The sequence below is a fragment of the Larus michahellis genome, chromosome 6 (assembly GCF_964199755.1).
Source record: "Larus michahellis chromosome 6, bLarMic1.1, whole genome shotgun sequence".
In the NCBI taxonomy this organism is placed as follows: domain Eukaryota; kingdom Metazoa; phylum Chordata; class Aves; order Charadriiformes; family Laridae; genus Larus; species Larus michahellis.
Window position 1 is genome coordinate 43,510,898 of NC_133901.1, and position 288,358 is coordinate 43,799,255.

At 41.8% G+C, this 288,358-nt stretch overlaps 4 protein-coding genes and 2 long non-coding RNA genes across 21 annotated transcripts; 2 read left to right on the forward strand and 4 right to left on the reverse strand.

Annotated features, from left to right (window-relative positions):
• Nucleotides 1-11,601: 11,601 nt before the first annotated feature.
• On the forward strand, nucleotides 11,602-21,811 carry LRIT1 (leucine rich repeat, Ig-like and transmembrane domains 1). The gene is made up of 4 exons (XM_074592301.1): nucleotides 11,602-11,723; nucleotides 14,286-14,752; nucleotides 18,063-18,368; nucleotides 20,829-21,811. The coding sequence occupies exons 1-4, from the start codon at nucleotides 11,602-11,604 to the stop codon at nucleotides 21,809-21,811; spliced, it is 1,878 nt and encodes a 625-aa protein (XP_074448402.1).
• Nucleotides 21,812-28,925: 7,114 nt separating this feature from the next.
• LRIT2 (leucine rich repeat, Ig-like and transmembrane domains 2) lies at nucleotides 28,926-33,177 on the forward strand. The gene is made up of 3 exons (XM_074592181.1): nucleotides 28,926-29,728; nucleotides 30,120-30,901; nucleotides 32,372-33,177. Exons 1-3 carry the CDS (start codon nucleotides 29,484-29,486, stop codon nucleotides 33,175-33,177), a joined length of 1,833 nt encoding a protein of 610 aa, XP_074448282.1. The 5' UTR covers nucleotides 28,926-29,483.
• A 2,209-nt stretch (nucleotides 33,178-35,386) lies between these two features.
• Nucleotides 35,387-118,394, reverse strand: CDHR1 (cadherin related family member 1). Of its 14 annotated transcripts, none has more exons than XM_074592234.1 (21): nucleotides 118,068-118,394; nucleotides 103,866-106,582; nucleotides 94,711-101,237; nucleotides 93,638-93,817; nucleotides 85,377-85,532; nucleotides 82,840-82,930; nucleotides 74,252-74,397; nucleotides 73,353-73,403; nucleotides 71,933-72,022; nucleotides 71,348-71,434; nucleotides 69,511-69,627; nucleotides 67,719-67,862; nucleotides 64,908-64,986; nucleotides 61,982-62,082; nucleotides 60,127-60,330; nucleotides 56,937-57,089; nucleotides 52,215-52,379; nucleotides 49,995-50,062; nucleotides 47,161-47,389; nucleotides 45,963-46,217; nucleotides 35,387-38,260 (listed from the first exon to the last, which is right to left on the reverse strand). In XM_074592234.1, the coding sequence occupies exons 4-21, from the start codon at nucleotides 93,668-93,670 to the stop codon at nucleotides 37,709-37,711; spliced, it is 2,721 nt and encodes a 906-aa protein (XP_074448335.1). In that variant the 5' UTR covers nucleotides 93,671-93,817; nucleotides 94,711-101,237; nucleotides 103,866-106,582; nucleotides 118,068-118,394; the 3' UTR covers nucleotides 35,387-37,708. The 14 variants fall into 14 exon arrangements, with proteins under 14 accessions (XP_074448335.1, XP_074448336.1, XP_074448334.1 ...); XM_074592235.1 differs by having other exon boundaries at nucleotides 103,866-109,465; XM_074592233.1 differs by lacking the exon at nucleotides 118,068-118,394 and adding an exon at nucleotides 109,629-116,553.
• A 140-nt stretch (nucleotides 118,395-118,534) lies between these two features.
• GHITM (growth hormone inducible transmembrane protein) lies at nucleotides 118,535-131,283 on the reverse strand. Of its 3 annotated transcripts, none has more exons than XM_074592243.1 (9): nucleotides 130,790-131,283; nucleotides 129,188-129,347; nucleotides 127,468-127,567; nucleotides 126,095-126,206; nucleotides 124,588-124,729; nucleotides 123,424-123,532; nucleotides 122,143-122,331; nucleotides 121,404-121,575; nucleotides 118,535-119,786 (listed from the first exon to the last, which is right to left on the reverse strand). In XM_074592243.1, exons 2-9 carry the CDS (start codon nucleotides 129,314-129,316, stop codon nucleotides 119,699-119,701), a joined length of 1,041 nt encoding a protein of 346 aa, XP_074448344.1. In that variant the 5' UTR covers nucleotides 129,317-129,347; nucleotides 130,790-131,283; the 3' UTR covers nucleotides 118,535-119,698. The 3 variants fall into 3 exon arrangements, with proteins under 3 accessions (XP_074448344.1, XP_074448347.1, XP_074448345.1); XM_074592246.1 differs by lacking the exon at nucleotides 130,790-131,283 and adding an exon at nucleotides 130,516-130,742; XM_074592244.1 differs by lacking the exon at nucleotides 130,790-131,283 and adding an exon at nucleotides 130,251-130,732.
• A 1,698-nt stretch (nucleotides 131,284-132,981) lies between these two features.
• Nucleotides 132,982-141,629, reverse strand: LOC141745090 (uncharacterized). Its single transcript, XR_012587669.1, has 4 exons — nucleotides 141,531-141,629; nucleotides 135,576-135,701; nucleotides 134,482-134,562; nucleotides 132,982-133,054 (listed from the first exon to the last, which is right to left on the reverse strand). It is a non-coding gene; the product is annotated as an uncharacterized LOC141745090 (long non-coding RNA).
• A 71,642-nt stretch (nucleotides 141,630-213,271) lies between these two features.
• LOC141745091 (uncharacterized) lies at nucleotides 213,272-271,304 on the reverse strand. The gene is made up of 4 exons (XR_012587670.1): nucleotides 271,060-271,304; nucleotides 267,848-267,922; nucleotides 266,616-266,922; nucleotides 213,272-213,505 (listed from the first exon to the last, which is right to left on the reverse strand). It is a non-coding gene; the product is annotated as an uncharacterized LOC141745091 (long non-coding RNA).
• Nucleotides 271,305-288,358: the final 17,054 nt, after the last annotated feature.

Consider the following 288,358-nt stretch of genomic DNA (forward strand, 5'->3'; position numbering starts at 1 on the left):
ACTCACAGCAAGAACTTTGCTAAATTGACATATTATTATTCCTCTGCCTTCCTAATCCTTTCTTCTGATTCAGGTTTAGTCAAATTATCTTTGACTTTTTATTCAAAAACACCCTTAAATGACAAACTGCAGCATTTCAGCAGAAGCGAGCTGGGAATACAGCCACACAGGACTTTGGTTTGTTATCGCAGAGATGAGTAGTAATCTTGGTCCCCATGGGAAATGCTTCTTATCAAGGAAAGGAAATCAGAAAGTGTATTGTCTGGAGACCTTCTGGTTGCAGTTGTGTAAATTTGTTTTGTTTTGGAAGCAGTGACTGGGAATATGCCCCAAACTGTAAACAGGTGCCTGGCATTGGCCACAGGAGGGACGATGCAGGGGACAAGCCTGCAGAGCAGCATGTGGACAGACGTCAGCCCTTTGAACAAGCTGCAGCCCCATAGTAACTGTTCTCCTCAATAGCCTGGCAGTTTCACACACTCCTCAATCAGATGTTCTCTGCAGCTTCCCCCAGACCTATTTGGAGGTAGAAGTAGTCGTGAAGCCCCAGGGATGGCCAAGGAGGCTTCGGGGAGGCAGGAGCCAGTGGTCATGCTTTTAGGGGGTGAGCATGGCAGCCCTGGGGCCAGTGGGGAGGATGTGAGGGTCTCCAGGGCAGGGTTTGTGATCTCCTTGGCCAGGATGGGGACCGGGGGTGGGAGGTGCTGCCTGTGCAGAGGAAGGGAGAGGAAGGGGCTTGCTTGCAAGTGCAGAGAGCCAAGATCAGGGATATATCCAGGGAAGGCTCCTTGACCATGCTCAGCCAAAGTGAAGGAGCTGCAAATTCAGTAAGAAGAAGTAAGGGGGAGTAAGGGAAGTAAGGGAAGTAAGAAAGCAGGAGGGCATCTTCAGAGTCAGAGCCAGAGTGATGCCATGCGAAAATCCCTTCAAACAAGGATGCAGCTCCCTCCTCTCCTCCCGAAATGTCATACGTTGACCCTGTTGCTTGTCTACACAAGGATGGAGCACCACCTGGGTGCAGACAGTCATTCACACCCGTCCTGTGGCCTGGTCTCCACACCGCATGGCTGCTGGGGCTGGCTTCCCTGAACACCACTGCACTTCAGGCACCTAGAGAGATGAAACTTGCTGTTGAGTGGAGAAGCATTGCCTTTTCTTCCTATGCTTGAGTTGCCCCTCTAGAGACAGGTAGCTTAATTGATAGTAAATTGAATACATAGTTGATAAATATATGTATATCCACTCAGGCTAGAAAATTAATAAAGTTACTAGAACATTAATTGCTTCCTAGACTTCTTAGGCTTTGCTGGATATACCAATCATGATCGTGATCAAATATATATAGTTGTTGCCTTGATCTGTTACCTGTCTCTCAAAATGGATTTTAGACACCTTTAAATAATACGTTTTGCTTTCGGTTAGCCTACTGATTTTAGGGTCATATACCTATTCACAATATAATGAAATATGCTATCTCTGCTGAACGGTGGCATATTTCTTTAAAGGAGGAGGCAGTCCTACAGAATATAGGATATACCTGACACTGTTTCTTTAGTTTGTCCTGTGGGATTCAAGCCTTCCCACAGCATGCAGAACAATAACTCTTTCAGGAATTACAGTTCAAAGATCAGTACCCAGTTCTCAAAGCAAACTCTGGTTTCAAGAGGGGCTTTAATTCTATTAAGAGAGGATTTGCACACCAGCTCTCCTTCTGTTTACTATTGCTCTTGTAGAGAAGCAATAGGACTCTCTCTGAACCATTCCTCAATGTATCTGTGCTACTGACCACGTATGTAAAGGAACTTCTAGGCCATGTATGACCAAAGCACCTAATTTTCCCTGTCACTGTGATATCGTATATTTTGCTCCTCTTAGTAGTCCTCTACCAGTGTCTCTGTAGGGTTTCCCCCCAACTTTCTGCTGATTCTTCCCTCACAAACGTTACTTAAGGCTGAATTCTGCAGAGCTTTCCTTGACTTCAGTGTAAGATCTGTGTTTACACTGAGAGTGATTCATCACATGTAAATTTTTCCATATAGAAACCAAATGTGCTATTTATTTCATCTAAGCTAGACTTTCTCTACTGTTACTGGAGGGAATGGGCAGCTCCTAAGCATCGCCCATCTTAGGATAGGACAAATTGTGCTCTGGAGACACCTCTTCCTCTTCACTGACTGTTGGGAGAGCCCAGGGGTTACTATGCATTGATGCCTACCTTTCAGGTGGCTATATTAAGGAGCAGTCCAATCATTTGTACCAGAACATAACAGATTTGGGGCTTTCCACTTTGTCCTGGTTCTTCTGAAGCTTGAGGTTAACTACAATCAATGCCCGGTCCTCACTTCTTTAGGCTTCTTTCTTCTCCTGAAGGCTCCTGTGGAAACCCAACCAAATATACACTGTTTACAACAGATGTGTCAAGGCCTCTTGTGTTATCCAAGTGCACTTTTTAGTGCACATTAGGGTCAATCAACAGAACTATTGATAAACCATACCTGTGAATTAACCAGTGCTTTCCCCTACATTTCCATAAAGCAACTGTTACTGGTTTTTTAAAGATTGCCTAATTGATTTAGCTTCTGTTATCCAATCCTTTGAGCTCAGTGTAATAAGCAATTTCTTCAAGCTGAGTTGCCTTTTATAATAGAGTGGAACGACACTTGTAAAAACTACATTATGTTATCTCACAAGACTGAATTAATCATGATGAAGGCAGAGCCTTCGGTTGTGCTTTTGTTGTCATCTCTAATGTGAGAATGTTGCTGAAATATTGTTTGTTTTGTAGCTAGCTAATGAAGGAGAGGAGTTTTCGTAATGTGCCATTTCAGAATGATAGTTCCAGGCTTTCTTATTCAGCTTTCCATTACTTTAGTCCTGGTAATTTTTTTCTTTTTACAGAAAAAAATCCAATCAGTTTCTGTATAGAATATTTGGTAGGCAGAATCTCACCATGAAGTGGAAATCTTGATTAGGAAATTGCTTTTCAGACAAACAAAATATATGAACCGTATGTTACATAGGTGTTTTACAAGTAATCTACGAAGTTGGAATAAGAGAGAATGCCCAGGAAACAAATGGTTTTGCTTACGCTCCTCCAGCAAAATGAAGTAACCTGCCAAACACTTTACATGAGACATTGAAGCAAATATAAATGGTAATTTTAAAACTTTAATGGACACATTTACTCAATAAGGTAGAAATGCCTAGAGTTGTTGAGGGTAAAATACAGGCACTGATGAGTGAATTGTCAAGAAGACAAAAGAACCTTGGTATTTTTTCCCAATATATTGGTAAAAAAGCTTAATGTCCATCATGATAGATGATTAAACTCTCCCCAGATGAGAAGACCTTCCAAGGACCTTGCACAGCCCTTCACTTCTGTGGGAATTCCTTGGGGAATGCCCTCACCAAAGCTTCATCTCGTTATATGTTTCTTGCAGGCTGCAGCACAAGTGCTACCTCCTGCTATTAACCTTGGAGCATCAGCCTTCCCCATGTTTCCTCTGGTCTGAGTGGGACTGTAGGACTGCTTTTGCCCTAACAAAGATCCTCTGAAATAAACTGAGTTTCTCTGAAGACTGATCTGGATGGGTTTAATATTACTGTGTCTGCAGGCAGATGGGACAGGGAAGTCAGTGCTTAGAGGAAGCTCCTGATCATCATGAGTTTCCCTCATCTTCCCAGGTTTCTTTCTCACTCTTATCTTGGTAAAGATAGGTCATCAAAATTAGGCCAGTTATATATCTTCAAGGGTTGAACAAATGACGGATGGCCATGAAGCAAATCAGAGGACCAAAGTGTGGCACTTTTCCTTTTTGCCTTTCTGTGGGTCAGTAGGACAGTTGTGGGAGTGAGAGGCTACGTGAGGCGTGCCCTGATTTTCTGCTGTTACCTCCCTGGACTCCCCCCTCTTATTTCACAAATAATCATATTTGAAAAAAAATAATTATATAATGAAGCATTTAGTCCAAGAACGATCAGAATAAAAATAATTACACAGGCAATGTAATTCTCCTATTATAATCCCACCACATGCATATATATACATACATTGCATCACTGAAGATAATAGATTGAGAAGAGCTCATTACTGTGAGAAAAGTAATGTTAAGAAAATAAAATACACCAGGGCAAAATCTTTCCTTTTCCCTTTCTTCCTACCTTTTCTCTCTTCTCCTGTCGTCTTCTTTTTTTCTGTTTTTCTTGGTCCCTGGGTATAAGACTTGACTTGCACATTCCGAGAGGTTTACTAGGACTGCCAGAAGGGCATGTACTTGGCCTGCAAAGTCTTGAGGCTGCAGGCAGGTACATCAGAATAGGAAGGCCAGTGATTATCAGAGTGGAAAGAGGGCAGAGGGTTGCTGTGTCAAACATTATGCTCCATCTGCATTCAGGAGCCACACAAACAGTGCCGGAAGTTTAAATCTTCTTGCATGCCTGAGGAAGCAAAATAAAACAGGCACTGTTTCCTAAGCAGAGGTGACTCTGTGGGGCTTAGACTAATACTATTAAGGTCCAAATCAGAAAAGGTTGTTGCAGTCAGCAATATTACTGCATGACCCCCTCTGTCATGCAGCTAAGGATGCTAAGCCCAAAGTTAGCAGATTTTGTTAAACTGTGGGAACCTTACTGGATTTTAGGGAATGAAGGTACAACAGAGAAGAGGGGCCAGGAATAGAAACCTACAAAAGTTTTACCCATTCAAAATACATATGTCAGATACGATTATGGTATGTCCAGTCATCAAAATGGACTCCAGTTGACTGGTATGTGGCTGTGGCATCTCAGAGAAGAGTAGTATTTTTTTCTGCGAGAATGATGCTGCTGGACATTACATTTATACTGTTCTAGGTGTATGTTTTGGTAACTGTATGAATGTGTGCATGTATATACAGACAGTACATACTCTCCATACTTCTCCAGTCTTACTCACTGTGTATTTGATTTCCCTCTTTAGATGACTTATAAAAATTCCCCTTTAATAACTATTCTGATCAGAAATCAGTCAAGAGCTTATGGCTAGCAGAGCATATATATTATTTTTTCTATTCATGATAACTTAAGCTTTAAATCAAGATGCTTATATATATAGATATTTATATGTACAAGTCAATGATACACTGGATTTGTTTATGTGTTTCTTTCTGTAATCTTTGTGTCATGTGTTCTTTGGCTGTGCTCTCTTAGAGATACAGGTGTTGGTCTTTGGTAAAAAATTTTAGAGTGCCTACGCCTTGCTAGGGGTTCTGAGCATCGTTTCACTATGGATGTGAAATAGTAAGCACTTTGTAAGCCATACATTCCAGCAGTGAGAATTTGCTGCAATGCTTCTCTTTTCCTTCTTTTCTCCCCTTTAAAGGTCTTTATGCGTGTCTAACAAAACCAGTCAGAAAGATCAGCATCCTTAAAAAGATTCACTCTGTGCAACTCAGTTGTGGTTTTCCCATTCATGTTATTTTTTTTTTTGGCATTACCTTGGTGGATGGTTTTATGGTAGGTAAAGCATTTACTGACATGGAATTATACATATTTTCTGTGCATTTATTGTGGGTGGAAGCATCTTCCAGCTTCCATCTAGTGGGCAAGAAAAGTTCACTCTTTCATTAGTGCTCAAGACTAATAGCCTCAAAGACAGCTTTGCAGAGGGCTTTTAGGAAAGAGATAGTTCATCTGCTGTTTTCCCTCTGCAGAGGAGTTTACAGAGAGTTTGTCCCAGAGAATTTTCCTCTGGGGTCCTGTATGTCTGACCCCAGTGGCATTTGCATGTCCCTCTGGGCCTTTGGAGAAGAAGAGTGGAAGAGCCATGGCTGTGGTGGCTGGCTCACTCCTCTCTTAAGGTGAGGCAAGGGTTAGTGTCACCTCCTCCACCCTGGGGCCAAACTCACCTTCGTGGTTAGTGAGGGGATCATTCTCCTGTTGGACCTGGAGGTCCTGGGTACAATAGTGTCATGGACACCCAGCACTTTAAATTTGTGTCAGTCATGATGAGACCTGCCTAGGTGCACGAGTCCAGAGGGAGGAGGGAGAGATGAGGTGGATTGGTGTATGCTTCCATCTTCAGCTAGACTTTGCCTCACAAAGATTGCTGGTTGCAACGTGGCCTTGTGAAGCAGCTTCTGCTGTGCAGACGGAAATGGGTCAAATGCTGCATTCTTAAAAGAGGTATATGCATTTATCTCCTCCTTGGGTTAGAGGTCTGTACTCGCTTCTGCTGCACCGTACTGGCCATAACAACCAGGGTAAATGGATGCACAAAAGAAATACCACTGGTAGACTTTTAATGCTTCATGCCAAAAACTATTTGCTGTTTGGGTTTCTTTCATTTCTTCAGCACGCCTAGAGGTCTATTAATGACTTCAGTCCTGTAAGTCTGGAGGAGCGGCCTTCATCAGCATTAAGTGCAAGATCCAATTTAGAATGACGTAATGCATTAACGTGCTCTCAACTTGCATCAGTGGGAAGGATTTTCCACTTTACAAGATGTGCCCTGCCAGAAGCTTCTTGGAGATGCATTTACCTAATGAAATTGATTTAGTGTCTTTTAGCAGGCCTGTGTTGCCTGCTAATAAAACCTTTCAGACAAAATCATGATAATAAGGTATTTTATGGCCTTCATTTATGATAAAATATGCTGGGTTATTTGCTTTATGCCATATTTCTCTAAGTATATGGGGAAAATAAATAAAAATGAATTCTGTCCAATGGCCATATTAAAAATGAGTGACTTAGTGGAGCATACTGAATTTGTCACTCACTTTTGAGCTCGTGAGTAGAATTTGCTGATAAAACATTTCTGGGTTCAAAAAGTCTATATGGGGAAAAAATGGAAACTATAATGTCAAGTAACTAACTTAAGCTTATTAAAAACAAAACAAAACATTTTCTCTAAATTATACACTACTTAGGATAGCTAGGAAAGATTGCCATGGGCTAAACTTTGCTCCCAGTAGACTTTGACCACATTTGCTTTGTATTTACTTACACCAAAAATACAAAGAGGGAATCCAGCTGTTCTCAGAGAACACAAAACAAATTCTTACACTTCTGCTGAATGAAGCTTGCTTGCTGCTTCTTTGTATGTTTTTTTCTCCAGCTGATATTTTTAGCTTGATGCAGAGAAGAAACTCTTTACTTCCTAAGTAAGCAGCAAGGAGCGCTATTTTTGTGATGTAGAATGCAGAATTGTGCCCATGGAAGTGAAGGGCGTAACTCCCACCAGTTTTATTATTGAACAGAATTGGCTGTCATGAAAAAAATGTTTTTACTCCACAGTGGTACCTTTGGCACCTGTAAAAGGTGATATTGATTTTAAAAAGTCTCATATAAATATAACGTGCACCTACAAGAAAATTAGCTAACGAGTGTTCCTTTTATATTAAGTAGCATAATATGGAATAACTATTCAGTAGTTGGGAGGAGATACTACACTTAAGCCTTAAAAATACCATGAAGATCCAGAAAGCTGTTGCACTGCAAACAAATGCTTCTGGACAAACCAGAACTGTGTGTAAAAGTGAATACATGGTCTGTTGAACACAGTAGCCAGATTTTGCTTCCAGTTTTATCTCTTCCATCTCACTGAATTAGGGAGGGAGCATGAATGTAACCAGAAGCAGCACCTTCTTGCAGCCCACTCACCGATGCCCCCTCATGCATGCTTGCAGTTCCCGTCATGCAGTCCCTGAAGTACAAGTACTGGCATCTACCCTTATGTTTTTAGGCATCTCATGTCATTGCCTTTGTTGTACCAATCTCTTCTGTTACATCTATTCCCCTGTGCACCAGAGGAACATATCTGCTCCCTGTGCACCAAGGCCTTCCTCCTCCTCCTTTTCCTCCTTCGCCAGCTCCTTATGTCCAAAGCCTACCTGAGCTGTTTTCCTCACCTCTTGATGAACCTCTTGTCATGTTTCCTCATGGTGAGGCCAGTCCCACTCTCTTGGCCATTCAGATCAAGTGTAACATGGGTGTATCTGTGACTTGACGCTTAACCCATCATTTGCATCATTTGGTGGTGATGTACCACTGAAGAATTATAAGCGAATATAGCCAATGGGGAGGAAAACCTCAAACATATAAGTGCTGATAAAACAGAACTGGGTTATTAGTTGACTGGTCCTTTTCCCTCCCTTTTCTACATGTCTCTGATACACTTGTGGATACGCTCCAAGGTGAGAAACATGTTTTTATTTATCTTGTTTTATTAATCTCTCAGCCTACCACTAGGTGTTTCTCTTTCTTGTTCAGAAGTGAGTCTGTCATGTTAACTAAATAGCAGCTTTCTTGACAAAGTGACTAGCATTAGCAGCTGCTAAGGCATGCTTTATCGATTGCTGTTGTTTTTTATTAATTAAGTTTACTTCTACTGCTCCCAGCATTTAGTTGTAACTTAGATGTTTCATTTGTGAGGCAAATTGAGGTTCATGAAAGCAAATCTTACCATACAGTTACTGTCTGCTTTCTACAGGTTTATTATTCCAGAGCTCCAATGGAGGGAAACCACTTTGTCGGCTGCATTGAAAAAAATAGAGGCAAGAGGTTAATTATATTGAATTGCTTTTTCAAGTAGAATTTAACTTCAGTGGGGAGAGAGATGTTTCAGTCAATATTGCAAGTATTGAGCTGAGGCAGAGACTGGTCAGCAAGGCAAGTTGACCAATGAGTGCACTAAAAAACCCAGTGAACTTGGTCTTAGCTTGGAGATCATTAAGGGAACTGAGAAATCATTAAATCTAGAAATGGGACCTAATGGAAGTCGATGAGAGAACAACTATGGATATTTAATGAGCAGCACTGCATCATGTTCTCATCCCCTCAGAAATAAATAATGAGATACTTGAATTTCTCTTTGAACAACAATAAATGTAGAATGTGAAAATAGCATGGGGAAAAAGAATCCTTTGGGCCATCCTCTCAGTAAGTGATTTCTACGAGCCTTAATTAATTATCGGAGTTACTTGTGAAACAAGCTTGTGTGAAACTATGGCACCATAAAATCTCTGTTTAATAGTTAGCCCCAAACCACATCTAGATTACCTTGAAACTCTGAGAGTTCATTACCCAGAATTATTGAAAAATTGCCAGTGTAATTTCATTCTGCTGAAGAACACAGGATGAATTCTGCATGAAAACAGCTATACACCAGAAATCCTGGTAAGCAATCTTTGTTAGGAGCAATGCCTTATATTGTTGCTGTAACATACTCATTAACCTTCAGGTAGCGTGTACGTAGGAATAGGTATGTAATTGCTGCACCATAGGGATCCTCCTCGCAGAGGTGGGTCATCAGCCAGGGCAGGACAGTGGGGAAGCAGTGGAGACGTAAGGGTAGTTACACCATGTAGCCTTCTGCATCCAGCTTAGCTGGGGAACGGGGCTCCCTCTGTTGCCTACAGGAATAGAGGCCAGCTTCAGCAACAAGCAACTCAAGTTGCCTGTGTTACCCTTATTTTGGAACATCCTGTCCGTCTTGACGGCTGCCTTGAACGAGTCTTTTGTTAGGGATCTGAGGTGGCTGCACAAACATGGAAGAGATTTGGGTTTGAGGAGTAACAGCTACAGCAGCTCTTCAAAACATGTCTGTCTCATAGCTGTCTCAGGTGGAAGCTTTCACAGTGAATGGTCTGTGGTGGGGTTTTTTGTTTGTTTATTTTTTTAAATCTTTTCTTCTAACCTCCAAAATGTCTTTTGGGCTAGATTGTTCATATTTCTTCCTTGGCTTTATGGAAGTTCATATTATTTGATTCTTTTATGCATCTCTGAAGAAGTGCAGCTGTAGATACACCAGGCTTTTTAAAAAGGTGCAGAGCTGTCGTTCTCTCCTAGGGAAATCTGAATTTAGCTGGTTATCTAAAAGAGGTGGGTAGAAGAGCTGTGGCATCTTCAAGCACTGACAGAAGAGACTGTGAAAGGCACTTTTTATGATCAATATGACTATAATTAAGGTCCAATAAAACCTAATTTTTAAAGAAATCTTTGGGGTTGTAATTCCTTTCCCCTTCTCTGACCTTAAGTAAAGAAAAGAGAAGCTGGGAAGTGACCGGTACTGAAAGGCCAACAGGATGCCAGGTGTCTTCTGCCTCTATCAGCCACATTTGACCCCACACTCCCATTTCTTTGGGTGAAGCAGATGGCAGAGTTCCTGTTGAGTTAACAGGGTGCAGGATTTTAGTAGAATTGCTCATGTTTTACACTGGAGTGAGGCATCTGGGACTCTCCCCTGTAACACTGCTGGGCACTGAAGCTTTCCTGAGTTCCAGAACTGAAAGAGAAATGTTTTCCTAAAGCATCTCTGAAGGAGTAGTGTCTGGTTAGTGCTTTATTGCTAGCTGTTCAGCTCTATTCAGTAACTCCTCATTTCTGGTAACTTTTAACTTGTGTTTTCTGTTTTGTGTCTGACACAGGAGTCAATTTTTCTGCCAAAGCTATAATGCAGTATGGCTGGGAAGTGGGGGAGTAGCAATCTAACCAAGTTGAAAGTAATAATCTATTATTTTCTCCAAAGCTTTTTACTTTTAAGGGAGCATTGCACATTTGTAGTGTGAGTGATTTATATACCTTCATACTCAACAGAAAATAATAGTCTGTATAAACATGAGATGCCCTTGCTGCTATGAATAGAATTTTGCTCCTGTCTCAAGTAGCTACTTCTGAACCTTTATATTTGTGCATATTTGGGTGCTACTTTTCTCTCACGTATTGTGTTCTTTGGAGTTGGATGAAGACTGATGAAAACATGCGTGGTCTCCATCAGCTTTGCAATTATGGCTGCCTTTGCTAATAGATGGGAAACAACTGTCTTCAAGGGGACTGGACAACAATAATTTGACATTCACTCCTGAGCTGTCCTTAAGACAGAGATGAGCTTTTCTTTGCATTCCTGAAGCTGTCCCATGGCCCTGCATCAGGTGGCATTCCCAGAAATGGTCCCTGGCCTGGGCTTTGCTGCATCAGCAAGTCAGAGCACAGCGCTCAGTCCTGCAGGTGTGTACTAGCCTTGATATAAACTGAAATATGTGCATATTTACTGGCTTATTCATTGTTAATTAGGCATGTTGCCAACAGTTCAATAATTGCTTGATCAAACTATGAGTTTTTAAAAGAAAAGAAACCTTTTAATAGTATCACTATATATATTTCAGTATTCTTATATAGGAGTGTATATACTTATGTTCCATTAGCACAAGAAACTGTTTTTAAATATTCCCAGTTCCCTATGAGGAAGTAAATTATTGCTCATTCCTGGTCAGATTACAGTTATCTTGCCTGTGATGAAGGTCCCCAAAAAGTATGTTTGCTTTTTTCTTGCACGGGTGCCACAGATTGTACGAGGAAGGTGTTTTGATGGGGCTCCCTGAAGGAAGAAATGCTGTCAGTACGGTTCCAGGAAGCAATAAGCACCTTCATGAAAATAACTCAAGTCCCCATCCTTAATCCCTGCCTATCCTTTTTTATCTGATGGACTCAGTGAGGGCTGGAAGATCACAGCGCGGCTGAAAACGAAAGGGAGTTAACAAGATGTGACCGGTCAATGGATAAAACAATAGGCGAAAACCTCCACGTTGCCTAGTGCCCAGGTGTCCTTCCCATGCACAGGTAGCCATGTGGATCCTGGTGAGTTTGCTCTGCTGCTTAACGGTCGGAGGACTGCCACAGGCGGGTGGCTCGTGCCCATCACAGTGCAGCTGCGCCTTCCACAGCCTCAGCGAAGGGACGAAAGCCAGGTATGCCGATACTCTCCCCAGGGGGGTTGCAGCTCTTTCTCTGGATTTTGGGGATTTTATTTCTTCTCCTCTGTAAGGATGCTCAGAGGAGAAATATTGCATCCAGACTTCTTGTCCATTATTTTTCCAGTTGCTTTGTGCTCTAGCTTTATTTGCAGAGGATTAGCTTCTGAAAACGCGGTAAGCTGATTTCAGAGAAAGCGTTTGGGCATCTCCTCTGTGAGAACAGAAGGGACATAATTACCAGTGGTGCAATGGCAAAAAGGGAATAAAATTTAAACATTTTCTTTTTTTTTTACCTTTATGCTGAAAATGCTAGTTTTAAAAAGCTTTATTCTCCTCTACTGGTTTATTTCTGAAGTATAACTAGATGTGGTTTATGTTGCGGTACCAAAAACTGCAATTCTATTTACTTAAAAAATCCTTCAGTTGGAGAGTTTAGGCAAAGCGATAGACTCCAGGTGGAAATGAACCCCAAAAATAGATAATAATAATAATAATAAAAGTAAGATAATTATCAGACCAGAAACTTTCAGTTAAAAATGAAGACAAGATCAGAAGGGCATCCATTTTTAAATGCAATGCCATTGTACAGACGTTTCTCTGGAGGACCATAATAAAAAAGTCTTTCTGAAGGGTAATCACAAAGTAATGGTCTGACTTAATGAAATACAAGCTACATTTTTATAAGGTCTGGTTCACATTAGAGGAGATTTTGTGACAGAGATACAGTATTTGCAAAATCCTTTAGAAGAATTTTTTTCTAGACAAGACCACAGTACTGAAATGAACGGCTGTCCCCTGTATTTCGGATCCCCATGAAATAGATCTACTTTCTTATCTCTTTTATGGTACTATAGATTTAATACCAGAAACTTTCCCGGTAAGAAGCGTGGTAGAGACACTAGTCTGCAATTGTTAAGAGGGAGTGCAATAGCGGGAGAGCCAATTATTGCTCCATAAATGTCACAGTTCCCAGGGGAATTTCCTCTCAGTGACTGGAAAAAGCTGTAGTGTGTTTTGGTAAGATAAATAATAAAGCAATTATCCATTAGTCCCTTAAGGAGCATAATGTCACCTTTTTTTTCTGCATTATGATTCATATTTGTCAGTAGTAGGAGGAGATTATCCCATAGATTAAATGTTTAGTGCTCACTGACATAGTTCAGGGACACTATAAGAAGCACGCTGTTTTACTGCCATAGTGTCTCTGTTATTAAACATTTTGTGTCATGCCTACACACACACACACAAATGTTTTCTTGAAAGAGGATTTCTGGATTTTTCTTATTTGATAGATTTTTCTCTTCCTCAAAGTCTCAACTTTCAGATGAGGGTGTGCAGGAGTTAATACCACAATAAGAGTGCTGGATCAGAGTAATGTACTATGCTTTGATTATAAATTAACAATTTAACTGTAGGCTCAAATAATGTGTAACTCCGGGAAACTTGCATGAAGAGTTCAGTGATGTTATTTGTTTTTGTTGATGGTTGAGGAACAATTGCTTTTGGTCAAAACCAATCTACTTTTGGCAGCTGTGTAATATTCTGTTTATCAGCCAGGCAGTGTGACAAGAAAATGTCACTTGCCTAATCACATTACATTTCTTGCGGTATCTTGTTTAGCATGTGGAGTGGGACATGCCTATCTAACCTGTTACCTTTTACAAGGTGGCTTTGCATTTTGTTAAGAACTTGCCTTTCTCTCCTTGCTGATAGGCAAATTAAAGTCCAGTCTCAGAGACCTATTTTGACTCCCTTCATTCCTCATGGCTATCTACTATCCCATATCTTGGCAAAGTCAAAGTCATAATTTTTTGTGTGAAGGCTGTGAAAATGCAGCATAGGGTTTTCATGATTTGACCTCTAGAGATTAGAAATTGGAAGGAACGATTAAGACACATAAATCTGCCTTGCTTTTAGTATAGCATTTTCCAAAGATTTAATTTTCTGCACTTTCACTCTCATAACTCTATGTCCCTGTGGTGCAGTGACTGCTACCATCTGTACACACCTTCCCAACTATTTCATTGTAAAGCAGAGCTTGCTGTAGTGTATTTCCAGTGAGTTCTTAGCTGACTTTTTTATCCTCATTTCATGAATGAAAGATCCTGTGCTGTATTGAGTCTATATTACTTCCTGCCATCCACACGTCAGTAAGGCTTCTTTTCGTATGCCTTTTATTGTTCAATTTATGGATCCTTTAGTTTTAACATGCACTAGAATCCTCTGTTGTGCATGAATATTGTCACTGCTGTCTATCATAAGCACTCTAAAAAAAACGGAAAGAAAAAAAAAGCAGGAACACTGTATGGGCCAGACTCAGACTCACACCACTCCAGGAGAGGCACAAGATGCAATCTCTGCAGTCAAAAGATACATATGAGTTACCGCAAATTGATGTACTTACTTATGGTGATGATGTAGAGATCAGCAGCAAGTAAGAAACAACAAGAAAGCTTGTGAAAAAAGAAAATCAGATAAAAATCTTGCATTAAAAGAAAGTTTCAAAACCTTTTCAAAATACAAGAAAGTCACATCTGTGTTTGTGTTTCCCCCCAGGACAGTGCTGTGTAATGACCCGGAGATGACCCTCACTCCTGTGAACATTCCTGTAGATACGTCCAAGCTTCGCATAGAAAAGACAGCCATCCGCAGGGTGCCAGGAGAGGCTTTCCATGGCCTCCACAACCTGGAGTACCTCTGGATGCCCTATAATTCCCTGGCCACCCTCAGTGGGATCACCTTCAAGGGCCTCCGTCGCTTGCAGGAGCTGAGGCTGGATGGGAACGACTTAATATCATTCCCCTGGGAAACCTTGGCTGACATGCCACAGCTAAGGCTTCTGGATTTACACAACAACGAACTTACCTCAATCCCTCCAGATGCTGCTCGTTATGTCAGGAATATCACATACCTGGACCTGTCTAGCAATAAGCTGATGACTCTTCCTCAGGCTCTTATTGCCACCTGGGCCAACCTCCAGTCTGTCCCTTACTTCCCCAACGATAACTCCAAGATCATCCTAGGTAAGAGAAGCTCCTGTCATTTTTCAGAGGGGACACAAATGTCAAGAGCTCCGCATCTTATTGCAGCATTTTCACCCACTGTGGTTATCACAGCAAGTACACTGCTGTGTACAATTTAATACCCCATATAAAATGTGGAAATTTGTTTACATATTAACAAACTCACCTCAGGCTCCCCACACCCAGCTTATTACACCATAAACTTCATCACGTGCTCGAATCTTTTAACACAAAACCAATCACTCTTTCTCAAGTCCTTTTTATTTATTGACACTGCTATTTTTGACAGAAATATAAATATGATTAGAGCTCCACAGCATTCATGTTCTGTTTTCTAATAACAGTTACTATGGAATTGATCCATTTTAAGCAGCATTAAATGAAAAAGATGGATATTTATTAGGTCCAAATTAAAGAGGAATAAAGTCATCACTGAGCATAAAATCTGGGTCAGGACTGCGAGTTTTTGTTTTTCCAGAGCCTTGTTTATCTGTTCACCCAGAGTTAAATCCTAGTCTCCCCAAAGTCACCAAGATAGTGCTGCCTTCAAGGGCAGCTATAAGGTTATAAGAATCCACATTTTGGTGACAATTCTGGGCTCCTCAGAAGTACGGCTTTTGGGCATTTGTCCATTTTGTTGTCAGAGGGCATATTACAGATGACTGTCTTGAATCCTCTCAGTTGCAGTATCCCCAGATGAGGTTTCGAGCACATTTACTAGTTCAGGGGATTACTACTCAGCCTTTTAGCCATCGTGCACTGGTTCAAATCCACAGCAGGTTGATGATGGTTCAGAGTTGTTGCCATCTGCTGTCTTCACTTGCGATGAGCTGACCCAGCTCCACTGACTGTTTGATCTGTGGGGTTTTGTGTATCTGCATGTACTGCCTTGACAGCCACGGATGTGAGTTCAGGCACTTGCTGATAATCTCATCAGAGACATTGCAAGTTTTCCCTTGCTCTGGAAAGTGCCCGCTGCTCTTTGTTCTGCGGATAAATTTAGGGTGGTAAAGTTTTTAAAACTGGATTGCAGTGGAAAAAGACATAAGACTTTAAAAAGATTCAAATTACCACCTGCAGAGCTTTTAGTGTCCTTAGCAGATGTTGTTTAAGGTTTCACTAGCATCAGGAGAGGAGCAGGTGTTTTGTCATCTTGTTTTGCCAGATGTGGTATCAAGTTCTTTAAGCCAAAGCTGGCTGTTTGGGATTGCCCATTTCATTTGCGGCATGAGAAGACACTGCCTAGATCATACTCTTTTCTTCGTTTAATTTCTAGGGTCGTTAGATGTAAAAATGTTATTCCATTCAATATAGATTAGGAGAGTATTTTGTCGAGAAGAACAGATCATGCCTTGATGCTTGTAGCCAACCTGACTGTTTACGTAGCCAGCTGTGCACAGGTTGCTTGTGCCAGGATCCTAAAAAATTCATGTAGGCAAATGAGTATAATGCTAAGATTAATACAGTAATGCATAGGCACTCCAGCTCCTAGGTCCTATCCCGCTGACACCCATAGGGACCAGGTATATGAAACACACGTCCCTCGCAGGAGCAGAATGGGAGAACACAGCTGCACATTTCCATTTCACTTTGCCCATGGCTGTTTCTCATGGAGGCATAAAAAAAATCCATGAATAATAAAGAATCAGCCCAGTCCCTTCCTTTGTCTACAGTGCATCATCACGACTCCTCTTCAGAGCCCTTGCTTGTAGACTACTTCAAGAAGAAGTACTTCCAACAGTAGCTTGCTGGCTGATAATCTGCCAAGGCTGCAAGCTTTTGCACATGAGGATTGTCCATGTGATCCCACAGGACTGTGCCATGCAGGGCAGAAAAAAGGGCTCACTGGGGCTTTAGGGGTGCTGCAGCATCACCTAGGGCTGGGGCACCTGCCAGGGAATCTGGAATAAATTCTTATCTAGTGCATGAAATCAGAAGTAATCTGCTAGCAAAAATGCCATAAAACAACAAAGCTAAACTCTGAACTTTCATTCTTTATAGTCCCCTTAACTTCCATGCATTAATTTGTAAGAAATGCCCTCCCACCAAGGTTCACCACTTTCAGGCCCCTTCCAAGCCTGGGTAGGATGGTATGCAATGGTCTCAGCAAAGAGATTTTTCAGCAGCCTTTAAAACAGTTTATTTGAGACCTGAGGGGCTTTTGATTGAACCCGTGTTTCTGTTGACTTCTGTTGCTCCTGGTCTAGGCTTCAGTGCATGCCTGGAGTTAGGTGGTATAAATATCCCCAGTGCTAATTATGCTGGGTGAAGTTGTTAGAGACCATGAACTGTCCATAGGACAGGTGATTGTGAATATTTGTAAGTAGGATGACACAGATTTAATCAGAATGCAGTAACTTCTGTTCCTGCATTGCCCGAGCTCGATTCCGCTTTTTCAGTCCCATCTTCACAGGTCTGTTTTTAATAGAGTAATGTCTCATTTTTTCCGAATTTGAATTCAATAAGCACACACTGAGATGACAGAAAAAAGATAGAGAGAAACATTCTGGGACTCTGAAACAGGAGTGTATTCTTCAATATACCCCTTTCTATGTGTATTTTCTTAATATAATTATTGTCTATTTATGTTCTTTTATATACCATGACATGTATATTCTTCAATTTACTCCTTAACACCGTTCTTTCATCTTATCAAGCATAAATTAGCATTTCAGGATAAACAACTGATTACTAAAATAATGAAAAAAAACTTAGAATAACAGGGATGGAAGAGAACTCTTACAGTCAAGTAGGATCATCTTCACCTATTGCAGGCCTGACAGTTGGCCTGATAATCTGCCTAATATTTTAATAACCTCCAGTGAGAAGAATTTCTTAGCCTGTCTAGGAAAGAGACTGCATAGCCTCTTCATACCAAAAAAATCCACACCCCAAAACAAAACAACCCTTCCCCATAGCTACTTGTTTTTTCCATCCTGGAACCAAATGTGCTTATAATAACTTCTTGTTCTGCTTCTTTACGTGCATAAATAGCAATGTTTTCATAATATGAATAATCCTGCTTTGAATTTAAAGAATATGATTTCAGCTCCAGATTTTGAGATACCTTAGCAAGCCATGTTTGTTCCCTTCTACTAACTGGCAACTACGGGATCCATCAAGCTCAGCCAACAGCAGCAAGGGTCTGTTGGGAAAACACCACCCCCTGCGTACCTTGCCCATGCACAGGCAATCCTTGCTGAGCAGATTAGGAGCCTATCACAGTTTGTTCTGCTGAAAAATAGAAACAAAAGTGGCAGAAACAAAAGGTGCTGTTGGAGTGACTTAGTGCTCTGATTTATTTTGACAGGCTTGCAAGACAATCCCTGGGTATGTGACTGCAGTCTCTATGAAATGGTCCATTTCCTAAATTTCCAGTCTCCTAACATAGCATTCATTGAGCCCAGGCTGAAATGCTTCACCCCCCGGAGCCTTGCAGGAGTCTTCTTCAGCCAAGTTGAGCTAAGGAAATGTCAAAGCCCTGTTGTACATACATCCGTAGCCAAAGTAAAGACCATCCTGGGCAGCACTGTGCTACTGCGATGTGGGACAACGGGGGTGCCCATTCCTGAGCTCAGCTGGAGAAGGGCTGATGGTGCTCAACTGAACGGCACAGGTGGGTTTGGTTTAAGCTTTTCTTGTACACAGGGACTGAATGAGGGAGACCTGCACCTTTATTTTCTGTGGACTGTACAGCAAATGGAAGCTTCTATGACAATAGATCCTTATCACTGATAAAGGACCCAAAAAAAGAAAGTCGTGCAAAATGAGATTCACTGTAATTCACAATAGTATACTGTGTAATTCACTATAGCATTGTGATTTTCTATAAACTATAAAATTGCTTACATGTTGATGTAAATATCGTCAGATAAATGTATACTATCATGTGTAAAAAGCTGTTTTTTCTTTGTTTCATAACAATTGTGGTGGTAGTGAGACGAGCCAAGGGGTTTTCTGCAAATCTGTTGGAGCTGAAGAAATTAAATATGTCCAGCTGTAGCAAGAGATTTCTTTAGGTTAGTTATTTAGTTATTCAGTCACTGAAAAGGCTTCCCACTGAATTATTTTATGGGTCTTTGAGAGTAATGATAAGGTACTATTAATCAGTTAGTAAACATTTCTGGCAGAGAGATGTCTGACGTGAATTCAACTGGGATTTGAATCTGCTGTGGCAAGGAAAGAAAAGATTGCAAACATGCAACATTACTGATATATTAAAAGAGAAAAGAGCCACTAAACTGCTGAAGGATAAAATACTTCAGTGACAATGCTTCCAAGAAATGGCTCATTTCTGATGGATTGACAAAGTCTCTTGGGAAAATGCTCTGTGAGAGAAACGCTTACCAGGTCCCTCTTCTGTGCTCACCCCTCTTGTGGGGGAAGCCTTCAACCAACCATTGTTTTTGTAACGGATCATGTTTTCATTTCCATTCACAAGAATGATTGGACGCCAAATTGCAATGTTGGTCCTTTAATGTTTGGGGGATTTAGGGAAGAAACCTTTGCTGCACTCAAGGCAGTCATGCTTAGTTTTTTGCCCTCGAGGTTTTAGATCAGGACCTGAACTTTCATCCCTCCAACCTCCCCTGAACGCTACTGTCTCCCAGGCCTGGCCCTGACTTTCACAGAGGGTCTAAATTCAGCAGATAAATTGCTAAGTGTGGAGTCTGATCTTCCAAGGGTTACTGCGCTCCTCAGTGCACAGAAACAGGAGAGCATTTTTCTGTCACAGCAGTAGAACCACTTGTAATAAATATCCTTTTCTGGGATCTGTACAAGTCATTGCTCTGTTGTGCGTGATGTGCAGGATGTAGCAGAGCTGCTCCTCATAATTATAATGTCTACCCGTTGTGCTGCAAATGTCCCTCCTACACTTGAAAGAGAACCAAAACAAAAAATAGAAGAGAGAATGCTTTCTTGAAAGCATATGTTGCATTTACTTTGAGCTACAACTGAGAATGATTAAATTTTTGCCCCATTAAATCAGACTTTCGCACCTTTCAATAAAAAGCTGGCTGAAAATATACATTATTTCTCAGCAATGGCACCTTCTGTGCCAATACGACTGTTTGAAATGTTGGCGTTCTGAATTGAAAGGAGTGAGAAACAGCCCACAGTCTGTATGTATGGGGAAGTGCCATAGGAAGACTGGTAGCTTTATGTTTTCTAATATACCCATTCAGTAAATAATTAAACTGAAAAAGTAACTTCTGCTGCCATTGTATTTCATTGCCTTTGGAACACGCCCTGGTTGCCAAGGCTGGATCCTGACCCCACGAGGGCTTGGGAGAAGTTTGCATCCTGTCTTACCTTTGCCTTTCAGACCTTTAAAATGGGAGAGGGCAGAGATAGTACGTCCTCATCCTAAGGAGGCTGGTTAAACAATGAAGAAGGTGCTTTACCCTTCGGCATGATCTCAGCTCTTTTTTTCTGCACAAATAGAAAATAGCCCCAAAAAAGAGCTACTTTTAGCCTCCTGGTAAACCAAGTGAGAAAATCAACACTCAGCTGTGTCCATACCATTCAGTGGTAAGTGATCAGACTTCCCTGTGTTTGGCTCAATATGAAAACCTGCACTAATTTAGCAGTAAAAGGGAGGTTATTTTTCAGCTATTTTTCTTCATATCCTCTATACTAGTCCATAAGTGGTTTTTAGAAGAAAATCTCCAGTTTGTATTTTCTGTTGCTCAGAGGACTGTGTCTAATGTTCAACTAGGTCATGTTACTGCCTCCTCCTTCCACTCTTTTAAGTATTGTACCTACATGAGAGCTTTTAAGCCTTTTTTTTTTAATGGAAGAAACTTTCCTATTTTGTTTTCAAACTGTTCATCACTTGGGAGGAAATAGCATCAAATGCTTCACATATATTTGGTCTGAAGCAGTGTAAATCCCGACATAACTTAATTTTAGAGTTAATGTCCTTTTCTTGGATTTACTTTGATTTTGTGGCAAAAAGAAATGATTCTACTGTATCAAGCAGACATTTGGTTGATTGAATCTTAATATTTTACAAAACATGTTCTTAATTCTATTGATTATTGCCTATTTATTTTACATTTTTCCTTCTTTGCAGTTCACCAAGAGATTTCCAGTGATGGGATGAGCTGGTCTATTCTGGGTCTGCCTGTAGTCTCTTATCTTGACTCTGGAGAGTACATCTGCAAAGCAAAGAATTTTCTGGGGGCAACAGAGGCGTTCATATCTCTCATCATCACGGACTCAGAAAGCACGGATGACCCCAACTCTAATGCCAAAGGTGCATGGAGCGGGAAGGCAAGCGGGATGGAGGCAGCTGCCTACAATGACAAGCTAGTGGCAAGGTACATTATCACCACCTCCACTGTGCCTACCCTGGGGGCTGGAGTGGGCACCGGAGAGGGCCTTCTCCCAGATGTGGCACAAGATAGCAACCCCAGAAACCTGCTGGTGAGCCCGCCTACTGGCCAGCAGGAGCCAGAGCGAATTGTGAGGTCCGTCAGGGTGATAGGAGACACAGATCAGAGTATCACCCTGGCCTGGAAGGCGCCTCTGGCAAAGAACACAACAGTGTTCAGTGTCCTCTATGCCATCTTTGGAGAGAGAGACATGCGTCGGATCAATGTGGAGCCAGGGAAGACAAAGGTCACCATTTATGGTCTGCTGCCAAAGACCAAATACATCGTGTGTGTCTGTGTGAAAGGGCTGATCCCCAGGAAGGAGCAATGCATCATATTTTCCACTGACGAAGTTGTCAGTGCAGGAGGGACCCAGAAGCTCATCAATGTGGTTGTCATCAGCGTGGCCTGTGTCATTGCTGTTCCTCTGACGCTGGTGGTCTGCTGCGGAGCACTGAAAAGGCGCTGCAAAAAATGCTTTGTGCGGAAACCCAAGGAAATTCAGGAGTCCTATGTCACCTTTGAAAGCCTGTCTCCTGGGGCCAAGGCAAAAGGCGTGGAAGGAGAATACTTGACTAGACATACTCCTGATGAGTCGAACAGGCTGCTGTCTGCCCGATCCAGCGTGGACTCAGAAGCAATACCAAAGATAGAGGGGCAACCTAATGAATACTTTTGCTGATAGTAAATAGGCTGATTGTCAGCTCGCTAGGTGGAAAGCATATGGTGGAAAGTATGGTGGAAAGAATGACTGTGCTCTAGCACTGCAGGCCACCCTGTCAATGTGTCCATCTCCAACATGTTCTGGAGAAGGATGCAAGAGGGTAGATGGTGCCCAGGCTTTACAGAAATGTGTTGCTTATCCCACCTGGGGTTTGCTGTTTTTTACCCAGTCAAAAGCTTCTATAATAATTGCCTCATTTTCCTGGACCACTTTTATTTTCGTAAAATGAAGCGTGCACACTGAGTGTGAGGACATTAAACAAAATTTCTGAGCATGCTCTGCTCAGTGTTGTTTAGTACCTGCTCTGCAATATGCTAAGTATTTTATTCTCAGGTCTTTTGATGTTCTTTTGGTTGACAAATGGGGGAGTGTTTAGTAATTTTAAATAAATATCTATGAAGGTGAAGATTGAGTCTCACCTCTTACATCCCCCATGTTTGTGTGAAACATGCGGCTTGATGCTTAATAGATCACTAGGCGCAGATGTACAGCAACCGTTTCTACTATGTCCAACATAATAACAGCTCTGTGCTCTGAATTCAGAGAAACGTGCAAAGGAGAGAGAAATCAAGAGACAAAACCCAATCCACTCCTAAGAATGCATAATAGAGAGTGTTTTGTGATTGCACTTTGGCCCTAAACACTATTCTTAAGATTTTCTTGAACAACAGTACCACTCAGGTCTTTCAGTATCAGGCCTAGCTGGCAATTTTTAGCTGTATTGTAATTAGTAGAGTATGTTTTATATCAGCTGTGCTAGTTAAAAATCATACAATATCCTACTCTGCAAATGGTATGTGGCATTGTAGTGCTTTGTAATCATACTGAAAAACCTACATTAGACAGTTCTGCAAAAATCTCTCAGACCAGCCCTGCGGTTGCTGCCAGCTCTCCTGACAAAACTGGTGGTGAAGACCAGAAGGCTCAGCCACGCACATGTGGTTTGGTTGTGAAAATGCCTTGCTCCACGCAGAGCAGGGGGATGTGGTGTGGTGGCAGACCCCTGGCCAGACACACATCAGCCGTACTTTCACCATGCCATCAGTGGCGGCAGAGGCTCAGTGCGGACTTTCGGGTTTCAAACATTTTACAGGTTCAAGAACCCTGAAAAGAACTGTCTAATATTCATCTAAATGTACTTTCGTATCCAGCATGAGCTAATCAGTTATTTAAGTCCTGCTGCTCCACTGGAATTTGGATCTGAGTGCTTATCACAAAGCAATTCCCAACTGTGTAATTTTCTACTCCAGTCCCTCGTGTAGTAATACTGTATATAATGTTTTTCTCTTTGTAATAAATATTCTTCATGAAGAAAATTATATATGTTCTGCCAAATGTTGAATGGGAGGGATCCAGCCAAGTTGAAACGATAACTGATAAAGTTTGCTGAATTGTTTTGAAATGTGTATTTGTAAATGCATTGGAAGGATCTCTACTCACATTCTGCACGGGTACATACAGTGTGGGTTAGCAAAATTTGCTTTTGGAGCAAAATTCAGTTGGAATGGAGCCCCGTATGGATTTTGCAAGTCTTCCTTGTACGGAAGGTTTCAGTTATGTCAGATTACTTGGCCTGATGGAAAAAGCAAGTAATTTGATCTCAACATAAATACTAGCAACAGGGTATACATTACAATAGTTTCTGATAGGACTCCCTCTATTCCTTACATTGGTGATAAAGAGTATTGGGAGAATTTGTCAATGCCTGTATAAAAGAAGGCATGCTACTTCTATCACTGAACTGCATAGATTTTTAGGTTTACAAATAACATTTTGCAAAATTATGTATTTTAATACAACAAGTTAATTGATGAAGTATGTAGTATGTTATAGATCTATTACTTATTTATACAGTTGCATTTCCCAGGATGATTTTTAGAGTCTCTTTCCAAGGTAGAACAAAAATATTCTTCCAGTAGCAGTTTTTGGGATGAGTTACAAGGATTGCTGTATTGTTGAGCCTGATTCCTGCCCACATCTGCAGCAGTATCACTGCACCGTGCAGAAATCAGCCTGACATGGCCCTGGATGGATAAGCTATCCCTGAAGAATCAAGGCTGTCCTAAAGCTCTCCCGTGGTGAACGGAGTGGACCTACTGCCCAAGGACTTTCCCGTAAGTCAGGTTTGCAGGAGCTAACTGGGAAGGAGAGAGAGGTATTTTACCCTTCAGCTGCGTGAAGGCACGAGCTGGGTAATTTGCCACATGCAGCCCTGTCGAGGAGCAGCCCTCGCCTGCTCCGTGGGTGCATGCTTCGACACATGGTCTGTGAGTTGGCAATGGAAAAGGCAGCGGCTGGGCCAGCGCTGTCGCTCTGTGCTTGTGGGGAGGGGAGGATGGAGAGGTCATCCTGTGACATTCACTGTGGATATGTTAAGTTTTACAGACTCTACTGGATATTTTTTTGCACTTTGAATAGATAGTGATCCCAAGTAGAACAAACATGATTTTTCTTTTCTATTTCCTATGGCTGTTTCTCACTGTCTCATAGGTGAGGCATCACAGTTTACCATCTCCAGTGCTGCTGCTCCAAAACAAGCCCCTCTCTCTCCTGCAGTGGTGATTCACACAAGATAGGCAATAGATGGAAACAAGTAAACTGATTTTCTGCTGAATGTGACTTTCAAGGCTCTGGGTCAGATTTTCAGTGGTATGAGGCATATAAAGAAGCAGATAAATACCTCACTGGATTTTTTTGTTGTTGCTATTTTAACCGAAGGGGTGTTAGGCACCTAGTTGCAGCAGGATTAGCTCAGGCAAGCTTCCCTCTCTGGTCATAAGACATGTGAATGGAGCTGGCTCAGAGATCAGGCAAGGAGAATATTCATCCCTGGAAGCCATTTCTTACTTGGTTAAAGTCAGACCTTGGACAAACATGTGCTGTAAGAACCAAAATCAACACCTGAATATCTTTTGTAATTACTGCATTAATAGAGTTTTAAATATTTTTTTGGACACTTTTTTGTGCTTGGTTTTCTTTTCCCCTGGAAAACGTTTCCACTGCTACTAATCTGTTTGTGTCAGTTTTTGACCAATTTGTTGCTTTTTGGGGTCTATTTCAAATGTTTTGGCACTGTCAAACAATATATTTTGGAATCCCTTGGAGTACAGCGTTCCCTACTTTAGTATTAAACCATTTTAAAGTTCATTCTCAGCTGAGTGTTGGATCACTTCACTAATACTTAGCAATAAAATAATTGTTCACTTGCATTAGGCCGGAGGTTGCGCTGGCTGCCTGGGCTGAGTGCTTGGGAGAGCGGTATGAGCCACTCCTCGATGGGCTCGTCATGTGATATATAACAAAGTCAAACTTCTCCTTCCACAGCAGCTTTTTATACTTATTTTGGAAATCAGATAAGCGTAAAATTGAAAAATTAAGGATAAGGTTTCAAAAAGAAGGTAATAGTGTTTTAAAAATCAATCCAAATACTGCCCTGAAAAATTGTTATTATTTCTTTTTCTTAAAAGGATCTGCTGAAAAGCAGCTATCAAAATGAAGGAAGTGAGCGGAATATAAATGAAATAATGTGCCCCAAGTGATTAAAAAGGAGTACTGCAAGTAGTTGAAGTGCAAGAAGAAATGTAAAAAACATGTTGAAGCTTTGAAACGTGTTTTTCCAAACGTCTTAAAAAGTGTACTGCTCTGGTGAGTAGATCCAGACAAAGGCTAATGCTGGCTCTGAAATATTTTTAAGGCCACATTTGTATAAAAATTCCACAAATGAAAAATAATGTTCAGGCTGACAAACACCTTATTTCCACAGTGTGATTTAAACATGTTGGAAGGCTATAATTGCGCTAAGTGTAACTTTCAGATTTGTTTCTGTGTGCTCAGAAAGAATAAACAAAAATGTCTTTAAATGGTTAAAAAATGTAGGACACGAAAATGTGCACGTGCATATATATGAATTTGTGAAAAAAAGAAGGAAAAAAGAAGAACCCCAAAATGTCAAGAAGGACAGTAAAAGATTTTTCAAGATATTTTCAAAAATGAATGGATATTGAAGAATGACTTTGAAAGCATTCCAATGGTAAAATAAAATCTAAAGGTTAAAAAGCTCCTGAAGAAGCTGGCATCAAAGTCCCGCAATGTCGGAGTGTTCTGGGAATGTCTGAAAAGTTTCAGGATGTATTTAATCAACACTCAGTGCTACAGTACTGTGGCTGAGTGGGAGTTTTGCCAGCTTTAAAGTCCATGAATAGAAGAGGCAAATTGTTGCCCAAAACAGAGCAAAAGAATTAACCCCCATTTTACTTTCCTGTTAATCCAAATTAAAAAGAAATAATTTAGCAATTGCCAGTAAAGGTTCAAGCTGATGAGAAATAAGTGTGTGCACCCCAGAGAGCAGGACCAGGAGTTTCTTGGAGGTGGCAGCGAGCCTTGGAGCAGTGCCCGTGTTTCCTGAGGGCTGGGGCTGCTGGCGGTGACGTGGGGCTGCTGCAGTCACACCTCACTGGAGCGTGTTAGCCCTTGGCCCCTGGTTTCGGCGTGGGAGACAGACTCTGCTCCTGCCCTGAAGTGCCCTGAGCAAGAGACGAAGCCTTTCCTTTCCTTGGAAGGGTGAAAGAGGGCAGGTGGTGCCCCTTTGCCAACTCTCTGTGGGACTTGCTGTGGTGGAGCTGGAGCTGCCATGCCCCAGGGGACCCTGCCAGTGGCATTGGGGTACTCAAAAAAATTGAGGAAAGACCTGCAAGTTTGTACAGCTGCTGTTGTTGTTGAAAGCTTGTGAAGGCAAAGTCTTAATCACCTCTTTTCATGTCACCCTCCTCTTCGTTCAAAGCTGTTTTTTCAAGCCCGTACCATTTGGTGTTACATGCACCATATCTGAAATACCCAACTGCAGCCTTCACCTCGTATGTCCTCCCCAGCAGGGATTTCTAATGCCGATAGCCCTGGCAGAGGGACTGTAATTGGAAAGCATCAGCCTGGACTTGATTTCTTACAGACCTGTGTGTGCCTGTCCGTTTCAAGATGGAGTTTGACTCCCTCGCCGTTGCTGGAAACATGCAGTGGGTGTCCTTTCGGCGTTTGCTTTGGCAATAAGCACAGTCTCTTAAACTCCACTTCCCATAGATTAGCAGACAATGCCTCTACAGAGATTTATTTTGACAGCTTGGGTTTTAGACAGCTTGTTCTGCATTTTGGCTTTGGCCAGGATGCCACATGACATTAAAGAGCAGCTGAACTGAGTGGACATCTGCTGTCACAAAAGTGACCATTAAATTTACAGGCAGGCATAAACTAGGCTGAATTAAAAAGGCAACAAAATCCCACTCCAGTAGGAAACATAAACATAATGGCTGCAGCTAACACTGTTTGGGGTATTTTTTTTTTCCTTATTTTCCTTTCTTTTCTTCCCTCCCACCGCACCCGAGAAAGTGGGTAAACTCTCTGCCTACTAATTCATCTGACTTTTGATAAGTAATTCACCGCTAGTTTCTCAGGTTGATACAGGATCTTCTGAGTACAGTTGGGGTTTGGGAATATTTAGAGAAATGGCCTCTCAAACAGCAAATAAATATCCGCCTGAAAACAGACGGAGCATTGGCCCATGGTACTGACTGACACCGCTCTTTAAAAGGCCATTTTCTGGTCCGGTAGAAGATAGGCAGGACTGGGAGGAGACCTCACATGAGAGAAAGAAAACAACTGCAATTCTTTTTTTTTTTTCTGTTAATCAACCAACAAATTTATTTAAATTAATGTATTTCTTTCTAATAGAGAAGCTTAGATGAAATTTTACTTGCTGCATCCCAGGACATTGGGCATTATTAGGCACCTGTACTGTGCCCAAAGATGTACATGGGGGAACCACCAAGAGTTTTCACTCTATATAGAAACTTGTTAATAAATGATGCTTTTCATGAAAGACTTTTGAAGACATAGTTGCCGTGTACTTTAAAACCTACCCTGCAGGCCACGGAAGAGGGATGTGAAGGTGGTAAAGGAGGTTTTTGTAAGGTTGGGCTTGGTGAATCTCTCCTGCTGACCCCCCCCCAGTGCTGGAGACAACTGAGCTGCCCCTGAACTAGCAGCCTCGCTGGTGGCATGTGTGCAGCTCATAAAGTGGGCAGTTTTTGGGTGGATTTCCCTTGTGAACCCCATGCACTGATGGGCATCTCCATCACCTCATGAATACTTGGCCAGTATGACTGGACAAGCCAATGACCTGGGTGGACCTCAACCATTTCTCCCATCATGGGAAGGTGCCCCATCACTTCTAATGCTCAACACCACGATCAGGTGGGGGTTCTATAGCTGCTGCATCTGCTGTGCTACAGACCAGCAGCCTTTCTCCTTCACTCACGGCTTACCGACACATTAAAATGTAGGGCAGCTGTTGAAATATCAAGTACTGCACCATGGACAAATAAGGTACATTTCAGTTTAAAAAAATAATAACCTCATACAGTCGTGGTTAGATGCTGGGCATAGAGAGCAACAGCAGCCCAGCAGGCCCACTACTCATGGCCTGCTGCTTGTCCACGGCAGGCCATCAGGAAGTGCTGCAACAGTCCCCAGTGGTTTCCCCACCAGTTCATTTTGCCAATTCCCCTTGAAATCAAAGCAGATGATGATTTAAAAGATGCAGAATCAATCCTAAATCTTCTGTAGGCTTACAATGGCTATGCTATTGCACACGCCCCCGCACCCATGTATAGCTCTAAGCCGTCACACTATAAATATTTTTCTATCCTGGTCCCATAGGTTAGAGGTTAAGTAGGTTGAGGCTAATCTTGATTTGTGACCCAGCTTCACATGTACTGGCGGTAAGGTTAAGCCCTTTTCTAGCGGCATGCTGCCTTCTGTGGGCTGTAATGAAGCCCATATACACTAGATGGCCCCAGGAGAACGCAGCACTGCTTGGAAATCATAACCGAAAACTGCTATATTGGATTTAAAAAAAAATAAATTAAAATCTGGTTATTCCAAATTCCTTCTCATGGAATTATTTAGGCTGAATTTTTCAAGCTGACTGAAAGGCAATCAGCCCATGTCTTCCAGAGTAAGACAGAGAATTTAAAATATTGAAATTGCACTGACATTTTATATTTATACAATAGAGATTAACTCGAAAGGTATTCTTTTCTCAGAGCAGCCCACAGACTGGCTACAGCTATGTTGCTGTTTTCATTACTAGCACATAAGAATGGAGATGGGGCTGGGGGGGTGGGGGGAAGTTGTTTCAGAGGAAAAAAACCACCATACTTACATTTCTGTGAGAGAGTAACTAAGTTTGGGGAGTAGGTTTCTCGCTCAGCATGTGCAATTGTACACCCTGCACAGAGCTGTGGGCACGTTTTGGGCCTGCAAGATGCACTGCCAGATTATGGCTGTGAAATCTGGCCCTTACTGTGGTTTTCCGCCTTGATAAATGTCATTAAAATGCAGGAGATTAAGACCGATCCCCTTGAAATTAAAAAAAAAAAAAAAAAAAAAAAAAAAAAAGAGTAACCAAGCCTGGTTAACTACTTGCAAGGACTTGGGAACAGAAGTACTTTTGGCTCCATCTTCATGTTGCCAACCAAACAAATGTGTCTGTCAAAATCCCTGCAGATACAGAATAAATGCCAAGAGTGGTCCCAGGGGTGATTTTTAGCACTTTGACACAGACTCTGAACCATACTACATGTCTTCTTTAGGGTCGGGTCCCCAGCAGGATTTATTTCTGCGTCAAGGAAGATTACAGCTAATAGGATTTGCTTCTTGGAGGCTGTTGGCATGTTTGGTGCACACCCTGCACAGTGCTTTCTTAAAGGAGAATATGGACCCTATTTGTCATATTTTTCTTCTTCTTCTAGCCTTCCACAAGATAAACCCATCTGTTTCATCTTGTGTCACAGGATGCTCTTGTTCTCAAGACAGCTTTGGAAGGTAAGAATGCTAGTTACACTAGTTGTAGCACCAGCGAAGCAGTTCGGAGATTCCCAATATATATTTGCTGATGTTGCGAGCACCAAAACCAAACAGATGGCTGCATGGTATGCCTCTTCTAAGTCTTGAATAGTAATAGCTTGAGCACAGAATGAGATTTCTCTTATTTCTCTGAGATATGTAGTTGCATATGTAGCAAGTTTTATGACTTAATTGTAGCCTTTTGGGAAAACGGGTGTAAATCCAAACTGAAGGATAGATCTATGGCTTATGCATGCACTATATATAATGCCTTATAATTATTCAAGTGCTTGTAGACACGAATAGGGACCGGGTTCGTTAATTACGAATGTGGTGTGTGACCTGGAGAATTTTCTGGTTTCCTCCTTAGGAGTTTGCTCTGCATGTCTGCACTGCTGAGGCAGATCCCTGCAAACATCCCTCAGGACATGCGGAAAATTAGAATAGAAAATTCTCACCTAACAGAATTGCCTCGCGGGTCTTTTGAGAACGTTAGTGCCTTGGAGTATCTCTGGCTCAATTTTAACAACATCACGGTGATGCACATCAAGAGCCTGGAATATCTGCCGGCACTGAAGGAGCTGCGCTTGCAAGGGAACAAATTAAGTTCGGTGCCATGGACAGCATTTCAAGACACTCCAGCTCTGAAAATCCTGGATCTGAAGCACAACCGGTTGGATGTCCTTCCAGAACATGCACTCCGCTATCTGCCCAACCTGACCTATTTAGATCTATCCTCAAATCAGCTTACTGTCATATCCAGGGATGTCTTCTATAGCTGGCCCGTCTATCAGAGAAGCCAGAGGGCGGAGGGACAGATAGAAGCTATTTCCAACGCCGTCTTGGCCCTTCATGACAACCCCTGGATTTGCGACTGTCGCCTGCGGGGATTTGTCCAGTTTATCAAGTCGGTTGGCCCACCTATTATTCTGATGAATTCCTATTTAACTTGCTCAAGCCCGAAATTCAGGGCAGGGAAGTTTTTTCATGAAGTGGAGCTCAACAGCTGCATGAAGCCCCTGACTTCGGCCCTTGACACCAACCTGACAGTCCCAGTAGGGCTAAATGTCACCCTGACCTGCTTTGTGCAAGCCAGTCCTTCCCCGGCTGTCTGGTGGACCTATGCACTCAAACTTCTAAGGCCGTTTAATGGTAAGCAGAGATTTTTCTTCTTTTTTTTTTTTTTTTATTAAAAAAAATTACATTCTGTTATTCTGCTAATGTAGGTCTTCAGGCCAAAACAGTCACTACAACAGCTCTCAGCCCCTTTAGATCATCACAGTTATTGTGGTGGCAATAATCCAAATAATCTTAATCATCCTATGTGTCTAAGCACGTCTGAATGGCATGAGAAGAGCTGCTTCATGCAGGATATCAGTCAAAGATGAAAGGAGCACGGCCTCATTTTTACACAATTATTTTATGTGTGGCTTTTTAGTAGTAGCTCTTTCATCATGACACATGATATAAGAACCATTAATAATACATCAGCCATACATATATAATAAACACGTACTTATCTAGACATGCATATATATTTACAATATATATTATATGCTATATGTATGTATGTGTATATATATGTGCACACTATATTTGTATGTACATGTGTTTGTAGGAGCGTGCACACGCACACACACACTTGTATGTTTCTACACTAGTCCCATATATTTTTCTTAAGAAATACCCCCACACACCACAGAACCCTGCAGCCCTCTTGTCTCTCGGTGTCCATTCATGTTCTGCAACCATGCCCTCCATAAGCCTTGCTTATTTTTATTCTTTATTGAGAGTCCCATAATATGAGGGCTTTTCCTCTTCCTCCCCATCCAGCTCAGCTCTTACACGCCCTCCATTACATTTATTTTTACTAAGAGCCTTCAATAAAACAAGTTGCTATTTTCATCAGGTAAGCTAATAACGCACACGGGCACCACACAGGTTATGTGTGTTCCTAATAAGCCAGCTAGCCAAATAAGATAGCATTAGCCCTTAATCCTGGACTGATATTTGCTTTAATTGCAGCATTGTAGCAGCACTTGTGCATCTTCCCACAAACACATGCTGAATTAATTACGTACAAGCTTTTCCTGACCACAGCTATGCACCCCTATTTGGGCAGGCAACAGGGTGCTTCGTACTGTTCTTAAAGCTGCAGCTTGTGTCCAGCCCAATGCTCCCTGCCTCCACACGCCTCTTTTTGGCCCCAGCCTCTTGAGACTGAAGTTTTCCATACTCAGTCCTAATGGGGGATGAAGCGTGGGTCCAAATTGCAGCTATGCCTCCTGCATCTCAGTGGCTTGCCCTGACCTGAGCATGCTGGTGGCAGATAGCACATGGGTCGCTTGGCCTCTGCCTGCAGCAGCCTCCCTATGACTGGATGTACTCCCTGTCCTGTGCTTGGGTGTCCCGGTGCTTCTATTGCCTTTTGTCCCAGAGAACCCTTTGCTGATGAGCTCTATGGGATTCGGCACGCTCCTGTGCCCCTCTTCCTCTTTCCCTGGGCAAGGCAGGACCTGCCTGGCCCCCATTCCACACCGAAGTGGTCTTGGGGCTACACCAAAGACTCCTTGCCTGCTTGCCCCCCCCCAACCTGCTCACACAACTCCCCTCTGCCCACAGTGTCCACGGAGCCCATCAGCGAGGAGACCGTCCGCTCAGAGCTGCTGATCCCAGCAGCGCGGCCAGTGGACGCTGGCAACTACACCTGCACGGCCGCCAACTTCTTGGGCAACACCTCGGTGGCCATCACCCTCTGGGTGGGGGCCCCCTGGGCATCCACCCCTGACCCAGGCTGGGCCCCCATTGGGCCTGCTGAGCCGGGTGCCCACGTAGAAGTGCGCATTGCCAAGCAGACGGTCTACGGCATCACCCTAGAGTGGTTTGCGGCGGCGGCAGCGGAGCCAGGTGAGATCTGGTACACACTCCTGGTGGGACGCTATGATGCTGCCCAGAAGGATGCCATCTACATCGGCCCTGGTGTCAACACCTACTCGGTGACTGACCTCTTGCCTGCCACCAAGTACGAGGTCTGCGTGGCCGTGCGCAACCAGGCACCCCGCAAGGGCCAGTGCGTCGTCTTTGTCACGGGCAGTGACGTCAGCCAGCTGGAGCAGCGTGAGAAGCTCATCCACATCATCGTCATCGTCTGCGCCATGGTGCTGGCCGTGCCTGCCGGCATGTACGCCTGCACAGCTGAAGCTCGCCCTGGTTGCCTGGCCCGCTGCCCTGGCGCCTGTCCCCGCCGCCGCCGTGGGGGCCAGGCACAGGCCGCCGGCAGTAAGGAGAGCACACTGGACAGCCTGCCTGCCGGCAGCGAGGACGGGCTCTGCCGACCCGAGGGCGGCCGCGGTGGTCGGCGGCCCCCGGCCCGTGAGGACCCAGGCAAAACCCGGCCACCCCACAGGAACAGCGCTGACCTCTACTAGCCCGGTGCCGGCTGCCTCCCGCAGCGGCACCTTTTGCAGATGACCTTGAACCACGGCACATGCTGGTTGTCTAGAAGGACCATGAGCAAGGAAGCGGTGGGGTGCCTGACCGGGATCCACAGCAGGCTCGGGGAGCCCTGGGAATGGGGGTGCCCCGGGGCAGGCGGCCGCTCACGCACCCCCGGGCTGCCTCCGCAGCGCTGCCACGCAGCAACGCACACAGACACACCACAAGCATTATCCAAAAAAATACCAACCCAAAACCAACAGCAATGCATGTAGCAAAAGGCCAAAGGTCTCCCCAGTGCTCACTTTCACCTAAAAGTCTTTATGTCTTTATTTATTGTACCCAGCCCAGGGCGGGTGGGGAGGCTCCTCTGCAGCTCTGCCCTGTGCCGGCTTTGCCTGCGGGCTGCCCCATGGAGGCAAAACAGGGATCCAGGGCAGGGTTGGGGGCATAACCAGCAACAAAAAGTCAGGAAGGATGGGGTCAACGTAATGGAGCTATTTTTATTCACTTGGAAGAAAACTATATTTTTCTGATTTTTTTTTTTTTTTTTTAGCTGTTGGTTTTGGGAATAGAGTTTTTTGTTTGCTTGGTTTGTTTTGTTTGTCAGTTTTTTCCTTACTCCACTTTAAGGTTTACACAGCCCTAAGAGGTTCACAGCCTCAGTTGTACCGCACAGAGGAAGAGTGTGAGTGCTTACTGACCACCAGTGTAATATAGCCATAATGTAGCCATAGCACAGGGTTTTGGGGGTTTTGAGTTGTTTTGTTTTTTGATTTTTCTTTTTATACTAGGGAGAAGGGGAGGGCCTTTTACTTGTGTCCAAAAATATGTACTGTAGGACCTTATTAGTTCACGCTTACACACACACCTAACACATTGCTACACAACTGTTGTGTCAATATATTCTTTTCAAAATTAAGAGCAAGAGCTGGTGAAAAATGAAGTTTGTCTTTTGCAGGCAAACACTCAACTGCTGTTCCCCTTCCACCCTCCCCACCATGCCTCTCCATTTTCCCAGGATGGCGCTGTGGCTGTAGGGTGATGTGGGGGGTGATGGGGATGCTTGGCCTGAACCGGGGTGGTGGGACAAGTGGCTGGGGGGTGGTGGACCTGGGATATGGGAGCCAAAGGTACGAGCCAGGCACCTTCCTCAAATGCAGACGGGCCACCTGCCCATCTTACTGCTTTGAAACCAAGGCTTGCCTCCTTTCTAGAGGCAAAAAGCCCCAAATATGCAGGTAAAAGCAACCAGCCCCTGCTTGCGGAGCAGCTCACGCAGCATTTGTCAGGGGTCTGAGGACACGTGACATTTTTTTTCTTTTTTGGCCTCGTGCTTCCTGGCACAACCAAAGCACGTGACCAATAGACCCCCAGCCCTTGTCGTATGTGTTGTTATAGACCACCTCAAAAAGAAAACTAGAGTAGAAACCTCAGCTGTAGGCAGAGCTAAATCCTAATGTGAGCTTCACTAGGTGGCAGTTTGGTTTTCTAGTTGTATTTCGGTTTTTGCTGTGTTTTCTGTGCTGTGTCTCCTCAGGCCCTACTTTTCCTCCTCCTGCTGTAACTCGCTGCACAGTTTGAACAGAGACCTGTGTTGTCAACCCTGACTCTCCCTCTAATACTTCAAGGGACTTCCTCATCTTGTCAGTCTTCTAGTGTCAAAGTAATAAACACGATGGATTTTCAGAACACGCAGATGTCCTAGGCTTCATTTCTATTCTTTTACAGTTACAGATTGCAAAGAAACCTGAATGCCACAGAGCGCCAGGGCACTGGAGGGACAGGGCAGGCCAGGCAGCTGCAGCGTGTGTGACGGGAGGTCTGGAGCGGTGAGGATGGGGCAGAAGCAGCCGGGAGACAACCCTGTCCTGGAGAAGCCCCTGGGGAGATGGTGCATATGGAGAAAGGCAGGAACTCATGCTGGTTGAGGACCAGCACTGGGCTGTGTGCCAGGGAAAGGGAAAAACAAACCAGTAACGACTGGCCTTCTCCCACCCCAGCCATCATGGGGGAACGGTGGCGAACTGCAGAGACTGTAGAGAGAGCTGGTGAATTACAGTGAGGAAACAGCCAGGGAAAGGCAAAACATCCCATCACCACTTGTAGAAAGCCCGTGCGGTCACGTAACAAGCAATGAAAAGGCATCGTTGCCAGCAGCACTCCACACACAGAAGCACCTTTTGCAGTTTTTTTTTTATTTATATAAAAAAAAAGCCACCCTGAATTTGAAATACAGAGTAACTGGAAAAAAGTGTCACAACATAGTAATAAAACATCTTTTATTCCCTCTTAAATATAATCTCTAAGACTATAAGCCTATAATTCCTGTTAAATCTCACTTAATTGAAAGGTCTTTATAGGCTTTCCTCATTGGAGAATGAAAATTGAATACTGGCTTCAACACAACATCGGGAAAACAGTAGTAACGGGGAATAAATCACAAACTTGGTACCTCGGGAAAGGTTGCAGAACCTGTTGGAGACAAAACCTGCTTGCACAGGGCACCAGGAGCGGGGCCGGAGGCTGCACATCCCCTCCCTCCCACTAGAGGACTTGCGGCTGGAGGACAAGGATGAGGTGACGGCACACAACACGAGAGCCTGGGCCTCACCACGCAGCCCCGGGAGGATGGATGAGCAAGAAAACGGTGTGGGAAAGGAGAGACATGTCAGGAGAGGCTCTGGGAACAGCGCTGCTGCCACCACCCCCAGCCTGGACCCTGCTGCAGCTCTCGGCTACGGCTCCTGGCTCAGCTGCGGGTGACACGAGCCGTGGTCACCCTCTGGCTTCTAGCTGGATTGAAGTTAAAAAAGACAAGATTTTTTTCCCATAAATGGGCAACTTCTCATTCAAACAGCTATTCCCCCCTCTAAGCTGATGGAGTCCTGCTGCAAACAAAGGGAATCAGAATGGGGTGAGGAAAGAAGAGCCCCTGAGGGCCAGGTCTGCTGCTCCAGCTGAAATGACAGCTGGAGAAGAGTCTCACAACCCCCTTGAACTAACAGTGTCCCGGCCTGTAGGGTTTGCTCCCCATCTTGATGTTCGTGGTGCCAATCCAGCACAGCACAGCTGCCTTGCAGGGCCAGGGCTCAGGCGCTGCTCCCCAGCCAGCCCGGCACACACTGCCTTCGTCCCAAGGGATGGGAAACAGCCAGGCCCAGCTGAAAAACATCTCCTCAGAAACAAACGTGAGGGAGAAACTGTGGGGTAGATCCAGTGAAAAATGTGCTCTGCCTTTGGTGCCTTTCTACTGTCACGTAACAGGAAAAAAAGTGTCAGCTGCCCCCCAACCCTACACCCCCATTAACTGTTGCATAATTCACTCAAAAATACTGACAGGACAAGCCAGAATATTTTATGGAAACCTCCTTTTGCACTCAGCAGTCCTTGGAGCAAGCCAGGAGAGGTGGTGAAATACATTCCCTGACACCTCCTGCTAGCAGTGTACAAAACCAAATGATCTTTCCAGACACCTTCCTGACCGACACATGCGACTTCCCAGCACTTGTCTTTATTTTTCACTTATCGTTTTTCTCTCAGTTTTACCTTGTCTCCCCTGCTGCTTTAATCATGGCCTTCTCCTGCTGGCCTCCCCCTCATTAGGGGACGCGGTGTCAGAGGGAGGCAGTATTGAGCGAGCGCTGCTATTGAACTTCTGTGCTTGAGCCTTGCCCCAGCTAGTCTAGGGAAGGTGGAGGTGGCCCTCCTGTCCCCTGATGAGCAGGCAAGTCCAGGGCAGAGAAGCGAAGTGCAGCATCATCTCAATGTACTCTGGCAAAACCCACCACAAGCTGCAGGAAAATTAAGAACTTCTCCAAGCCTGCCTGCTTACCTTTTGGGAACGGAGCTACTCAGGCCACGAGCACATCACTCCACCAGCTGTTGCAAAGCGTGTCACGCCCTGAAGACGACAGATACCACCTAGGGCAGCAGGTACCACCTCGGAGAGCAAGGTATCAGCTACACGCTACCCCCTTGCAGCGTGCAGTGTCACTGCTGTAGGAGACCTGCACATCAACTCAGTGCTGGTGCCACAGCCAGGCCAACGTCTTCAAAAGCGGGTCTAGGATTTGACGCAATGGGTTTTTGGACACCTCAAACCCACCTGCCAGACTGGGTCAGAAGTGGCATCCTCCAGTGCCTTGGCTGCAGAGTGCCTTGTTTGAAAACCAGGACTGTGGGTAGGGACCTCCGAAATGGGGGCAATCTGAATCCCCATTCGCTTGGGGAGACTGTGGCTGGCGCGAGGGTACTCAGCACCCTGTCAGATGGCTGCAGGGAGAGACCAGCCTGGGGACGTGAGCCAAAGGAACTGCAGTCGAAACTGGACACGGACTGCAGCGTTTGCTATGGGTGGGGTGACTCCGTAGCACGTAACACTTGCAGAAGGTGAGGGGTGGCTATCAGAGCGAGAAGCTGCTCTCAGCTCGCAGGGTGCTGACAGACACGGGGAAGACCACAGCACATAAATATATCCACGCACAGCCACAGTCCGCAGTCTCTGGGCACTGCCAAGAGTGCCTAGATGTGGGGCTCACCGATAGCTGCGTTCCTCTTCTCAAACTTCAGTTTAAGCTCTGACACGAGGGCATTGTGGGCGCTGCCATGACCTCTCTTCTTCAGCTGCTTGTTTATAAACTTGGGAGTGAGGGAGCCGGACACGGTTGGCACCCGCCACCCCGGGGCGTCCCCCCTGGGAGCCAGGGCGGGGGGCGGTGGGGGCACAGGGGCCGTCGGTGGCATGGGGGCAACATGGATGTTGTTGTTGCTGTTCTCGTTGTGTAGGCTCTTGGAGTCGTCCTCAACGACAAACTTCTCCGCAGCATTGCTGGGCCTCTTGAACTTCAGCCACTCCATCCTGACTGCCCGGGGCTGCGGGGTCTGTCTCTTTTTTATGATCCTTCTCACCGGCGTGATTTTGTTGGACCGCTTATTGCGCCAGAACATGGCAGTAGAGATCATGATAGTTATCAGCACCATTATGCCCATGACACCAGCTAGCACTCCTAAGGCTTTCATGGGGTTATCTTTAGTTTGCATCAAAAAGGCGGCCATAGGCCCTTTGTGAAGAGTCTGTAAAAGAGTACAAAGAAAACACATGACTTACTCTATGGGACAGACAGTGACCCAGGAATTTCATTTGTCCAAAATATGTAACAAGCAGGGCTGACTAATGGAAGTTGTTTCTAAAAAAAATGAGAGTCAAAGAGCCAGTCCAGGTCTGGAGAATTTGGGTGGAGCGGGAGACTGGGCAAGCATGACAACATCGTGAGATGGACGACTGCCGAACACAAAAGCTTACAGGAGTATTACCGCCAAATTAGGACGGATTCCTGTGTGTCACGATAGCCTTTGTTTAATTTGCAAGAACTGAGCAAGAAAATAATTGTCTCCAGGCTCTGCAGCTGTATTGTTGTACTACATTTCAGAGTTATTCAGAAATGTACTACATTTCAGAGTTCCTAGGAATAATAGTGTTGAACCCAAACAGAAGTTTATGAGTAGAACATCATCTTTCAAAACCAGTTGCAGGTGATATGGTGAGGCAGTTTACAGGACTATTACTGAGCATGGCATTCAAAGGATTATGAGAAAACTTCACTTCATAAAATTACACTGTACGAATGAGCAGTTAGCAGGTACGTTCTGTTTTCAAGTACTCTTTTACAGACATGACAAAACTCTTTGAGGTAGGGGACATGAGTAGAGGTAAAGAGCTTTGTTTTAGAAACGAAAGAAATCAGCAATAATGTAAGCTACATATGGCATATTAAGGACAAATGAATGGCCAGTTCACTTTGCAGCTTAGCACACTGTGCGTCTCGGAGGTCCCCGTATTATTTTGCGGATTTTGCCCTGCGGGTGGAGCTTGGATCTTTTCACACTTTTCCAGTACATGATGGTGGAGATCACCATTGTTACAGAAATGGTAGAAAGGACGCCACTCATGCAAATTCCAAATATTGTCCATGGACGCTTCTTGAGGCCTAAAATATAGGATTTTACCCTGGACTTGATCTGGAAATATCAAAAATAAGAGAAATGGTCAACCCTCACATAGTTATATTTGAAAGAGGCCAGTATTTATTATAAATACAACTAGGGAACTAGGGTGAAATGTGTACAGGATGGAGAGCATGTAAAATAAAGGGAGCTAAGTGTTGAACTAGGCACAGGAGAAGAGACAGTTGCAATGACCTGGAACTGAATCCAGAAACACTAAAAGAAGTTGGGAGACATGTATAAACACCTGGTTGGTCAGGGAATAAAGGGTATCAGCGCAGCACAGCTTGTTCATGGCACGGTAGTCCACCCTTGGACTACATTTCCAGGAGAAGTTCATCATGAATACAAGCTCCTGCAAGGGTATCTGGACAGCAAGTAGTGTTGTGCAAGGCCAGGAGATCCTTCAGAAATGGCATGGTCACGAGCAGGTTTGTTTACCAAGAGCTGGTCATAAAGCTACGCATGGCTGTGGAGAGACAGGGCTACCCACCGTGCCCCGCTCCTCTGGCCTCAGCTCCAGGAGGGAATCACCACCCAAACTTTGCGTGTCTAGTAACAGGTTATCTGCATTTTAGTCAGAGGTCTGACTGCATTTTATCTGCATTTCATACCAGCTTTTAGTCAATGGTGAGAAAAGGACACCTCCAAAGTAGTAGTCACCGCATGCTAAAATAGGTATCAAAGAGAGTGCGTATAAGGAGAGCCTTGTGACTAGCTTGGACTTGAACCTTTGAATTTTAGACATTTAAAGTGAGATCAGATGGATTTCCTTCCAAACTAGGATGCTCATCTCTTTACCCTCTCCAGTCTGTGGCGGGACATGACTAAGAGTATTCCCAAAGGATGCTTCAGAGTGCCTCGTCATGTATTACACAAAAACACTATTTTTAAATCACATCCCTAAAGTTAGGGAACATAAATTTATTAATACACACCCCACTGTCTTCACTTCTGCATTTTCACAACCTACCTCAAACACGTTATCCAAGACCTCTCTTCCCTGTCCTGAATGTTTCCTATTGCCAAAGAGAAATGGGCGAAGAAATGGTATTGAAACTCATGGACTACATTACCTTACAGGTAATGACCAATTTTCATAATTTTGCTGTACAAAGACTTTTCCCATTATTTAACTAGGAATGGACTTAAGTTAGAAACCAAAAGCAGAGCAGCCCACGACTCTGGTGGAGCTTGGATTCACATCAGCTTTGCTGTTCTACATTACATGGATTTTGCGTACTTAAATCCCATCAGATAACAGAAATTCTACCCCGCCTTACTTCACTTCATGTGAAAGTCTGATGAATTGTCAGATAAATCCTGCTAAGTAGTACATGTCCTGAAATGAGTCCACTTATTATGAGTGTTGTCAAGATCTATTTTGTAGTGAGGTACTGATGGCTCAACACAAGAAGAAAGATGACATATACGTAAGAAGATGCTGTATCTTGGCAATAATTATTTGACTAACTATTTGAAAACCTTGAATAAATGGGATTAGACAGACGTACATGTCTGTGTTGCCAGAATACAAGTTTCAGGGGTAAGAACTGATGGAAATCATATGGGGAGTTTCAGAACTCAGCTTTGTTCAACTCCCCCTTGTCTCACCAAGTTTGGCACCTGTTCAGAGCTTCCAGTTATGAGGAGGTAATTAATACCAAGACTAAACCTATTAATAGCTAGCTGGCTCAGCCTATATTGTAGTTACCGGGGCTGTACTATACAAAGCTTTGCCTAGAATCAGCCTTGGCTAACAACTCTTCTGCAATATCCGCATAAAAACATAAGGCATTTTGCAAGCATACAGTAGGAGAATTTCTGTTTGTCATGGCCATGACTCTCATAGGATGAATACAAGAATAACTCACAAAACAAGCCTGGAACAGCACCATCCTAGCCAGCCTGCAGAGCAGCTTATGTAAGTGCATTTGTCACCAAAAAAGCTTTGCAATCTTGCCTGTGTCACCACTGTGGCCCAGTCGGTGAACGCACAGACCAGGTCTGAGAGAGGTCCGAGCACCCTCTGACAGTGAAAGCCTGGGAGCACTTGGACACCTTCGTGTAAGCGCTTTTGAGCACTACCCTGTGCATTGAAAACACCTCAAGTCATTGTATCGATTACCAACAGTGCCTCAGAACTGGGTCAACAAATAGTGCCCCCCTGTAATTTATTTAGCGGTTGTTTTTTTCCTAAGAGACACTCTGCGTTTCGAAGAGTACTGATTTTTCTTGTCTACATAAAACAAAAGCAGGTATGCAATGAAATGAAAGCTGCTATGGGAAGCACTGTCATATTTCTGTGGGCCAAAACCTGGAAGAAACACTCTCTTTCTTAATAGCCATCAAAAGAGTTAAAATACCACTGCTCAAAAGAGATGATGCTCTGCTGTTTTTTTTGCTGTGACTTCACAGTTCTAATGAGCACTGGCCCAGAGAAGGGTTGAGGACAATTAGAGGGTTACAGAACTGTGGCAGAAGTTTGGAAGTAGCTAAGCTGTTTGTATTACCGTCGAGAAAGAAGTCCAATCCTACGACAAGAATACAATTAAAAAGATAAAAGCAACTATTTGGATTAAAAGATGCCATCACCTATTTTTTGTTTAACAGGCAGGTATGGTCCCCTGCAGGGAAGCTCCTCAGCCCAAGTCCCGCAGGGTGCTGAAGTGTCCAGCAGTCACTGGGACTCACCAGCTTTAGAGAGACATTGACACATGCCACTGAAGGTGGTTTCACAAGACCCAGCGCTGTGCAGTTTAAGTGTAGATAGATGTTTTCAGGCTGCACACCTGAAGGGCAGGCTGCGGAAAACACCCCTCTGCAGCATGCAGGGCTTGCTCTTGCCATCCTTCCTCCATAGTGGCTTCCTACCCAAAAATCTGAGTTTACCAAAGAGAATGTCCACTAGCCTTTGCTACTGAAATGGTGACTTATTTCCTTTGGTAGGTTGTAATGTGCAGACATCCACACCTCCTGGCAGCTTCTCAAGAGCCTTTCATAATGCATGGGTTGCAGTGAGCAGAACAAGCGGGCGAGGTATCCAGAAGTTGGACCCAACAGGAACATGTGGTTGAGCTCTTCAACCACGAGACCAGCTAAGGCTCACCAGCTATATTTAGAAGCCTAAGTAAGAAGGCAAAGCTGTTAAGAGCCCAAGCTATTGCAGATTACAGGCAACTCGGGCTGTGTCGACTTGAGCAAGCGGATCTGTACAACGAACCAGCTGGTTCTGCGCAGCCCACTTCCACATATTCAGCATTGCTGGGGTTTTGCTTCAGATTGCCCTAGCCTGATTGCAGAGACGGACTGCCTGCTGGTGCCAAAGCACACTAGGTGTGCCCCCCAAGCACGTTTTTGTCTGAAAGAAGTCCACCTGGTGTTTTTGGAGCTATCTGAGACATAAGCCATACCACAGTATGCAGGGATGATAAGGAGATTTGCTTCAGAAGTAACTCCTGATCTGAGGTAGAACACAAGCTGCCCCCTCCAGTGCTTATCCCAAAGAGCAGTGCCGTCATCCTATATGAAGGCTGCATTTACAGCACTTTGCAATACAGACCTGAGCATGGGGCCAGACTTCTCAAATCAAACCGGCCTTCTCTGAACAATTTTTTTCAAGATCCATGCAACTGTTGGAGGAAGAGGCTAACTGCTTTGCAAATGTGGCAAAGGATGTTTAGCGACACATGTTTAGAACCACAGTTCCCATGGTTGCAGAGTTATATGAGAGGGGAGGAGATACCCACGTTAGTTCACAGAAGGTATTTGTTGAACCTTTCAATCAGGGGAATCTAAAACTGAGACTCATCAGCTATATTTAGAAGTCTAAATGAGTGGCCAAAGCTATTAAGAACCACAGATTATGCCATCTAAATATGGACTTAAGCCTCAGTCCATGAAGAGAACGTCAGTGGAGTCATGAAGAGGCAGAGGAATCCCCCAGTCGGACCAACCCTCAGGATCAGGAGTGGGAATGAGCTTTCCGTGAAAATCTTGGGCAGCAGGAATAGATTTTTGAGTGAAACATAAGGGTGAAAAAAGAGCGGCTTTTTCAGCATATGTTTCTTATTCTGTTGAGAAGGGATAAGAGATTAACAGATGCCACTCAATACCAATTTTCATAAAACCAGACTCAGTGAAATTAAAAGGCCTCTGGAATTTTTATCACTGTATTATTCCAAGAGCAAAAGGTCCTTTTGATGTGCAATACTGCTGAACTTAGCCACAAGGCATCTATCTCAAAGGGCACAGCCTTGCGCTAATTGCAATGGTAAATGTTAATCAGAAAATATGCCTGTTTAATTACTTGGTGTGATTAACACTGCAGGAAACCTCTAGAGGATGCATTCAAAAATATCCTCCTTATCCGAAATCAGTAATACATAAATGCCCAGAAAACAGCTAACTAAAAGAGACTTTGTACAGCTGGAGCAGAGAGGGATGAAACGTACGTTTGCAACAGCCTGTGAGAGGCCGAGCGTACGCAGCGTACGCAATGTCCCGGTACCAAGGCACTGCATCCTTCACAGTGTCAGCAGTGACCATGCTGTCTCTGGGACGTAGGGAGCGACCAAGGGCTTTGTATGCCGACACGGCACCTCACTCACACGCAAGCTGAAATTTGAGAGCGGTTTTTGCAAGGAGATGTGATGCTCTTGAAAAAAAAATCCAACCCAAATAATTGCAAGCAAAGGAAGAAGTAACGGAGAAATGTACAGAAGCGTACGGAGGATGTGACGCCAGATTAGTGGTGCAGATCCTGCTGAAGAGACCTACTCATGCGAAGAAAGAAGATGCTGTTGCCACCTTGGGGTCTGTGTTGGGACTTGGCATGCAGGAGAGCATGGGAAGAAGGGAATAGCTGTGTGAGGGGAATCCATGTCACAGCCCTCTCTGTTTCCCTTTATACTTTATCAGGAGGGATGCTCCCTCACTCTGTGCCAAATCCGTACCCCTGGGAGGGGGTGGAAAGGAAGCAGAGAGGGGACTTAGTAGGAGACACCTTCTTTCATCAGGTGCTGATGTTGCTTCATGCACTAGAAGAAAATCCAGGAAAATTTTTATCCCAAAGCATCAGATGCTCATTTTCCTTCCAGACATCCTTTATCAGCTGGTTCAGGGATCTTTCCCCTAGCAGAGGAGGTGTGGGGCACCCTCCCGCCCCTTGACGCACCCTCAGCCCTGTGCCTTAGACGCCACAGGCTAACAGAGAGGTCACCGGCTCATCTGGGAGGGGAGGGAAGCTGGAGGCTGGATGCTGGGGCTCAACAGCGGGGACAGGGCCTGAGGCCACCTGGTGCCATGCACTCCTGAAACATGTGCCCTGTGAGAAGCCTGGAAGCAAGGCAGGGAGGGCGGGCGCTCCCACTGTTGGCTGCGGGTAGCTATTCTTATGTGTTGTATAAAACCCACCAAAAATTATGGTTTCCGTGGGAAATCAAAGTGATAAGCAGTTTATTTCCTTCGTATCAGTAAGAATGGCTAAATCTCCAGACTCGCCACGGAGACGCAGCCCACACAGTCCCCCAGCTCCACCTGGCAGAGCCTTGAAGCTGCCTGCCCTGCCTGTGGCGGCGTTCGTGGAGCCTGCAGCAGGGCTGGCCGCCCCAGCAGGCAGCCCCACGCCAGGCACCCCCTCTGCTAGGGCAGACCCGGGTCCTGCAGCAGCCCTGGTGGGGCAGGGCAGACAACGGAGACCAGAAGCTACTCCTGTGCTGCTGGTGGCTGTTTGCCTGGCACAAGTGTTCTCTGCAGACAATTTTACCTTCCAGTGGAGCATGAACTGTATACAAGAAGTATCATATAAATGCACCTGGTAAGGAGTATCGGTGGAATAAGAGGAGACGGGAAAAACAGAGAAGGACTGTAATAGATAAGGAGCAGTGGGTGCATTTTGACCAAAGAGAAGGCCAGCTGCTGTCTGTAGGAAGAGATTTGCATCTTTGCCCAGTATGTGTGTGGTCCAGAGACCATCAGGGTAATGATGCGTTTCTCATCTACTTTAAAGCCCATTTCCTCCCTGCTGGTACCTACTTAAAAGGCATGGCAAGGCAACTACAATAAATAAGAATCACACAAGCATCCACTGCTCATCATAAATCGCTGCTTGTTCTATGGTTGATGTAAAAGTTGGACTAACAGGAAACTCTGAACCTACATGTGCTATCTTTTAGGGTTGTCTTGTTCCGTCTGCTAATAATACTGCAAGTATTAAACTCACATCCAAAATTCTACTTTAAAGCATTTCTATAAAGTTTTCTCACTTTTCCTATGTCACTTATGTTGACTTGCAAAACTGGTCTGATATACTTCACTCTGGCCCCACTACTTTCCACTCACATTTTGTAGGGGAAAAAGATTGTTTTCTTCTTTTGAATGAAAAGAAAAAATCAGAAATTTAGAAGTCAGGATTTACCTTTACTCTCAGGAGTCTATAGTCCTTAATTTGCATATGTCTCTAACAATCAGATGCAAGAAACTCATCTCCCACCCACATTATCCTCCTACCTTTGTACCTTTGCTATTTCTCTGATCGAAATGTCTTTTACATTTGTGGCTGTAGAATCCAGCTTCACCACAAGGCTCTACAAACACTCTACAAACCAGAGCCAGCAAGAAAGGAGGAGCAATGGCTGGCAACTTTCTGGCTGTTGATTTCAACTCCTGAAGCATTGTTAAAGTAGTCCCAGAAAAGGAGCAGGCAGAGACTACCCTTCATTGCCTCTCAAGGATCATCTCACATAAGGATTTTTCTGAAATGTTTTCTTACCTCCTCTGTGATATCAATCTTCAGAACTGCCGTGGTGCTAAAGGACGGGGAGCCTCGGTCTTTGGCCTGCACCACCAATGACCATATGCAGTCTTTGTTCTTTGTGATGTTGTGGATGATGTCCAGGGAACGGATATAGGATTTCAGCTTGATTTCCCCAGTGCTTTGGTCTATATCAAAGACATTGGCTGGATCTGCTTGCATGATGGAATAATCCACAATGTTGTTGGGTTCTTCTGCATCTTGATCTATAGCCTGGTAGGGGAAGTGTAAAGAACAAAGAGGTTATTGTTTCTATGTTTGCCTGAAGACAAAACTCTAAAAGTTTCTGAGCATTCGCTTCCGATAATATCCATGCTGTGAGATGACTGGGCTGTTTTTGTTTCATCTTGGAAACAATTTCCTCTTTTCTGGTATCAGCTGTGCTACATTTTCTAGTGAAAAACAGCAGGACTAGAGTTCTTTTTGTATAAGCGATTTCTATTTGAGATTAAATAAAATCAGAGGAAAAACTGAACCGTAACCTATCTGTAGAATGCAAATGGTCCACTACTGGGGAGTTTCTCACACAGCGTGGGGAACAAATGTGAAGTGAATAGCGAACAATGGGATTAGCTCCACACGTGTTAAAGTACAGATGCCTTCATTTTTGTGCTGTGATATTTATTCTACTAACATTAGGTGTCGTGTAATCAGGCTTCACTATATGCATTCAAATACGTGTAACATGGCATGTTCTGCTCCTTTGCCTGTGAATTGCTATTGCGGTATTTTACCTCCTGTTTTACGCTGGATCAATGAACACAATTCCACAAAGTGAAGGGAAAGAAGTTGTGTGGTTTAGCACAAAGGCATGGCAGGAAAGTTAAGTATTCAAAACTCTGTACTTCCGTTCACTCATCTTATTTGGGCTTACTATGATCACTGTATAATCCAGGATCCTCTACCAGCTGATGGTTCAAATACTGTAATAGAACTTTATCTTTTGCCTATAGAATTTATTCCTCCTCCTCAGTAGTCTGTAAATACTATCATTCCACGCATTAATCAATTTTTTTTTACATACAAATGGACGTGCAAAATAAAGCCCCAGAAAAAGCCAACTTTCAGGCATTCATCATGATCCCTGTGCAATAAACAGCGGAGCTGGGGCTTTTCCAAAGCCCTCTGCTTTGTGACACACTGTGTAGTCTCTCACCTCTATCTTCACCGGTGACCCGATGATCATCGTCTTTTCCTGGATGTTTTCATTGAACTCTGGAGAGTGGTCATTGACATCTAGCACAGTGATAAACACTTCAGCCAAGCTGTATTTCCCATCGGTGTCCTCTGCCTTCACATAGAAATTATACTTTGAGTTCACTTCAGCATCTAATACAGCCCAGGGCTGGGTGTAAATTATACCGGTTGATGGGTGGATTAGGAACCTGGAAAAGAAGGATGGAAAGACTTTTGGGTTTTTTGATCACATCTTTCTAAATCCGTGTGTTTATGGCCTGGAGCAAAGGTGGGTTCTAAGCACTGAAATGCTGTGCCCAAAGATTGGTACTCTTCACCTAACTCCTGTCTGGCTGATGTTTCCAAATCATTCACTCTACCTATTTTTTCCTAGTTCTTTAGGCTTGAAAACCAGCGAACTATCAGTGTCTGGTGTTTTTCTACATATTGTGCATTTTAGCTACGTTTTCTGTTAAAGCCTTTGTCCACAATAAATGCTTAGTGTGATGGCCTTCTCTCAGAGTGATTTCTTTGCATTAAAACTTTGAGGAACTGCCTATTTTTTTCTTTCTGTTTATAACTACAATGTATTAGATCATGTCCTGCATAAATTAAGATTGATTGATATCACCTCAATAGCTAAGGGAAGTGTGCTGCATATCATATTTAAGCTCTTCACTTCTCAGAATGGGTAAGAAAAATGGCTGCTCTCAAATCCCCCAAAGTGCAGGGCAAATGATCTCCTCCAAAAATGATGACTTTTCCATAGACTGGCACTGGGATGGAGTGGGTGTTCAGATTTATCTGTAGCCAGTTCAATTCTACACATTTGTAATTACTCAGACACTGTCAAAAGTGTCAGCCAAAAGCTTGGATTTATAGAGACAATACCAACACAGTGTCTTTTTAAAATGGACTCCTGGTGTAGGTTCCAGGCAGGTTTTTAACAGATGAAAGGTTTTATATACCCTTTAATTAATGTACAGGATAACAAAACATTTTCTGTATTCCAACTGTGAGTGCAATTGAGAGTGATTATAAAAGGGGCACTTAATAATCCAGAATCTTCAATTGCTTTCATTACCCTGTTAAATACAAATACAAGGCTCCATGAAAGCCAAGACCTGGAGGTGGAAAGAGGTGTGCAAGCTCTTGGTAGGAAAAAGGGCCTGTGCCGAGTGCCTCCTTAGCACCCAACCAGCCTAACCATGAATAGAGGGCTCTCATCACCCCCATTTGAGTGGAAGAATAGCAGCACTGAGATGTGAAGCCATTACAGCCCTGTACGCCACTCCCACTGGCAGCTTGGATGTAGGATTACCAGTGTAATGGTTTTATCTTCGGCAGTTAACACTATTCCTCTCACTCCAGTGCAACTCATCTTTCTGCCAACGCAACTGCATATCCACTGATGTAATCCCTGAGACAGAAAAAAATTCACGCGTCTAATTGAAACTCTCAAATCTGTATCGAACTGTGTGTTCGGCAGATCTGGAGGTGCCAGGGCAAGGAAACCAACCCGGCCTTGCAAAGCCATGCCACTCTAGCACAAGGAAAGGGAAAAAAAAATCATACTTAAGAAGGAAAATAAAAGTCTTCACATCTAATTTCCTCATTCAACAGCATACGAACAGTGAGTCTGAGCGTCCCCATAGCTCCAATCAGAATAAAGTTGTACGCACATTTCTTTCTAAATTCTTCATCACCAACCTTCACAAGCTGCTACATTTTAAACCGAGGCGGTCTGCCTGCACGACATGACCTTTCCCTGCTTGCCTCTATGCAGTTAGCAGCTAGCTTAAGGACTTAGTGAAGGGCTCAAAATAATCCATCGTGGAAATGCTCCCATATGTGTATCCTTCTGGCTATAGAAGAGGTTCATCCTTAACATCTTGGATTTTGGACCTTGATTGTGCCTCCTAAATGGCTTTCACCTTAACAAGAAGAGTTCATCTTTAACTCCAGGTGGATAATGTACGGAGAAAAACGGATTCTGGGGATGAGTGCCTGAAAAGCTCATTCATTTCCAATATTCTGGCCTGCAGCCCCACCACGTCCAGGAGCTGCATGTTCCAGCAACAGTATCTGTGATGGTCGGTGATGCTAGCCATGGCTGGGAACCCCAACCAATGGGCCAGGGCAACTGCTGGGATGGAAGCAGTGTGGGAGAAAGCAGGGTTTCGGGGTGTTCTTAGCCCAGCACTGTCCCCAAAGACAGGGAGAGGGGGATAGGCATCATTACAAAATTAAGTAAGCACCAGATTCCCCTCTTCCTGATGCAGGACTATTAGGTTTAAATATATCAAATGCTTTGAACACCCAATGCAGTTGGCCTCCAAAGCTAAAGTTTATATTCTTTAAAGTCTTGTCATCTTTGATTTATTTTGACAAGAGTTGAAACTGAACTATTTGTGCAGCTATATGGAAAGGGAAGGGGAAAGAGCAAGGGATTTTTCTTCCTCCAGAATTGACTTTTCACAACAACTAGACCAAAACCTCCTTTCTCTCTCTTACAACTGTTTTTCGAATGGTGATTGAACAGATCCTGAGTATTGGTACTTCAGCTGCCGTATGTCTCTTTAGGGGCTTGTGGGTAAAATTCCATGGGTCATGAAGCAGATGTTTAATGATCACACTAGTTTTTCTGTTGTTGTTTTCACAGAACTCACAGAGAACATGGCATAAATGTCCTTGAAAATGAGCAGGTCAAGAATGAGCCTGTTCTTTTTTTTTTTTTTAAATTCTTTTAAAACTCTGCTCAGAGGATAGTCAGTTTTCTTTTTTTGTTTTGTTTTGTTTGTTTTTTTTACTTACAGATCTGCTCCTGTTCCATAGACAGAGTACTTGACTTCTCCCCAAAGCCCTGAATCTGGATCTGTAGCCTTAAGAAAAGAAAAGAAGAGAGTCATCCTTTACTAAATTGCAAACAGAAATGCTTCTTTTTTTCTTTTAACAACAGGCCATGTAAATCCCCAAATTCTCTCCCCCCTTTTTTACATCACATGTTTAGGAGGAAATCACATAAACAAATGTGCACCTAGAAAACTGCAAAATCTAACACAAGGAAATGTCACTGGCCACCCCAGGGAAGCTGCGAAGATGCCAGGCTGTGCCCAGGCTCTAGCAGGGAGAAAGCCACTAGATGGCTCCGTCTATTGACATTTAACACGTCCTTCCTTTAAGGGAGAGGAAGCTAATCTCAATGACGCCAATGAACTGCCCGCTCTCAAGCCTTCCTAATTATCAGTGACCTATTAATGTATATTCCCCAGACAAAATTATTTAGTTTATAGAGAGTATTTTTTAAGCCTGCTTCTCTAATTGATTCAATTTAAAGTAATGCATAACAAATGTTTCAATCTATACACAATATTTCAGCTTTGTTTATACTTCAATCACTCTTGTGCCTGTGTGACTTTTAGTAATGCAGATGCTACATCAGATGATATCTTTGTTACAGACTCTTGTTGTTTTCCTTTCTTAGCTCAGGATTAGGAAAGCTATCGATGTGGTAACAGCTATTTCCATAAACTCCTGCTTCTCTGGTAGCTATGAGGCGCTGTTCTATTATACCGTTATATCTAGCCATCAGAATTCATGGTGACAGCGGATGGTTCATTCATCTTCCTGTTTAAATATCTGAAAACTGGAACAATGTCTTTGATTCCTGCATGGATAATGTAACACACCTGCAGCCCTGCTGACAGGTGTTTTTAGGTCTTTGACAGGAGCTTGTCAGCTTCCCTCGCCCCATAATTTTGACTGCAGTCTGCTTTAGGACTGCCTAACTTTTCCTAAAACGCTTGCATGCCTGGGGCTTCTGCCAGAATTGCCATCCTCAGTACTTGGAGTATCTCAGTTCATCAAGTGTATTTGTGAATCTGGGTCAAATACTGAGTTGACAGCACATGACAGTAAATTGTACAGGGAATCCGCAGCTATGCTGTCCTGTGCACAGTGGCTCAGAATGGCTACTTTTGTTGCTTTTGCAAACTTTTTCTAATTTTTTTTTTGTTGTCCACCTCCTAGAATTTGTTATTCCTCTTGCTGGAAAGACAGTGATGTTTGGGAGTCTCTGTTTTCTACAGCTTTCCTATTAGTTTCCTCTAACAACCTTTTCTGTATTGCTTATGTTCCACTTCTTCTTTCATTCTTCCATCCCTAAAATTTTCCCTCAGCACTTTATTATTCTGATTATTTAATTTTCTTTCTGACTTGCAGCCAGCCTGTGCTGGAGATCTCTGTACCCATGAGGCCCCCGCAAGGTGACTTGCATCAGCCACCAGCTGGGCATCAGCCACCAAGCCCCACGTGGCCAGGAGCTTCCTCTGCTTTGGGACAGGAGATCCGTTTCCAGTCCTAGCAGCTGCGTTAAAGAGATACAGCTCACACCAACGGCTGGAAACGCTTCTCCAGCACATAGGGCCCATGTAATACCCTGACTTACTTTCTATGAAAATGTGAGATACTGGAAAATCTATAGGCATTTTTTTCCCACTGCGAGGAGATACTTACATAGGGATTTTTCTTTCCCAGCTCTAAGCATTTTAATGTTATATTCTTGCCTTCATTAACTATCTAATTATGCATTTAGCAGCCAGATTCCTCCCAGGCGGAGGAGACTAATACCTACTAAGCAGCCATCTTGTTTTCTTTGTACTCCTACCTAAGCAAGCAAATCCAGTAAATTCAATTCCACTTAGTCATAACTGAATCTTCCTGCTGGACGCTGATTTGACTGGGGCCTTCTTAGTACTCACAGACCATGTGATTTGTCTTAAAAGCAGATGGCCTTTAATTAAAAACCAAAGTAAATTTGTTGTTCTGAAAAAAATTGCCTAAAACGTCTTTTTTCCCCAGAAGTGGTTTTTTGTTGTTGTTGTTGATTCTGGAAAGGAACTGGAGTTCAGTCTCGAAGCAGAATGATGAGTAAGATTTCCTACTTGCCTCTCCCCACTATTTTTAAGGTACTTGAACTGCCTCCACAGACACCTAGAAAAAAACAGCATTTCTTAAGAGATTAATGAAACTTACTGTAACAGCAACTACGTTTGAGCCCCCTGGGGAGTTCTCGGGGATCCTGGCAATGTAGTAGTCGGAGGAGAACTTTGGGACATTGTCATTGGTATCCAGCAAGCGAATCACTACGTCAGCTGTTGAACTGAATTTCTCTGGTGTGTTCACCTCTATTGCAAGAAGCTAAGAAGAGAAAACCAGAAAATTACTACAAAGCAGCTTCCTTACACTACCCATGGCGTATTGGTGTATTTTAGCCTGTTTGGACCAGACACCTCAAAACCAGGAGATGATGAGCTAGGTCAGTGTGCAGCCGAGGCTTGTTTGTGCATGCTCACAATGGGCAATCAAGGTGTGGAAAGAGGACTTCAAACCCATGTATACATATTAGACTTCAGGTGACAGATGTGATTAGTCATAACTAACCAATGCAGCTCAAAAAGCCATAACAGAAGCAAGCAAACACCCATCCCTGGGCAGCTCCCAGAACTTAGGGAACCATAAGCACTGAATCATTTTGAATAATCACGTAAATTGAATGACGGTCCTTTGTAGAGGAAGCATAAGTTCTTCATCAGGAAAGAAGTCAGGGAAAGAAACTACACCAAACAGGAGATGAGAGACCCGGTGCCCTGAGACGTTTGGAAGCAGCAGTACCCCCACCCCAAATGCATGACAGTTAGGGATCAGTCGTGTACAGCGGAATCCCATTTCACGAAGTCTGTGAGAACTCCTACCACCAGGCTTCCTGGGCCTCTACCCTTCCTGCCTCATGCTAATTAGGATTTTATCAGATACCCACTGGGACTTTTGAATTACCTCACTGTCTCTGAGGAGGAACAGAGAGCCCTGGCATGACACGTTCTCATAACTCTGCTCATCTGAAAGGGCAGACAACCACCTGCGGCAACACCAGGGATGGGGACAAGCCAGCGGGAGGGATGTTCTGCCTGGCTGTCAGCAGAGCTCAACGCGAGTACGTGCCTATCTCATCCCTCAGCTGAGGGATGGCACTGCTGGGTTAGCAAGTTGGTTTCTCCCATTGCCCCTTAATGCCCCACTAATTGATGCAGGGGAGAGCAGCCGCCACAGAGAAGGAAGAGGATAACCCAGGCGCCTGGTGCGTGGCAGTTCTCAGTAGACAGCGGGGAGCTCTCAGATCCCCACTTGGGAACAGACCAGAGCAAGTATTTGGTAAGTCACCTCCAAAGTCTCAGACAGGCACTTTTCTACAGGACTTCAGCTACTTAGCACCACATGTTTTCTCTCTTAGTCTAACACAAAATAGCAGCAGTGTTTCTGCTGTGTCTCTGTTTGCTCCTCAATAGATTAGGGGAATGTCAGTATGAAGCCCGAGCTGGTAGAGCAGCGAGCCTATCGCTCAGGCAGCGTGTGACAAGCAAGAAAGAGCTGTTTCAGCAACAGGTACTGAGAGACACTGAGCCCTGCACAGCCTCCAGCCCACAAGCCTGGTCCCTCCATCACGCAGAATCAGCACTAGGACATCAGTCTTGGGCTCGGTAAGGGCTGAACCCAAATGACCAACACATATGGTCAACCATTCAGTGTTCATGTTTGGGCAGAGACCTAGTTAACACAAAGCAGGAGGGCTCCACAAACGTAGTGAGCACAAGACGGCACTAATGGACTAGTCAGCAGGACATTTAGCTGACATATGAAAGGCTCAACTGAAAAATCTAGCTGCGTGGGCTTTTACTCCCAGTAGACATATGTCCCAGGAGCTCCCTCAAGCAGGGTGAAGCTTTGAGCTCCAGAAGGTGGAGCGGGGCTGCCACAGCATCTCCTGCTCCGTTGGCGCAGTGCCTGGCTGAGAGGAGGGCTGTGGGAGCTTGTCCTTCCCATGCCGCTCGCCAGGCGCTCGCCCTCTCCATGTCCCAGGTCCCCGTGGGGCAGGCGGTGTGTGATGGACACCAGCAGTGGCACCACTGCGGGCACACGCTGCATTCACGTCCCTGCGGCCTTCAGAGGGGTTGGTATCACCTAGAAGTGACAGGGTTTGGGGAGGGTGAGGAGCAGTTTAAGTAGGCAGGAAAAAGGCTATCTCAGTATCAGCCCCTGGAGCTGTTCCTACTGTGTGAATGTTTATAATGTTTGGAAATAAACAGTGAAAGGCTTCCTGAAGAAATTAATCTCAAAGGTTTGCTTGTAATTGCTATAGGACACATCTGCTCTAAAAGGGGAGTTTGGTCACTGCATGTCTGTGTTAACTTTTGTGTTTCGGAGTCTCAGATGGGGTTACAGCAAAAGAAATTTTTGAAGGGCCAGTCATACAAACGTCAGCAAAAACCTGCTCCTGAGCAATCTCAGCTCCTAAAGCAGCACAGAGATAAAATCTTATTGCTTATTGTGCACGTGGAGCTGTAACTATATTATAACATCCGCAGTGAAATAATCTTTGCTGCTGGAATCAGCCCATCGTAGAATACCTGATGAGGGCTTTGTATTTTTACTTTTTTTTCTACATTCATCTTTTATTCCCTCTCCTTTTAGCAGCCATAGTCCAGCTATGTCAACATGCTGACAACATCTTCCTTCAGGGAGGGATTTTCGTCAGCGTTCTTGCCTGCAATGCCTTATGCAGAGATGTATTGCTTGTTTTATGCAGACAGAGAAAAAAATAGCTTAAAACTATTACTTCACAGGACTATGTATCAACAATTAATACAAGTGCCAGAAAAGCAAACTGAGATATAATCTTAAAAGGGGCAGGTAAACTTTTAAAATAGAGTTTGATTTTGGCAACTGAAGATAACTGCAGCCTCGTCTGGTCCTGTTCTGTGGGAGACGTGTGTCTGCAGAACACAGGGGGTAGGTACAGGCTCCTGTCAAGGCGGGATGTACTCTGGGCTGAAGGCAGGGGGGTTGGCGCCCAGAGCATGTCGGTCCATGACAAGGTGGGACAGCAACATCTGGCCCCTGTGGCAGAGGGACTTGGGATCTGAGTCCAGGCTGGAGGGATATGAATTACCTCAGCTGCCGTACTTGGGAAACCCACTCTAGCTCTTGGACAGCTGAAAATGAAACAGGGCCTGACTATCAACTGCATTTAAGAGCCAGACCTAAATGGAAGATAGATTTTCTCTAGTAGCCTTTCCTTCAGGTAGTTTTTCAGTGCACATCCCAGTCAAATCAGCTTTAATTCCTCTCTGGCATTTTACTGCTCAATAACAAACCTGAAGAGAGAGATCATTGCTTGCAGAAAAAAAACCCCTGAAAGCAGCTTCTCAAAGCTGCTGTGGGATACATATTAAATAGGAATAAGAATATAGTTAATCCAAAATTCTAACTAGAATGACTACATTGGCAACTAAAACTGGGTAGGAAGCAATTTGAACTTTTCAGGGAGATGGAGACAGCAATGAGGTCTTTATAAAGTATTTGCTGCAATATATTACTACCATATCATCCAGCTGCACCTTCTTCAGTTGGAATCTAGACAAAGGCTCTGCATTTTCAGCAAAGCCTTATGGTCTTTCTCCAGTAGAAATAATTTCATCCTCCAAAACCAGTGAGTAAGCACTTAAGCTAAAAAAATATATGTCCTTTTTCCTGGTAATTAATTCTTTCGGTGTTCATGGCAATCACATTAAGTACTTTGATTTTTATTAGTATTCATGAGGAGGCCATGTGTAACTTCTTTACTGGTCTTTTGGTAGTTTAACCTGAATAAATGTGTGCTTATTATAATTAGTTTCGGTAGCACTTTATAGTCCTTTCAGAATCTTCCATTTTAATACAGTAATGATGCCTCATATTTTTGTAGCATCTATAACCTATGAGGCTCAAAATGACTAAGGAACATTACAAGAGGAGACATGAACCATACTGCAGTAAAACGACTTGCTAAGGACACAAAGCAAACCATGTAGGAAGGGTGAGAACAAAGTCCAGGACATTGGCTTCTGGTCTGTGCTAAAAATGCCACTTTCTGCACAAAATCAAAACTAGTATATGTTAATACTCAGCTAGATAGTTTTGTCAATTTTTATTTTTTTTTTAATTATTAGAGGAATTGTCTATGCCATTCTTTGCAGTCAGAACTGAACCATCTACACTCATGTTCAGAGGCAGCTGACACGAAACCAGACTACTTCATTATCTTGCTGGTGAGCCAATGAATCCATCAGGGAAGGTGGTAATGCCAAGGGTCCAGCTTTTGGATGAAAGTTGGTCCTTGCATGGCTGGCTTGGAGCATGGCTGAGATACCCTCAGATCAGTCTGCAAAAGGCCATATAGATAGATACACTCTGACAAAGGCAGTGGACAATTTGGGGAAATTATCTTCTGGTCACCTGGGGTCTTCCGCCTGCCAACACTCAAAAGCATGATCATGAACCAAATTACATAGGGCTAAGCAGGTAAAGCCCTGGCTCCAGAGAAATTAGGATTTCATCCTGTGAATTTATTATTGTAAGAACAGAAATAACCCTTAGGGTTCAGTCTAGAATGACTCAGAGCTACCAACATGTGCAGTTTCCACAGAGAGATAATACTCAACACTTTGCACTGACTGGACTAAATTAGTCCACAGATGCATGCATTAAACCTTTGGAACTTGATGAACCAGGGGCAGAAATGAGTTTCCCTTACATAGACTATAATGTCACTGACAACACATCAGACAGCTCCAGGTGGATTAAGAAGCTAAATCCCATCAGATATATAAGCCATCATACACATATATACGCAGGCAGGGAGGACCCAAGAAGCAGAATTACCTTGAAGGTTAACACCTTGAGTTTTTCATAGTCAATAGCAGCAGAATTTTCCACTATTATTGTAACCTGAGCCTCATTCAGGACAGTTTGGGGAACCACACGGAAGATGCCACCAGGTCCGACAAGACGAAGGTTGAATTTAGCATTGGCTCCCTGTGAATAAAAGCAGATACAGCATTGTTTTCAGTGAGCGATGCATTTCTTATGGCCTAGATTGGCTTGGTTTCTTTGCACTGCATAAAATTAGAATGAGTCTTACTGCTTAGAGCCCTCTGCTCTCCATCCCCTGGGCAAGAGACTGCTAAGAAGCTTACTTGTATAATCCCTCCAGCCCTGGTCACAAGATGGACAAAGCTTTTCTTAGAACAGATTGACAAGCTTCGCTGTTCTTTCAGTCATGATGGAAAAACCCTGCACCAGGACTGGCTAATAGAGGGACTCCTGTGGCAAACAGCCTTGGGCTTTGTGCCACACACTGTGAGCTAGTGCATGTGACAGAGATGACATCATGTGCACATCGCCAGGCAAGTCTTGCCTCCTCCTGGTTCCTTCCAAGGAAAGACAACTGAACTGCCTGAGTAAGGACAATGGACCCCTCAAGAACCCAGCCCGGTCTAAGAGCTCACAGCCTGGGGTGATGATGCAGAGCCACAAAGATATGCAGTTTACAGACAGAGGTGGCACTCCGTGGTTTGCACTGACTGGGTTAAGCTAGCCCAGAGTTACAGCCACTGAACCTTCTGGAAGTTGGTGCACTTGGAAGGATAGAGGAGCTCCACTTGTGCAGGATGAAATATGACACACATTTGACAGCTCCAGGTGAAGTGAGAAGCCAAATCCCGTAACATAAATAAAACTTCTAGCCAGAGAGGACATGGGAAGCAGCAATATCTGGAAGGTGACCACCACTTGTGTGTGAGTTAGGCTGAGTGAGCCAGAGCCAGATGGACAGACCAATTATTTTAAACCAAACTGGAGCATGGAAGTGAAAAGATAAAATGGGGATTCTCATCTTTCTGCCTCACCGGGGAAGGCATGAAAATGAGCTGAGCCCATTTAACCAACTCTCTGAGTTCATCAGTTTCTCAAACAATGTCACAGTTGCACTGTGACAACCAGCCACATTCACTGCCTGGCTGGTGCCATGTTCTCCCCCTAGCAAGAATCTTGAGATGAAGAATTTCTAATAATAACTTTCATACAGGATAACTCTGCTTACAGCAGTATCCCTGGAGGACTTGTTATGAGCAGTTCTTGCTCTAGCTCAATGTCAAAAGGAAAAGTATTCAGCAGCAGTCCCCCAGGGGAACCAGAATGATCTTGGATCCAAATTCAGTGGTCTGCGTTTTTGGTCATACTAACCCTCACAGCTACACAGATGACAACAGGCTCACTTTCGCTGCTAGTAAAGCCAAACACACAAAGCCAGAGGTGCTGGACAATGGAAAATAGTGCTGATGGGGGAAGTGAACCATCTGACCATACAAAGTCCACTGCACTTGGGACTGTACATGACTGGAGGGAGGGTGGCATGGGGGGAGGAGAGAACTGCCTGCCTCCAGCGGCTGAGGGATTTCTGACAGTGATGTCCGCCGAACCCAGATCTGTTTGGAGCAAGCCATGCTGCTGCATGTCTCCAAGCAGACAGCCATGGGACACAGCAATCATAGAATCATAGAGTCTTCATGGTTGGAAAGGACCTTTGAGATCATTGAGTCCAACCATACACACACCGAAAAAAAACACAAACCCACAAACAACCAACCTACAATCTCTGCCACTAGAGCACTGAGCCCTAAGCTGTGTCTGTCGGATGAAGAGGGCTGGGGGAGAAATTTCTGCATAATGTTCTTGCAAGTAAAAATGCCATTTCCATCAAACTGTGGGCCTAAAACAGACCTTGCCCACAGCTTCCTCCTCCACACCTGTACCATCCACTCCCCCAAAAGAAAGAGTCACTAATGGCTGTGACAGAAACAGACATACGTTTCATTTTATTTTATATATAGTCCTCTTCTATGCAAGGGAAAACATTGCATTCTATGCCTTAAAAGAAAAGCAACCCAACCCCCCTTGAATGTGTCTCACACTGTACTAGGAAGCTTCTCAAGAAATCTATATAGTGTATTTAGCAATGTTTTCTGCTTATTTTATAGCCTAACTTGCAGCTTGAATATTTTGTCAGCCTACATATGATACATATATATTTTGTCTCAAAATAGAAGAGATGGGTTTTGTTTCTTTCCTTCTGCAGCAACATCCCCTGTGACAACAGCAGGATAGACTTTGAAAGCAGTCATTTATCTGCTTGCTGCAGAGCAGCAGGAGGGAGGGGGAAGAAGCTCGTGGGTTTGATAGAGTACAATACCGTCAAAACAGCACAATACTGAGCACTGTTATATAAGAACACTCTTTCCAATAGTAATACAGTTCTCAGATGCATTAAGCTTTTCTCTTGTCACCACCTAACCTCAGGCTAACTCAGATGGATGCCATTCATACGGTATTTAGCTTAGGGATCCCTATAGCAACCATCACCATAGTATCTACGGGCATCACAGGTCAGTTAGATAGCAGGCTGAGATGGATGGAGTCTTCTTTCCCTTTCCTTTATCTAGTTAGAGTTAGTTTGGCTCTGGCATAATTTTTAAGATTACCTAAAAATATCACTCCAGTGGGAACAATTTATTAAAACATGCATTGCAGACTTCGGCTGTAACGTTAAGGGCTAGAAGGATAATATATTGTAATAAAACCAATGTAAGGTGTGGACTGTATTGTTTCCAGAAGGAGCGGAGAAGATACAGACGGCAATTGCAATTGCAGTTACTAAAATGATTAGAAACTCTAAGGGAGTACATTCTTGAACATTACACTGACAACAACTGTATGTAACCAGTAGTTAGGGGAAGTTCATAAAGACTGTTCAACTTTAGTTACCACAAGAACTGGGGTGCAGCTTTAGGACCACCCTTCTCATCGACATAGCAGCATATGACAGAATAAGTATACTTCTGGGTCCAGACTCCCTGTGTTAATGGAACCTACAACTACTTTGTCTGCCCTAGGCTTTTGGGGAATGCAGGTGAAATAGTTGAGTTCCTAAAATGACATCCCCCATCTGACAACTTATTCTAGTCTTTGGGAAAATAGGTCAGGAAAACTGAAAGTCCACATAGTTTTGATTTACCTGATCTGAATCATTGACCGTAATCTTCAGTCCCCTCAAGATTTCACCCTCTGGGGGATGCTCGTACATGGTCAGTTCAAATCTGTTCTGGGGACCATTTTCTCCGTAGAACGTTGGTGGATGGTTGTTAAGGTCGACCACCCGTATAGTCACCACGGCAAAAGCGTACACTGAGACGTCACCTTCCTGACTGACTTCTGATGCCTGCAGCGGGCAGGAGAGAGACAACAATGATGAGGGTATACTCTCTTTCCTCAGTTCCATGTTCAGGTATTGTTCTGCATGTACAAATCACCCTGACACACTAACTTGTACGAAGGTTCACAGCTTTGTATTTCTCTAGAAATCTCAGTCCATTTCACACTGAAGTTTATGATGATTAGAAGATTATGGTAATAAACCAGTCCCAATAAAGCCCCATTGAAAAAATTCTCCTCCTCATTTTGTGAGCTTAGTAACTCACCCTAGGTGAAAACAGTTCTCTAAAGACAGAAAATCTAATAGAGGCAAGATAATTGCTTGCCCAAAGTGTTGACAGAATAGAAAAGGCAGACAATCTTTAAATTTGCTGTGTACCACAGGTAGTTGATTTTCACATTGATGCAAGGACTGCAGCCTTGAAAACTGCGAGAAAAACTGTATGCAGCATTTAGGCAAATATTTGAAAAAGAAAAATGACACTTTTTTAATTTTTTGAGATTTATTCCCTGCTTTGCTGTCTAGATGAGCTTAATTTAAATGGGATATAGTTTGGACAGACAAGCAAACCTAGCTGACATTTTTCTGAACTGAAACATCAGATCTGTCTGTGTTTCAACAATTCCAATTCCAACACGCAGCCTCATTCACTGGATTGAACCTAAGATGTTACTTCTGTCAGGTCAGAAACTCCGGCTGGTGTTTTTGTAAACAAAACAGCTATCTCTAACATGCTTTTTTGCTCAAAGGGCTCAAAACCAAAGGCACTAGACTGCTACATTTCTCTGAAGATGCTAGTCTGGTAACTGAGGTGCCTATCACTACCTACGCTGGGTAATACAATACCCTTTTGGTTCCTCAGGCAGATTTTGTAGTCTGCACAAGCTCACAGATATAACTAGGAGATCACAAAAGCTTGCAAGGGTTTAACTAATCCTGTATCTGGGAAGTGCTAGCAGACTGCCGTAAACCACAGAGATTAAGGGAAGAAATGGTGCCTGCGTTTAACTCAGACAAAGCTGCCTTTGGACAAAACTGTCCTTACTATGACAAACTCTCATGGTTGTAATATGCATTTACCGAAGAAAACCGATATAGTCTTCACAATTTAACTCTACATTCTTAAACTCTTGGTCTTTAGAAACAGCTTGAAAGAATGCAGCCTGTCACACTGATACTAGCTCATCAAGGTGTCAGCTCGTTGAGGTGTTAGCATATATTTCTATGTGGTTGTTCAATGATTCAGGAGTGGATACTGATATGACATTGCATGATCTACCCCAGTCCAACTACTAATCATAGATTTGACAGTTACCTATCTCATCACATAGAGGTTACAAGACATTAATCCCCAGTTTAGCAATAAAATCTGAAAACACAGAGAACAGTTATCTACGCACTGTAAAGGATGTTGATTCTCTAGACTCAGAGATGGAATTAGGACAAGATGACTTCCTTTGGAAGAAGTAATTTGAGACACTAAATATCTCAAGGAACAAAAGCAGTTTGTTCTTTTTTATCCTACCTGGCACTCTGCTCAAATATAGGCGGTAGTTTCTGAAACAAGTAAAGTCAGCTATAAATTGAGCTATTTTAGACAATCATGCCTGCTCATGGCATTTAAGACCAATGGTCTTCAAGTGGCCACAGAACATACCTGAACTTTTAGTTCATACACTTCTTTCTTGAGCTGATTTGGGCTTTTTATAACGGAAATGGCTCCAGTTGTGTTGCCGATTTCGAATGAACCTTCACTTCCTGCAATGAAACCAAGATGCTCTAGTTATACACCGTGCTTCCTTTTTCTGAACAAGCATGAGCAATCAACCATGCGCTTCATTAAGCATATCTTTGTCCATATGTGTATCCATATCTATTAGTAGATCTGAAGCTGCTTTTCAAAAATGAAGCATTTCTATGCCTGGTCACAGTGAGATGAAAACACAGATGAGGGCCAAAAAGGGTTTCGTCCCCAAGGAACGGCTCAGTGGAGCTCAGCCCCTATGGGCAGCTGCCTTCACTTTCCTCTTCCCACCCTGGTTAGGTTCTCTTCAACCCTCAGCAACCAGGCATGCAAATCCGGTATTCATATCTATTATGCTGTCTTCTTTATATGCTGGTTTAGACAAAAATAGACATTCCTCATTTTAATTAGCAAATGCATAATTAAGTCTCTGAGAAACAAGAACATTTCTCTCACTAATATCAGCTAAGGTGAGAAGTCTGACAATCTGTCTGAAAAAAACATAGTCACTCTTTCTGCACACAGCATCTCTGGAGAAGCTACTTCTGGCCTTAAACATTGAGTTGTTAAAAAGCTCTCAGCCTCTTGCATGGCTGTCCTGAACAAAAAGGGATTTTGGAGGATCTGGGGTAAAACCCAGTCTGTTCACATTGAGTCTGACACAGGCAGGACAGGGCTGCGGGCTGACTTTGCTACCACCGACCTAACTTCCATTGATCTCGACAGAAGATGAGTTACAGGGCTGCAATCCCTTGAGAGCGGGTGAATTTGTGCTGAAGCAGACGCCAGGTTGCAGAGAGGCAGCGGTGTCTCATCATCATGTCTGCTCCCATCTCTCTCTCGCGGCCCAAAGCAGGCTGGTGCCCAGGGAGTGGATGTGCCGGCAGCTCAGGGGTCCCTGCCCTGCTCTGCCGAGGGGCTATGGGCAGCCCTGTCTGCTGCCTCGCGTGCGATATTGGCCACAACCTACGCTTTGTGGCAGAGCCTACCATTGAAAGGAAAAGAGAGGAAAACCCTTACAATGAAGGAGATCAAGCCTTCAGAAATAAAGGATGATGAACTGAAAGCCCAGTCATTTTTCTTTTTCTCTAACTCAATTCCAATGCTGATTTTTAAGCCATCCGATAGTATCCCGTTTTGCTAATACCTGCAATAACTGCAACTTCATTAAAGTACACTAGACACAACATTGAACAGATATCGACTCATACAATGGTCAATTATTAAGATACATCGGCCTGGAAAGTACATCCTGACTGAGAAGAAGCTTAAGTCAATAGTGGTTTCAAGCCACCATACTTCATGTTATTGCCTAGTTATCACAGGAAACTGGTAACTGGTATGTAGCATTATGTGTCTTCCTTTGTACAGCATGTTCAGAGGAGAGGAGTATTTTCTAAAATTCTCCCACACTTCCCGGATTAAAAAATGCTTATAAAGAATAAATAATTTCCTATTTGCTGTTAGTATTTTCTTGGCCTTTGACAACCCAGCCTGCAAGTACTGGGATAACGGCTTGTCACCAGTAACGGCAGGGTCTGAGATGCGGGGGCAGAAATCTGTTGTCATCTTTTTGTTCTCTATTTCTTCAACTTTCTGTGCACTAGAAGCATATTCCCTTCCCCTCTTTTCCATTTCATGCTAGCAAAACCCTGTGTTAATGTGCACGAGGAAAGCCTGCTCTCCATTAAGTCCTATTTTGTGCTACTTATCTGTCATCCCCTTTCATCTTCATTTTCCACTCTTTCCTAATCACTTACCTTTTTTACCCCATAGCACCTTTTTTGATCCTACTCTATTTTCTTTGGAAATCTAATATCTTTCCTCATTAATCCTGTTTCCCTTTGACATCTTCCTTGGTTCATCTGCCTTTGCTTATTCTGCTCACTCAATTTCTCCCTTGTCTTGCATATTTTCATAACACTTATTTGTTTTTACCTTTCATTCTCCACCTTTTTTTACCTTTTCCCATTTTCCATTTTTTCTCACATCGAGGCAAAACCTCAATTTCAACCCTTTCTGTCCTCTCTAGACCTTGTTGTTTAGATCACGTAACACAATGAAGAACTTACTGTGTAGCTCTGCAACTACACCTCAGATTTCTCTTATGACATTTTGGGATCTCTCACACCTGGGAGCTGTGATGCCCAGTTGCCATGGAAGTCTTGTTTTGGAGGAAAAGAGAACCAAACAAAACTAAAGTTGTAGCTTGGAGTTTAGTTGAGCTAAGCTGTTGACTTCACCAGCTAATGAATCATCAATTCAGTTAAGTCTCACATTTATGCTATTAAAAGACATGCGACAGACACTCTCAGAATAGCTGATGAAAAGCATTAATCTTCTGATAACATCTACTTCCTTCCAGTGCAGCGTACAGCCGGTGTCTCTTCCCTGGTAAGTATAATTTCTTCCAAGAAACCAGAGGTTTGACCATTTAGCCACTTTAATCACAATATTAATAAAATTATCCCTCTAAATACCACGTCTGGGTCTCCCAATGCATTCTCTTGCCTCCCAGATTAAATGATAAAGATGCTCACTAGCAGTGAATGCTCATCTCCCTGTACACTTTCTGAAATGACAAGCAGGCTACTGATGCCTAACAAATCAGCAACATTAACAACTCCAAGCATAGTTCTGTGAAGCAGATACTAAAACTCAGTGAATTGTATCTTGGCTGTTCTCTGGTAGACAGGGCCCCGGCATTGTTTGAGGTACCTGACATTATTTCCTGAGAGTTTGTCTCAGCTTTATTAAACCCTAGCATATCCTATTCTAATTTAATGTCAGATCTAGTTTCAACTGCCCTTCAGATTTCTCACAAAACAAGTTCACTCACCGTTCACGATGCAGTAATGAATACTGTTAGGCTTTCCTCTGTCTCCATCAAGAGCAACAACAGTAAGGACCTCAGAGCCCTGGGGAGAAATGGGAAATCGCAGTCTGTGTGCTGAGATCAAAGAGCAGTGAAATTGCAACTGCATATTAATAAACAGAACTTCTGTAAGTCTTTCTGCAGTGAGGTGTGGGAGGGGAGAGTGGGTACTTTTGCTCATGCTGTATGGGGAACACAGCAAGGGCCATTGGCTCCCAGACAGAAAAAAATCAGTGCTTGGCTTTGCAGAGCAGGAGCTGAATGCTACCCCTTGGACCAACTCCTTGTTGTTTCGGTTGTTCCCAGTGATGTCGCAGCCCATGCACTGTACCCCCATAAAAAGTGGGGACACCCCCACTGCTGCTCACTGCTGTGGACCTGCTGTGTGACCTGCCATCGCTAGCCTGTGGCCAGAGCCATGCCACCACCTGCACCAATGGCAGAGCAACCTGCTTTGCTGCATGGGCCTCAGCTGCCCCAGGGGTCCCAGCCGCGGCCAGGGACACCTACCTTGAGCCACAGACTTGGACAGAGGATTTGGAGTAACCGATCTGAGACCTGAGGTTTAGTTTGGGTCACTAAGAAGATGCCGTCTGTGTAGGCTCCTGGCATCGCTGTGTGCCCCATGGCCACACACTGTGCTGAGAGACTGGCAGCTGCTGAGGAGTCTGACCTAATTAAGTTCAGACAGGCAGCAAAAGCAAACAGGGGATCACAAAGCAAACTGGCCTACAGAACATTTAGAGCATAAAATTGTGATGAGAATTACGGTGATTCAACTGTCCTTACACCGTCACTGTTCTTCTTTCTGTGCAAGTAACGTGGCCGTGAGCCATATGTACAGAACTTGTGTACTGGAGACCATTTGCTCGTATGACTACTGCTGTCAGCTCAGAGGGGCAGTGACTGTCAGCATTAAAATGCTCACCCACGTGGCAACAAGCTGTGCAATTTAGGCCTCTGAACTAAAGTATTACTGTTTGAGGCTCCAAAACAGGGAACATTGAAGTAACTGTCAGTTAATCACAAATGGCAACAAGGAACATTTTCATGACAACCCCTGAATGAATTTTTCAAGCAAGAGCAAGGTTCTGCTAGAGCAACTGGAAATACAGAACTGTATTTATTATCATTTATGCTGGAAGCTGCAATAAAATCTGCCTACTGGGCAAAATGCAGTGCAGTCCCTTTGAAGGTGACAGAGTACTTATAAAGCCTGACAACTCCACCAAGGAGAAAAGAAGGAAGTTTACAAAATTAACACCAAATGTGTAAAAAACACTAAAATCAGCTAGTGCGTCTCTCTCTGTGGAGTTCATTCTAATAGCAAAACCCACACTGGAAAGGACCAATTTGTACTTACATCATTATAATATCATAATGGTGTAAGTTATGAACTTAGACTGGATGTAATTAATGTTTAATGAGTCCCATTTCCATGGTAAACACTAACTCCGGTGTGCATCTGATAGTTATTTCGAGATCTATATGCAACTATGCAGAATAAATCAATATGCATAATATCATTCATTCCAAACATCTGCGAAGTACACAAGCATTACTTTTCTGCCCTGCTGAAATGTAACAGCCTATGCACTGAACTGCAATATACAGTCATGCAAGGGCTGCAGTGTACACTGGAGTTCTGGACAGAAAGTAAAGACATGATCTCTCCTGAAACTCAAGGGAAAATCAGGTGAACAGTGTGCAATCACACTGACAAAGAGATCAATAGTCTAGTGTTGAGTAATTTCATAGAGTAGATATCATTTCTCGTCCTGCGTATGAAGAAAATTTTAATTAAATCTTATGTATCAGGGTGAAAGCTGATCCATACACGCTATCATGCCACTGCTTAGATATAGAGAAAATTCATTAGTTTGTAGCTTCAAGAATAGTAAATGGCTGAAAGCATCATAGTGGATATAATAAACTGATGTGTTAAGCTGTACACTCCCTTCTAAGCAAATCTGCTATTAGGCATTTCTGAAGTGATGGCACAGCCAGGAGCTCAGTGTACTCCATGGATTCTGTGTCTGTGATAGATATGAAGTGGTACCTTCAGCAGCAGGTCCCCATTTGTAAGTGGTTCTCCTAAGTGTGTCCCTGCTTGCTCAATAATCTAGGGGGTTTTAGGCCTGGGGGGGCTTCCTGACCAATTTTGCCTATCTAGCCATAACTGAGCAGAAAGTATTCTGCATTTTGGGGGTGTCAGGATTGCTTCTCACAGAGAGAATCCATGGGAGGATCCTCCATGGATTCTCCCTCCTGGGAGAAGCACATCTCCATGGGACAGAGCAGAGTCTAGAGCATTTGGGTGTAAATTCTCCCCATACCTCGCACAACCAGCAGTCGGTACTAGACTGATCAGCTAGAAGATAAAAGCACTGGGAGACCACACAGCACACAAGCACACAAAGGCTTCTAGCATGACATGTTCAGGTAAGGTAACTGGCAACCAGCTTAAGCCTTAAGCCAAGTGCCTCTGCAGGTCTCAGCTACAGAAGAGCTCTTAGCCTCTGTCTGGGCTTAGACCAACGCAAATGGGCAGAATCCTTTTGACTTTAATGACAGCAACAGGAAGTCTTGCATGGCAAATTTGCAATGGATGTAAATAAGAACAAGTTTGAGATGTTGTCAGCTCATTTCACCTAGGAGTCATATCAGAGCTTAGGTCCCAGTTTCCAATAAAGCCTGTGCTAGAAACCATAGGGCCATCTTGACTGAGATGTGAAAGATTGCACTTGTTTTCCTACAGGCGAAAACAGCACTTACTGCAAGTGTATCCTCATAGACATATCCGTAGTAGGGAGTCCCGATGAACATGGGAGGAGTGTCCTGAACATCCTCCACATTGACAGTAACTGTTGTTGTGGCTGAAAACACTTTGTTGTCTCCCCTGAGCTTCCCACCACCATCCTAGAAGAGAAATCATCATCAGATCCCTCTGCTGAAACATATCCACAAATCAGCTTAGGGCATTGCATGCACCTCACAAGCCTTCAGAAGCACCAGGAGCCCCTTCTCTCTCTCAACACACATATTAATCTCTGTTATCCTACTCTCTTCTCTTTTCCACTTGTCCTGCTCCCTCTCTGATTAGGAAGACAGCTTGCAGTGTCTCAGAAGTAATTTCTTATATTAAAAGTGGTTGTGCCAATATATGCAGTCATACATGATCTTTTATCAACAACACAGGGGACAGGGAACTCAACTTTTTTGTGGGGAAAAAAAGAATGCTAGAAACTGAGGCAAAAAGTCAGTGACTAAGGTCTACAGTTTTTCATCCCACATATAGTCTTGTCATAAACGCAAGACAACGTGCAATAGCAAGGTAGTGTATTTCTAGGGGGAAATTAAACAGTGCGCACCGAGGGACTCTTACCTGATAAAGTGAAAGCACGGAGGAGCTGTGCAGCCAAGAGCTGTTAGATAGCCACGGTGTATAAACAGTCTCTGGGGACCTGACTACAATCAACTCTGTGCTACTCATACAGCAGAGCCAATTAGAAAGATGACTCGCAATTTCAGAAGCTTTTAACACCCTCAGTCTCAGGGCACCAGCTGGAGGTCAGTAGTCATGCTGGTGTATAAGAGTGTGAATTGTTCAGCATGTCTGCTGCACCAATTCCAAAAATTACATTTTTTTGGATAAGATATGCTCATTTTTTTTCCTCCTTACTGCCCCAAAGGCAGCATTTAAGCCAAATTTTGTTACTTCTCCTCAAATGAACTCTGGCTAAATAAATACAGAAAAAGATCCGTATGTTTTTAATAAAACATGAGAAACTCAAAGTCCCCATAAGTACCAGCAAAATTGTCCTCTTTCCACCCATGGGAGTCTGTCTGTGTGACAGATTCCCACAGGATCCCTAGAAACTTCACTCCAGAATCCATGAACTTTTAATGCCTGTTATGAATCCTCAGCTGTGCCACAGGCACAGCACTGCTGAGAATGACAGCGGCAAGAAGGGATGTGCAGCGATATTTGCAGGATTTGAATAAGCTCCTGCCACAAGGCAGCAAAGAAGTGAAAGAAAGAAACATCTACAGATATTTCTGGCAAAGGAGTCAGTCACTTGTGCTGCACTGGGTCCAGCTGTGCCCTCTGGCTAATGCCTGTGACCCACGCTGCCTGCCTGCGGTAGGGCTGTGTCCTGGGGCAGCACAAGGAAGCCCTGGGCACCTGCATTTGCCTAAAGGCTGGTGCTTCCTGAAGCCGGGGCTGCATCCACCAATGCTTCACTTCTAGGTGACTCTCAAAAGGCACAGGTGACTTTCTGCGGCGGGGGTCACTATCCTGGCACTGTTACCTGGGTGAAATGGGGGAAAATCACTCCCCAAATGCCTCTAGATGTTTTTCAGCAGCACACACCAGTCACTTTTCCTCCCTCACTCTTCCATGTTACCCCCCACACCTCCAGATGTTACAGAGGGAGTGTCTCTGCTGCCTCAATGTTATACTTCACGTTTCAGCAACCCTTTAAGTCAGACTTGTATTCGAACTAATCCGTCCTACTCAAATACAACCCCCCACCTCCTCTAGTTTCAGACACAGGCTTTATACCTTGGCTACGACAACAACAAAATGTGTTCTTGATTTCTCATAGTCCAGGGTGACCCCTGTTTTGATGCGCAGGACACCACTGTGACGGTCTATTGTAAACTTATTAGCATGGATGTTCTAGAAGAAAAGAAGAAACAGCAAGACATTACAGGTATGGAAATAAGATTGCCGTAGGGATTCATCTTTTATTTCATCTGCTAAGGGAAAAGACTAGAATAATGATATGGTTTAGGTGAATAATATATTTGATGAATTTCACCTCTGTGTGTTTATGAACAATTCATGAACCAACCACAAGTCTCTCATTATTCAGAATAAATCAGTTACCTGCAATGTAGATTTTTTTAATCTTTTAGTATTTCTTTGTGAAATCTTAAACTTTGGTTAACACAGTTCACCGCATAGAAAGACGTAGGAAGGCTTAACAGAAAAAAAAGACAAGGGGAAAAGGAAGAAGAAAAAAGGTCTTATCCCTCAGTGTTTCAAAGTTCTACTAGCTTAAAAAAAAGCAGGAAGTTTGCATGCATAGACTATTGTCAATAGAGTGGTGTTTTGGTGATTTTTGCGATATACAAATAAAACCTAAAAGACGTCTGATTTCCAAGAAGGCCTAAAAAAAACCTGTTTCCCTCCATTCTTTTGGGCTGGAGATATCTATAAACACACCTCCATTTGGGTAACTATACACAATGGCCACTGTCAGATAATCTTGGCCTTTTCAGTAGACATCCCCACCTGCCTACATCAGACATTTGGAGAGGGTTTTCGTCTGTGCATATTGAGAATTCCCAGAGATTGTGCCAAAAGACATGGCAACATTTTTTTTCGACAAATACACGTATTTAGTAACCATTTTGCCACACAAACATACCAACTAGACATAAAATTTTGAAATTGCCGTTCCTTGGATTCATAGTCTATCAGCTTACTGGAAAATCCCCTGTGCAAAACTGAATCCCGCACATATTGTATATTAAATGGATCATAATTGGTGAAATCAAAACTAAATTTCAACAAGGCACTCAAGGTGTTCTTTTCACAGTATGCCCAAGCTCTTAACAGGATTAGCTTTAGTGCTATGTAAATATCTCCCAACTTATTTCCATATTTGTACCCAAAGTAAATATTGCAACAAACTGGTTTTGGGTTTGGGTTTTTTCTCTGTTGCCTCTTGAATAAGGGGAACTGCAGCTAATCTGGACAAAGCTGCTTATACAGGAAGAAGGAATTTGAAGGATATAATGCAAAAAGTTGCCCTTTTGCCATGCAGAAAGTCTGTAACACAGAAAATTCAGCTTTAAATACGGAGCGCTTTCTGTTCTTCCCCAGTGAGCAACACCTGAAAGGCTGGTTTCAAGCAGGCATGGCTTCATCAGTGAGAAGACTTAGTACTTCACATTTCACACTGTGATCCAGGTCTCAGTTATGTACCAGCCCACTGCACTGAAGTGCATGTTTGGGTTTCCAGTGCATTTTGCTCTCTAAAGAAAGCTATTTCATGCTTTAGAGATCCTATATGCATACAAGATTACAAATTAGACTTGCTCTCCCCATTACTCCAAAGAAAGGGCCAATAAGAGCCCTGCCGCGAGGAGTCCTGCTGGCAAGCTTAGGAGTGGCAGTGGCACCTCCAGCTCGTCCTTCTGCCTGCTGGGCTGCACTTGGCTGCTCGTACTCAGACAGTCTCCATTTTGTCAATGCTTGTTTTCTTGTGCACAGGACAAAATTGGTCCTACAGACACCAGTAGCAGGCTCAACCCTCAACATCTTTTGTAACCTGATTTCTGAGAACTCAGTAAATGAGAGATGATTTTTGAAGGTACAAGTAATACCTTACCTGCAAGAAATAGGTGATACTTCCTCCAGAACCTGTGTCTTTATCCACTGCCTCGATCTTAAAGATACTGCTGCCAGAGGGAGTGTTCTGTGACCAGAAAGAGTTACCAGAGTCACACAGAAGTGGAAAACCAGGTGAGTTAGAAGAAATGAAAAATGAGCGTGCTAGGAGGCAGCAAGAGAGTGATGGTAGAAAGAATATAAATGCAAACCAAAGGAAACCAAAGAACAGAAAGAAAAGAGGGAAGGGATTAAAAATGGAGGAAACTGGAGAAGAACAAGAAGGAAGAAAACCTTTTTGGAATAAAAATGACAGGAAATCTCAGCTAAGACAGAGCGCATCCTATTCCCACTGAAGTAAATTCTAAAAACTCCCAATGACTCACATCTCGAGCTTACCCACAAAACCAGCACACCTTAAGTACCTACAGACTTATTCCCTAAGTTTGCATAAATATCTACCCAACTGCCAAAACAAAAGAATGCAAATTAGTCCTGCGCATCATCTTATTTTACTGAAAACATACTAGCTCCTTTTTACATCCTATTGAAATATACTTCCAGTATGCAAAGGATCTTCACCAACCTCTGGAACTTGGACTATGTAAGGTGTATTGATGAATTCCGGGCTCTCATCATTAGCATCCATTACAAGGATCCTGACTTTTTCAGAAACCTGGAGTAGAATATGAAGAACATATTATGACTCTAGCTGATTTTCAACATGTACCCGTTCATTTGCCTACTAAGGTGCAGTAAAAGGCAATGAGAAATTATGTTGTAATAGAATATCTTTGCACTACCAAAATTGAGCACATAAAAGAAAATACAGAAGAATCCCATAATCCAGAAGAATTTGCTTTGGGGAGAACACATAAATATCTCCAAACTAAATAAGGAGTCTCAGAGTACTTTATAAATTACAGATTGGGGATAATTTTCAAAAGTCTTCTTCGTTATGGCATTCAAGATACCATGATGGATTTTGTGAGAATACATAAAAGACTGTAAAAGTTGGTACCTGACAGCCAAGAGCATTCATTAATGCCTCATTTGATATCATGATCCTAGATTAACAGCATGCATAATTTGGATGTGCAAATACATGCTACTAATATGTAACAATCCACCTTGAACAAAATATGTTTTCTATTTCTAAAAATACAGAAGCAAACATATTTGACCAACTAAACTTCCCAGTTGTTTGCAAGTGGACATGTGGATGTGATCCCATTATTTCCTATTTACAGGGGTTGCCAGAACAGTTGTGCCTATAGGATGCTGGCACCTCCCAAACACTTGTTGTGCTAATCTCAATTAATTTGTTTGAGATGAGGAAGAGCTCAAGAGTTATTCTGTCTTGTGGATTCTGTCTTGTAAGAGGGTCCCACTTTTGTGGCCCTGGTCCTCTTATTGTCAGACTAATATCCTGGCTGTGACAGCATTCATCTGTAAAGCAAAATGCCATGGAAATTTGTAGAACTAGGATTGGATGCCTGTGCAATGCCTCAGATAAATCCTTAATGATTCCAGATGATCAAAGCTTTATTCGACAGAGACAAGAAAACGCCCATACCCTTAGTCTAAGGAAATCTTCTTAATGTCATGCTAGAGAAACACTGCAGGTGTGGAAGGACAGTCAGCTCTTGGGTATCCAACACTAGTTCCTATGAAGTCATGCATTTCTCCAAGAAGCCTCCAGTTCTTCCTTAGGTATGAATCCTACTGAGCTGACAGTGAAGCTTCATAGGAAGCTGCTGTAATTCTGCAGGGCACTAAGTCAGACTTTCAGTTCACACGACATTGTAATTATCCTCAAATAGCTGAGCAAAGAGCTGGAGTGAGACCTGAGTTACTGGGAGTTCAGTGGCTCTCAAAACAGGAGGTAAGACTCTAATGAGATTATGTTTTCTGATAAAATGAGATAGTCCCTGTAAGGTAAATTAATAGGAGGATGTATGTGGGGACAGACAGTTTGACAAGCTACAGCATAATTAAATACTTACTGTACTCAGGCCATCTGAAATACTGACAATAACTTCAATTTCATCTTCCTTCTGTAAACCAAGAAAATGCTTTTGTTAGAGAGATGGTGTGTTTGCCCCGATTGGAGAAGGGACTGCAAGTTTAAATGTATCTCAGCAGATAGATGAAAGCAACAACTAATACCATGAAGCAATCACAGCAGAGGTTACGAAGACCCCCTCAGCTGCGGGGCTCCTTGGACTTTTCTGTGGCTACTGTCAAGAGACAGTTGGTCTGGGAATCCCTGTTGCCCTGTAAAGTGCTAGTGAAAATCAGTCAACTTTTTCAAGAAACGCTCTCTAAAAAGGCACGATTGGTTCAAAATTCTTCTGTCTCAGCACACAGCATTTTGAAGGGTTTACTAAGTACTGTGTGCCCTTCCCTGCAAAGGAGACAGGAAGGGTTCAGTGCCTGTGTTCCCACAATAGGCCATTTAGACCATTATTGCTGGGAACATCTTTAACCCAACAAGGTTACACGTGGGCTAAAGGGTTGTGATGCAACTAGAGAAGTGTCCTGGAACACTGCTTACACAAATCTGTACTTCCTCCTAATGACAGAAGAGTCCCCTGTCTGAGGATCAGAGGACTCTAACTGCCCCTAAACTCTTGATGGGGTGCAGTTGGGGGAAGATAGGAACAAAGAGTAAACTTCTCTTTTGGCAAAAGCTGGACAGACAGCTGCTAAAAAAATGGATAGCGGTGTCAGTGGCACAAGTCAACTGGAAAACAACTTGATGGGTGAAGTATAATGTTTCAGAATTGCAAAGTATATTAGATGTTTCAGGGGCAAATAAGTTGGCATTGTCCCTCAAAGCCACAGATCAAATTAAACTGAAGGAAATTCCACTAACACTCAGCATGGTGCCATTTCACTGTACCTCTCTATCAAGCTCCTCGATCAGTGTAACATTTCCAAGGCTTTTATCAACAGAAAAGTAGCGTCTTGATCCAGCTTCATAAGCCAGGCCATACGTCACAGGATCTCCTTCTGGATCAGTTCCATTCAGAGTGTACACATGGGTACCTGAAAAATTGGCATGCAACAGCATTTCCCTGTGGTTACTTCAATCAGTGAGTATTTCACTGGTCTGTTCCTTAGGAACTTATCTCCGCTGCATCTGGCAAAGCTTTTGTGAGTCAAACCCACTTACTAGGAAATAGGGATAAGTAGACAGCTCAATAGTCCTGACTGACACTTTTTAGTCTACTGGTTAAACCGAGTTTATCAGTGCTGGTTTCTCTCACTTCAGGCCCTTTCCTGTGGAACCGCACCTAGATCAATACTGTTCACATCATAGCGTTTACACAGATGACAAGCTCTTGACCAGCTCTCAGCCCAGGTGAGAAGTGATGCTGTTGTATGACTGTGTGACAATCTCAGAAGTACCAAAAGGTCCTCACACACCTCTGCTCTATGGGAACAACAGACTTGCAAACTAGGAGGCAGAGGATGTGTCAGCTGAAGGCAGTGCTCCCGCAAGACTGGACCCAGGCTCTGAAGCTCAGGAGATGCAAGGACATTTGCAGACTTTTCCACTTTCAGAACTAATAGATGCAAAAGTCTTCTTTCCTAATTCGCTCCCCCTCATTAGCTCCCGCTCATTAAATTCTCTACTTAACACACCCACTCATGCTCATACCAATGAATAAATTCTCTAAACTCATCAATGTATTTCTTTCACAAGCTGGGGAAAGAGAGATTGTTATTTCTATTTTTAAACATTTGAGAAATTGGTGCCAGTTTTTCCAGTAAACTGACTTTGTTTATCAGAAGTGATACTTCCTGGGGGAGTTATAACACCCACGTTTCCAAAACATGGTGAGGGTTTATTAGTATTATTTTTTTAAACTTACATATCTGTTATTCTACTGCGCATTAATATCTTCACCCAAATAACTTCAAGCACTTTAAAAATATCAGTTAACTGAGCCTGAAATATAAAACACTGTTGTTGTTTCCTTCCATTTCGCTATGCCTTGGGTAAGTTACCTGAGATATCCAAGGTGCAAAGTTTCCAAACAGAAATTCTGCTTTACATCTAACAAAGTTCCCTGAATGGGAAATGGCGTAGCCAAGAGACTCACAGGTTAGTAGTGAGTTTTGCCTGTGCATGGGACACAAAGATATGATGGAAGGATTCCTGCTAAGAAAGTTAGCACAATGTTAAGGAAGAACGCTGTTAAAGGGAACCCAGACAACTCTAGTTTTAAACTACTCTGGCCCTGAGTTTCAGAGATTTTTAATTCTGTATTCAAAAGTTATAATCTTTTTCTCATATCCTCTCTGCAGTGATAGAGGAGTTTTTCACTGACCAGATCCATAAGCTTCTGTTTAACTCTAGGGCTTTGGTTGATGTCCTGCCCACAGCACAGACAGGTCAGCTTCTCAAATCTTTCCTCAGTTTGCAATGCAACCTTCTGCTCCTCATTTGCTTATTCCTTGGCATGCAAGATGTGAAGCAGACAGATCAGCGGGCTTAATGGACATGCAACCTCCAGGCATCAGCGGTGATACTTAGAAAATTGTCTTCTTGAAATGCCTGTCTTCTTTGGATAGCAAGAGATTATGCCAAGCCACATGACATCTGTGTTCATGTATGAGTAAACTCTCTTATGATAATTACCAGGGCAAAATTTGGGCAACTTTGTACAGAAAAACGTTCACTCTGCAAAAACCAGTGGCCCCACAGGAGCACAAGCAACTGACCCTTTTACGAGCTGGCCCAGCCAGCCAATGAATAGTCAAGATTTGCAAAACAGGTTCACAAAACTACAAAACATGTTCCACATTTTTCTTGGACCTTTCCCACAAAACAGAGTAGAAAATAAAAACACATCTGTAACTGAGATCCCCCAAAATTATTAGGGAAAGACAATGAGTGGTGTGATGAGACACTTCTCTGATTGTAACAACTGAACACTGTAAGTACAAAGAAATGCAAGGACAGGAATAAACTGGAGTTGATATAAAACAGCATCCTGAAAGGACACCTGCCTCCTGATATAACTGTCTATATAAGAGACAGAAATTTCTAGACTGTTGAAGGTTCTGCAGCACCAGCAAAAGATTTGTCTTAACATCACAACCAGGGCCAAATGGAGAATTCAGGTGTCAACTGCCAGCGCGTCACTGACATCATTATCAATACAGTGCTTTTCTTCAGCCTTTTTCAGTCATTAGAAGTTTTTACTTCTTAGTTGCATTTCTGCCCTTCTTCTTCACTTTTCCTGTTCCTTCCACTTTATATACCGCTGGCTGTCCTGCCTGTTTCTAGCTCGTGCGGGTGTCTGCAGCAGCTGCTGAGCAGTGCTGCCTGTGCAGTTGAGAATCGGGATGGACACCACAACCCGTGTCTGGGGTCTCTTGGAACCTGTGGGTGACAGTCAGGCAGACGGTCCAGTGCTGTGACTGGGGCTGCCCTGGACGACCAGCGCCGACAGTGCACGGACTGCAGACCACTCCTCAAGGATGGCAGGGCACATGCTAGAGAAGAACAGGCTGTGAAAGTTTAGGTGAATACATTTGAACCTGGTCTTGTTCTTCCAGTCTCACAATTTTCTCTCCTACACGTTCTAGGAATTTTCTTACAAGGAAAATAGGAACTTTCTTGCTGCTGAATGTGAGAAGGAAGATTGATAGTGGTACAGACTGAGATTATTGAGGTTTCCGAGCAGGTAATGCAGGACATCATTGATCGTTACACTGGACTGTTTGCTTCCTAGCTAAAGCTGGTACTTTTTCATTTTTCATAATACAGGACACTTGTCTGCCTTTTAAATTGGATTGTGGATCAAAATTTCTTTTCTGGCTCATTATAATTCCTAATTTTCTCTGAATTGTAATTTCACTGCACAATACTCTCCATATCATTAACAACCTGGGAACACTTCTCAGTGCAGTGTTAATGCCAATTAAAAATCTCCTCTCAGTGTGCTGCCTCCACTTGCTGAAAAGGAAATAAATGGAAAAAAACCCAGCTAAAATCTTATTTGTGAGTAGCAAATAAACAGCCTCTCCCTGTCAGAAAGATAAGGGAATAGAAGAGGTTTTACCCAGGGATATAGGAAATGCCATGTAAGGGCCCTGGCTGCAGTAGCTGGATGCTCCGAGTACCATGGGGATGGCACAGCAGGCTGGGATGGGGAAGTCCCAGGGAGTTACATGCTGCTCCCTGCTACGGCTGCTTCCCAGGACCCACGCCAGGCTTTCACTCCGTTTTCCTATTCCATAGCAAAAGCTCTTTGCTCCTGCCACTCAGGCTGAACGGCTGTCCCATGATGCCATTGCTTCATTTTACTTAATTTCTGACTTCAATTTATTCATAGCCAGCCTCTCTCCATGTGCTTCGGGGCTGGTTTTGCTCTCTCACCAAAGACACGCTCTCCCTGTCTGCTGTGCGACACTCGACAATCAAATCCCCTCCCTGCCAAGTTAAACAAGCCAAACACATTTTGGACTCATGCTCAGTCCCCACGTCGTCCTTTACCACCATAGCTGACATCTGTTAACAAGATGCAGAGAGGGACATCCATGGCCATGCTCCCAGGACAGGACACCTCTGTTCCCAGTGTCACAGCAAACACCATCTCACCCAGGGTTAGGCGCCTGCTATCCACCTGTCCCAGCCAACGGCCTATTTTCCCACCAGGAAAGGTGATGGACAATTAACGCACAGCCCACAGAGGGCTGTTCTATGCTGCAATCACAGGGGAACTCAGGCTCCTGGAAGACATGGACCATACAGCAAGACTACCACAAAAAGGGCTCCTTTCCCACTCACTACCAGCTAGCCTGGGCAGCTCCTGCTCCCTTCCTGCACCCTGGCACACTGCGCTGGCTGGCAAAGCAGAGACACGGCCAGGACAGACAGCCCAAATGCCATGGCTGCTACAGCTGCAGCCAAAACTGGCCCCACAGCTGCAAGCCCCTGCAGCAAGGAGAGGGGGGTTCCTCAGCAAGCGCTCGGCGTGGGACTCGAAACACCACCCCACGGACAGCAGCAACGCGGCCCCAGGGCACCCACAGCAACCAACCCCATGGAGAAGCCGCCTCAGGGCAATTTTCTGTGTCTGCAGTTTCTGTTAGAAGCATAAAACCAAAAGCGGAGGCTGTAACACCTGCGCGCCCCCACTGCATCTCTGGGCAGTGCTCTGCTTGGCGGGGGCTCCCTGCTGTGCAGCGCCAGCTCTGCTGCAGCGATGCAGAAGGCAGCCTCCATTTAACAGCTTTGTTCCGGCATCTCCTGCCTTTCCTAGGGGAGGGATTTTGGTTTCTGTAAAAAGTTGAATATTTTTGCACCTTCAAAAAATTTAGCCTTTCTGGAGTCATATGAATGTCTTGGTGGGTCTCTAGACTTCAAGACACAATTTGGGCTAAATTGTCCATGTCTGTGTCATTTCTAGTCAAAAAGGAATAATAATTTTAAAAAGCAGCATGTTAATTCTTTCACTCTGATATTTTTTGTGACCAGGAGGGGTGGAAATAAATTCTGGTACGAAAAAATTCCTTGTGGGTTCAGCTACTATGCCTGTGACAGATGAAATCCAGAAACAGATACAGAAAGGTGACAGAGCACCAGGGTGCAATCACTGAGCGCTGAAGGAAGGACCAGGAAACACAGTAGCAGGGACTCTCACCAGTTTGGGGGTCATCAGTTGGATCAGGGTGATAGAAACAGGGAAGGAACGATGGGTACCAGAGGGCAGAAGAGGGCTCTCCACAGCCAGCTGTGAATGACGGGAAGAAAGGAGACCAGCAGCATGTAGGAACAACGGGGGAAGCGTGAAGGATGGAGGGGCATGACGTGGTCGGTCAGACAGTGGTAGGTAGCTGGCAGCTGTAACTGCCGCTGCAAACTGGCTTTTAATGGGGCATAGGGCATACCTGGGGACATGGGGAAAAACAGAAAGGAAAAACACAAGGATGAGAGGCATGCAAAGATCTCCAGAGCACCGATGATGCCTGGCTTTGGGAGAGTAATGAACTTAGGCCTTCTGAGTATGCTTCAATCCCTTGCTTTGCAGCTGTTCCCAGCCCCACTCTGTCCCCGCTATGAGGGCTTACAGGGATTAATGAGGTAAGATGAAACAAACAACCTGAAATAGCATCCCACACATGCCTTAAGACCTTGATTAGGAGCACACGTACATTTTGTATGTACACAGGCAACTCCTTGCAAAGAGCTAATCACCCATCTGCCCTGCCAAACAGCCACACAAGCTGCAACTGGATTTTAGTTCATAACTTTTCCCATTCTTCTAAAATCTGGCACCGTGAGGGGACGCTGTTCTGGCCCTTCTTACCTCGATGGGTCTCATGCTCTGCAGCAATAAATGGAATCTGGGAATCTGTGGATACCTTCAAGCTTTCACACAGAAATAGTATTTGCTGCTTTTATGACTACTTATGCCAAAATGTATGTAACTTGGTATATCACAACTATCTGTAAGTAAGCACAATTGCACAAGGGAAAAGAAGGTCAAGTTAAGGATGATATAAGCACGATAATGTGATTTTCTTGACTTTGATGCGTTCATGCAGCTGCAGCACTGCAATTTCTCTTTCTAGGGTTACATAGAGAATCCATTGTCTCCTTTTGGTGCTCCAAAACGTTGCATGTCCCTAGCCTACAGATGCCTGGGAACATAACTAACATACACCACCTTGCCAACTGTTTGTAATCTCGGTGGGGACACAGACTGTAAAATTGCTGAAGGTTTATTAAAGCTGCTGTTCATGGCATTGCTCAGATCAGACACAGGCTACTGCCAAGAAAAGCATCCTGCCTATGACTCCAAACTTTATGTAAGCATAGGGAAGACCTAATGGCAACCTGCCCATTTTTGCAGCACCTAAGCCTGAGTGAAGCCATCCAGAATCCAACATACAGAAGTGTTAATTCCCCTGTTTTGTCACCGATCATCCTGTTCAAACTGAAAGACAACTGCTGGTGCCATTTGTACCCTCTGGAAGCCTCCGTGCCAAAGCATCCCCGAGGGGCAGCTGTGCTGACACGGGCAGTGGGTAGCAGCAGCAGTTTGCACTGAGCAAACCTCAAGCAGCCACCTCCTAAGGGAACTTCCCAAAGTGCTTTCAGAAGAGAGGACCCTGCACTACTTACAGTTTTTAGTCAAGGTGTTCTGGGAATTAGCCCAAAGAAGCACTGGCAGCTGCATGGCAAATCTACCACATTTGGACTTCTCAAAAGTAAGCTCTTACCTCCTTTTCCCAAGGGTTTCTCTAGGCCCTTTGCAAAAGCCTAAACTCGATGCCTCCTAATCTTTCACCTCAGAAACTGCTTCTCTCTTGTCTTTTAAAGCACATTTATGCGGCAAATTCGAAGTACAAGCCAGCCAATGTAAATACATGTAAACACATTGTGGATGAAGCCAGCAGGCATGAGGCACTGAAGCTTGCGCTTTATCACTGCTGCAACCAAAGCATAAACTCCCCAGGGACCTCTACGTACCTAGTCTGGTTGCTAATGTTACAAAAGCACATGCAAAAGCCCATCACGTATTCGTCCCTATTCTTACTCAGGCTAGTTACAAAAGTGCTAACGCAGGCTTTGACCCCTCACACTGTTGTTTCGCTGGCGTGGCATGCATACTCTCCTTTTCCTCTGCCTGCAGCCCCAGACCAGATGCACTGGGTCTCAGCGCTGGAAAATTACTGCTGTGCTTTGCTGCTGCAGGGAGTGCTGTCATCTGAGGGACTGTCTGGTGCAGCAGTCCTGACAGGAAGAACATTTTTGACTGTGTCGCGTCCCTGTGCCATCTTTAGGTCCCCGTCCCCACGCAGGTGGCTGGAGGTTGCCAGCGGTGGCAGGGAGAGGCCGATGCTCTGTAAATGCCTGCGAGCTGGCACCACACCAGGGGACGGGAGACTGATGGCAAGCAAATTGTGCTGCCTGCAGTTCAAGTGGCGGAGTTGGCAAACACCACCCCAAACAAACAGAGTCGGGGTCCCATTTTGTGGCTAGCTGGCATTAGGAGACTTATCTACACTATTAGATAAGTGGTTCCACTGGCTAACCTTACTCCTGCAATCAGCAGAGCTGCATGGATTCCCCAGGCTGAGCAAGTGTGGATTCCTTGTGAATCTGGGCAGAAGTACAACAAAAATCACAGCTTCTTGGTCTGCCTCTGGATTTTGCAAGTGCCACTACATTACTGTTGGCCTTCAGCTTAAGTTTCCACTTAAGCTTGACCGAGTTTATAGCAAATCCCTGCTGCATCATAAGCAAGCTCTTTTTAAGTTCATCGCCTAGATGCGTCACTTCTACGCTGTGTGCCATCTTCTCCCCCTCCTCTTCTGTGGTTGAGCAGGCAAAAAAATCACTGCTTCCCAACCACCCTCTCCCCACCCCCTAACATGCCCGGTGTGGATCTGGGCTGGCATTAACACCACTGGGCCAGAAATGGAGACTTTGGGCAAACCCCAGGCAGCTGCTTCCCAAAGCAGTGAGTGACCCTGGTCATGTTTAGGAAGGCAATGGTCTTCCCGAGGAGGCTGTGCCCTCTGGATCCTTCCCTCACCCTTGCCTCCCACAGCTGCCTAAGCCCTGGGAGGGGAGGGTTTTGGGTTCACCCCTCCACGCAGCCATCTCTCTCCTCTATGCAGGAGGCAGCTAATAAATGGGTGCTCTGGTACTCAATTTGCAATAGTTAAACACTTTTCTGATTTAGCCTATAAAAGCTACAAACGAACAGGAGCAAATGTTAAACAAAACCTCAGTGCGATGTTTGAAGAAAAGGTGGTGTTCATCACTCTAATATATTTTACATAAAATTTTTTAAATGTTAGGAAATTATTTTTCCCCCATGGAAAAGATTGATTATAAATCACCTTTTTGTTCTTATTTAATTTTTCTTAATGCAACTACAGTTATAAGAAGCATAAACAGATCTTCCTCAAAATGCTGAAAGCTAAAAAATGTATCAGTTTTTGAATTTTCAATAAACCAAAGCTAAACCTTTTTAAAAACCATCAGTTATTTAGACAAAGCAATTTTCACTCCAAGTAGAAACATTTTCTACCATTTGTACCATAAACATGAAAAATGTGATAACTGTTTAAAGAAAATCATGCCTCTGTTACTTTTCAACGTACAGCTCGTTTTTACGAAGGCTAACAACATTACTAGCAATTAGGCTTTCTTCTCATAAGCATTTACAGAATTGGTAAGAAGTCCCTCACCACCATAAATTTATTTCTGACCCCAGAGGTCTGTGCTCTGATGCTGTGAATAGGTTGGTGGACCAAGAAAAGGGGAGCTAAAATTCATGTCTTAAATTCCATCTACAATTCAGATATGTAATTTTAAATCGAGGCCAATTAAAAGCTTGCAAGAAAAACAGTAAGACCACAGTATATAACAACAACCTACAAAAGAATATACATTGCTAATCTAAAGACCAAACAGCTTTAGCTTCACAATTTAAACATAGCCATTTTAATACTGACCCACAGGTGTGTCCTCCGAAAGGCTGAAAAGTGCCATGTTCCCATTTGTGCTTCTGGCTCCATTATCAAAGAAATAGGGGGCATAATTTGCCTGAACTGCAATTAAAACAAAACAGAAGCCAAAGAAAAGCATTTTGTAGGTGGCAGTTATTTGGTTTTGTTACCTGATACTCAGTAAACATGAGCTGTTTTGGGAATACTAACAGCGCGTAACATACTCAGTTGCTGCAATGAACTTTCAGAACTATATCTGTACAGATATTTTTAATAAAATTACTTCTACATGCCACTCTGTCAGTATTCACACAGCAGCAAATAGAGAGAGTATATGGGGAAAAAACCCAACCAACGGAAACAAATCAAGTAACAGGATCTCTCTAAAATATCTCAAACAGTTACAGACAGCTTCACTGCAAAATTAACCTTTTCAGCTTGCAATGACTTTACACCTCTCCCCTACTCTGCACATGCAAGTCTGAAACTTTCCCAGTGCCTCGGTACCTTACCCAGTATTCTAAGCACATTCTGTCTTAAAATTATGCCTACTGCATGAGCAATTAGCCATAATTAAATAGTTACTTACTTGCTGCCAGACAACAGCAAACAAAGTTAAAAAAAAACAAGAAACAACAAATTAGTTGTCATTCTACTGACTGACTGTTAGAGATTCAAAATAGCCCATTTGAAACAAAACTCCAAACGTATAAACAGAAGGGTAACATTTGCACAGGGATCAGTTGCCACGACAAATATTTCAGGACAACATTACCACATCAGTAAGGAATACTACAGGATTTAAATTTATGCTTGTACCCTCCTATATTTTTACTTAACAAAGTGATTATTGTACTCACCCAGGCAAATGTGCACCAAACTGAGAAATAAGGAGGGAGTGAAACGCCTTACATGCTTCATCCCCCTGAAGAAAGGGCCAATTTCTTCTCTGTTTCAAGGGCTTGGGGTTTGGTGTTTTGTTTTTTTTTTTTTCCCTCTCTGAAAGGTCCAGGAAAGTGTCCTTCAGACCGATGTGCAGGAGAAATGTGCAAGAGGCAGTAACAGATGCTAAGATGTTAAGCGGATGACACGTCTTAATTTCTGAGGAATTTAAAGAAGCTCCTTCCTACCACCTAATTAGACCAATTACTTTGCAGGGAGCTGTGGGACTCATTTCCGAGACAAGATTTGGAGGAATCAGTGTAACTCTCATAGGTTCTGCTGTTAGTACTGTATTTGTGCTGCTCAAACACACGAGTCAGAGACAAGCGAAAGTAGAAAGTTGTTTTCTTTCTGAACTCTGTCTTTAATTCTACAAGACAGTCCTCTATTTTTGAGAGCTAAAAAAGGTTTCTCTTTATTTTAGCTTTGGTAGTCTTGGGAAACTACAAAGGAAGAAAATCTAATGTTAGCAACAAACAGTAAACATGACTGTTGTTGTTTTAAAGGAAACAATCACATTTATGACAGTAAAAAAATACACAAAATTGCATACTAAAAATGCAGAAGTCAAAACTTTCTTTTCATGAGCTGGCCTGATCATTTAACTCTTAAACTGCATGAATTTCTGAAAGCATCTTTAACGTTCAGCAGGTAATTTTTAAACAACACACTAAAAAGCGTGTTTAACCACCAACACATGGTAACAAAGGTAACAAAAGGTAACAAAGTAGCTTTTTTCCATTGATCGTTTTGGTTTTCTGCATATAAAAGGTGCTTGCACTAATTTAAAATATATTTCATCCGATAAATTATAGGGTTAAAAAAACAGCCACTGTGGGAAGTTGTTCACAGACAAAGGTTTTGGCTGCTTAAAAGGAACTTCATCAGTAGTAATAGGTAGCCTCCCATCAAGAAGATGTTTACATAGTGGCTTAGCTGTTTAAACTTGACCTGAGGCAAAGCCCTTGCCCTTTAAGGACGTGTTAATGCAGTTTTCTGTTTTTTAATTAGCAGCCTGCCTGAAAGAAACGTCTAAGAAATTAACCAGTCTTAGAGTTCTCCATTGCAATGCATTGAAGTGTGACAGGAGCTACGCCTCCTCCCAGGGGCAGAGCCCCTTGATGCTGGCGCTGACTGCATGCAGAAGGCTGCTGGTGGCATGGGTGCCTCCGCCCTGCTAGCCCATCCCTTGAACATGCTAGCCCATCCCTTGGCCACGCCGAGTGCATGCTCCGTGGGATGCTACAGGTAGGTGACCACCCCTCCCTTAAGGACAGGCCTGGGACAGAGAAAGGAACTGCAGAGCCAGGAAGCAGCGTTAGGTTGGGCAACGGTGGGGATTTTTTGGCTCCCTAATTCATCCATGTGTTTTATTGTTATTTGCTAAGGTTTTGGAAGAGAGGAGATGAGTGTTCCCAGACATGACCTTATAGGCAGAGGCTCTCTTCCCAGCATCTCCTTGCAGGGTGCAGAGCTAAAGGTGGGCAGCGCTCCCGGGCCAGCTTTCATCACACACATAGGGGAGGGATGTGACGGGCAGGTTCTGCATATTTTTCCTGCAGAGGCAACTGGCAGTTAGATCCTGCCGCATATTTACCCACCAGCTGGTGAAACTGCAGGGTGAACGAATGACGGAGGACGCCATGGGAGAGAAGTCTTTGCTGCCAATGCAGTGCTGTCATGCTCCCGCGCTGCAGACAGGGTGTTTCTGCACCTCTGGATTCCCCTGGACCTACGGTGCTGCTGGGAGGACACCTCTGCCTGCAGAATAAACCAACTGTAAGGCTCCCAGAAGGGTAGAAGTAAACGCTTGTGCACAATATCAACAAAACTCACCAGCCATAGTGGAACTTGCCAGAGAAAAGTACAGAGAGCAAAAGCCTAAAAAGGCTCCAAAAGGGATTAGACAAACTAATGAAGATTAGGTTCACCGGTGTCTCAAAAATGTGACAATACAGACACAAACCCTGGCTCAGTAAGGCACTAAATTACCACCTGCCAGAAGCTCGAAAGTCAAACCAGGGGAAGGCTCTTTGTCATTTTGATCTTTTTGTAACCACCTCCCACAAGATCAGACCTTTGGTGTGACTCCGTATGACTGTTCTTGTAGAGCAGTGTTTGCAAAGGCTCCATGTGGAACCAACATGTGACTCCAGCGGTGGCCTGTAAAGCTCAGGGGAACCTGCATCAGGCAACTAAGAAAAACAAATGTATTTTTAGTGCGTTTAAATTCACAATATGAGGATCCAAAGCTGAAAATTATGTGGGAGGGGATACACATAGAGAAGACAGATAAAAACATAATCCCTGTTACAGATTTAACCATGCCACCACTGTCAAAAGTAATATTAAACCACTGATAAAAATCACAGAAATGCACCTGCATGGTGCCCAAAAGGAGACATAAATAGCACGTAAATGTCCTCTCGCCTGCCTCCTCAATCTGTAACTAACAACACTTTTTTCTGCAGAGTATTTTCCTAGAAAAAGTGATGGAGAGCTCTTGTCAAAGTTAATAGCTGTCTGTTCCCCTGGTTGCATCCCCTGGGGATCTAAATCTCTAGGGCCTGTAGCTCCAAGGAAGCAAAATGTCTTGCTCCTCCTGAATTTCAATGAGTTTGAGCTCTTAATCCCCTTAGAGTTTGAAAACCTAGCTAATATGCGTCTATGCACACTCAGATACATACCTAACACAGCAACACTCTGACAGAGTATTTTTTTCTGTCAGAAAATATTCTTTGATCAAAGCTAATACAGCTCATGGAGACAAGCTGAGTTTGACGAATTTTCTCCTTGGGAAGAAAAGGGGCCAGAGGAGGTTTCAGGAGGGCAATATATTCTGTCCCAACAGTTTTAGGAATGGAAGAATCCCTCTTCTCCATGTAGAAGAAACTTTCTATTTCATATGTTTTTAGCATATCAAGTAGCAAGAAACATAAAAGAAGAATGAAATATACCCGTCTGATCTGAACCAATTCGCTTCCCAGGATATTCTGTTTGTTTACTATTCAGTATGAAAACAAATCTAGAAGGATCCAATATTTTCATAACAAAAATTCTGGGTTTAGGTCACTGATTAGCAATATCTATGAGAGTTTGTTAGACAAACCAAATTTTTAGTAAAATAAAAGTTTAACTGTTGAAGGATGGCACCATAATACAATGAATATTTTTGCAGACTTCACCCCTTCAGTCCTCAGCCTGGGTGTACCAGTGCAGCATGGCTGCAACTGCTGGTTTGCGCACTGTGAAGCCCCCTGGGATGCCCCCAGGTTTTTCTTTCCCCAGCACAAACCCATACCCCAACCTGAAACCAGAACCTTCCAGGGCACAGGGGCCAGACATAAAACTAACCACACACAAGCCCCTGCCATTGCCTGCTCCCTTATCTCTCTGAGCCTTTGAGAATCTTGGAAAAACCTGGCCCCCAACAGGTTTACTTTTCTTAGCTCTAAAGCCCAATGGAAGCCTAAAACTAATAGACGTCCGTAACTTAGTATGGCTGACAAGAAATAGGCTTCCACCAGTACTGAGAGCTGCCCTTTTTCTGTTTCCACATCCCTGAATATGCAAGTCGCAGGCTGTGGTGGGTAGACCCTAGCTGGACGCCACGTGCCCACCAAAGCTGCTCTGTCACTGCCCTCCTCAGCTGGACAGGGGAGAGAAAATATAACGAATGGCTCGTGGGTCAAGGTAAGGACAGGGAGATCACTCAGCAATTACTGTCACAGGCAAAATAGGCTTGACATGGGGAAAATTAATTTAATTTATTACCAATCAAATCAGAGGAGGATAATGAGAAATAAAAACTAAACCTTAAAACACCTTCCCCCCACCCCTCCCTTCCTCCCGGGCTCAACTTCGCTACCCATTTCTCTACTTCCTACCACAGGGGGACGGGGAATGGGGGTTGTGGTCAGTTCATCACACCTTGTCTCTGCCACTCCTTCCTCCTCAGGGGAAGACTCCTCACACTCTTCCCCTGCTCCAGCGTGGGCTCCTCTCTCTATGGCGCCATAGGTCCTACCAGGAGCCTGCTCCAGCATGAGCTTCCCATGGTGTCACAGCCTCCTTGGGACATCCACCTGCTCTGGCATGGGGTCCTCCATGGGCTGCAGGTGGATAACTGCTCCACCGTCAACCGCCATGGGCTGCAGGGGGACAGCCTGCCTCACCGTGGTCTTCACCACAGGCTGCAGGGAAATCTCTGCTCCGTTGCCTGGAGCACCTCCTCCCCTCCTTCTTCACTGGCCTTGGTGTCTGTAGGGTTGTCTCTCTCAAATATTCTCACTCCTCTCTCCCACTGCAGTTGCTGTTGCACATCTTAAAATATGTTATCCCAGAGGCGCTACCACTGTTGCTGATGGGCTCATCCTTGGCCAGCGGTGGGTCTGTCTTAGAGCTGGCTGGCATTGGCTCTATTGGATGCTGAGAAAGCTTCTAGCACCTTCTCGCAGAAGCCACCCCTGTATCCCTCCTGCTACCAAAACCTTGCCACGCAAACCCATTACATGGGCCCTACCAAGACAGTTGTCCTTGAGCCCAGTCACAAAGCCCAACCTAAAATGTAGGCCTGACTAGAACTGTGAAGAGAAGCCAACACTAAAACGGCATCTGAGATGCCACAAGAAGATGCCAAAACAAAAACCGCACCTAAGATACCACAGGACCACAGCCCCTCACACTACGCAGCAACACCAATACGAGCTCAGGATTTCCCCTATTAGGGGGGTGGGAGGAGGGCTGCTGACAGCCGGCAACGAGCAAGTGCCCCTGTTCTGTCCCTGGCATCCCAGCTGGCACTCACTGTCACCCGTGCCGGCAGACTGAGCAGAGAGGGCAAAGACTGAGCTGGTACAGAGATAAATTACTCTTTCCACATTGTGGGTGGCCCTTCCACCTCAGGGCAATCACATTAGAGCTGCCTACCTGGGGAATGCCTGCCTGGCATATAAATGTGAGGTTTTCATGAGTTGCATTTCAATCAGTTTTCGGATGCTTACATGCATCCGCAATTTAAAAATGGAGAGAAAAATAAAATTAAAGAAATAAAAGAGATTAAATTATCTTCCACTGCCCTGTTTTGATTTATATTAACTATGTACAGTCTTCAGATTTTATGGCTGCTTCCGTCTGAGTTAAAAACCCCTCTATTCTTGATTCTGGACAGTATTAAATAAGGAAGTTCACATTCATGTAATAACAGCTCAAGCTACCTTTTTTTCCTATGCTCATCCTCCAATTCTGGGTGCATCTGACATTAAGCATTACTTTGGAGAGGAATATTCAGCATTTTTTGTGTGTGCATTTGTGTGTGTAAATAAATTCAACATAAAAAGTGCTGCAAAATTTATGTAAACCTCAGCATGTGCAGAAAAAGTCCGAACTGCACTCTGGCCATCCCTCCCTAAATCACATGCTAAGAGGAGCTGTGGGAGTTACCACCGATGCCTGGAGTTATTCTGCACAGAGCGATTCACTCAGAATTGCTTGATGCAATAGCCACGAAGGAGAGAAGCGAAGTCTCAGCCATTTTCAAGACTCTTCTCAAAACTCTCCCTATTCTCACATCTTTGAATATGATAGGAAAGTTCCTATTTAGCTTTGAAAGCAAAGCAAGGGGAGCAAGGGGTTGGCCTGCCACATACACCACGGGTAAGACAGACACCCTAACAACCCTGAGTTTGACACAGCTGTACCCACAGCTGGGCTGTTCCTTATACACCGAAGGGTCAGTTCACTAGCAAGTCCCACAGCATGGCGCGAGCAAGAATTGTCCAAGCTGTTCTCCAAACGTCTTAACAGCAGCAGGACGTGCTAATGTAAACACAACAAACGCACTAGTTGCTTAGATGTTTGCTCTCTGGCTGGGGCCTGGGGGGGAGTCATAGTGCTCTTTGTTTCAGCGGAGCTGAGCCAGTATAAGCAGAGAGTTGAGACAAGGTTAAATGCACAGTTCTCACCGTAAACAAAAGAAAACACAAAGCTCTCACCTCTCCAAACCACATAACTCCTCCCCCTCAGAATCTCCCCCCAAAGCACTGAGAGATTATCTATACTGAGGCACATCACCACTCTCCACCAACTTCCATTACTACAGAGTACAAATGGTGGTGAAAATTCCGGAACAACTGCTGATGTCCATTTCAGGTGACTGTTTTTGGTGGTGAAGAATTTTACACAAGCTATGCTTTGCATTTTCCTAGCACAGCACCATAGCTTCTCTGTGGCTGCTGAGAGAAACCATGGGCAGCGCTGGGGATCCGCAAGAACCTGAGCGAGTCTGATGGCAGGAGCGAAGAGCCTAAAATCCCTCAGATGTCTTCATGGTCCATCACTATACGTTTTGAATTACCAGCTATAAGAGGGAAGCAGATTCACAATACAGTAGGAGGAGCAAAAGAGAAACAGTCCCATGTTTTTGGTGGTTAAATCTAATCAGAGACAGCATGCTTGAGCCCTTGGCCATGATCACCAAATTCTGATCCTCCCTGTTGCCAGAACAAATATGCCACCTCCTAAATAAGAGTTTATGCATCTCTCCACAGCCCACTCCCATCATTTGGGGTATGCAAATGTGTTAAAATGACTTTGATTTTTTTACAGTTCTGCAAGATTCAAATACATGCCAATAAACACCTCTTTCTCCCTCTCACTGTGTTATTCTCTTGTTACTAACTGAATTAACACCTTCACATCTAAAAGGAAAATGATCTCATTGTTACAGTTCTGACTCACAGGGGTCTAAGTTCAGTTTTCATCTCTACCGCAGACAGTCTATAAATAATAAACCGAAGATCATTAAATTCACATTAAAGTCATCAAAAGATAGTGATGTGATCATTAATGATCTTGGTCAAATTTATAAACCTCTCTCAGCTCAGTAATAGAAAGCTGAAAGCAATACTGTACTGCTTGGTTTGAGGAGTTTAAAGAACATGAGTTATAACTCAGCTGTCCACACACCCATTTTTACACTGCAGCTCCTCTGAGCAGCTACACTAAATCTCAGCAGTGTACAGGAGAATGGTAAAACCCTGGATAGAATCATAAAATGGTTTGGCTTGGAAGGGACCTTTAAAGGTCATCCAGGCCAACCCCCCTGCAATGGGCAGGGACATCTTCGACCAAGCATGTTGCTCAGAGCCCCATCCAACCTGACCTGGAATGTTTACAGGGATGGGGCATCTACGACCCCACTGGACAACCCATTCCTGTGTTTCACCACCCTCATTGTAAAAGATTTCTTCCTTGTATCTACTCTGATAAAACACATACCGTGAATAAAACTGGTAACTCAACTGATTAAGGAAGATACTCCCCACAAAAAAGGAGAAGAAAAATATTCCTCATTCATGGAAAGGAAAACCAAGATTCAAAGGGGTGACTACAAGCATCTGACCACAAGCATTATGTCAACTTGAAACTCCTTAGAGCATCCTATATTGGATAACAAGAACAGAAGCACCCAAAATGGCTGGATGCTTTTGAAATTCTGTGACAAAGTTTGGGTAAACAAATAATTAAAGCTTGCCCACAAACTGCAGTTTCTTCAGGCAAGATATAGCACATTATCTTCTTCCTCGACACAGAAAATCTTGGCAAAAGCCATGTAACCAGAAAGCTTAATTTCCTTTCAAGAGCTAGGTTTTCTGGTACTTGGTTACTTCTCAGTGTCAGAAAGCAATTTCTTTGGTTTGGCTTATTTGTCATTTTTAATAATTGGATACACTTTTAGATTGTACGTGATCTACTTTTGCTCCCTTGTGTTTATAAATAAATTGGAGAGCTTATAAATTAAGACTCACATGTTAAAATTAGCAACTTTTGTCTTGGCCTTTGACAAAGTATCTGAATTATAAGGATCAGTAAAAAAATTCCACTCATCATCACTTTTTCCAATATAGAAAACAATTTTTGACCTCAAACATTTTCATCTTATTTCTTTGGAAAATGTTCATATTGCAGTAAAACCATATTCAGATTTGAAATATTTTAGTTTTTTATGTAAAAATTGTGCTTAATATTATTCCACAGAGAAACTGAAAATTTCAGGGGGAACAAAAACATGGATTCTGTCAAGACTTTCCCAGAGAGAAAAGCTCTGTTTTCCATCCTGCTGTACAGACTCTTACTGGCAGAACCCCCCGCTCCAGCCATTTGTGAGGAGTGGATATGCTTTTTGTTGCAATGGAAGCAGAGGAGGAAAGAGGGATGGGGGTAACTTTGTTGGGAACAGGCCAGAAAGCCAGAGAAATCAAGATCACAAACCTTCTCCCAGCTATGCAGTCTCCTGTTTGCATTGCACCTTTCACTCTGCGCATACCCTCACACCTCACAGCCTGATTTCATATTTGATCCAGAGCAAAGCTCGTCTCCATCATCCTTTGGGATGCACCTTTTTCTTTTGGTAAGCACCTCCCCCATTGCCCCACTGAGGAAGTACTGTCACAGCCTGGACACACCTGGTCAAGCACAATTATGCAGAAACCTCTGTCAGCGAGGGCAGCGGCACATGAGGAGCTGCAGGGGTGTCACACCAGCTTCCCTTCCACAGGCACGCCGTCCCCAGCCCAGCACCCATGGCTCTCTTATCAGCACCGTACACAGCTCTCCATAAGCCAAGAAAACTTCATACTGTCAGATGCTGATGAAGGATTATTGAATAAATTAACAGAAAGAAAATACATTCCTGAATAATCATAATTCTTCTGCCTTCAACTGTTTTGGAGTAGTCCCATTGCTGAACACGGGATGTGTACTCACATGTACACATATATAACATCCTCATGTTAAATTTCTTTCATACGTACTTACATACAAAGCACTAAATAGAGCAAGAAACTTCTCATATTCTATCTAAGGCTTTCTAAGAGAGCAGGTACACAATCATATCCATACACAATCTCATACCTGTGAAAATGCACTTCATAATCATGACAAAATCTGAGAGTGAGGCTTTCTAAAAAAAAAAAGAAGCAAAACTGGAAGCCTACCAGCAGTAAAAATATTTACCTGTGTTCACTCCCACTGCTATGAAAAGCTAGAATGAAGTCAGATTCTTGTTCCAGTAACTGCTAGTGAAGTGTTGTTGTGAGGTTACAAGACAGACCTTGAACGAGGAAATACTCACTTTATCGTTTAAGCATGTAAAGACCGAGACCAAATTATGGAGGTGTATCTGGTCAGTATCTCATAAGGCATAAAACAATGTCAGATTTTCCTGTCCCTAACTCCTTAAATGGCCTGGTACAACTGAATCAGACCCAAATCTTCTCTTGCTGGGGAAGTGTCTTAAATGCCAAACTCCACACGTATATCTAAATAAAACCAATTTTCATTCTCTGTGGGCCCCAGTTTACTGGACTTCTGATAGCATCTCTGCTAGGCACAAACTGAGAAATGACTCGCCGTACTGCATCAGGAACCAAGACAAGTTACCCGGGTAGCAGAAAAAACACGACAAGGTAATGGTTTAGGAACAGGAAGAACCAAGGGCTCCTTAGGACAAAGTGGTCTTAAAACCTGAATAACACCATTCTGTGTGGGCAGACAGCCCTGTTATTTCACATACCACAATATATTTAAGCCATGCTACAGCTTTACAGAACACTGTCATGAGGGAACCACAGCCGTGACGTTCTTGTCTCCAAAGGAATTAAGAAATGACAATGGGAAGAAAACAGAGGGAAAGCAGACACCAAACACCTAGCAATTTTAGTATTTCCACAGTGACTTTCAAACAAATGTCAAAGTGCTTCCCAACAAACTGTGGTGGGTTTTTTCCAGATAGGTAAAGAGACAGTGCTTTCGTCCCCTCAGAAAAAACCTGCTAGTCTGCAAAGCAAAAATCTCAGAGCACTTGCCTGTATGATTTATCATGAGTTATTGTCATTCACTGTGGGTGGCAGCAGAGAAGGCTTGGTGAATTCCTGGGAAAACGCAGTAACTCTCCCAGTGCTTCATCCCAAACACAGATCTTCCTGATTGTAGTCTGCCAAAGAGCGTTTTATAGTGTTTGCAATAAAGGCGCTGCAGGTAACTGGGGAAAGGAGAACATTTGCCACAGCTGCTAAGTAATTAAAGTTTCTGCTAAGCAATTTTACTAGCTTAGAAGCTTTTAAAGACCGCTGCAAAATCCATTTACAATTCAGTAACCTTGCTTCTTTGGAAGCTACAGATCATTCTCCTCTTTTTGCTTTGACAGGGATAGAAAAAGAACAAATAGTCCCTAGAATATCCAGGTATATTTAGATAGCCTACATTCACTTCAGCAGCATGATCTCTGATGGATGTGGTGCCATGGAGCATGACACAGATCTGTGCGAAGGATGCCATTTAGCAGCAGACAGTCAGTATTTACGGAAGAACTAGTGTTGTGTATTGTTTTGCCTGTAAAAATAGTATATATAACTCAGAGTTGAGGTGCGAATAACGAACGAATCATGAGTTTATAGTTTGCTGTGTGGCTGAGAAAAATAACAAGAGTTGTCAAGGCAGAGGAAGGAAATGCCTGCATTCTCCCCATAAATCTTCTGGTTGGCGTGCATGCTATGGACATCATTGTATATAAACCCTGATTACAAGGCAGTAACATGACTTGTTGAACCAGTGGACGTATGAAAATTAAAGGTGCTCCTTTCACTGCCACGTCTAACCAAACTCAGCTCTTCAGTACAGGAATGGCATGAATGCAAAGACTGCAGGTGAACTAAAGCCCTCGCTAGAGATCAGCTCTAGCCCACAGCAGCACTTCAGCCACAGGGGCTGGCACACTCTTTGGATTTCACTCAGGTAAAGGTGTGGCACTGTGGTTGCAGCGGGTATTCCTGTAACCTCCCTTGTTGGGAATGAAGGCATGTGCCTTCACCATTTTCAGAAGGGAACCCCACAACTGAGCAACTCTCAAACTGGACTAAGTGCTGAGGTACTTACCTTATTAGGATCTGGGAGGTCTAACTGGCCAGGGCAGTTATCTCAGCCTTTGCCTTTGATTGCTGTATTAAGAGGAAATCTGAGTATCCAGGCCACCTTACACCAAAGCAGTGCTGGTCCTTAACCTAGAAAGCAAGGTATATTTCAATAAATTGAATTTCCAATAAATACTTAGCTTTGAGGTAATTTACCTTACCTCAAAAAAGCGTGGGACTATCACTCTATTCCCTGATACACTTTCCAGCAACTATCTAGCCTTTGTCTGGAGAGATTTCTACAGTCAATAGTCCTGTACATATGTTGGTTCTCAAAACAAGTAGTTTAACCTGGCTAGAGCCCAGAGGTTGACTCTTCATGCCCACTAGCTTTACCTATGAGCACTGTGCTCTTACTGTCTCCTCCCATGCCTTCAAGTACTTTATCTCAAAGTACTGTGCTTGTTTGATTTTTTTTTACAACAATCTGTCAATAAAATAAATCAGTAGAACCACACAGCAGGAATCTCAACAACAGATGTTAATTTGAGGAATGAATAAAATATCTGGGAACAGACTTCCATATCTGGTAACTGAGATTACATGATCCAAAGTTACTGCAGTGAAGGCTGAAATACAAATTAAATGACAGAAAAATCCCTACTCACACAGTGACTTTAAGGTGATTGCATGGTGCCTTGAAACAGAGGTGCTCAAATCCTGTAACTGAAACTGTCCTTGGTACAAAAGTAATGCCTGGAAACAACAAATGCAATGCAGCACCATTTTACACCATGTCTTTTTGACAAGGTGCGCTCCAGTCAGTGTCATGGACAGAAATTCATAGAGTCAAATGAAAATGATTCAGCACAAGGAGAAAAACTTGAGGACATTCAGAAAGCAGAAGAATTTCTGTGAGATAAGATCGCACATAGACAAATAGATGGGGGACCATCATGCCAAAAGACGACTTCTCTAGTCAGTGAGAATAGCCAATGAGGAAGATGTGGCATCAAAAATGGTAAAATCATGTCTAGGAACAGAAGAAAGCATGGAAAGAAAGTTGGGGAAGGAAGTAGAGAGAAAGTTTTGTTCAATTGACAGGAAAAGGTGCAAAGCACATTTTGTAATAAAATTACGATGAGCAGGTTGACTTCACTTCTCAGACTTAAGGATCTGTTTCTAAAACTGTTGAGCCTTGGCTTAAATTGGTGGAAATCTAGGGGACTTTCTTTCAAGATTAAAGGTGGAGTTTACGAGGTTAAGGTCAACCACGCACATAGTGCTTTGCTAGGCGTTAACAGCTCAGATTTTTTTTTTAAATGTCCCTTTTCATCAACCACTCACCTGAATATTTTTGCAGAAGAAAGCAACAAGATTGGTATATATGTAACTAAGTGAAAGGATAACGCTAAATTGTTTAACCTTGGTACATTCAACCAACTTCAAGATAAGAGCCCAGGGACAGTTGCCATTGTTTATTGTTTCCTAAGTAATAAAAAGTTAACAACTCAAAAGCCAGTGAGTCAGAACGAACGCTTTAAGGAGGGACTTGCAGACACTGCTGCATTCTCTCATCTCATTCAGAATCTTGTTTTCAACCATCTCACTGTTTCTCAGATAGTCTTTGTAAACAGATGGATTTCACACTTTTTTTCTGTATGAAAACATCTTTCTTCACAGGCATACGGATCTCTTGGGGAAAATTCTGGGATGCAAATAGGTTTTAGCATTGCTCAGTGAAAACGCCACACAGCTGGCACTGACTGTGACACAGGGCTCTGCAACAATTCAGGAAGTTTTGTCTGGAGAACCCACCTAGCAAGGACAGCATTTTCCACTGCACTTCAGTTTGCGGAGCTAATTTTAAGAGCATGCTACAGAGATTTGATTTTCAGAGACAATGCAAACTGTCTTGGCTACAGACTAAGCAAATGGTGCCTCAGGAATATGTCTTTTTTTCCCCCTGAGGTTGGGATCAGTGCTGATGACCAAACAATACCACAGAACCCATCAGAAAACCACTTTTTTTTCACTGACCTAAGTTCTAAGTGCCATCTTGCCTGTCAGGTGAGGGAAACCCTGCTGCCATTTAGCTTTTGGACTTGGAGATCCTATTAGCCAAGATATATTAGTTGCTTTGACTGCACTACACTTAATCACAAATGCAAATGGATGTTAATACAGTTAGGAGACTACAAGTGCCTGGAGGGCAGTTAATCACAACCATCTATTGAACAGGCATTTTTGTGTATACTGAACTTTTGAATGTTTGGGCTTGAATGCCTCCTATATAAGGTTTAAATCTTCATCTGTGAGCATCTGTGCTATACTGTCAGTTGGGGCTAACCAGCTCTTGAACTAACATCTTGGGTGCAGTTTGAGTCTCTGATAGAAACCGGACTTGGTGTGACAGCTTCTTACGACTACAGAGATTTTTGTGATTGTGTCAGACTGAAGAAGACGGACAAGTCATGTTTAGTTTAGGATTTCTCATAGGCGCATAGTGACCCGATTTCTCTGATAATGCATTCAGAGGTTGACCAGATGGCATTGTGAATGTAAGGTGCTTATCCCACAGCAAATCTCTGGCCTTCGCCACTCACTTGGGGAAGATGGGCCTGAAAACATGGAATTAAATCCCCCACCCCTGAAGATATTCACAGTCAATGCATCTGTAACACATAAATAAATGTTGTCACAAGGGCTGAATGATGATTTGGACAAATCCATATCCAGACACTGAATTTTTCTATAAGACTCCCACCCTTGAGACACTGAAAACAGAAGTAGTTTTTAGGAATTCCTTCTGCACTGATAGTCCTGCTCTAAGATCAAAAGACAGAGCATGATGAAACAGTTGTGTGTTCAAGAACAATGTTGGTCATGCAATGGCTGCCGTAAGTCTCAAGATACTGAAGTGGTACTGGAAACTACAGACATACGCGTGTTGGAAACAACACCCTTGATCATGTCACTTAATGTAAGACTATGGAGCTCTTTGCTCCCCACCAGCATTTAAAAAAACATACTTGATGAGTCCTGCAGAGAAACTCGCTGTGATGGAGACAACTGCTCACATTTAATAAGAATTGGTTGATCCGAGGCAAAAAACCCCGATGTATAAGGGGGTTTTCCCCTCATCTTCAGCCTGTAAGAGGAGAAAGTCATTGCTAAGCTTTGGACAAATTCTCAGAACAAACTTCAGTAAAAACTGGATATGAAATAGATCTGCATTCACCATCTGACAATAGTTTGCTAAAACTATTCATGAGGGGGTAGGCAGTAACGTTGGACAAAATAGAATCAGGCAACAGATCTCCAGACTTGATCCAATGAACACTGAAGTCACCAGGAGTCTTCCACTCAGCTTTGGCAAGAGTTGTCTTATAAGAATATATAAATCTCCAACAGGAAGCGTTCACTCCTCTGCTTTTATGTTTCACCTGAATTTATCATTTGAGTTGACATTGTCCATGAAGGATTTTAGCTTTCCTTGGCAAATGCCATCACAAGAAATCACCACTGAAGTCCATACTTTGGATAAGCAGAACTTCTCCAGAGCTAAAATCCTGAATTCTTCAACTATATGCGGGCCCTTGCATCAGCTGTGGGCCACACAGTCTAGAGGGCTGAAAACCAAACAGCAAGAGTTCCCATTACACCTTTTGGAGTCATATTTTGTATAAAGAACACATAATTTTATTTCTTCTAATACCCACTTTGAAAGAAGAGATACCAAAACCTGCCTCTGCCTCAGCACTCCCTGTCAGCAGCGATGATTTCTCCCATGCCCCTGACAATTCATAGTCATAGCGCCAAGTAAGACAGACCGATTTGGTGTTAGCTGGTGGTACTAAGCTCCAAACAAAGCAAGGGGCCAGCCGGCTCACTTAGCTGACAAGGTCAGACCAGGATCCAACATCTGTTCCGGCAGGCATAGGGATACTTCAGAAACATCTTTATTGGAACTTGAAGGCTGTGCAATTTTCATGCTTGACAGCCGAATGCACACAAAAACACAAGATACAAACAAATGCATCTGTCAGCTTGGACAAGCTAAGTTTACTGCATTATATAAGCATACAGCTTGTGTACTTTGAAAAGCCACTAAACAAGTATGTTTCTCCACAGGTAATGCCAAACAAATATACACAGAAGTGAAAGGAAGACAAAAGGAAGAACAGATGCCGGTGAGTGAAGCCATGATCAGATGGTAGCTCTGTTCTACCACATGGGGAACATGGCTTGGTACATAAAAGTCAAACTCTGTTGAGGAATCACCTTCAGGGGCTGACACATGACATCCCGATACCCCTAGATGAAACAAAAAAGCATGTTTGGGCAGCAGTCACAATTCACGCTGAAATAATTTGAGGATTCCTGCTTTAAGTTTGTTCAGTCAAGACCAGAACCTCCCACAAATAACATTTTTAACTTGAACAGCCCTCAACCTTAGGTTGAGGCCTGTCTGGGAAACAGTAAAAATACTCAGGTGCTTTGGATGATGTCCCCGTATCCCTCCAGACACCCAGAATATTTCTGTAATTGTGCTTGTGGACTTTGGGGCTTATGTTTTTGCAATCAGAGAGAAAGTTTTTCCTGAAGGAGGATCGGAGGGTGTGGAGCACACTGGATGGACTGGATGGATGGTGGTGGCAAAGAGAAAAATCACACAGCATTTTTCAGATACAAAAGAAATGGGCTTAAGCTCACAATAGAGCACAGAATCTTCGTACCTTTTAGCAATGCTTTATACAGAGCTGTGAACACACACGGCCATATTCAACAGAGTAAAAACCCTGCTGCAAACACATTTAATACCAAAAATGCTTTTTACATTTACTTATCATTTGTATTCTACAGATTCCTTCTGTGAGCTACAAAAGCCAAAATAGAAATAAAATATATTTGCCCAGTGATCATCAGCAGAACAATCAAACACTGCTCCTTCACCAACCTCCTGACTCAGATCTTGTGAGGAGGACTGGCAGCTCTTTTATCCTCGATAGAAAAATGCTACGCATGGTCAGCTCTTCAAAAATAGGAAGTGGAGAGTTAGGTCTATCTAATCTCAAAAGCAATAAGAAAATAAAGTAATAACAAGCACACAGAAGACCCAGAAATCAGTTCAATTGCTCAGTACGATAGAAACATTACCAATACGAGAGCATGGCCACATGCAAGTGCCCATAAACTCAACCCTTGGGAATTGCATTTGCCTGTGTGGGTTACAACAGGCCCCTGGCTGTCCCCATTCAACTCCCCCAAATTCTGAAGGGCACCAAGACCACTTCTATCATACTGAAAGCTATGTTAAGAGAAGCAGTACTTGAGTACTGAAGGAAAAACTACTATTGTCAATCTGCAGTTTGCCCAACAGCAGTAGAGCTTTCTACTCCTCCTCATATTCGCTAGAAGTAAAAAAACCCAAATCTACGAACATCCAAGTAATTCTGGTTTAAGGACTCACCCCAGGCAGAGAGACAGCAGCATAAGTTAGGAAAGGACGGAAGATACCTGAGTGAAGACCCCAGTCACTGTTAAGAGGTCAGCAGAGGGTGCTTCAGTTTTTCTGTTATTCAACCCTTTGGTATTATTCTTAGCACTTACTTCGCACTCCAGTAAGTTTTGTTTATTGAGGTGATCACACAACTCAGGTGCCTTGAAAGAACAGCTGCCTTCTGGCTTCCGGAGAAAGAGATTTAATCTGATTAGCCTTAACACCGTTTCAGTATATTGTTTAATAACTACCTGATGACAATCTTCTAGGAAGTTAAAGAACAGGCCCCTTTGCTTTTAAAGCCAGATTTAAACCCTAGATGAGATACTGAAGAGCTTACCACTGTACTTGAATCTGCTCCTTTACCACTATTTTAACAACCTGCTTATCTAGTTTCTCAGCCCTTTCTAAAAGATGAGCTCTTTCTCATTTGCTAGAAATTTACTTCCAAGTGGATTTCAAGCACCAAGAGCAAAGGCTGCAGGAAAAATAATCATGTGCCTAGCTACAAACAAAATCCTTCTGTCAATACAAAATAAATCATTCATAGAAAAGGTTAAATATGCATATATACTGGTAGCTAGAAACAATAACATCATCCCTTCCCCACCTTTTAGGCAATCCAAAAATGCAAAACAAAGTGATTCAGCCAGCTCTCCTCTTTCTCTTATTTGAGGAGCTAAATCCCTGTTTGGTGCGGAGGAATATGCAACCGACACAAAGTCCAGAGGCACCAGACAAGCCTTCCCCAAGTTTAGCTGCCAGACTAACATTAACAAGATGAAGGAGCCTGAGTGAATGAACAAACAGTACTGACTGAAGCCTTTCCCAAACAAAAAATGAAAGTAATATACACTCATGTCCTATCTGTGAAAGGAGAGCCCTCAACCAAGTAAAGCACTGTGAAATGTAGTGGCAGGCAGATGCTTTTCAGCCCGCTCCCCGTCATTTTAACTGCGGAAGGGGTCCAGGAACCATCGGAGGGCCTGGTGGAGGACAACGCTTGCAATATTTCCTTATTTCCATCGGAGTAATTTTGAAATTTATACCTGTAAAACAAAGATGGAAAAGAGAGAAAATGAAGAGAGGTGTTTAATTGGAGGTGTGGAGAATGACACAAAACTTTAGTACCTGAAGCTGAGCTGTGTTTGTATTGGCAGGCTTACATTATTAGTGATCTGAAAATAAAAAGGGACGTGATGGCAATTTTTTTTTTTTTTTTCCTCTTCATAAGATTGCTGGAGATCACCCATTCCCAGCATCTTTTTTTCCCTGTACTGAGGCTGCACAATCACTGACCATATGATTGCTGCTTCTGGAAGTTTCCACAGTCAGATGAAGGTCTTCATAGACACAGGGGCAGCGCTACTCTCTCTCCAGAGCTCGAGTCCCACAATCAACACATTACATGGTATCTTCTCCTTAATATCATCACATTCACCATCTTTCCTAGACAGAAGCCACAAGCTGGCAGTGGCTTGAAACATTTGCTTTCTGGGACAGTAATTGTTTCTGTTGGAAGAATAACATTCTAGGACATCAATGGTTTTGCTTCAAAAGAAGTAGCCAGTGTGGTTGAATTATCGCCCTCCTTAAGCCACGCTGCATTAGCCTCTGAATGGCTTTGCTGCTTCCCCCAGGCACACGCCTGGCATGAAGAGCAGCGCAGAATAACACCGAAGAACTGTCAGGGTGCCTCGCCCGTAGACTGTATAACGTGCCCATAGAAAAGGCAGCAACATGGAAGCACAAGTCACCCAGAAATCTCACAACAGCAACAATACAAAACCAAGCCAACAGCGTGCAACCCCAGTCCAGAACCGCGTATGAAACAAAACACGGTGTTTCGCTTTGGGCAGTTGCTGCATTAGGCCTAAGCTTTTACATCTGCCTCTCGGTCAAAACGAATTCAGATCAAGCATTTTCATGTGGGCAGATTTGTAACAGAGACAAGCAGCCATGTGGAGCAGGCAGGTGCGCCTTGTACGAAAGCAAATAAACAGCAATCCCTGACCCAAAAAAGAGAGCCCCAGTGAGCAGGCTGGAGTGCTCAGAACCAGGGCAGAGTCCAACAGGGGACAAGCCACGATCATCAAGTACTATTGGGTCTGCAATAGAGGAAGGCATTTCACATTCCCTTTGTAGAAGATCTTTGCAGTGCATTTACAGATTTTAACGGAGTGCGCTTCCTTTGTACTTCTTTCTCCCCCTCAGCGTAGTACTTTCCCTTGCTCTGTGAGACTGGTATCACTGTATTTTACCCATGGGAAACAGCAGCCTGCTTTCAAAGGAACCTTCTCTTTGGAAGCACTTTTTATCAGAGAGAATTCATGGCTGTTGCATGAGAAAAGCCCGAAACGCCTGCTGTTTTGTCAGACAGCAGAAGGTACCTCAGATTGAAAAGTAACAGCTATGCTCATGGCATGAAATTTCAGTACTTTGGAAAGGCTATAGATTCAGCCAGCTGGGACACACGGTCTGTCTCAGGTCAGGAGTGACGAGAGCCACCTCTGTGCGTTCAGCACTGCATTCCCCAGTCCTTCTGCACGGGCCGGGAACTCACGGTTGTTGCCGTGGATCATTTATAGCTGAAGTCCTCAGGTGCTACTACACCTGCCAATTAAATAAGAAAGGAGCCCCAAACAGCTATAAACCCTTGACCCACAGGCATAAATCTGCAACTTGTTCACTGCCCCTGATACCAACAGGGCTCTGCGTATAAAACGAAGCACCGGGAGACTGGAAAGGATGGAAAGGCACCACATAAAGGAAAACTGCAGAGAAACACAAGGATTTCCACCTGGGTTACCTTAACACAAAAAAGAATAAAGCATTTAAGGTACTTTATCAGCTGGAATGAATTTGCTGTGAACTTCAAATTGGTAATTTTATGATTAAAAGATTAGAAGAGGGTAAATAAGTAGGAAATAGACTATTTTAGATCAAATTCACTACCTTTAAAGTTTAATGAAAGTTATCAGCTAGCCATTTTAATGAATTTAGAAACTTTTAAGATGTAAAATGTTGTTATCCTAAAAAGCATACCTAATCCTTTTATCCTAGACTTTTTCATGGTTTAGCTTTTTTTACTGGGGTCTCACTTAAACCAGGGATACTACAGACATACAGAAAGAAGCAAACTGAGTGCTTTCGGACTAGTGATGGTGCCAAATCACCATAATAAGGATATATGAAAGTGGACAAGATTGCCAAGAGATAAAATTGTAATATTTACACAGGGAAAGCACTGATAATGATGGCAGAAGTTCCAATAACTGCTTTAAGAAACAATGATTCTTTCTGCAGGAAATCGTCCTTTTGCTATCAAAAGTAGCTCTAACTAGAACTGGAAAATTACATTAAATTCTTTCATTGCGCATCAGAACAAGAAGCTAAGTTAACTCCCAGCTGACTTACTCCCTCCTTGCATTATCTTGTTCCAGAGCCAAGCAAATGAAGCTGGATGCAGCCTTGTGCAGGTACACAGGGTGTTTCTTCCAATCCAAACACTCAATAAGGTGATGGAGAAGAGAGAACAATTTCTCAGTGGTACAATGAAGATAATACTCACCTGCATGGAAAATTCTGCAAAGTTTGCAGGTGGAAAAACCTCTAAGCGTTGTGATTTATCTATAATGATTACCTAATTAATGTAATGAAACTGTAAATCTTATTACCTTTATGCACTTTTTTGTTGAGCTTGGGCAGTTTTGAACAGCAGACTTTTTTAACTTTCCGACCTAAGGGCGAAAAATATGTTAGTGAAAACAGATAGTGCAAATAGCCATACATATACACCAAACAGGTTAGAGTCCACAGACATTTTGATTACAGTTAAAATCTTTGAACAGAAAGATCTGTGAAACGAAGGATCGTCATGACTGATTTTTACATCTGTGCATAGCTTTGTCCCTAGAATGGAACAGGAACGAATTTGTTCTTTTCCATCACTAGTAGATACGCCAGATACATTGTCAAGATGTCATATGTTGGCAGGCAATAAAAGCAGCAAATTCCAGCTGCCTAAACCTCAGAAAGAGACTCTACACTCTTTTTAGAGTTACATCACTTAGTGAAAATATAAAAGATTACCAACAGGGAAAAAAAAAAAAAAAGAGTATCTCTGTGTCCATATGCACAGGAGGGTAGAATAAATTGCTTTGGACAGGCAAAGCCATTTAATTATCCCCTCCCTACTGGACCTAAATAAGTGAGCTGTTGATTGCACTTGACACATTATGAGCTGGACACATTAAAGTCAGAAGGTTGACTCTGGACCAGAGGTGGAGCAGAAAGGACAGAGGTAGGTGATTTCTCATCAACAAAATCTCGCATATGCTCAATGTTTCTGGAAATCCCTGTGGCACAGTTCTACAGCCAAGACTAGTGATGTTGGCTGCTCTAGCATCCAAGAGGTTTGAGGTGTCTTGTCACCATCATTTCATTCTGATGTAACAGGTTTTACACAAAATGTCCATTCATCTTGCACACCCAGCCAGGCACTTCTACTTTCCCATAAGCATGTTTATGGATAAGGGACAGTGTCCTTTGCACACCTCCTCCCCACCTTCCGACTCAGTGATGCACCAAACTCCTAGGGTGCAAATTAACAACAAAGAATGTTATTATAGGATCCTGTTTGTATTCATTTGGGTTTTATTTAGTATTGCTGTCTCCTGTCCTTCCTGGACAGGCTTCTGCTATGCTCCTGAAGACACATCTAGATATTCCCCAGCTTCCTTTGCACTGTTCCTTAGGTTTCCCTCAAGGGGGCCGGGAAACATGAATAAATAGAAATATAAAACGCAAAGGGAGCGGCAGAAGGACTTCAGGTACATATATGATGACATTGTTCTAGCATTCATTTCCCTCACCACAGCTTTGGCAAACAGTTCTAAAACTCAGAACAGACTCTGGTAAAGGAGAAAACGGGGCAGCTGACTTGACCAGTTTGAAAGACATTTTCCACATGTTTCTCCACACTCCTATTTACACATAAAGTGATTCTTAGGAGGTTTGTAGAACGTATGAAGCACAGCAAATCTCCTACTCCTGACCTTTGGACATTCAGCTTACTTGTTTTTCCTTATCTCATACCCATTCTCTACATCTTGTGTAAAATAAACACCATAGAACAATAACAGTGAGTCTCAAAGATCTACAATATCAAACATCAAATCTAAACAGGTAACTCTAAAAGTTACACCTTTGAATTTTAAAATCCTACTAAAATGTCTCCCTGCAAACACAGAATGACATCTCTAGGGATGCGGCTATAGACAGATGGAAGAACCTCTGTTTTTAAGATTTAAACTGCTCTCTGAATTCGTGCGTGTTGGAGTACTGCAAAATCGTAACTGGGTGCTACAAGGTAATACAGTAATTAAAGTGTGGAGTATCAGTGGTAAAAAAAAGAAAAAAAAAAGCCAAGACTGATTGAAGGTCAGAAGAGCTACTCTCACCTGTTTCACTATTCTATAAAGAACTTGGCATTTAATCCAGTTCTGGTGACCTGACTGTTTCATATTCCCTTGTTTCATAAGGGTAGAAACTTCTTCCATTAATGTGTTTCTCACTATTCAGAAGATAGATTGTTTTACATTGGCAGATAGTTATCTACTGGAAAAATATAACCGGAATTTTTTTCAGAGGTGGGTTTCAGAACACAGATTAACGCAAAAATTAATCATGCTGTACTACATGCAACAGGCAGTAACAGAGAGGAAGCACTACAAACCAAAGCATTGCTATGCAACCACATTCTGCAGTCTAAGTCTTTTCCTAAATTAATTCTCTCCTTTCCAGTCATCTAGCTCTGTTTGTTTTCCTTAATTAAAATCAACATAGAGAACGAGCATTTTGTATCACAAAAGCAAAGAATAGGAAGAGAAAGGAGACAGTTGTGTTAGAAGAATATACTGTACCTTCTGCAGTAAAGGCATTGAGACACAAAAGAAGGACAAACAAAAAGCCACAAAGCATGAGGAGCTTCATCCTTCCAGCTGGTCAGGAGATGTCTTCAAGGAGGCTGAAGCAGTTCTAGTCTGCCTCCAGCGCAACCTTACCTTTTTATAAGATTGGTTGAAAGGAATGCCGTGTTCAGAATGGGTGGAGATTTGGCCTTTGTATTGCACTTCAAGGGATGAAAAGAAACAGCCCTTCCTATTATGAGAAGCAGTTTACTCAACAAAATCAGGAAGCTGCTAGCTGTAGAAGAGTGTCCTATCAGTTAAAAAGGAGCACTTGGCTTTGAGTCTTAGCATATACAGGGATGCTCTGATGTAGAGTGTCCTGTCGTTTACAGCAGTCTCCTTAGGTGACCTTGTGTGCTCCTCTGGGTGCTGGGAAAGGCAGAGAGCAGCTGAAAGGAAGCTGTATGGACATCGAGCTGGAACTGAAAAGGTAAACAAAACGCAGATTTAAATCAAAGCAGTTGCCAATGTGTTGTTAACATAATTAACAAGACAGCCAGTTAAGCAGCAGATTGCTGAGTTTATTATTAACTTCTCAGTATCTATCATATCTGGATAATTAAGTCTGTTACAGAGATTCCAGTTAAAAATCAAGATTAAAAGTTCATCAAATTCAACATGGTATCAAGGTTCAGAGAACACGCATAAAAAAAAAAAAAAAAAAGAGTCCTGCAATCAGGGATCAACTGCAGAGCTGAGACTCTTAAATAACACAGACGTTTACGATTGGCAGCATCTAATTCTCACAGTTTATTCTGATAAGATTTGGGTCTCCAATACCAGAACATGCTGTGAGCTATGCAGCCCTATGAGCTGGAAGCAGTACCTGGAAGCGGCTCAGACTTGGAATTACAGCAGGACAGAAGGCTTCGCTCTGCTGCACATATGTTGCCCTTCTTCACCTGGCCCGCAGTTTTCAAAGCTTTCATATTTCAGATTTTGGATTTGGCTTGTTTCTTGCACTGCACCAGCAGCCTTCCAAATCAGGTCACCCCTTTATCTACCAATTTTAGCCCCAAAATCTTATCTCTACATTTCTACCTAGCAATATCCAAATATTGTAAAGATTACTAATGCCTGACAGTCTTTTTTTTTGCCAAGGCTGACATTAGTGAGGCTCTAGGATCAAACCACTAACAACCCTTGCTACAGATAGTATTATCTTCAAAGTGCTTTATAAGCAGCCGTGTCTCATCATTGGCATCATCGTTCAGACTGTAGTAAGGCTTTTAGTTCATGTCGCTGCTGAGCTTCTCAGAAGATACTTTTATGGTTCAGTCAATGACGCAGAGATAAACGAACAGCACAACAGAGTGTCCATGTTGGTTTTATGGACTCAGGCTTCTTTTGAGTAGTTGAAACATACAGATGTGAGCCATCATCTTGTACTTTTAAAATCAACATTTTTGCTGGTTAACACAGAATCAATCCTTTAATTTGTATAGACGTACTATACTCTATAGAAATGGTTAAAGCTCTCATGCAAAAACTCTTGTTACTTATTCTGACCATTTTAAAGCTTTTTACTCCCCAAACCAATTTTAATTTCACTGATTTTAAGGTGGTTATTTCTCAGATTTACACTCAAGGTCTTCCGTGCTTTTCTGTTAACAAAGAACAACCATTTCCCTCTCCCCAGCCCCCAAGAATGACTTTGTTGATAAAAGAAAAACAAAAAAGGAAAATCACGTCACTGAGTGCATCTCAGCTCTGCCTCTGAAAATGGCAGCTGCCTCAGTCAACTATCCTTCCTCCTTAAATATAAAGGTGAAGTAAAAATGAAAAAAAAAAAATCCTAAAAAAGGCACATTTAACTCAAGCCTACTAAGATTTTATACCTGTGCTGGTTTTGGCTGGGGTAGAGTTAATTTTCTTCACAGTAGCTGATACAGGGCTCTGGTTTGGATTTATGCTGGAAACAGTGTTGATAACACAGGGATGTTTTTGTTATTGCTGAGCAGCGCTCACGCAGCGCCAGGGGTTTTTCTGCTCCTCACCCCACCAGCAAGTGGGCTGGGGGGCACAAGAAGTTGGGAGGGGACACAGCTGGGACAGCTGACCCCAGCTGACCACAGGGATATTCCATGCCATGTGGCATCACCCTCAGCATATAAAGCTGGGGAAGAAGGAAGGGGGGGTAATGTTCGGAGCAATGGAGCCCTGCTTTCCTGGAGATGGCTGAACACCTGCCTGCCACTGGGAAGTGGTGAATGAATTCCCTCTTTTGCTTTGCTTGTGTGCGTGGCTTTTGCTTTACCTACTAAACTGTCTTCTTCCCAACCCATGACTTTTCTCACTTTTACTCTTCCAATTCTCACCCCCATCCCACCAGGGGTGAGAGTGAGTGAGTGGCTGTGTGGGGCTTAGTTGCTGACTGGAGTTAAACCATGACAATACCTAAAGAATTTTTAATGTCTTTTTAGCATTGAATAGAACCATCTCCTTCTCTTCCTGTGTGCATGATAAGAAATAAAAAATGGATACAGAAGAGGAAAATAACCAGGTGAGATGGGAGACAAGTTGCATAAGAGAACCTCATCACACGATGGCTACTGATGTTTCTAGCTATGTTCATTTAATTAAACTGGAAAAGTGTTGGAATGTTAAATGCACTGCTGCCAACACCTACCTCAAAAAAGACATATTTTTCTTCTGAAATATTTACAGCAGAATATTGGCAACAGAAGTGTTTACAAAGACTTATTTTTCTAAATATAGATAACTGCATTGTAACTTTACCATCCACCCCAAGCATGTGCTACTTGGATGCCCTATTTGTTTTCTGCTTGGAAGAGGCAGGCTGCTACTCAGCCTCTGCTGTTACAACAATCCAAGCCTTCCAGCTACTGTGATGGGAAATGAGGCAAACCTGTATACTTACCTCTGCATGCCAAATACCCCTCAGAGGGGAAATGGAGCAGGTGGTGGGAAGCTCTGCTGTCTGCCCAGGGGAACAGTTTTAAATGGTTTACACTCTTGCCTTTCACCTTTTATTTCTGAGTTTGGAGAAGCCAAACCATTGCGCCAAAAAGAGCACAAAGGACTTCACCAGATGAGTCTGAAGTATTGCCCACAAACCTCCAAGTCTGCATGCAAACCAAGGGAGACTGCCATTATCTCCACAGCTTTCTTGAGCAAATAGGAAGATGTTACCTGCAAAGTGTTTTTAGCCCTCAGACCAGAAAGAATCAGTGATCGCTACTTCAAAACACGGCAGAACAGTCCATTCCTGTATTTTCTCCAATGTGTACGCAGCATCTCCAGCCTACATGCTCTCATCCATTCGGCTCAAGACACATCGCCTTCTATAAGGGAAACTATCCTTAGTCTTACGTTATTTGATTCTTAATCTTTATTTCACATAATCTGCCTATAACTTTTGCCATTGCTGTCTGCCTATGTGCTCTACTCAGCATGTCTGTGCCAGTAGCTATGCTCATTTAGGTTACTTTTTAAATATCTCCTCACCTGGTGTTTGCAGACACCTGTAGTTTCTGCCCTTGAGTCTGTTCTATTTTCATATTGCTTTCTTCCCTTCTGTCACTCCCATGCCTTTTTTTTTTTTTCCTCTATCATCCACTTCTGTCCCAGTCTCCTATTTTTTTTATTATGACCTGGTAATAGGTGAACAATATTTTTTATTGCAACTGTTTAACTGATTTTATTTCCGCCCCCCCCCCCAAGCTATTTTTTTCCAGGCATGAGTCTGCTTTTTGGCAGAAATATTTTGACTTTCCAATAAAATACAAATGCATGAAAACCTAAGTGTTATTTTTTTTGAACCAGTCTCAAATCATATACATGCTTAGACTCTACCATCATTCCTCATGGGAGAGAAAGTTCAAGCATAAAATTTCCCACTCATCATGTGGTCTAAATTGTCCATTCAGGATAATCTCTCATACTATGTTGCAACTAGAAACCTGCTGATGCATACACCAGACTGAAACAACTTAGCTTTTGAAATCTTCTACAAAGCGGGAGCTCTGCATTTAGAGGCAGAAAGGTTTGTCCCTCCCTCACCAGTCTCCCTGCTGAGCTGAAGCCGCTCTCGCCTGCTGCCAGGAAGCCCGAAACCCTCCTGTTTCGGTTTCACAGCACACCTTCACTGCCTGGCTATTCATCACAGCGTTCGCCTTGCTGTAGCCACGCCAGTTCCCACCAGTGGCCTTCCCGAAACCCGTATATTTCAAGACTACTTCCCTGTCCCTCCTCGTGACTGCAGATTTCCATTCCCTCCTTTTTTGTATAAGCAAGCCTTATGTTCTGTATATACCAAAAAACACATCCAGATTCTTCAGAGTGACATGCCTAGTTATGGCTGGAAGGCCAAAATTGGCTCAAGTTAATGTGGGTTTTGTTGTTTTTTGTTTTGTTTTTTTTTTTTTTTTTTAAATTTTTTTTTTGTTTTAACTTGCTGTCTACTCAGGTTTTTGTTAAAATCCCCTGCTTTTCAAGGGGACTTTTAGTATGACAAATATACTAAGGCACACTACAGCTATGGCAGAAATTAAGCCTGCATTAAATTAGCATCTCATAGATCGGGACTACAACGGACCACAGTATGCCCCCACGCACTATGGAAGACATTGATTCAAAGTGCTTTAAATAATCAATTTTAAATTATGATTTTAAAAAGCAGATTTTAATATCCACTCTTAATCTTGTTTCCCCTTTATACACATTCATTATTTCCCTAAGGAAACATGCAAAGTTGGTTGATATAACCATAACTGCCACATCAAGTTTTACAAAATACGGCCTTTGCCTACAAGGCACTACTAGTTTTTGCATACCTGAAGGAGGTATAAACACTTCAGAATAAGCTCAGTACATGCTTATTCTGATTTCAGCGTTCATAATTTTAATACATTAGATTCACCTACTACAGAATTAGGTAAGTTTCTAATTTGTGATTTTTGCAAGGCTCTGCTCACTTAACTCCTACCTACAGAGCCAACAGTCTCCCTTGTTTCCCTGACATTCATGAACTCCCTGCTGTTGCAGTAGGATGAGTTATTCTTTGATGTTACCAGCTCTACCCTTCCTTCCTCCCTTCATTGCTAAGATCCCATGCAGGTGTTGGTCACCCATTACCTAGGCTAGGATAAACACCACAAGGTCCACAATTACCACAAAGTCTGATTTTTTTGCCTTCCAATACTTATCCCGGCTGCTCCTTCGTAAATCACAGAGTAGTGGTAGCAGGGGTGTCCTTGACCGAGTCTTTGTCAGAGCTCTTTCTCTGCCTTATGCCCTTGACTGTGTCACCCTCTTTGCCAAAGGGCACACATCCCGTTGGCTCTCAAACACGCACTACCTAGTCCCATAACTGCTGTTCTTAAAAGCACATTCAGCTCACTTCTCACACCTGCTAATTTTCCATTTCCTTCCTTTTCAGCACTACAGCCAGTACTTCTGTGTTGTTACTTATACATATATAAAAAGGACCACTGTCACACCTAATTATGACCATAAAACTCTGTGGGATTTTTTGCAGGTCCAGGCATGACTCAATGATACGTAAACAGAACATGGCTAAAAATTCCCCACCTTTTACAGGAATTCCTTGTTTTGTTATGTGTGCCAAAGAACATTCGAGACAAGGCAATTAAATTACCCTGCAATTAAATTAAAATCTGATCCTAGATACTGACTACAGCAGATGTTTCTAAGGATTTCCATGATGTTTCAAATAATTGTGCTTTAAATCATGATCTAAATAAGCAGCTGCATAATTTTTAATAATTTACTTTAACTTTTTTAACAAACATATAAATCTGTTATTTTCTTAAGAAAGGGTTCTTCGCAGTCAGCTGGAAGAAGGCCAGACCTGACCCCTGTATGTATTTTCAGTTGGCATGGCAGAATACAGGATGAAATTTAGATCTCACCTTATGAAAAATATTTAGTGTAATTAGCTTTGCAACTTTCATCCAACTTGTCCCACCTGCAACACTGCTGGAAGCTGAGAGGTAACATGCACTGGCATTCATAAAACCTATATAATAGTACACCTATAAAACAGTAACACTAGGTATGCCTGATGCCTCTCTAAAACTTGAATTACTCTCCAAAAGACAAAGATGATTCCTCCCTATTTCTGCTGACATTAAAGAGAAGGACTTTTTTTTTTTTTTTAAACTATTCAATATTTGAAAAGAATCCAGTAAGGTAGCTTATTTATTCTTTGATAAATGACCTTCAGTTTACAGCAAACTTAGAATTTAAAAATGGTTGCCATAAGTTCACTTCAAATTTTGAAACGGACTAATTTTGAAAAAAAAAAGAAAAACGCATTTAAATAACCCTGCCAGGTAGTATTTAAGTAAGAACTGGATTTTTATTTCAACATTCAATCATATCAGTGACCTTCAGTCATCGTAATAAAGTGGAGACAGGTTCTTACAACCCAGAAAACAGAGTACCTCAGTCTGTGGCAACCCTCGGTGAGGATGGCTGTTCAGACCTGTAATCTGTCACTGGAAGGTCAGCTGTTACAAAGGCAAGTAACCTGCTGGCACAAGGCTCTGAGAGCAGTCATTAACCCAGCATTCACCCACCCCCATCTTACAGCTTATGAACACACGTATAACACAGAACTGACACACTCTGGAAACACAAGTGTCACATTCACACATACCTCACATATCTCAAAGCGATGACTTTTAGCTCTTAACAACCTCTCCTGTGCCAACAATGAATGGGAATGGGTTCAGAAAGACATGCTATCTTTCTTAATTCCTTCACTCAGCTTTGACCCCGTTTGGTCATCATCATTAAGCTTCAACAAATCTTCAGCACTACTGTAAGGCATTTCTTTTTACTAACTTGTACAGAGGAGCTAAGCTTTAACTGCAAGACAGCAGCGGGTTTTTTTGTGTGAATGAGCAATCTTGTAGTATATTATATATTTGCATTTCTTGCTAGTGGTCTGAACACCAGAAAGAATTGGTGGAAATCTGTTTTTTAATTACCACAGTTTCATTTAGAAAAATAGCATGACAAATCATCTTCTTGGAAACTGACTTAGCCAAGAAGGAATTTGCCTGGGGCAGGGAAAAACACCAAAACCAAAACAAAAAGAGCTTCTGACCACTATCAGGAAAAAAAAAAAATTAAGTATTTAACTGGAAAATCCAAGATTAAATGCAGCTTCCATGAAAAATATTACTTAGACATTTTAATAAAATGTACAGTGGTCTAGGTATCTATGGAAGTCCTGGACTTCTTCCTAGACACTAACTGACCACCACTGCAATGGTGAGATAGCAGAAGCATGATAATTTACTTGTATAAACGTAATGGTTTTAAGTTACAGGCCTTCATTTACTGAGTGCAAGCCTAAAATCACTGTACCTCTACTGACACAGGATGGTACACATCTACCATCACTACCAATTCACATTGTTCCTGACTGCGCTGATGGCCCATCCAGAGATGAAGATCACTTTTTCCTCCTAAGCAGTACACAATGCATCCTCATCCACCACCATCTTTTCTAAGAAAAATGATGCCACAAAAAAAAGTAAAAAAACCCAACAACCCCAAACTGCAAAACCAAACAAGAACAACTGCATTTCTTAAAGCAATACCTGCCTTCAGGAGCACGAGTAACTTAACCAGATTCCTTCCCCCGCCCAAGACAATGTAAGGAAACAAAATTCCAGCTATGTTTGCAAATTACATTTGAGTCCCAAGGAAGAAATATAAGCTGACCTGAAATGCAAAAAACTTACTCTCCTATCATTTGTGTCTCTTACAGAGATGGATTCAGACACCACTTGGGCTCTCACTAAAAGCTTCAGCAGAGTTCTCCTATCCCATCAAATTTCTAGCTAAAATTAAAACCATTGTTGATGAAGTATGTGGTTTTTTTCTTCCACAACTTCCTAGTCACTTAAATACAACTGCAGTGACAATTAACTGCTTTGGGGGACAGACTGTGTTCATTGCATTGAAATGGTGCCCAGTGAACTGGATCACGGGATTTTAGCTCAGGCAAGCTGATACCAGTAGCTGACACTAAATCAAATGATGCAATATTCTCCTCAGACAAATGTGTCTCTGTAGGAGCTGATAGGAAGAAGCTGAAACTCATACCATTACAGAAATGCAGAGCACTTTAGCCTCTAAGCACCTTAGTTCACATTCTGGACTTCATGTTGCCGACTTATTTTGGTTGTGTTAAATGATCAGCATATCCACAACGTACAGAAGATCCAGGAAGAGGCCACAGTGGCTCAGTAACACCATTTATACCCACTCAGAAAGGCAAACCCCCCTGCTAGCCCTGAAACCACCTCCTGCCAGAGCAGTACAAACACGGTTTATCTATGTTTTTAAGACAGACATCAATATGCAGATAAATCACGAAATCTTTCCAGAAGCCCTAGAGGCTGACAGCTGCACAGTGTTTTCTGCTTTGGAGGCTTGCCAAATGAATTAAACGCCTTATCTATTCAGGAAAAAGAACAAGATGCCTGCCCAGACATTTGTCATTGTACCACTTTGTTTCCTCATACTAAGCTTTCTGGAACTAAGTATTGGGCAACCAGACTAGTTATTTTGTACAAAAGACCCAACAGTGTCTTGTATTCTTCTATCATCTTTCTGAAAGAAGGAAAAAGTGCTTTCTCAACAGCAGCTAAGAGTGAAAGAAGGATAAATCTTTTAGAGCCACAGTAAATGGCAAGAGGGATAACCCTCCCTGCTTAGGCGCCTGTGTTTTTCCTCACTCTGGGGGAAGAAGTGACACGCAGTGGGAACAGATCTGCTTCCATAACAAGAAGGTTACACAGCTCCTCTTGTCACCCTGTCACAGAGGCATGAGCTCTGGCAGATCAGCTGTCAAAAACGGTTTCCTAAATCACATCTTGGTTGAACTAGAGCACCAGACCACCACAAGAAGATGATGTTTCCCCCACGCATAGCACGCTTAGCGCTGTATCCAATGTAAATGTTTTTGGACTGAAGCCTTGCCTCGGCTTAGTGTGCTCTCTGTTTAGAAGCCTACAGCTACCAGATAAACTGGCCCTCATCACATCTAAGGCCTGGAAAGACTAGAGAAAGAATAGAAATCACCTAAGAAACCAGGGGGAAAGGGGACACATCTGTTATTCCATCTTCACCATGTTGCCTGCAGGAGGAAAGTTAAAATCAGGCAAAATATACACAGCTACAAGCCCCACCTTAATAGAGACGTCTGATGAGACAGAAGAGTGAACAGACAGAGCTCAGAGACCACAAACACCACACACAAGACTCACAGGCACGCCAGCTGCCAGCTCTGCAGAGAATTTACTCACAGGGCACAAAACAAGGAGTGGCAGGACACTTGCAAAAAAAGCTCCGTGGAAGATGTTTTAAACCCTGCTCCACGACAGTCTCCTGAGCGATTATCAATTCACCATAAACTGTTAAGAGAAATGATGATCTCAGTCTTGCTCTTCATTCTGGCCTTTGCTAGTTACTATATCCCAGACTCTGTCATTACTGCCTCTAATACAGCGAATACAACCATAGCCTGCAGTTCCTACACTACATACCCTTCCCCTTTGAAAGCAGAGGCCAGCATGTACTCCCAGAGGACTAGGTTGGCTCACCATAACTAGTCTAGGTTGAATTAAATTAACTTTGCATCCTGAAAGTTCTTAACATTCCCTGCCTTCTCACAGCTCAAAAGCTAGTTTCATTTATCTCTAAATTTAACAAGATCATTTGCTCCAACTGTTTTATTCTCCTTATGCCACAAGCAGCTGCTTCAACCTGGTTAGAATAAATTGTCATATACAAAACGCAGATTCTTCTTAGCATGGCATGAGCTTTTAACAAAATATTGATGAATCTTATAATATATTAGCATACCACCTCCAGAAATAATGACTATGAAGACTGCAATTTTAAGAGTTTATCTAGTTTCTTTTTGTCAAGTGCAAAAAGACTCTAGCACATGCCTTAATTTAACAATGAGAACTCAAACTACTTTTCTCACAATTCTGGGAGACATCCTTTGTGGCTTTTGAACTCTAATATGAATCTAAGGATGCATCCCTTATTCCCCTGGATGATTCAGAAGTACTTACCTCTGCACTCAATTTCCTTCCCAGCCCCCAACTCACCTTAGCAAAGAGCAACACCCTTTTTTCAACTGCAAAGACACAGTACAACATTTGCTGCTCCTTTCATAAAATTAATGCTTTAAAGACTATTGTACAAATGCCTTGAACTTCCAGCTGTCAGACTCTAAAGTTACAGGTTAGCAGGCTATATAGTAATTTGTTTTTTCATTCCATCTCCTGTCTCCAACTACTCCCCTGACACACTTCTGTCTTACAATTCTGTACATTCTTTGACCTATTTTATTAAAGATTTTTCCTTCTTCTTGGCAAGTCTGAAGATGACCCCAGTTCACTACTTCTAGTCTTCCATTTCCAGTTTGCTTAAGAACATTTTCTGCCTTCCCACTTCTCCCACTGTATCTTAGGTGGCATTTACAATGAAGTTTAGCTAATTGCCTGAACCACAGGTGGAACCTGACAAGGGAGCTCTTAGCTTTCTAATCCCCATGTCTCCTAGAAATAATACACTTTCAGCTGGAGGTCTTCATCTCTGTTCTTACACACCCTCTGCCAAGGAAACTAATACTCCCACCCAACACCCACGTCTGCCCCACTGCCCCAGTTAGATGCCACCAACATACACGTACCAGAGTGAAACGGTACATGGGGAAAAGATCAACCATGTTGCTCTTGAAGCAATTCTTGCTGCCTTGGACTACCTGACTTAACCAAGCTGGAAACATGGCACACACCTTTGTCCACCTTTATCAGTGTGAGCTACCAATGCAACTGAATACACTGCAGCCACCAAACTGTAGAGTCTCAATTTTACTGTCTGTAAAGCAAACAAAAGAAAACCTTTCCCACTTCACTCCGACTTTCTTTGCTTGTAATTCATGGATCTAACCATAGTCCAAGTGAATATTGTTTTTGACAGACTTGCTTCAGTTAACTGATGAGATAGATTAAGTGCCAATACTGTGTAATTACTAAACGGACTTCTACATCTCAAGCCTAAAAAAGGCTGGAACTTGACCATGCAGTCCAACCTCCTGCATAATTTCTACCAAGACATTGCTCCCAGTAACCACTGCACTGTAGCACGAGATCCAAAATTGACTTGGAAGGCTTCAAGAGAACTAACCACAACCCCCATTAACCCATGGCAAGTTTTGAAATTTCCCCGCCCTCGAACTGTGTTCCTGGGTTCTACCCTATTTTATCATGATTGTAATACAGTCCTATTTCTGGCTAATGAAACTTATGACTCCTTTTTTTTTTCCTGCTATGCTTACACATAAATAGGTACTTCTCCTGTATTTGTTGCCAGTTAAGCGGCTGCTTAAGCTTCTCACTAAATAATATTGACCTTCTTAAATCTCACTTGAAAACATGAAAACTGTTTTCCTTAAATATGAATTTATTTACTTGAAACAGGAAACCATGAAAGTATCTGATCCTGGTTGCTTTTGTGATCGATTTCTCTCACTCCCCCATAAAACTTAACTGGTTATAAACAATGAGCAAAACTCTGTAATAAGTATCTTGACTAAAACTCAATGAGGGAATACAACTGTGTATAACCCTCTTCAACCTGACTCACAGATCCCTCTCTTGTTCATGGTCAACCTCTAAAATTTTGTCCTCAGAACCTAGACAAAAAGAGTTTTGCTCAGATTTTCTTTTATTATAGGCACAGAACCAGAATTTTGGTGTAAGACAGCTTCCTGCAGATTTCAGAATTTGAGGACAAGCACACCGCTGTGTTCAGCTACAGCAACAGTATGCAGAAATTAAGCATATAAAACTGCTTAAAAAGATAAAACCCTCTAAACAGGCTACTTACACTTGTCATGATACACAGATTTCTTCCATTTAATTACTAGATTTTCCTTCAGATGTAATAGTGCCAGGAACTAGACTGTGCTGTATAAACTTTAGGCACAAAGGAGTTGCAACAAGTTTCTTCACAATCCACTGTTTCTTCCCTATAACTGAAGAGATGAAAATTACTCCAGTATATGACAGACACAAAAACAGCACTGGCTGTAGTCAATAGCCAACAGGTTACACACTAACAGAACCACCTGAACCAAGTGTAGATCAGCAGCTTTCATCTGGGAAATATCCCCAAAAACATGCTAGCCAGTCACACTAGAAATCATTTTTGTGGATTTTTTTTTTTTTTCAGAGGAATAGGCACTCTCTTACAAAGGAAATTGTAGCCAAAAAAAATATTTATAGTACTCTTTACCAAGTTATTAGTGCAGGGGTACTAAAATATTTCTATTAACACAGGGAAAGTGAAAGTAGTCAACTTGTGAGGCTAGAGTTTTATTGTTCTGTAAGTTAATACATAAACATAGCATATTTACCAGAAATTGAAAGTCTGAGTCATTGACATTAGCTCAAAACTTTCTTGTGCCCGAGAACTCACTTTTTATTCCAACATATAGCAATTCAGTTTGTCAGGTATAAATTTCTTAATGTTAAATCAATTTCACTAAAAGGGAACATTTCTTTTAGACCAAGCTAAATATACCAATTTGGAGAAGAAGTAAGAAGCAGACTAAAGCATACAACAGTACGGTAAATCTATGATAGTTGGGTTTACAGTAGGCCATCCTCAATTCCCTGTTTCTGAATCAATTGTACAAGTCTGCAAGACATGAGTCCTGGGAGCTCTTTTGAAGGATGGGGCTTCATCCACAATACTGAAATTGTCCCTGGAATAAAGACACACTTCTATTGCTATTCAATAATTTGATAAATCTAGTATCAAAAGAACACAGCTATTATATCCAGTCAACATGAAAGGAAGAAGTCCTCATGGGTGCTCCAGAAAGAGACTGAAGTTCCTATGGGACAAATGCCACACAGTTTCCTCATCTTGTCTCCTTTAAGCTTTTTGGTCACCTCACCTGTCAAATACAATGCATTTCTGACAATTGCTTAAACCTTTCTGAAATTTCTGCACAGGTAGAAGTCATCACTGCATTTAGTGCCATATCCTGTTTGTGCAGTTCTTCTTATAGTGTCACTAAAATATCATTTATGCAATCTTAACTGAAAACTGATGCACCTCAACAGCATTTCATGAAGTAGCTTGTATTGCTATCTGCATATGGGATACCAGTTTAGAAATTACTTCTGTTACTACGCAGTAACAGTAAAAAAAAAAAAAAGAGTTGAACTGCTGTCAAACCCATTAAAAAGCAGACAGACTATCTTATTCATATATTAAAAATAATTTACTTTCCCAAAATAATGTACAATTAGAAGCAGTTCACACTACTTTAAACACAGAGCTGGAAAGTGTTTGAAGAAAAACTATTAAGTCTGAATCACATTGCACTGAAACAATATGCTGAAATGCTTTATGCTTCTGACTTGCAGCAAAACTGCTTGTAACCATGAATTTTTATTTAATATGTGCACTAGGTACGCTGCCAGACAGCTGCAAAGAGGAGTCTTGGTTTACTTTCTCCTGCCACCTCCACCACCTGCAAGCATGGTGGCCACCCGAATGAAGATGTTCAGTGTATCTGTGTAGATACCCATGCACCTAGGAAAGAAGACATCAAAGTTAATACTGTTGAACAGAAATAGTATTATTTGATGTTTCACACCATTATACTTCATTTTTAAAAGCCTTCATGAAGCATCCATAACAAAACCCAACTATGATTACCCTCAGTGCCTGACATGCCAAAAAGCCCCCTTATTTTTGCTCTACCATCTCTGCCAGCAGGAACTATTTACAGAAGTCTTAACAAACAGTATACTGTTCTCATATAGTAACCCTCTGCTTTTATGCTGTCCTGGTTTGAGGTAAAACAGAACCAATTTTCTGATTTGTGATTTTACTTTTTAGCTGGGCCTCTTCTAACTAAAGTCTGAAATTAACAGCATATTGTTCAGAAACTGTTCACTCTCAGAGTGATAAGACCTGATTATACCAAGGAACAGTATGCGCAAAGGCTCTTGCTTAGACTTATTGCTATAACAACCAAGGTCAGCTAACTTTGCTGTTTTGCACCGTTAGAGGGTCAGAAGCAGAGAAGCGTAGAGGGGTCCTACCCATAGGGAGGAGCAGATGGGACAGGTGACCCAAAACTGACCAACAGGGTATTCCATCCCATATGCATCACGCTCAGGGATCAAAGGGGCAAAGGGGGCTCTGGCTCATTTTTTCTTCAATGGCCGACGTCTGAGGAGGACCCTGTCTGTTCGTCTGCCTTTGATCCCAATCCGAGCACTCCTGACTCTAGTTGCGGAATTCAGCTCCTGTCCATCGCTGACTCCAGTCTGGGACTTTTCCTGTGTCTGCTGGTGACGCAATCGTCATCCTGGGAGCTGGATACGGTTTTGTATATATTGTATACTTTTTTTCTTTAATTTTTATTTTCTATTATTATTTGCTATTTTCTTATTTATTATTATTTTCATTAAAGTAGTTTAGTTCTTCTTCTAAACTCGTAAATCTCCTTATCTCTTCCTCTGCTCTCTGAGGAGAGGTGGGGGGGAAGGGCCATCTGTCATTCTGCTTGGCCAATCCGGCCAAAACCACGACATATGCTTATGTACTTTTATCTGTTTATCTGCAAGAATTTTGAAAAGTGTCAGTATTAGATTCTAAGTATAAGAAACAAGAATCAAGGAGGTAAACAACTCACCTATGATCAGACAGACAAAATTTACAAGCAAGTTACTTGTTAGTCAGACTTCGTCTCTACCGAGAGTCAATTATCTTTCTTTCCCTACCTATCACACTGTTGAAGCTTTTTTACTTAGTGACAAAGACTAGTGAATATTAAGTGGCTATGAAAGAGTTAACATTTTTTGTCTCAGCTAATATTGACAGGTATTTTCAGAAAGCAGCTGTAAATTCTCCCAGCAATGCTTTAGAAAACAAAAATATTTTTTAGGAAGTACTGCTGGAAGCACGTGGCACCACACATTCAATCCCATTTCTCTCATTTGAAGCACACGGTTTCAGTTTTAACTCCGCTAGTTATTTTCACATTGTATTTTTAAACCCTGTGATTCTTCACATTTAGGAGCAATACACTTTTGAGTAGTAAACAAAAGGTCTGTCTGTTTTGAAAGCATACTTCAACATAGCTTGAAGCAAACTCTTACACTGACATTAAGATCAGCTGTGTTAACACAGAATACTTACGCATTGATTGGATCATATTTTGTTACTCCATAATATGGAATAGTTTCTGCACGCTTGATAACATGCTGTGTATCGTAGAGCAGGAACATGCCAAAGAGCACCAATCCACCATAAACAGCTACTGAATACAAGCCAGCACCAAAAGCAGAAGTAGGAGGCAAGAACATGGATCCTGGAAAGGAAGGTACAATACTGTTAACGAAAGCTACTATGTGTATCTGCTACTCTGAGTTGGGTCAAGCTTCAGTTATCGTAGCACGCATTTCCAATGAGTATTCCATTCTCAATTCATGGTGCACTTTTAATACACGAGATGAAGAGGTAACATATACAACCTGATCCAGTTATTTTGAACACCCTAGGGAACCCTGCATACTTTTCTCCATGTGAATACTTCTGACCCTAGGACTACAACAATGCCTAGAAACATGTAAGGGAGAATAACAAGTGGATCAAGAACCAAGATCCTGTTTACTGTCTTCCCTAGTTACTGGCAGTAACTAAAAATACAAGCCACCACTATCATCAGTTTGCCAGATTAATGCTTGCCAGTACTGTAACTTCTTATTTGTTTTCAAGAACAAATTTAATGGGAGTATTTTCTGCTGTTCTAATGTTGCAAGGACTATTTAAGGCAAATCTTAAGTGGACAGACCAGCCCGCAATTAAACACGAGCAGCACCTTAGCAGCTTAAGCTTATAACATATTTTATCTAACAGTATGAAAACAGTATTTTACCAACTGAAGAGGCAAGAACAAAGCCTAAGCCTATTCCAAGCGGTCCTCCCATGTTCAGAAATTTTTCACTCGGAGCACACATGGCCACAGTTGAGAGCCCTCCAACGATTCCAGCAGTATACCAGGCAGCTCTGATCAGCAAAGGACCACCCAAGAAGGCCAGAGGAGCCACCACTGCACCCATGACACCTAGCCAAAGGAAAACAAAACAACACTCTAAGATTTGTAACAGTTCTGGTAAAAACAATACCTGCCAAAACAATTTTTATATTTTTTTTTTTTACAGCCAGATAACATGGCTCAAACTAATCTACTTACATGACAAAATACCAACACACTTGATTGTGCACCTATCTAGAAGGGAGTACAATAAATTAGCAACCTTAAGTTCCATGACCTCCTTTTGTCTAGCTCTGGAGAGTACTTCAAGGAGCTGGTCTTTGGAAGAAAGGCTAACAAAAGTCAACATATCAACCTGTTCAAAACAGAGCTGGTAAGAGATACTTAGCATGGACTAATCAGCTACATAATAGTCACAGGAATGCTCAACACTGAAAAGCAGGACGTATTTCCGCCACAACAATTAGTTAGACAAGCAAGTCAGACTTTTTGCTAGAATCTTGTATGAAACCTCTATCTAGTCCACCAATATCACATTAGGTTGTTTAACTTAGTAACAATCACTAAAATAAACACAATTTCTTCTTGCTAAAAATAAGAGGCAAGTATGATTCCAGTATCTTTCCTGAACCATAAATTATTTCTAGCAAAACAGATTTGAAAAATGATAGCCCTTGTTATTCATTAGTGAGAAACTGATCTGTACTCACAGCTTATGTACCCAATGGGAATATGTATCTAAGAAGCTGCAGTTTAATACTAAAATCTCATTTTTCTAGTCAAGTTTTCAAATACTCTCCTATCCTGTACAGCTAAAGAATGGCAGGTGTAGGCAATAGTGCTTACAGAAGCTATAGTGCCAGAAAACAGTTATGAAACTAAAGCTGGTATGAAACCTACTAGTTCAATCCAGTGTGGCACATACGTATCTCAAGTTTCACTTGAGCATGACTTTTAGAATGTTAAGAAAAATATTACAGTAGTGTTAAGGACACTTAAGAAATCTTCCTGACGTTCAGGAGTTCTTATTGGTCTCTGAAAAATTTAAACTCTCCTACAGCAGTATATAAAAATTTACCTTGAAGTCGAAGTTTTGTTAAAGTAAGAATCTGGTGAGACTGAAGCACAGATATCTCTACAAAGAACACTAAAATCACATACCTGAATGCATCGCCCAAGCCAAATGTTTAGCTGCTGGACTATTTTCGTAGGATATGGACCTGACCAACATTCCAGCACCAATCATAGCTGCAAAAGTTGCGCCTATTGCCTGTAAAAACAGTGTTACAGAGCATTATGACATATGGTCTCTGTTCTAACCTCCTACTCTAAAAGTCAAATAGTGTAATTCTGAAATGAGCAACCTAATTCATAATGGGAACGTTTGTCAGTTTTACTCCTGTAAGGTTAGAGTCAAATCTTTGCAGATGCTAGCTTGCAGAAATCCCATTTTACCTTTACTCACTCTTCTAGGAACCCAAGTTTAGTGGTAAGATGTTGTGTAAGGTAAGAGAAAAAAACCCAACATACGGTTCCGCCCCTTACTCTAATCCTCATTAAGGTACCGGAAATGTTAGCCTTACTTTGTTCCTGTACATTTCTCCACCCAAAGCCAATACTCAGTTCACATGCTTTTACTACCAATGATCTTAAACCTCACTGCCTCCTCTTATTGCTGATTCCAAACAGAATCATCCAACAGCTAGCACACTGGTCAGAAATGTACAACTTAGGTTTATCACCAAGAATGCGCTATTAAATTAATCTCTGTAAAATTATGTAGGTGGTGGCATTTAACTACTAGTATTCCACTCCACTTAACACATTAAATATGTACTAAGCAGACACATTTTGTTAGCAGTTTGCCTGGATGATTTGCCTACCGGTATCGTTTCAGCCTTGGCAAACAAGAGACAGGTTTCAAAGAGCTACACAGAAGAGCACAGGGAGCAGTAAGAATGCATAGGGACCTCAGTTTCCATTTTTAGATAGAAAGAGTGTCATTAGCCTCAGGTAGCTATTTATAACAGATTCTTCCTTGCATATAGCTGGTAAAGACAGCATAGCATTTTTTTTGCTCATGTAGTTTGTCTTTGACAAACTATCAAAGAAGTATAGAAGGTGCCTGTCAGTATATAATTAGAATCACAAATCTTAAATCACAAAATATCATTAGGATACTTAAGTAGCCTTTATGGATAAGGACACTAGTGTAAGTGAAGTTTTACCTTATTTTTCACCAACTACTTTACATTTCACGTTTTTTATATCAACCATCACATCTGGGGGCTTTTCTCAGTATATTTTTTTTTAACATAAGCTTACCAGCCAGGAGCCTCTTGTCATAAGGCTCATGAGTGCTGGAGTTCTGCTTACAGCTACAGCAGACAGTGCTGTCAAGCCAATGCTTCCCGCAAAGTACATGTAAGTAGTATGAATTCTGTCTTTCACATACTGTGGCCAAATACTGAAAAATAAACAGTCATACATAGGTGCGCAATTACCAGTATCAGAATGAAGACCAACAATAAATGCAATCAAGCTCTTAAATATATTTATAGTTGTGAATATAAAGGAGGTTTCGTAGCAAAGGTGCAGTCTAGCGACTTCTGCCATAGGTCTACCTTACAACAGGGGGCCGAACTTTTAAATCTTGCTGGTTTAACGTAACTTAACTCTCTAGAAACACTGCAAGTTACAAATAATGCTAATTATAGTTCAATTTTAGGGAGGAAGCATACACAAGAAAGAGTAATGAATGCTTTTTAACTATGAAAAAACAGAATGGTGTACATATAATATATATTGGTTTAAGAAGAAATGTCTACAGAACGTGCACTGGGCCTGCTGAGCTGTGCAAGTAGCCTGCTGAGCTGCTCACAAACTGCTGAGTCACAGTGCACGTGATTATCTGATATCACAAGACACAAGCATCATTCTGAGAGCTCTAACAATAGCAACAGACCTAGCCATGAATGAGAGTTTCTGCAGTATGATTTTGTCATACTATGGACAGGAAGCTTTCCCTGCTAACACTAAATTTAAACATAGTGTATGCGTTTTCTCCCATTTTACTCTTTTGAGCCGTTACTTCAAGGCTTGCAGAGAAAACAATTTACAGATAGCTGTATCAATGAAAAGCTTCTCATAGATACAACTAGCAAGCACTCAATATAGAATGTTGAAATTACTCCAAATATAAACACAGATTAAGTAAAGCAAAATGTCTCCAGCACTTATTTCTCCTAAGCCCATGCTTATCACTAACAACCTTTTAAGTCTAAGTAACTACAGGGTTTTGCCATCACAGTAAGGTTTTTGTTGGCCAAAAAGCAATATATCAAAGTTTTAAGCAAAACATGTTTATTAGAATAGGGCTTATACCAAGGTAAACAGCACATTTAAAGAAGACTCTCCTTCCAACATGCTGTATTAAAGTTTAATGAATAGTCTCACAGGAACATCAGGTAAAGCAGTCTTAGCAATATGTTTTACAGAAGACTACCCTTCATAAATTCTCAGTGGCACACCTCATAAGACATACTAATATACTCTTCACAAATAAATTTCAAATTTAGCAAAACAAAGGAACTCACTTAAGTCAATATCCATTGAAGTTTCATTAATTTAAATTTTGCTTTCAGTTACACACTTTAAAATCCTGCACAGACAGAGGTGATGGCTTTTTGTTCAGAGCTTAAAAAAAAACTCCATAAGCTACGTGTACACTGCATCATACTAGCTAAAGAGGAGACAGGCATAAAGAGGAGGGAGAGTCGCTCAACATACTCTTAAAACTGTAAGCAACTACCAGCGTTATTATCTTACTTACACAGCTTTTTCAATAGCTCCAATCTCACCGGACATGCCCAATCCATAGTAACAGAGGGCCCCCAGGCCAACAGCAGCCCCACCAGCAACAATAAACTTCCCCAGACGATCAGCTGTATAAAAAAAAATAAATTCACGCTCCCATTAACGCTTTTTCTTGGATAGTTAATAACATCCTCACATAAGTTTTGCTGTATCTACAACAGCTGATCCATGTTAGACTTCTTTCTTAAAGTTCCACTTCAAGTCACTGTTACTAGTTCTCAATGAGCTGCACATAAAACACCCTAGATTCAGCCTATCAATGCAATATAGCTTCATAAAACAGAGTAACAAATAACAGACCAGCTAGTAACATGCCACGTTTACCGATCTTCATTACAGTGACAGAAATTCCAACACAAAACCAGTTAACAGGTTCTCCAACAGAAGAGTTCACCTGTCAGTTGATTTAGTATAGGATTTCACTAGCCAACTCACTATAAAACAGGAGAAAAACTAGACATTGTGTCCTTTCCTTTTATTCAGCTGCCCTTAATGCTTGCTCCTTCAAGAGCTCTTTGGTAGCAACTATATCCAAATCAGTTTAAAAAGGGACCTCCAAAGCTCATGGGCAACAACACATGATTTAGTATCAGTTTCTATCATCTGTATGCCACATACCAAATTACTGCTCAAACATAAATAACAAGCATAAAACATTGTTATAACTGACATAAGAGCAGCCAGGACCAAATAAAGAGAGAGTTACACAACTCAAGGTAAGACTATATTGTTCCCTAATGCGTTATGGCAAAAACACTATCTAGCCAATCTACACATACGCTGTTTGTCAATTCAATGCTATTATGGGACATTTACAATCTGTTCTGCTGAACACTGCTATCTAAAAAATCCCTTTGTAACCTACTGAAATTATGATCCGCACTAGATGTACAATCAAGCATAGTAAGCCAATGCCTTACATAAGCGCAGCACCAGAAACTTTCTGCAAACTGTACACACTGTAGAAAAATCCTCTTAAACAGTATACAATGTAGATATAGCACAGTGAGTGTTAGTATATTTCTTTTTAATATCTGCAACCAAGTCTCCATTAAGAGGCAACAGTTTTTGACTTAATAGTTCTCAACAGCAGCTGAAAATAGAGACAAGACGACATTTCTCTACACTGTGACATATTTGCAGCTTTAACTTTACAAGGAAAGACAGGCAGAGAAACTGCCTCCAGTCGTTTGAGGGAGATCACTAAGCAAAATTACATAGGAAACCATATTCTCAGTCTCTTCGTTGGTTTGAATGAAACAAATTCCTTTGAGGAAGTTTTAAGTTAAGCTTCAAAGATTCTCAGTATTTAAAGCAGAGCTACTCTACCTTTAAGTGCTGTTTCTGCAGATGGCTCAAATGCTGCTTCTTTAATTTCCTGGCCAATTTTTCCACGCCTGACACCCGTTCTTACTCTCGTGGCATAACACTGTTAGATTCAGAAAAAAAAACATACAAAAGATTCAATGGAATAAAATAGAAGACATTTCTTATCAATTTACTTGGTACACTTCAAATTGCTACATAGTCTCTTCTTTATCTATGCTTACCTCCTGAAGACATGAAACAACTATACTCGAGGAAAACAACTGAACGTTAAAGTTCAGGAAGCTTTGTGAGTAACATGCACACGTTCTAGAAGTACAGAACCAATGCAGTGCATTTCAGAAGCTGAAGTTTTCAGTTTGCATTTCTTCTGCTCCAGTCCCACTGTCCTAAACAAGGCCATAAGGCTTTTATTTTTAAATGTAAAAACATACTCTTTACTTTTTTATTTTGCAAAGTTATTTTGCTTTCTATGTAAAAACACTCTTCATATAAACATTTTTACATAAAAAGATATTCTCGCACAATATTTATACTTTACAGACACTAGATCTGGAAAAGCAGGACAAATTCTTTGCTTTCAACCCTAGCCTTGATTTAAGAAACAAACCTTAAATGAAGGCCTATAAACGTAAGATTTTTAAGACTGACAAGTTCCAAATAAATACAGCATACTGCTCAAAGTCTTAGTAAGCTGCAAGAACAAGGAATAAACTCATATTTAAGTTCAGAAAGCACTTTTGAAGTTTCCTTACTGTTTTTTCCAGGAATTTCTAAATTATTATGCAGGTAAGGGCTCACTCAACGCTGTTGAGTTTCTTTTAAATCTAAAACCTGAAATCTACAAGCACCACTGTCATCAGCCACTAGAGCAATACAATTCAGGAAGTTTACCACAGCACATAAGTTTTGTTGTGCTTTGCAACAAGACCTATCACAACACTGTAATTATGTAGCACTTACCACAGAAATAAAACCAAAATAAAAAAAAGGAAAAAAAGATGAAAACACTCACATGCAAAATACCTAGTACACATAAAATTTTAGGATGCTTAAAACAGTTTTCTATGCTTAAAAGAAAAACACAAAGAGGGCGAAGAATTTGCCATTGTCACTTTCACCAAGATGATGACAAAAAAGCAATGCCTCCTAACAGTTGTGAGTTACCCGGGCAGAAAGCAGAAATGAAACATCTCTCAATGAAAAATAAACAGACAGTATCTTAGGATAACAACAGTCCAGTTTTTAAAATTGCTGGCAAGACCCATGGTAGTCCTGCCACAGTTCAGAAATTGCTCTAACCCAGGCAACAGCTCTAAACGCGCAGAAGGACTAAAGTCTTTGAAAAAAAAGTTTCTACTTTAATACTGTATTTAAAACTCTTACACACAAACTGGGCACTAGGAAGAGGTCAGACAAGAATTTCTGCGCCTCCCACCTTGCATAGTAAGGCTTGTCCATCACTACCTACTTCCTTTAAGCCCTTTTTCTAGTAATTTCAATGAAGAAACAGTCATTAGAACAGAATATGTTATTTCAATTGCTCTTAACCCCCGTTCTTTGATTGAATAACACTCTTCCTTCAGTAAATTAAAGCAGGTAACTCAAACAAGCAGAACGCTCATAATAATTCAAAACTCCATGCAAAAGCATTTCTTTTAACGAAACACTTAACCCTTTAAAACATCAGCAGTTAGAACCATTAGAAAGAGAATTAGGTTACCTGGTTAGGCTGCCACAGCCTGTATGCTTTTATGTTGGAGTTCCTCAAAGCTGGGGAAGCCTGGGCAATGGTGGGGCGGATAGTCTGGCATGATAATGCCCTCAGGCATACCAGCCTTGCAGCCAGCATGGTTGCTTTGATAATTTAACACACTGCGTTCCTGCAAGTACATAAAAAAAAGTTTTACTGTTTTGTTACGTAGTTTTCAGACACAGTACACCTATATTACTCATTCTCAACTACACTACAGCCTATAATAGAAATGGTATTACTACAGCACTGTAATAAGAACCAGAACCTTCTTAAATATGCAGTTTACCTCTATTCTACCTATATTCATCTCCCATTTCCATCAGAGACTTCTCTCTCACAATTTACATGAAAACAGGACATATCACTTTGCACACATATAAATTATATCAAGAACCTTTATGTACTGATGTTTGAGTTACTTTGGCAACTAACTTTCATTTTGAGACATAACACTGCGTGAGTACTCTGCCCTTCAAGTAGATGTTCAAAAAGATGCTCCAAATTTATATAAAATTCAACTAAATATAAACCCAAATGAGTAAATGGCATTACATGCAGTGGAAAAGTTTTAGAGAGGTTTTAAGCTATTCTTTAAAGAATTAATTAGCTTTATGGACATGTCATTCAGTCAAGGTCACAGCCCAGAACAGAGGTCGTATTGTGCAGTTTTGACGAGAGAACAGTGACACTACTCATAGACGGCATAAGCAGACACCAGCCTATGTATTCTATAGGTAGTATTAAAACTGATAGCTTACTTCCACAAGTAACGTATATGTTATGCATAACCCCTCCCCAGACATTATAAGTACATGTAGTTTAATTATCACTATATACAACCCCTGATATCGTGTGACACCCCAACTACCGATATGTTTTTTCAGACGACTATTCATAGCTTATGCATACAGCTCCCAGTATAGTTTAAGAGCATTCTAAATAAAGATAACTTCAAACACAGACGAGAAACGAGCCCCACAGAGTCGGACGGCAAGAATTAACCACAAAGAAGTGAAAGCGAGAGCACAACCCCGCTGCCAGAAGTCAGTTTGCTTTGAAGCTCCGTTATGAAATCCTGCTTTTGTAAGTGGAAGTACTTTCGGAAGCACATCCTGTTTCCGGCACTAAACCCCACTCTTCCACTGGCACGATACAGTTTGCAGGAATTTAAAGTGACGGCTCTGCAATTTAGACTTCATTTTTTTTGAAACTAGTACGTGACGCAACACAACTTCAAGCATTAGATTAGGAGTAACGACGAGTGACAGCAGAGCGTTAAAAAAGAAACAAAACACCTCCAGCACATTAACCGACAAACACAGCAGCAGGGAGCACTGCGAGGTCGCTCCCGCACCAAAGCAGGAGGCCGCCCGCTCCGGCCCAGGCAGGGCGGCCCGGCTCCCCTGAGGGGACAGGGGGCGGCCAGCGCCCGCCTCGGGCCTTGGCCTGGGCCGGGCCGGGCCACGGGCCCTCACTCGCTTCCGGACCGTTCCCGGGCCCCCACCGTTCCCGCCGCCGCCGCGCCCCGGCGAGGCCCCACCCAGCGGCCCCCTCATTCGCCCCGCGCACCTGGGTGGCGGCTCCGACTTCGCTCCGACCGACCCCGCGCGCAGCGTACAGCCGGAACGGCGCCACAGCAGCAGAAGTGACGTCCAGCCGCGCCGCGCACGGACGGTGACTGGCTCGCTCCCTCCACGTGACTGCGGACCACGCAGGCGCCATTGGCTCGAGGAGGCCGGGTGAAGTGACGCGCCGCGGTCCCTGAGACAGGCGCAGGCACCATCTTTAGTAGGGGCAGAGAAACTTCTGGAAGGCGCCTGAGGCCGGACCCTGCCTTGCGCAACTCCGCCGTGTCGCAGGCCGTAAATCAGGCGTTGCGCGCGGTGCTGCTGCCGCTCCCGCCGGGAGGCGGAGAAGAGCCGCTGCCCTCCCCACAGGGCGAGCAGAGCTGACCAGGAGCCATTTCAGCCCGCGGCACCATTTCGAGGGGGTGGATGCCTCTGCTCCCTTCTGCAGAGGAGAGGAAGCGAAGCCGCCCCCTGCGGAGCGGTCCGCGGCTGGTCAGCCCGGCCTCAGCTGGAGCCCCAGCCCCCCGGGAGGCTGTAACCGTAGCGCCCCCGGTGCGCCCATGCGGAGGTAGAGGGCCCCGGCTGGGGATCGTCCCTGCTGGCCAGGGAGGGCCTGGGCCGCGGGGCCGGGCCGCTGCTGCTGCCTGCCGGCAGGTGGCATGAGCTGTGTGGAAATACCCGAGCTAGGCCTGCCAAGCGCACTTCGCCTCTGAGGAGTACAACCACACGCCTTGTTCTCCGCGCTTTCCCCCCTCCATTTTGTCAGCAGCTCCGTTTGCCGAGGCGGAGTTTAAAACGGCAGGGAGGAGAGGCTTGGCGGCCAGGGCACCCAAGCTGGCTGTGGTGGTCGCAGCAACAGTGGCTCGACCACGGTGGTCCACCAGGCAGCAGCCAAGGGCGTGCTGGACTCCTGACGGTGTCTGTGGCTGGTGTCTGCGCCTTGGCTCTGCTTGCGGCCTTTTTGTCACCTTTACCACTTGCGTGTGAATTTAAGTCGTGCCCTTCTCGGGTGTCAGAAAGTTCAATCCCTTTACGTTTCTTTCCTCTTACGGCAGAGCAGTCTAGTCTGAACGGGAGGTAAATCCCCTTTGTTAGCTTTTCAGAGTTATACCTCTCTTCCATGAGTATGTATTGCCTGCTTTAAGGCAGGTGCCTGCATGCCAGGTGAGCACGAAATACAGTATTGTTCACATAAATTACAGAAATGGATGCTTCCAGGCCTAATTCTAGCCTTTTTCTGGGCAGAGCCTTGCGAGAGTACTCAAGGCCTTCCAGGGGCTAAACATTCTCTGTAGGCAGCTTCTGGCCTCACACCAACTGGACCTTTGAGCTTTTTTCCAAGCTTAACCTTAAACTGAGCCCTAGAAAAGACAGTAGCACTTCCCTGGGCTAACAGTTCCTCAGGGGAATTCATCTTTTTGCAGCCCTTCGTTTCCTTTGGCAACTCAACTCCAACCGGAGCTCCGGCTTTTCCTTTGCATCAGCCCTAAACCTAAGTCTAGGCTGAGCCAAAGGCTTGTGACGTGGTTCTGTACACAGCCTTAACATTATCGGGAGAAGAATTTATTTGGCAGACCTATTTCTCCTTTGCCAGCCCCATCCCAACTGCATATCAGGCTTTCTTTTCTCTCAATGCTAGTGATAATCCTAACCCTAGTTCAAACTATAAGCCAGGCACTATTGAGAAACACAGTATTCTTCAGAGGAGAACTCTTGGCAGCCTTATGTTTGCTTTGGCAGCCCCTTTCCAGCCCCACTCTAGCTACAGCTCTGTAGCTTCTTTCAGCCTTAACGCTACATATGGGTATGGTTCTTCACAGCCAAGTAAAACAGACTGAAAGCCTAGAACAGGATCAAAGACACATATAACAAAAAAAAAAGGTGTCGAATATAGAATTAAGTACAGAAATAGAATGAGAGTTACGGGTACACTTTGGAGGATTGCGAGATTAGCTTTTCTATATCTTGGAGCCTCCTTGTTTAAACTATAAGAAAGGAAATATAGTGAACTGCTGGTTTGCAAAATGAATGTCAGCTAAGAGAGATCAGATGTGTTAGAGGTCTAAAAGTGCACCAGCACATAGAATCTAGAAGAATTTGAGAAGAATGAAGCAGAAGAATGCATGACAGAAGGGTGGAAATTCCATCAAAGGGGGGCAAATCTAATGGGATTCAGGGTCTGATTCTTACTTACTCTGACGCCTGTTTGCTTTCCTTTGGAGTAACTGAAAATCCAGAGCTTTGAAGTCTATTGCCCCAAGGTCTCCTACAATGGAAGAAAAAAGCCAGTTTCAAGCCACAAATATGTTGTTTATTTAGAGACTTCTAGTGTTTATTTCAGAGTTTGTAACACTGTAATTGTTAGGTACTAAAGGATTCATTATAATCATTAATTTTAAATTTATAATTTAGTTATTATTAGTCATCATTTATGCACGGAATCAAACTTATCTCTTTTACTACAGCATGTAGTCGTGTAAAAAAAAATCTCCTGGAACTTTCAAATAAGATCCTCAATCCAGCTCTGTCCCGAATCGTTTCTTAAATAGTTTTGCCAGAAGCAACCCAAATCCACACAGGGCCCACACTGGAGCAAATTCAGCGGTTGAGGCCTTTTCACAGAAACTGGTCTGCTAAAAGATACTCATTTTCTCTAGAGAGATGTTCAACACATGTAAATGCTCTAGCTAGCAAAATTGGTGCACAAGCGGGGAAAACAGTGTCCTGTTCTGTAAGCGAATCCCAATCCATCTAAGAGTTTTTGAGTTAAAACCAGCAGGCTGGATGCGCCTGTTGGCGCCGCTGTAGCAGGACCGTTTCTCCCAGGCAGGAAGGCGATAGCTGCAGTCGCTGTGCCACCTGCAGTTGCTGCAGAGCTTCAAAGCAGCTGGCTGCGCCTTTGCAGTAGTCGAAGCCCATGCTGACAAAAGCAGGGATAACAGCATGACAGCGAGGCTCGCTGATGAGATAGCAGACAAATACACACATTAAAATTTGCTTTTTAACTCCGATGCATTGTTCCTTCATGGGATTGTGTTCAAGTGTGCTGTGCGTTCAACACCTGGATCTGGGTCCAGTGCTGTTTAGCATCTTCGTTAATGACCTGGATGATGGGACAGAGTGTGCCCTCAGGTGTGCAGATGATACAAAACTGAGAGGGGTAGGCAATACACCAGATGGTTGTGCTGCCATCCAGAGGGATGTCAGTCGGCTGGAGAATTGGGCAAACAGGAATGTCATGCAATTCCACAAAAGGGAGTGCAAAGCCCTGCACCTGGGGAGGAACAGCCCCATCCCCAGCACAGGCTGGGGCCACCCAGCTGGGAAGCAGATCGGCAGAAAAGGCCCCGGAGGCCCTGGTGGGCACAAGCTGAGCCTCCAGTGTGCCCTTGCGGCAAAGGTGGCCAGTGGTATCACGGGCTGCGTTAGGTGAGCATTGCTAGTCGGTCAAGGGAGGCGTCTCCTTCCCTCTGTTCGGCACTGGTGAGCGCTCCACACCTGGAGTACACTGTGTCCAGTGTTGGGCTCCCCGGTACAGGAAAGATATGGGCATACTGGAGAGAGTCCAGCAAAGGGCTACAGAGGGGATTAACTGACCGGAGCATCTTTCACGTGAGGACAGGCTGAGGGAGGTGGGACTGTTCAGTCCGGAGAAGAGAGGGCTTAGGGGATCTTATCAATGTGTATAAATACCTGATGGCAGGGAGTAATGGAGAAGGAGCCAGACTCTTCTCAGTGATTTCCAGTGACAGGACAAGAGGCAATGGACACAAACTGAAATACAAGATATTTTGTTTAAACAGAAGAATTGTTTAAATTATTACTTTTTTTTCTTTTTTTTTCCTGTAAGGGTGATTGAACAATAAAACAAGTTGCTCAGAGCGTTGTGGAGTCTCCATCTGTGGAGATTTTCAGAAGCTGACTGGACACGGTCCTGAACAACCTGCTTGTGCAGGGGAATTGGCCCAGATGATCTCCAGAGGTCCCTGCCAACCTCAGCTATTCTATGAGTCTACGAAGTATTAACATAATGATCATTCCTGAAGGGTCTGAAGCACTTTTGGTTTTTCAGGACTGATATGCACCGATAAGAAGTGTTTGGAAAACAGTAAACATTTTCTGTAGGCAGTATGTAAAAAAAAGATATTTCCAAAGAAACAAAAATACTAAAAAAGAAAAAACACAAAGATACTGTTTTTTGAAAATAGGTGAAGAATTCCTCAGAAATCAAAAGTATAAACAGGAAGACTTGTACAGGCATAAAAATTGCCTACGATTTTAATTTCAGTAGGCCGTGTTTTCGTCTACAACATGTTTTGCATCTGCTGGAAATCTAATAGTTCTCAAGGCAGGATCAAGTACAGTTTGATATTAAAGGGTTAATGTCTAGTTAGAAATATTGCAAGATCAGCAAACACCATGGTGAAGGGACTTGACTATCCCGACAGGATGTGTGAAGTTGGGGTGGCAGGCAGCAGGGCAGGCTCCAAGCCCTGCCTCTGCCGGGCAGAAGCCAGCTGACGGAGCAGCCCTTTGCCCGCTTCCCAGCCCTTTGCCTGCTTCCCAGCCCTTTGCCTGCTTCCCAGCCCTGCTGCCTCCTGGGAGGGACATCTCCTGCAAAGGGCTGCTGCCAGGGCTTACCGGATGGTGGTCTCCGGCTGCCATGCCCGAGGGGGAAAGCTGGCCTGACTGCCTGACTCCCAAAGAGACTCCTCCAAACTCCCCTCCTCAAGTATTGTATAAGAAACATCATATATTTTCAAACAATAAAGTCAGTCTCTTCTTACAGATAAATGGTTTCTTAAGGGATTTTGTTGTCTTGCCATGAAAGTGAGGATGGTGAGCAATGCAGTCATCTTCCAGGAGATAACATGTGACGTATTTTCAGCCGCACGCTCTGCCTTTTCAGCCACCTGAAATGGGACAGTAAAAAACTCTTATTTTTAGCCCAGTGCAATCCTGGAAAGCTGCATGAGCCACAACAAGCACATTATTGTGCTAATAAATAGGGTCAGTGTCAATTTTGAAGCTTAAGCTTTTAACTCTGCAGCTCTGGCGTCCTCCTGCAGAAAAAGACATCTCTTGTCAGTTGTTCACATGGCTGTGTTCATCGTCAGAAAATAAATAAATCTCTGGTTAGCACAATTTCTCCTTAGGGTCAACTTTGCCATTGAAGTTTTTCAAATTAGAGCTGAAGAAAAATATTTTGAAGGTTTTCTGGCTATGCTGACTCTGTCACTCCAGATAGCTCTCCCAGCACATTACAGGGGACTTTTAGACTTAATCTCTTCCTGTTATTCATGTAACAAACACATATTCATTAAGCATCATGTTCTTATTTTTGATTAGATATCAGAAGACAGTGCAGTGCAGAGGGAATTTGGGGAAACATTACTGATATCTTTCTCACAGCCTGGCAAGAAAAAAATGCCTCGTTAGTTTTAAAAAGCATTGTACCGGAATTTGGACTGCAGTTTGTATATTTTGAGGACGTGCATGCATATTTCCATTTAGCAAAAGTAACTTCAATGTAGTAATACTGTATCTGGAATTGGAGAAAAGGTTTGTGTGTGCTTGTGAGGAAATTCCCCACGCACTGTCCTAAGAAGCATCAGCTCTGAGGAATTTCATGTTTTGTCGATCTTGATAAAATAAAATGAACGCATTGCGGCAGGCACTTCTGGTGTAAAGTAATGTCTTCTGGGTTAAGAGATGGCTGGATTTTCCTGTGTGTGAAAAATGGTGTTTTGAGCACAGCAAAAATAGTCAGCCTTCTATAGTTACTGTAGACATTAAAAAAATTAATTTATATATACACATTTGTGTAAAAAAATACTTTATGAATAGAAAACAAACAATATATGTTTGCAACCTCAGAAACAGCCTGGAAAACAAAACAATACATCTCGAAGAACAAAAATAGCCGCTTTGTTTTAAATGTGTATTTTCGTAGTGCTAGAGGTGTTCTGCCTGTCATCGGCACTTTTCATGAAAAACTGCTATGAGCACACATACAAGTTTGCTCTGCAAATACTCCGCAAACTTCAAACTTACTAAAGAAAAAGTCTTTCGGGTAGAATTTATGGAAAGATGCATGGCACAGAGGAGCTTTATGGGAGGAAGTGGTTCTGTTGGTGTTTTTTTCAGTCAATACGATAATGCTTTCCTTCTTGGGCATACTAAAGAAAGGTTGTCGTATCAAGCTGTGGTGATAAAGAAGCTTTCAGTCTTCAAAGCCCTAATGGGGAAAAAAATCTAAATGGCCAGATCTTCTACTGAGAAATTCCTACATCCTTTTTTTTATCATTCATATTTAGGCCCTATTTTGTAGAAATTACTTTGGTTTTATGTTTCTGAGAGGAAACACGACCCAGGTTGCATTCAGCATTTTTTAGGTTGGACTCCCTACAGCCATACCAATACTGATGAACTCCTGTCTCTGTTCTGCATCTCTTTCCTTAGGGAAGAGGCAGAGCTACCTTTGCTACAGCCTTCTTAGCAGCACTCCATTCTTGGACCTAGCACAGCCATTCCCTCTTTCTTGCTCTGGAGCTTTCCCTGGTCACTGCAAGTGCCCAGGCCTTTTCTCGCTACTGCTTGTGTTCTCCCAGGCTTCCCCTGGGTCACAATTCCGACACTCTTCGGTCTGCTTCCGAGCCGGCTATGCTTTATCCTTGCTTTCTCCTTGGGCTTCATCAGCCCCTTCCCTCTTCTGTTCCCTCTCCCATACCAGCTGCGGAATGTAATCAACTCTTGGTTAAAGGCAGTTGTAGTCCCTCCCTTTATTTTCTTAACAAGAAGTCTGTTTACTTTTTTCACACATTAAACAGGGATTTTGATACTAAAGAGAATTTTCTTTCAAAACATATTGTGGGATTGATTCTGGCCTAGACAGTCTACAGCCATTTAAACAAATCTCTTTGCCCTGCCAAACGTTAATGCTAAACTTTATCAACTACTAAAATGAACTTCAAAAATCAGAAGTTTGATATCAAGTCTTATATTTTCCATTAATTATGTATTTTACATCTCATTTGGAAAACGAGGGCTAGAGTATTCATTTCTATTCCTGAATTTAACCAAGGTTAAAATACCTGAAGGTATATACACTTGGATGTCAAATCCCCAGTTCAGTAAATCGCATCAGGTTGTGAGTAACTACGCTACTACTTGGAAGAGCACTCTAATGTATTTTACTTAAAGCACATGCTCAGAACTGTTGCTTTAGTTACTCGGGAGCAGTGCGTTGGTTACTCAAGTGCTCAGAGACAGACGAAGATGAGTGCTTTGGTGAACAAGGACCTGACATTGTACGGTTATAAATGAATACGTAAGATAGAACATTTTGTTCACTGAAGATTCTATTTGAATAAATTGTACATAAAAGGACATTTCTTTTTCTTGATCTATGTTTTAGAGTCTATAGCATGAATTATTTATTTACATCAGATGATAAAATAAGCTAAAAAAGTTACAAATATTTTTCAATGAAAGGGTGAAATCCACATTTACAGCATGAGACCTCTCAACCTCCAAGAAATTGCTATTCATTTTGTTTAAATACAACAAATACTTATTTTCCTAAATGCCTGTGAACTCTATACTGCAGCAAAAAATGACCTGGGGCTTTTTCTAAAATTGCTGTTTGTGCTTTCTAATTACTTTTAACATGCAGGGCACTACTGTTCTGCAACTTCTTGAAATGAAAACCTCGTTGAAATTCACTAAGCTTTGATTTAAAGTGATTGGTTTCCACCTGGATGGAATGAAATTTTCTTCTTGGTGAGTTTATTAGTACATTAAAGGATGCAAATTAATTCATAATTCTTTCAGCTCGTTCTCTTGGGAACAATTACACAAGGAAATTATTAATGTACAAGAAAACAACAGTTAAAAATCTCAAAGGGCAACAGAGGTGTGGAATATATGAAAACATTTAGACCTAGCTAATAGCAGAACTCAGTTACAATAATAACAGTTCATAAACCAATTTTAATTTTTCTTTATTTGTAAACTGATAGCAGCCACATGGTGCAGACAAGGAATCAAAGACCAGGCGAAATGAGTTTAGAGTCAAAGGCCCCGTTCTCAATGAAGTGCTGCGGAAACACAGTGTGAGGAGTTGAGCCCACGCTACCAGGGCTTCTAGGATCACAGCCAAACGTAAGGCTTCAATCAGTTCACGAGTTTCACTGCCTCTGATGTGTGCCATTCCATGATGACTGAATACAAGACTATCATTTCAGCGTAGGCCTCTGCACTCTGATAAACAAGCCCGATATTTTCATCTGGATAATGAAAACCCCTCAGGATCCAGTTAATATTTGATAAAAAAACCAGCAAACAGATTTGCTGCTTAGGCTTCTTTGATGCACATTTTTCCCCCTTTTAGTTAAGGTGTTAAACAACTCGGCCGCTTTCCTTTCCATTTTTCTTTTCATAATTTATCTGACATGCTTTTAATGTAACATATCTGATGAAAATTTCAAATATTTTTACGATCAGAGTCATAAAACAGGCTATCACCAGGATACCTGTAATTACACTCGTCTATCTGCTTCCAGCACTCCCTGACATCTGGCTATCAATGAAAAGACTGAGAGGGAAACACATCTTCTCAAAACGTTATAGAACAAGCATCACTGTTGAGGGAAGTTTGCCCATAACACAAGCATTATCCTGTCTTAAAGAACTAGCCCTTTTTTAAAAAGCTTTAAGCACAGCCACATAAATGTAATATACATAGATCAAGCCTCCGATGACCAATACCTGTTTCCTTGAGGTCTCCACACCAAAAGTCTGATCATACCTTCATACACAGGGGCAAGGCAATAAACAGGGACGTCACCTGAACTGAGAACAAGATTAGGGTATGGATATGCAGCAATAAAATAACTTGTGTTGGACTCGCTCACATATGCCTTTCTCTACAGACTCTAAGGAGTACTGTTTACAAATGAAAGATGTTTAAAATTTGGAAAAAATAAGGTGCACTACAGATGCTTTTCTCAGTTTTCAGAATAGCATAAGAACTGAAATAATAAAAATCTAAATAACATAGATTGACAAAGAAGAAGCACGGACACAGTAGAACTGCTGTACATACAAATCACCCAGACAGAAATCCAGGTTTTAAATACAGCAATATTTATTGTATTTTCCAGTGATAGTGGGCCACTTCCAAAACTCACTCCCTCAAAAAAAAATAATCCCAAATTCCAAATTGGAGATGTTGTTTTGGCAATGTGTATAAAAGAAAAGAGAAGTTTCTACATATTAAAAAACAGTACTGTTGAAAATGTTGATCGAATTCCTGTTCTGTCCTGCTCCTGCCTGACTGGATGAATAGATTTGCTTTTGCCAAGCTAAAACAGGCAGTTTCCTTCCAGAGGAGCAATTCTATCTCACAGTTCAGTTAAGGCTACTGAGAGAAATCAAGCATTATTACCTATCTAATACCATCATTCTGTATATTTAAAAGAACATATGGACTTATTGGAAAAAAGGGAGTAGACACTTTATGCATAATTAATTTAACATCCCTATGCAACTCAAATTCCAGTAGCCTCTTTAGCTAGTTTGTTCTCTGCTGGTTTCTGCTAGAGACCAAAATCCCCACCAACTGGGAGAGAAAGAGATGCCAAGGAATCGGAAGAACATTTCTGAGTGAGAATACTGACAAGGGGCCATTATGGTTAAACAGTTTTGAAATGCAAATTTAATTATATGAAAATGCAAGCACAAGTTCTTTTTGCTGAGGGCAGGAGAATAACAGTTGTTTTTCACGTCGTGTTTATTTTTGCCCTTAAAAAAAACCCCAAACCCAACAATATAGAACACTTCAGAGGAAGGATAGGCTATATGAAGGGTCTGTGATACGCTGTGGGCAATAAGAGGGTGAGGCCAGACCAGGCTTTTTATAACCAAAATTTTCATTCTGCAAGACTTTGCTTCAGGCTGTTAAATGTGAAACAAGCTGATGGCATCAATTTGATTCTGAAGGGTCATGTGCCTATATGAGAAAGCTTTGATTTAACTTAAATTGGGATGGCATTTCTCTAAGGACAAAATGGACAGAGATATTCCATGTCACCAATGAAGTGATTTCCTATAAGGTTAGCACCAAGGTTCAATGGCTGAGATCCCTCAGCTGTTGCCTCTGTGATATGCCTCTTTGGCAGCAAACCAACAACGTCAGCCTGGCATAACTGTAAGTGCCAGATCCATTTTTTCTTCCTTTGAAGCGCACAATCTTAAATGATCAGGGTAAAGCCCGGGAGAAAACAATATTCAAGTTAAATATCATCACTGTTCTTGAGAAGTTACTTTAGTAGCTGTTCTAATTAATCATGGTCATTCCCTATCTATATAGGCAGCAGACAGAGAAGCGTCATGTAAGGACAGTCTTTCAGAAGGAGTTTCTCCCCTTTAGACACAAGGTTAGAGGCCTGGGTTAACACGAGAACTCAGCAGGCTACAGATAAAAAAGGGTGAGAGCTCCTCTAAAGGTGAGGGTCTGGTTTGGTTACTGTATTTCTGGGATTTGGCCCTTAGTATTATTGTAGTCATTCAGAAACCAGTTGCTGATTGCTACCAAAGCAAAATCTGCGATATAAATGCATGAAACTATGAGACACTGAGAGAAATCACTTTGAAAATGCAGCGATGCCCCATTGATCCAGCAAATTCACTTCGGCCCCTGAAGTGTTCCCATCCCCGTTATCAAAGCGTTGCTCACCTACCGGAGGTGGCCAGGTGAGACATGCCTCAGGTGGTGCAGTTTCCTTCCCAGTGACCAGAAAGCAAATGAACTGGAATTTTGAATCTCAGCATGAAAAATAATCTTCTTTTCTTTGAAATGGATATTGTTTCACCTGAGATCAAAAATGAGAATGAGTTGTGAGCAAATGCCATAAAACCACCTTGGTTTAGTTCTAAATAGATTTATGGGTAGTCTCACTTTTTGCTAAATGATGGAGAACAGTTATAATCTGTTATAGTTAATTTACTACTACATAAGTAAAAGTGTGCTAAGAGCAGCACACTTGTTAAATTAAAGCTCACTTAATGATTACAAAACACTTGGGAATAACATCCAGTTAAAGACTAAGCAGTAAATTGATGTTTTCTTTAGAATCATTCATTTTGGGAAAATAAGTCAATCGGAGCCCTTTACATTTTTGCTTGTTATAAAAAGAAACAAAGTATCAGAAAGTAGACTAGGAGAGATTTCTTCTTGTGGTGAATATGGGCGTACGTACTACAGCTGATGCAACTTCCATGAGGAGCCTACTGCCTCCAATTCTCCACCCCATTACAGCAGGTTGAGCTGAAGTCAGTACCATTATCTTGCTCTATCACTCTTACAACAGACTGAAAAAAATCAGATACAATACCGGTCTGGATACTACCTAGTACCTGGCCTCTTTGTTGTTTTTTTTTTTTTCTCGTCACCACAGTATCTGAAAATGTGATGTATTAAACCAATAGTAACAGCAAAATCCCAAGCCTCTAAATAAAATCTGGTGTTTTCCTCATTAAGGGAGTGAGGATTTTAGCTGAATCAAGGGTTATTTTTGGGTAGGGAGTGACGTTGGTAATCCTGGAGTGGTGATGAGAATGGTGAGGATAAATAAATAGTAAAGAGATGGTACTGTAAAACCCTTTCTGGTGGAAAGGTGTTCTCCAAGGGCTAGACTTTGGCATGTTTCATTGAGAAGCTGGGAGGTGATCTGTCTGATCTCTTCTGAAAGATCAACAATAGGAAACACTTCTTGCCTTCATTCTTGTGCTTCAACCTGGGTTTTTCACTTCTGTTCAAAGCTATTTCTGACCCAAACATGCTAAGAGAAAAGGACATTAAGGCTAGATGATCTCTAATTTAAAAGTTGAAAGTTTAAAAATATTGTTGTGGCATCGTTCGATATATTGAAAAAAAACAGTTTAATTTTGAGATGAATCACAAAATTAATTGCTAAAGTTACATTTAAAAACAACCCAGTCATTCATAAACAGCTGTACCCTCATTTCTCCTCTTTTCCATGGTATACCTGTTCAATAAAATATGGCATTTTTTGCATTGAGTACTTTTGTGAAAGTAATTGATTAAAAAAAAAATAAATCTTAAATGTGAAAAATCCTCTACAACAATCCCAGTATACCAGTTTTAGATAATTTTTTGTCAACATCTTTTCATATAGGGGCTTTATAAAAGTATTGCTTCAGTAGGTCAGGGGCCATGTTGTGGTCACCCCAGGTACCAGCACGAGTAGGTGGTGATGGGTCAAAGCTCGGTCCCCTCTGGATGTCTTTGATAGAACCCGCTGTGTGACAGCTTTGCGCTAAAACGAGAAGGATCATTTGGGACTAGCAACCCTTCCGGTGCTAACGCAGGATGAAAAAGGCAAATTCTGTGGAGCTTACCACATCCCCTTCAGGCGTGGCAGAATAGCTCCATAGTAGAGGCGCCGTGGAGGACTGGGGTGGGTCTCCCCTGCAGATGACAAGCCGCTGAGTCATCTCCACTCAGAGCTATGAACCAGTGCTTTCATTTTGTCTTTGGCTATCAGAAACCCCCTCCCTGCACATCCAAGCTCCAAATGGAGCAATGACAACATGCGAGGTGGATCTTGGCTCACTTTGCGCATGTATGTCTCCAGTACTGATGGCGATGCTACAGCCTCAGATCATTATTTTTCTTTTTATACACATGCTGTAATTGCATGATATGGGCCAAGGAGAGTTACAAATGTAGATATATTCACTCATTTTTTAATGATGGTTGCATAATTGGTGGCATATGGGATCTTAATGAACACTACATGCTGTATGCTATTTGTCTAATAAGAAATTTAAAGTACATCTTTTTTGTGGTTTGTAGTATGATCACTAAGAAGGCTGGAATTAGTGAAATTACTATATGATTAAGAGAAAGGCATTCTAGCATTTTCGACTCATTAATAAAGGAAGACTATCTGTATGTAGAGCAAGATTGATTAGAAGTTTATGTTTCTTCTCACAGAAACACCATAGGTAAGGACTTAGCACTGATCAAAATGAGAGTTACTAAAAGTCAAGAAATCATTGTCTTGCACAGAGAAAAACCTTTCATCCATGATAAATCATAAATATTGAAAACTTGCACTGGTTGTTCAAAGAAAAGTTCTTAATGGTGTCTGCTTATGCAAGACCCATGCAAATCTGTGTGTGCAAAAACCCGCTTCTAATTGCAGAATTTTCTCCTCGGACATTGTAGGTATATGCTGGCTGTATTTGTTATATTCTGAAGTTCTTTCAACTCACTGTAGACTTCTGCATATAAGATAAGGCCCGGGGAAGACAGAGACCCTTATCCTCCTATCCTGAGGCTTACGACGTTTTACCCTTCTTAAGTGTACTGGGATAAAAGCTTTGCCTTGGTGAGGGAATGTTTAATAGCATAGCCCGTCAGGTGCACGCCCTCAGGAACAGGAGTCTGGAAAACGTCTTTTGTGTTCAGTTTTCAGCTGTAGCCATTTACATCTTTCTTAGCATTCCTCCATGCACAGGCAGGAACGCCAGCCTTTCTTCGGCAACGACAGCACAGAGTTCTCAGAGCCATTTGATGGCCTCATCTTCTTTCAGAGTTGTTCCAAAATAAACCTCTTTAAGTCAGCCCCACAGAAGTTTTTAGAACTCCGTTTTAGATTAAGATATGAGGAAAAAACATTGGAAGAACATTTAAAAAGAAATTATTTTTGAGTCTTATCTCTTGAAAAGCACTTTGCCAGAAATCATTAAAATTTGGCAAAAAACATTTTAACTAGTCAGAGACCAGTTAAGCATAACTTGAAGTGGAAAGAGCTTTTTTGATAATATAAAGGGGGCGACGTTTATTGGGTTTACGATGGAAAGTATGTCTCAGCTGTAACTGTGGAGCAAATACAACCTCCACATAACAATGCTGCTATGTAGTTTATTAATCTAAATTGTTCCAACTTACTTCAGATACCCATAAAATCATATTGGTGAATGCACAGGCTCTGAAGGGCATATATTATACAGAAAAGCAGAAGCTGCTGCCCATGAAGACTTAACATAACTAGATAATTTTACAAGTGCTGAATAGTATTTATTTGTTAAAAGCAAGCTCTGCAATTTAGATCTTAAAAATCATTTAGCATGTACCCAGAAAAGCTGAGATATCCTAGTAAAAAATAAACGTGCAAAATACTGAAATACGTAGTGCCCGTAGTTTTTGAACACGAAGTAAATGCCAAAATGCAACTTTTACATAAGCTATCTATACCTTCTGCATCTGTTCTATAAAACAAATCTATTTTCCTAAAACTCTTGACCTACCCTTTCAGCAAAACACCACAACAGACTGGCAAAGGTCAAAAGCATGTTTAGGTAACCATCTTATACAGGTTTACTGAATTTTAGCCTGGAAGCAACTTGTGCACAACACAGGCCCTAAGGTCTCAAATGATTTCTGCATCAACTTAGGGAACTTCTGATTGAGGTGAAATCTTGGGATTTTCCTTTAGGAAGACACCCATTTTGTTAAAGGGTAGAAGACCACATCCAGGCTGAATCTGGTTCTGTGGCTAAAATCATAACTGTGAAAAACATACAGGTCCTTTCCAGTCTGCATGTCTCCACTTTGCACAGGAGATGCCAAAACCACCCTCCCACCAGAGTGCCTCTGCCTTCGACTCACTTTCTCTCTTTCCCTATTCCCAGGGAAGCTTGTAAATACTTGATGGTGTATCTTTGGGACCTCATGGTGTAATACAGAGTGATCTTGCAGAAAGCTACTGAATTTTATTTGAGCAGCAACAAGGATCCTGATTTCTGTTACAGTCTTCTAGAGTAATACTGAGAAGCTTGCTTGAGGGTGGAAGTTACCAAAGGAACCCAAAGGAATTAGAAGCTGTTAAAAATCAAGGACAATGGGTTGTATCTGCTTCCTTTGGCTGCCTCTGTCTCGCTGTCTAGCACAGTAAAAATGGGTATTTAGTGGTACTTCCTTTTAGCATGAACAGAAATAGTTGATTGTAAAAACAAACCCAATGAAATATTCAGTAATAAAATGGTCAAGTCACTAAATAATGTATTCAACTGGCTCTAGTGGTTGACCTTTGCAAAATTCCTTGGAGGTGAAGTGCAAACTAGTTTTTTTTTCAAGGCTGTATTCCTGGGGAAACAGTGCTATGAGAACACTATATTTCACAAAGAAAATAGCTCAATTTTTAGGTTTAATTATGCATGTTCTTCAGTAGGTGGCCTTCTTCCTTCTTAGTAGGTACTGAATCAATACCCCGGCATAATGCTAATGGGCACTGTGCTACTTGAGGTGCCATCTTTCAGAAGAGAGGCTGAAAGCAAGGTCTCGTCTCTGTGATGTTGATGACTGTAGTGGCATTTTTTCCTTTTTTTTTTTTTTTTTTTATTAATATAGGTGTTAGCATCAGTGCCTTGGCCACATTCCAAGTTGGGTAATTACATTCTGTCTCCCTACATTTTGCTTTATGCAGTTTTCATTTAATATGGTGCTCTTCTCTTCCTGCCCTAAGTTGTTTTGTGTCATTGCTGGGCACTATTAAATAACCTCCGTATTTCCCCTGAGACAGCTGCATTTAAGCTGTGGGTAAGGCAAAGCCTGCACATGAAATTCGTGAACCATTCCCAGAGAAGGAAACACAAGCTCACTTGCAATTATTACACGCCAATATCTACCTGGACAAATTCCAGCTTTTCTGCTCCCCTCCAGTAGTTTACTTTCATTTGGAATTACACTACCCAAATGAAAACAGCAGGTGCAGGGAACACCATCCCTTCTCAAGAGGTCACAAGGCTCATGCCTGGGAGGACTTTTTTGGCAGGCAAAGTAGTTTTATCCTCTGTTCAAGAACATAAGTTGCTACAAGCAGCCTTCCTCTACAACAATATCTGGTATTTAGCCATGGACTGCAGAGGGATGTCGGGGCAGAGTTACCCTGTCCCAGTCGAGCAACTGCCTTCCCCCGTCTCATCTCTTGGAGGGTCAGTTTGTCCTCCCAGGGCAACCGAATGGGGCCATGGGCTCTCTCCTGCTCAGCCCTCAGCATTCACCCAATGCACACAGGGCTACCCCTCCCAACAGACAAATACAAACAGGCAGTACATGAGGCCAGAAGTGAAGCTAACACCCAGCACATTTCTGGATTTAATTTTCAAAATGACCTTCCTGATGGTCTTAATTGTACCTAAACTCAACATGTTGAAGTTTAGTGTTATGACTCTGAGAAGATTCAAGAACAGCACTGAGGAACAGCTGCTATTAGAATATAACAGGTAGGTCGGGCTGGTACAGTGGGAATCCTGAAAGAGCTCCTTATAACAAGCGGTGTAATGTAACCTCTGCCATGAATACAAAGAGCTGGACCTGCAGCTCCCATGGATGCCAACAAGGAGACCTTGCCTACAGCACAGGAGCTGCCGTCCTTTACCTGAGTGACCCCAGAGCAGCAGGGGCCAGATAGCGCTGTGCATTGCTGCGGGCAGCTCCCACCAAGAGCATTTATATATAAGAATTCTGTGGACTGAAGAGTCTGTAAGAAAGCCTGGCAGTTCCCTAGGAAAGGCTCTGGATCGGAGCCTCCTGGAACCAGGAGAAACAGTCTGCTTTTGGCATCCCACGGAGAGGGGAAAGTCCAAGTCCTTCTTGAAACGGTTTGAGAGGCAGTGATTGTGGTCATGGTGCAGCTGTTGGGTTTGCGCTCATGGCAAGGAGACTACCTAGAGCTCCAGGGCAAATGCTCCATGTGCTATTGCCAGTGCTTCTCTCAAGTATTGCGTATTGAATGCTTCTATAAAAATGCAGTATCTGGAAGTAAATCTAGGAGACATCTACGCTAGAGACTATTAATCCAGAGAAGCAAAAGGCTTGAATCTAACCTGATTTTTCATTGGTATGGAGCCCTTCTTGTGTACATGTTGCTGCTGCTCAGGACTGAAGTCAAGCAGTTGAGTATCACTGACCTGAGATTTTCCAATTATACGTGTTTTTAGGTGCTACAAGGCAGGGGACGGGGACGGGCAGGCAGGATCATGTTACAACACAAAGCACTAGGGATCTTACGGCACAAATCCTTCTGAGGGTGTAAATCAAGGTAGGCAGGTCTTCATCAGCTAAAAGTAAATATTAAAAATATAAAACTTGAGGTGCAAGCTGTGTAACCAGAGCCATCCGAAAAAGGCTTATGGCTAGACCTTATTATATTTTTTTTTTTAAATCATGTATTTGAAGCCTTAACTTGAAAATAAAATCATAGGAGCAAAACTCTATTGCTATAAATCAGCAAGACTCCACCAATTTTCCAATTTATTGTATTTGGGTAATCTGTATTTATCTCACTTGGCTTTAAAACATTGCCAGAACTTCAGGCTTCAAGGCTTTTCATACTGATAGTATTGTTGCTCTTGCTTCTATGTATTTTTTTCTTTTTTAAATACAGCATGCTTTTATTGTTTAATTTAAAGCTATTCAACCTTTCCTCCTGCTATCCAAAGACATTTTGCATGTAAAAACAACAATTTGGACCCAAAATAACCACCATCTGCTTATTTATAGCAAGATCCAACAGTAAAGGGAGCCTTTATTAAGCCCTCAATGGGAGTCATGTGACTCTGCAATGAACTCAGTTTTCATTTTTCCTGATAAAAATGAAACTGTTTCTCTACTGGTCCCTATTATTATTTTGTGATGTTCTGTAACAAGAACATTAAAAGAACCTTCATTTCTTGAGACCCATCCCCTTCACCCTATCATGGCCATTGCTGGGGCCTACAAGAAAGCTGGGGAGGGGCTGTTTGCAAGGGCATGTAGCGATAGGACGAGGAGGAATGGTTTTAAACAGGAGCAGGGTAGGTTTAGATTAGACGTTAGGATGAAGTTCTTTACAATGAGGGTGGTGAGACGCTGGCACAGGTTGCCCAGAGAGGTGGTGGAGGCCCCGTCCCTGGAGACATTCAAGGCCAGGCTTGATGAGGCTCTGAGCAACCTGATCTATTGAAGATGTCCCTGCTTACTGCAAGGGGGTTGGACTAGGTCCTTTAAGATCCCTTCCCCCCAACACATTCTATGGTTCTTTACCAGGTATGTAGTGCGCATCTGATCCTGGCATGCCATTAGGTGCCAGAATTAAATGTCTTTATAGATTTGCTTTTATTCATTCCATGTCTGAGGGGGAAAGTGAACTGATAAATATGTTATTTTTTTCAGATTACTAAGCTGTCTTTAGTGTGACCCTCAGAAAAAAAAAAACGAACCTCTGCAATACCCGGGTTTTAGTGGGGCAACAAAACCAAACAAGAGAAGAAAAAATGAAGCCAGTCATTGCTGGTAGAAAGTGGAGATTAAAATAATTAAAGAAACCTGCCTTGTGTAAGTATCAGCGGCAGGAAAAGACTCAAATAGGTTTTAAACTTGCATGAAGTTTCTCAGAAACCATGACCCTGAGGGACTTTGACAATAAAAAAACCCACCTTCTCTGTTCAAAGAGGAGTATGTGGGAAAGAGGAGAGTTGTTAAGTTGACATCCTACTTTGGGTGGATCACTTTTCCTTCTAATGAGGACATGTGCCAAGTACAGTGCAGCACAAAGGCAGACTTCTGCTGTTCTCACAGCTCACTTTTGACCCTTAAAATACAGCGCGCAGGGGTAAGAAGTTGTGGTTTTACTTCAGAATATTTTTTAAAATCTCATTGCTGCAGTCAGAACTATCCCAACACACTTTTGCAGACAGAGCTCATTGCGCTAAGAAACATTTTTTTTCTTCTAACTTAGATCCAAAAGATATTTTATTGGCTTTCATTGAGATGCATGATGAGTGCTCTGAGTTCATAGCACTGAACTCTGACATATCCCATGCTAAAACCAAAGATAAAGCTCCTAGTGCTTACTGTTTCAGTTATATATACACAGTTATATTGAGGGTAAATTAAGAAAAACAAGGTCATTAACATGTATAGTAGTAACTATTTTTAATACAATTACATAGATATTCATTCCATAAAATTGTTCAAGTTTGTAGGGTTATGGGATTTTGCACTGCTTATCCTACTTGCCACTACGGCCCAATATTGAGACATCGTGATAGTCCAGCATGAATGCAAGAGGGAAAAAATTCAGGAACATTTTCAAAGCAGACACTGATTGACGGAGCTTTATTGCTGCTCAGCACATAAGTTGGGATTTGTCTGTCCAAATTACAGGTCTACAAATCTTTATCTGAACTCTTTGGCTAGTCTTCCTTTTCAGTTAAGGAGAGAAAGAAACATTTCTAAATTTGTCTCCTCCTAAGGTAGAAATTGAGTGAGCACAGACAGGTTATGCTGTAGGAAGATCTACTTTTATCCCTTGACTATGCGAGAGTGTAGACCACTAGCTCTGCGAGATGCATCCAACCCTTGGTCTCCAGCTGAGTTCTTCATCACCTAGAAACAGGTGGCACCCAGCCACTGCTCTTTCTAGCTCATGCTAAGTGCAGCTTCTCTTTAGCCCTATATAAAACTACTGAGTATGAAGGCAACTAGGTGGTATCTGAGTACGAATGAGGAGGAAACCAGACAAATTATACAAAATGCAGCACATGCCCCAGAAGGTTGACACACCTTGCATCATTCAAGTGGTGGGTACTTCAGTTAGTTTTCAGGGCAAATGATGTACAAAGAGACCACATGTAGACCAATTTGAGTGAAGTCCTGATTCATCTGGTATCAAATGCAAAACATGCAATCCTGAGCAGGCTCAGGACTTCAGCCTTTGTCTGAAAAAATGGCACATTTCTAATACGACTACCATAAAGGAAAGAACTCTGGGACGCTTTTGAAGGAATGTTAAGAAGCTTAAGCCCATCTTGATGAGCTTACTGATTGTGATATTCATCCCACAGAATATAACAGGGATCACAGGTTGAGGCAAATTAGTTTTCCCAGGACTGGTCTCAGTCTTGGGCTCTCAGAAGGATAAGTTTGAATGTTCCAGTGAGAAAAGAGCTGCAAGTGGCCCTCCCTGCCATCTCTGTAATGCACAGACAGAAAACAAATTGTTATTTTTGCTGCCTCCCAAGGAAAGCAGTAGATGCTTTTTTTTAAGACTGCCTTATTCAAGCCTATCCATTTCTCAGTGTTCCCGCTCTGGCCACACATCAGTCGCTGCTTATCAAGATTTGGACAATTCTGTGGGAATCTAATAATAGCCAGCAGTGGTGGGCAGCACAAAAGAAAAAAATCAGGTCGTGTGATTTTGGCTAGCCAGCTAATTCTGAGCTCTGCAACAGTCAGCGGGAAGAGCTTTTAAGTGGTGTGTGTGAATACAAACGTCAAAGGTATCTGATCTATGTGCAAACTGTAGCCTGACACACAAAGGAATGTATGACCTTTAACTCCATGAAATACCTGTCAGCCAGCTCTGCTAGGGAAGAATCTACATGCGGTGCCTGTGATATGTTGATCCTCTTTTCAGGCCATCCAGGGTTCCTATCTTTTTTTCCAAACATTAGAAAATGAATTGACTACAACCACCGCATTCATGTAAAAGCAATGTATCTGATATGAGTAATACAGATAACACCACCTTTCATCAAAAGATCCCAGGGGTACTATGCATCTTATTCGCAATAGTTTCAGTCCTGTAACACATTCTTGCTTAAATTTATACACAAGCTGCTCCACTGAAATCTAATCATATGCATAATCCCTCTCAGGGTGAGGGACTAGTACCACACAAGAATTATGTTTGTCTCTGCTGATAACAGAACTCTCTGTAGGGCAAAATACAAAAAGAAACCCCGTTAACTGTTTGAATTTCTTGAGGAATTTTGGATATCAGATCTGGATTTTGTCCAGACCACAGGGACCATCATCCTACTCTGGCTGATAATGCTCCAAGATATTTAATGACAGAAGATAAGCAAGATTTTGTGTATCCAAGAAGCTGAATACTCTGCCAGGAAAGTCTGAGCTGTTAAATGAACTTTCTCAACCGGATGACTAATTCTTTAGCAAAGACAGAAAAACACCCCACAGTACAAAGGAGGCATTAGAGTGGGAGAAAAAGTGCCTGATGTTCTGACAGATCCCGTTTTTATACATCATCCCCAGTGACCTCAGAGACAGAAAACTACGTAATGTGCCACCACGAAATTAAATAACTCCACCTTGCCCCAGACTTTTTTACTAACCTGCCGGGTCTCAATGTCTGTACAGGTGAAGCCAGAAGCAATATAGAACCTTTTATTTTATTAAAGAAGAATAAATGTGCTTGTAAACATATAACAAATGAAAAAGCTTGAATCCCATTCTCATATAGACTGTCAGATAGCACTGGTTGCCAAGTTGTGATCCCATTAAAATTATGTATATCTAGAATGTGTTGCCAGTGTAAAACCAGTCTAAACGTGATTGCATAGCCTGTCTCATCACATGATTGAGATGCAGATCTGACTTTCACCAGTGTCTAGAATTTTGGCTTTGGTCAGTGTCTGCTATCAGCAGGAGAGGACAAATTTCAGAGTTAATTTTAAATGTTGGTGCTCTTTATGCTCAGATCTAGCAACTGCCACATGGAGTCAGACCAACAGTCCCATCCTGCCTCTCTACTAGCCGTAGTCTCTTGGCAGTATAGCTCCAATGCAAATAGTGAGGAACGATGAAAAGCAAATTTCAGATCTAACTGTCTCTGAACTTTGGGGAAGTTCCAAGCCTGTATTTGGACTCAGATGGGACCCTATGCCAACATCACACCAAAGCAAAACTTAACCTAGGATTGGTATGCTGATTGCTTTGAGAAATTACCAAAATGCAGTTCCATTTGCAACTTCTCTTGCAACAGCCTTCTTCACACCTTGAGTATTGTGTCCAGTTCTGGGCACCTCAATACAAGAGAGATATCGAGGTGCTGGAGCGAGTCCAGAGGAGGGCAACGAAGCTGGTGAAGGGCCTGCAGAATAAGTCTTATGAGGAGCAACTGAAGGAGCTGGGACTGTTTAGTTTGAGGAAGAGGAGGCTGAGGGGAGACCTCATCACTCTCCACAACTACCTGAAAGGGCATTGTAGAGAGGTTGGTGCTGGTCTCTTCTCACAGGTAATTAGCAACAGAACAAGAGGGAATGGCTTCAAGCTGCAGCAGGGTAGGTTTAGGCTGGACATTAGGAAAAAATTCTTCCCAGAAAGAGTGGTTAGACACTGGAATAGGCTGCCCAGGGAGGTGGTGGAGTCACCATCCCTGAATGTGTTTAAGACTCATTTAGATGTGGTGTTAAGGGATATGGTGTAAGGGAGAACTTTGTAGAGTGGAGTTGATGGTTGGATGCGATGATCCCAAGGGTCTTTTCCAACCTAAGTGATTCTATGATTCTATGGATTCATTGAGCTTCTAAAAAAATCATTCTTCTAAACATACAACATAACAAACGTAATAAAAACATTACAAATGTGTATCCTTTTTCCCTTCCCATGTGTACCCCTTACAACAGTTTGCAAGGAGCACGGGAATATTCCTGTGATTATTGTAACACACAATAGCGAAGGCAAGTCCTTTGCAGTATAAATCCCATACAGCAAACCTGAGATGCAGCGTACCCTTCTGTTCTACTCAGACAAAAGGAGGGCTGTTCTCACCCACCTTATAATTCAGTTCAGGTAGTGCCTCTTAAATAATACACACTTACTTCCCAGAAGGCAGTCATTTATCAGTGTTATCAGATAACTGCTTATTTTCAGCTGTTAATGGAAATACTGTTGTCTGCCAAGTGTGGTAAAGCTCCTGCCTTCTGTACAAGTGGAATTTAGCAAATCAAAATCTGAGGGAAGAGATCTAACCTCTAACCATTTTCAGGGGAAACTTTTTACTGTCTTTCCAGAACCAGCGAAAGAGCCTGGACTGTGCTATTTGGCAGCTTAACCCCAGAGGAAGTGCGAAGTAAAAGAAATACTTGAAAAGCAAGTTAAGATCAAACACATACCACTGCCAAATCCTCTTCACTTGGAATAAGTCCTAGGTAACAAACCCAACTTCTACTTTAGTCTGCACACACTACAAAAAACCCAACCAAACCTGTTGTGGAAATCCTGAAACAGCGTGAAATGAAAAATTGTACCAATATTTCACTGAAAGTCTAGACTCACTTTTATGTCACCTAGAGATATTTTAAAATACTGGGACTAAGGTGGTGAGAGACTAAATGGGCCATAATTTAATCTCTCCACCTACCTAGTTGTGTTTCAGAAAATTAAACTGTCCTGCTTTACACTGATGGTTTTATGATCCTGTGCTTCCACAAACTCAGAAGTCCTTGGAAGAGATGAAGGCAATGCTTGCTCTTCACCCAGCCAGCGACATGGACACTCAGCAAACACTCAAACCTGTTGTTGTGCTGCTGCGAGACTGCTGCCCTCTCCAGGTGGGTGACACATGCAGACATTCACAAAAGCCACGGGACAGAGCTGCTACTCAGCTCAGGCCCAGCCTGGCCAACAGGAGGAACCAGAGCTGACCCCGCACCTCTGCCTCATCATCCAGGGCGTCCCCTCAGCAGTCAGAAATCAGGCATCTGAAGATGACCCTGGCTCTCCAGCCCCCTCTCCCTGCCTGATACAGCACACCTCATAGAGAAGGTACGCGCCAATTACTGAGGAAAGCCACCTGCTAGATGGGTCCCAAACATGCAGCACAAGAAGTCCCAAGGTTGATGGCCAACATGCTGTCTCTGTTTTCAGCAGCTCTAGTCCCTGCCAGTGCAATGCAGAGCAGTGGAGTCCCTACTCTTCCAGCACTTCTACACTCAGGGTCTATTATGTTCCTTCCCCTCGTCTTGCTAGGGAAGGTGGAAGAAGCCAAGAGCTGGCAGCTTCCCACCAGAAAGACCCCAGTGTGCATGGAGGCAGTACTGAACAAGTCTCACAGGTCCATGGAAGCAGATCCTTTCACCTCCACCCCAAGGCTAGAAGACCCATGTCTCCCTCTGCTCTACACTTGGAGATATTTACCCCAGTCCACTTCGCCCAGCAGAGCCTGTCCTCTCAGTACTCTGTGGTGGCACTTTGCACACAACCACGAGTACCTTCAGAAGCCAGAGGGCAACAGAGGATCAGGCCTGTCGCATCTTGTTTTTCCATCCTGCAAAGTCTTTTAAATTGTTCTGCATTTAATAATCCGGATTCCTGTCTTGTGCCCCACTTTCAGACTTGAATCCTTCTGATTCCTTCCATCAAATTGACAAGATAAAGGGTTCTTTTTCTTAAATATATCCTTTAACAAAAACTATATGGAATATGCTCACTTGTGTCAGTGATCTGGAAAATGTGCTTTGTCTTTCTTCCAGAGAACATGCACATTTCAGATTTCCCTTAAGCTTTCATAATTATTTCTGATCTGAGTAGTTTTACTTTGTCAGCCCAGCTGATACCAAGCAGATGAGAGAAACGATTTGAGGGTGGATTTTGTCTAGGAGGGAGCAGAGGAGAAAACCAGCAATAAAATTCTGGTAATTTCTCATTTCATTATAAAGACATGTTGTGGGTATTTGTGTATTCTGGCTGTGAAGTAAACAGAGCTATAATCAGATGACATGGCAAGAAAGGCTTGAAATGCTGTTCAAGACTTAAGGTATAAGTGCTTATTAAATAACAAACACTTTGTATGAAGAATGCTCAAAGGAAAGCATCGTATTAGGCACCTTGCTCAGTAACTTGAGCCTATTCTCACAAATACCATAAAGATTGGGATACTGAACATAGCAAGTTTATATATGAAGTATGTGTACACTGCATTGAATATATACATGACCTGCTAGTTTAGCTTGCAATCCCGATAGGCTAGCTCCTGTAGAGCTCATGGCATGCTGAGCGCATTGCTTTCAGCATTTCACTCGGCCCCATCACTGCATCCATCAGCTGGCCTCAGAATGGAAGGGAAGAGGAGACAGGAATTATCAAGATACAGCTTGTAATGGCTGAGTCATAACACTAAACGCCTCTAACTCAATCCAACAGGGTCATTTAGGAGGTATGACTTGCTGTGACACCTGCTGAAGAAGAGAGGAAACTCTGGGTACTTAACATTTTAGAATAAAACTCAGTTTCCCTTCAGCTGTGTTTAGTGCCTGAACAAACTCCAGGGCACAAACTCCAGTGCCAATTTAATACAGACTTCTATTTGCGGAGACTCATTAACGTTGTGCACAACTGCTTAAAAAAAAGGTTAAAGTCTTGGCAGAAAGCAGCAATAGCAACTATCAAATTCAACTCTAGAAACTCTCCAGGACTTACCCTGAGACTTGGCAGCCAGGGAGACACCGAAGCGCTGAGCCCAGTGCAGGCAGTGGCACCGAGGGGCTGCAGGCGCAGGCAGGTCAGCAGCCTGTCCCCACAGCCACCGCTCTGTCCCTTGAGTGCCGACCGATGCGGCCTGCGGGGGCAACGCCGCTGGCATCCCACTAACTGCCCTCTACCAAATCAAATCTGCTTATATGCTTCCCTTAGCTATGGGCTTTACTCTTTATAAGGCAGGGCTTTAAAAATGAGACACCACCATTTTGAAGGCCTTTTTTAGTACTATGAATTTCCTCTCTTGTAATTCCTTTGGATGTGTGGTTTAATTTTGACTCCTACTCCCTTTCTAGATACTTGGGCCCATTAAGGGAAAAAAAAAACCAACCAAAAACAAACAGGTGAAATAGAGAGAAAAGTAAGTGCCAAAACTGTTTCCTGCTTATTCATAAACAGCAGTGGCTTTAGAAATGGTTTGGAAGAAACTCAGGAAAAACCTCCAATCCAATTAAAAATTATCCAGAAACAAACAAGCAAAAATGTGAACCTGGAGAGGCATAGGCATTGCACAAGTTTTGATCGTGTACTGGGCTTGATGGTCCAGGCTCACCTTTTATTACCTGCATCTTCTCTTGCTTCAGATCTATAGCGTATAATCAAGATCTCCAACTTCTTTCACTAAGATTAAGAGCAGACATTATTTTAGAAGAAGTTAATGAAACACTTTGAGGGTGTGATTTGTTATGAAATGCTTTTCATCTTCCAAAGATCTCAAAGCACTTTACCATTCAAATGAAATGATACAGATGGCTCTCACTGCTCGGCTGCAGCCAGCTGAGGAATGGACTGCAAGAAGCATTTAAGTTCCTCTTTAACCCTACATAAATCTTTAGAAAAATAATTGAAAGATACCTCTCTCAGTTGAAATGGGAAGAGGAATGGAGGTGGAAAGAATTTAATTATCTGAGTTGCAATTTGACATAGGGAGTGTATCACACTTTTGTATTGTACGATAATATTCGTCTGCTCTTGAGTGGCGATGTGCACATGGTGTATACAGCAAGCAGCCTAAAGTGCTAGAGCCTGAAATTACTACCTGTCCTGAAGAGATTCCTGCAATAGGAAGACTGGTTTGTAATTAACACAACTTAGCACACTTGAAATCCTTAATTATTTAAGAGGCATGGGTGGAACACTAGGGGCCTCCATCCTTTACCTGGAGGGCATATGAGATGGTAGGAGGGCTGCGTGCCCTCCGTCTGCTTCCTGGCACTCCTATTGCACAGACACTAGTGAAACAGCTCCTCAAGGGGAGTCATGAAAAGCTCAGACGTGGAGGACTCTGATCACTGAAGGGCTCTCAGAGAAGCGGAGGTAGGTTCCGCAAGCTAAGGTACAGCTGCTCCTTATCTGCTGCCTGGAAGTACCAAGAGGTGTAACTACAAAGTTCCCCAGCTATATTAATTCCTTTTATATTCCCTCTGCCTCCCCAAAGTCCGAACTGGAGACAGTGGCAGGCAGTGAGTTGAACCTGCAGTATTTATAGTGCTAGAATGGAAGAATAATGATAATGCAAAGGATCTTGAAAGATCACCAGGTTTAAGTTCCTACCCCAAAACAGGCTCAACTAGACCTTATAGCATTTTTAGTGAAAATTAAATCTAAACTGTTCTTAAAGCCCTTCAATCCTGGCAAGCCCACTCACCCAGAGAAGTCTCTCTCAGCATCCTCACTGTCAGAAAGCATTTCCTCCTCTCTAATCTGAATCTTGTTCTCCCGTCTGCTGCAAAAATGAGGATGCACATGCCTAGTGCATCCAGTCTGGACTAATGCTTTCTTTAAAAGGCTGTAAGGAATAACTGCTAGCTGGCACTGCTTTTATGGAGAGAGGCAAGAAAAGGCAGTATTGGGAAAGGAAAGGAAGGCAGCTGACACATCAGGGTAAAAAAAAAAAAAAGTCATTCCTGAGTGATATTTTGTAGAGTAAATGAATGCAGATTTGATGAGAAGCATAAGTAACATCCTGCAGGGTCAGCAGGGAAACCATAATTAGGCAGGATGCCCTTCCTCAATATTAATTAGAGTTATATGCTCAATTGAATAGGTGCAATTCTTCCTAATACTTCAGGAGGCCAACAGGAGGCGTGCAGCATGCAACCAGCCTGTTTCTGCCTCTCTCTTACACATACAGACACATACCAAGTGTTGCTGTACCGGCTCTCTCTTATGCAGAAGCATCCTCATACACACATAGCCACACGGAGCTGTAGCCCATGGGACCTCTCCATCTGCTTCCTGTCCTTTCGCAACAGATTACTTATCAGGTGCCCCGATTCAGAAGAAAACAGGGTTAACACCCTCCTCTAGATGAGGAGGAGACTGTCCAGCATGCCATGGCCAGTTGACAAAGCGGGGAAAACAGAGTAATAGGTGTATGCAAATTAATAGCTCACACCATTTCATAAAGCACATCTCCCAGCAGATGCCACAGGTAATTATGCAACTGAGGGTAGCACTTCTGGGAGCACTCATAAAATACAGCTTTTATCTCGTTGCTTCCAGCCCATGTCTGGTAATGTATAAATAATGTTAACAGCGTCAACACAGACAGACAAAGATTGGATGTGCACTGCATACGCACGCCTGGTGAAATACAGATTTTGCTGCAAACTTGAGATGTGTTAGAAGAGAAAGGAAGACCTTTGCCTCTTGAAAAAAGGCCCTAAAACACACATACCAAGGTGCTACCTATAAAGCAACAAAACGTCCTTGCTAGATAAGAAAAGCTTGGTTCTTAAGGACTTTCTGAGTGTCCCTTTAGGCAAGTAGCCTTCAGGCTGATTCAGGATAGGTTATGAATATGGGGGTGGCAGCTGCGTGACATGTGACTGGCTCCATACAGCAAGCTGACAGCTTCATATGCCAAGAAACTTCCATAATGCGACAGCTGTGATAAGCAGGAGACTCACTGCATGACAGTATAGTTAACAACAGAATCCGCTGTAAGTGGGGCCAACTTATTGTTAAGGTAGATGTCAGCGTGCTTAGGAAAAATAAGCAAGATATCAAAATTAATTTTTGCTGCATTTGGTTTCCCATACACTAATCACATTGTTCCACGTACCTTTTGTACACGTTCCAGCCATACCGAGCGGCTCCACAAGGCACCTTTCAATGTGCAGTGAGCTTATCCCATTTTATTGCCCACAGATTAAGGACACGGTCTTGCAGCTTAAACTGTACTAAGCATATCGTGAATACAATCCAAAAGTTTGGTGAGAAAATGGAGAAAACAGAGGAGTTTTGAGGCAGGCAGGCAACAACAGAAAACATCTGTGGAGGAGCTAAAACACAACAGTGAGAAAGTGAACCTCTGATATTTTCCAAGGGCAGTCACACACGGAGGGACCGCTACAGCTACTTTGTTAGCTTTGGTTTTGTTCTTCAAGCTTACCAAAACAAGAACAGTACCTGAGAGGAACAATTCTGCAAAACAGACCAATAGTTTTGTAAACAAATTCCTTTTGTGACGATGGCTTTAGGTGCATTGAAATAAATAGCATTGTTGTAGTTTATCAACAAATGTATACAATATAACAGGCTTACAGTGGCTACAAAACTGAAAGAGATCCTATTATCTATAAAGAATTCCTGATTATGTGCCAACATTAGGAAGATATGTGAGCTGAATAGAGGAAGGAAATCAAAGGAGCAGAGCTAAGTACTCAAATGGGACAATCTGATAGAATCTGATAGCATAAGGACATCAAGAAACATACAATCAAAAAACTGACCCACGGTCACTGCCGATACTGAGAACTGATGGTAGTCATCCTTTTTTACTGTCATTTTCCTAATGATAAAAATGCTGTTTTTTAATCTGAACTTGAAACACTGCACTGTTTTCCACCACTTTTTCTGATTTTTCTATGGAAAGCTATTTTGTGATGCAGCTTGTATCACTTTATGTAAAAGTACTGAAAAATTGTAGCAATTCTACTTAAAAAATATCAAGCTATTTTACCACTGTACAAAGAAAAAATTGATCTAGAAAACGAGAAGCGATTTACTAACATCCATCCGTAATGCTTCACAAATAAAAACTTGTCATTTGGCATATCATCACTTTGCATTAGTACACAATTAGCATCAAGAACTAGAAAAGGCAGTCCATAAAACTGAAAAAAACCCCTCAAAATAAGAAAGAATACACATTCTAAAGTAAGTTTTACTAAAAAGACAAACACCACCTTTTTGTAGTTTCTCTTTTAGTTATATTTCTCCAAAATAGAAGAAAAATATACATTTAAACTGCCAGAATTTCATGCATCAGCAATTCTCAACTTTGGTTGGCTTTCGTAAACAAAACCATGAGAAATGAAGGAAGAACAGACTTTCCCCCCCACGCTTTTAAAAATGTAGTCTATTGTGTCTCAGTATCAAATTCTTAAAAAGTAATCACCCTGTCACATAGCTTTCTATAAAATTATTCACAGAATTACACGGGCACAAATATCAATATACTGAGGAGCTTAATTTTATGTTTGTGACACAAACATTTTCTAAAAGAACTTTCTAAAATATGTTCTTACAGCTTTATACCCATGACCAGTACTAAAAGTGCTGCTTTGGCATGACTAACAAGGTTGCAGTGTATTGTTGTTAGCATATGTGATCCAGTAATTGAATATCCCAAAGCATGTTGTGTATGGTAAGCTTTTAAGGGTGGACTAAATTCAGGGATATTTTGTATTCGTTCCAGTTAGAACTAGTAAATGCATAATAATTTCAGATTACTTAAACCCCAGAGAACTGCGTCACGTCCATCTTCTGTGTTTCAGTAGATCAGAGAAAATATTAAGAACCTTTCCCCTCCACCCCCGGGATGTAAAAATGCCCCTTGTAAAAGTGAAGCAAGGATACTCTAGTTACAGAATTGTCAGCTACCTACAGTTTTGGCCCACACTCTGATTTTGGCTTGGCAGAAGTCAGTAGGAGCCTGTTGTCTCTTAAAAAAAAAAAAAAAAAAAGAAAAAAAAAAAGAAAACTTAACATGGAATGAAATGTTCTCAATCTAGCTCCTAACAGCCCTCAATGTCAAAACCTGCCCCTAGTGGTAATCAGCATCAGTAGAGACGATAAGCACTGAGCTAGGTCTGGGATGTAATGAGTTCATGAATCCCCAGGAGAAGTCCCTGAGGAGCAACAGCGCCGATCCGCACTGGGAGTACGGTAAAGAGAGAAGCTTTGCTCTTTGCCTGCAGGGTTTGAATTTCCAGGGCTGCTGCTTTGGCTCCTCGATGGGCTCTAAATTCCTGCAGGAAGCAGTTGCCCATGTAACACTGCTCGCTGGGGCCTTGGATGGCAGCTTCTCTCAGGCTGCATTGAAATTAAATAGTAATAAAAAAAGTAATCTCTGAAAGTGGATACCAGTTTGAGTCAGAAAAGCCCTTGCCAAAATATGCTTTCAGAGCAGGCACAGCACATATATTATTGAAAAGCTTTGTTTCTATATGGTGTGCCAAGTTGGCAGAAATGCAAATTTAAAATTTAGAAGTGATTGGTAGGGAGCTGGGCAAGAACAAGGAACTGGAAAGACAGTAAGGAATTAATAGCATTTGTTTCTTTTAAAGAATAAATCTTGAGCTAGTTTTCTTTTTTATGGCAATGTTACATTATTTATCTGTCTTTCTAGGTCACAAAATAGGAGTAAATTTTATATGTGACACTTTCTTGTAATCCAGTGGTAGAAAATGGACTCTCACAGAACACTGCAGTATTTTACTCTGCTGTCCTGGCACGTAGGGGGATGCATTTTAGGGTCCTTTGTGGTTCGGGTGCTGATATTGTGCCTAGTGTCTTTTTGAGAAGGGGAAAATAAGAGAGCACAAAAATAATACAGGAGTAAAACTAAGTAACACAGCCTCTATACCAAGGATATTAGAGACACTTCCCTAGAGAAAACTGGGCTGACTTTTCATCCTCTGTCATCTTTTTCAAAGTCTCTGTTTATCCACAGAACTTATTTAAAGGATGCGGCACTAAGGCTATCACAGGATGCGCTACAGCAAATTCTGACCCGCTGCTGAGGCAAGGTGGGGTGGAAGTAGGACTGACAGCTGTAATTAAAAAAAAAAAAAAAAAAAACCACAAACAAAAAAAAAACCCAAAAAACCCAAAACGAAAAAAAAACCAAACCAACAACAAAAAAACCCCAAAAAACCAAAACCCAAACACTTTTAGAATAAAAAAAAGTAACAGAGCAACATCTGATTACTGCAGAGAAGTCATCTGATTAACATGAGAAGTATTTCAAGCAACTTCACCTGCTACCCTCAATCCTTTGTTCTTATTATTACTCCTTTCTATACAAAGAGAAATAAAAGTACGCAGCATTTTCCACCTCACATGGAAATAACTTGTAGCTCAGACTTCAAGAGCTGGTAACGCTTTTGTACTTAAGATGACCACAGCCAGCTATTGTTCTCATGCTTTATCACCATGCATCACCGCAACTTCTGCAAGGCTAAATCCAGGATGCTGGCCCTGAAGAATTAATTACAGTTTTCTACGTGTTCATACTGTAAGCAGAATGTGGGAGAGTGAAACTTACATTAATGCCATGTTACTGGTAGGTCACGAATATTAAGATATTTCTGCAACATCACACACAAAAAAAATGCCTATGGCGGCACCGTGACCTCAATTCAGGTATGCAAGTCAGGGAGGGGGGAAGGAACAGAAAAAAATTCCAAGCTTAGATAACTCCTTTCACAACTGCCCAAAGGGAGATTCATTTTCATCCTGATACAGGGTTTCACCACAGAACAGCCATATTTTGAGCAAATTAAAGAGCAAGTTCTCACACTGTATTCAGATGTATAAGTAGTTAGGTATACGGTTTCAATGTAATTCTCAGTACCCTGTACCACAGCTTCCTCTTCCGTCTTTCCACTCTATGGATCCACAGAAGTGAGATAAATAAGTTCCTGGCTCAGGCGTGAAACATCTCGTGGATCCATTAGCGGCTATGCCTGAAGAGTTTGCCAAGAGGTAAGAGGTTAAAAGTAATAGCAGATACTAAATCCAACATAGGATTCAGCTTGTGAAGCAAGTACTGTAGTAGCACTGCAGCAATCTGAGTTTAGATGAGGTCCTTAAACAGAAACTTAATACAGAAAGCAATTTGTCCACGAAAAACACAGTCACTATTTGCAACATTGCTTAAAGAAAGCTCTGTCGCCGAGGTCATCTGTTTTCGACCTCATCATAGCAGGCGTTCATATTGCAACAGACGGTATCAGGATTTTTTGTTTTAACAAGTGGTAAATCCATTTAGCTTTTAGGTAGTAAGTATGAAGCCTCCAGAAATACACAGCCAGTTCCTTCACGTATCAGTTTGCTTTAAGTATTTGCAGAATACTGATCCTGTAAGGAGGGTAACAGGTCAGTACAGCACTTAAATTAATAAATGAAATAGCAATAGTAAAAAGAGCTCCCTAGTTCCACGCTTCCAGGACTGCATGAATTCTATGATTCCCATGTCAAATGGAAGGAAGAATTAAAACCGGACCCACAAAATCCCCAGTGAAGAGCTGGCTGAAACCCAAACAGTTATGAATTTTATGGCCTGAGTTTTTTTTCACCCAGTTGCACTTTCAATTTTTGACACACGAACAGCAGAGCTCAAGAAAATAAGCCAGAAATTTTGGCATTGCTATGGCAGTTCGTCCTCTCTCCCCAGTTGCTCAAGTTCTGCTTGTCTTGATACAGACTGGAGAGAGCAGCTCTGTCTCCCCTGCGCACCTGAAGAGAAGACAAGCAAAATATTAAACAGCTACAGATGCTGAAAGAAAAGCAACTGTTCGGTTAGCTCTTCAGTTTTGTTTTTTTCCAAAGCCTTGCTTGTAGGACAAAACTGATGAGAATGTCTGATGATTATTTAAAAAAAAAAAAAGCAAAGAAAATCTGTCTGATAGGAGCACAGCTAAAGCTTAATCTATTTATGTAACAAAACAGAGGCAAACTGCTGTTAATATGCTAGAGAGGCAGAGAAATTTCTGCTAATCTATTATCAGGGGACGAGCTGCTATTCTGGCACAGTGAGGGCTCACATCAAACTACCAGTCTGGCAAGCCTTTTTGCTCAAATCCCACACATTCCCCGTTCTTCCTAAGACAGGTATTCCTCACTGTTATCAGCCCCAAACGTTTGATGCTCCTGAGCAGAGAATGTCCTATTTCCCTTTTTTCTTTCTCAAGTATGGAGCTACAGCACAAGACTTTTCCATGGCAGTCAGTCCATGCATGGCGTGTGGTTTCATCACAGCAGGAGAAGCTTTTATCTACCAGGCTGTTTGAGAGAGGGCATGGAAGAGCCATGCAGTTGGTAGGGGGTGGTGCTTATTACCAGATTTACCTTGATGGGGGCTCTCTTGTCCAGACTTCCTACACCTACGACCAAGTCGGTAGGTGCCTTGTTTAGTCCTATTCAAGTAGGCAATGCCAACTAAGGTTCACAGCACAGACTCAACCTTCAACCGGGAAAAAGGCAAAGCCCTACAAGTTTCTGACAATGGAGTAATACCACAGCACCTCTCCGTCTAGAAAGACCAGCATTCTTTCCATGGGCAAACCAAACCAAACTAAAGAAAACTCTTCCCTTTAAATACATCCCACTGAAAGACTAGGCTTAACATGAAAGTTCATAAGGTGCCGAGGTTCCAGGTCACAACGTTCATTTTTCCCCATGAGCTAAGCACCTTGGGAGAACACCATTTTATTGCAATTCACAGATCTCCATTCCTGATCACAAAACAGGGAAAGAAAAATGATTTCTTTCCCTGTTATACTCAGAGTGCTCCACACCGCAGGCACTGAGGCCATTCCTTCCAACAGCATTGTACTTCTTCAGTGCTGTTCTAATTAAACAGGCAAAAAATAGTTACAGGAGTGCTATCTCCTGACCAGGTTTACCAGATGCAGTGAAATCCACCTAGCTGTCCGTAACTTCACAACATGCTCCCTGCATTGCAGCTCCTCCAGAGTGCAAGGTAACAGCTAACAGGAAGACCTAGATGTTTTTAATGCCATTTTTCAGGCCTAAAAGATGCAAAGGAGCTGGGTGAGAATCCATCTGGGTGTCTTTGACGAACACAGGCAAGGAAGCTTTCCAAAGGACTGTTCTGTCAGTAGAAGTCAACATGCCACAGGTCATGATCAGAAAGGGAGAAGCCACAGAAGAACCAGCTATCACACAGACTGCAGTAGCCTTAGCTTGGAGAATAAAATGGAGACCCTTCTCCAGCCACAGGTTGTCCCCTTCGCATTTTCTTACCTTCATAGCCACACTTTATAGGTGTGTTCCCCAGACATATAGTATCTGTGTGACTTAATTAGCAGCTGTGCTAAGTACACATTAAGGGATTTGATTGTCAGGTCCTCTGCTGTGACTCCATGGCTGTTGAAGACAAAATGGCCAAGGAACATAGACAAATCCATGTTCTGCAGAAACACGTCGGTAGCTTTTTTCCAGCATCGTTTGCAGCTGACATCCCTCATCTAGACGGTGCCATCTATTAACCACGTCACATCCATGATCTCTTGAAAGAGGCTAAAAGGACTGAACCATTTTAAAAGTAGAATGATATTGATACTGGGACCAGTGCAGTGCACTGACATCCGATATCCAAGTGACTTCACTTTCAGAGTGATGGAAACGAGCAGTGGGGTTGCCATGCAACTGTTCAAATGTTTCCAGTCTCGTGCTCTGCATTGTTCCAGTAAGATGTTTACCTGTGTTGCCCCTGCTGAACTACATTCTTACATTTGATATGCTGCTCCACTTTTACAACATGGTGCCGTGGGAGTACTTGGAAAAGGGTAGACGACCACCAAATTCAAAGCAAGCGCTGCTCCGCACTTCTCCTGGGATGAAGTGAATGGTTATCTCCTCTTCTGTTCTTCTCCCCTCCCTCCCACCAAGCTTTCTGCTAAACACAATTACATGCAGCAATTTGACAACAGAGCTGATAAATTACGTGCTGCTTGAATTGAAAATGTGAAGGATAATAGGGATGAATATCAATGCATTCACAGATGACACAAACCCATTTCATCACTTTCAAGGCTTTTTGGTTGTCCTCAGGGACGACTTGCATGAACTAATTCCTTAGCGCATTATCTTAAAAAAAAAAAAAAATCTCTAGAGGGAAAATGGACTGTGCTTAAGAGGTGGCTGTCAGAAAAGAGGAAAAACAATGAAAAACCCACAAACTCCAAAGCAAAACATTTTATGGGTATGAAAATCTCTCAGCTGAGAAGTTTAGTTGCAAATTTTCCAGTTTCACTGAAAATGGAAATTGAGTCTGGCTTTCAGGTAACTACAATTCATTCTCATCTGACTAAGATTTATGTGCTTCCGGAAATACTTTCTTATGACTTATCTATAATAATTACAGGTGAACACTTCTGCAACAAGAGGAGTCTTACTGTTGTCTTCCATTAAACACAGAAGTCAGTCATCTAAAAGCTGTGGCAGACTGCTGGCTCTTGTAGGCACCATCATTTCTGAGGGAAATAACAATTTGGGCAATCCATAACCCTTAGTTAAAAACTCTAATATAGCTCTATTGTCATTCTCCAGTATTGAACCAGTAATTTTCCCAGAAACCCAGTGTAAAAACCAGACAGAAATCTCAATTTTGCTACAAATGCTGCTATTGGAAAATTTCAGAAAGCACATGCTAGCACAGAGAATGCTCTGAGATCAAACCTCTAAATTCAAACTGAGGGGTGCAGAGGGTTTCATCACTGCTTTGAGCTTGGTTTAGTCCTGCACGTTTCTTCCTCCATTCCTGCGTGAAGAGTTTTGGACAGTACTCCGCAGGCTCTCACACATGTCCTGTGCAATTTTCAACTGTTACGTTAACCTTTGAAATTTAAGGGCATCAAAGAGCAGCTTTCAGTTGCTAGCACTAGACACCTCCTGCATCTCTAAGAAATGGAGCAACAACCTGCCTGACCACAGCATCACATTGACAGACCAGTAAGTTGTGGCTTTTTAGGATACTCTCTGCATGCAGTCCACCAGGATACACATTCAGGACTACTTTTTAGAAAGTTAAACAGCCAAGGGAGGCATCAGTGGTTTGCTGCCAGCAGAAAAAGGAAAAAGACTACCTGGTTGGAGGAAATGCAGACATTTCTAAATGGCACAAGTTTGCAGTTCCATTTTTTTCCCCCACGTCTGAAGCTCCTGCTTCCAACCGAGGTTCATGCTGTTCTAGTGCAATATAGGGGAACGTGCACCCAGCAGGGGATGGAAAGAGGTTACAGAAAGAGAACCAGAGTGTCACCCGTCTGTCCCGGTTCCTCTCAGATGGCAACGCACACTCTCTCCTTATGCTTCTCCTGCCCCCTCAACACAGGCATCGCTGTCATGGCTCTTGATCCCTCTCTAGGCTTTCCGATCTCCTGGTGTACTTCAGGGCCCCCTCATGCCTTTCGGGGGCTGACATGAACTCTGATACTGCCAGAGTTTTGTTGCCACCCCTCCCCAGCTTCATTCAGCTGCAGGAGCAGACCACACAACTCCTGAAAGAAGCTGCTCTTCACTACTAGTCACCCAAGAGGCAGGAAAACAGTTGCAACTACAGAGAAGTTACATATTTTTACATTCATGTATTTTTAACAGGACTGGGGTACAGACAGGCTTTAGGCTATGGACCGTCAAGCTTTTTCTGGTGCTGACCCTTGTGGTTTGGGCTGCGAGTTGCAACTTGGGACCGCTCAGCAAGCAACTGCATCTCAGAATCCTTTTACGGATGAGAACTGGGTTCAGAAGGAACAACCATCACAAGTGCTTGATTTCACAGATACATCTGATCCTGTTGTGCTGGCAGATTTCCTTTTGACTAGTTGGGCTTACTTGGCTGACTCTCCTCAGCAAGGAGGTACCAACTTACTGTTCGTTAGAAAGGCACAGCTGCAATGCAGGACCTCAGGTGGCCTCTCCTGACACGCGATGGTCTGGCACAGGTAAAATCTGAAGAGCAAGGGTGGAAAACCTGTCCTGTGAAGACTGCCTACAGTTATGCTTTAGGGCCCCGCTTTCAAGATGAGCAAAAGCCAGAGCCATGCAGCCAGGCCACTGCTCAGTGTGGCAGTAATTTATGAAATTTAGGAAATTTCTAGCAACTCTGAACATATTGCAGTGCAACTGGGGGACAGAGAGGAACTCTGTGTGCCTTGCTGAACAGCTCAGAGAAATGTGACCCGAAACAAGAGCCAAGCCAAATGGTTCCCTTCTCTGCGACTCATATGACAAACAAATATTTTAAGGTCAGGAAAAGCTAATCTTTTGCTGCCTAGAGGCAACCAGTTGCTTTCTATTAACGTGTCATTTTGTATTGAGTCCTGTGCAAATTGGAATGAGACAATTCCAGACATCTTGAAGAAAAAAAATGGAAGCATTGAAAAAAATTATATACCTCTGCTAGCTATGTGCTGATCCAAACTAAACCATATTTACATCTTCGAGAGTGAAAAATGTATTATTTGTATCATTTATTTATCACATAAAAAAATACCATGAGGTATATTTATGGTATGAATTCTTTAGTTTTGAATAAGAGACAAATATTCTTAGTATTAGAGATGGAGCTGAGCTGCATAATAAGGCATTAAAGTGCACTTTTTGCCCGTTGATGTCTCTTTTTAAGGATAGAAATTAAAATGTTGAAAATAGAAAGCATCAATATTCTTGAAGGTTATACCCAAAGGGCTCAGTAACAGTATGTAAATAGAGAATTAATGTCATAATGTAGATAAAAAAACCTCACATTTCTAGAGGAAAAAGCTTGGAAAGCAAATATGATGTGTGTATGTTTGTTCATTACAACTTAATTAGCACAGCACAATATTAAGGACCAAAAGTAATGCTGAATATAAATTGTAGACTGTGTTTGCGGGTATATCTATACTTTATATATAGAGAGAGTAATTGCCAATACGATAAGTGTTGAAATAAAGACTGTTGAAATGCTTCTGGGATTTAAGTGAAGCAGTAACATCTCCATTTTAAACCTTGCTTCAAAAATCTCTTTCACTATTTATTTCTGAGAAAAAAATAAATCTGAACATAAAAGTTTGATTTAAATCTTTCTTCAACTTTCCAGTTCTTCTTTACTGAGTTGAGGGAGTGAAGAGAAGGAAGACGGGACATTTTCTGGAAGTTTCTGCGTTTCTCACTTGTGTTTATTAAGAAGTGAAAGGCACCTGGGTGTTCAGAGGTATCACACGCAATAAATTGTTTAATGCAGGGAATAAATTACGGACTACACAATGTAGCTGACACCCCACAGATGGAAAGGCAGGTAATGATCCACACTGACAAGCCCGCACTGAATCTCTTCTAACCAATGTGGGGGGCAGTGGTACAAACTGTGTCACCAAAAGGCTTGTCTCCAGGAGGTGTGCAGCTCAGCTGTGCCGACCGAGACTGCCTGCCTGTGCCTCGGCAGCTCTATCTTAGGATTGCTGAAACTCCCGGCGCTGTTGTCATTGCAACAGATCACGCAGCCCCTTTGATTTTGCTTTTCATGAGCAAGCAAGAGAGATTTTTTTTTTTCCCTTCTACTGTATCATTCACAAAATCTTTGTATTACATAGCCACACGCTACATGTTAAGGAATATTTAATCCTTGTTCAGTAAATACACTGCACAATACACTTTTGATATTTGTCTGCTAAAAACTCAGATTGAAATGGATGGGAAAGTACATGACACAGACCTCTCTCGTTTTGCACTAGCACTCACCATTGCATCAGACGATGCAGAATTAACCACAAAGGGTTAAAAAGAAACAAGCCACATGCCCCTCAAACATCTGAACAGACACTTATTTTCCAGACCCTACATGCAGTCAATTATCTGATTCACATTGCTGGTCTGCTGTAGGATGTTTTGATGCCATTTTAACATTTTACTATAACTGATAGTAGCATGCTTCTAAAACAAGTGACCCCAGAGATAGCTATGGGCAAAATACGGAAAAGTAAAGAATATTTTTGGCTCTTATGGGTTAAGTAATATAGTCTGGCAGAGAGATGGTGATAGTACTTCAACAAGGAAGATCAGAACACAATTATGCATGGCCAGAAATGTATTCAGTAATGATCCATCATGCTGTCTCTGGCTGCCTTACATGCAGAAAGATCATCTGCTTTAATCTTCCCAGTCTCCAGATCCACACAGAGCATCATATATTATGTAAAAAGGTACTCTGGGTGGCGGTATTGAGTTCACCATTGCAGCAAGCTTTATTATTGTAAGGGGTTTTTTGTGGTTCCCCCCGCAAGTATGCACTAGGCATACCCTTTCAGAAAAATCCTTTAAAGCCTTTCTGTCTCAAAGGAGAGGTCCTTGCTACCCACTGTTTCTCCTCATATCATGCCACCTGCACCCACACACAGAGATGCTCGCTCCCCCACGCTCACGTCCACGCCTGCGTCCATCACTGCCTCTCTGCCGTGCTGCAGACCCGCTGAGATCCCTTCAGTGCAGAAAAGCAACAAGCACGATGCAGACTTTTTCAGTCCCCTTCTGGTTGAATGATTTCATAAATTCATCCTGGCTGGCACTTGAATTTTTATTTATTTATTTTTAAACAAAAAAAAATTAATCTCTACTGGATACTGTGCATGTGTGGTACAGAAAAACACTGTCCCTTCAGCAGAATTCCAGGGAGGGTTTACCACTGAACCAACCGCATTTTCTGCGAGCAAGTATTCTTGACAACAGTGTGTGCAAAAAGGAGGGGCTGGGCGGGAGGGGGAAGACAGTCTTGGGCTCATTACGGGCTTCTCTCTCACCCAAAGTCCAGTAGCTGCTGCAACAGAAGGACAGGGAACCTGACAGATGCCTGTCTGCTTCCAGAGGACTTGGGGACAGATCCTCATGTGGAGTAAACGGACACAGTTCCCTGGGAGTGCAAAGCATTATACCATGCTACACCTGGTGAGGAGCTGGCTTAAGTTCTTGCTTCTTTTTCTCCTGAGCCACATAAATTTACTTGACATATCGCTAAAATTGCTTGTGAGGGCAGAGTGCGGCTTCATTTACTTCTACAGAGTTGCCCCAGATTTTCAAGGAGAGGAGAGTACTCCAGTGCCCGACTCCTCACTGGCTTGGATCATTTTTGCCTGTGCGTAAATGAAACAATCTACCTTCGCGCCCACATGGGATGAATGGAAGTGACTTGCCAGGGGCTGGAGCACCGTGGAGCCGGGCTCAGAGCCACACATGCTGAAACGCAGACGCTGCCAGGCTTCCTACCTGCCTCCTGCAACAAGGACAGCTTGACTTGGGAGCTGGGTTTTTATGGTTGTTGTTGTTATATTAGCAGGGAGCTAAAGGCTCCTGAGAGACTGTTTATAGAAAGTGCTTTTGAATGTATGCTTCAGCATAGATAGCTCCCATTTAAAACTGAAGATGGACCTTTTATCAAAAGATGTGACAGGCTATCTTAAGGGTAACTGTCACAGGTGGAGATATAAAAAGAAGAAAAAACCCTTTTCTCTGTTGTTTCGGTTTTCTTGTAATTTTACCAAGCATTTAGAGGGTGAGATAATGTCAGATACATCTGTCTTTGGCATTTTTAGGTATGTATCACCTTGGAATGTAAGTGCTCAGGCAATATCTGGTAACACCCTGAAATATTTCCATCTCCTTAAGTTTCTCTCTCCTCTTTCTTTTATTTAATTCCATATGAGTTCAAGTAACTTCTGATTTTGCATTTACGTAGATCTGATGTACAGGGAAAAAAAAAAAAGGTAGCTTTCTCCAAATTAGCAGTTGGTAATAACTTGACCCGTATAGTTCAAATCTCTAAGTCAGGATGAGCACTGAAATAGGAACCAAGGAATACATGCTCATAATTTTCTGAGTATAAAAAAAGTATTTCCAATGATCATATCATTGTTACTTCGCTTGTGTCCTCTGTTCATCGAAGGGAGTATCTGGAAGCCTATCTGTCCGTAAAATTATACAGAACAATAAGCCCACTTGAACGTAATGATCAAATGTCAGTACAAGACCACTACCAGAAGGGTTATTGTGCCCTCACATGAGGAGCCATCTGACTCCTATACAAAAGGAAAAATGAACAAGCCTCCCAGAACCCCCCACCATGCCATAACATACCAAAATCCCAGCAATGCTGCTGAGAGGGAGAAGAACATCTAGCAGAGGATTAAGTTCCCTAGACCTGAAAACTCTGCCCCCAGGATGCAGCACAGCAGGACAGGCAGAGGGAGATCTCTCTGATACTGCAAAGATGACTGTCATTCAAAAGGAGATCAGAGTCTGTTCAGCTAGTCCTTTTCAGGTGAATGCATGCAAGCTCTTCCAACTCACTAGAAGCTGTGTGGAGACTCAGTTGGATATATCATTTTAAATTTGGTGTTCTGCTAACACAACAGCACGGCTGCCAACTGGCTCGGAGTATGGGTCAAGCGCGCTCACATCAAACAGAAATCAAATGGCTTAAAGCAGACAAGAGACAAATGGCCCAGATATGAACACGCCTTTGAAATCTGCAGTGTTTGAGTTTTAGACCTTAACTTGGCCTATCAAAACATAAATAACTCTTGGCACCTTTGGTTTGGATCCAAACCATCCTAAAGTACACAGATTTTGAGCAGAACTTTGAAATGGAAACTGTTAGCAACTGAGTAAGCTAGATAACATACACATGTAATCATCAGGGCAGGGACACCACCAGGTGACTACTGTAGGTCCTTTCCTGACGTATGTACTGCAACTTTTTCTTTGTTGAATTCTACATTGCCCATGTCTTTGATTAGTTACAGCTGTTACTGCACAAATTGCCTGGCTTCATCCTCCCTCCTGTGTTTGACAAAATGGCCGTCCTGCAGAAAGCATATAAAAAGTCACGTTTGTGATGCCAGTAACATCTTTATTTGAAAATAAGCCTCTAGCCAAAGAAGTGCTGGTCTGCTAGTGAGTTTTAACCTCAGTTATTCATTTCCATCTCTTGCCTAAAGCGTTTAGCCTTGGCTTATTTGCAGAGAAAAGGCTTCAGTAAACTCTGAGGAGTACTCTGGGTGAGGAAAAGAGAAGAAACTCACTTCTTCAAAATCTTGAATTCAGGCACACTGCTGTTTCCCTTTTCCCAGGGATGACATCTGCTTATGGGCTGACTTGGTCCCTACCTTCTGGGCAGAGCACTTAGCAGTGTTACACCTGCATAACAACAGGGCATGAGCAAAACCTAAGACTGTAGTTACAGACCTAATCTTCTTATAAAAAAATTATATGACTTAACACCACCTTCTGCACAGAGGAGGCAATACTGTTTTAGTTTTCAAAGAAAATCCCACATAGAGCGATCTGAACTCACCCTTCAAGATCTCCAAGAGCAGCCAACGCATGTGACACCCAGTGTCACAGGGGAGCCACAAATTGCTGGCTGAACCAGGGAGCAAGGAAGGGGAGTCAGAGAACTTTAACCCCAAATAATCAACACAGATGACTCTTTCTGCCATTAAACTCAGTAACAATGTGCAACAGCAAAAGCTCAAGTTCATTTTAGGTCAGTTATGAATACAGCACGAAACAGAAGTAAGTATATTTGGATGTACTGTACAAATGGGAAAACAGAGATACTTAAGTGGGCATGGCTGGTCTCTCCCTATATAAATGATACATCATAAGATCCAAGTTTCAATGTTCAAAGATAAAGAGGTAATTCTTTTAAAAGATGTTAGATGACACTAAACAAGAAAGCTAGTCCATCTCAAAACTTCAAGTGTTTCTCCCTATGAAAACCTCAAGAGTGCAATAAACACCCCTCATAACGAGCAGAAATCCACGCTATTACTAAGAGAGTAAAATGCCATACTTAATATATTGTACAAACTTAAAAATTATAAAGTACTGGGCTGATGCGTGAGCCTTTCTGCTCCAGAATGGATCTCCCCATTTTTGTTCTCTCAAACACAGTGAGGCACTGGGATTTCCCATTGATGTTTGTCTGTGGCACACGGTGCACTTGGTTGACCTGAAAGCTCACATGGCAGAAACCCTAACTAAGGTGGACAAAGGGTTACTTCAGTAACATGCATTTTTGTATTACGCTTGGCTTAACATAGGCTATTTTCTTCAGCTTGGGGAAAGAGAAGTAATGAATTAAAAACTGCAAGCATAGTGATGAAGCACTTCATTTACCCTAAGCCTCACTGTATTCACTCAAGGCCCTACTAGAGTAGGCCCTACAGTACTCTTGTAGCGACATGCTACAAGAGTAGCACGTTGCCACCTTTCAGTCAGTTCTCATCACAGGGTATATTAAGTTCACACTGCCTTAGATACTTCATCAGTACTTAACTGGGAAAAAACTTTCATCATCACATGGAGAAATCACAAGGTGAGTACTATTAAAAACTCTGGTCAACGTGGAACACATGATGGTATGTCCAGCAACACAGGAACTAAAAAGTATGGGTTACGTGCCTGAAGCCTGATATTGGACTTCATTGTACTATTCCAAACATTTATGATTTAATCAAGGTACTTCTCCTTTAGAGGCTAGGGCAAGTGAGAGACCATAACAAACCCAGACAATACCAGGAGATCAGTAACCTTTACATCTGCCCAGACAGCAACACAGGTCATTTGTACAGTGAAAGAAACTGAAAACAAGCAGCAAAACCTGTTGCGTTCACCTAAATGAAGGACTGGATCCATTATTTTTCCGGTGTTTACCAAGCTAGATTGCATGTATATATTTTACACGCTATCTGGTACACCAGTTGGAAGCTGCTGTCCTCTAGGAAGAGGAGTCAAGTATCTTCTCTGTCTATCATTGTTTCTAATGATGGGGTCAGATGTTAAAATACTCATGCTGGAGCACTGCCTGCTTGAAGTACGTTCATTATGGATATCATCTGGCCAGTGGCCAGGGCTCGATAAAGGTCAGCTGACCTTCCAGAGAATACTTCAGGCAGCAGAGGTAGCAAGGAGAAACAAACCCCCACAAATTTCACAATTCTTTTACTAGGAGCATTTGGCAGGAGATTAAAATACTGGTTTTTGGGAGGAAACACTTTCCCTGCAAAAACTCTCAGAGTCAAAGTTCTAGGAAACCACCGTTCTGGCAAAGGAAGGTTCTTTATAAAGCATTACTAACAGGCAAGGATTGCACAGGGATGTAAGGATGTATATACGAAATCTACTTCTTACCTGGAGTGGAACAGGAACCTGAGGAGAATGACTGCCTGAGTTTAGCTCTCGATAACAGAGGAGGGGTGCAGCTTGCTGAGCGTTTGGGAGGCAAAGCCATTCTGCTCTGCCTACGCCTGCCCAGAGCCTGCCAAGATCAGCGCAGTGACTCCCATTGACCGTGGGAGGCAGTAACCCATGGATCCAAATGAGTGGTGCTCTTCCAAAGAGGCATTGTTTTAATGCAATATAAGCAGTAAAATAAAAAGCAGTAACAGAGTAAGTTAATTCTACTTTTAGAAACAATTACGTTCATGCAACAGCAATCGCCCATACCTGAAAGATTCAAGTGCTGTTTAGGTGCATTTCTAGCGCCTGTATAGTACTGTTAATTTAATTCTCTCAGTGTGGCATTTGGATATCGTTCTGAAGCGCCCAGTTTTAAAGAGAGCTGAGGACAGTGTACCTCATATAAGAAGAAATTTTTGTAAAAGAAGTCTTGCTTTTTCTGCAAACTGAGATTTGCATGCATATGCACAAAGATCCAACCACATTATGGATGGGGAAGGCAAAGGGATATACAGCTGTGGCACCACATCTGGAGACACGTGCTCCAACAGACACTTAAGAGAAGGGAGGAAAGCCCTCAAACTTTCTAATAATCTGCCCGGAACTAGCAAGTGTATTCTTTCCAGAGTTGGAGACTGCATGTGCAAATCTCACTAGGCAATGACACCAAGAAGTATCTAGGATATAGAAGCATCTAGAAAAAAAAAGAAATCAGAAGCATTTACTAATTGCCAGACATCCAGGAGGCATGGCAGGGTCTTTCCTATTTGAGATGTCTCTCAATCATCTCCACCATCTTTCTAGCTTTTTTTCAGTAGAAAAGATAAACTAACTAAATTACAGTTTGGTCACTGAAGGATGACAGAGACCCAAACTGTCGTAACAGGCAAATGATTACAACAGCAAAAGACCACAATAATTGTTATTGCTATCACTATCACACAAAGTTGAGCACTCTGCCAGCATTGCAACAAAACATACGTTCTTTACAGGGCATTCTGAATGAAATCTTCACTGTGTTCTCCTTTTTCCATGTATGCCAGTAGAAACTCAATGGTTTCAATTAACAGCCACTTGATTTGGGAGGGCAAAGCCTTGAAAACCTCCCTCCCATTTTGCCGTATTCATTGGGACCAGGTTTCACTCTGTTCCAAACAACAGAGCACAATGAAGCATTTGTAAATGCACTCTATCTTTTGTAAATAAATCTGACAGCATTAGAGATAAATCCACAGTCCCTTGAGGGCGAGATCAGTGCACAGTTGCATGCTTGTATGAGACTACACCTACCATTAGTCTGAAAAATCGGAACCTACTGACATAATGGGTAGTTGTGATCAAGGCGGAATAAAGCTTTCTACCCAGTTCCTAAATTTTTCTGTCACTGTTAATCATCTCTGTTTGGAACAATGTTTCTTGTTTACTAGCAAACAACTGCCTGTAGACGGGCTAAATATTTCTCTATCAACGCTACAGTACACTCATACCAGGATTCAAGCCTGAACTGCCAGCGAGAGAGATGCTCTTTCTCCCTTCTCTCTCCCACAAACTCAGTGTGCCTTCTGTAAAGCTGTCTTTCCCCAGCACAGACCAGCAGGTCTTGTCTGTCTAAGGACCCTCTCCTAAGGGTCTCCTGTTTCCTTTACACAGGCTTGAATTCACGAGTGCCCGCCCCTCCTCCCCCCCCTCCACTAAGCGAGCACAATTAATCAGCTTGACGAGAGGTTGCCAACACCTGCTGAGGTGCACTGCCAAGGTCACAGCCCTGCTGTGCATCCTGATGGGGAGAGAGAAAAGCACAGGGTGTTACTCCGGTGAAAGACGGAGGTTTGAAACTCTGCTTCTTGCAGGTGGTGTGCTGCAGGTATCCATCTTCCTGCTTTCACTGAACTGCGCTGATAAACAACCCACCTCAGAGCTGGAGGAGGACAGTGGAAGAGTAAAACTGAAACAGAGTACAGCTGATGTTATAATGGCAGCTCTCTGGCAGCTGCCTTTGGAGGTTAATTACCTTTCTAAAGAGTAACGATTCATCTTTTCGCCCATACCATAATATCCTGCAATGCTAATTTTCATTTTGAAGACAGGAAAACTAATGACAGAGAAAAGGTTTAATATATGTAACTCAAAAGAAAGAATAAGTTTGCCATAACAAGCAACTAGACTCCATCAATAAAAACTCATACCAAAAGATCACAACTCAGACTATTCCCAGAACATAAATATTTCCTAGGATACACCATCATTAGCAAAACCCATCAAGCTTTTGTTTCAATAAACAGCACCTGCCAGGAGCATCTTCTCTGAAACAGACAATATTAAACAAAATTTACTCTCTTATTTATTAAAGAGGCAGACTTCTGAGCTGGTGCCTCAGGAGTCTTCTGAAAGCTTTAAAAAACAGAACGAAGCCTTTTGAAAGAGGCTCATCTCATTTGATGCAGAACTTTCTGTCTTAAATACTCTAGCAGGTGTTACGAAAGCACTAATGTTCTGGACCTGCTGAATAACATTTTATAAAAAGCCCCCTTACTCCTGAATCCCTCAGCTATACTGAGCAACTACACAGCCACCTTCCTGTCTTCGCAACAGGGAGTAACTCTCACGTTACTGCTGTTTAAAGAAAGTAAATGGACTGTGGAAAGCCAGCTGTGAAGGGACTTGGGTATGGCGGCTTTGGTGCAGGAGCAACATGTTCTCTCCACACCCTAGCTTAGCTGTGAGACTAATGGCCAGCCCTAGCCAGATCCTTGGGATCCCAACAGGCTGCCTCTAGAAGAGAGGAAAATGGCACCTAGGAAAGTCTCTTTCCCCCCTCCCTGCGAGATGCACAGAAATAAGCAGAGCAAGGCATAAGCAGACCCAGCATAACTCCTACTCTTGGCAGGGGCTGAACCAGTGATCCCAAAATGCAGGGTTCCTTCTCTCATGACCAATTCCATAGATTATGGACCTATTTTTGGTCTATTCCATAGACCTATTTTTGTACTCATTGCCTCGTTAAAACACTCATTAGGTTCTCTTCTGCTCACTCTTACCCTGACTATTTGGTGGCGTCTTAAAAAAAAAAAAAAAAAAAAATCAGCAGCCAAAACATAATGCACCTCATGACACAACATTTCCTCAAGTCAAATAAACATAGGCAGAACGATATCAGGTTTTCCCCCAGGCTTGTGTTTTTTGGATGAGTACGTTCTGTCCTCGCTGCGCTGCTTTTGTGCTGTACAGCTCCATGGCTGAAGGGCATTGGGGTGTTTATGTTTTTAAAGAGTCAGATGAAAAACAAAGTCATCTTTAGAGCACCTTTGAAATACCTTTTTCCAACTCACTCTAGCCATGCTGAAATAACCACTGCAATACCACAAGCAAACTGCTTTACCTTTTCAGATGCTGGAGCAGCAGGAGTGAAATGTCCTCTAACTCACAGCTGAAAATGATAGAAAAAAAAATCAATGCAAACTTAGTGAAGAGAAGGCAGTGCCATTACAAGAAAGTCATTTTTAGGCTCTCCTGTGGTACTAGCTTCCAGAAAGCAAGACACAGCATGTGGTGGGTAATGCTCTGCCAATTAAAAAATGTTATGTCAAATATTCCCATTAGGAATGTATTTTAAATTAAATGTGATATATGTAGAGAAGCTGGAAAGATCTGGTGTCACATCCAAATACTTCCCTGGATTTTCATAGCAAGCAGGTTAAGGCCAGACCTGTACCCCTGAGAAAACAAAAAAAAAAAAAAAAAAAGCAAAAGCCAAACATTTCAGTAGTGCCTACTGATTTTCTCTGCCTCAGGATTCATTGGTCCCTGCCAGGGTGACATCAGCAGCGTCAGTGCTGTCCCATCAGCCGTACTCCAAGGCCTCTCTGACCTGCTACTTCTGCGCATCTGGACCTGGGTGACCAGATCATGACAGACAGAGCCAACAGCGCTGTGAAGAACAAAACCCAGACTCCCCAGATTCTGTAGTAACTAAGAAAGCTGAGCCACAGCTCATGTGTCTTTGCAAGATGTTTTTCAGAAGGATGTTTCAGCCCCAGCACAGCAGTGATGCTTGCTTCGGATGCTGCTTTCATAACATTTTAAAATGGTCTGACTTCCTTCATGGGCCTGTGAGTCAACGGGTCTCCTTTCTGAGGCACACGGGAACAGCAGCAGAGACTTCCCCAGCATTAACTCTTTCCAATTTTGGACACACTCCAAATATAACAGATAGGAGCTTTCATCTAGCTCTGCAAATGGATTAGCAAGCAGCAGCTCCCGAGTATTTTAAATTCAAGTGATATTAAACTCAGGTTAAACTCACTGCTGCAGAAAGTCAATAACGTTTCCCCATCTTGATTTTTTCTTTCCTCTCATTTCATTCCTCTCCTACAGCTGCTGCAGGGATACTGACTGCAGTTGGCAGTATAACCTTACTTATGACATGCTCAGGAACAGATGTTTTTCTTCACATCTACCCCTCCTCTCCTACCTTTGGAGCCGAATAATGAGATACTGTGCAGCTCCGGTTCAGAGCATGGTTATTAAACAGCTAGGGAAAATGATGCTGGCGTGGCAAACTGTGTATCGCTGAATTACTATGAAACATGGTGATGAGAAAATAGATTTGCTTTGAAGGAGAAAAATGGCCTGTTTTCAGTCAAGAGCTCTTTCCTGTTAACCAGCCCAGCCCATCAGCGAAGTATTAGATAGTGCACACAGCAATTCGTAGGCCGCATAGAGGGCAGCTGTTTGTGCCTAGAAGCTGTCACATACCTCCCTAGGTGGATGTATCTACCTAAGGGCCATTCACATGATGAAGAATTTATGAGCTGTGATTACTGGAGATTTGTTGTTTGGTCTTTTTTTTCCCTGCTACTCTTTAGAGCAAAATAACACTAAGAGTTTTCCCGCAGTTTCCCCTGTGCAGGATGTTGATTAAAGCCCTGTAGCTCAAAGGAGAAAGTCTCACCAGATCCCTCCTGTATGCCCATTCTTGACAGGCAGAGCATTGCTTTCCAAAGACACTGGCTAATTGCTTTGCTCTGAAGGTTATTTTGCATTCCATGGAAAATGACTGCACCAAAGGGAGAGAAAGGCTGACTTGGATAAGGCCCTTCGTATCTAGCCTGAGCACACAAACTTTTGGGAAATCTCTCATGTCTCTATCCCTGCTGCTACAGGAAATCAATCACCCGCAATAGTGCGGCCTTTAGGTAATTGTATGAGGTTCCGTGATATAGGACATTTAATTTTCTTCGGTGAAGGGTGTGCTGATGGAAGCTGTCTTAGCAGAACCTCCGTGATGCTCCTTGACAGAAGCAAGCAGGAAATGGTGGCCTCCTGCTTCCTCACCTAGCAGGGAAACTCAAGAAGTCCACGAGCAGGAAAAACGTGGGCCTTCCTGTTCCTAGAATGCCGGCTGTGTCACTACTGCCAGGGAAAGCTGCTCAATGACAACACAACATATAGGATCACGGGGCTTTTCTAATTCTCCCCCTTTCCTGACAGATGGCCACAGACCTAGATCCTTCTGTCCTGTATCCCAGGACCGTGCATGGAGACTGTCTGTAGCTTCTCTGGTCCCTAGGACTATCCAGGAGAGCAGGAGGGAAGCTTGAAGAGCAAGTTTTAAACTTGAGTGAAATAAGCAAATTAATTGGAAGATTTTTATCCCCACTCTCAGTCCTGTGACACTGGTACACAACACAAAGAAGAATGTAGTTGCAGGATGCAGCCATCACTACATCGTCTCTCTCTCACACCTATTGTGATCTCTGGCACTGTATTTTCAGGGTGCTTCCTAACTATGTGCACCTTCCCACCTGTAAGCTAAGGGCAGCTCTGATAACAGTAAGTGTCTTGTTAAATGCTATACAGGAGGTGTAGCCCAGGGCAGGGGGGTTGGAACTAGATGATCTTTAAGATCCCTTCCAACCCGAACCATTCTATGATTCTGTGAGGTCCGCATCACAGTCACGCTTTAGCCCCAAGACCATCCTTCCTTTCTGCATTTACAACATCAGCTGAATAGACTAAGTCTGCCTGTATCCTAGACAACAGCTTCAATGGACTACAGCTGCAGGCAGGAAAAGGGAGGGAGAGATGAAGCATAACTCAGACCTATAGCTAACTTAAAATGGATCTGTGCCAGTGCTCCTCTGCCTAAGCCTTATCCCAGTGCCCAATCAATCTGGAAACGTTTCTTTATTGGTTCATATACAAGTCTTATGCAACCTGCCAAGAACACCAGGCTATGTATCTCCGTTTAGGAGATTATAAATAAATAGAAGAGCCTCATTCTGCTCTTTCAGACAGGAAAAAAAAAAAAAGAAAAGAAGTCAGAATCAGTACTGTTCTGTGGCAAGTTAGAAGCAAAAAGGAGTGCCTCCAAAACTAATTCCAGACAAAACCCTAAAACCTTAACGCAATCATTCAAAGAACATAAATTATCCTTTTTCCTTATCCCCACATCAACCACCAGACCACAAGGTTTATTTTGCAAATTGTTTTTTTTTCCTAGCATCTACATACACTGCAGTTGTGTTCTTCAGATGTTCGGTATGAGACTAAACATGTGTGTTTAAGAACAGAGATCCTTAAATGATTTCTTGACTCCAAGACTAAAGTTTAAGAAAAATTCCAAGACACAGTACAGAATCAAAGGAACAGAATCGCAGCTTTAGAATGGTCATTATAAGAGATGAACTTGGAGATCTGAAAGCAGAATCTCTTATTAAGTATGAATTTCAGTTTAAGCCATTCCCAAGGAAAAACATATAGAACTAAAAAGGCAATGCTGTTTTTCATTTGGAAGGAAAAACTGAGGAAAAAACCCACCAAAGTACTCTATAGCCTGGTTCATTTGAGCTGGTGTGGTAAAGCAGCTAAGTGTCACTAGAGTCATTTTACAGTTGGACAGTGTAACAGCCAAGGCAACTTTTCAACCCTTCCTATAATCATTAAGGAAAACACACTCTTCAGTCATCCTCTGCTTTGATTATTTTATAAGGTGATAGGCTGTTACATTAGCTTTTTTCCAAATTTCATCACATTTATTAGATTTATTATTATTTGAGTAACCTGATCTAGTTGAAGATGTCCCTACGTACTGCAGGGGGGTTGGACTAGATGACCTTTAAAGGTCCCTTCCAACCCAACACATTCTATGATGATTATCATATTAAATATTCAATTTCCCCCTTATTTTTATGTATTTACTTGCAGTAATGGGCACTGAATGGGTTGTATTCTGTTGTTTAATAGCATGACAATTAAGGAGCCAACCATTGCTTCATTTTCTTTCTCACATACCTTAATCTAGATTCAGTGTATGTGAGAGTCTAAGTAAGTGCTACTACTCTGATAATTAGCAATTTGTTACCGCATTAGAGGTAGCCTAAGTATTCAAGCTAAGAGCTGCCACTAACTTAAATGTAAGCAAAAGGCATATTATTGGACTACAAGACAGATGCAATGGATAGCTATAAAAGAATGTAAACAATATGGACTTTATTTTCAAACCCTGTTGTTATTATTCTTCTGAGGAGTAAAGGAGGCAGACCACTTGAAACTGCCAAACAGAACCAGGACTTACGAATTTACTGAAACACATTTAGACACGAGGAAGAACTGTGCATAAAAATGCGGGACGTCAGATAACCTAAGGAAAAAACCTCAAACCCAACCTAACCAAAAAACCCCACACAACACACAAAAAACCCCAGCTACCAGAACAATAAGTAAGCTTATAGATTTGCTGCAGAGAAGGCGCAGAGGCAGAACTGGATCTGGTCTAACACGCTTCCACACCAAAGGCATCTGGGGAGCTGCACGCAGCACCAAGTTAGAAACAGGAACTTCTAGCTCTTTGGTTTAGAGGCTCTAAATTGCACCCGACTCCATGCTGTGCTGAACAGCCATTCCAGCCCAGGTGAAAGTAAATGCATGATGCATCTGAAATGCTTTCAATCTGGCAGCCCCCCTCTGCCAGTGCCAGAGTGAAGGTCAAGAGTTACTCTGCTGATTCATGAGGTCCTTCCTACAGGAAGGAAGGATTCCCGATGATCTGTCTGGGTGTTATATTTGCTCCTTCTTTTACATGCAGTTCTTTTGCAAGGAGTGCACTTCTAAGCTTACAGACACAACTGTTGTCAGCTCGAGTCTCTGCTGAGGGTGCAATACAATGTTGTATTACTCCAGGTTCTGCCATGTACCTCGGCTTGTTATCACAAAGGCGGCATTCAGAGTACTCTTCTGTGACAAAGCAGTTGTTTGCACTGCATCTAAAAACCTTAATGCTGTAATGAAATGGAAGACAGGGAAATACTTGGCCCTAGTGCTCAGCTGAGCTAAACACTGTATTTTTTTCCTTAATGTCAGAACCTGCATTCACATTTGTCCATCCCTATCTGTAGGTGCCAGGCTCTTATTAAACTTTGTCTAAATTCTCTGTCATTTGAAATTGAACAATGATCTTAAATCATCAGCTGCCCCTCATGAACTGTGTACAAATTCAGACATGCTTTGCAAATGCTAGCTTTGTGACAGCAGTTCCTCTCTTACCTTTCTTTTTGACTGTTTGCCTGACAAGCTCCACTTATCCAAGGGTTGGGGAAATAAGGCAATGTTTTCATAGAAGTACACACACCTGTCATTTAAAAATGCTGCCACGTGGACGGAGCTGTGCTTTAATACCAGCACTAAAAGTCAAATTATACCACATGCTGCACCAGACAAGCTTAAATCATCAGCCTCGCATACAGACGATGTGAAAGACGAAGCCCTTGTAGCGCTGGACCAGACCCACGCCCCCTCCACCTTCCCCTTGCTGTTCTCCTCACCGTGGGGTCACTGCTCACGCTGCTGGCCTGTACACTCCATGGGCACCGTGAGGATAATGGTGCAACCACAAATGCCCTTACTGTCTCCCGCTGCATGTCTAAGGTAAGAGACAGCATCAATTCAAGCAAGGTACTAGCCGTTATACTCATGCCAACTTCTTTCCCTGCTGGGGAAAGCTTGGCATATGAAATCCAGGCACAAGCACAGAACTTGGTGGCAACCCCTGAAAGCCTTTTCCAGTGAGAAGCACGTCTTATTGGCAACCTCCCAGCGACACTGCCTGGTCAGTGTCCCCTGCGCTGCAGGGGTGCCGCGTGTGCTCAGAGGTAGTAGTCTGAACAGCAAATTGCACAGGTCACCCAGGTGTGCCATGAGCACAGTCACACTCGTTCCCTGGCTGCAGTCTTGCATCGACTGACCGGCTGCAATCAATCCAGCAATAATTCCCTGAAGCTGGGGAGTTATACCCATGTATTTAGAAGAAGCGTGCTCCAAAATCTATTCTCTCACTTCCCTTTTTGAGCCCGCAGAAAGCGCCAAGGAGTAATTGTTTGTGATGGCACTTCTAGATGATTTAACACTGGATGCAGTAAAACACACCAAGCTTTTTTTTTTTTTTTTTTTTTTTTTTTTTTTACAAAGGACAAACTGGCTTTGTCTGAAGAACACAGAGTGTGCAACCCAATACGTCATTTTCCTCTCTAATTTCTAGGAACATGAGAAACAAAGCAAAAAAAAAAATAATTAAAAAATCCCTAGCGATTGTCAGTGCATTATCTAGTACAAAGCCAAAACAAAGCACACATTATCCAGGAATGTGAATAAAATGCTCCAGAGGTACAAAAGCCTGTTGTATCCTCCTAGGCACGACCTCACTGCAGAGCAGCTCAGTGCCTACCTGTCCTCTACAGACAATCAATCAGGCAGCTCTGCTCGCACCTCCATGAGGATCAGCTGCTCTCTCTACAGTATCTGTCATCTCCAACAATGAATGAGAAGAGGCCTCAGCAAAAATCACTTGGGGGCATGGATGCTCAGGATGTAATGGACCTGACAGCAAGCAGCTGCACAGGCCGGATCCATATATTTTAATCGCACCTAAAACACAGGGTGAATTGTCTGGGATGTCTCATGAGGCATTTTACCAGCCAGACTTTCATTGAGCATGAGAAAGAAAAATAATAAGAAAAATATAAGAAAGACAACCACACACACAAAAAAACCACCCCACCAAAAAAACCCCACCACCAGACAAATAACATAAAATAAATAAATAAATAAACCCCAACAGCAAAAAAACCCAGGCCCCCAAATCAAAAAAACCCACAAACAACCCGGATAGAGAAATTAACTTAGAATGAAATCCACTGTCCACAGGTTATTTTAAAATGCCCCTAAAATAGTCCCCAGTAATGTCACTTTTCCTTCTGCTGTGTAGCTTACTGTCATTCTTCACCTGCAACAGTTGCTGGGCATGGTTGGGGCACTCTGCGAAGACAGAGGGCACTTTCCTGTGACCCTCTAGGGTCTAGGAAGACACATGGCGTTTTCCAACGTACTTCTTCAGAGGAAGAGGAAATGGACAGTACTATTTTACAGAGCTGGTGAGAGCCCTGGGGAGCACTGGTGCCTGCCAGAACCCTGGCAGGGCAGCGTGTACCTCTCTGTTGGCATGGCTTTGGAGTATGACTCCTTTTTCTTCATGTCCCCAAAGATAACTTTTTTTTTTCTCTCCACTCAAAATGCAGGCTCTGCCTAGAGCTAAGCAACTACAGAGACACCTATACTTGTTGTTCCTCACTACTTTGCTTCCCAGGCGACCATCATACTTTTCAAGCAGCTGTCCCAGCACAGCAGTCCCCCTGTCTCCTCCACAAAATTCAGGATGCTTTTTACCTCTTCCGCCCCGCCTCCACGTCACAGATTTTTTTCTTTTATCATGTGTTTTTCTTTTGTAAAGAGAAAAGTGACAGTGGGAGGAAAAGCATGAGCTGTGGGGAAGAAGAAGAGGGAAAGGAAAAGGGGGTTGAAGAAACAAATCTCACTCGTGCCTATCCAATCTGAAGAGAAGACCTTCCCAGCTCAGCAGTGGAGGGGAGGGGGAAGGTAACAATGGAGCAGTGAGTGAGAGAGAGTGCCTTTTCAGAAACAAAGTCTTTTCAGAAGTAATGCTCATGAAATTAGCTCCCTTCAGGCTATTTGCTGACGCTTAAGAACAGAGAGGAAGTGAATACAGACAAGCAACTGTAATTCAGAATAATAAAAAAAAAAAGCTCTGTACCAGGCAAGGACTTTCCACAGTGATTAACCAGACAGAACCCGATCTCAAGGCCAGTGAAGTCTGTCCACAGAGCACCCAAGCCAGGATGAGGTTTGAAGTGAGAAGGCTGTTCTGTGTTTCTTTCAGATTGACTGGTAGTTCCAAGTCTTCCAGGTCCTCTGCCTTGTACCCTCACTTGCACTGGTTCAGGGGAAGCAAGGAATGAATATACGTGGCACTAGAAAGTGATTTTCACAGTGGCTTTGCACAGCTATAAGTGACTGTGCAAGTGAAAAATCAGCAGGAAAAACAGAAGTTTATCATAAGATGAATTTCTTATAACCAGGACTTTCAGTAATTATGAAATTAAGTTTTCCCAAGTGACGTTCATCCAGCTATAGCCTTGAAGGAAGCGGACACTAGCATCTTACAACCTACCAATCTGGGCAGCTAGAAATCTCTCTGATACATGTTAGCTGAATAGCACGAACGAAGGCCTAATCCAAAGCCACTGATATCACTGGGAGTCTTTCCATGGTTTCTACAGATTTGGGAACAGACTTCAGATTAACGTTAAGTCCCCAATCCTGCAATTATACTTTGGCAGAGGTTTGTCTGCACGGATCCAACGTCAGTCCCACTGCTGGGCAGTATTTCAGATGAAGACTGAGTGGGGATTTATGACCGAGACAAACCTTTATCGTAACCAAGAGATTAGTAAAGACTTTGTGAGAAAGTGAAAGGGATCTGTGCCTCAGTCCCTCTTTGCCTGTCTATGGAAGAGCAGACTGTATTGCTTTGTTGGGTTGCTTGCAACAAGTTCAAAATGGAATTCTCCATTTCATTAAGCATCCAGTGCCCTTACAATTGGCAGCTAAATTGGAAGTTTCCTTTAATTTAAGCCTGTTCTGTGATTAATGTCTCTGCTCACTATCCATGCTGCCGACTTAGATCAGCAATGAACGTGTGAGTATTCCAGAGCAGCAGATTCTCAAATACTTTTTCCCTTCCTCAGTTTCCTCACACTTACTACTATTGAACTGAATTAGATCTGAGATGGGTGCACTTCCAGTTCAAAGCGCCTTGAGAGCTCTGTATGCTTTGGGAAGAAACCTTTAGTCAACAAGTACTCAAACTGTTCTTGCCTTCACTCTGGATGAACTTTAAGTGTCCTGGAAAATCTCTGCAGAGATGGTCTTAGTCTGGAGTTCTTAAAAATGGAATTATACGTACACTTGTAATCTCCTTTTTTTGCATATGCGTGTCTCTGTGAGAGGATGGAATAGCACTTGTGGTATTACTCTCTTCATTGTGAAATATGCAGCGTTGAGGATGGGAGAGCATTCCTCCATCCTTCTTTGCCCCCATTTAGAAGCTTCTCTAGAGGACTCAAATATGAAGTGCCAGATGAGAGTTATTTCAGCAATTGCTTGAATTGCAGACCCTTGCCATAAACTGTCCATCAGTAGTAAGACCTGAACTGCCCAGAGAACTGAACTATTGTGAGTCAGGGATCTTCACCTGTTTTTTTTTTTGTTGATCCATAGATAACTAATACCATAAGTGGGCAGTTTTGAACTGCCCAATAGGTAACACCAGCCATTATCTCTCAGGTATCTTTTAGAAGCAATTTCTAGACTATTGGTAAAAGTGATGAGATCATTAATAATCTGCTTGAAGCTCTCTTCTCTGCAAAAAGTCTCCCTAAGTTTTGGAATCTTTCTTATCCATTTCTGGTCATACTTCTGTTTTGATCTAAAGCACTGGCACCAACTGTCAGAAGATAATTCTCCTCCTTCTCTGCAAATAAGGACACTGTCTATTTCAGCAGCTTTCCTTTGAGAGAAGCACTTTCTGTCTTTGTCTTTTAGCCTGTCTGACAGTCCCAAAATGCCCCTAGACTGGTTTTCATTCGCTTGATTACATTACTTGCCTACATTTTATAGCATGGCTTTAGGAGAACACAAAGCCTGAGGATAAAGCCCAGAGTAGATGCAGCTGTGAAAGCTCTCCCATTGACCCCTGGTATGTCTTACCCCGCCACTGCATCTCCCTGGCAGTCACTCATCCTTCCTGCTCTTTTGGTCCTTTGTACTGTGAGCCTGGCAGCAACACTGCCAATTAGTGGAGATTACCACAGCACTTTTGCCTCATAGGTTTCAGTGAAAGAAAAAAAAAAATTAAAACAAAACCAAAACCAATCCAAGGGTTAGTAGCCAGCCCTGCACTTTCTTTTTCATATCTTATTGTGCACCATAAATAACTACCTATACGTATGTTCTGCTGCTCAACAGTTTACAGCTTTAAATGTCGTGGTGCAGCAAAGCTGTGTCACTTCATGCCTTTGTCCCAGTCTCCAAATGAGATGTCTGAATCCCCATTTTAAAAGCTCAGATCACCCGTCTCTCTTGCCTTGACAACCATCTCATTGCCCCCCCGACCTTGTGCATTGTGAATACACCTATCTGCCTTCTTTTCACAGCTCTTAAGACGAGTCCTTGACAAATTAATCAGTGCTTTGTCCTTTCTGCACAAGTGACTGTCAACAAAGCAGATGGTGCTGTCCCTTACAACACCCTGTCTCTTACATCTCTCTCCCTGAGTTTACGTCCTCCCGTTTTCTGACAGGGGCTGCTGCATGGCTAATTTTTTATTTTTATTTTTTAATACCGAAGACAGCAGGCTGTTGCCACACCTGGTCACAAAGATGACAATACAGTAAAGTTGAAAGAAGTATGTGAATGAACAGAAACGCATCAAGAACTCAATCCTTCTGCAACAGCCTGACAACAATTAAGAGTCTGTTGACATTGGAAAATTCTCAGATTATAAGGAGTCCTGGGAAACAGGATTCCTGAGGACTGGCAAGTGCCCATGGCCCCTGCTCAGGCAGGTTTAACTTGTACAAAGAAGGAACTGTCACCCTTCCCTAGAACACCCCTCAGTTTTCTAACTGAACCTTGGAAATCTGCAGATCACAAAACTTAAGCATCTAAAATGCCTCACAGCTACTATGACTTTCCAGTTCACCAGGAATTCCAGCTCTTGCTTCCCCCCACATTCCTGGACAGAATGAAAACACACTAAAGAACACAAAACCAGAAAGCTTTCCACCAGCTAACTTTCCCTTCCCCAGTACGGTTTGTTCCAATACACCCCAAACCCCAGTTTCCAGGGCTAACTTTTGAAAATGGAATATATTAATGATAGAAGAATCATTCGGGTTCAAAACACCAAATATCAGCAGTTCATCTCGCCTTCCCCCCATTTTGATCTGCTGTTTCATAATAAAGAGACACTTAGATTTCAATGGAAACTACTGGAAAAAGAAATTAAGAATCTCTTTGATGAAGAATACCTACTCCAAACTTACCCATCAAGTCCTCACAGACCCACAGAGAAGACTCAGTTGAAAAAAAAAAACCCAAACCAAATCAACGCACAAAACTCCATCGAGACCACCCACCCTACATCAGCCAACACCAGCTTATTCCACTGGTATCAGACATCAGAGCCATCAAAGAACTGTGTAGGAAAGAATCATTACCAATGCTCCTAGCTTAGGCTGATGAATCAATATGTGTGATAAGATCAGCGTCATCCATGAATGAGGTTTCTACTGTGGCATGCATTAACAAGAAGCTGTGAAATGGCACTATGAACTCAGTGTGTCGCAAACGCCCACAGCACATCGCTGAGTGGGTGAGGAAGAATGGAATAGACCTCACTATTTCTTTTATGTGAGCTTGAATGCAAGAGGGGCTATACTATGTACACAGCATATATCCATTTAATATGCTGATTCTGCTACTGCATTGCTGCCTGTATAGAAAGGGCTTCAGCCATCTTTCCCCACGCAGGGGGTCCAGCTACATAGCATTTCTAAGCTTCATAATCCTGAAGGACATTGATATACCCAAAGTAGGGTGAGCTGAGACCCAGCCTTCTGATGTAACAACCCTGGTGCTTAGGCTCATCGCCAGACCCAGCCAAAGGCTTTTCAGCAGTGTAAGCAAAACTAAACTTTGGAGTGACAAAGCAGAAACAGCCACAGAAGAGTCTGGTAGGCCGCTCTTGCCACCAGAGAAAGAAGAGGTGCCATGGTAAGCCTTGCTTATAGAAAGAAAGGGAGCTCTTCTCTCCTCTGAATACATAGCAAGGGCTGCTCCCTCAAACACCTCAGCTTCTCCCTTAATAGTTGCAACTAGCCTTACTTTATGAGGCTCCAGGTCATGGTCTTTTTCCTTCTACTAACAACATGCTGCCCTAGCTGACAGCCCGTTTTGGCCATGCATAGTGCCAACTACAGTGATGCTGCTTTTACTCTGGAATGAGCCTCCTGTTTGGGAATGAACTTTGAGCTGGGGAGAAAAAGCAAGCTCAGGACAAGCTACAAAACTTCTTTCAGTCATAACCGAAATCTTAGCCCTTTTCGCCTTCCCACTCAACGAAAGCTCTGGAGTGGATACAACATGTGAGAGACCCAAGTCCTGGGGGAACGGCCCAATGATTCTTGACTTCAATGAGTATCTATTGCTAATCAGGGAACTGGGGCCAGAGCTAGTTTAAAAAAGTAGTAGCATTTCTCATGAACAGCAGTACTTTCCATGCAAATATAATATTCCTCCGCTGCCCCCCAATTCTTCCCATACATATACCCCCTCCCCACCTTTATGTTGTATCCAAGAGTCTGTCTTAACACGAGTCAGCTTTCACTTCACTGTTCTGGCAATTCCTTGTTGCAGTTCAAGAGTTCTGAAGGCAACCACAGTGCTAGGTGCAAAATGCAAATGCCTAGGGCCAGACCTGTTTAGATTTCAGCATAAATATAAATCACCTCTGATTCTGTTTTTATTTGCTGCCTTAAGCTAGTCATTAACACATTGAAAACAATCTGGGTGCAATCATTTTCTTCTGATCCAGCTTCTTTCCCCTGTAATCAGCACTCCAGGAGAACATATGGGCGGCTTCTGTCACTTGGCTCCTGATTTACACCAGTGTAAATCTACTGAAGTCAACAGAATTCCCCAGGAGCCACGCTTGGTTTTGTTGCATCTGAGCAACCACTGAAATCAAATGAGCCCCTATGCTGCAAAGAGGTCACCTTGTATGAATATTCCTCAACCTGGGGAGGACGCGTCCAGTGGTGAGAGGGTGCAAACGCCTCCGCCCCACGCCTCCAACACACCGACAGTTGGCAGAGCTGAAAATCCACATATAAGAGTTTAAATTCTCAAGTGGCCACCAAGTGCTTCAGAAAGCTGAACACATCTAGTTCGGGAGAAAGAACTTCAAGAGGCTCTTTTCAATTTTCAAGTGCGTGTGTGTGTGTTTGGGGAGGGAAGGTTAAACATTTTTTCAGGGTATGTTAGGTGAGGAAGAAATTATCAGGAGATTAACAAAGGCAGAAATCTTTGCAGAAGTGCACTGTAGGTTTAAAATGCATGTTAGTAAATGTTGTCCCTGAGAACTGCTTTCTCATCTAGTGTTCATTATTAGTGTTAATTCAGGTTTCAGCTGCACAGTCAATCAGTTCAAATAGTCTCTGGCTGGGATTCCTGCTAAGCTCCTCCTTCAGAGGCAATTCCTACTCTGCGTCCCTCTTTACACCAGGTTTATTTATACTCATCTCCTACTGTCAGCAGATCCAAGCCAGTTAAAAAAGCTAAGAGGGCACAACCCTTCCTTCCTTGATCTGCTTTTCCCGTGTTACAATCACAGTGGTTTTAGAGGGGTTTAATTTAGAGTTTTCTCCTGTCAAACCTTCTAGAGAAAAATTTTCATGCAGTATGTGGACATCACCATTGTCATCTCCACTTCCAAAACAGATACAAGAGATAGCGTGAATACGACACTGCTAATCCCCAGCATTTCCAAATCAATCAGCTCCACTCAGATTTCTTCAAAAATCATAGTATTCTCTGAAACAGAAACCTATGACATCCTTGTTACTGATCCTCAGTTTCTTAAACCTTCCAGGATAAAAAGGAATCTCTCTTTCTAGAACTGCTTCTGTCTAATTAAATGAGAGGAAGTGCATGAAATCTGAAATTCACTTAGACCATGATGGCAGTAAGACAGTTTTTAGGAAGACATAAAACATAAGCCTATTGAGTTTTGTGATAAAATTAGAAATGGAGGAGCTGGGAAAGGAAGGGCTTAGGCTTACTAACAAAAATCTGGACCTGGGTCATTTGACCTTATCCTCACCAATTTGTAAATTCAGTTTGATGAATATATATTCATCATATACCTTGCTTATCCTGTGGCTGTTAGGTCTGTGCAAGTGAACCAAGTTTTCATTGCTGCATGAGTTACCAGAATGTAGTTCCAGATTTGCCACACGCTCCACTAATCTCAAGCAGCAGGGTGGCAAAAGGGGTAAGATATAGCTCTCAGCATCCTATTACAAACAGCAGGACTAGCTCAGGGAGTCTCTCTCTGACCCTCGGGCTGTGCTGAGGGTTTATCATGGGAAACGGACACATCCTGATAGATCTCATCCCCTCAGAAGAAAACAGGGCCTAGAAACCACCATGACAGTGCAGCCATCGGTCATCTTCCCAACTAGGTTCTTCATTCAGACACATGGCCTTGCTGTCCAGAACCAGTAAGAGATTGCTCTTTACTGTAACCCTTGAAATTGTGCAGGAACCTGTGAGTCATGCAGAGCTATTCATACCTCCTCTCCTCATCCTCTCCTATGGTTTGTGTCACTTCATCCTCTGATGGGCCAGAAAGTTGAGAAATTACAAGCGTAGTCTTACAGGCAGTAGGCCACATATGCTGCTCACACCTGGGCTTCAGAGTTGGGCAGCCTGTATCTGCTGATCGCCACTGAAGGGGTAAGCAACAGACAGGCTGCAAAATGGTGTGGGTGGTACACTTTAGACAAAGGCCAAAGACCGATGGAGCAGAGGGGTACGTTTTAGCCAAGGACAAAGCAAAGGCACCAGAGGGTCTTTGCTATCTGTGCAGGGCAGACAGGACACTAATTTGCACCATCTGAACCAAGTGGTCTCAGAGGCAGTAAGCAGAAAATCTTACAGTTAGAGGTGTCTCAAAGTGATCTCCTGAGCCAGACTTTTGGCAGGCGTAAATCAGCAGAGCTCCTTTCAAGTCAATCAATCCATATTGACGTGAGCAGTTGAGAGAACCTCCTCTCTCCAGGAGAATGTCCTGAATACCACTTTTCCCTTGGGGGCAAACTAGATTTACAAATGCTTACAAATCTAAGTTATTGTCATAGGGATTTTGTAAACCGTGAACAAAAACTGATTTATTCGTTGCTACCCCCCTACTGGGGGATATTGAAATATCTTCCTGGTGCAAATCAATTTTTCATTTTTAAAACAGAATATTTAATTATCATCTATATTGATTTAAAACTATCTCAAATGGCATAGATGTTACTCAGAAAAAGATACAAGACAGGAGCGATCCCTCTTGCAGTAAGCACTCACACACTTAGCAGGCATTTCTGACTGAGCAGGTTTTCCCACCAAAGGGCTTTTCCTCAGGAAGGCAAACCAAATGCTTGCTGGATAGCATGTGTACTATCCCAGGGGATATTTAGCTTCGAAATGATGCCTTGCCATCTCTCTTGGGTAGTAATTACAGTTGTGGTAAGATGTTAGTCTAATCCCCCCTCCTTTTTCCTTTCCCCCTGCACTTTTGTCATTATCTGTAGGGATTCAGAAACGCGTGTGGATGAAAGAGCTCTGGGCTGTTGCAAGCCTTCAGGGAGGGAGCACTGAGCTGGTGGGACTCCCTTCCACAGGGTCTGCTGCTCCTCTAAGCAGAAGCAGAGCGTGTGCCCTTCAGCCCTGCGTGCTCCTCTGGGGGAGCAGTGGGGACACTGCCGCTCCCCAAGGCAGCTCTTGCACGCCTGGGCTGCAGCCGCTGGATGTGCTCTGAGCACATCCCCAAGCTCTCTGTAGCGAGGTGGGAAGACACAGAGACCTCAATTCCAATGCATCTAGTTTGAAAAGAGTTGTCTTTAACCCCTAGATAAGTTTTTTTATTTATTATGAGCGATTTTTTTTTTTTTTAGGCTTTTTAATGAAACACCGAATGCTCCAGCACCCATACTTTCTACCACATTAAGCATGAAGTCACTGTGCTAAAACACAATAAAGCAGTCAGAAAGAAATATATAGATTTCCACTTCGGGGGAGAAAAAAAAAAAATTAAAAAAAAATCTACACTGGCAGGCATTTTCCTTCTCTCCCTTCATTCGATGATTTTACATGGTTGGTCATTACCTTACTGGCTGAATGTGTTCACATCAAATGGGAAAAAAAAAACCAACTAAAAAGGAAGACTCCTTTGTCTCTACCTGATGTGATGAATATGTAAAATCCACTTGGACCAAGTCAGCCCACTGCATTCCCACATATCTCCATGTTTATTGGCTTGTCAGCTGAAAACCAGGCGAAAGCTCTCAACCAAGGAGCCTGATGATGAGTGCCTTGGAGATATTTTAAGTGGAAATGAGACCTCCTGTCCTTATTTCTAGCTAAATATGCAATACCTTAACTATTATAGGTAACAGGGGAAGAACAACGGGCTCCCTAGGACAGAAGTAAATCTTTTATATTAATAAGCTGCCAGGAAAGGAACTGTTTTCTCAGTAAGTTATACAGCGATCTATTGATAGAGGAACGCTAGATGCTCGTCTAAATACAAGGATGTTAAAAGCAGGGATCACAACGTAAAATGTTGATGAGAATAATCAGAACATATCTGAGGTAGGAGTATATCTGTCTTCATATAAAAATACTGGGAAAAAAGTGATAAAGGTTGCAAACCTGCTGCTTTGGAACTACCATCTATCAAAGGCCAGGTGAAGGAAAATTATAATTGTCAACCTCAGGATTCCCTGAATTTGCTCACTCTGTGCTTAGTGGGAGAATAAATTCCCACACAGTTCATTCAATAGCTGCAGCATCAGGGCTACTCACAACTCTGAAGAAAGCAATTGCCAATTGACACAGCCCTTAAGAACTAAAGAGGAATGAGAGCATTCAGGAGAGCTCCTCTTTGCCACAAAACTGCATCTTTTGTTCACCATCCAAAACCTCCTAGCCACGACACCACCAATCCCCCCTTTTGCCAGTTCTCTGCCTTACTATGCCAGTGATTCCCTCACCTCCCCCACACACCCTTTTTAAGTCACCATGGAAAAGTACTGCTGTAAATATTCACAACTATCCAAAATTATCCAAGAGAAGAACCTGGACATCTTTCACCCATCTCAGTCTGAGGGAATTAACTAATGTATTTATTACCCTTCCTGTCCTCTAATTTTTGTTTAACTGAAGATCTAGCCATGAAATAGAAGGATTAAAAAGAAGCTGGTGTTACAGGCTTCATAGCCATTGTGGGCAAAAAAAGTATTAGCGGTCTCCCAAGGAAACTGCTCTCCTCACGCAGCCATGTATTTAGAGTCAGGTGTTCCAGAATTTCTACAAAACCATTTGAATTGTCAGATAATTTTTTCAAGCAAAACTGTGTTTTCTCTTCATTCCTATGAGACCTTTATGTGTCTGTATTTAAGAATCCATTAGCAGGACAAATAAAATAGATAAGTATTTTGACAGTAAGAAAGAGCTGTGAAAGACAGGTACCACTTCTTCATATAGTCAGCAGATCTCCTGAGTGAACAGAAGCCTTACCATGCAACTTACGCGTGCTCAGGAAACGCCCACTCGTGCCTCTCTCTATCCATTGCAGGCCCTCACATTTTTCTGTGCAGAACTTCCCCAGAGTTCTGAGCTCCACCAGACCCAGCGCGGGCCAACTCCGCTTTTACATAGTGCAAGCAAGCTCTCATTAATAGAGCAGGTAAAAAGAAAGACACAGTGCACTCCCCAAGTATTCAGCTCTTCAAGTCAGTTCTGGTTTAGGAGATAAATATGCAATGTGCTAATTTTTTTTTTTTTTTTTTTAAGGAATCAATATTTACTTAAGAGCAACAATAGCTCTTCCAGGGCCTTTTAAGTTTATCATACCACTGTGACGCTAATCTCTCTTAATGAAAATAAATTACTTCCCCTGAAGGATCAATCTTTTGGACACAAGACTGATTTTGTTTGCACTGCTTTATTCCAGCAGTTGCAGCTAATGGAGTGTCTGCTGTTTTACACCCACAACCAGAATAAGCTTCTTTCCATTCACAGCAAGCACGGTGCATGTGACATCACTGGAGTCCAAGCTATTTGGAATACAGCCGAGAGTACTCTCAGAGTCTTTCACTTTTTTGAACTTTTATATCATGCTGCTTCTGCTCACATAAGACAGAAAATGAAAGCACAGTGTACTTGTGTAGCGTAACTAAGCAACAGGGCACAGCAGGGAGACCCAGTTATCTGGTGCTAATCATACCCCAGGGATGTGAAGCTCATGAATTAAGGGCCATTTTAACATTTATCATATTTCTTTTCATTTAAAGGTAAAAATAAATTATTTCTATAAACTGCTTTGATCCCTGGAAAATGCCTTCTGACATTAAATCCACTCCATCTGGCTCTCAGAGATTAGTATACCAAATACCTAACTGCCACTCAAAGTGCTCAGTCCAGAGCGATGGATCACCACCCCATTTCAAACATCCCAGACCAGCGTCACCTCCTCCCAGACCTGGTCTGTGCTGTAAGGTGTCACTGCTGCAAGTCCACGAGTCCTCTGCTGGCCCCAGAGATCTCCTGACACTGGGGTGTAGGACTGGTGGGAGGCTGCCTTCATGCCCACAAGGATTCTGAGTTTGAATGTCCCCAAGCAGTAATTAAAATGACAATATATAATTTATGGCAGTCTGCTAAGAGCTGCATTTCAGCTCTGTTGGAGACAGGAGCAGCTCGGAATTCCCATAGCAGGATATGTACTGGCACGTCTCTCTCCACACCCAAGAAAAGGTGCGAGAAAAAACATGCATAAGAAAGTGGTAAATGTAATCTGAGCTCTTTTGGGCTCAGCTCAAACAGCGCTGTCCTGTCTTCTCATCACAAATGCCAGGACCGGAGGAACTCAGGGAAACGATAGCCTCCCTCATTTCAGTGGCACTATCAGCAAAGTGGTGTCAGACACAATGGCTGCAGGCAACAGCATCAAGCCCAAAACACTCCAATTAATGCCATTATTCAGAACTTGTATTTACCAGTTCCGTGGATGAATGTATCATATGATAACTATTTGGTGTTTTTACTTTATCCTGCCTCAAGGCAGGGGCTAAACGAACTAGTTAATGTCAATGTTCACCTGCTAGACTGTTTCTGTGAGTATTTTGATTTACTCAGGCCAGTCCAGTGCCAACAAGTCATTCCAGCAAGGTACTACGAAAAAGCACAGAGACAATCAGCGATTAAGATCCTTCAGTGACTGGACACGAGCTGCAGCGGATGGCAGTTATGTGAAATGGAAGTAATAATCTTTGAGCTCAGTTATTAGGGATAGGAATGCCTACCGTTGAGCACAAGCCTACACATGTAGCCAAAAGGTTTGTTGCACAGGCAATGCCAGAAGGCAATTATGGCAATTAGGTGGTCTTTTTGACCCATTTTAAATGGACTAATAGCAGGGATTATTATCAGCTGGTATTTTGTTCCAGTGATGATCTGGATCCTCCTGCACTGAGGATTCAGCACAAGCTGTGCAAGCACAAAGATAATTTCCGTCTAATTTGGCATGGTGCTGAGCTATGGGAGAGGAACAGGGGACCGCAGGGCCGAAGGAAACAAAGGCACGATCCCAGGCCCACGGGTGTCTGAGGCTCACAAACTAATAGCACAGCTACCTGCAAGGGCTGTTTGTTTTCATTTCCATGTAAGTAATGGTCATATCAGCAGTTCAGGGTTGCTGCTTCGTCTCCAAGCCTGATTTCTTGTGGCGTATGGAGTAAGGCAAGGGAATACAGCAGCATATAGTTATTATTTCTCAAGTCAAACACTGCCCTGCTAGGCGAGAGCCGAGTCTCAGCGTCGGGAGGTCGCCTTCTTTTTGTTAGCAGTGGATTCCTTCAAAGGACAAACACCCAGAAGCAGAAAACAGAGCTCATTTGAGCGAAGAGGGGAAATGACCTGCTGCAGTTACAACCTGTTAAAAAGTGTAAAAGCAGTATTTTGTGCATTACTTAAAGCCAAGAGGAAATAATGTTTCCACTCGGAAGACGGCACAGGAAAAGTGTTTAGTGTTGGTGCCAGGGAAAGCAAGTCTAGAGGGTTCACGGGAAGACAGAAGAAGGAAAGTGACTCTCTGACAGGAAGGAGGTTCCTCTCTGATCAGCTGCACATCTGAAGCGAGCACAGGAGGCACGTGCCTCCCACAAATCTCTTGTAATTTCACCACCAGCAAAGTCATTAGCTATGCTGGGAAAAAAGGCAAATACTCTTTTTTTTTTTCTCTTTTTTTTTTTTTTAATATTTGCTCCACTGTTTCTCAGCAGCTCTGTAGCTCAGCTTTCTAGAACACAAAGAATACAAGCAGTTTTCCTCAGCAATCTTACTAAGAAGGACATCTGGCACTTAAAGCAGCTTACTTTTTTTCCTTTTTTTTTTTTTTGTGTGTGTGAAGCACTTTAGGTTCTTAGCTCCAACTGAAGGATCTATTTTTGCTCCTCAGCAGAAAAATCAGGTTATGCCCACTTTAATGGAGGCTAAACAGCAAGTCGTTGAGACATAAGTTCTCAATTGCTTAGTTGCTGTACTGGACATGAAAAGATTTTTCACATATAGAAAAGGACTAACCGCCTGATGGTGAGGGCACCCTCCCTGGGGCGGGGGGCAAGAAGCCAAGGGCCCAGCCCTTGCTTGGCTCTCTGCCCACCTTCCAGAAGCCCGTACTAAGGCAGTCTCGGTCCCCAGGGCCCTACGAGAGCGCCTGACAGAAAGAAGCGGCAGGAAGACATACACCAAAAGAGCTGATGGTCTATTGGACTGGTTACACCAGAAGATGGATGAAAACATGCCGGAGAACAGCAAAGCCTGGGCTAACGAAGTACGCTTCATGCATTCCTTGTGTCCTTCCAAATTAAATATTTAATCAAAACCTGTTCACTACAATGAACAAAGGGCCTGTGAGAGAACTACTGTCTAGCTCTAGTTGGCCAACCAAAAAAGCCAGAGATCTACAAACAAGATTTCTCCTGTCCTTTGGGGATCAGCAGCATTTCTATCACAGTGTTTACAGGCACCAGTTACAGTTTTCAAGAAGAAAAAGCAGGAAGCTGGTCCATTGCTCTAAGTACTAATCTGAGAGCAGGGAATTATCATCAGCATTGAGACAATGGTTCTAGTCACAACAGGGTGTTGTAAACCTCAAGAGGCCAGGCTAAGTCTCCCTGTCCAACAAGACAGAGAAATAATGAGAAGACTATAGGTCACATCAGCAGAAATGCAATAAATGTAACATTTCTCAAGGGAAACTAGGAGAACGGACTAACAGAGTTAAACAGTCATACTGTTGCTTCTGCAGTGCTGACGTACTGCGACCATCACAGCAGTGGCATGCAGAAGTAACCACTAGAGCTTTGCCAATGTGAGGTGTGCCTTTGTCCTCCTGTGACTGCTTCCAGCTCTCTCCCCAGCTCACCATGGCTCCTGCTTATCACCACAGGATGCCACAGAATGGGTTAATGCTTTCTGGAGCTGAGACACAAAGCTCAGCTTGCTCCTCTCCAGGAAGCTCCTTCACCATTGCTGCTCACAGGGCTGTTAGTGGACACCTCCTTTAGGCTGGTATTACAATGCAGCTTGCTTTATAAACTGGCTGCCATTAAATCAGGCTGAATTGAGGACCCAACAGTAAATTAGGAGGAAGATCTTGGGAGTGCCTAGGTATTATGGTCTTTGGTTTTTCAGATTATGCAGCTCCACTTTACGGATACACAAATTGCAGAGTGTAAATCATTAATATCTAATTCGGGGAAGTCACTGGAATGTAACTGCTGTGTAGGCAAATGAAAATATAAAGGTATCAGCAATATATTCATTTTGTAGTGCTCCACATGGAATGAGGAGCTGTAGTTTATAGATACAAAACTTCTTGCCTAGAGGGGCAGCCCTCCTTTTATCTAGATTAATTCCTAAGAAAAGCCTAATGCTATCTGGCACTCTTCAGATCAAAGTAATTGGCTTATTTGGAAGACTGAAGAGAGTTTCCTAGTAGTGGCAAGTGAAAAGACAGCCCGAGGAACTGAGGTACCAAATCCAACTGCTCCACACGTCACTTTGCATTTCTCTGGAGAGCACTGTCACTTAAGTCCCACTGTTTACTATCTCGGATACCATTCATGTTGTGCAAGGTACAGAAAAGACGTTAACAGAATACACAGAAGAAAATGCCTCTTCTTGCTTTGTGAGCCACTGTCCTTGAAAACATTTGGTCTTTTTCCAGGGTGAGGGTAGCAAAGATTATTTTTTGACTGAAAGAGATTGATTCTATATAAACAAGTATCTCAGCATAGTCAGAGAACAGCTAGAGACGCCAAAAGTAGTCTTGTACAGATCCATGAAATGTAATCAAAGCAAGGGATGGGTCAGGCAATCTCTTACTGAACAGGAAAATTAAAGATTCTCCAAGGAAATATGAGCCGAAATGCAATTGGGCCTTTTGCTTTTAATATCCTAGTGTTTGCCATCTGCTATTTGATGTTCTGAATTCTTATTTAAACCCCGTTTGACAAACAGAGCTTGATAGAAGAAAAATTAGAAGTTCACAATGAACACATAAGCTCCTGTGGAAGTCTCCTCCGTAAATCTTCATCTACACTGATCTTACCTAGTGGAGCACAAACCTGAGGTTGTCATAAAAAGAACCTCATGAAGTGCGATATCCCACCTGAAGGGAGGCTTTTGCTTACAAATATTTTCCTGACGTTTCAGGAGAAATCATTATCCTGTTTTACTTCTCATCCAAAAACATTGCAGAGGGCAGCCGTTTCCTTCTAAATCTTCATCATACTGCACTTCAATGATATTTCAAGAGTGCTCTGTGTGGATTTAAAAGCATCTTCTAAATGTAGATACTTTGCTTACAGTCTCCAGAGGAGATACATGGCCTTAACATCCCTTGGTTCACCTGGAGAAGTGGTTCCACTCAATAGCTGACACAAAGCAGCCTGATATTTTTGTGTTAAGATTTCTTTGGGCCACACTTATCCCTTTCAGTACCTTTTGAGTAAGGTTATTTTCTTATGCAAAAGGTGCCTGGAAAGTCACAATATCGAAAGTAAATCATTATGCCAATGCTAAGTGAGAGTTTAGAGAGTCTGGGAGCATGGGGAGAGATCCCAGATGAAAGCAGATCATTGTTAATTAAATACAGTTCCACTACTGATCTAAATTTTGTAAGTAGATTTGTATGCAATAGATTTGTATTATTTTGTAAGTAAATCTATATTCAGACTAGCCCTACTCATAAAAATACTCCATCCGTTTGTTCTCTATAGATCCCATTAGCTCTTCTCCACTAGTAACATGACATCCAGTTTTCAATTATACCAAATCAATATAGGTTTATTACCATACAGTGTTTCCCTTTCGATTACATGGTATCTACTACAAACACACACTTTCCTCCACTAATTCTTTGCCCTAATGTACATCAAAAGAATAAACAAAAATCCTGTCTGTATTAAAAAAAGTAGGCAAACGTAACACCTGGTTTCTGCATGAGCACTCTCTAGACTCAGCTAATAGGATACATTTTAGAAGTATTGGCCAGCATGCACAGACCACCAGAAGTTTTCACTGTGGCTTTGCACACACTATAGCTAGAGAGGCTGCTGTTTAACAATGTATTATTCTGGTCATGAGGTCCCCTTAGGTCACTACAAGGGACTATTCTGTTTTAAAAGTGAACCTTTCTTCCTTATTTACATGGGGCTCAGTAATCCTGACCACCTTCTTCAAAGGGACAGATGCTTCATTCTTGCTTTCCCAAAAGCTTAGAATCTCCATGAAATCTACTGTCTTTAAGGGGAGAAGAGCAGTTTGTCATCTCCTTTCCCATGCCAGCTCTTGTTCTTGTTTTCCTTTCCTTCCTCCCACTGTTTTCCACAGGCCACCAGGAAGAAAGAGGGTTAGTCTTAAGAGAAGTCTGATGGCATGAACAGACTATACATTGGTCTGTGATGTGAAGAACTGTAACATTTCCTCTTTGATCTTGCTCTTTGAACTGTTTAAGTAGTCCTTGCACAAGGTTTAGAACCAGCTTCCCCACCTCCATGCACAGCACTGCCCAGCAAAGAGAACCCTGGACTGGGATGGGAAAATGTTTGGGGTTGGCACTTTTTTTTTTTTTGGTGTCTGTGTTTTTTGTTGTTGTTCTTGTTTTGGGGTTTTATTTTGGTTTTTTTTTTGAAACAGTCATAACTCCCTCACCTGCTACCACATGGTCATGGTGCTTCACTCCGAGCTTCTCATTTTGTCATTTGGCAGTAGGACAGACGAGAAGGAAGAGCTACTCTCTCCCCTCACTTTCTACATGTGTGCACAGCTCTGATCACAGGTGGGCATCTGTAGATATTGTTCCATTCACCCCCATTGTGGGCTATTCTTCCTGTCCTATGTGGACCTATGCAAACTGAGGATGGACTTAAAAAGTTCAGTTTAAAGGTGTTTTTTTGGACATGTATGGAGTAGATAACAGAAATTCCTTTCTGTGACTTTTTCCTTAGTACTATTTGGAAAGAAATACAAGTCCTTCGCATGAATGCTATTCACACCGCTTAGGTGTCTAGCAATACTGTTAATGTCCAGTTAGCCAGTGCATCCTAGTAGAAATTTTCTGTTTAGTAACTGCCCCACACATTTCTGGGGCAGTGGAATCCTATGGCTTATGTGGCTTATTAGTAACTTCTTAAGAATAGAAAAGATTAAAAAAAACCCAAACAAAACCACATCCAGTAGCGAAGAACCTAATTTCTTCTAGGTTCTTGTTTCAGGATAATGTAACTCAGATTTATTTTAAATTAATACTTGGGTGCTTCATACTTCACTAAAAAATACCAGATTCTTTAAGAGAGCTGCCACATGATGATTTGGTCACATTTAAGCAGAGACACTTAAGCAGAGTTGGGCAGCCATCCCAAAGACTATTTTTCATGCCCTGTTATCATTAACCATCACACAGTAAAAGCATAGAGAATCCTACTCTGGCACATAAAAATCCCATTTTGGAAAAGCCTCACTAGCAGCTATTTAGCAATGGTATTAATGCCAAAAAACCCCCAACCCACCCCACATATCAATACCTAACTGTGGAGCTGGAAGCCCAACAGAAGTCACCAATCCTGTATCACAAGATTAATGCTCCCTCTGAAGGGAACTGTGCATTTTTCTTGCTTCATCTCTATTGTCTGTCTTTTTTATTGGCTTAAAAAAAATAAATAGAAAAAGCCCATTACTTTGAGGCAAAGTAAAGCTGCAATGAAATAAGAAAACCAGCTATTACTTTTTGTGTGAGTGAAATGGAATCTAACTAACAAAACCATACACAGGAGATGACCTTGTTTGTCTTATTCATTTCTCCACCTTTGTTTCACTTAAGGAGTATGAAAATCAAATTCTTTTTGCCTGGTAAGAATAACTGACACCAGAAACCCTACGAGGGTTGTGAATGTCAGGGGAAATTGATAATGGACAGTGTGAATTTCCCTAGTGGAACAGCACATCAATGACTCATTCAATTTGTCACCTGAGACCCCTAAAATTCAGACCAGTGGCAAACACTCTCACTCCCTCTCCCAAGTAAGCTTGTTTGTGATGAGGTCCTCCTTGCCCTTTCATTAACTTCGGGCTGACAGCCCACCAGGTATAATCCAGTTAGTAACAGTAGAGGTCCATCAGTACCTCAGACATCATCCTCATTTGGGCATGCCCTTCTCATGCCCCTAAATACAAGTCCCGGATTTTACAGAGGGAAAGGATATCAATATGTCTTTTCATCACTAACACCAGCAGTATTTGCGCAAAGTCATATGCAAAAAAAGAGCAAATAAATGGTGTAGAAAAAGATAATTTCTACCATCCGTCTGCTACATTAGCAAAGAGGAAAGGATCTACACTCTTTGTAATGTTTCCGTTGCATTCGGCCAAGAGATTTCCAAATGTGACTGAGCAAATCAGCCCCAGCATGGACCAAACTGTTTGCAGATTTAAATCCTGTTACGCTCCATGAAAGCAGTCCCATTTTAGCAGTATCCTTGTAAGTGGGCTTCACAAGTTCAAAAGAGATCACAAATGAGATCTGCGTTTCACAGAGCTGCTGGGGTTTGATTTAGCCAGGACCATAAACTCCAGTCTGAGCGATTTACATCTCATGGCAAACCAGAGGCAGAGTCTGTGCTCCAGGCTGAGTCCTCATGTAACCCTCAATCCTAGTTTTGCCTCGAGAAGGAAACTATGAAACTTAGAAGCAGGCAGCGGCTGGATGCGAGGCCCAGGAGCTGTGCGAGTTACACATGCGGAGCTGTTTGGCTCGCTCTGGAGCTGCTGAGCTGTGCTGGGAGGAAGCGCCTCGGCCACATCTCAGGCAGCCGCCATGAGGCACATGTTATCTTCTCATTTTCATTGGTGACTAGACTTCCCCCGTCTCCACAGTTTGCCATACTCAACAGATCAGAGATTCTGCTCCCTGCCTGAGGAGCACAGACTTTGTCTCTGTGACCACACCAGTCAGTATGCAGGTAGAACTGGCTGCCTTCAATTCTCAGATGGCCATGTGACTTCACTGACACAACCAGGATCACAATTTTCCTAAAAAGCAGACCTCGGTCCAGTCAGGGAAGAAAATCTTAACATAAAACTAACCTTTCTTTTAGGAATAATCTCAATATTCTGTAATCGCTTAAAGCCCTGGAAAAGCTCACTCTGCTGCTTTCATTTCCTATCTACTTACTGTGGCTGCCTGCCATAGCCAAGAAAACACACTCAGTACTTAATCTACTGCTTGCAGTTCTGGATCAAGAGCTGCATTTTCCACCTACCTGTTTATTTCCTCAAACAGCTTTTTAATTTTTCTCAGTTGTTCCTGTGCACTAGGAACTTGGGGACGCTTTCACTAGTGCTCCTGTCCCAAAATAAGCATCTAGATTATTGAAAGACATTAGCGTGCTCTGAAATTCAGACTCGTGGAGTCATAAATCAACCATAAGGGTTTCTTTGCTTTTCAGTTTTCTGCCACGATGACTTTAATATTCCTTTGATACTATGATTGAATAGATACTTGCCAGAGTGTTGGCATCGGGGATGGATACAGCCTCCAATGTAAATTGGGAGGAAGAGGAGGAGGAAGAAGAGGCTGCGTAGGCAGACACACAGGCTACAAAGCACGTCAAGCAATGTCGGACCAATGTACCTGCTGGTACGCTGGGGAGATATAAAATCTCTTTCAGCCCCCTCTTGCTCTTCTAGCATGTCAGGATATATCCTTCTGATGAGCTCTGAGGGTAATGTTACAGAGAACTGCTAATATTCTGGGCTATTTTTGCAGTCCTTGTAATAAATGATGGATTAACGGGTAGTCCAGGAAGAGCCATTACAAAGGATTCGCCAGCTACACATGAGAACACCAAAACTCTGTTTTACCTTTCCTTTCACCTGTAAAGGCAGGTGCAGGTAACGCCGTGGAAGGCTGCTAGTACACCTTAGATATCTTAATCTTGATTACTGCAAGATCCTAATGCTGCACTCCAAGAACAGCATAATGCAATATGTATGTACCATACACATGCACAGCATCTAATTATAGTAGCACTTCTTCAGATCCTGTAGGTTATTTTCCCTGGGATACTGCTTACAAATTCCCTTCCTCCTCACCACTGTCCTTTCATGCTGACAAGAGCCGACAAAAGCTCCTGCTGTGTGCAGAATGCTAATAATTGCCTGAGTTATCAATCAAAACAGATGCAGACAAAAGTAATCAGCATCATCAGAACATCTCTATGATGCGGCAAGGAAGTATTTTGAGCTCTGCCCAAATGAATGGTCCAAGGTAAGAGTTAGCTAGTGCCTGAGAATTACACTAATGCGATGTGACATTTGCTTAAAGCCAAGTCCTTCCGTTAATGAGTTTCAGAGTTCTCACAGCAAAGTCACAGCTACTGTTCAAGGTTCAGAAAATCTGCAGATGGCAGGTCAGAATAATAGCAAAAGTAAAAAGAAATAACAGTGAAATGCCAGGGAAAAGGAAATCAGAGCAAGCGAAGTATAACTTTCTAGGGGTTTTGCATTCAAAAGAGTCTATAGGAGCGTGTCTCTGCAGACATATCTCAAGCAAGCTCTGTCACTCATCTGGACCAACACTTCATTTCAAACATGTCATCTGTCCCCATGCTTTACTGCGTAGTTTGATCAGACAGTACTTTGCATGTTGCAGCAATTCGTTTCTGTATGCAGTAAGGAGAGACTCATATCCTCCAACATCGGTCATTTAACCGAGCCATCAGCCATTTAGAAAGCATCACATCAATTCAGGTAGCGCAAAGATCTTCAGAAGTTAGATCTCTGAGGCATCAAGCAAAATGAAAATGTGTTTATCTAACTATTCATGACCTTTCTTAAACATTCTGTGTTTTGTCGTCTCAGATTACAGTGTTTTTCTTTGTCAGGGGCCACTACACAGTACTAGTCTCATCACGTAGTAATTTCCCAGACATAGCTGCATTCATGTTTATGGATTTAAAAATGAAATAAAATACTTAACTCAGGTCTGTGTTAGCTTGATTGATTAAGTAGAAGTGGCTGTCAAAACCACAGGCCATTCCTAGTCTGGCTGTTAAAAATTCAGCAATTCCTGAGCCCCGCTGCTGCCTCTCCCTGGTGGCCACGCTGGCCATGGCTGGCTGGACGGACCACTGCTCCCCCAACCTGTACAGCCTCTCAGGCTTCCACCTGAGTGTCCCCTGAGTCAGGGGCGAGGGATGGAAGACCAGTAATAGTCCCTGCTGATCTCAGTCCCCCTATTGCCATGACAAGTTCCTTGTCCTGCCTCAGTATCATTTGACATTAGTTTGACCACTCTTTTCTTGTTAAATGTGTAAAATGTTTTTCAGGGCCATGTTTAGGATTAAATCCCCCCAACTTTAACGGAAACCTACAACTAACAGAAGGTTTCACATACATTTGGGTACTGCATCTCTAGAGAGCTTAAGGATTTAGCTAGACACTATAAACATATCTGAAGTCCTCTTCACATTATTGTTTATAATAGCCCCTAGTAAGCATGTAATGGAAGTTTTCTTTCCCATTTCAGATTGGATTCTTTCCCTATATAAGTAACATCACTGACATCAAGAGAGTTACTAATTGGGATAACCATCTTTTCAGCCATGGCTTGCTATTTTCATCTTCTTTCCCCTCTCTGAATTACTTATGCACCTTTGTTAGTCCAAGATCACACCCAAAAAAAAGAATGTGCGTGCACTTGCAAGTATACATATACGCACAAATAAAAGTAAAGAAACACTACCAAAAATAGGCAGAGAATTTATATCTAAGTTCAGAGACAAAGAGTGGAAAAAATTTACACTGGACTTGCTAACCCTAAGTGTCCTGCTTTAGTCATGACTTGTATGTAACAAATGCCAGTAAGAATACTTTGCTCTTACTGTAGAGTCACCAAGGTTTTTTTTCCACCTATGGTACACCAGCTGGCAGGAGAGTCGGAGCCTGCCAGCTGAATTGGAAGGGGGATATGAAAGACACGTACAGTGTGTCAGGCCCCAGATAACAAACACATGAAATTTAAAGAAAAGCAAATTCATACATTTTATAAAAACTATGTGCAGCTCTCCCTAGTGCGACATGAAACTGTACATTTGCATTTTCCCATTTGCAGATATCCTCACTTTTGCACTCATTTATCAGATACAAACAGCATATGACATGTCCAGACTGCAACAAGCTGGTCTACAGATTTTCCCAGCCTTCTGTGAAAACCTGGAACTATAAAGCACAAATCACACAAAGGCAAAAGAACCTGAGAAACCAATGCAAGGCTAAGAAAGCTGTTTAATGTGTGGTTTCCAATTCCCTGCTCTGCCTATTGGAAGGGGTCCAGCAGCTATGCCCCCTACCAAGCATTTCAGACTTGGCTGCCTTGCAGGAACATAACAGATGACTCCATTTTGCAAGGGAATGCTAAGGAAATGTCTTTATAAGCCCTGAAGCATCTTAAACACTGGGGCTCGCCTTCAGACAAGCAAGCGAAGGTCTTTCTAATTACACACCTCTCCATTTCATCATCTCCTCCTCTCCTGTAATGAAAGAGCGACTAGGAAATGCCCTATCCCTTTAAAGGAACATTTGCTCTTTTTATCAGGTGGATTAATGATGAATTCATTTAATTAGTTATTCACTCAGCACTTTGAAGACCTAAAGATATAAGAGCTTAAGGAGGCTCATAATTATAAAGGATAATACCACTTTCACTCAGCTTCACACTTGCCAAATATTTCTGCCTTAAATAGGTGCTACAGGTACATGTCCTGTCCCATTTGTCCAGCCAAAATGGAAGGGTGACTTACAGTCATGCTACTGCGCATCTTCATGGAAATCACTCTGTTTAAGATTACCTGATCTGGCTAGGGAGGGTGCAACAGGCCCAAAAGGAACTGTGGCTCTGTGTGGTGTGTCCAAGGCCATCAGCTATGCTGTGCAGGGGAGGCCCTGGATCCTCCTTGACAGTGAAAAAGCCTGTTGTTGCATTAAACACGCAGTGTCTTGGGCAGCTCAAGGATTTGTGGCGAAGTCACCAATGGCACTTGTGGAAAATGGACAGAACGGCCCTTTTCTGAGCAATGTTAACTGAGCAAACCAAAATATGCAAAAAACCCAACAAAACCCCAATCCTTTAAAACATTACACTTCACCTTTAAGAATAAAGCATATTTTGGTTTTACAGTAGTTCAGAACGAAACGGTAAAGCAGCATCATATTGTGCCTTAGTTTCTCAAGTTCTGCTTCAAACATTTACGCATTTTTAGTACCCAGACCATGAATTTTAATACGTCCAAGTAGGTGTGTCATTTTAGGATCATTTTAACTCTAAACTATTAGACTTAGACTATTTAAACTATAAATCTTAGATTTTGACTATCAAGTACAATCTTCAGACAAAGTGCTATTCACATATCTCATTCAGTGGGTAGTTCAAAAAATAACTTGATTTAGCTTCCAAGAGCTTCAAAATTACTTGGGCAATTTCTGGACCAACAGGAAAAAGGCAAAACTTGTCAGATAAATGATTCATTGTGAATAATTCCCCTTGTTCTGACAGAAATACAGCAGCAAAAAAACCTCATGCAAGATAAAGAAAGCTTATGTGTTGCCCAGGTTGTGCTTTGATACGCTACACTATTTGTCTGACAGTTTTCAGGGGCACTAAATGAATTTAGAAATGGAAAGGAAAAAAGAAAGGAGGTGACTCATGACAAGTTTTGGAAGTTACAAAAAAACCCCCAAAAATAAAAAACAAAACCAAGAGAAAAATAGCTCTCTAGTGTGTGTGTAAAAGAATATCTAACTTCAAAATTACCAACCCCAAAAGAGATTAAAAATAAAGATATCTTCCTGTTATATTTTGACTATGAGAAGGCACAATTCATGACATTCTCGATTCACATTGTAATCCCAGTTTACCCTCACAATTACAGTCAGAAAATAAATTATATGTAGATAAAGTGCACATAGCTGAAAATATCCAGGGATAAGGTGATATTACTTACTGCAGTCATCGGGCAGGCTGTGGACGCAAGCCAATGATATTGCACAAAAGAAGCCTCGGTTAGTGTACAAAATCAGAACTGCCACCTTTGCTTGGGGTTTTGATAACTAGAATGACCATCTTGGACATTTTTAGGCAGGTGCCAACTGCTCTCCCCTGTCAAGACACAAACCCTTCCGGCTGCACAACTTTAGGAGCCCCTGGGTCTCTGAATCAACTGCAGTTAAGCAAAGTATGCCATGATCCTGACTGCTGATGTAGACACCTGTACCTCTAGAAACTCAGCCCTTCAGCACATGTATCTGGCACCTGTGGACGAAGGGACTGTCCACTGCTGCAGAGAGCACAGTGGGACCTTCTTCCCCCTGAACACCCCACGTTCAGTTTTTCCTCTCCAGGCATCTTTTGTTCTTATAGTTCCTGCTCCTCTTCTCCAGCAGTCAGTTGTTAGAGGGCCTGAGGTGTATTTTTTCCTGTTTGGTACCTCTCTTATGACTGTAGCTCAAGTCTTTATATAAGTGGTAGATAAAACCAACAGAAACAAAACTTGCTCTAACGTCTGAGGATATTTATAAGGGGATATATTGGAAAAAGACAGTCTATTGCAGCTTCCTTACTCAGTGCCATGTCATTAGACAATCACAGTGTGTAGGCCCACTGATGTGACATGAAAATTTTACTGAATTTTCCCAGGTGTTTCTGAAAGCCTACTCCAATGAGAGCTGAGCTAGCCCCACCACTGGCGCCCTCAACTCCTCTCTCTTCTCTTCCTGTCCCTAAAAAGGGAAAAATGCAAGCACAAACAACTCCTTTCCAGTTACTTTTCAAGGGAAGGGGCTCCTTAGAGACCACAGAGACCATTCTAGCCATTTGCAAACTTACATATCAGCACCTTCTGGCTTCTCAGAGCCCATCTCTCCTGAAGATCAGGAATTCCCCATTTTTTCCTGCCTTAAAAAAACCTCCACATGCTTAAATTTAAACATATGCATTCATCCTATTTTACTTCATATACTTAATTGCCCAACGAGGTTAGAAAAACAGATAATGCTGAATGAGATACGTTCATTGAAGTGTTTTAAAGTACAAGTCACATGCTTTGTTTACGTAGATCCTCACAGATTTTGCTTCCAATAAAGAGACGCTTTCCCGTTTTACACAAACCAAGCGCAAGTCCCCAGGTCACATGAAACATGCCAGTGACTGACATTTCAGGAGGGTTAAACCACTATTAACATGCATAGCTCAGCCTAGCACAAAATGGTAAGCATGATATAATTATTGAAACAGTCTAGGAACTACAAAACATCATTAAACTAGAACAAGCATTACATTCCCCAATTTTCTGCTTTTTGTTACAGGATGTTACTTTCCTTCAAAGTTGAAAAGTGTGGTAGCTCTTTGAAGTCCTGACAGTCATTATTCTTAAAAATTCTCTGTTCCCTTTTCTAATTGCTTTTTTATTCATGAAAAGTCAATTAAAACCCCGTAGATCGCATTACTAGTATTTCTAGTTTATCTGTCCAGTACAGGGAAACTGTTTGGATATTGTGTCACTCTCTTTTATTATTTGCCTGCCATCCATTGTTCAAACAATAAAGTCTGTTAATCCCAACAATTCAAAGGAGCAACAACTGTGGTTATCAATTTTTCTGTCCTTATCATCCCACCTCAGCTTTTATGTATCATTAAATCTTCTACATCTTTAATGTGTAGGCACACTATTACAGATCAACTACAAGTATAAACGTAATGCTTCTGAAATAAAAGCATTATAGCAGCTGTTCCCTACAAAGTTTTTTTTTTCTAATGTAAAGCTGGAAAATTTTTGAGGAGAACAGAATTTTCATCTCAATACTTTCTGATAGTCAAAACAGTATAATTTTGTTAGAGGTCTCATGTGAAACATTCATCAGCTTCTCCATGAACAAGCGAAAGAAGAATTCAAACCTAGGTATTTAATAAATCCTCTCATTTTTTTATTCATGATTTTCTTTCTGTGAGATGTGCAGTCATTAAAAAAAATATAAAATCCTAAAATAATTTTTAAAACTTTGACTTTGTACATAGATACAATTATTGATTCCATGACTGTTTAATTGCTGAAGAATTTTTTTTAAAAAGACATTAAAGTATTGCCAAAACCCATGGTTTTGATGAGGCTGTTCCTGCCAGGTGGTTATGAGCACGTAAAGGAAGCTGATAAAAGCATTTTCCCAGTTTACTTCCCAGTTTAATTGGGACAACAAACTTGATCTAGAAGCAAAATGAAATTAATTTCTGCCAAAAGGAGTTCATGATCTATGGCTCTGTCTATTTAGAAACATTACCTACAAATTTTAAGAAGTTTTAAGACACAAGGCTTAATAAAGTAATTCCTCTAAACATTTCATTATTGAAAACGGTACATTCAACATCATTAGCAAATGTAGTGAACACATGAAAAGATATTTTCAAAATGAAACCTAATGGTTTTCTGATTCCAACTTCAAAATTTGTATCAGTTTCATTTGAAATAAAATAAACACCATTAAAGCACACCATATAAAGAAATACTATGTTGCAAGCTGAATGAAGTTTAGCTTTTTGTTTCAATGAAAAATATTGAAACATTTTTCATGTGGAAAAGGTTTGAAAATATTCCTTGATATTTTCTGAAAGAGCATCTATTATTCAGACAGAAACACAATGAATTTTCTCAGGTTTAGGTAGCCTCAAGTGAACGTGAACACCCCTACAGTACAAGTTAGCAAATAAAGAAAACATGACTGAAAGGAGGAGATAGACAATTATTTTCCCACCAAAATAAATTGCAAAAAGTTTACTCTAAAACATTTTTAGGACATAGGAGGCAAACAGGGACTATCTCTACTTTCAGATACAATTAATTGTTTCCACTAATAGAGGAAGGGAGGAAGAAATTTCCTTTTTATTTCTTTAGAAAGTAGGGTTTGCATGTTGTTTTCCATTTTAAAAGTGATCTACTTCAAGAAAAGAGGAAAAAAATGGCACTACTACATACTAGCTTTCACACTTTCCATAGCAACGAAGCAATACGGTACCTTTTGGGAAGACAGATAGTGATGGTATCAGCTCCATGCTGAGAAGGGCTTTTCCACAGAGGCCTCTCAGGACAAACATATCACACGAGGCAGAAAAGAGGCCAAAGCCCCACTGCAGGTGGTTTCAGTTCTGCAAGCACGAATTTCTGCCAGCAGTCAAGTTTTGCTACAGGTGAAACCCCTTGAAGAATACCAGGCTTCCCAGGGTGCTCTCTGACCACCTCATTTTAGCACAGGTATCTGTAATTAAAACAAGGACAATTAGAAGACCCGCTTAGGATGTGACCTAATTCCTCCTCCACCAAGAGCTGATGTAAAGGCCTGGGCATCTGCTGCCTCCCAGCAGCTCAGCAACACTGATGTCAAAACCAAGATGCTAGTGTGAAGAAGCAGGAATGTGATAATCAATTTGAATTACTGCCTAAAGCTTGTCATTTCTACTCCCGATCTTGCAGAGAAATCCATGTAGTCAGAGTTCACACCTTAAGGGGAGCTCGTTGCAGGAGTGAATGAATTCCTGCCGTTCTCTGTTTTCTAAACCCCGGTGAGTTACATCTTTCCTTTTATTCATATCTCTAGAGACTCTCTCTTTTTGCCAGCTCTCTTCAACGATACATTTTAAGACATCCAAGCAAGCATCCATGCTTTCTTCCAACCCTACTTAAAGGCAGATGCTGCCTATAAATTAACCTCTTGTGCAGGGAAGGTGTTTGCGAGCGTTTCCTCTTCTGCAGGATAGCTGCAGCCCCCAGCCCGGCGCTGCAAGGAGCCTGCTGCGGCACTGCCCTGCCCTGCCCTGCCTGGGAGGCTCAGGCGGCCGTGCCAGGCTTACAGAGCAGTGCGCAGCAAAGTACAGAGATACACAGCTTTCTATTCAGTAGGGGCTTCTATACTGCAGCAACAAGCTCTATTTGCAAGTTAGACTATGCTCTCTGGGTTGTGCGTTTTACTACCTTTTTGTTGTTGTTGTTTTACTCCCACAGACAATCTGGAAAACGATGGGGGAATTTCCTCCAGCCTGTGCAATATTTAGGGCTCCTGTGTGCTGGTGACATCAGCTGCTAGCTCAGGCCGCCTAATTTTGTGCTGCATAATGACCTTACAGCAGAGGAATGGGATCCACTCAGAATTCCTTGTAGTGCTCTTACAAATTTCATTTGCTTGTAAATTTAGGCAAGCAGCGGATGTACTAGATGCCAAAGTGCTCTGTGCCACTGCGTATCTGCTCTACAATCAACAGCAGAGGTGTCCGTTTCTGCTTGCCCAGGCCCAGTGAAAAAAGAGAAATCAAATGTGTTTTTGCCATTATCCCCTCCAGCTCTCCCCCCAGTCATTAAACAAATGTCACTTTTAGTCACAAAACAGACACAAACCACAGGTGTGGCAGTTTTGCAGTTTGTAAAAAAGCAGTTTAGCAGCCATCCCTTGGAATAGCCTGGCATGAGTAAACAAGCCAGCTGTTTCGATGATTGTTTTTGGTTCCCTACAAAACCTAGTTTGCTGGGTCGGCAAAATCTGCATGTCACCTATCTCTGACATGCTTTTTCTTTCCTTCATGGCTTTTCAATGGGGGAATACTTCCCCTAGAATTGCAAAATGTGGATTCACACAGAAAGCACAGGAATGGTTAGTTTAATGCCTTTACTCAGCTGCATAAGGGAACCTGAACCTCCCTCACCTTCACCTGTGTTTTCACCAATACCTGTGACAACACCAACCCCTCCCGACAGGCTGAACAGCAAAGGGGGAGGTTTCTGCTGTTCCCATGCCAAGGGATGGGCAGGAGAAGGCAGATGTTTAGCCTTAAGGTGCTAGGCACGCTCTCCCCAGCGCGGGGCGAGCAGCCAGCACTCCCCTGCAGCTCTGCGTCCCAAACAGGGTGTTCACACCGCACACAGGAGGTGGTGAGAGGGGTCCTGGGCTTGCCCACAAGCTCCTGCAAAGCAGGGCTCTTTTTTTAGGACAGCAAAGTAAATGCCCTACTTAGCTACAGTTAGCCACACCTCTTAGTGGAAAGGAGCACTAACACAGGCACCCACGTACACGCCAGCACAGAGCAAACGCGGGACATCCTGGTTCCAGGGTGGGATGTGCATTTGATGCTTCCACAGAGCTGCGATCTTTTCTTCTGACACTCTACAAGCCTTGGGGCACTGTGCAAAACGATCTGCTCCCTCTGAAAGCATGCAGGGGAGCCAGTGCTGTGCCCCACTAAGAGACGTAGGGTCCCAGCTCCCACTTAGCTCAAACCCCAGTGACAACTAAGAGCTTCAACAGCTGTCTTTGAGGGAGGTAAAACATTGCACGTTGCTCTTGCCTGTCAGTCACCAGAAGACAGGAGGAGCCGGGAGCCAGAAGTTTCCTCCTGCCCATGTTTCATACCATTTTTTCTTCCAATCTTGCTCCCTTGCCCATGGATCAATAGCCCTCACACTTATTTATACCCAAGGAGGAATGCTGGTTTTATAGAGTTTGTTGGAAACCAGTTCTATTAGTATCTTAGGGACATTAAATCCTACGCATTTCTACTATGCTAGGACCTTCAGAGAAGCAACTCTACTTGTTAGTGTTGGCTGTGCCTTCAGCTTCCCCATTATCAAGTAGGAGACTGATTAGCACAAATTTTTGTCACTTTGCAAAATTCATAGGTTTCACAGATCACAACAGTTTATTCTATTAGATATCAGTACTCTAACCTTTCCATTACAGCCTAAAGGACAGGCTTTACGAAGCCACAATAAAGATGTATGACAGCTACATTTGTTACTGTAGCTGAGATTTGGAGGAGAGAGCTTTATTTGTTATAAAATGGCATCCACAGAAGAACCACAATAAACTAGATGTGTTCTTGAAGACAGATGCAAATATAGATAAGGATATATTCTATCAAAAAGATCCTCTGATGAAGTCAGTAAAGATGGTATCAGGCAGAGGAGAACTTGTGCTTTTGTGTTGAAGAGATGAGTAAGGAATTCATAGATCAGGCAAATGAGGAACAAATAACGATGAGTCCAGCTGGGAGCTGCAAAGAGCAGTCATTATGGAAATGGTCTCTTCTTGGGTCTCAGTCGAGGTCATAACAATATCTGCTTTACATCTCCTGAGCTTAAGAAACACATCAGTGACTACTTCCTTGCAGGCAGGACCAGCTACAATACCTAAAGCAAAATGGTGTGAGAAGAGAAAAGAAGAACCAGGAGTGAGACTGGTTCAGAAAGCCTTCTGGAGTAGGAGGCACTGGGCGGAAAGCCCCAGGTGGTATGCACTGTCCTGGGAAAAGATCAGGTGGGCAACAGAGAAAAGTGTTTGGGGGTGGGCTGTACAGTCACATCACTGTCTCATACTCCCTGTGAAGTGCCAGCCCAGCCTTCCTGGAGAAGGAAAACTGCTGCTTTCTGCAGAGAGAATAAAAACTTCTGTGCAATTCTCAAGTCTTAAAACTCTGACCCCATCCTAGACATGCCTGGAAAGTTCAGTCTCCGAGTCTTTTTAAACCTCGGCTGTTCTATGGAAACAATGATGTGTCTTATGGGTGCCACAAACAAGTGTGGCTTGTGCAATACAACTCTGTCCAAATGAAGCTGGAGGACATAACTCATTTCAGCCAATGAACACCTGCAAAGTTATGTCTGCTATGGTGTTGGCACTAATCTGAGCTGGTTTTTTAACTGGTGACCTACAGGTGAAAAGCTCGTCATTCTCCTACTCTGAGCTATCCATTTGCTCAGATTCAATATTTTATGTTCCCTGTGGTGTTGGCGTTCATGCAATATTTAATGGATGTGTACAGTGCTTTGTGGATCACAGGGTATCACGTATTTCCACAGACATAATGTAAACCATGACCACATGAAAGATCTAATGCCATGCCTGTAAAATGCATTTTTTTATTGCATGTAAACATGAGCCTTATGTAATTAGTTATAAAACAACATGCCCTATTGCAGGCAGGCTAAGATAGTGCTGCAACCCCTTTGAAGCATTTAGTGCAGTTTAAATCTATGTGAGTGCTGTGGAGTCACCATCCCCAAACTGGTAGGTCATTGCTTGACATTTTGTTTAAATCTTACATATCAAGAAGGGACTTGCAATGGGTCACAACAACATCCGTTGCTAGCTGACAAGAAAGGGAGTAACAACTCCAGTTGTATTATGGGCACATTTTTATCACAAATCAAGTACACTATGGTTCCCATTCACGGAATTCAGCCATTGACCTCAAGTTGAAGCAGAATCAGGAAATGCAGATTTGTAGGAGAAGACAAAATCTCTCCAAAAGCAATTTTATGATGCTGTGATTATTCCTTCCTGATACTATTCCCTTTGTGATTATGATCATCACTAGCTCCGGGCAGCTGAAACAGGATTTGTTCAACATCTTCTACTGGAACCACTTTTGGAGGAAAGGTGGGGCTTTGATTAAATCTTTTATTTTATTGTATTGAAAAGCATGTGCTTCTATGGAAAGTTTAGTTTCCAGTGAAAGCTATTTTTCCCAAACCAAATTTTTTTCAACCAGACCCTTTCAACTTTTTGGTGTTGCAGTCTTGGTTGGGTGTGACCAAACCAAGGTACCACATTTATCCAGTGAAATTAAAGTAAAAATTTCTGTTAGTATGTGCAAAAAGATGTTTGTTTTCTGTTACCGTAGAGAGAAAAAAACCCAAACATGCACAGCCTGGACACATTTCATTCTTTTCTATGGGGCACTGTCAGAAGATAGTCCTCCTGCTGACATATCTTTTCCTGTATCTATGTTTGTGCTTGGTTTTGTGTTTCACTGGTCTTAATTTTTTAATTAACCATAAAATTTACATGTGTTTTTTTAGCAAGAACAATTTGGTTGTGGCTTCCAGGACAGATGCCCTATGACTATCATCATGAAATAAAGAAAAAGAGAATTATTTTTTATTTTCTTATAAATAGCGCTAGTGCCTGGGTAATGGAAACATACAGCTCCACGGTGAGGCATGCGTAGCCTCACATACATAGCATCACAGAGACGGGATTCAGAGAGTTTGTGTGAATCATCGATATGGGTCAGTCATGGGGGATGCGTTGGTAATGCTGACAAGAGGCTGCCCACAAATGCTGCTTGTACCACCTGGCTGGGCAGGGATGAAATGGGGGTGGCGGGGGGACGGACAAATAATGTCAAGGAATAGAAGGGAAGAGCTACAGCTGCTTTACTGTTGTCCCTGCAAATCCACCCTTCACACTACTCCCCAGACCAACAGAGTAGCTGTAATTGAAATTAATTTGTCACCTTGGTTCAGTTCAGTATGCCAAAAAAAGCTGTTCTCAGTCCTAAGTACTGACAGGTGCTTACTACAGTGAAAGAGTACATTATAGGCAAGAGGGCAACCAGGGCAGAATCAATTGCTCTGTTTCTCTGGACTGAAGGAACAAAATCCTCTCTTCCAGCAAGATTTAGCCCTCCATGGGTAACATTTTACTCCTTGTGCTCCATGCAGAGAAAATATGAAGCAACATTAATTCTCCCTGCTGCTTTATCTACAGGCAGACTCCATTTTCAAACCGCAAAGCAGCACACAAAAGAAAAAATAGTGAGCATCAAAACCTTTGGAGTTAGTAAAGAACATGGTGGCAGAAAGAAAGGAAGAAATCAAAATCTTCATTACATCCCATTTTGACCAAAAAACCGTAACACTGGTTGCCAGAAAAAAGAAACAAAAACACCTCACCAAAGAAAAAACCACTGGCTTGATACAGACAGAGAAAGAACTGCCCACAGCATGCACGCTGTAACAAACCCAGGTTTTATACAGTGCAGGAACATTAATAGTACACTTAGTGAAAATGTATACATTGCATTTGGCCACAGTATTTTCTGCTGTACATGACAGGGTACTAATCTACCTCTTGTAACAGCGAGTGCTAAACACAGAAGATTTTGTCACCCAAATCAACTGCAATAGCTAATAACACAGCAGAAGTATGACTACTGATGCAAATCTTAACTGTAAAAAGCTATTTGCAATCTGCAACAGAGAGTGAAGCACAGAAGAGCTAACAAGGGTCATTACTGGGATGTCATGCTACCCATCTTCCAATCTTCTCACAAACCTTTCTCAGCCAGGTTTTTTATTAGACAGCTGGCTCATCTGGCAGGCTAAACCACAATTCAGCTCCTGCTTTCTGTATGGTGAGTTCAGATCCTGGTTTACTTTATGGAAACTCTTTCTGAGGATCTTTACAAAGCGAATAAGCACACAATCCCCCACAACCTTCCCACAGCCCAGCCCTGCCCAGCCCTTCCAGCAGTCTGGGCAAGAGGACGGGGTGAGAGTAAGGAATCGGAGAGCAGCTACGCTGATTATAGCATAAACATCCACCATATTTACTGCTGGGGATCCCAGTAGCACCTCTGTTGGAACTGGCAGTAAGGAAGACAAAACTGTCTTGATCAAGTTTGGGAGTGTGTCAGCTCCGCTCCACTGGAGGCCAGTCAAGTGACATAAACCTCTACTAACTTCTTAGAGAAGCTACATCCTCAGACAGCAAGTACCCACAGAAGCATGCCCATAGGACAATGGCTGTTTGATGAGTATTAGCAATGATGCCATTTGGTGCTAAATAAAACTTAGGCCTCTGAGGACAAACCATGGTCATGCAACTGTGGAAACTGAGATCTCTTTTCCCCTGCAGTAAAGGATCATGTAATTAATGCAAGCACTAATTAAAATTTAAATAATTGATAATATTACTAAGGAACTATATATAGCAATGTCAAGAGGCCCAGAAAATCTGGCAGTAATTGAATTAACTGTATCTAAGGAGTAGCACTAAGCAATATTCCTGCATGCATACCCGAAACAAACAATGCCTGGCCCAACACCACCTCTAACAGAGGAAATGCTGCATTCCTGTTAAATAAGGAATAGGGCCACATGGCCTGAAGTTGTTCATCAGAAGAGCCACAAGCAACTCAGCTGCATGAAAAGAAGGTACTGGTTTGTGCCATGCAAAGCAGTGGAATAGATGAGGACTATAATGAGAGCAAAGAACATTTTATAACATTTGAAACAGAATGGAAACTTTAGCTGTGGATTTGAAAGGAATGCAAGAGCACCCTGTCTGTTACTTTAGGTCTTTAACACGTGAATAGTCAGGTAGTGCTGACAACCTGCCTACACAGCAACAAAGCAGAGTTAATGACTAAATCATTGGAGGAAGGGAGGGCATAGCAATGGCCAGAGGGAGATAATCAACAGGATGTTAGCTTGGTAGTCTGTTAATGAGAGGCCAAGCAGCAGCTGACAAAGCAGAGAAATTCAACAAGCCTCATGTTGTTTCAAGACCACTGCCATACCTGCCAAAAGCTAAGAATGCTCACTGGCCCCAAAGCTCTTCTGTCTCTCTGAGCACTTCTCCTCTGTTCAAGAATTACTTACTTCACCCGGTCTGTATCCAACAGCATCTTTCCTGTTTTCTAACATCAGAAATCTGATGGTGAAACCTCTTTCTCTTGCCTGCAGGGCTCTTTCCTTGTCTGGCATTCACAAGTGATTATGTATGGAATGAAAGCTCTTAGAACTGGGGAGAAGTAGAGGAAATTCTGTTATTGGTCATCATCATGAACAATTTACATGGTAACTTAGAGCAGTGCTGCTCAAACCCAGGCTCCTGTCACTATTAAAAAGAATTACTATTTAATGAGCTTCTGTTTTCATTAATGGTGTGAGATTAAGGCTGCTTGCCACCAGGTGAATACTAATAGACAATCTTTACGCAAATGAGGCCCTCGTTCCCTTAATTTTAATATATGATAGAATAAAACAGGCTTTCTTATTCTCCACTTTGTTAAGCAGAAGCTTCACTGCAGACTCCCTGCTTCAGCAATTGAAAGCATTTGGTTTTCCCTTGCACCTTTTTCCTTTAAGGTTTTATTTAGAGGAAAAAGTTTAGTGATAAAAAATGAAAAGAAACATTATGGTGAAATAATTAACTGCACAGAAAGCTCCTTTCAGTTTAAATATTCCACTGCAGCGTGTGAACTGAGGGAGAACCAGAGAAATGAGCCTAGCTCAAAGCAAATGTGAGGCTGACAGGTGAAGCTTGATGGTGTGGCTATATGAACAAGTTACTGTGAGAAAAGCTGGAGGGGAGATTTCCAGCACATTAAACTGAACCATGGGAACTGCCTGTGCACATGCCTCCTCCGGAGGTAAATGTGTCGCTTGCCCCCAAGTGAAAATGGATCTTGCCATTTCCAATATACAGGGAGTCACTGGGCTGAAAGAGGTACCTGAAGACAAACAGTATCATAGAATCATTCAGATTGTCCAATCTTTAAGATCATTGGGTCCAACCACAAACCTAACACTGCCAAGTTACCACTAAACCATGTCCCTCAGCACCACATCTACACGTCTTTTAAATACCTACAAGGATGGTGACTCAACCACCTACCCTGGCAGCCTGTTCCAATGTTGACTACCCTTTTGGGGGAGAAATTTTTCATAATATGCAATCTAAACCTCCCCTGGTGCAACTTGAGGCCGTTTCCTTTTGTCCTATTGCCTGTTACCTGGGAGAAGAGACTGACCCCCACCTCGCTGCAGCCTCCTTTCAGGTAGTTGTAGAGAGCGAGAAGGTCTCCCCTCAGCCTCCTTTTCTCCAGGCTTAACACCCCCAGCTCCCTCAGCCGCTCCTCATAAGACTTGTGCTCCAGACCCCTCACCAGCTTCGTTCCTCTTCTTTGGACACGAGGTAAATATAGTGAGGTAACAATGAGGTAAATCAGCAGAAGCTTATGAGGGACTCCTCCTAAGGCCTGTTGATGGCAGGTGGTATGAATATACTTGTTTGGGAAACTAGTATGTGAACTGAGTTACTCATAATTAGTCTGAAGTAGGAACTGGACTCTAAGCACTGGATGGGTGCGGAGGGGAATCTCTGAAAGCTATGTATGAATTACAGGGTAGCGAAGATGGAACCAGGATGCAAAATGGAATATAACAGAGTCAGCTGATGGATTGGACAAAAAGCCTTTGCAGCAGCAGTTTGGGGAATGATTATATTTGCTGAGAACAAAGAAAATAGCGTTGCAGCAATCAAAGATGCCAAGAGAGTAACCGAACTTAGAAGAATGCATTTAAATTGTTAGGATGCACGCAGTGGGCCATATCTTAAAGTCTTAGAAAATAAATACCTGCAGGTTCTAGAAATATCCAATATAAAATTATGTCTAATTAAGGTTTAAACAAAAGGCAGGACATCAGTATTTTTCACAGTAAAATAGGGTAGTAAGAAAGGCTTAAAAGGAGACGATTAAGAGCTCTCTGTTAGCCATCATCAGCCAGAGCCGATGGGTAAGGCACCCACAAGGGATGGTAGGTTTTAATTTGGACTGAATGAATCATATATATCACAGTGGAGAGTCTCAGCAATTTGCACACATGCTGTAACTGAATTTATATTTGTAGAGGGGGAAAAGAGTGAATCAAAGCCAGAACCTGCTGAAATCTCTGTGAAAATTTGGATGGGTTTAGCAGCACTTTCATATTGTGCAAAACTTTAAGCAAAACTGCAATAATCTCTTAACCATCCTGAGCTAAAATGCCTTTATAGAAGACAGAATTTGTACAACCACAGCTAAGTTAATAGGGATGACAGAAAATGATGAGTTTTATTTTCAATTTTGAGCGTAATTACAATCTCCCTTTAACCCATCCTTTCCCCATAGCTGTATTATGTAATTGCATTATTCCAAAGTCAAAACATAATAATAAATTATGATCAGTTAAAGCACCCAGAGGTTTGGTGTTTTTTTCAAATGCACATATTCCAGAAACAATTATATTTTGCTTTAAAAGCAAGAACACTCAGTGCTCTGCTTATTATTGGTGCTCAGAGCACAACAATCACATTTTATTCAGGATACTTACTGTCCCAGATAGGTGCCTGGCAAATTGCTCTGAACATTTTCTAGTGCAATTATGGACAGACTGCTTAAAGGGTGAGTCCATAAAATGGAATGGCGTTGTGACATGGTTTGTGCTTATTTATAAGAAAATATAAACAGCTTTAAACCCCCCATATCTAATGGTGGGCAAAGTCCTTAACCGCAGCAGTTATCAACAGGTAGTTATATATTTCTTTTTGTAAAAAAAGTTAAAAGGAACAAGCCATGAAGGAGTGACTAGAGAACAATGACAATTACTGAATTTTTAATTCTACAGTACCGGTTGGTAACTTACAACCTTTTTCATTTGGAAGTGTTGTTTTTCTTGTTTAATTCTACTCAGTGTTATTCTTTAATCTATCTGTCCGTTACACTGCATCTGCTGGCAGATGGAAGAGGCTGTACAGAGTGGGAAATAGTAGGGGGAACGGAGACACAGATTTATTGGTAGGACTGCAAGCTTAAAACCTTAAAAATACATCCAATAAAGTTCGGGGTCTTTCTCTCCTCCTCACAGATTACAGAAGCCATGAGATATAACAGGGCAACAGTACGTGTATTTAGCTAGTTTGTTTATTTGAACTTGGCTTGTGTCCATGTGCCTTTCTTCTCGTTCAATATTGCATAGGGACAACTACCACCATTTAGAAGAATCATCACACTGCACTCTAACGGATGCTTTTCTTTCTAATTTTCAAAGAGGATCCTATTGATTCAGTTGCAGCTCCCATGAAAGATGTAGTAAAAGACTTGTATGATTTTTCTTTGTAATACACTTAGTTAAGAGATTTTTTTTTTTGTGTGCACTTGGGATCAATTAGTATTTACAAATAAGTTAAAGCCACAAAAATACACAGAGGGAAGTTTCCCCTGAAATTCCACACATGCTCTGGTATGGGAGGCTGGTCAGGTGGTGGTCTGAACATCTGGCTTAGGTTTTCAAAGGAAATACACTCGCACAGACATAATTTGACAGAGCCTTGCCCTATTCCCTTCAAGTTTAATGGGAAACTACAGTAACTGCCTTTATATAAGCACAGAAATTAGAAGAAGGGTGATGACCATTCAGTTTTGCTGTACCATAGATAACAATCAGACAATCACTTAGTTTAAGAGGAAGAGCGTAACACTGGTCATTCTACACTAATGAACAAGTACAGTACAGTGAGACCCCAGCCTCATTTTTACTTAGTGTCCTTCAGAATCTGAACCCAGACCCACACAACCTGAGAAACCCGAGCACAAAGTTAATCTGATACTTTGCTTTTCCCCCCGCTACAGTTTTGCATTTTGTCCGAAGCTTCAGAGCTCCCAATTTTGCTCTGTGTTTCAAAAGTCCTTCAGAATTTCTGCAGCATTCAAAGCTTCCCTTAATTTCCAGAGCTGATCAGGAGGGAAGCTGGCCCTGCAGGTATTAACTGGCAATTTGGATTAAAATGCCTCATTTAAAGAAATTACTCTATGGATGAATGGTTACCTTGCAGGAAGAGAAAAATAAACTGAAGGACCACTGAGCTGGCATATGTTTGTGACCCACAATAGAAGATCCCTGGGCATAATCGCAAAAAACAGCAAAAAGAAACATACTTTGCAAAAGCAGCAGGATGAACAACAGGCATATCCCTGGTTTAATTCCAGGGCAGACTTGGCCCGGAGTCTTTCCTCCTTACTGGAGAGAGCTGTGAGAATCTGTGCTTTTATTTTAAATGCATAGCCATCAGGAGGAAGGCTGAAGACCATTTTAACATGAAAATTAGAAGTGAAGCAAAGAAAGAATAACATTCAGAGGGTATGGTTTTCCATATTCTAATACAGTTTCCCCTTTTCACCAAAGAAGTGAGGTACAAGTGACAAGGGCCAGACTGTTTTTCAACAAGTTTACAACTTAAGTACACAAGGCCCGCAAAATGCAAAAGGGAATACTTCATTCCCGTTTTAAAGGATGGTTAATTCAGGAACTAAAAGATTCAGTGATTTGTTCAGAGGGAGCCTGTTCTATAAAGCAGACACTCTAGAAATGCTCATCCTTCTCTTTCTCCATGATTGATAATATTATCCTGTTAAAAATTTAAAAATTGCTTTTCAAGGGCACCTGCAAAATATCCTGGCTTCCATCTATTTTTTAACACAAATGTGAAAGGAAACAGTTTCAACACTGAAACGACAAAATTCTATATCAAGAAGGGCTGGTGAGAAGTAATTACAGAGCTACCTTTCGTTAGGCTTGTCAGATCTAGACTTGCAGGGCTCATAGGACAAGTAAAGACCCATAATGTCATTTCAGATCTGCATCTTACCTGAGCTCTGCTCCCCAAAAGTAGCTTCTAAGCAAGGTAGTTGCTCAGAAACTTGAGTCACGGAGAAGAATATCTTGGTATGGCATAACCCATGGGTGAGCTGTTGAGAAACAGTGCATAGTCTAACCCTGCTGCAACAAGCATTACAGAAAGTTCTGCAACTTTTACAACAAATGCTTCTCAAAGCAGTAACGTGGCTGTAGTCACATATCTCTTTTGCCCTCATTTAAAAAAAAAAAGATAAAAAAGTACCCTGTTTCTAAAGCAAATCTATTTTAAGCTACAATTTCCCATGCCTGCTGGAAAGGCACCTGCTAGCTCGTTTGGAAGGTCCAATCAGGTGCAGAAAATGGAAAAAAATTCTCAGGTTTCCCAACACAATTAATCCCTACTGAATCTTCCTGATTAGCTTATTTTTGTCAGGTAATTAAGATCTTTAGCAAATTATTCACATGCTCAGGTTATAAATGTCATTTATTTTATAAGTCCTTTTTCAAAACTGACAAATAATACTAAAAAGATGCCACAGGAGTGGGTGGATGATGAGGAGATAGTGGAATAGAAAAAGGCTGACAACTGAAGGGAAAGTGCAGGGATTTGAGTGCTACAGGTAGGAAACTGAGGGGAGAGAAAGGAAGGAGAACCAGGGAAAGAGAAACTGCAGAGCAAGAGAGGGATACAGTGGGGGAAACTGGAGAGGAGAGAGAGAGAGAAAACACAACCTGGAAAGGAAGTAAATAATAAGACAATAAGGTTGCTCCTAGTAGCCCTGCCCATGCTAGCCAGCAAAACAAAAGGAGTTGCTTCAAGCTCTGAAACTTCACATTAATTATGCCTATAACCCATTATTAATTATGTCCGTTTTTAACTAGGAGGCCCTATTTCCCTTTTTCCCACCCTCACTTACACTTCCCCCCTCAAAGTGATGCTTCTGCAAGCTGGAACTGCCTCTTTATAGTGCTCATGGGGGCCTCCATCTCAGTCACTGCCTCTAAATGCTTCTGGGAGAAAAATTACAGTAAGTAGGAGAGCAAGACAAGAAAGAACTCCTAGTCCCAGGGCTTTTTCCCATCCATGTGTATCATCTATCTTTTTTAATAATACATTAATCCATTAAATAGGGATTTCAGAAAAAGAAATGCTCTTGCTCTTTCTAAAGCAGTTTACACAACTGGCATTTTTTTTCTCTGACCATTTCATTGCTCTGTTTATGATTCTTTCACCACCTATAAAACTCTAACTTTTTAAATAAAACACTTGAGTTCCAGTGAAAGGGTTTTTATCTCCTTAATGAATACAAATGTCTCTAATCCACTTTACAAAACTTAAAATAAAGCCTATAAATGTATTGTGGGTGTTTGATGATGTTTGTCTCCTTTACTAGTCATGTAATACAGCATTGCAATGTTTTTTCACCTTGGGTTTTAAACTCCTCTCTCTGGACTTTAATTGCTTGCTGATGGGCTCGGGATTGCAGTCCTTCTCCCCCTCCTTCCTGCCTGGCAGACTTTCACCAAGCTGGATGCTTTGGCAAATAGTTTGAGACCCACGTTTTCAGAAGGGAGGCTTCAAATTCAGGAGTACATATCACTCCTTGACCATTACAGCATCATGAATGTACAGCATATTTGCATCCTAGCAGATCCCAAAGCAGGCATGTCCTGAGCTGCAGATGAATGCTTACAGCCAGCTTTTGCACTTCACCGACCCTTGGTGCAATGCCTTATGTCACAAAACATGTGGCATAAAACCTAAGTCAATGCTGGTTGCCTGGAGTCCCTAAAAGCCCACCCAGTCACCACAGCCCCTGGTGCCCCAAGCTTGGCCCCTTGTGGTGGCAGTGAGGAACTTGCTGCGATATCTGTGCTCTTCCCAAGGGCTCCTGCAGCTCTCCATGGGATGACCTGACACATTCATCTTAATAGGCAGGAACTTGGGTACAGGGTATGATGCTTCTTGCATGTCTAATCTTAAGCTTCCCACTTTAAATCAGAGGAACTATTTTGAAATAATTTTATTTGAAAAAAGTAAACAGCAAAAAAGTCATGATCTGTCATATGGGTTGGAAAGATAGAATGGACCCACATCAACCTTATTTAATTGCCTTTATTTTTCCCTCAAAACGCAGATCAGAGACGTGGTGCAAAAGATGAAAATCTAAGGCAGTAGATTAGCAATATATTCTCTGCCAAAATCAGCTGACTTTGAGTTTAGGAGGAGGTTGTGGTTCTGCAGTTTTTCAGTGTGCTGCAAATGCTCTGCATGTGTCCAAACCTCACCCACTGGGGCAGTCAGCTCACGTGTTGCTCCAGAACTGACTCACAGGGGCATTGCTCATTCCTGTCCCACTCAACGAGAAAAAAAATTCTGTGTGTCCCTGGAGCCAGGACCTAAGTAACAGGGCTTGGACCTAAGTAACAGGGCTCCATTACCATTGAAGCATGTATTTTGAAAGCCAGCCTGAAGCCAGCACATTTTTCTGACTTAAAGAATTGTTGACTCCTATCTTGAGGGCAGAGGGAACACACAGTAAGTACCACCAAATGAATTATTAATTGCTCAGGTAAAAGAATGAGGACAATTCCATCCTGAACTCCACCAAGATCCCTCAGGGCTCTCTATAAGATATTGATAAGATAGACATCAGATTTTGGAGCACTAATATATTTGCGGAATTAACCAAAGGGAAATTTAACCCTAAAAATGTTGTTGCAAGGATAAACTTCATGTTGTGAGATGCAAACATTGCTTATTACTTTACTGCGTGCATGAAAGCAGTGATTCTGTGATACAAAACAAGCAGGAGCAACACTTTGGTCAACCAGAAATGAGGGGACTGTCAACAAAACCTAAGCTAAGAGAAATGGAGAAAGAGTTTACATTTTGCCAGCGCCTGTGAACCAAGTGGGGGCAGTGAGATATTTTTAAGTTTAGTTTTAGTCTTAACAGGCATTTTATCAAGCTGCCAGAGAAATCTTGAGTTTTTCTTATCCCTCTTTGATTTACTCCCCTCTACAGAATCACTGTGTAAATCTCCAGTTTTAGCTGCTTTGAAGACAAAGTCACACGACTCAGAAATGGTATATTGCCTAAGAAAGGTAGTGCATCACAAAAGCTAACATATCTAATACCCTGCTGAGTATTTGATTACAGGTTACAAATGTGCAGTGATGCCAGGCCAAAGTTTACTGATGGATCCTGCCCACGGTGAGCTCTCTCCTATTTCCCTAGAGCTGATCCGCAGCTTTGGCACTGCAGTACTGTCCATGCAGTTGAAAAGAGAAAACCCTGATCCTTCTCTCATTCTCTTCCTCACAAATTAAAAACCCCACAATTTGCTACGCTCGAGTTTAGTACATTTTTCGTGTTTGCTGACAACTTCTACCTGCAAGAAACCAAAGAGAAAAAAGACAGTTCTGAGTGCGATAGCTGATTGTGCTCATGACATCTACATGATAGCCCTACCATTTTTACCTCCTCCTTGTGGGGCGTGAGCTTGCTAAAGCTTCTTCAGGTTGAGGCTGATCTCTGGTAAGCGCTATGCAAGCATAAAGATGATTTGTATGTGGTCCAGGAAAGAAGCAAGCACATACTATGCAAATCAGTAGTAGTTCTCCCTGCACTGTGGAATCATAGAACATTTCATCATCTTCTGTGTTGGCTTCCAGCATACACCGGGTGCAATGAAAAATGCCAGAAAAGAAAAACTAAACATTGACATCCAAATGGAGAAGATGGAGCATTTTCATTCAAGTCTGCCACCAATGGCAGATGAACTACAGAGAAAAACATTTTGCAGCAAGATTCCTTTTGCAGTGTTAGAAGACAATAACCTTTCCCCACTTCTTATCACAGAGCTGGGGCCTGTTAGGCAATGACTGGATTAGCATGCTCTCAAAGTAGCTTCCATGTTCCAACATTAACATTTTTTCATTAAAACAACACAAAACAAAACCAAAACCAAAAGCACCAACTGTTTTGCCATTGGCCAAGAGTGACCAAGTGACTGAATATGTCTCAAGAGCAGTCCCTGGCAATCAGTGGTTTAGCCACCCCAATCACCCCGAGCTACTTCACAGCAATTCATCTTGCAACTATGGCAGGTTCCACTCTCATTTTGTGAACAGAGGTTACTGCTCTGTGTATTGCGAGTCCAGTATCTTTCAGAAGCATTAAATTCACCGTGAAAGAAAAGATTTTACACTGTACCTAAGTACCTGATAGCAACAGCTATGTGGAAGGAAGGGAAGATTAAGAAAAATCAAAAGGCTTTATACATAAATGATCAGGAGAAAACACACTGCACAGCATGAGAGACTTTTGCTTCTGGAGCCAAAAGAATAATTATTGAGAACAGGCAAAACACCACAGAAATGTTCCCAAGAGGTTAAAAGGAACTGAAGCAGGCAGATGGGATTGTAAATAATCTCTCTGATTTATTTGTAGACGAGAGGTGAAATTCAGCTCCCTGTCACACACAGAGAAAACCCCAGCCCACAGACCTCTCCTGCTCTGTCCCAGAATCCAAAGGGATGAGGCACAAGAGGACCAACAAGTAAGAAAAGGAGAGAGGGAACGAAAAAGATTTGCTCTGTGTCTGAAGAGGCTCTATATTCATCAGAGCAGCACAATCAGAATCACATCTCATGACAGCAGAAGTAATAAAAGAGAAAAGATTTTGCCATAGAGCAAAAATGAGGAGGCCTCTCTATCACCCCTGGCCCAGTGGGAGAAGTCAAATCTTTCAACTAGCAGTGTAATTCAACTCAATTAAAGAGGGACCCTAGGCACTGGCAATGTCTGTGTTCTGGAAGTTATCATCAGAGAATTACGGGGCTTCCAGGTACACCTCAAGCACTCTTTGCTTATTGTGGAGAATTAGACTATTTGCAAGCTCTTCAGTGTACCTATAGCATTTACTAAGCAATTACCACCATTAACATGATCTAATACATTGCTTCAGAGCTCCAGTTGCTTAGAAAGCTCACAAAGGATTTTCCCTCTCCTCACAAGCTGCCTTCGAGCGGAGTGACATTCCAAGGGAACACACTGGACACTCAGTCTGACTGCTATATCTTACAGAAATGCCTTAAGGCAGAATGATTGCTAATCTGGGAAAAGGAAAATAACTTCTCACCTAATAAAACCTTTGCTTTTTAAATTTTTTTTCTTCCTCTGCAGCATGGACATCTCACTGCTGACAACTCTCACCTGGCAAGAATGCTGGGTCTTTGGGCCCCATAGGCATCTCCTGTGCACAGGCACTGAGGCAACTTCTCAAATGTGTTAAATATTAAGAAGTTGCAAAGATTTCCAGATAACCATCAGTGTTTTCTTAGAGGTTTAGGAAAGAAGAACTGTCACCTTACCAGTAGAGAACTTTCAAAAACATACAGATCTTCCTCAGTTAAAAAAAAAAAAAAAAAAAAAATCTAATAAGAGCTCCTACTTTTTTTTCTTACAAAGACAAGGTTCGTTGATAGCCTACTTCTAGGACTACTAACATTAGAAGACAGCCCTAAACAAAACTTGCTACTGGTTTTAACACTCATCACTCACTGAGGACTCTCTCATATGCCAGATGGGTATGTCCAACCTTTAATGAGACCATTCTATAAGTCTTCTGGCCATTTTGACCAGATGGCTTTAAAATCTGCAATGAAAGCTTCTATCAGACGGACCATTTGAATAATCCTAGCTAACACTTACCTACATATTTAAAAATATAGCACAGAAAAAAAGGTGTAAGTTATGGTAAAATAGTAGTGGGAATTCAGTGGGAATTTTGGCCAAATGGAACTTTGATTTGGTAAAATGTAAAGGGATTCATCATTGGGTTAATGACAAAGAACAGAATAAATTGGAGAGTGTGTTTTGGAAGAATTAAAATCATATCAGTAATAATAACTTGTAATAACAAATGTTGGTTTCACACTAGCATAATTTACCTCCTTGTCATGTGGCTTGTTTTAAGGTTATTGGACCCAGAGAGACTCAAGCAAGCATTCAAACTACTATCCTTATTTCCGTTGTTCCACAAACTCAGATTTCAGAGTTTGAATTAAATCCAAAGTGGCCTCCTTGGTGTTGGTGTGGTAAAAAATCATAGAATCATAGAATGTGTTGGGTTGGAAGGGACCTTCAAAGGTCATCTAGTCCAACCCCCCTGCAGTAAGCAGGGACATCTTCAACTAGATCAGATTGCTCACAGCCTCATCAAGCCTGGCCTTGAATGTCTCCAGACATGGGGCCTCCACCACCTCACTTTAGTCTGTGAGATGCAGCAGCACTGCTGTTGAGGAAACAAAACAAAACCAAACTCACATATATGGACAATGGCAGAATTTCTGTAGTTCTATATGGGAGGAATTAAAAGTAAGGACATTTCTATTATAGCCACAGAAATGACATAAACTGAACTGAAAATACCAGGTAACCTTCCCAAAATGAAAGCAGTTTACCTACCCCCTCCCAATACAGGCTGGAGCTACTGCACAGCGTGAGTTGCATTACCTCAGTTCGTCACTGAAAGCACAGAAATATCTCCCAGACATTACCACTGGGGAAGATGTTAACATTTTGTCACAGTTTGTCATGAAAAAACTAAAAGCTTTCCTTTTTAGAGTGGATATTTTATCATTATGATTGGGCCTCGAATTCCTGGGAAGGAGGGGGAAGGAATTTTCCCTTTTATTAGTTCTAGATCAGTTACTTGTGATGGTGAGAGCCACACCGTGACCAATGCTGTGTCTACTGCTGAAGAGAGCTGTGACTCCTTCCCCCCCTTCTTTCTCCTTCCCCAGAGGTAATTTTCAGCGCAGGTAGATATACGAATAAGGTGAACTAACAGACATTTTATGGATCGTTTGTCATAGTTATGCCAAAGCAAGGAAACATCCAACTGCAGTTAAAGAAAGGTAAGAACTTTGGGAGGAAGCTTTAACGCTTCTACCTACTTGAGGCATGCATCCGACCTTTCCAGAGCCGGATTTAAAATAAAAATATTCTTGAACTATTTGAAAATTCCTTACATCCACATGATGTATTTATTCCTGTTAGAGCTAAAATGGGAAAATAAGAAACCTTTCAACTTCTTGGAGCAAGGGCCAGATATTGGAAGACAGTAAGCAGAGCAGTAACATCACAAATTACTGTAAATTGAGTACCTGGCTGTAATTTTCATTTCATTCTTTCCTTATAGATATTAGCTTGAATTTGATTACATTTTATGTCTACTAAAGCGGCGTTAAGGGAGACTAAATATGCAGGTCCCTGAAGGAAGCACACAACAGTTAGGATAGGGAACAGGTTATTGAGGTTGCATGTATCCATCAGCTAAGAGCACAGCAGGAGAGTAACAAATGAGTCAGGGTTTCAGTCTGCTGCTGATTGTACCATTGATTCCCTATATGACTTGTAAAAAGTCATTTACAACATGGGTTTTTGCTAAGAATTTTGGTGTGTGCACACTTGAAGATCCCCAAAGTTTAGACATCAGTGCAAATTAGTTTGTCACTACTGAAACTGCCAACTAATTTAGGAGATACAGACATTGATTACAGAAAAAGAAAAAAGATGTCAAGTTTAGCACATCGTTGCCATTGGAGCGCAGTCCTTTTCAGAACAGACCTCAGAGATGTAGCTCGTTCATCTGTTTTTTTAGTGTTCCAATGTGTGGAAGAACAGCAATATGTCCTCTATGGGTAAAAAGCAGGAGCAGCAGGTGACAGTGGCAGATTCCTGCAGTCCTCAGTGCTGGGAACAAAGAAGGGCATGGCCAAAACCTGCTGCTCACCTGCAGCTCTGACCTGGAAGACCAGTCCCCACTAGTTCCAGGCAGCCAGAGGCTGTGTGAGCATAAAATTGTCTTTGCAATTAGCAAGGCATTACAATTGCAGAATTTTTATGTGATTACTTGGAATATACCAAGCCGTATCATATACATAAATCTAAAATATCTCAGATGCCTTTTATTGTAAGAAACATCTGTTATTTCTACCTCCTGCTCCAAATATCTTGTACATTATCCTTACTGAAGAAGCAGCAAAACTACATATTGATGGTTTTAGCAACAGAAAACATGCCCTGCAAAATTTTAACCTAAGCAACCCAGCACAATGAATGGTCAAGACATTTGCTGTGGTGCTTCTGTTGACCAGGAACCAGTTCTTTTTGATGATGGCTCACCTGGCTTTGAGTATCCTACCTGAGAAGGATACTCAGACATCCTATTTAGGAGACTCAATGCTAGAAAAAGAATCTCTGCCATCTCTGCATGAAAGGGGGTAAGAAGCCATTTAAGAAGGAGATATAATGGGAAGTGAAAGAGGGGAAAAAAAGAAGTGAAAGGAAATACATTTTAGAGTAGTAGGTGGATCACCTTTCCAGTGACATGGTCCCTGATCTGTTCTTGAACTCCACTGCTCCACTTTTAGGATCTTGTTCAGTTGTACTCTCATCTGTAGAGCCTGCTGCTTCTGCTTTGTGAGGGGAAACACTATGCAATGCACAGAAAGAAGTGGTGATATAACTCCATGCAAAAGAGTTAAAAAAAACCAAAAAAACCCAAAGAAAACAATGTTCTGCATTTAACCATGACCACATTTAGTCATAGGTTGGAAAAGGCGAGGCTCAGTTTTAGGCTGCACAAAACATCCTTGCCTGCATATAGTTACCCAGGATGTTTCAGCTGGCAGCGATGTTTTTGTTCATGGTATGGTGCTATACACTGTTAAACACCTGCTACATCCCTCTTGTGGGGGTGACTGCATTTCCGTGGTGGGTGAAATGATTCCCCTATCCAGGGTAACCTGTAATCAACTGTTCCTCTTTCAGAATTAAAGGTGATATATAAATGGAAATGGTATTACAGTGCCTGTCTTTCACTTACTCTTGCAACACGGGAAAACATGTTTTCTTACAATATATTTAATCTACGGAAAAAAGCACTTTCCAAGACACCTTTTACCTTACTGCTGACACATATTAGCATCTAAAGCAGAAAAATCCCTCCGTTGTTAATTTTTAAATAATGAAAACACTATTCCTTCTCAAACCTGTCACCTGCTATAGATCTTAATCAGCTTCAGTCCCTTTATGGCGATGTCTGCTGCAGTGAAATAGGGTTTGGAAAGAATTTGTAACCCAGGAAAAAAATATTTTCTTTTCAGTGGGATCCACAGCATTAAAAAAAAATACAGCAGCATATGCCCTCTGATATATTTTATTGAATGCTAAATGTTAGAAATGTACATAAACCAAATTCTGGATAGTTTTCAGCTTCCCATTAAAGTTCTGTCTTGGAAGCATTACTAGGGCAGACTACCAGATTCAAAGAGAGTAGATACACTGTTAGGAAGGACAAAATCTTTTGTTGTCTTTTCCCTTTACAAAGTGGTTGCAGTCAAACGATGTGTGGCTGCTGGCACTTAAACAAATGATGAAGCAGACACTGGGGAGTTTTCTTTTTGTTCTAAATCATCTTGCACTCTCTCCTGCACTAGTTAGCCATGAACATTGTCATGGCAGATACATCTCTGAGATTCCTTTGGTCTCATTTGTGGATGAATTCTCCTCTTTTTAAATTTCTTGATCATTTCAAAAACACCCTACAAAAGAAAACCCTATATAAAATCAGCATGGATGCATGCATGGATGCTGGTTGCTTTGCTGGAAGTTCCCTGTGATGCTCACGGGTCTCTTCACCTATCTTCCACATCCAGCTCACTCTTGCAATTGGCAATATCAAATTTTTTTTGCCAAATCTGAAACCCAGCCACACATTCCCAAGAGAGACAGAAGGATGGCATCTCTAAGACTACGATGAATATTTGAAATTCTATTGCCTGTCATCACAGCACAACAGAAAATAAAGCTACCATTCACCATTGTGCCGGTGGCTGGTAGAGTTATCTTGGATAAACCATCTCATTTCACTGAAGTCATCTTTCTTAGTGCTTGAAATGGGGGTGATAGTACCCACATTTTTCAGCCCATTTTGAGAGTATAAGATCAAAGATGCTCTCAGCATAGATAAAAAGTAGTTCCTACACCAAAAACTGAGAACCTTGTCAGTTAAATGTAAGTCTCAAAATATCTTTGTCATAAAAAGCTTGTTGGAATACAGGAAATAATCAGGTTGAAACTTGACAGTGTTTTTGGCTCTAATGAAAAACGCGAACATCCCAAGTGTCCTGGGGGTAGACGTGCCTGGAAACAGTAAGATATTTTTGTTGCTGGAGCTCTCCTTCTAGCTGAGACCTCACACAAAGTGCTTGAGATGGGCAAACACCTAAATAGGGAACCAGACATTGCTGTGCGACATACTTCATTCAGCCTCTGTCAAACTGGCATATGTGGATAAAAAAAAGAAAAGGATCAGAAACCCTGTTCTTGTATTCAGTATCTCTTATCATCAGTCATTAAACGAATTGACAAAAGGAACCAGCAGCCCTGTCACATCACTGTGTGCCATGTTTGCACTATGGCACTACTTCACTGTAGACTGAAGTGAGAGATAAGGTGATTGCAAACGTGTTAATCAAATCCAGTGCACACTATTCTGATCTCTTCTTTTGGTGAAGTAACTCACTCTCCTTTTTGATCTGAGAAATGGTGAAAACACCCGTGTGTAACCAAACCCCTAAAAAGATGAAAACAATTGTGCGAAGACACACAGAGACCAATCTCCTTCCTTGTATGACCAGTGTGCATATCTACACAAATAAGAAAGGGACTCAAATACTTCACATTTACCCTTTCTCCTTTCTTTTAGACAATGACTCAAGTAATTTTTTTGATGCTTGCTTCACCTCCCATCTTTTAAGTTTTGTAAATATATAATTTTTTTTTAAAATTAACCATTTAAAAAAGATCCTGAAGTACTGAGAACTGCTGGCTCCAGCCCTCTGAAGAAGGATGCCCAGACACATGATGCTGGTGTGCAACAGCATGACTCTTTCAGGCAGCAGGAGTCTCCTAATGAGCAGTAGCAGGCAGCAACATCTGCCTCCCTAGATCCAGAAACAGAAGGTAAAAATCTGTTGCTGAAGAACTGTTTGTTCCAGATGGCAAAGCAGAACCTCCTTCCTCCTCCCAGACACTTAGCTGGCCACGAGGGGCAGCACCCATTACACAGGCTGGTTTCTTAAAGGAGGCAGGACTTCAAAAGAAGCCGCAGAAGAGGAACAAGGAAAAGAGGCCAGAAGAAGGCCACCTCTGCTTTTGGCACTGCTGGCTCTGTTTCTGCCGTTGCTCCAGTGAGATAAATGCTTTCTCCCTGGTCCCCTGCAAAATCCTCTCCCCTGGTAAGCTCCCTCTTTTTTCTTCCCAGCACGTAGCCTTGCTCAGACAAGCAATGCCCTGCAACAACTGCCGTTCTGACTGCTGCCAACCAGATGGCTCTGCACTAGCACAAACACCTTTGCTGCCACAACTCCAGTTCTCTGACCTCACACTTCTTGACAGGGTGGCAGCAGAGCCCGTGTCTCCTTTTTGCTGTGAGCGCACTTGAGTAGCTGTTAGTACGTGCCAAGGAACTTCCAGCCCTACAAGCAATTCTCTCCCCAGACTACCCCATGTTCAGAGCATGGTCTGTGAGAAAAGCATTTCTAGTCAAGCCTTTTCTCTGCTGCAGATGCATCTCTATGGCCATCTCTTCTTTATCCTCACTACTACATTGATGACAATATTTCCTTCAATGGAGATAATAGCTTAACAGCCTTCAAGCTAAGGGAGATATATGAGTCTCCATCTGCCGAAAATGTGGCCCTTTATCAGGGAAAGTGAATTATCACAGATTCTTCCTCACCTCCAAGTATCTCTTCCCACATGATGCAACTTATAAGTAGTTATAAGCATAGGTTTTCCCGAGTAACTAAAACTGCAAAGACTCTTAATTTGTTTTCCTGGTTGCCCTTACTGTTTGTGACTCACCACTGATCACATTGTTTGGAAATAAAGTAGTCCTTAAAACTTATATGCAATACACAGCCATGCCAAAATTGTAAATACACAATCACTTAAAATATACTCATATACTCAGACATCTATAAATCACAGGAATAATACTGATCCCTAGGTAACTGTATGAATATATATTGCACCTCTGGAGATTGCATATGGCTCCAAACTTATTTCCCAACAATATTTATACTCGTAAATGGACTTCTGCTAAGAATCAGGGTCAAAAGGGTACATCTATAAAGGAAACCCAAATTTGCTTGCTTTCTTTTTGTTATTAGTAATCTAGCTCTTTTAATAGTAAAAAGCAAAAAAAACCCCAAACCCAGAAAAAACTAGCAGTATTACATTTTGTATACCTTTTATATATCACTCGTACTGTACACTGATACAAGCTTCACACCAGTAAGACTGAATGCACTAAAAATTCTTTGCCCCTGACTTAAACCAGCATCAAATTCTTATCCTCAGTTTTCATCCTCTTAAAGGTTACAAAGATGCAGACAAATACAGACATACTGCAATTTTCTATGCTGATGGTAAAATAGAAGCAAAACAATTTTGTTTATACGTGGAGGAAATGTGTCCTGAAGGATACCTTTACATTGATGCTTCACTGTTCTTTCAGGAGCTCTTTACCAATACCTTGCATTTCCTCAATTGCTCAGTTGGGCTCTATTAAAAAATAAATATCTAGTTAACTCAAAGTGGGGTTTTGTATTTAACAATACTGGATTTTAATTATCTCTTCCTCTATTCCCCTTAATTTTAACTATCTTATTGTTTATCTTGATAAATTAACTTCTTTTCTCCACTTACATATTATCTCTCCAGCTAATCATTGTTATGCACTACTTTCTTCTTGTACTAAAGCTACCTTTTTGGCTTCCCCTGTTACTAATTACTTTTAAACTCTCTCCTGCTGAACATTTCTTCTCCAATAGGATCTAGCTTAACGCACTGCATAAGCAACTGGGTGCCATAACTGAGATGAGGCTGCATTTTGTCCCTCAGAGAGACAAAATACCTTCCCAAATTTCTGGTCTGACCTTTAAAAGAAAGTTTGCTGGAAAATAAAGGCATGTGCTATGAATTACACACAAATTTATACTTGGCTCATCTGTACAATATGGCTTCCCAGTTGGTTTGGCAGCAGCCTGAAAATGCAAAACAAGAAGAGCATCTGGACATCTTTTTAGTATCATCAGTAAAAGCATTTCTCTGCAGATGGAGGGCTCAGGGGCTCCATCTCGGCAGGGCTGACCTCACACAGCCACCGAGAGCTAGCTCATCCACAGAAAGGAATTTTACTTTCTATAGTTCAGAGAAGGGCGACACTGAGTTGCTCCTGCCCCAAAACATGCTCTTTCTCTGCCCAAAGCCACCATGAGCCAACCCATACAAAGTTCAAAGGAATGGACTGCCATTGTCCCTCCTCTATAACAGCTTTGGGTCACTTTGATGGGTTTTCAGCTTCTCTGTGCTTAAAGTAAAATTTTCCCCTAACAGATTGGTGAAGTGTGGCATTTTCTCTGCTCAGCTCTTCTGAGCTAAAGAAAAATATCAGTGACCCTGCCTTCATCATGGGCAAATTTCTCCATGTGCGTTTGCTATATGTTACTGCTGACCACAGGCATGCCTAGGCTTTACTTCTGTTGCTCTTTGGTACCTAAGTAAACTTCTCAGAGTCTCTGCTTCCCATCTGTACTTTGTTACAGTCCCTAGTAAACCTGCTGCACTCCTGCAAAATGTGAGTGAGGCTATTCACCTTCCTATTGCTTGAGCAAGCATGTCTGGATACGGTATGTTCACAATTAGTGCCAGGGATGTTCCCGAGGAAAGCACAAGATTAAATGGAGCGAAAGGCAAGTGCGTACTATATACACTTTCTACTTCTACTACATCTACTATTGTAGATGAACACCATAAATTTTGCCAGCTTGGAATGGGACTATGGGAAACAAGCGGAACATTACAGTGTAGTTTCTCATGAGAGGTGGTTGTCACATGTAGGTCTGGAAACATGGTAGACAAAATTATTTGAGATCAGCTTACAGAGAAAAAAAAAAAATTATCGCTCACGTTAGAGAGGGTTTACTGCTCGGATCAGACTTGACTCCACAGAGGCTAGCTACAGCCATTGCTATTGACTGAGTCAGCAGTGGCAGAAGTGAAAATGGTAAGTCAGGGTACAGCAAGCACTGTTCAAGCTGTGCAGCCATTCCAGGTGGAGGTTTAAAGTGCAGCCTACAGAAAATTACAATACCGCAGACACACGCTCAGCAGACTCCAAATACACAGGGAAAACTTTGCTACTACTGTGCCTCCACACAGTATATTGAAAATTATGCTGGCTGTCCTGCAAGAGAAATCCAGTGCAAACACTACATGAAATTGGACGTTGTGTGAGAGTATGTTCTGGTGCTCCAAATGAGCAATAGGTATGTGAAATTATTTGTGCCAGAGGTTCCTGTTATGAGTGCCGATAGAAACAGCCCTAGATTCACGGCACACATAGCTTCATATACTATTAATGTTGCTGCTGTATCAGGAGAGCCACAAGCCATTGAATTGATGGCAGTCATGAGCTCTGCGGTCTCTATACTACTTGAATCTGCTTATTTGCAAAAACATTGGAATTTTGCCAGTTATGGACCTGACGTTATGACTAGTGAGCTAGCTACAGCACTGAGCTCTTCTGCTTGGTTACCTGGTTGTAAATATGACTTTGGATTGTGCAGCTGTTGAACACGCTGCTGTATTTAGCAGCAATGCTAAAGGCAAACAGCTTCCTGTACTGAATATGCAAGTAATAAACAGTTAATGTTACTTCAGCACCAAATATTAGTACACCACAGGCTCCAGTTTTACCTGAGACTAAAAATGGGAGTTCTATTTATAAATTTATAAATTCTGAAAGTACTGAGAAAGTATTGTGCGAAACACTTGTTTCCAGAATTCAAGTTCAGCATCATACAGTGCCTCTACAATAAATTATATCACCTGTCATTCTCCATGAGAGATGCTACGTCGCAAAAGCTTGAAACAAAATGTCCAGAATGACATTATCACAGAAAGCGAAACTTCTGACTGGTGCCCATCAATAGTGGTGACAAGGAAGAAGAGTGGAGAGATTTGTGTTTGCATGGACTTGAGAGCTAATCTAAGTTATAATGATTGATAGTCATCACCTGAACACAAAGAAGCTACATTTGCAGGACTCAGTGGTATAAAGGGTTTCTCTGCCCTTGATCTACAGTATGGATGAAGAATACTACAGGAGGAGAAGAGAGACCTCACAATAGTTAATACATGCCGGATTTTACCCCATTTTATGCATGTGCATTAACAGGCATGTACCTACACTCACTTCTTGTCACAGAGTGATGCTCATGATTCTCAGCTATCTGCCTTCCAGTTATACTGTAACAAAAGAGGAGAAACTGAATTTTACCAGATTCCCCTTCAGCAGATAGCGAATGTCTTTGTCTTTGTCTTTTCCTGGGCACACCAAGTTTTTCCACTGAGACTGAAACCCAACCTAGACAATGCCATTCTCCTTGAGGAAGTCCCATCACCACAAGCCCCACATTTCTAAGTCTTCCATCACAGAATGAGACATCATATCTTGACTCTGCTTTCTCGGCAGAGGCATTATGAGCACCAGTTTGCAGAATCTCATGCTTGTTTTTGAAAATGCTGCATTAGTTGTTTCAGAACACTTGAAAGCCAGTTTTGAGTGTTACCTTACCTATGGTTGCAACTACAAATGCTGCAGGATTATGGGACTGATATATTATCTACCCCTGTCTCAAACGCAGACACCACTGTACTTGCACACTTAGATAATTTGCTTATTAGAATACTCACATAATGTTACAGAATGCGTGTACTACAGAAAAATGCAGAAGTAACGTTTGGGGTGTTAGATTCAAACACCTTACACATCACTGTTCTTTGATCAACCAGAAATGACTCGGGTAGATGCAGATGTGATCTGTCTCATAATCAACAAACTGACCTGTATGGAAGGAACCGAAAACATGACTTTCCTTGTTGCCCTACCACTCACTAGAGGCCCAGAGAGATGACGACTTGCTATCATCAGCTGCACAATTATCAATACACTACCACGGCTGCAGGAGAGTGATTTAAAGGTGTTTGCTTAGTGGATAAGATCAAATGCCCCTTAATTTATGTCCTTAGCAATCCCAAATGACACTGCTCCTAAGGGTACTACTACAACACTTTAGAATTCACAATGAAATTTCCTTAGAACATGTGTGATTTAAAGTGATTGACTTACCATTCCTAAATGCTTAAGCAGTAAATCTCTTAAAGTCGCTACTAACAAGTATCCTCTACAGCTCCATGGCACAAAGATAAAAATGCCCATCACACAAAGGAGCGTCCTCTGCTCTGCATGACAGGCACTGGGCTTGTTGTCAGAGTTGATCCTGAGGAATAAGGTCTGTCCCTTCCATTTGTTCCTAAGGAGGCTTGTTGCCCCTGGGGACCAAGGAAGGAGATGGGATGTTGCCTCTAACAGTTTTATCTGACTGTCCCCAGACATAACAGTATGCAAAGAGTAATATGCTGTTCTGCTCATGGGACAGAGTAAAATACATGGTCCTTTTCTCAAGGCTTTGCAGGAGTGTCAGCTCCAGATGGCATTCTGGTCAGAGGGGACAGCAGACCTCCCTAAGGACTAAGCCAGGGTTTTTCACAAGAACAGCAGAAGCAAGAGAATCTCTTATAGAAGCAGCATTTTGACAAGTGCACAAGGTCAGTCATCAGTGTTATCATGTAAATCAAAGAGAATTTTTAATCATCTGTTCATATGTGCTGATGCTTGGGAAATTTAACAAAGATGCATAGCAGCACAATTAACTGAGGAACGAAAATAATGAGAGCTTGGTTGCATTTAAATGAGATCTTAGTTGTATTTAAAAACATAATCGTGGTCCAGAGCAATTGGCTGACTTCCTCCAGATGTTACTGAGGTTTTGCTCCAGCAGGTGTCCCTGTCATACAGGATACCCCCACAAAGGACCTGGCGTCTTTTTTCTCGGAGCCACAGGCAACCCCTGGGTGTTAGGCGGCATTTTCGGGTGTGTCAGCCCCAGCTGTAAGATGGGGGAAGGCATTACAGAATAGCTTGGGGCAGGCAGAGGTTTTTTTGCCTTATAAAGGCTACTTTCAGTAACTACCTTCATGCTTGGAGCAACAAGGGCTCTTCACACTGCTCTCTCTGAACAGCCTGATAATAATTAACAAAAAAGCTTTAATCATCTGGCTGAAAAATACATGCCATGATAATACCATGATAGTGCCTGCAGGATGCTAATGGCCAGTAGGGCACCCCAGATGTCAGCTAGGATATGATCCCCATCCCTTGTTTGGTAAGGAGAGATGCTCGGGGAGGACCAGGCTGCTCTGGTCCAGGGAGCTGCTCTGTGCAGTTGCTCTGTGCCTCACCCAACAGCAGAGGGATTACAGATCCCGAATCCATTGAATTCTCCCAAGATCTCCAACTGCACTCCACCAAAACAAGACAAAACTGTAGCTGCTTAATCCATAGTTTGTACCTGTACCCTAGTGCATATACGTCTGCTTCTTGTTTGGAGCACTTGCCTAGTTTTCAGATGTGCTAGTCGCTAATTGTAGTTCATTAGCAAAGCAGCAGAAAATAGAGCTCATGAAGTCAGGTATATATCCATGGTTAGGCTGCAAACAGGATCAGGCAGTCTAGGTGGCTCTTCCTGGCCTCTGTTTCCTGATATGTCAATTAAGAACAGCAAGACCTGCCTTCCTGCAGGCTGGAAGGTTTGGTTCGGGCACAGGCAGCACATAAAGCAGGCTGAGATCAATGCTGCCTCTGTAGCTGCTCACTGCCAGCACTGACTGGCGATGCTGCCTCAGCACGGGTAAGCAATGGCACGTGAGCCATAACGTGCCAAGTTGTGGCAGCGTAAAATTTGCTGTGAGTGCCTCGAGTACAAGGAACTACAGAAATGGTAAGCAGTCTGTTCATATTAGATGTGACATTCCTATTTCTTTGGTGTTCAGGAAGAGATCTCACAGACACCGCAAAAACAACACAGGGAAAAGCAACCACGTACATAAGGCTAAACGTAAGGCTAAATGTACATCGACCCATCCCTACCAAGCTCTTGAGCCTTAGCTGCTGTTACACTCATATGCCTAATGATGTTGATTTATGCCAGCTGGAGTATTGGCCCACAGTACTGAAAAGAGCTAGGAAAAATAATGAAATGGAGGTGTTTAACCTAGTATTTTTTTCAAATAAGGAAAAGGATTTCATCTAACCACAGCTGGATGTTTGCCCAATTTTAACATGCAGCTTTTATGCAAATAGACCATTTTTGAGAACTGGCTATACTCAAGGGAGTCCCTCCTGCCCTGTCCCCCTTTCCCCCTTGGGTTGGTAACACAAAGTTTAATTTATTTATTTGGGAGAAGCCATTTTAAGATTCCAGGATATTTTTGCTGTAATTAGAGGGGTTCCTATATTTGTCCTGAGGCCTGATGCCACGTGACCCAATGCCATGAGGAAATTATTTACTTGTCTGAGCTGCCATGCAGTATTCTCTATGCATTGTGATAAACACACACAGAAGAACTAAAAAGGAAGGTTTGGCTGTCTACCTCAGGCACTTCACAGCCACTAGCAAATTGCAGCAATCATCAGCTCCTGCTTGATTGGTATTCAGGACCTGTCACCATTCCCCCAGCCTCTGACGCTGGATACAATCTGCCATTTAGCCACCACAGTGGAGCATGTTTCTCAAGCCATTACAGCAAGCTTTCAAGGCAAAGGGAAAGTTGGCTCATGAATACTAACATAACTCTCTGTCATATTGACCTGTCTGTGTTCCTGTAACCCAAGAAGAAAAAAACCCTTACCCTCCAGGCATCTATTCACCATGTCACGTTTTCTTTTTGAAAGCTTTTCAAGGTAAGACATCCAATTTACTGCCGTTTCTTTCTCTGCAAGCTGATAAGAACTGATAAAATTACCAGGCACAAAGACTCTTCACAAAATATTCCTATTTCTCATCACACACAGGATTTATGCAAGGACAAACAATTCTTAGCTAAAGCGTCACATCTTGGGGGACATCATGGTGCTTTGGAAGGCTATGAAAAAAAGAAAACTGTATTTCATAAAACAACCATACCTCACACAATAAAAGGGCTCTACAGGAATTTGGTCAAAGCCACCTCCACCTGATTCACAATGTTCTGTCAGTCTAAATTTAGGCAGATAGAGTATTTTTTCCTTCAAAGACATCAAAGCAATTGGTAAAGCACTAGCTGTCACAATAGTCCTAGGAAAAATGCATTATCTCCACCTTAACACAGGGGGGAACTGTGGTAATGAAAGGTTCAAGTAATCAGATAGTCAGTGTAAGGCATAAGGCTGGTATCTTGAATCTATCCTCTTCTGCCCTCTGAAGTAGTCATTATTTTTGTACTCATTTTTGAACAACGTAACTCCTTCCATGCCTGGGGACTCTGACAAAATCTGTCCGTACTGTGTCTACTTACCTTTGCTCAGAGGCTGGAAACATTCAGTATTCTGCAAAAAAACAATTCGGAAGGCAAGGCATTTTCTACTCTCATCTGCAGTGTGCGTCAATGTTCGTTGAAGGCAAACACATTGTAGAAAAACTGTTAGATTTTGTGTTTCTTGCCCAAACATTGGGTAAAATTCTGGATACTTTCTTCAAGTTAGTCATCATAGTCAAAGGCCCGTGATTCTGAAACCTGGTTTATCTGCATTTCCTTCTCCTATGGTCCTCGTGGCCTGAAGGTGGGGCTCTGTGTTGTGAAGCTCTCTCCCAGTACTTCAATGCATGCATGGGTCTCGCCCCAAACTCAACAGGGTAGTCACTCAGACTGCCCTGGAGTGTAATTTCAAAGAAATTACATGATTTCTCCTTTGACTGTGGGGATGAAGGTTTGTGTCCCCAGCACGCATCATGCCCACAAAGGGCCACAGGCGAAACTTGGCTAAACAGTGCAGGTCAGCTTGGTACCCCTGGAGCTGGTAACTGGTCTGGATGGAGCTCATGCTGGACCAGCCCAGGAGCACAGGAGCAGCTGGTACTGGACCAGGCCAGGAACACAGTCCCAGGCTGACTGGAATGTTTATAAAATCTTATGAGCTTTCTACTAACCAGGCTTCTTACAGCTTTGGTTTAATAATAATATTACACTCCCTAGATATTTTGCATATACTTGAACTCCTAAGGTCTTTTTATTGCAGGGGATATTATTTCTATGGGTTTGCTGCTGAAGTTGCATGGAAAGCATGCATGAAAATGAAATGCAATGGCAATGTTAATAAAATGATTAATTTTGGCATTCCTGCAACAGGTCAGGATTTGATATTATTTTTGCTGCAGACATGTAACATATCTTATTTTATGCAAACTGCTTTAAATCAGGTTGGTTAAGATGAAAGGCAGGTTTTAAACTGAGCCTACTTCATACACGACTGGCAAAATCTGCTTGCTCCAGTTCTATAGGTCAACCCAGGTTTGAACAGTCCTGAGAAGTTTGGTCAGCAGTACAAGAAAGAGCAGTTATGAAATCTGAATGCTGGCTCACTGCTTCAAAGTTTGGATGTGGGACCCTTATTCAGGTCCATCTCTAATTCACGGATATTATGTGATATATCCTCACACTGAAATATGTGGGAAAGGCTAAATGAATTTCACAACTCATTAAAGTCTTGATAAAAAGCAATGAGAAAAGTCACATTTTTAGAAGGGACAAGATGGGTGTCAGGTTGTGTAAGAGGCCTCTCTCCTGGGCGAGGCTGGTGTGGCTTTCCAAAGGCATCCTCCTGTTTCCAGGCAACCAGGGCTGCGCTCCTGCCTCTTAAATTGTAACCATCGTTGCACTTTGCTTATTAATTCTTAAGTAAATGGAGGAAAGTTTCCATTCCCTTTGATGGCTAATGTACTTTATGGTTCAGGAAACAGCCCTAGGTTTGGTAGTTTCTATTTAGAAGGAGCTCAGACCTAAATGAAAAGGAGATAGAGCCATCCAGGACTTGCAGGTCATAGGAGGATAACAAAGTTCTGACTGTTTCAACTATGTGAGCTGGGAAAGCATTTTCAAATTATTTTTTTCTATGACGAAAAATACATGACCAGGTATTTGGAATGACTGAAAAGCTTTGCTAATGTTTGATCGGATTGTTTCCAGAAGAAACTGTCCCGGAAAAAAAACACTTCAAAATGAAGACATTTGGTTTGATGCCTTCAAAATGAGAGGTTTCATTCTTTTTCTTCTTTAAAGCATTTGTTACTTAGGAGGTAACAGAAATTTTAGTTCAAATTTGGCAATGATTTAATTTTAAGAAAATGTTTAACTCATTCTGAAATGTTTATATGTATATTATTTAATATTCACTTAAAGCCAGCAAACTGAGAGAGCCAATCTGGGTCTTATACAAATCCCTATCAATTCACCACGTTGTGAAACAGTCTTCTACTTTTATTCTAAGAAATTAACTTTTGCTTTCTTCTAATAACACCACCATTGCCCTGTACAAAATCAGGTAATCTGAATAAAGAAATATCACCATTTTGCGGGAGGGGAGGAAGGGGACCAACTAAATTTGGAACAGATGCCCAGATGCCACATTTAGATGATCTATTAATGTATTTACAGTTTTGCAATAGAGCAGCTGAGAGCTAAGTGACTTCATTACAGCCCAGCATTATAAGTAACTGGATGAGGGACCCAGTCTCTTGAGTACCCTTCTGGTGCCTTATGGGGTATTCTGCACAAAACTAACTTACCTTAGAAATCATCTGTTCTGATTTATCATGATGCAAAAAGGCTTCGATTTTTTATTGCAATTTGGAGCAATCATGAATGTTTTAGATTCAAAAGCAAACCACATGGTTGGATCTAGTTTCTTATAATCACAGCTTCTTTGTCCTTTATATCATTAACTAAACTGGGATTTGCTGGGATAGTGATGGAGTGCAAACCGTACTGCCCACAGAGAGACTCTTTGGTTGTTTTCTAACTGTGAAACATTTGAAAGTCACAGAAAGAAGCAGGGAAAAACTTAAGGCAGGCAAATATGTTTAAGGTCCATGTCTCAGTTGGCTCCATCCCTCGCTCACAAGCCATAAAGAGTCCAAGCAGGACAATAAGTAGTAGTAGTTCAGGATAGCGCTAAGACTACTGCTTCCTGATACCAGCTTTCAACAGGTTTTAAATTCATGCAGACATGTAAATGGGCTAACAAAGAATAAATGTAGAACCAAATTATCATCTGGTGTAAATCAGAGTATTCCTCCTGAACTAGAAGTATATACATGGCCTATGCCTTCCAAAATATCTGAAGTGGAAACATAGCCTCAAACAATGAGCTACAAGCCCTGAGATAAAGTGATCATTTGCTGAAGAGATTTACAGCAGGAAAGGATATTCTGTTTTAATCTACTACAAAGATCCAGTTAAGTCATTTTTCAGCGACAATTCAGCTTGATAATTATCGTGTTGTGCTTTGCACATGCCTACATGAAAAATAAAATAAAAGCTTATTTTAGAGTCCTCAATCAAGCCTGCAGTTAGTCCTAAATCTTGATGAGCAGCTCCAGTTATTATCTTCTATTTTTAAAATATTTTGATTGATTTTCCTATTCGAGAGAACTAAACTGTAAATCATTTCTGCTGGTTTCAAAGCTTTTTCTTTTAATCAGTATGAAATAAATGAGCTCTGACACAAAGAGAGAGAAAGAAAAAAAAAATCACTGAGTAGAACGAAGTTCTCCCCGTTACTGGAATTTTCCGTCTGGAAAAAGCACTCCCTGTTGTCAAATTGCTCAATATGAATCTTTTTCTGAAATAATGCTTCTTCTCCACTGCTGTTCATTCATTTTTTTTTTGGCTATCATATCTGTCACAGTAACAGCTAACAACCTTGGCCAACAAGGTATACAGAGTGGGTCCCAAAGCATATTTATACATGCATGAGGGCCTCTCGTGGCCAACGAACAGGCATAAGTCTGCAAACCACAGAACAGTCCCCCGTGGTACTGAGCATCCTGGCAGAATCGGTCTTGTCCACTGCAGTAGTTATGTGACTGCTGTTCGCTACTGAGAACACACACAATGAACACTGATCTCGCTCACAGGCAAGAAAAAAAAAACATGACGCAAAATTGTTTTCTACTCATATTGAAATCCTCATTTGGTTCCTCTGTGAAAACCACGTAGTAATGAGGGTGTTTGGAGTCTTAGAGGCCTCAGCCACGTGCATGGTGGCAGATGCAGACACATCCCCAGTATGAAATGGGTTGGTGCATCCCAGATGGGCGAGCAGAGAGGCACTCACCTCGAACTGCGGTGGTCTCTCCTCACACCACAAATTTTGAAGGGACAGCAAGGGTGGAAGGAAGACAGGCACCTCCAGGAAGGAGCTTTGCGGCAGGAGCTGCATGGGAGCTCCTGAGTTCCAACAGGAGGGGTTCTGAGGATATTCCTCTCTCAGTATCAGTGACATTTCCCTGCAGGCTGGCTCAACTGGCTGATTTTTTCAGATGCCATTAGCAGCTGTTTAACCCTTCCTAGGGTTTGCACAGGCCACATAGGTGACTGTCTGCCAGGCAGTGACTGTTCACTTCAACTGGAGTCTCTGTCATCATTTACTAGCACAGCTCCTGGCCATTGCTATTTTGCTATTCTGGCCAATATAACAAAAAGTTGCTTTTAAGAGAAAGATAAAGATTACCAAGCCATCCCTAATGCTAATGTCTTCATGGAAGTTATGGACTTCGTAGCAAGTCTTGAAGGCATAGAAAGGGTAAATAGTTTATTAATTTTTATGCACCTATCATCATTAGAAAGCCTAAGTGTCCCAAAAGTATTTGGGCAGGGAGGAAGGAACCACAAAAACACCCACAAAAACCAAAAAGCCAAACCACTGGAGCCAGTTTTCACGTAATTTTGAGATTTTCACTTGGGCTATAGTAAACCTCCAATTTTTTAAAAAAAGTAACAATAACTCCACATTCCTTCTTCGCTATGTCAGCTGCATGCCTGACAGATGTTAAATATTATTTGCTTTTTGGCTTTCTACTTTGCCTAGTTTACCCCAACCTATGAAACCTCAAAGATATAAAGCATTATAAAAATAAACAGCACCACTAGCAAAACTGTCATTCTCAAGAAGAACATTTGCCTCATTAAATGGCAGAATTTCCCAAACCAATGCAATGCATTTTTACAAAGAGAAGGAACTTCTCTGTTAATGAAAAGGGCTGTGGAGAACCTTCTCTCCTAGATCATTAATGCCAGTCAGCCTGCCAAGGGTTTACAACAGAGACAATGAGGAAAGACGTGAGCTCTCCTCAGGAAAATCTGATCAGTGCAAGAACTCTGCTCTGGGACACTCACGCCTCCGGCAGCAAATCAGCTCGTACATTGTGGGAACTTCAGATTGTGTGACCAGCATGGTCACAGTGCTTTGCAGAACTGATCACAGGATTAGAAGTACATTAAATTTTCCATATTTTTGACCATTACTTGCTCTTGGTCTCAGCAAATAGGGGCACAGGAGTAGTGCGAGCAAGGCAACTAGACAAAACTTGTAGTAAAAAAAGAAGCTAGACTTGCCTTCTCTTTTTCCAGTTAAACTGTACAGCTGTGAATTGATTGAGAAGTCCTTAAAATGAAAGAGCAGCTGGATCTGATTCTGGAACAATCCTCATATCCAGCAGCATGCCATCACCTTGCTTCTATGTAGGAGTCAGACCAAAAAATCCAGACAGATCTTGGGATGAAATGCAAGGGGGAAGAGCTGGCTGGCTCACATCAACGGATGGAGAGCCATATGAGGGAACAGTATCTTTTCTTTGGAGTTCTGCGTGGCTTTACAATCTGTTAGTGTGCCTGCATGTGCCAAAATGCTCTGTTAATGTTACTCCAAACAGGATACACACTGCCTGAAATATTAAGCCTCACAGAAGATCACCGTCTTACATGCTTATGCTAGAGCCAGAGAGGAAGAGAACAATGCTCTTCAGGCAGCAGCATCCAAAATGAACTTGTCGGGCTCACTGTAACAAATAAACATGCCTATCAAGGATTGGCTCCTGCCATTAAAATTGCAGGCATGCTCTGGCTTCATCCTTAACTGCTTGTTGCTTCCTGATGATTCCTTGCGCAAGACAAGCTCCAATCTGTGTTGCAGCATGAATCATAATTCACTGTGCAGTTTATCCTCTGAGGCTTGTTTTTTTAATTCCACACATCCTTACTTCTACCCTCTTCTACCTGTTCAGGGCTTTTCATTCTTCAGAGTTAAAAATGAAGGTTTGGACTCCCAAACTCATTGCAGTCATTATTAGAACAACAGCAAGAAATGAAATACAGATTATTTTACCTATTCAGAGATGTAAATTCATTCTGCTTCCTTCATAAGATTAGCTGATCAAAGGGCCAGGCATCAGTCATTGAAGAATAGCTTGATTTGTGATAACGCGAAAAATATAATAAGCTGTATAAGCTGTGTCTTGAAGTTCTCTGGGAACGGGAACATATGGCATTTTTTCCCTCCCAAAATGCTGAATACTGATGTCTACCCAAAGCAGGCTTAAGAACCACGTGTTTTTGCCCACATACAACAGATCACCTTCTGGAATCAGAAAATGACTTGAGAAACCCGTCAATTAACAATTATATCTGAGTGTCAGACCCTCGACCTGGAGCATCAAGTAATTTGAGAACAACACCTCTGTGTCAAGATTCCCTCATGGCAACACAAGGACATCCTGCAGGTATTTTATTTCTTTTTCTCTTGACAAGTAGTGCACCAGCCCCTGTGAAGTTGCTGATGTTCCTACGTGTTGTAGACTGGCTAAAGATTAGGTTTCAGCTCCTATTGCCTGCACAATCTGTTCCTGTCCCTGCTGGCTCTGTCTTTGCCTCCTCTCTCTAACTGCAGCCTCTTGCACTCTGACTGCACAGGCTCAGCTTTCTCACCTACTGCCATATTTTCCCCACTCTCTTTTCTAGAAACCAGGAGGGTGATGTTGAACGATACCACCCTTTGGCTCTGAAGCAAAATTACCCTGTTTAGTGGCTTACAATGACTCTTTGTTTGGGACCGGCAGTCTGATTCCCATGTGAACTTTCACTTGTTATCTTCTGCATCTTTCCTGTCCCTTCAATGTGCTGCGTGGGAAACCTGGAAGAACTACTTACTTCCACCAGTGGGCAATCATGTAGCTTTCTGGGCAAGACTGAGGACACCAGAAGTCTATGAAAAGCCATGAGCTAAATGCTGAAAGCCTGCAATTTTTGGCATGCACAGACTTCCTCTCTTGGTCCTTCACCATCTCCACATTTTACCACATCCCAAAGAAGAGAATTCCCTCTAATTCAAAGGTAGACATGTGACAGTTATGTGGCTGCCCCATCCTTCCCCTTATTCGGTGACAGAAATGCAGCCTTTGGTTACCTTGCCTTCTTTACATGGCAACATCTCCCTGCTGACTCAGTGTATAAAGAGAAGTGCATATCCTGAAGCCAGCACAGAGATGCTTTGCGACGGGTTTTCCCAGGGCAATCGACTGGCTTGCGAGAGACTATTCTAGTACTATTCAAGCAGGGTAAGAACGCAGAGAAAAACTAGCAAAGAGAAGAAAGCAACTTCACTCTGGACCTGCAAGCTGTGCGCCCATGAGCATAATTAAAAGTAGCAGGTGACGACTTCTGCCCACTCACTTCTAACAGCATCTATCACCAAAACCACATGCAGACCTGTAGACTCGGAGCAGGGCTTGCAGCCCAGAAGGCTGGTTTGCTCCAAGCCTCAGGTAAGTGCCAAACCCATATTTGACTTAGCCTTGTAGAATTACATTGAACATCTCCAAAGAGGAACATGGTTAATGAGGAAAAAAGGAACAGGGCCAAAAAACCCTGAAAGTGCAAATCAGAACAAGCACAAAATATGAGAAGCAGAGGTAGAATAGGACAGAAAGAAATGGATAGGAAGGAGATAACAGCCAATATGCCTGAACAGAGTGCCAACAGGCACAGGAGGGATGGCATCTGCTAACTGGGAAGAGCAGCACTTGCTGCCCTGCTAAGTGGAAGGGGGTAGCTGGAATTCATGTCCCAGTGGTGGCTGAGGAGCTCACCTGCAGCTCTGTTCCAATTTTCAAGTGAGTGCAGGGCTCTTTGTTACCTGCACACTGGTAATATCACCACATATCCTTCCTTCCCAATGTCTGCTTAGCCTCACCACCTCTAGCCCATAATCTATCAACGTGACGCAGGGTCAGGTCTTATAGCTCTCTACAATTGACAAGCCCCATTCAGCTGCACAAATTGAGCTCAGGATTTGGCCTTTATATGTGCACATGTTCCAGCAAACCAATTGCCGGTCCTAGTCTGAGGATTAGGGTTCATATGGTCAGTGTCTGGGACTACGTGGAGCAGAAAGAAAACCATCACCAATTGTAAGAAATTATGAGAAAAAGTGCTAAATGCTGATCAAGGGTCTGGAAGAAGGGCAGAACATGCCTGCTAATAAAGGAATAGTTACAGAAGACATTAGGCTCCTGCTCTGGGCATTTTACATTTTGTGTAGTTGGTGAAAATCCTGCCTTTCACGGAACAGTAAATATTTACCTGAGTATTCTTAAGTTTGGCCATAATTGTACGCTGCTCTGTAGCGTGCATGCGATGATAGTCTTTACAGCAATAAAACCTAAAATTTCTTACTAAGTATTTCAGTACAGTGAAACACAGAGAAGGGAAGTAATAAATACGATGTACCTATAGGGAGTAAAAGCAGAAATAGGAAAAGCAATGGGAAGGAAAACATAGCTCCAAAGACTTCAGTTTTGAAAGCTTTCTTGCTCCCTCTCTGCCTCTGAGATGCTGGGTTTTGTTTGGATACTTCTCTGCGCTGCAGCAAGCTCAGCTAAAGTAGATCCCATATATTTCTGTCCATATGTTACACCTGATCCCTAGACACTTTTTCAGCAAGCCACACAGTTCACTAACGAACTTGATACTGCCAGGGCATTTGCAAACCTACCCACAGCTGTATAACAAATAACTATTCTGCTTCCAGAAAGGCCAAACAAGCCTGTGATTGCAACTGTTATGCAATTACTATGATTGCAGCTTTGCTGGACATTTTGCTGAAATGTCTCTGATAATCAGTGAGGAACAGAACTGACTTTTCACAAGTGCCAATATCATCCATTTAGGACTTACAGGCTGTCTTTATCAACAAGGCAGGTAGCGTTCTGTGCTCACATTCTGCCACCTGTGGTATTTATTCATCCCCAGCCTGAACCAGAAAGACAAATTTGTTCCAACAATGCTGTAGAGCAACCAAATCTTAAAGGAAGAAACAACCTGGCTGTAGGCCAGACTCTTCTAATTAGCCTATACAGAGCACACACTAAAAAAGCCACCTAATTAGACAAATGGCCGGACTAAAGCTTACACTGCTCAACACCACACCAGAACTCCATCTTGCTCTTCTTACACTCAGCAAAATACATTCCATTTCAAAATACAAGTGGAAAATGTATGCGAAGGAGAGTAGATCTTTGAAAGACGTGTGTAAAGGGAGCGATGGGTTTGTCCCCCCCTTGGGAGGCTCCCTTTAGCAACCGCTTTGCAAAATGTCTCTGCGATGTTTGGCTGCTATTGTACTCAGGGAGAAAAAAAACAAACAGAAAACACCGAGGCTTTGCTGGCGGTCCACCTGCTTCTTTTTAGGTACTGCTGCCTAGGGCTCTAGGCTAGCTATTACTTCATACAGTCAGAGCCAGTTGTTGCCTGTTTCATGGTTTTCTCCTTGATGGCTGGTCATTTGTACCTGTCAACAAAATGGCATGAGCAGGTGCAGCCACGGTGGGTGCCAAACTGGACCTGGAACTGTGACAATCATTCCAGCGGCTCATTTCGTGGACTCTATGGTCTCATTTTTTCTGATCAGCTGCAGACCAAGCTTTTACTCTTTCCTCTGAAAGTGCGCCCCGTTCCCAAACTGAGCAAATCGCTGCTGCTGTGAAAGTTTTTACGCACTGAGTTTAAGAAATACATTTCTTCCTTAACCATCAATAACCCTGCTAATTTGGTTCTGTGGTCCTCAACAGAGGAAGAACTATACCGTGATGGATACTTCCATTATGAGCATCGATGAAAACTTGAGGATTAAAGATGAAATATTTACTTATTTTCATTTGAAATTCAAGCCAAGATTTGAATCGAGGTTTCAAATGCTTACAGGATAGTGGGTCAAATGCTCCACTCCCCACTGCTTCTTACCATCACAATGCAATTCTCACACAACTGAAAAGTTTCACTGCACTGCAGACGTCCACCTGATCTTAAAGACATGATGTAGGAAAGGAGAAATATAGTAGCATTCATAGATAGTTTTCAAATATCTATTGAATCATATATTATGAAAAGTCCACCAAAAAAATCATCTAATTAATTTTCTCATTTTCACAAACGCTCATGATCTGGATATTTGACTCTCTCTCTCCTTCTATTTTATTCTAGTTTGAGCCTTTGTAAATAATTTTTTTAACACTTTCATTGCCATCCTGTCATTGGAACCTTGAAAACACCAGAACAAAGCAAGCTGAAATTCCAATCCAGTAACTCGACTGCAGGAGATAGGTCTTCAAGTGAACATTAATTATTTGGCAACTTGCAACAAAATTTATGAAGAATATGAAAACACCATACTAGACAGTATAATTGCTCAAGGTTTTATGGTTACATACTGCAGAGAATCCCTATGAAAGACTGAAATTGCCCTGAATCTTGCAGCCATCTCTCAGCTTCCTTCAGCCCCCTACCGCTGTCCTTTCTCTTCCAGATGTCGCCATCTGCCGTAATGAGAGCAGAGTCATCCACTCCATTGCTCTTCTATCACCCTATTTTTCCTGATAGGTAAGGGAAAGGAGCTGTGTCTGGCCCTGCCTCACCAGTAGGGACGTTAGACTGACAAAGGACTCCCTGAATTGGGAAGTCCAAGCACTGCAGCTAGTCTTAAGTGCTCTGAAGGAAACTGGTGTTGCTTAATGTCAGTAGCGTTCTGTCTCCTACTTATCAGCTTCCCCTCCTTTGATACTTCCACACTTCTCAAGCCCAGCTTGCTAATTCGCAAGAGCTGTTCCTTTTCACAAAATCCACCCCTTCACAGAACAGGTACCTGCCACTACACAAAACCCATCATGTCTCAGGCAGAATATTTTGCCATGGCTTTCCAGTCTATTCCTCAGTGCCACTGCTCCCTACAGTACTGAAAACCTGGCATCCCTGAGAAGTGATGCAAATGCCTCTTGCGCAGGGATGAATTTCACCCAAGCTAAGAAGAATTTGTATACAGTAACTACTTGAATTATTATTTTCAGAAGCTTTGAGAGACAGAAGAGGCACTGAAAGCAATGCAAACCAGAAGCCTTGAGGTTTCTTACTTCTCTAGCAGTATGTTACACATCAGCAGCATGCCACGGTGATACAACAAAGTTCACAATGTTAAAGAAAATGCAAACTACAAAAAAGACTCTGCCTCTATTAAGCTCCCCAAATTTGTCTACTCTTATTCCTTTATTATTGCACTTTAATATTTGCCTCTGTTTATACTCTAAAGCCTCTTGGAAACATGGACTATATTTATTTATTTATTTTAACACATTGTCAAGCTCCAGGGTAGCTGTGAAGAAGTAAATTTGGCTACTGCCAAATACAGATGGAATCGTCTCAAAATCTGAAGGTTGGGTGTTTTGTTTTGTTTTGTTTTTTTTTTCCCTTGAAGGACTTAATAATATAGCTACTAGTGTCATCTAGGACAACAAGCTAAGAAATACAACAGCAACCTCCTTTTGTAGGTTAGAGGATTCAAGACAAGGATTTCAGACCATTAAGAGATGACCGCTGACGGAGAGGGAAACCTGTCCTGCACTCTGCTCTCTTTTAGCTGATTCCTTCTCACTTGAAGTGTTCCAAGATGGGGGATCCGGTAGGGCACTAGCTCTTTGACTGCAGAAATTACTACAAGATCTCTACAGCACTAGATGTTGTGCTTGGACCAAACTGAATCATAACCATAAATTTAAAATCAGACATTGTTAGCAGGTCTAAACAGCTGGATAGTTTATTCTCTAAACGTTTCTGCAACTTCATGTGTAAGCTTCCAGTTTGGCAGTTCTAGCTCTAGTAACATCACTGGATCTACTTTAACTTATACCATGAGAAAAGCTGTTGCAGAGATACCAGCCTGCCTTCTGTAAGTCTGCAACTGGCTTCACTTAAATGACTCAAACAAATATGCATTATCACTATTTTTCAAGCACCACCAACTGGAATCTCAGAAAACCCTTGCCCTTCATTCTCGGGGTGTTTCTGAAGCACAGCGCTACAACAAAATTCCACTGTCTCTCAGATTTGCTGCCCAATTTAGACAAATTATTTAACTATTGGCAGGCTTGGGAGGGCAGCTATTTTCTTAGCTAGGACATAGACATATGGCACCCTTTTAGAATGAGATGCCATCAGAATAAAATCATGATTACTTCCCTTGTAATAGCGTGTATTTTTAGCTGGTATAAAACAACAGGGTACCTTCAGGATTCATCACAGGCTTATTTAGAATGCATTTTCACTGAACTCTGATTCTTTTTCAAGAGGCTCCCCTATGAATGCTGCATGAGACCTAAAAGAGAAAGACAAGGCTGATACAGCTCCTTTTTCTCTGCCTAGCACAGAATCTCTAATAACATTTTTTGAAACATCTGTGGGTGAGTTTAATGTAACTAAAAAAGCAATGGTAATGAAAACAGCCATAGCCAAAAGCGGGTGAGATATGTCTGTTTAAGGCACTGTTGCGCTCAGCCTTATCCAATTTACTCATCACAGTTCTTGAGTTTCTGCTGCATAGTCATAATTCAATGTCTTGCCTTTCCAAAGCTCTCAAGACAAATCATACCGAAGTATACTGTCTTACTGTTGATTATCCTTTGACTGCTGGTGTACAGCTGCTCTATGTTAACTTTAAGAATTTGCTGTTTGAAGTCAGATCAGGGGTATTTATTTTGGGCTTTGGGTTTGCTGTTGTCATTTTTTGCATTTGCTCAGCTTCTGTCATAGGTGTGTTCTAGTCCCTGACTGATGCTCTACAGTACAGTCACTGTAGTCAGCAGACATGAACAGCTTCTCGTGTCCATAAGTCACTCCCATCCTGAAGACAAAGACTGCAGTAGAGAAATTCAAGGGTCTTGCCCATGTCCTACTTAATGTCATTAAAATGCAAATGTTTCTGACTCCTATAGTTCACCATTCCAACCTCTGCTCAAGCAAGACATGTTGATTAGATCTATTTGTATAAGAACTGCTTAATTTCAAATGATCTTAATTCAGCTGCACTCTCAACCTGATTATGTGTTTCATTTAGATACCCTCCAAGCAAAGTGTTTCTTTACATGGCGCTCTGAGGGCTGGGACGCAAATAGAGACAGCCCTAGAAGAAAAGCAGTATGTGACCAAAAGGATACAACTAGCAGTGGCAAAATAAAAAGGGAAAAGAAATACCCAACAGTCAACCCCAAAATGCATTACAACCTACATTCCTGTCATTGCCTTGACCCATTTGCTTATACATTTGTACCTTCTCTCTTTTGCAGTTGAGAAAGACAGACTCTTAGGACGGTAGGTCTATTTCACTTCCATATGCTTGGAAAACTGCAGAGACCATGATGGTTGCCATGGCATTTTAAAATTAATAAAACTAAATATATTTGGCTGGGTTAAGGCAGCTACGCAACTTTGTATACAAATTTATTTTTTTAAAAACTTTCTTTGTGCGACTGATCTGCAAATATCATAGCTGTAGACCTCAAAGCTGAAACTTCAATAAAGGGCTGACGGGGTGTCAAGTGTTGCACTTTTTCCAAGCTAGAACATTGAGCTATCAACAGAAAGGGTGAGCTGAGTTTTAGAAAAGATCCTCAGTGGCACGGCTTTCTCTGCAAGTGAGCTCTTCTCATGGATAGTGTAAGAGCCAGTCCGGGTTGTGAGGTTTTCTCTACATTACATTTTGAGTTGTTGTAAATCATTAACTGTCCCTGAAATGTTGCTACAGTTGCTAGGCAGAGGCAGTTAATTTATAAAACATCCATGTTGCCAGGAAATCTAGATTTAGGCATTTAAAAGAAAACCATTTAGAGCAAAGAGGGTGGGATGCAAAAAGAAAGGAGAAAGCCTAAAATATACTTAACACTATGTCTTCCTCCCAAAAAATAATTATGCCTAGTGAATTTTTGTGGATCTTTATAATATCACATATGGTATGTACTTAGTTGGAGGCAGCTGAACTGACAAGAATAATATTCCAAAGTTGCTGGGTATTCTGATGTGACAGCAGTAGATGATTTTATTTTTTTTTCATTTAATAGGTAATTCTTATTTCTTTCTATGTCATATTTTTGCATCCAATTTATTCTACTTTTTATTTTTCTATCTAGCAATGGTCCTGGCATTTTTTAAGCAGCAGTCTAGCTGATTTCTTTTGCAATGTGCCACATTCTGCAGTATGCCCAGTAGCTGATGCTTTACAGCATCCACTTGCCTGCACCTTGAAAAATGACACAGTTCTGAAAAATTGCAGCCTCCTTTTATTGGGCTGCTGGATTACAGGTGTATCACTCAGCATACACCATTGAGATATGGAAAGCAGAGAATTAGACTAAGAATTTGAGTGAGAAGCTGCCCTACCTCTAGAGGAGAAAAGCCAGTTTCCCCAGCTGTATGCTTCTAAGTTTTGGCTTCTCATTTCTGAGATGAACAAACTTTTGTTTGACAAATTCCATCTGATTTATTTTCCTCCCCCCCTTTCTTCTACAATTGTTAAGAGTGCAATGTACAGACAAAATTAAACTTCAGGACTCAGAAATTAGATGTCTCCCTCAATATGCCATCTTTTTCACTTCCCAGCTTTTCACACTGCACCATTACAATTGCATGCTTGACAGCTTTTTCATTTTCATTTCATTTTAGTGGATGTGTTCTTAAAAGAAAAAGAATTATTCTATGTCAAATATAATTGGAAGGGGAAGGTCTCCAACAATACCCTCCACCCTCCCTAAGTACAGAAATAAGTTATTTATAAATATGCCTTTAATTACTTTTCCCAAAGAAAGTGCTATTCTTTAATTCTCCAATGACTGATGACAAAGTATTCCATAAGTCCTTTCCCTGTGACTTTTACCTGACTACAAAGTCAGATGGCCAAATCTTTACTGCGCTTCAATGGGGGTACGTGCAGGTTTTTGCGAATAGCAACAGCCAGCATTATTTTAACTTCATGATTTAAAAATGGCCTCTCAGTTCCCTGAGCTGAGACATTTTGAAGCACCAACATTCTGGAGGACTTCTCCTGCTTCCTATGGTGGCAGCGATAACTGGGAAATAGAAGTTGCTGAAAATAGTTTAAAAATAACTAAAGGATTGTTTAACTTATGTTAAGGTCAATTCCAATTCACTCACTGCAGATTTTATATGTCAACACCTCTCCTCCCATATGAGCTGACAAACAGATGAACATAACTGGAACAGAAATACGAAAAGACTTCGGATGTGTTGATCTGTTGATCCAATATGTTACGTTCCTTCTGCATCATCAGTCTGATATACAGCAACTCTGATCTGTTTCATATTTGCTATATACTTTTTACTTGTAGCCGTTGTAGCCCTAAAACCAGTCTACTGAAAAACTCCTTTTTTCTGGACAAACTTACAGATATCAAAAAATATAGGTTGATATCGGAAATATTTCAGCCCAGAATCAAAATATCTTGGTTTGGAAAAGTTGCATCTGAGACACTGCACACCTGACAGAGACATTCTATCCACCAGGCTAGCTGGTCTCCCTCTCACATCAACAGTTGAAATACACAGGGGCCACCCTTTCTCACGGGATTAAGTGATGTGCTGTGACAACTCCTACCCATGGGACATAATGAAAACTAGATTTAGGTTGAAGGAAAACCTCTTTTTGACTCAAGAGAGGTGGTTTGGTTTCTATTCCCTGCTGTTGTTTCTCCTTTAAAAAAAGTAAAATTATGTAAAAAAAGTTAACAGTTTTTTTTTTTTCTTTGGGAGGCATGAAAATATATTGCAAACAAACGTTTCATTGGAAGTCTTTCCCCATGGTCCTGCCTACCCCTCAGCTCTGATTAATTTGGCACATTCAAAGTAGCACTCTTCATATTATCGGGTATTTTCTACAAGCCATTTTTATTCTATTCATCTTCTTCCTACTTTTCCTCAGGAGCAGAGCCTGTTGAACTGCTATTAAATATTATTTCTGGCTGGAAAATAGAAAGTAAGGTTGATTTTCATTCCAGCTGGGCAAAATGTTTTAATTTGCAAAACCTCCCAAGCTACTCTAATCAATTAAAGAATACATTTATATTTTGTTTTGATCATCAACTAATTTTGATTCTTCCAGTTTGTTGATTAAGGTCTGATTAAGTATTTGCCTGTGACAACATCCAGCCTTTAAGTGGTGTCATACTGTGAAGAATCCATTCAAAACACTTACATTTCTAACTTCACATGACACTGATTTTGAAAACAATAGTGTAAAGAACAGTAAGGGACAAGAGTGACCAACAGCTAGCAAACAAATCCTATTCACAACCAAAAACATATTTACATGTATTGTGAATAGTTCTAGAAAGAATAAACCCAAAGCTACAAGTACTTCTCTATAGTAAACCTGGGGGTCCAGCTGAGGGATTAGTGAATGGAGAAATAAGCAACTGCCTAGTGTACTAATGGGTAAAAGCTCCACAGAAAATCTCCACAGGGCACTGTACCTTTTCTGAACTACAGACCAGAACAGATTTCTTCAAACAACAGCACCGCTAAGAAAATGCTCACTGAACTAGCACTTTAGTTAGCTATATTTTCATCAAAGACCATTCTGATTAAGCAAGCTTATCTCTATAAAAAGGCTGTATTTTAAAGGAAGACAAATTAGTTTGGATAACACAAGGACTGATCCATGCCTTGCCCTATAGCATGAATGAAACATTAAGCATTCTAGTTTTTTCATTTTTTTCCTTTACCTTAATCCCATCTTCCTTTAGTTGCACCCCTGCTTCATGACCTCTTTTTTTGCCTTCATTCTCTGCATTTCTTTTTTCGCACCAGAAAAGGAATAGGAAGGATGGGAGCATGAGAGATGTGATGGATAGATGCAGAGCTACTGACACAGAATGCTGCTCTCAAATAGCAGGGACACCCTAGCAAAAAAAATCTGGAAATGCCTCAGGAAGAAGAGCTAATGATTGTCAAAAATCATCAGACTGCAATGAGTTCTTGGTACACTCTTTGATCACAGGAATATCTACACCCAGTCCCCAACACATCCCAACTGACTTCCCTTTCCTGCCTCTTCTCCAGTTCCCAGTTTTTCTGTTTCTTCTTTAACCGTAGCTGTCAATTCACTCACATTCAAAGACAGGTTATACCTGCAGCTACACGGAACATCATTGTGCTGCTGGGTGGAAGTGGTTTGCCTTTTTGTCTTTCCTTAACACTTTCCAGCAAGTAAGAAAAATAATTTTCTAACATCTAAAAAACAGTCTTCATGTAACAATCATGATGACAAGAAAATGTTCTAGACCGTATCTAACTAATGGGCATCTTCCTTAAGCTCTACTTAAAAATACTTATTGGGTGGATGACATATCATGCTATGAATCTTTCTGTTGAAACCATTCATCAGAATAAATACAATTCATGGAGGGAAAAGTTACGGTATTCTATAGAGATGTGAACAAACTTAAGTGAGGTAACTGAAGAGCAGTCATAACCAAGAGAGATTATTTCTACTACAGATATAAATCTCAACCATACCTTCCTAGGGACTGTTGCTCCCTAAGCTTTCATAATAATGTGATTCTATTTTGTTTAAGCAAACCGTTATTTCCTATGATACTCATGCTAACCAAGTTAATGGGACAAACTGTTGGTGCCAATGGGCAATGCTGCTGGAACTAGAATGGAAACTGTAAATCATATGAAGAAATAATTTTACCAAGAACAGTGTTGAGCACTCTAGGATCCATGGTTTATGTCACAATGTGCAAACTAGATGCAGACAGGACCAAACTTTCAACTTTAGCAGATCACCATAGCTTCCTCAATGCCAGCACTGGGTTGGATCCCCATAGTTAACAGAGAGTAATGTGATGTGCATCTGTTTTTATTTTATGCAACACAGGACAGAACGAATGACAGAACTGGAACGAGCACTAGGTTCCATGCAGTCATCCCTCTATTTGCTAAAATTGAAAGAAATTTTACCTCTTACTAAAGGAAAAAAGGATCATACAATGAATTATTTTGCAATTTATAAGGCAACAGTGTCCTAGGGCCAAGCCTTTCTCTGAAACTACACAACACATTCAACTTTCAGACCAGGAAATTTTCACTCATTTCCATTCTTTCACGCTTGAAGGCAACAACCCACACTGCGATGCTGGCTTACTCCTCAGTCATTAGGCCTCATCATTATGGAATATTGAATCACCAAACAAAAGGATTGTCTGCTAAAGGAAGCACAGGACTTTTCTGACCAGAGAAAGCAACAGAACAGCTGATGATAAGGTATTTTTGTGTAGGGTACAGGGTAAGAAACTTATTCGCTGCTGAGGTAAAGTAGGCCTTTGAATACCTCTGCTTAGCTGCACCTTCCCATTGTACCACAGTAATCTCAAAAAATAGCAATGCAAACAAAAGTCACCTGAAGTCATAGGATTAGTCTGATGCACCCAATGTATCCATATCTTCTCCATAGGATAGCAAAAATTCTTAAGGACTATCTCTTTGGTCTCATATTTTCCCCATAATCCATCATTTGTGAAGAAATTTAAGCCCAACACATTTAAAGCATCCACTGTCTTGAGCTGGCAATAGGACCCCTGAATTTACCTCTCTCTCTCTCTCTGCTGTGCTTATTAACATTCTGAGTTGCTTCACAATTAACAACTACTGCAGGTGATTTGTTGGGAAGCAGGAAAATGTGTAAATATATTAGCTTTATAAATAGCAAGATAAAATAGAAACAGCAATAGATTACGGTTTTGTCATATTAATAGAAAGTGAAAAAAAATTCTTGCCTCAAGGTTTTCTGATTATTTTTTTCCTAAAAAAATCTCACACAGATGTGGAAAATATTTACATTTGTCCCTACAAATAGTTTGCTAATAGAAAACCATCATTCTTCTCTGGTTCACTGTCTGGAGAAGAGGTCTGGTCTATTAAACAAGTGTTCTTGCTTGAAATACTACAGGTGATGTATTGACCCAGGCAAGCTTTAACAAATTCATCCATATTACACGCAACCAAAAATCCCATCTACTCAGGCAGCGAGCAAAAACCAAACCACATGTATGCTCTCTGAGATGATGCCTCCCCTGGTATTGTGACGTTAAGATGCATTATTCATTGTATGCTCTAGACACCACCATGATAAGTTCAGTCATGCCCATCTAATAGAGCTCTACATATATATACTTCTCACTAGTGTTAACATTGCTGATACTATAAGCATTCCCTGTGTCTGATGGTTCTCAGATCCTTAGTATGGATCCATAAGCATCTTGCCTACAGCTAGACAATTTCAAAGGAGAAAAGTATTTTTTCCAGGGCATCCTCATTATGACTATCATCCATCCCTACCATGACTACCGAATAGCTAATTTAAGACTGAATGAAAGGGAAGAGAGCCAAGAGCTGTAAATCATGCAAGGCAATCAAATTAGTTTCCCATTCAAAACTGTTGCTTAACTGTAAACTGCTATTTAGTAATCCAAGAGAGGCCGAATTGCATTTTCCACCACTGCTTGGATTGCCCAGTCTTTTACAGTAAAAAACTTGGCTTTCAGGAAACCGTGCCTTCTGCAACTAAACCATTTTGCTCTAAAGGCTGTCTAGAGACTATTACACAAGCTCAGGTAACAATGACAGATTTCAGTCTACTGCGGTTAAAATGTTTCACTTCAAACATGTTTTTAGACAGAATGCCAATATCTGTCATAATCAACTTCAAGCTTGTGCTGAGTAGCCTTCTTGTCTTAGCTAGTCCTCCTGAGGACTAGGTTAGACAGTTCTCACAAGAAAGATTTTCCATTTAAATGTATCAACGTTTCAATTTTTAAGTAGTAGCTACTATATGAAAGAATAGAGGCAGTAAGCAAGTAAGTTCTGTGGATGTATTCACACCACTGAAGGCACGAGGTGTTTGCTTCCTTGTTAGTTTGAAGCTGTGTGTTTGCAAAACAATAAAGCCTAAACTGTAAGTCAAATTATTTGTTCATGAACAATATTCAGTCCAAGAAAGATACGTCACACTGAATAATCAATTCTGTTTGCTAGTCTTGATGTGTTTCCATTAAAATATTTTCTTATATTCTGCTGTATCCCATATTTTATTTTACATTATATTTATATTTTACAGGCCAGGTGAGAATTCTACTGGCATTGCTTAAAGTTTTTCTCACTGCAAAAGAGCAAGATCTGTTAGCATCTTCTCAATTATAAGTATTTTGCCTATAAAAAGACATTCTAAATTGAATAGGCTGGAGCTAGGAATTTTTTCATGTCTTTACAAGTCAAGCAAAAGAATAAATGTTCATGGAGTCATATGGAAGTATGTTTTCTTTTATCCTGAGGACATTTAAATAGGGAACATCCAATAGAACAATCAGGAAAGTCTTCACTTCAGAAAGAAACAGCTTTGAGTAAAACACTGGATCCCTTTATGTACACTGGTATGATGGCTTTAATAATGGGAAGCTGCCTAGCTGATCTCAAGTTATACTGTGGAGATTCTCCTCTTTTTACAGCTTCCTTGGGGAAGGCGCCATAAAATGCCTCCACAAGTCTAATTCTGTGATGTGCATTTTGACAGAGATGCTGTTCATAGTCATGAAAGTAAAAGCTCCATAAAATCTGAAGGAAGCAGAGTGTAAATTGAATCTAAACGGGCTTCAACATAGTAAAAACAAAAGCATTTCTTAAAAACAAGTTTTCTTTTCAATTCCCTCCAAAAGTTTGTACTTGCATTTTACTATATAATTTTGCTGATCAAGCACTCTTAAATAGGCCAGTTGAACAGAGCAGGTTTCTGTCTTCTAAAGATGAAACAGAATATAAATGGGAGATGACTAACCATCAGTTACTCGTCTTTGCTGTAATTATGGTATTTGGCCAGTAGCTTTTATTGAGGTAGGTTAGAATTTATTGCTTATCTGAGATAACTGCTTCTTTTACATGAACTTTCTGAGGTTGCATCGGCCATCTCTAAGGCATTAGGAAATGAATACATCCATATACAGAGCATTACGGTTTCTCAGGCGCCCATTTAAAATATAAAGATATTTAAAACTGGGCAATTCATGGAACGGTTTATACAAAACCCATGCTTTTAACTCGGTATAATATAGTATACCGGTTCTAGCTTGAATGGTTTAGAAAGAAGCTTGTCCACAATTCTGTCACTAAAGTGACTTTAAATGTATGAAGAAAAAAAGAAGCAAACAGATTAAAGAAGAAAAGGTCAGATTCTGTCACTGTGACATGGAAATATAGCAATATTATTAATAAAAGGTGATAATTCCAAGCATTACATAAGGACAGCAAAAGCTGGCTCCCAGCCAGTGGAGAAAAGAAAAATTAATACCTTAGTTTACCAGTATGCCTTGCACGATTTCACTAGAACTGCACTTAACTGCTTTAGCAGAAGTTGCCGCTAGGCAGACAGCAGATGCCATGTCTACTAGTTGAAAGACCATGGTTTCATGGATGGTAAAAGAGGTAATTTGAAGAACTGACCAAGTACTTCCACAGAACAGTTTGAGAATGTGCGGAACAAGACCCTGTGAAAGTCGTACTTACAAAGTCTTATCACTAAATCATCCTGAACCACCCTGAAAAATGCAAAAGGCTTTCAAATGCAAAAGCTAGTTCTTTTCTAAGTACAAATAGAAAGGCAAACTTTTAAAATGAACAATGTTTAACAAACAATAAACATAAGAGCATTTGTAAATGAAGATCTTACCGTAATTTTTTGGTGGATAAATCCTCTTAGGCTTGGTTTAAATCCAACTCGATCAGTTTCTGGGTTTTGGGAGACTGTATGGTCCCCTCTATGCACCAGGAAAAGTCTCTCTGCCACCTTGCACTTTTGGCAGGTTTTCTGTTCCTGTTTCTTCTCTGCAGTCTCCAACGTGCCACGGACGCTCCTGTTGCTGGGCCTGTCTGCCCTTGTGCTCTGGAAGCTGCTCTTCCAATAGCATGTTCAGTAGCTCCAAAGGCAGAAAAGTCTCACTTCCTCTCCAAGAAGTCTCACTTCTCTCAGTTATTTCCTTTCAGAAGGACATAACATATAAATAAATAAAATACATACTGAATGCCATGGTATGGAAGACATTGTTAGATATAAATACATTTTTCCTTATCTTTTTTCACATTTCCTTTTATCTCAGAGGTTCTTTTAAATTTCTAAATAATTTAATTCATTTGTGACAATTTTAATTAATTAAATCAATAAAACTCATTAAAAATATATCAGTTGTCATACAAATGAAGTACAGATACTGAAGAGCCTACAGTTTTTTGTGGACTGGTAGTTTAGTCCTTGCTAATGGCAGACTCATGACAAGATGTGTGATAGGAAGGAAATTTAACAAAATAGCTAATTATCACTACTCAAACTCTTACATTTGCTGCACTGCTCAACATAAAGTGCTGTGATCCTATGCGTTCCTGAAGAGATTAAACTGCAGAGACGAACCATGCATCTAGACAATAGTATACTACAGCAGTTACATAGTTCCCCAGAGATCTGATTCAGCACCTTTATATCTCAACTAAACAACCATCTAGGGAAAAAAAATAAAATCATTATTATCCATAACCAGTCTGATCATGGTTAATAACATTGAAATTTGCTTTGATTCACCACCAGTGGAATTGTTCCAGAATTATATAAAACAGTGTATTGGTAGAGAATACAGATTTCATATAGCAACAGTGATCAAGTGCTGACACTAAAGGTTTAGGAGGAAATGCTTTTCTTAAAAACTTTGTAGTCAGATGTCCTCTAGAAAGAAAGCTTATTCATTCACTTGTCTATCTCTGCCCAGTCACTGCAGTTCCTCCAGGTTTTGTAAAGAGCCATAAATGAGCAGATAAGAGATTCAAATCAGTGCCCCGCTGAGCGCAAGGCAGGCATGCTTTGGTCATCAGACTATTTGGCAGACGATAGCTTACCAGTTAACACATACATACCTTAGAACCACCTGCAGAAACGCTGTCTCTCTAGTGATGGAGAGTTGTTTGGAGTATTATGGTGGGAGAGAAGGCCTAGGAAGCAGGGAGAGCAAAGTCTGAAAGGAAATGGGCTTCAAGATTGTTTCTGCTGTGTAACCACAGTATACGCTGATATTTATTACTGCATAAGGCTGTTAATCTCACACTGTTAACAACGCTTTTCATGTTTAACAACCCTGTCTTTAAGACAGTAGTGTCATAACACAACCGTTCTCAGGACACATGGGAGGTGGTTCTGTGTTATTAGAGCAACTAGTATATTTAGAAAGAATAGTCCCTAGAGCTTACTACTTCTCAGGTGGAAGAAGGTCTTTAAACCCTTATCTCCTTTCTCATTCTTTTCTTCTTCTCTTAGTTCCAATTTTTAGGCTGTCATTTTAATGTACTTTTCCCTCCTCTCCCTAAAAACAGGGCTACTGGCCTGAAGCCTCCAAAATATTATCTTACAGTCATCTAATAATTAAATAAATTACTAGATTTAGAATACAATTACTTTAACCCCTTACTTTTAGAACATCTATAAGACCTATGTGATTACCTCCAGAAGTCCCTTCCAACCTCAACTATATTATGATTCCATGGTTGTAACTTAAAATCTTTACAGTTCAAGAATCAAGACATTATTTCTGCTGAGAAAAGAATGAGTGCTAGCAGATCTAAACAATTCATTGGTTTTGCCATTTCTGTTTAGGGCTGTGAACGCTATTGTTGAGGGAATTCCCCAGCACTGGAAGAAGCAGAAGCCTGGCAATCAGAAAGGAAAACTCAGTTAACCATCTTGCTTTTACATTCAGTCCTTAGGGTTACCCATTTTTTCTCTCCTTCTGAAACCAAAGCATCTCAGAGAAATTCATTTTTGTAGGGGTGGTTGGCAGAAAGGATGGCCCAATTGAATTAAGCTAAGAAATCACGCACTGGGTTTCAGGGCAAATGAACTTTATTGATGGAAACTTATTTGTCGATCACTAAATATGTAACGACTAGAATAAGAGTATTTTGGACCCCGGCCATCTTGTTCCCTACAGTTGGTGCAGTCCTTTGAGTAGATTACTGAATGACTGCTGTTCACAGCAAACACTGAAAACAACTTCTCAGCTTTAGTATGCGCTCAGGAAACTCACAACCTCTAGCACAGGGCAAGCAATGAGAATTGGTTATGCATCAGGGGTTTTGATGAGGGGAAAATGCAGCGCCTCTGCTCTTTTTTTCTGGATTAAACTGAAAAAAAACAGAGCTTTTCTATTGTTGTTTGTTTTCCTCTTAGAGGAGTCATTAAAACTGATTGCTCTGGCTGATTTACAGGAACTCAGGTTAAAACAATAAAGAACTAAAATGCTTACTGAGAGGATAATGCAATTTGCTTTGCTAGTTATATCATTGCAGGTGGGCACAGCTCTAAGTCTGAACATTCCCACAGAAAATATCCTCAAAGCATCATGTTAATAGACAATAGAAAACAGTCAGAACAGTTTTCACAGAAAGGATAATTCCTGGAGGCAGAATATTTGCTAGTGAAATGAACTAAATTAACTTTTTAAATTAATACTGTGTGACTCATGCAGATTCTATGGACAAACTAACCCCTTCACCTCCAGTTAAAAATTGTTTGCTACTTAAAGGAAGAACAAACTAGACTAACCCTCTACACTATCAAGTAATTTTATTACTCATATATCATCCAATATAAAAGAAAGAAACTGTATGACCTGAGATGAGAATTTCTGTCCCATTCCTCAACTGAATACAAATGTGCATAATTCCAATCCTTTTCAAATTGACAATACTTTATTGTAAATCAACACCATGCACGTGTCTCCAACAAATACTCCAAACAACCCCATGTTACTTTAAAGCCAATGATCTAGCAATCAGCACATATCCACTGCAAGTGCCTGATGGGAAGGTGGCAGAGAACACTTGACCTGCTTGACTAGAGCTGTGTAGCGTGTGAGAAGGTTTTTGATTACAGCTGTATTTTCAACACCTGACTATCCCCTTCACGTATGCCTTGGCAAATATGACTCACTGCTTTCAAACACAGCAATCTCCTCCTGCCCTTTGGGATTAGCTAGCCTGGTGGAAATGTGAAGGCTGGTCATACATAGGCTTCCTTTCCTTAATACCTTGCACCAACCACTTTCCCAAGATGTGTAACATAGGAAGTATTGCTGTGTACATTTTGATATCTTGGGTTCAGTTTCCCTGGAGTCCAGTGCTGGCTAGTGCTGTATTAGTTTTCTTTACCTTTAGCACATGACTGCACATGGCTGACAAGATGCACACAAATTACTTATACTAAGTACTTTTGGAACCTTCTGTTACTGCCATGATATGGAAGCTAGACTTGGATAAGTGAATCACCCTGTCTTAAACTGGAATATGAATGGCACCCTGCTGCGGATACTTGGTGTAGTCTTTCCCCTTTCTTTAGGTTATTGATGCAAAACCCTAGAAAGGGGTAAGAAAGACTTGAATAGATCATCTGATGCATCCACCTGCCTCAAATCAACTAAAGCATTTCTGACAGGTGGTTCCGTAACCACTCTTTAAAACCTCCAGTGAGTAAGCTTCCCCAGCCTCTATATGCAATCTATTCTAGTCCTTAATTATCTTTGTCATTGGAGCATTCTTTCTACAAAGTTCCTCCTAAATCTGCTTCTGTTCCAGTTTAAGTGTATTACTTTTTGCCTCACAACTTGAGCAGAAGAACAGTTTATTCCCCTTCCTCTTTGCAGAAACTTTTAAAATATTTAAAGCCTGATGCATGTCTCATCTGTCTTTTCTTTGGGCTAAAATCCAGTTCCTTCCATTTTTCCTCACAGGCCAGTAGAGTTTCAGACAAAGTGGATAAGAGGACAAGACAGAGAATATGAGGTCACATTCTCTACCACTACCTGGAATTTCAGTCTGTGGAAGTTAAAGCAGCGTTAAAGGAGAGTCAAGACACTTTCTGTACAGAATTTGAATTATACTCACAGCTGAAAGCTTCTTCTATTTTGGCACTTTCAGGAGTCTTATCAAACAAACCAGCCACCCCACGGCAAAGTAGGAAAGACAGAGTTCAGAAAGGCTACATGCAGCTATGACTACCTCTGAAATAAACTAAGAAAGAGTATCAGGAAAAGTTTTTTTCTAGCTTATTCTAATCAACTTCAAAGATTCACACTTACATAGTAGCAAACCTTTCTCTTTGGAGAGTTTCTTCTTATAACATGGAAGATATTTCCCAATTCACCTGGGCTGACAATCTCAGCAATCATTGGGTCCAGCTGAGGTCTTTCTCAGTGCATAGGAGAGTGTTGACACTTTCTCCACCATTTGCTGAGTAGATGCTTCAGGTACCTTGCACCAGCACACTTTCCTTGGTATCCCCAAATGAGAAAGTAGCATGACAATACTGAGTATTTGCAAATAAACACATGAATACAGAAGATCAGTTTTTCAGACTAGAATAAACCTTTATCATCCATTTTAATATGAAAGCTATCTGCATTACTAGATATTCGTTCATTTACTTTGCATGTGTTAGAATTTTTACTGAGAAATTCAGTATTTCCTACAGTACCTGTCTCTCAGAAAGGAAAGCGCAAACAGAAGCAGAGCTGTACTTCTGACACTTCAGTTATGCAGAGGCAGTTTGTTTAGCAATATGGTGCATCAGTGTGAATTCGGACTGCATTCCTGCTCGCGGACAGCTATATAATATATAAGGCCCACCACAAATGGAGAATCCAATTCTTCAATAAGTTAGTTAAGAAAGCAATCTCAGAATTAAGTCTGCAATTGGATGTACATGGGCAGGCCCCTTATGTTTCTTCGGCAAGGGCCCTGGGGAAGGAAACTGTTATCATAATGTGTTCAAAATAATCTCCAGGAGAAAAGCATAGCTTCACAACATCATATAGAGACTAGGAAAGTTTGGTTGTATTTACAGATAAAGCAAGTTAGAAAATCCATAGGTATTTGGATAGGTAGTGAATTAAAAAAAAAAAATCAAATGCACCCTATTTTCCCCTCTATAAATTGACAATAGGATAATTTCTATAGGCTTTTTATAAATTTACTTTACAAGGTAAAGTTAGAAGATAATTTTTAATGGATGTAAAACAGTGAACATGCAGGAGAGCAGTTAAGCCTCACGAGGACCTTTCTGATAAATGACCTTGCTTTAATTATATAGATGAGAACTCAGCAAATGGTGTTTCATATCCATCCTTTGCAAAAAAAAAAAATGCAGTGTATAGTCCTAAGTACTAGAATTGTAGTATTAAAGGAAACATATTCATCCTTCTAGCCCAAGTCTGCTTACTCTGATTTTTAAATGTTTGACTGGAAAAATACAGATTCGTGATAGTCGGTGAAACTAGAAAAGATTAAGAAAACCCAGCTTTTAAACAACAGGTCTCCAAATGATGTACTGGATCTATATCACAGCTATCCAGCTGGGGTTACACGGATCTACTCCAGCTAGAGGAGAGGACTCTGAGGTAGAGAACAAACAGTTTATGTAAGGTCACACAGAAGCAGGGACAGAGCCATGATGCCTGAGTTTCAAGCCTGTGCTCCTTTGACTACTAATATCAGTAACATTTACATCAATGCAGTCTGCTCTAGCATCAGTACAGGCAATTCACATGATCTAGCATGAGCAAGAAAATTAATTTATGTCATCAGTATATGTAATAGAGAGGTTAAATAAAGCAGCTGTAACATAAGTAGGAAACAAAACCTTATATTCCACATTGGTCTTACGTGTCTTACTTTACAGCCAGTGTTTAATTCAGTGTTACGAAATTTAAGGTACATTACTTTTAAGCATAGATATCTGTCAGAGTGAATCCTTGATCAACCCTTGATGGATGACTTGACAGACAGTCATCATTTCAGGACAGCTATGCAGCACTTTCAGGCTGTACAAGGGGAAAGAAAAGAGAAAAAAAAAAGTAATTATGATCAGCAAAGACGCAAAGCTCCTTCTGTCTTCATCCATATTCTATGAGCAGTCCCCTTTCCCCTTCCACATTATTAACCATGTATTTAACAATGGAATAAAAACTAACACATAAATCACTCATCTAGGTTGAAATCACAGGTTTCAGTGTGAAAATATAAATGAACCCATGGCCTTTACAATTTTTTGGACTGACTTGTGAATGAGGTGTGGATACCTATGGGAAACATTCATTCTTCAAATGGCTTTGGGTAGCGTAAGTCTAAATAAATACATAAGCAAGCCCTTAATCTCTTCAAAATTTTGTAGTTGCATTCACATTATAATTTCTAAGTGATATTTGTGTTCAAAACAACACATTAATCATAAGAGACATGACCTTTAGAAAGATAACATTCTTGCTCTTTTTTTTTTTGTTTGTTTCTACCTCGGGACAAGGTACTGCGTAAGTTAAGGCAGGTCACACTTAATACAAATGGAAGAAAAGATAGAACCATTTGAATTGTGCCAGCTATAATTTTGTGTAAGAAAAAATAGAGTTATATGAAACTGTTTCTGCAAGGTTCAGCAGAGCATTGTTTCATGATCTCATTTTAATTACTAGATAACATTTTCACCTGCTGATTTCACAGCTAACCAATATCATCTTTCTAATAAATAAAACTGATGTCAGAAGAAAGGGAAAAACTCCCAGCTGAGGTCAGAATACCTGAAATGGAAAAAAAAAGTGTAAAAATAACAACAAAATAAAAACTTCCAGTCCATGGGTTTGGTTTTTTTCAGTGTTGCTTCAAGTATTTTATCTAGAAAAAGAGAAACAGCCTAAGCCGGAAAGACCTCATCGTTACAATACATCTACAGAAAGTTTTTTCTGTTTTATTCCCTTTGAAAATCATTATCATAGAGGTCATTTCAATGAAAGTCATAATGAAAATGGCTGAAGAAAATATGCACTCTCTTACACTTGTGCACATGCATGAATATATCTATAATTCATTAAAACTTGTGAGAGAAGGGATCAGAAAGAGAAAAATCAAAGTTTACCCTTATCAATCATCCAAGCTTTTTGGTATGAAGGGGCTTGTATTGGTACCCTGGATTTGCAAATCCCATCCCCGGTAATATAATTATGTGACCTGTCGGAAATGAAATTGCATGTCATGAAATACTGCACAAGCCCATAAATAATTAGTGTTTCCATTTTCCAAAGCAAATTGCTAAAACTGGTATTTGGCTTAGTTCTTTCGGTCCAAGAAGCTCTGTCAGACTTGTGATAATTCAATCTTCCACAGTTGGAATGATAAAAACAGAGATTTTCAAACTGAATCCCCTTGCCAGCATGAAGGGCAGGTTAGATTTAGAAGAGTTACAGGAGGTTCAGAGTCAACACAAATGCTTTTTAGAGTACGGCAAATATCGTAAGCATTTTGTTCTTTTAGAATCTATTCAAACTAGCCATTCTCCCGTCTCGTTCACTGAGAGGAAATACACCCTCTGGTTGCGTGGAATATGGGATAGGACTTTCTGCTCATATATTTTAGCAGTCCTGAGTCAGGTGTCATTTGCACCAAGGTGTTCTGTATTTTTGTGATACTAATACACCCTTGCAGAGAAACCCCAACTGAGTACAAACCTCAGTGACCACCTGATTCTGAAAGCAGATCTTGTCCTCGCATTTGAAAACTATAATTCTATGGCAGATAGTCACCACTGCACCTTAGTCACGTCAACCTAGCTTAAGGTCAGACATTTCTGAAAAGAAATGTGAATTCACTTCATAAGAATTAAAAATAAAAGCAAACCTAAGCAGATGAAGATAGGGATTTAGGCAGCATTCAGCAAATACTACTTTACGATACATGCAGGAATCTTAAGTAACTCTTCTTATCCTTAAAGCTTGAGATCCTGGCAAGAGTGCTAATGAAGTCAGCCGAGCAAGACTGGCTGCTTGCTAAAAACATGACAGTTTAAAACCAAGGCAACTGTCAATTTTGGCCTGACATTTGTTTCTGGAGAATGACATATAAATCAGGAATAGAACTGCTCAAAAATCAAGACCATCCTGCAGGGACTATCATATTCATTCAGATGGAAAAAATGCGTCTTGGCTTATTTCAGTCTTGTTTGCTAGTAAAGCAATTCAAAAATCACACAGATTAAACCTTTATCAATTTGAGCTGTCTACATTTCTATTAGTACCCCAAATTGTTTTGGGACACAGACTAATGAGAACGATATGACAACTATAATTTGATTTTGATTTTGTACACTGGCAAAGTTTGCAGGTGCTTCCAAAGAAGCTTGAGGACAAGCGTAAGAGGGCATGTGCAGGATTTGGACACCAAGAGGCTTGCTGTTTGGTCACAATGACACCTCTGGGCTAGAATAAGAGACCCAAAGCGGATAGATAAGAATCCTCAACTGCAGAAAGACTGTGATTATGTGGCAACAAAGTACAGTCTGAAGTCTCTCATTACAATTATAAAATTGACCTGTGGCATCATAAAAAGAAAAAACAAATGGCCTTTCCAAAGTCCAAAATAAAATCCAAACATATGATCATTGATAGCTGTCCAGATAGGGATACACTAGCAGGTCAGGCAGATTTATCCAGTACCCCAAAAATGCCCCATAACCTCACAGAAGAAAGAAAGAAAAAAAAAAGATTAAAGGGAATGTATGGTGCAGAGTAGTGATGAGGAACTTTATTCTGCTCCTGACACTTTGAATAGCATCAGTATTAGTGGAGGCTGAGAAGGTGCAGCAGGGTGTAATTCACATTGTAAGTAAAGGAGGAACTATCAGGCTTTTCTCTGCAGCTGTTAGCACAACTGGTCTATTGGTTAATGTCTCCATCTGATTTTCTCTTTCATGAGTTTGCTACACCAGTGGTCCAAATGGAGTCTTCACTACACAGAGATGACCAGAGTGCATTGCCTCATCAACACCATCTTCTGCAAAGTAAAGCTGCTCAGGAATTTGCTGATGAGATGGTATAAAGTTAATGACCTAGGACCTTCCCATCAGCATAGCATGTATGAATCAGAATATTACAGCAGCAAAGGTATAATATTTTCAGCTAGCAACAGGATGACTTGTGGCCAGCCTGAGGCATGCTGTTTGGATAGCAATGGCCTGTTGGACTAGGTGGATGGGGAAGCAGTGCTGCTCAGCAATGCTGCCACTCACCCACTCCATATCAAGGGTAGCATAAGTGTGTCTCCCAGGTGGAGACGTGACCAGTGCCATAAGTGGACAAGCATGGGAGGTAGTAGGCACTCCAGATCATCATCATCTATTGGAGATCTGACCTCCACTGACAGATGGTTGCTGTTGCCGTGTTGCAAAGAGGACCTAAAAGGAATAGCAACACTTAAGCTCTGATGACACTTTGAAGGACTCAACATTTCACATGTGAGTCAGACCCCAAGACAGAGCTGCATCCGAACTCCTTGGCCAAAAGCACCCTAAACTTTTAAATTTTCTAGCTCTTCATGGGTTAAACTCATGTTAGAAATCTCTGATGGACTCTTTTCTCTTTTTGGAGGAGCTTTTATTATCTATTAGCTTAGACCATTTATTTCATTTCAAAATTAACTGGATGTAATGTTGAAAAGTAATGTTCAAACACACCAACTTAGGCAAAAAAATCTTCATGAGTTCATTCACAAAACCACCCCAGCTTGATCAGTAATATTTATAAGACTCCACAAAAGAGATATACTCATGTTCCTCATAAGCTTCTGTAATAGGTTTTTAACATCTATTTGTCATTTATTAACTCTTAAATTACCATTTGCAAATGGTCCCCTAACAGAAATTATCTAAATCTTAATTAATGATTTTTATTTCTGGTCTTTTGTGAGTTATTTGAATGACTCCACAAAGAAACAACTCATTAAGCGATGTGTGTCTCAAAATAAATGGAATGAAATATATTGCATACATCTGCTAAAGTAACTGAAGCTGTGCCTCACCTCCTATTCCAACAGGATCGGAGCAGAGTGCCACATTTTCTCTTGACAGCAAAGTAGGACTTTGTGTCGTGACAGCCTTTATATGAAAACTTACCTGATTTAATCTCTCCTTTAGTTGCTAATTAGTCCCCCTGGTCCAACTGTAAGATGCATGTGAGCATGTGCACAGGCTATAAAGTAGACTCTTATTCTTGGTTGTCTTTGACATCCTGGAAAGTTGCAGAGCTCTCTGTCTGGAATCTACTTCTCTCAAGGGCTTCTTGGTTTTCTCAGTGTCCAGCCACCCTGCCAGGAGAATGATGATACAGTTTAGAAGGAGTCGGGAAAAGAAAAGTCTTCAAAAATGACTCCTGATGCAGGGGGGCTCAATTTAGGTATAACGGAGAATGCGGGATACCTCAGGTTCAGCATATGCCAGATGATTTTCACCAGTTGTCGACACTCCCCTCAGCATGTCATCACAGCCAGACTGCAAATGAATGCGTAACACTGCAGATTTACAAAGAATTGCTTTTAAATAGCTCCTGAGAAGACTTCGACACCACTGGTCATATTGTTATATGCCTACTGTGCACAATGTGGGGTAGGTGCTATTTAACTTTTCCTGTATTTGTGCATGAGGCACTATAAGGATCACAGCAATATTTGCAACCCACTTTTAGTAGTCTGCCTCTGCTCAGGAACGGGAATTTCAGCTCATTTGGCTACTAGGTGCAACTAACAGCTCCTCCCCAGTACAGAGTGCCATCAGCTTGCCTTTTCCAGTCCAACTAGGAAGTGTCGGCACAGCTGGCTGACTTCAGGCAGTCCATGTGCTCTTCCAGAAAGGAATCTGAAGACACTTTTTTAGGCTATGAAGTTCAGTTTGTACTGTGGTGTCTTTGGGAGGATATTTCTTCTAATACACTCAGCCACAAATGGAAAAAAAATTATTCTTTTTAAAGCATTTTAAGCTTGTGTGGTGAGGAAAACACATGAGATTTTACCACAGAAATTCGTTCAAACATTTACATGTAAACACATGTTCATATGTGTTCCCGTGAATACAGTTTTCGGTATGCTGGATCAGTTTCTCAGATGGTGCAAATGAGTATATAGTCCCAATCTTTCAGTGTCCACATAGGTATTTCGAGTGGAACAATACCATCTTATGTCAGATGAGATTTGTTCCCTGGATTAGGCTCAAATGTGTCTCAAAACTCACAGTGAAATTTATTAAATGTGGCTGAACTTGCCTTCATTTTGAGTTGCAGGTAAATGCTTCACATTTCAATGCAAATGCGTGATTCAGCTCAGGTTCATTTGAAATGTATGCACACAGACCGAGTATTTTTTTCAAATACTCAAACCAGATATAATTTCAGCTTCAAGTTTCATTGTAAACATTTCACACAACTCAAATTCAAATCAATTTGCAAATTCAGATAACATTAACCTGTAATTTCAGCAAAGCAAACTTCAGAAATTGTGCCCAGTTCTATCACCTAGCTCTCTCACTTCTATTTCTTAAAATATACAAAAAGGCAACCCTCAGATTAGCATTTGACAACACTCTCAAGTATGTTAATTGTGATTAAGACCCTCATTCCTCATTTGGAAATAAATCAAACCACTCTTAGAAAAAATACAGCATGAAAAAAAAATAATCAAAGATTTGTTTCATCACTACGTTTTTAGATTCTGTATGATTATAAGCGCTTTATGGAATAAGTTTGAAAGGAAGTGAGAACTGGTCTGATACATATATCAGGTTAAAGACTATATTTTGTTTTGTTGGCCTAAAATAGGTTGCCTTTTTTGTTCTTCTGAATTAGTTTTTCAGTATATAGATTTATGGCATAGAAGTAAATGAAAGAGCATTTCTACACAGTGCTGCTAAACTTTATAGAGGTGCAAAGACAGGGTCTATCAGTTTCTAGTCTGATTCTCTATATATGAGAGATTATTACAACGAAACAGTAAGAACAAGAAACATGAAACAATACAATCCTGCATTATTAAGCTTAGGTATTTTTAATAAATTATTGAGTGTTAAAGAGCAGGCAGTATCATGCTATGCAGGTTGAAAGGTCAACCAGTTACTACACTCAAAATAGAAAGTTTCAGGATTGCTGAGAAAAGAACACTGATTTGGACATTCATAGAAATAGGGGAAAAAGAAAAAAAAAAGAGGAAAAGAGATTAAAAAAATACAAGCATGCATGCTTATAGGACAAGGTAGTCATACTATTGGGTTTCCCTCTAATAGACTATTTGAAGTTTGAAACTTTAGATCTTTTATTTGTCTTTCACGTGACAGATAAAAATGCCAAAAACCTAAAGTTTCCTCTCTCCTGGAAACTGAATAAAGATTTTTTATTATTTTTTCATTAATAATAGGGTGTGACATTGTGGTCAAGTAACAAAAAAAAAGACACAGTCCTTTGTTCCAAGAAGTCATGTAGTTAATTATATCAATATGCTATTGTTAATACAGTGTCAGACAAGTTCAAGTGTTCCACACTGAACACTTAAGTGAGCATTTATACGAGAAACTGTCGTTCAGCTATAGAGGTAGAAATAAACTGCCAATGCAATGTACGGTAGTGCAGCGTGTAGAGGCCGATCCCTTAGAAAACACCAGCTTTTACAGAATGGTGTGGCACGTCTCTTTGGAAAAGGGTTTCTGCAAGCCTGCCTTCCCTTGGGAAGCACCGTCACCTCAGCGCCTGTCGAGGTCCTTAGCTTCAGCTCATTCAACAGCACAGGCGCAGCAATCTAAATCTCTCCACAGCTCCAAGGTGGAGGCTGTAGCACTAACCAAGCCTACCAGGGACAGGGACTACACGTAATAATCCATTTCTTCACCAGATACTCATCTGCATGGGAGTCAGAGCTTTCCTGGGGACATTTCAGAACAGAGGATGAAACTTAAAGGAAATCCAAAACTTCATTACAAACTTTATCACCTTTAACGCTCAAGAAAAGGGGATTTTTACCTTATTTTTCCAATAGAATGTATGCTTAAACAAAGAAGTAACCCTGGAATCCACTAAAACAAAGCTGACCTCATCTACCTGTGTGCAGAAAAGACAAGTGAATGAACCAGAAGTAGCAGATATTAGTGACTGTACCTGGTGTTCTTCAGGAAGATGTGTTGTGGTGTTGAGTGCAGTATTTACATGCCTATGTAGGTTATACTGGACTAAAATAGAATTGCTCACGTAAGGAGGAGAATTCATATCCTGAGAAAGGTGACACAGAAACCTCTGCCTGGGATTTACTGATTTGTAATGTCAAGTAAGGTCAGCAAAGCAGCAAACAGGTATCTTATAGTAATTATATCTTTCTGTTAGGAATACATAAAGAAATTTATGGTTACCAGAGAGGAAGCATAATTTTTTAGGTTCACAGATATTGTGGATGAATATGGCCACTACAGAACCATATTCACACAATTAAAAATGCCTCTCCAAACATTTCTGCAGCTATACAGACCACCTGAATATGTATGAATTGGGAACACAGCCAGTATTGCACTCAGTCGAACTTGCATGCTTGATTAATCCAGAAGAGTTTGCAAATATGTGCCATCACTATTTATCTTTGTCCATCTTAATAACTGGCTTTAAAAAAAAATACAATGGGGAAAAAAAAACCAAAGAGGAAATACTGTGGCTATGCATTCTAAAGCCTACGCCTCTACTGTCTGCTAACAGCATAATGCAGACCGGATTTCTTTTCAATATCTGAGCCTTACCTGGCTATCTTGACAGTCAACCACCAGGAATGCCATGCTAGGTATCTGAAGGTTGGGATGGAGCTCTGTCTATTTGGAAAATGGGGAAGAAGCCAAGAAAGTTTTGCTGCAGCCACACCAAAAGCCTTTCTATTTCATAGCTCTTCTACCTTTTTAGAGACTTGCTGTGAGTTAAAAGAGCCTGAGAAGAGCAGTATGGTATGAAGTTCAACAGCAGTTCAGATGTAGCAGTAATGATCTACATGCACCATGACACCTAACTCATCCTTTTAGTGCTGTTATTGGCTTTCAAAAGGAGTGATGAAATACCCTTGGTTCCAAACATTGAAAAGCAGTATAAAACCCATCGTGCCATGAGAACCAAAGCACCCTCAAGGGGATCAGCAGATCTAAATGAGATTTTAATGTTAATAAGTGCTGACTGACCTTTTCCGTTAACTAGCTCACACGTCTCCAGCAGACAATGGAGTATCTGTGGTGCACTAGCAATAGGTATAAGTGAACAAACTCATCCTTTAGAAAGAATTAACAGTCCCCATTTAAAAATGCAACTGATTTCCAGAAAGACAATTTTCAACAATGTTTTTGAGGTCTCTATCAGCCCAGATCTGAACATCAGTGCAAAAACATTATACTTATGTGGAATTAAAAAAACGTGGGACTTAAGTAGAACTGGACAGAGTTACCACCCAACAGAGACTCTAGCCTATGGCTAAGAGATTGTCTACATCAGAATATTTAGAGCTCTGTTAAGTGGTTCTCAGAGTAACCTGGGACTCTGGAGACTGGGATTCAGTCTCCTGCTTTGTAGCACATAAGCAGTGAAGTCTGACGAGGTGACTTCATCCATCTGAGCCTAAAGTTCCAACCTGTAAAATGGGAGTATTGTTCCTTACTTCTCAGGATGAAATCAAGATATATACATTAGGCAATTTATTCCATGTGCTCTAGGACAAATAAAGCCTCTGTGTGTATATTTTCCCCCCATTCCCTCACCTGCTACAGGAAATCCAGCTTTTTTGAGTATCTCCATGACATCTGTGCCAGACAAAACCCCACACGTGTAATACATAGTTCAAGTAACAGTTGGCCAGCCAGTGCCTCCTTCCTGACTGGCACACCAGCTGCTCCCAGGCAGCATGTACAACAGCTCAATTCTGCCAACTTGACACTTAGTAAACAATGATTTATGTTTTTCTACTCTATTCAGCTTCCATTTTCCACAAAACCTGTAAGAACACAAACATGTCTACAACGTCTGCCCTCTTCCAACTGTCTCGTGTGTTCAGAAGTTCCTGGGAATTGATCATGTACAGTTCACTTAAAAAAAAAAATCAGCTTAAAGATGAATGGGAATTGCTTTAAGAGTCTGTAATTACATTAACAGAAGATATATGGTTTTTTAATTGTGGGGATTTGTCATCTTATGTAATGGTAGGATTTCTGAGGTATGTTCCTCAAACTGATCAAGTTGTCATCAATTAAATAATTACAATCTGCACTGCTTTTACTGTTAAGCTATAGAAGCAATACGTATTTGAAATTCTAGGCCAGAAATTTTATTCCAATAATGCTACAGTAGTTCACCTCATGCAAGATAAAGAAAACAAAAAGTTTAGGAAACAGAAAAGACACGGCAACATGAGGACCAGATGTATTGCATTCAACTACCATAGATCTGTCTTACCCAGTTTGAGCTCTTTGCAACACAAGCATCACTCTACTGGAGCCAAACTACGGATTAACATTTCGTCTGATTTATTAACTTTCAGTATAGTTTCAAATAGAACAGTCTCTGATGCCCTCGTGGCCTAACACATTCTTGCAAAAATGAAAAGCCAGATCCTGCGTTTTTCAAGCATAGAGGTTTGAAATATCAGGCCTAAATATAAGTAGTACTAAGTCTCCAAGATACATATGCAACTCAGCAGTCAACCTTTGAGAATTAAGATTTATCACAGAATCATAGAATCATTTAGGTTGGAAAAGATCTTTAAGATGATTGAGTCCAACCGTAAACCTGACACTGCCAAGTCCAGCACTAAAACCATGTCCCTAAGCGCTACATCTACACATGGTTTTAATAAGTTTTAACAGGTTAATATCAGAAAGTTTTTAGTTAATCAAAGTACAAAATTCCCACCCTGATGTTATTATCCTTTGAAGCTAATATAACCAAAAGATCAACTTAAATATTACCTCAAAATATTGTCACTTAAATCAGCAACAGGAGAATTAATCTGATATCTGCTGAATCTGCAGAGTGGGCAGGTTAGTTAAAACAGATAAGAAACTAGGGATACAAAAGGAGAATGAAAGAGAAGGCTGCACAATTTAAGAGGTGCATGCTTTGAAATGGTAGAGCATTATTCATATTGAGCATCGGGACGTGTACTGATTGTTCTGGCCTGAGCTCACAGTAGAAGAAAAAAAACGGTTTCTCAGTCAGGTAGAGTATTTCCCTTGTGGAATCAATCTGATGTGTCCCGTTCACTTGCACATTTCATGATTTTTGGTTCTTTAGTGGCCATAAGGGAGGCTATATCTAAGCTATATGAATCTAAGGATCTCATAAACTTACACAATTTTGAAATGCACAGGACCTTTTCTTCTCTTCTAAGAAAATGTAATTCCAGCCAGTTTCCTTGTGACAATGTTGACCTTGGCACCTCAGGTTGAATCTCCGGAAACCTTTACACATCAAGACAGACAGAGGGCATGTGGGTCGTATCAAAATGATTTATTTTTGAATGACTTGTGAGCATAGGAAACTGTCCCTGGAGCACTGGGAAAGAAAGCACTTGGATCCCGCATGAAGACTTGCAGTGGGAATTCAATTCAGGCATGGTCTCTTAGGCAAGCAATAGTTTTCCTAGTATTGCCATTCTGCATCTTTTTCAGTACACTGCAAGACAATAAAAAGATCTGAAACTAGTTTTAACTGCATTACATAAAATACATGCATTGTTACTTGATTCATTTAAATACAGCTGTCAGCTCTCCTGTTCTCTACTCTTTTACGAGATCCTGAAAGATACAAAAAAACCCAAACTGTAATGCACTGAAATACAGTTCAGCATATCTGTATTATAGCACTCTGCTTTTACACTGCTCTTTTGTCCAAAATATCCCTTAAGGATGTTTACTGATGTTTATCTACATCACAAGCCACTGCCTGTATATAGTGGGAACATCTTCTGACCATTGCTTAGCTGCTAGTAGTAATTTAAAGCAAATATAGGAATTTTCAACACAAAGTCAGCTTTTCAGATAGAACTTAGCAACTGATATAAGTAAGATAGGTATAGGACCCTATATGAGAGATCACGCAGAAACTACAAATGCTGTGACTAGTAGAACAGAATATTTGGTTGCTGGAAATGCTTGGCTTTTTCACAGAATCACAGGATGGCTGCAGTTGACATGAACCTGTGGAAATCATCTAGGCCAACCTACCCCACTCAAAGCAAAGTTTTCTACAGCAGGTTGCTCAGGACTGTGTCCAGTCAGGTTTTGAGTATCTCCGAGGATGAAGACTCTACAAATTCTCTGGGCAACCTGTTCTAGTGTTTGATCATCCCTACACCTGAAAGTTTTTTCTTATGTTTAAACAGAATTTCCTGTATTCGAGTATCAGTATCCTGAGATCAGAATCACGTCACTGTGAATCTTTTCATTTTTCTTTGCTTAATGTTTCTCTCATTTCTCCTTCTCTTCACTGAGGCACCCAGAATATTTTAAGTCCTATTACCTCACTCATTTTCCCGTGTCCCCTTCTCCTTTTTTTAAATATGCAAGCAAAACGGTTGTATTTTAATAACTCTTAATTTTTATAAGTAATCTTATAATGGTGATCTTTCCCATAGTAGTTTACTGTCCCTAAACTCCTTCCATTTTGGTGTTCGTCTCTTTCTGATAAAGCAATATCCTGAAAAAATGCAATTTTCCAGACACTGCCATACTGGAGCCAAGTCTACATAAATGATTAATTCCTGTTCCATAATACATGCATCAACAGTACTTCTCAAAATTTTTCTGGCTATTTGTGCTGCTTTGTTTTAACTTTCAGTCCACCCTCCCTTATCTAATAACCCTCCATCTGCACAACTGGTTTACAGGTTTCTCCAGTGTGATTGTTGATTATTTGGATTATTTTTCCTAAGACTGTTTTACTTCATTTTTCTGAGTTGAAAATCACTTTCTTGCATCCTAACCTTTCCATCGCCTCTCTAACATCTTTAACCATATCTTGTAAAAATCAACAGGAGCCTTTCAGTAAACTCTACAGGTGTTCGCTCTGGTTTAATTCCATTTGGACTGTTTCCTCATGCAGCCGTGCATGATCAATAGCACCAGTCAATTGGATGATCACTAATTATATCTAGTGTGGAACTGTCATGTCGATAATTTTTCTCCATCTCAGTGGTCTCCAAACTATTTTTGATCACGCACTGCTATCAGTAAAAAATTTTTAAGTATGCACCCCCTATATATACTTATTCATAACTAATATACATGTACTACTGTACTAATGTATTATTTACATTATAAAAAAATATACAAAAATGGAAATGAAAAGTGGACGGGATAAAGATGAAATAAGTACTATTTAAAAAAAATTTTATAATGGTACAAAAATATTTTCTTCCCAACACCCCAATGGATGGTCGTGCACGCGCTCCACTTCGGAGACCACTGCTCTAGCCCTTGTCCAGGATACATTTCCACGTATGTCTCCTGAGAACTGAGAAAACCATGCTCAAAATCTCCTCTGTTTAAACAATACTAAAAGTTTGTGACAAACTGAGGGGAAAAAAGCCCATTGCTCAATATAGCTTCATTTACCTAGGAACACTGCAGGATTGCTATCTCTTTATTTTTTTAATCCTTAGATTCTTCTTCTTCTACACAGTCTTTCTCTATATCTCCCCATGTTGACTTGAATGAAGTGGGATGTCAAATGACATTTTTCTTGTTCTTTTCAGCATGTAACCTTGGTTATTTACAAATGAAGAAACGATGCTTTAGGTGAAGATGAATCATCATTGCTAATAGAAGAAATGAGGTGCTGTGTTCAGGAAACTTCTTTTATAATTGTATTTCCTTCCAATAAACACACAATAATTCAAACTCCAACATATGAGACACTTTGGTATATTTCATTTTTTATAGCAGCTCCCATTTCGGAGAGGCTCTTTTTTAAAAGATTTGTTCTATTTTTTTTTGTCTCTGACATAGGCCAGGACTGTTAAAGAAGAATAACAACAAAATAACCTCTCCACAGTAAACATGATCAACGCTGTATCTAAAAATACTATGAACTGCTGTGGCACTGATTCTAGACTTCCCACCATCTTAAGCACTGACATTCTTGGATTACAGACTGTATTTTATTTTTAGAGTCAATGCTAATTTTGAATGAAATGCTGTTCGCGAATCACCACTGCTATCATACCAGAACTTAGAGCTAAGTCACTGAGGCTTTTTACTTCATCCCTAACACTCCCAAATCTATGGCATTTTGTAGGAAGTGCATATTGTAGGTACCAGACATAGCTGTCTTCCAGAAAGAGGACAGCTTCCTTGCTTAGTGTATTTACTGAATATCATTATACATTTGTATCCCATTTTGGTTTAACTGTTAATTTTTGATTGTTACAATTAATGTACAGATAGATTCATATAGCTCTACCTTCTGTAGGAAAAAAAAACCCAAACCAAAACAAAAAACCAAATCAACAACAAAACCATCAACAACAAACAAAAAAAGGTATGGAAATCCTGGAAACTCAGGCAATAGACAAACACAGTCCAAATCACAAAATACATGAAAACAGTAGTGCTTTAATTAAACCAGTATTAAAAGTATTTTGTGGTGTTTTTCCTTATGAAGAAAATACCTGTAAGGCATCCATACGTTTCTCAATGCTTACAGGAAAGGAGGCACAATATATGTTTCGTTCACCTGTTCTTCATGAGACTTTATTTTTTTTCTTTTGATAGATCAAAAGCTTACGTGGATTGTTTGTCTTTCTCAGTCTGGCTGCCATTGCAAATGCCCTTCTGTGCTCCTGATAGCCTTCAACTCATTTCTCTGGGTTAGATAAATATTGCTCTTGAAGCTGTCTCATAAAGCTGCACACTTTTTTGTGTGTCTCCCTGTATATACCTTTTATTGCCTATTGTGCCTATCATACTAAGGAACTCATTCCTGTGGGCTCACTCCAGGATATAAATCCAGAGAAGACCAGAAAATTACATCTGGGGCTATTGTCTGTATAGGCTGGTCTACTTCCAGGACAGAAGCCATTTTCTAAAGAATGGAGGGGCAATTCAGCTCAAGGCTTGACCGATATAAATAAACAGGGATAATGATGGTCCCTGTAAAGCTAGAATGTTGGTGAACTCACTGTCTTTCAACCCTTTATTGAGATACTTTCCCTCAAATATCAGCACGGAACCATGCAGCTAAAATTCAATTCCTTTTCAACTTAGACAAGCTTCAAATCTTTTTTTTTAGTGGGTGAAGTCTTTGTCTCTGATTGGTGCTGGTAGTGGTGGTGAATAAACCTGGAGCCTATTCTAACTTGAACATCAATGGAAATGTAATGCTAGCACAGCCGGACCCCAAAATCTTTGTACGTGTTAATGCCTGAACCAGTACAACTCCCTCAGCCTGGCAGAATCCAGGCTGAATTTGCAGGACCTGTAGTATACAAGCAGAGGTGACCTTGCATTTATTGAGCTTATAAATACAGAGTGCCATTTTTAGGTAATCACTTTCCCCTGTCTAAGCAGTAGAAGAAAACAGGAAGAAAAAAACATCTCACAGTGAAGTTGTGTCTCAGGTTTTGACAAATGCTGCCTTTTCCATGCCACTGCCACATTTCAGCTAGACTCCTGCTATTCCTACTTTGCATTAACACAGAACAAAAGCTTTATTCCATTAACAGTGACACTAGCCCAAATATGGCTTAGTGGCCAGCACACTTGAATCCTCACCAAAGGCACCTTCCTTGACTGGTCTATGGTAAACAGTAATAAGGTACCATAGAAAATTCACACCCTAAGAAAATTTCCATGTTGCACAACAACATATATTTTTAAAAAACATATTCTGTTTTATTTGGACCATTAACTCCATTCTAGAAAACGGAAGATGAGTTCTTTCCATTGTACCCAAGTCCAGAACAATTCTGCTTAAAATCACATAAAGGTATTTCATTATAATTCAATGTGTTTCCCTAGTCAAAATGAATAATAATGTTCTGATCGTATTTTCTAAGCAAAAACAAGAGTTAACTGTAGCACAGTTTCTACCTCATACTGGAAAACACATTTTCAACTCAAAATAAATTTAAACTCTTAAAAAGAACTGATTCCAGGACTATGTTTTTAAACTTAAGCATTCCTTGATCAAGACAACTGCAGCAACAAGTGATAAAAAATTTCCCATGCACAGCTGAGAAACTCTCAGTTTATTTTTCTCTCAGTATATGAGTTCATAATTATGAGACCACTGCATACAACTTAACATGATATTTCTCAAACATGTTTTATAGAGAATTTAATTTGCAGGCCTGGAGAAGATTTGCAAAGATCATGGATGCACAAAATATCAGACAAGTGGGTTACTAAGGGCTTCAGTGATCTTTGGGTCAGGTAACCATGAGAGCCTTTTCCTCACCTGCAAGCAACACCATTTTGGGATCTTGATCAGATCTACTCAGATAAAATGCCATAGCGAAACCCAAAAGCACAACTGCTTAATGCCTCCCTCCTGTCTTAGCAACCTTGAAAAT

What these genes read in the sequence shown, in the direction of transcription:
- GHITM (XM_074592243.1), bottom strand. Translation starts at nt 129,316, where the DNA reads ATGCTGGCTGCAAGGCTGGTATGCCTGAGGGCATTATCATGCCAGACT. An exon ending in TGCAGAAACAGCACTTAAAG is followed by an intron (nt 126,207 to 127,467) that starts GTAGAGTAGCTC and finishes TTTTTTATACAG; the next exon opens with CTGATCGTCTGGGGAAGTTT. An exon ending in GGAGCTATTGAAAAAGCTGT is followed by an intron (nt 124,730 to 126,094) that starts GTAAGTAAGATA and finishes TTTATTTTTCAG; the next exon opens with TATTTGGCCACAGTATGTGA.
- LRIT1 (XM_074592301.1), top strand. Translation starts at nt 11,602, where the DNA reads ATGTGGATCCTGGTGAGTTTGCTCTGCTGCTTAACGGTCGGAGGACTG. An exon ending in AGCGAAGGGACGAAAGCCAG is followed by an intron (nt 11,724 to 14,285) that starts GTATGCCGATAC and finishes GTTTCCCCCCAG; the next exon opens with GACAGTGCTGTGTAATGACC. An exon ending in TAACTCCAAGATCATCCTAG is followed by an intron (nt 14,753 to 18,062) that starts GTAAGAGAAGCT and finishes TTATTTTGACAG; the next exon opens with GCTTGCAAGACAATCCCTGG.
- CDHR1 (XM_074592241.1), bottom strand. Translation starts at nt 86,161, where the DNA reads ATGCAGGTGCATTTCTGTGATTTTTATCAGTGGTTTAATATTACTTTT. An exon ending in ACATAGTCCAAGTTCCAGAG is followed by an intron (nt 71,435 to 71,932) that starts GTTGGTGAAGAT and finishes TTCTGGTCACAG; the next exon opens with AACACTCCCTCTGGCAGCAG. An exon ending in TATGGAACAGGAGCAGATCT is followed by an intron (nt 47,390 to 49,994) that starts GTAAGTAAAAAA and finishes CTTCTTTTCCAG; the next exon opens with GTTCCTAATCCACCCATCAA.
- LRIT2 (XM_074592181.1), top strand. Translation starts at nt 29,484, where the DNA reads ATGTCTTCTTTAGGGTCGGGTCCCCAGCAGGATTTATTTCTGCGTCAA. An exon ending in TCTCAAGACAGCTTTGGAAG is followed by an intron (nt 29,729 to 30,119) that starts GTAAGAATGCTA and finishes TTTCCTCCTTAG; the next exon opens with GAGTTTGCTCTGCATGTCTG. An exon ending in ACTTCTAAGGCCGTTTAATG is followed by an intron (nt 30,902 to 32,371) that starts GTAAGCAGAGAT and finishes CTCTGCCCACAG; the next exon opens with TGTCCACGGAGCCCATCAGC.